Below are 254344 nucleotides of genomic sequence, written 5' to 3'. Positions count from 1 at the left end.
ACGTTTTGGCAGTGTCAGTGCCGCAGGCATTGATGTGACGCTGTCAACAAACCAAACCCTGCCAAAAATAGGCTGCACTGTGACTCCTTATAAACAACGTTCTACTAAGAGCTGTTCAAAATTATGTACTACGATGGGAACACAATTAATGTTTATTTGAATGTGTAATGTTTGCTACCAGCCATGGCACTCTCATTGTCAAATAGTGCACTCCCCTGGGAAATAATGAATAATTTCTGGAAAAAATGGCATGCTGATTTCAAACAGAAGACAAAAGGCCTAATAGCGTAATATTAGCCCAATCTCAGGAGGAATTTTTTCATATTATTAAAAAAGTGGCGCACAAATTAAAACAATTTCATTTAAACAGAAGAGCATGGTTTTTGTGTGCCCCGAACTCAATCATCATTGGGTCATAAGCAGGGCCAGTAAGAATCTGCAGACATTTTGTTTTTGCTTTTGCTGCGTAGAATAAAAAAAAAACAAAAGAAAAAAACTGCGTATTTATGCAGAATGATTTTAGGAGTGTCACAAAACTTAAACGTTTTTTTTATTATTTTTAGTGAATAATTTTATTAATAAAATAATTAGTTTATTTTAATAAATAATTATTAAATAAAAATAATAATTTTTTTACTTTTAATGAATTTAAATAATCAAACAATTGTTTAATTAATTGAACAACGCAAGTCTTTAGTATAACAGATCGTAAAATAAAAGGCAGAAAATGTTACTTTACAAACTGTTTTGTTAATAAATCATATGAACATTTTAATATTATCATGACATCACAATAATATTAGTGAAATTCATTTAAAAACTGAATAAATATTAATTTACACACTTTTACACTAGTAAATTCATAGACTCAATGAAGGGCTTACAATCTTTGGAAATCTGCAGATTTCTACGCTCGCCGATTCTGTGTGGGACTAGTGATGAGTAAATTATGCTTATTCATTAATTTTCTTTTCGGCTTAGTCCCTTTATTAATCTGGGGTCACCACAGCAGAATGAACCAACAACTTATCCAGCATATGTTTTGCACAGCGGATGCTCTTCTAGCTCCAACCCATCTCTGGGAAACACCCATACACACTCATTCACACTCATACACTATGGACAATTTAGCCTACCCAACTCACCTGTACCACATGTCTTTGGACTGTGGGGGAAACCGGAGCACCGGGAGGAAACCCACGCGAATGCAGGGAGAACATGCAAACTCCACAAAGAAACGCCAACTGACCCAGCTGAGGCTCGAACCAGCAACCTTCTTGCAGTGAGACGACAGCACTACCTACTGCGCCAATGCGTCGGCCTGTAAAACATACTATAATATATAAATGAAATACAAACTTATATGATCTACTATAGCCACTATGTCAAAAAATTACAATTTGCCAGGAGATTGTGTTCTCTCTAAGAAAATACCAGGTTTTTTCAATGCAATTCTATGTGTAATAGGGACTAATCCAACTGCTGGGTTAATATTTTAAAGGGCACCTATTCTATCCCTTTTTCAAGATTTAATATAAATCTTTTGTGTCTCCAGGTTCTGTAAAGTTTCAGCTCAAAATACCTATCAGATTATTCATTATACTTTTTTAAATCTGGGAAATATGAGCTGTTAGGACTTAGCTATTTTTGTTGCCTGTGCCCTCATTGCAAGCGAGCTGGTTCTGCTTGCCCACCATTACCACGTGCGTATCAGTGCCAAATGCATGTATCCTTTATGTAGATAAACAGCACAGTGACATACAAGAATAAAGTAGATCTCCCTTACTTCAGTAAGAACTTGCAACTGTTAGTTGATATATTTGTTGTGAAGTTAATTCAAGCCTTTCTGCAATGATGAATCACACACAATGCCATTATAGTTTTTGCATGGCAATTGTGACAGGACACACATTTATACACACTACTGTATAGACACCTGTTATGTACAAAGTACAAAATAACCTGATTTAAATCCACAAACCGCGATTGAAGTGTCTTCTTGTATAATTGTGCTGACATGTCGCTTTGATGATGAATTATGTAGCGATTTCACTAACTTTATTACAAACATACACTGTTTTAAAAACGTTTAAAACTCAAACTTGAAGTGCAAATGATAACAGAGAGCCGAACAGATCTTATAATCCCAGTTGCTTAGCGCAGGTCCTGTCTTGTGGATATGATTATATGTGTTACTACGGAGACAAGTTTATACAATCAATTCAGTGGGCGGGGAAAGCACACTCCTATGTCACATTGCAGTGGGCCTCAAAATGAATAAGAAATCAAGAAATTTAAACAAGAAACTTTTTGTGTTTATACTGTATCACCCCAATATGACTCTGAACACACTATACCTACACACAGTTCTGTCTAAACAGCTTACAAAAAGATTATTTTCACCATAGGTGAAAGACAAAAGTTAACAGTGTTTGGGTTAGTGCATATCTTACCTAATTTACCCCAGCATATTTAGAGTGTTGGTAATATCTATTAGTATTTAAGACACAGTTCTATAAAAGTGACTTGAAAAGAAGTAAAAAAAAAAAAAAAAAAAAAATATATATATATATATATATATATATATATATATATATATATATATATATATATATATATATATATATATATATATATATATATATATATATATATATATATATATATATATATATATATATATATATATATATATATATATAGTTGTCAGCATTTAAAGTGAATCAAACCCCTAAAGTTGTCCTAAAACTATTGAACAACACATATTATTGTCTAATGACATTTTTTTATCTACTTCAAATGTTGGCTACTATAGATTAAGGTATACACTGCAGGTCACAGGGTAAAATTGAACTACCACATTACCTGGTGAATGGGTCTGGGTGGTGATGCTGCTAGGGTTTCTAGACCTACTGACTAATTTACTGCAGACCCCAATGTCCCAATTAAGGCCCCATGCCAATTATCATAAATATCAATAACCATCAGCCTTATTGCATATTTATAGTTGGACAATAAAACATTTCATTTGAACAGTTTATTATATTAACTGAAATGATCTATAAATCTATAACTATATACAAACATTATACAGGCCGCTTGTAAACTGTAAGTAATTAAAACCCATTGTAAAACCCAGTGTTTAAAGTTGATCTTTAAACCCAGAGTTTAAAGTTGAATATATGACTATATACATGAAACCATTCATATATGGAGAATAGCCACAAATGGGGTAAGACCACTGTACTGTCTCTTTTTTGTTAGTTCTGTTCTTTCTTTAAATTAGATGAACAAAATCATAAAACTGGGCGAGGCAGTGGCGCAGTAAGTAGTGGTGTCACCTCACAGCAAGAAGGTCGCTGGGTCGCTGGTTCGAACCTCGGCTCAGTTGGCGTTTCTGTGTGGAGTTTGCATATTCTCCCTGCCTTCGCGTGGGTTTCCTCTGGGTGCTCCGGTTTCCCCCACAGTCCAAAGACATGCGATATAAGTGAATTGGGTAGGCTAAATTGTCCGTAGTGTATGAGTGTGTGTGTGAATGTGTGTGTGGATGTTTCCCAGAGATAGGTTGCGGCTGGAAGGGCATCCGCTGAATAAAACTGCTGGATAAGTTGGCGGTTCATTCCGCTGTGGCGACCCCGTATTAATAAAGGTACTAAGGCGACAAAAAAAAAAAGAATGAATGAAAATCATAAAACTTATGTGCACAACTGAGTAGGATATCTATATATATATATATATATATATATATATATATATATATATATATATATATATATGTATATATATAATAAAAGATAATATAAGCATAAACTATGTAAAAACATTTACCAAACAAATTACAGCATGCACATCAAAAATCAATAACAGATCATGTTATCACAAATATGGGCATGATGGGACATTAGGGATGTAAGGGTATTGTAAATACCGTCATACCGCAATATTAATTTTTTTCGATATTACCGTAGTCGCATGACTCGGTAAAACTATAGGTCTTCTGAGAAAATTTGCTCAGGCGAATGAAGCGAACGGGAGGTAGCAAAAACTACAATTCCCATCAGCCCATGCTTGACCATCATCCCTTGCGGTCTGTTGTCGCTACAGATCCAGTAATGCGGAAATGGAGTGTGCTGCTAGAAGCGGGCATCAAAAAGAGCTGGAAAACTCTAAAGCGGGTGTTGTCGCGCGCGTACTGAATAGCTGTGTTCTCGCGCGAGTTCTTATCAGCTGTGTTGTCGCGCGCGTACTGAATAGCGGTGTTGTCGCGCGAGTTCTTATCAGCTGTGTTGTCGCGCGAGTTCTTATCAGCTGTGTTGTCGCGCGCGTACTCAAAAGCGGTGTTGTCAGCACACTGTTCAGATTGATGCAGACATGAGACCTCTATCTTACTCACGGTTTGTCCTCTCAAGTGGGGGAAAGACAATCCACAACGTTACCCACTGCTGTCAACCTGGGCCAAGTCATATCTCTCTTGTCCCAGAAACCTCAGTCCCAAATGAGAGGGGTTTTTTTTCTGTTGCAGGGGACATTGTAAATGCCCAGAGATACCAGCTTTTACCAGATTATATTTATATGATAATTTTCCTTTAAACCCATCTCTATCTAAGTGAGTGAGTGATTAAATGTTGAATGTGATGAGTTTTCAACAATACTAAATTGAAACTTAATTTTTTTACATGGTTTAATATTTTTTTGTCATTAAAATTGAAGTTCCTGTTTCAAAGCTTACAGATAGATGGCTAATTTGTATGTCATTGACACTTTTGGCACTTTTTTGGAGTATTTTCATAAGTTTTGTTTTTTCCTGTAAATGATTCAATAAATACCGTACCGTGACATTCATACCGAGGTATTACCGTACCATGAAATTCTGATACCGTTACATCCCTATGGGACATCATTAACAAAACAGCAGACCGACCACATTGTAAAACATGTAATGTTGTTTTGGTCATTCTACACCAGGTCGAACACTAGAAGCGCCGCTTGGCGACACGCAGCGCCACTCACTTCAGAATTCTAAAAATAGGTTTCTATAAGGGCACCCAGCCACGACTCAGGACGCTGTTCATATTTTTGCTGCGCCACAGAGCGCCATTTGATTTTTTTCATTTTAAATATCATGCGAATGTGCTCGTATGGTGTGTGATAACTCAACTGTCATATGCACGCCGTGTTGCGGCACTGAGCAGTGCATCTGGTGTGTGATGCCCTACAGAACTGTCTTGAGCGTCTGCATTCCCTATAAGTGTCTCATGAGGTTTAAGCTATTTATTTTTTTAAAAAAAAGGCCCACAGTAGCTTCTTCTACAGCCACAAATTGCATTTTCCTTTGTGATATTTGGTGCCAATGTAGGAAATATACTAAAAGCCATTTGTGGCATAGGCTTATTCGGCTATGCCTAGGTATAACCATTTTCATTATATGCCACCTTTAAGGAGTCTCACACATCCTTGGCATAGAGGTGCTTTCATTAAAGAGTGTTTTCTAATAGATTATTGTGCAAAGATTCTCAAATAAAACTTTTGTCAAAGTATGGGGATCTGCTGGGCCCCTGGAATGGTAAAACAAATGTGGCACTTTGTCTTTTCTTACCTAGCTTTGAGATTAAAAAAGGACAGGACTTCTTTTGTCCACCAGGAATTGATTTTGATGCTTAGTCATTGATATTTGCTACTGCTGTAATCTCATATGTGGCAGGTTGTCTTGCCCACATGGTGATAAAGGCGTATTTAGAGAAAACAAAAGATGCCATTGCAGGAGGGAGAGTAGGAATGAGTATTTTGATTAAAGATTAAAAAGATTAAATATTTAAGCAAGTAAAGAAAAAAAGAAAGAAAGAAACAAAGAAAGTCAAACATATTTTAGAATAATAAATTGATACTTTATTTGTGTTTATTTCTAAACTAATTTTGAGAGGAGCATGTGCTTATGGTTGTCCTATGTGCTTATGATTATCCCACATTAGCTGACACACGATTAACCAACCGGACGATTCCTAACTCACTATAAATAACCAGAAATTCTTACCTAAGTATCTTCATCTTGAAGAATCCCCCCTCCAACCACTACTCTTCCCTCCTTTTTCTAGACTGGGTAACATAGTGGCCCAATGATTAACACTGTTGCCTCTAAGCAAGAATGTCACTTTTTAGAAGTCCTTACTGGACCAGTCGACATTTCTGTGCAGAGTTTGCATGTTCTACCTGTGCTTGCATGGATTTCCCCCGGGTTCCCCAGTTTCCTCCCACAGTCCAAAAACGCACAATATAATTCATTTGACCATACCACACTGGCACTATAGATGAGCTCTTAGTAAGCAGTCTAGATAAACTATAATCTGTCATTAGCCATTAACAAGTCGTGGGAGTTCATCGAGATCTACCTGAGGTCAAACTCCCTGCTTGCTCTGGGCTTAAGGATCATAGAGCTTTCTTCCAGGACAGCATGCCAAACAAGTATACTGTCCTGTATATGTCATGGGCCTTTAGGTTAGCACATTTCTGTAGTGGTTTGCATGTGTCAAATTGTAAAAGTAGACTTTTCAACCAAAAAAAAAAATCAATCATTCTGGGTATTTTAGTTATAAGTAACGCTGTTCAAACGATAGATCTGAGTTAGAAAAACTACAGGTTTTGGGGACCACTCGTCACTACATCGTTATTTTCCCAAAGGATGCATTGTACTATAATAGTTCAGCCCTGAGTTATGTTGTTGTTTGGGAAACGCACCCTATTTTAGAGTCAATTAATAACTGCATTATTGTGACCACACACACACACACACACACACACACACACACACACACACACACACACACACACACACACACCCACACACACACACACACACACACACACACACACACACACACACACACACACACACACACACACACACACACACACACACATATATATACAGTATACATACAAATATATATACATATATATATATATATATATATATATATATATATATATATATATATATATATATATATATATATATATATATATATATATATATATATATATATATATATATTCTATTTGTTTTTAAATAACAAAATAAAATAAAAAAATCTTTAATGTTGGTCATTTTTGTGTCTGCTGTATGAGCAAATAATTTAAACTCTTTTTATTTTGTCAGCAATTTATAGTTGTTTGTTTATTTATTTATTTATTTACCAAGGACTCTTTTCATGATGTTTGTGATTTTTAAATGTTATGCAGCCACAAATTCAATTTTGCATCATAAGTAAAGTGTCTCTGTTTAGTAAGCCAATAAAAGGCAGGGATGCCACTACAGCCCAAACAAAGTCCTTGTGTGTAATAGCATGCCTGCGCTGTGAATTTACTGAGAGTAAGAAACATTTATATAAACTGAGAATAATACCCAATGTGCATTGTTAATCTCCATTCATAAAATGAAAAAAAAAAATACTGACGACTACAATGGAACATTCTTTATTTGTTTACATTGTTAAAGGTCTTGGGTATTTGAGGGGATTGAATATGTTGTCCTGCGAGAATGAAAAAAAAAAACATGACCTTTCTGCTGGACCTGACACCTCAGAGCACACAGCAGAAACACGATCCCTCAAATCATCCAGATGTCAAAACATGGTATGTGTCACATGATGAGGGTTTGCGTTTCAAACAGTATCCCTGTGCTAAATGCAGGAGGTATGAGAAGAGAACTTCCTTTTGCCTTATGCCCCAGTTCACAACAAACAACCACTCTTTTTTTTTGTTTGTTTTGGTCAAGCTGTTCTCCCATCTCATGCTATCCTCTGGGAGGTCACAATGTCCTTGATTTACTCGCGAAAACAAAAGGACATTGTGGAGCGTTCTTTGTAGAATAAGTTTTCAGACCGGTTTCAGTTATCACGTTATTTGCTCAGTTTACAGCACAGCACAAGATGCTTTGGGGCAGGTGTGGAAAGTTTTGACCTCTGCGTGCCCTGCAAGCGGGTGCTGTTCTTTGGCACGGCTTTGGCTTGACCTGTGTATCAAACATTAGATTGATGGAGAGAGATTTGTCCTGAAAGGAAGGATTTGAAAGGCCTCTGTGGAGCGTGCCACTAAAGAGACACAAATTCAGGAAAGACTTTCGCCGCCAAACTTTTCAATTTCCGTCTCATCTTGGACAGATTACAGTGGCTAGCCATTTTCAAGATCTTCAAATGTTTGTGCTTGTGAAGGAATGATGCGTTTTCTATTAAAGCCATTCTGCTATTGTTATGAACTATGGTTGATGCTGGAGTAACTTCAGTATTACATACAAACACACTAGAAAGATTCTGGGTATGACAAAAAGAAACTTGCCTAGAGCATTTCATTCTTTTGGATTCTCTAAGTCCAATTTCATACTGGTTTCAGTGGGATCTTTGTAAAGTAAATAATGCAGGTTAGGTTTCTGGGATTTGGCCTTCTCATTGTTCTATGATTGCACCGCCATAGTTTAGTTGCAAAGTTTTTGTGGAATAAGATCAGCCCTGAGCGGGTCTTGACTGCAAATACAGATAAATAGTGATTTTAATAGCATCTCAACTGCGTACAGGATCAAAGAGTGCATGAGGTCAAAAAGTGCAGTGTGCAAGTCTCAAAAGAGCTAACAGTACAATGCATACAAAAATTGACATGCACATTTTTTAAAAATAAAAATCTAAACATTTAAGGAATTAAACTGCTTACCCATTAGAAGATAATAAGTATTTAGAGAAAATTTATATTATCTATATTATAATACATACACTTACTGGCCACTTTATTAGGTACATCTGTCTAAACTTGCTAAAACAATTTTCTAATCACATGGAAACAACTCAATGCATTTAGGCATGTAGACATGGTGAATGAGCATCAGGGGAATAGCATGAAATGGGGAAGAGCATCACAAAGTTGTAAGGCTTGAAGCTTATACTGCTCTTCTGAACCAATTGTCGGAAACAGAAAGCAGTTGAAGGGTTGTGTGTTTAAATCCATTATTTATCTGACTCCATTAAAGTTGTTATTATCATTGCTAAAGAGGAAGAATCTCAACGCCTTAAAGGCAAAGTTGTTAATTAAATTACATGTTTAAATATACAGAAAGTAGAATGAAACAAACTAACATACTGTATAAAGAAATTAGCTGTAACATATGCATTGCTGAACAACAAAGACAGTGAAACTGCCTTTGTTAGTATATGAGGCTACTGTGAGGGGGACACAGATTAAAAGCCATTCTCCTAGATCAACAGTTACTATTCCTCATTATACCCTGAGCAAAGCATTGTCAAACAGAAAACCAAGCCCCAAAACCAGCTGGACATGAGAGCAAAGTTGAGGAGATAAAGTGGGGGAGAAGAACATTAACATACTCTCCTAAGGCCATGACTCAACAATAGTAAATAGATTGTATATTGAAATACAATCAGTGAATGTCTCAGTTAATTTCATCACTACAGTGCTTAAGTCATAAACTGTCAAATGACACCAAACATAACAAATGTATATAAAGGAAGATCACAAGCAGATTAATTGTGCATGGTGAAAAGTACATGGTTACTGTAAGCAAATGGCAGAGATGTGTATTGGAGCTGTGATGAACTCTGCCACGCCAGAAGGACTCATCCCATGTTTGGAATGTCTCAGTAGTCTCTATTAGCAAAGAAGGAATAGCATATACTATTTTCTCAGCTCACAGAGTTGATTATAGGTGACTATGAACATGGCATGGTTGTTGATTCCAGATGGGCGTGTCTGAGTATTTCAGAAACTGCTGATCCACTGGGATTTTCATGCACAACCATCTCTGGGGTTTAAAGAAAATGATCAAAATGAAAATGGGTCTAAATGATCTCCAAATGAGGTCAGAGGAGAAGGGCCAGACTGGTTTGAGCTGATAGAAAGGCAAGAGTAACTCAAATAACCGAAACTTTTAACAACCGAAGTATGCAGAAGAGCATCTCTGAATGGACAACATGTCCAACCTTGAGGCGGATGGGCTACAGCAGCAGAAGACCATACCGGGTGCCACTCCAGTCAGCTAAAAAAAAGAAACTGAGGCTACAATTGGCGTAGGCTCATCGAAATTGGACAATTAAAGATTGGAAAAACGTTGTCTAATGAGTCTCGGTCCAACCCGGTACTAGTAAGGTGTATCTAATAAAGTGGCTGGTGATAGTATTTACAGTCAAACCTGAAATTATTCATACCCCAGGGGTATTAGATACAAATTTGTACGCAGTTTCTAGTATTTTAGTACTAAATTAAATGCTTTCTTTATTTCCCTATTTTAAACTAATGCAACACTTTTACACAATTTAAAACACAATTTAGTAAGTACACTTAATGTGATCAATTATTTATTTACTTCTTTATAAACTTTTTTGTCAGTTGCTAGTAGATGAAAAAAGTATTTAATTCAAGGTATGATTAAAAATGGTCAAAACAGCCTTAGATTAAGTAAGCGCTAACTAAAACTGTTATGGTCACCATTGATGACATGTCAAGTCATGATCAGTGATTACATAGACTATAAAGACATCTCTCATCTTCTCAAACACTGCTGAGTTTTGCTTCTTTTATGAACATCATGAAGCGTTTTTCCTTTTTTGATTTCTCGTGTCTTGTTTTTTCTCTTGTTCCTCATTTTGATCCTTTGCCGACTAGCCTGACCTCTCGCCTGTATTTTGACTACGTTTTTGGATTACCCCTATGCTCCTGTTTTGCTCCTGTATTGATAATTGCCTGTACATCCTGTCTTAAATAAACTGCACTTGGATCTGCACTTCTGTTGTCAGTGTCCGCTTCATTACCAAACCATGCAGTTAAAATCCTTCTTGTTGCTTGAAATAACATAAAAGTTACATAAAAGATAAATAAATAATCACATTAATAATAAATCAATAAAACAAACATAAACATAAAACAAAATATAGTAGTAATAAAAAAAAATCTAACAAAACAAACAAACAAAATACTATCTAGACATAAATTTGAAATAGAACACAAAAGAAACTTACTAAACTGACCACAAAAGTGTCAACAAAAACGAAATGTCTAAAAATAAAACTCATTCTAACCATTATTAAAACTACGTTGTTGATAGTCAATAGTTTGCAAATTAAACTATGAATGTCTAGATAAACTTTTTGGCTTCTCATATTTTTCTAAAAATATTTTTGTGATGAGCAGATAAAAAAATAAAATACTTGACAAAAGTACTGAAGGTAAAATCTCGATTTGTTTGGTGTTTGGCACACATGTCTGTGTCAATGGTCAGGGTTTAAAGGCTTCATGCTAGTGAGATAAACACTGGCCATAATAATCCCTTGATGTGTCCTACTTTTGAGGCCCGGCCCACTGTCATGTTATATTTAATCTCTTTCTATACAGTACAGCAGATGATCTTTTCATCATAGTGCAAATTCACCTGCTATATTTATAAGAATTTTTTTACTGTTTAATCAAAGATCCATAAGAGGCATTTGATTTAAATTATTTAATACTCAATACAATCACTTTAACAAAAAAAAATTGTTTTATTTTTAGTGTTTAAAATTGAATGAATGCAGTTTAATTTTGATATCATTCAGTGTTCATATATCATATTGTGTTTATTTATTGTTTATTTCTAAATTACTAGTGTGTTTTTATAATTATCATGTAATTTACCTTTTCTCTCTCTGAGAAAGTGAATTCCTGCTGATGTGCTGTATGTGCACATCAGCAGGCATTATTTGCATAATTATGCTGAAATGCCCGACTCGTGAAAATCAGCAGTTTTTAAGCTACCATGACATGTCTGTTCATGCCTGTCATCTCTGTTCAGCTCTAACGTATTAATTATTCAGCAATGCCTTCAACACCTCCCTTTATTCACGATAATTAGCATTCCAGCTTCTGTTTTTTACATAACAACAAAACGTGTTCAAGGACATAAATAAATAAAACTATTTATCTATATATATATATATATATATATATATATATATATATATATATATATATATATATATATATACAGTTCAGAATATATATAGAAGTCAGAATTATTAGCCCCCTTCAAATCTTTTTCTTCTTTTTTATATATTTTCCAAATGATGTTTAACAGAGCAAGGAAATTTTCACAGTATGTCTGATAATATTTTTTTTTTCTTCTGGTGAAAGTCTTATTTGTTTTATTTCGGCTAGAATAAAAGTAGTTAATAATTTTTTAAACACCATTTTAGGGACAAAATTATTAGCCCCTATAAGCTATATCTTTTCTCGATAATCTACAAAACAAACCACTGTTATACAATAACTTGCCTAATTACCCTAACCTGCCTAGTTACCCTAATTAACTCAGTTAAGCCTTTACATGTCACTTTAAGCTGTATAGAAGTGTCTTGAAAAATATCTAGTAAAATATTATTTACTGTCATCATGGTAAGATAAAATAAATCAGTTATTAAAGATGAGGTCTAAAACTATTATGATTAGAAATGTGCTGAAATTTTTTTCTCTTCGTTAAACAGAAATTGGGGAAAAAATAAATAAGCGATTTAATAATTCAGGGGGGCTAATAATTCTGACTTAAACTGTATATTTGATATACTACAATACTAAAAATAACAATAATAATTACAGTAATTAAACAAACATTAATATTCCATCATGCAATTGTATCAAGGTATTGAGGGTACATTTGAGCAGTTGATGTATGACTTTGACATTGTTAATTTCATGCTACTGTTTGAGTAATACAGTAATAGTAATTATTAAAATAATCAAAGGTTTTGGGAAGTTCAAATTCCACTTGTCTAAAACACGTGTTTCACAAAGGCAAAGCTTTAAGATGACATCTATTCAATTTCCTGATGTAACTGAGTCTTTTCAGACCCAAATAGTGTTGAGTTTTACTAGTTACAAAGCATCTAGTTGCCGTAAATAAATTCCTTTTCCATTATAGGGATTACCTTTTATTAATAAAAATCAAATACAGTTACTTATATGATATTTGCCCTAAATACTATACATAAATTTAACAGTTCTATAAAAATCCAGCCTGATCTCACAAGGAAATGCAATTATTTTGCGTTTTGTCAGTTTAATGACTAACTCATACCAATTCGTTTGAAAGTTCAGTCTTATGAAAATGTACAATTTAAAAGGAGGTGTGGCACTCAAGCCCAACCCTAAAGTCAACCATCGTTGGTGGATGAGCAAATAGTACTAAACCAAAAAGTGCTGTGAAATTGTGTTGATAATTCAATTGATAATTCAATAATTTTCAAAAATTTTCCACCAACAGTCAAACAATGTGTACACCTTTTGACAGTGCACTTGTCTATCTGTGCCTACATAGCGTGTGTTTTTATTAAAGCATTTATTGTCTTTCATGTATTTATTGTCTTTTACATATGTTTTTTGGAGTATGTTGTTGTATTTTGCACTGTCTGGAGCCAGCACCTAAGCTTTTCACTCATCATAGTACACGTGCTGCTCATGATGTGATAATAAAAGTGATTTAAAAATGTATTTGATTTGAAATTTGAAACATTATATTACATTTACATTAAGTCATTTAGCAGATGCTTTTGTCAAATGTGACAACAATTAAAAAGGAGTGTTTCTACGGGTGGTTTGTCAAGCTCACTCACCTGTGTGAAGCAAACTTCATAATTGCACTGTGATTTTATCTATTAATATATAATATAATTAATATATTTTACTTATATAGAACAATTCTGTTTTTCAACTAAAGAACATTTATTAAGATGATTGCATATACTTAATAAAACAAATGATTGAGATATTAATCATGACAATATAAGTTATAATTCAGATCAGTGTAATTTTTAATATTGTATATATTTTTTTTGTCAGATATTTTGCATATTAACTGTCCGACAATTGCACATAAAAAGTGTACACAGTGGCCTCTGTTGGATTCGCGAAAACATGAAGTGCAAAAAAGTGTACCTCCTGCGATGTATTTTGCGATCTCCAGAAATGTATACAGCGGTACGTTTTCAGAATGAGTCTGGGTTGATAAAAAAGCATGGTAATGAAAAAAATTATAAATGAAATAAAATAAAAACAGATTTTGCACGTGCAGAAGTTCTCTGTGGAAAAAAAAATTGCAAGGAAAATAAATTAGAAAAAATGCATTGCTTTGTTTTACAAGCAAAATAACTGCAAATGAGCAAATGATTCTTTAAGACATGCAAAAGATTTTGCAAGCAGAAAGCAAAAGATTTAAAGTTAAATTCTTTAATCCATCAATTTTTCCATTCACCCATAAATCCAGCTCATTGACTGATCGATCCATCGATTGATTGGTCAATTGATTGATTGATTGATTGATTGATTGATTGATTGATTGATTGATTGATTGACAATAAAAAGTTATAATTCAGATAAGTGTAATTTTTAATATTGTATATATATTTTTAGTCAGATATTTTGCATATTAACTGTCCGACAATTGCACATGCTTAATAAACAATGACATTTAAAGTTATACCAATAAATATGTATGAAATATGGTGCCATTACTTTGAAATGTTTTTCTTCAAGACACATATTATTTGCATTAGGCGTAACACTTTACTATAAGGTTCATTAGCTAATGCCTTTACTATCATGAACTAATTATGAACAACACTTCATTCAATTTATTAGTCTCCACTTCACTTCCTAATCTGCAATTGCCTCTCTGGATATACCACTAACTGTACTCAAAAAAAAAAAAAAAATAAATAAATAAATAAATAAAAATACTAATACTTTCCTTCTTAGACTTTACAGACCTGAAACTTGCCTATAGCACTTATTCACTGTTGCTCTTATAGTTGTGTAAATTGCTCCCTTGTCCTCATTTGTAAGTCGCTTTGGCTAAATGACTAAATGTAAATGTAAAATATAAATTTATTAATCATAATTAAACATTTACTAATGCATTATTAACATTCAAGTCCATGCTTGTTAACATTAGTTAATGCACCATAAGTTACCATGAACTAACAATGAACAACTGTATTTTTGTTAACTAAGGTTTATTAACATAAATAAATACTGTAGTAAATGTATTGTACATTTTTTGTTCATGTTAGTAAATGCATTACTTAACATTAACTAATGAACCTTATTATAAAGTGTGAAAAATTAAATGCTATTTTTAATAGTTTAAAAGTTTTGTTGGACTCAAATTGAAAGAATTAAGAGTCTGTGCACTGAGATTTTTTAGTATTAGTATTAAGTCAAGTAGATGAATTATGTATTAAGTAATGCTGTAGTCACACTAGAGTTTGTGGTGCGGAATTCTGTTATATGAGGCTGCGAAAAGGGGCGGCATTAAACAAAATGATCAGACATTAAAAAAGCAAGCGATTGGTCCATGTTTTAAATTTCTGTCCAGATAGATCATGTTTTGATCCTCGAGTGGTCTCACGCAATCATGTGATGCGATTTCGCAGGGCAGAGTTCACCAAGCTTGAACTTTCTAATGCAGCGAACTGCAAAACTTGATGCACGACTTTCCGGTCTGACGCATTCGCGTGCATATGAATGAAAATCTATGGGGAGCTTTTCTAAGTTACTTTTCAGACTAAGTAATTTGAAAAGTAATTTAAATACAATTGCAATGATGTAATTAGTAATCAATTCCTTTATTTAGTATTTACCCAACACTGGACACAACTTACCCAACAATGTGTTTCGCATCACAGCATTCACTTATTCTGTATGGTAAACACAGGCCCTTGATTTATTAAAAGAACCTAGTACACCTATGGTCTCATAAAACATACTTGACGTAGTGCAGTTGCCAAGCAAATTTAATACCTATGGACAAATCCAAAACTAGGACATGCATGTGACTTCTGGATGTTTTGGTCGGTAAACATAGGATCCTTAAACATTCTTAACCTCTGTTGTACATCACGGAAGATGCCTGACATTTAGTTCACTTGCTGGCATGTGAAGTAGAAGAGGTGTGTGAGCTTAGGAACTAAGAATAGACATGAGAAACTCTTTCAGCTCAACGCAAACATTGCCCAGCAGGCCAATCAGTGACAGACGTATGCGTGGGATTTGGAGTGCTGAGTAATACTGGTCTCAGTGTCCTCAGCTGGGCTTTTAGGCCTGAGCTTGACCCTTAGTCAAAGGGGAGTGGAAAATTCTGGAGTGTTTCCAGAAGGTCATATGCTACTTAAAGCTGCTGATGATATGTTCAACACAACACCGAGGACCAGAATATTCGAGATCACTAATGAAGAGAGGCATTCAACCAAATGATATATCTGATATGCTGATTTGGTCCATTTGTGCCGCTAAAGGTGAATAGGGAAGTGCATAAAAGGGATTTTTCTTTTAAAAGATTTTCTGGAAAATAGTTTTTTTCTGGAGAAACATCAATCAATCAATCAATCAATCAATCAATCAATCAATCAATCAATCAATCAATCAATCAATCAATCAATCAATCAATCAATCAATCAATCAATCAATCAATCAATCAATCAATCAATCAATCAATCAATCAATCAATCGACCAATCGATCGATTGATCGATCGATTGATTAATCAATCAGCTGGATTTATGGGTAAATGGAAAAATTGATGGATTAAAGAATTTAACTTTAAATCTTTTGTTCATTTGCACTCATTTTGCTTGTAAAACAAAGCGATACATTTTTTCTAATTTATTTTCCTTGCAATTTTTTTTTTCCACAGAGAACTTCTGCACGTGCAAAATCTTTTTTTATTTTATTTAATTTATAATTTTTTTCATTACCATGCTCTTTTATCAACCCAGACTCATTCTGAAAATATACCGCTGTTTACATTTCTGGAGATCGCAAAATACATTGCAGGAGGTACACATTTTTGCACTTCATGTTTTCGCAAATCCAACAGAGGCCACTGTGTACACTTTTTAAGATCTCAAATTTCTCTCTCAAGTGCCATTCGCACTTGTGGGTATTGCATAAATACAACAGAGGCCGCTGTCGACTGACTGAATGACTGACTGACCATTTGACTGACCGAGATCCTTCCTTATACCAATAGTGTTTTTAAAACCATGGATTTATCCAGGACACTGTTCATATTTCTGCCACGCCACTGAGCGGCATCCAAATAGTTTCATTTTAAATAACATGTTAATGTGCGCTTCTGGTGTGTGATACTATCAACTGTCATGTGCGCGCCAACATGCAGCAGATGCTTTACAAAAGTTGCGTGTAAGGGGGAAAGCACGTCAAACTAATAAAATTTGAGGGCTCATGGAATCAACCTAAAGATGGGGAATGGACTGTCTTTGACAGCTTGTGACATTTTCTGCACTTCCAGTGAGTTTGTTTACATGCACTGTAAAAAATAAATCAATAATTTATGGTAGAAAAATGGCAGCTGTGGTTGCCGGTACTTCATAGTTAAAAACACGGTACAAACCATAAAAATAATTTTTCATGTTTACGGTAAATTACTGTATTTTATTAATTTATAGAGGTAATATGTCTGTATTTTGAATGATCAACATCAACACATCTTTTGTTGCACAGTTAGACACGTTAGCACACGCACATGCAGGTGGTGATGAGGAAGTAGCAAAATGAGCCAATGCTCATCACAATTAACTTACAAGCAGAAAAGAGTATCAGCATATAGAAGGTGCTTTGTGTCATTCACACAGCTACTAAACGGTAACACGCATAAAATTAAAGTCATAAAATAAACATTGTTTATACACATTAGATGTAACATAAATCTCTAATGTACATAATTGATGGGGAAACAACTAAAAAGATCCATATTAATGTCAACCAAATGCATAAAAAGTTATGTGCCATGCAGGGAATTCTGGGAAAGTCAATTTACGGTTATTCGCCGTATATATTAAGGAAACATGTCGTTAACCAGGTTACAGATTTGTATTTTAGCATTTTACAGTTTTTTCCCGTTGAAATCACGGCCATTTTTTACAGTGTGGACACCAATACTTTGATTTTAATATGATTAAGACAATTCGCTGATCAGGAGTCTACCATGTATACAGTGTATTTGATTATCTTAAAGGACCACAGACACAAACTGCGAAGGAAACATAAATAGGCTGGGGACGCAATGACGTTGATGGATCTATGTGCTATAACATGTAGCTGGGAATCATGAATGTAACATTCAAAAAGCAACTCATGTAAACACCTAAATCATATTATTGTCTTATTCAGATTATGGCAAATCACAAGATCACTGATGTCCATGTAAAAGTAGTCAGAAGCTAAAAAAAGTAGTTTTTTTTTTTTTTTTTGTCAAATAATTTCGTGGCATAAAATTATTTATTTAGAAATAAGTATCGATTCAGGCACCATTTGGCATCATTATCATTTTAAAAGTATCAATTTAGCACTGGTATCGAAATAACCCCAAACGATATCCAACCCTACTTTTTTTTACGTTTATTTTTTAGCTTCTGTTTTTGTCTTAACCACTTTCTGGAACCGTTCTTCGCTGGAATCAAGCCATATCATCATGGTTAACTCCCCTCTAACATCGCCGATGTACATGAAAAACTAATGGACAAACTGTGGCAAAGCCGTTTACATGAAGGTAAGCAGTCAGTTGGTAAGCTCGAAAAGGGTTGGCATTATACTGTCCTGCAGCAATTGTTTTAAAAACAACATGCAGCCATACGTACTTCTGGCTACATAATTCAAGATCTCCAGGAATGCATATAGGACTACCTTTTCAGAAAGAGCCCATGTTGTATTTTATGGACCTTAAACTTCCCAAAATAAGCAGAATGAGACCATTGTATATTGTTGTTCATCTTTAGGATTTTAGTTTTCATTATTTTCATATGCAATTATTTTGCTTGCCTTCATTCAACAGCACTGTGTTCCCCACACACATTTCTGTGGGCTCTCAAAAGCACTTTTCCATCTAATATAATATTTCTTTTTCTAATTAAGTTTTCTTTTTTAACTTATAATAAATATTTGCTCACAAAAAGACTTTTGTGAAAATTTGAGCATTTTGTTATAAACTCACTAAATGTAGGCAAACGACTAGACCAAATCTGTCTCAAAGTATTTTTAAATGCATTCTCTCACTGAAGATATAAACTTGTTTACTTACTTAATCAGTTGTGGTAGACAACAGCATGATAAAAGGTGGAATTTTAATCAGCCACTTGTTTGCCAGATTGTCGTGTTCAATCAGAGAGCTTCAATGCTGCTGGTTTTGAACATGCAAACCTCCGAAAGCTCTCAACGTTACGTTTTAAGATGTAGTACAGATAAAAGACAACGTGAGAGAGGCTTACATTTTTTTGCAGATTTGCCTAGCTTAATAGATAGCTTAATGCACATTATTCTACATAAAGACCAAATATTAATAGAAAGGATAAGCTGCTGTAGGTGCTATTGGTGGTGCTTGGCAATATTTTCAGGGAAATACCCACAAGACTATATAAGGTGATAAGAACTATAAAAACAAAACAAGTCAATGTAATCCGAAGAGTGTTTTGGCAACCACTCAATTCATTTAAATGAGCTTGAAGCTATTGTTTTATTAGTGCATTTCAAGTAAAATTCACTACAAACAATATAGTGCTTGCAATTATCTTGACCTGTATTGTGACTTTAAGCAATTGTAATCCCTAAAGAAAAGTTATTTTAGCTACCAGTTGCTTTCATCTAAAGCAACTTACATGAGACGCATTATGAGGATAATCTCCCTGAGCCCAGTGTGAAGTGTTTAGCTCACATGCACATGGTCACAACTAATTGCTCGCTCTTTAAGGCTATCGAAACAGCAGCCTGCCAGTAATTAATCCTGAGCTTTAACCATTACACCACAATATCATGTTAGGTACAGAATAATTGACAGCATTATATCAGGAATATTTGATGATTATTAAAAAATTATCCACTGTTGAGATTTTGATAAAGCCGCAATTTAAAGCGAAATGGGTATTAAACTGTTCTAATTTAAAAAATGCAACAAAATGAATTAATATAATTTTATTTGTACAAAAACTTCAAGTTAAGTCATGATATAACATCAGCTCATGAGTTCATGTTGGTTATATTTAGCTTAAACTTAAATGTTAATTAACACATTAATCAACAACATGTCCTAACAAGTGATTAAAGTAGCCATTATTTGTACATGAACTCTTGTAAATCATGTTGTAGTTAAAGTTAGTTAATGATTAGCACATGTATTATCGTGCAGATATCCGCAGATTTCTCCGCAGTCTATTTATTTACTTGTGTAGATGTGTGTAAATTTATATTTATTAAGTTTTAAAAAGTTAAGTTTTAGTAATATTAATGACTAATATGAAAATGTTGATATGATTTATTTACAATGCAGTTTGTAAAGTAAAATTTTCCGTCTTTTAGTGGTATCAGAAACTTGTTTTGTTTACCAAACAACTGGATCTAATTTGCATTGTGAACAGTAAAAAAGTAAAAAACATATATTTTATTTTTTTATTTCATATATAAAGTTTTTAGTTTTGATACTCCCAAAATCATTCCGCAGAATTTTTTTTAAACAAAATTCCGTACAGAAATAGCAAAAACTTTTTTTTTCAGATTCCATCTGGCCCTACTCATCACTAATTCATGATAAAGTAATGTTTAGTTTACATTTTAATAAATCATTTTTCATGTACTGTTATTGTAAAGTGTTACCAACGACTGTCTGTAAGTGTTGTTTGCTCAGTTATGTAATTTTAAATGCAAAGATTAAATTGTTTGTGAGACCACTTAAAAACATATACATCACAACTTGTTTTTGTCATTACAACTTGACATTACTAAGACAACACAACTTTTCATAAACCTGTCATAAACATGAATGTCATTAAGCCATTATTGGCTGAATTTGTGAATAAATGATATTAAAGTTTAACAAGTCTGTTATAGAGTGATGACATTTTAATGATAAATTCAGTTTGTTCCACTAGACATTTATCAGAAAAATATTCATGATACAATTATGCCCTTATTATAATCATGTTAATGACAGATTTATGACAAGTTATGTCTTCTTGGTAATGTCAATTTGTCACAACAAAGATAAAAAAAATTGGTTGTGATGTATTAGTTTGTCAAGTTGTCATAACAAACATTCATTCATTTTCTTTTCGACTTAGTCCCTTAATTAATCTTGGGTCTCCATATAATAAACAATGTCATCTTCTGCCATATTTGCATTTAAAAAAATGACATAACTGATCAAACGACACCTAATAACAGTCGTCATATGCTTAAAATGTATTGAATTTATTTGTCATGTCATGATTATAAAAGTTTTATAAAAAAAGCAAAATGTTATCATTTTTCTAATAAATCCACAGGCTGGAGTCAATTTTCCAACATATTCTACTATCTTAAACCAGATCTTAAAACATTGTTCAGATCAGATGTTGATGGTTTAGATATTATTCAGATTTCAAGACATTTGAGTTAATTGTTTTCAAAAAAATCTATTGTAATATTTGTTTGAGGCATCTCAATTGTAGGCTGAGAAATAGCTGAAATCATTTTGCAATGTGATATGAAATTATAATGAGGTCCACCTGTGTGAAAAAACAAAAAATGCTGTGTGTTTCTCTGAAAAAAACTTATAAATTTAATAAAACACAGGTCCGGAGGCTATCAAAGTATCTAAAATGACGTACTTTAGGAGTAGGAATTTCCTATGAACATGAATGGAGTTCAGATGTACAACATTCACCATGTTTTCACACTGTGTCAGTTGCATCACTTCACTTCTGTGTCCATTGGATGCACTCTTTAAAATCTCAGTGGAACTAGTAAATTTTCTGCTCTAAGTTTTTTGAATACTACTTTATGTATAGGTTTCCCAGAGATGGTTTGCAGCTGGAAGGGCATCCGCTGCGTAAAACATGTGCTGGATAAGTTGGCGGTTCATTCTGCTGTGGCAACCCTGGATTAATAAAGGCACTAAGCCGACAAGAAAATGAATGAATGAATGTATGTATAGGCCATTCTACTTGGCTCACGTTTGGTTTTCCATATTTTGAGAAATATGCAGTTTTGGATCCACTATTATTCCACTTATTCTCTGCTCAACACAACTAAAGTCATTGTTTACATATTTTATTTCAAGACTAAATAAAAACTGAATCCTTTAGCTGTACATTTATAAGTGCTTCAAACAAGCACTTACTCAAGTGCCTACTGCCTCACAACAGAGAATTGTCATTTGTTTTTTTTTAGCTGCAAATACAAAAACAAAAAATAATAATCATCCTAACAACAGGAGAAAAGAGTGTTTCATGGAAAAATATGGAATTAAACTTTTATTTAAAATATTTATGTGCTTAGTGTTTTGTAAGTTTTGTTTATTTTGCTGATGTGGGCTGACTTTTGATATGTATTGTGGTCAAAAATAGCCAGTAGCATAAAATAACTTAAATCTGTTCATCAGCCAATCAAAATTAGGTGCTAAACACCTATGTTGTATACATTACTACGAATGCACAGTGCTTATTTGTGTGAAGAAAGCAAAATATCATCGTTTCGTTTTGTAACAGAGGTTTAATGACCCTGGATCAGGAGATTCAACTGTTCCGGATGAATGGCTCAAATCTCGTTTGCTGTGATGCTTCTAATGGGAGAAGCCTGTAATGCAGCACAGATGCCAGTTCCTGACTGAAAGAGCCTTTTTCCAGATAGACTTGTTAGTTTTCTTCTAACACACGATTTGAATTACTGCATCACCTTCATTACTCTGAGGACAATACCATGATTGTGGAATAATGTTTTGCTGCTTTTTTGTAATTTGGTTCAATCCGGTTTTAACCCCTCCATCATTCTGAGTTACAAACGTATTGCAAAAACAAACAAAGCTTTATCAGCAATGATAACTGAGTTAGAAAGCATTTCTATCCCAAAAACAGAGATTTTACTTGTGCGTTGTTTTTGTTGCATTGGTAAATATAATATTCAAATACTTAATGTGTTATATGTGTGTATTTTCATCCTCTCTAACAGAAACTCCATGTTTTTTGTATTATTTGAGAGTAATCCAATGGTTTCATCTGATTAAATAAACCAAATGACTATCTGTACAGTCACATGATCAGTATCACATATTTAATCATTTGATTTGTAACCAATAAATTAAATCTGCAAAGTTGAACAAAACTTATTTTAGTTTATTGATAGGTTTTAATACTTCTCAGCTTTTTATTTTATTTTGTTTTACCCTGCTGAATATATTCACTACATATATACTTTTTATGTAGCAGCATGCATTTGGATGATAATCTTCACAAAAACTTTGTATTTTCCCTTCCACACACAGAAAAACTGCTCATCGGTAAGTTATACAACTTCTGGTTAATGATTGTTTATGTCAAGAGTAAACTATTGCTTTATTTCGAGCTGAACTTCCCTTGCCTCTGACAGCAAGTGTTTGTCAGCTATCTCAACAGCACTCGGGCTGTCATTGGAAATAAACTCTTCATTCATTTAAATCAATTTGTGCTCAATAGCTGTCTGTTCACAACACTTTGTTTCGAAATATTTATTAGTATAATTTTCAATACAGCTATTTTTTGATTCTGGACAACTTTAGTTTGTCCTGCAGTTAAATCTTAGTGACTTTATAATTCAATCTGTTTATTTAAATTAAATTATTCTATTTTATTTATTAATTTTCCTTTGGCTTAGTCCCTTTATTCATCAGTGGTCGCAACAGTAATGAACAGCCGATTTTACAGCATACACAGCGGATGCCCTTCCAGCTGCAACCCAGTACTGGGAAACATCCATACAGACTCATTCACACACATGCATTATGGACAATTTAGTTTATTTAAGCTTCACCTATAGCACATGTCTGAGTACTGTGGGGGAAACCAGAGCACCCAGAGGAAACCCACGCGAACATCGGGAAAACATGAAAATTCTACACATACTGTAAATGCTAACTGAGCCAGCCGGGACTCGAACCAGCGACCTTCTTACTGTGAGACACCACGGCTAACCACTGAGCCAGCGTGTCGCTATATATATATATATATAATACCATTATTGAAAGAGTACAGAAAAAAAGTAAAAGATCTTGCTAAAATAAATGTAGTGCAAAACAAAGTTAAATATTTCATCTAAATACTAAAAAGTATGTCTAAAATGTAGCTCTTCTAAAAGTACCCAGTAGTGAGAGGTGAATACAACACCGCAAAAAAAAAAAATTCTCATTATACCCTGCAAATTAAAAAATGTAACTTACACCAGTTCCGTTTTCTTTTGTTAATGCTTATCATGCAGTATAAACCCTGATTTACCAGCTTTACGAGTATCTAGCAATTGGCGCCACAAACCAATCTCATGCAGCATTGATATTAGACATACAATTTGTGAATGTCTTTGAAAACATAACATTCTGTAGTGAATGTAGTTGTTGTTTAAGGCCATTTGGTGTCATGTCATCGAACAATAGGTAAAGTTTTACAAACTAAGTTCAAGACGAGCATGTGATATGATTGATCATGGCTGATCTTCCATCCGTAATCAGCAATAATCCAATCAGATTGATTCAAGCTTACAATAAATAGACAGATTTCACACTACCACCTTATCTCTGTAATATCTAAGTGTAAACTCTTAAAAGTTTCATTGTCATCAGTGACATGCAGTCTGTATAACGATTCTGCTTTTAATTATTCACTTTAAATGCTTCCACACAAAAGATAAAGTGTCCTTGAGCATCTTGAGGTAAATCTATCTGATGCAGGATTTGATTGGATGGGAATTATAGCACGAGTGACAAGTTTCTCATTCCACTGCATTCTAAAGTTTAAGCTTGGTGAATTGTTATCTGCAAAATCACATCAGGTGATTGCGTGAGACCAATAGATCATTTAAAATTTTAAATATGGAGCGATCTTTTATTAATGTCGAATCATATTGTTTAACTCCGCCCCTTTTCGTAGCACTATACGACAGAATTTTGCAAGCACAAACTCTAGTTTGAACGCAGCTGAAGTTGCTTTGGACAACAATGCCTGCTAGATGACTAAATGTTAATGTAATTTCATTGACTTTTCCAAAACCTTGTGGGTTTTCTGTTTTTCCAAAACTTTTCCAGGCCTGGAAAATGCCATGTCAAAATTTCCATGACTTTTCCAGGTTTTCCATGACATTATAAACCCTGGAGATAAGTCTGTAAAATAACAAAAAATGTACTGAGAGTTTATTACAAAGTTTTTGTATCGTAAAGAACAAGACCACTCCAGACAATATATCACTTTAAACTATTAAAAATTTTGTAAAAGTCACTTTTTAAAAACTTTAAAAACCTGTAGAAAGATCCAGGTCCCATAATGCAATTCAAAAGCATAAATAAATGGGGAGAATTATAAATTAGTGATATTATTTACAGTGTAGTATACATACTTTTTCCCTTTTTGAGTGAACTTTTCATTAAAGTAAAGAAGTAGACATAAAACATAAACTGAAGTTCTCTCCTCGTAGAAACATTAGGTTTTATTTCTAAAAGGAACACAAGAGTAAAGTACAGCATTCTTTCGTACAAACATCTTTCTTTGCAGTAGAAAAAAATACGTAGGCATACACTGTCTCGCGTAGGCCTCTGTTTACATTCAACCTGCATAATCCCTCTCCGCAGTTACAGCAGCTCACAGTTCACCACAGTCCACAATCTCCATCGTGCAAGGCATCAACCTGTGTTTCTATTGCAGCAAAAAGGGGACAAAACAGTCATGAAAACACAAGAACCTCATTCAAGATGGTCGTCGTCTTTAGCCATTCTTCCTCACATTCTAGGGCCTCCTTCAAGTTTCGTCCAACGTTCCTCATCTTCTATCTCCAAATAACACTGGAGAGTTTTCACACACCATGGGTCATAAATCACAATGCAGCACACACAAGAGCATAGCAGCAAAAATGTCGTAGGAAAGAAGTGTAAAATACATCGAAACTGCAGTTTTAAAAAAGTAGAACAAACATAGGAAAACGCAACAGCAGGGATTTAGCACTTAACGGGCATCATAATCTCATGGACTCCCTCATGATTAGTGCATTCATTAGAAAGTGACTAATAAACTGGTGCTATCAAATGAGACACATAAACTTCAATATGAAGCAATCTCATATTGTTCCAGATTATTCCACTTCCATAATCTGAGCATTACATACAGTATGCTGTGCTGATTCATCTTCTGTTAAAGGGACGGTTCACCCATAATTAAAAATGTAATTATTATTTACTAGCTTTCATGTTGTTTTAAACATCTACAGCTTATTGTTCTTCTGCGTAGCACAAAAGCAATTATATGAGTACTGCTTTATTCCTACTATGAACGTCAGCAGGGCAGGTTTGGAATGAAGTTTACTGCAAATGACAGAACATTCATTTTTGGGTGAACTATAGCTTTAAGGATGATTTAAATGATTACGTATTAACATCCAGTCACATTTCAGAAGCAATCGTTTTAACAGCAAAGTCGTTACCCTTCAGGGTAACAAAGTAGTTTTGAGGAAGAATCTAGTTGTTCACTTTATACAAAGACAGCTATCCAAAAAACTATGCCATTGTAATACAGTTAATTACAGAATAGCACAAAGGAAGGCAACTATGTTATGCAAATTATTGGTTTACCCCATGTCAGCTCTACAAAACAGCATATGTAGTGTGCTACAAAATTTTTTTAAAAATTCCGAAAAACTGCCATAAGATTAACATGGTTAGTCCCAGATTTGCATAATTTAAGAGCCCAAACATTTTACTTTAAGCGAAATGTTTATCTTAAAAACATACACCGACACTGAATTGATGTCCAAACAGACGTTCTTTTCAGTACTTCATTGATCATTTTGACTATTCTGGCTTTTTCAGAAATCTATTCTGAAAGGAACCAATACTCTCCTTGCATTTGTCCCTGTTACAACGACCAGTTCGTAAGTATGTGTTTAACTGTCACCAATAGGGGGTGTTGTTCTCTATATGACCCCAGCTTTGCCACTCGGGGAAGAATCCACTAGATGTTCTCGGGCTCCCAAACTGGTCAAATTCCATATCTGGCCGTTTCCCTTGAGCCTTGAAATCTGTTGTGGCGTTTTGTATGACGCTTGCCTGACTTGAGTCGTTTTCCGTATGTACCAACTTGTAATTTTTCCCATCGTTATTGTCCCAGTATGTCATATCGTGAGTTTTGTAGGATATGCAGAACTCCACCTGCTCATGTGGAGCCACAAAACTTGGAAGGTCGATGGAAAAGGAGAAGGTGTCAACGTCCTCACAACCGTAAACATTATTCATGTACGTACAAGGAATGTCAGTGTGGCTTTTCCATGAATCAAAAGTTATTCGCACATGGACAACCTTCTCGAAGCTTACGTTACTCACTTTAACTGTGCCAGTGACCGATCTCTCCTGAATTATACAATTTTCCAAGCATACCAGGTTCTTCTTTAGACGGTTCCGGAAGTCCAAATAGTCGGCGGCAGGTTGAGGGAAGCCTAAACTGAAATTCTTCTCCTTCTCTGCTTTCAGGCCAACAATGGCATCCTCCAGATCTGATAATTCAAACTGCAGGTCTAACATGAGGTCTTCCTCGAATTCCTTGAACACATGCACTGCCGTCAGAGACATGCCTTTGGAGTCGGCAAAAACCACTTTCTTTTTAGCTTTGGTCTCGGGACTCTTCCATGTTATGTTGGCTGTGTCGTCATCTGTCTTGGAGCTGATGCAGGATCGCAGAGGTTTGTATTGGTTGACAAGGTTCCTGGATTTGCAGTCCTCATATGAACTGAGGAAACTGCGAAGAGGCGGCGAATGGGCCAGGCAGATTCTCATTGCCACATCCACAGGCATAATTGGACTTGGCATTGGCCTGGGGTTCAGTATCTGCAGAACCCTGTGATGAAGACAATAGAGAAAAAACACTAGAGTGACCAATTAGGAAGGAGATTTGACAGTCACATAGTTAAAGTCTTGGCCCAGAATGTAGAGATTAACAAACAAACCACTACAGTTTCAGCTAGCTTTACAGTTACTAGTTTTACAGTACATTTAGAACCATATCTGCTGATTTTATCTTAAACAGATCAAGTTTCCTATGAATGGCCAAATAGTTGATTTTTCAATCACTGCTAGTAAAAATAGTATTTTTTAAATGTTACTTTGTACATTAGGCAACATATCAAGTCAGTCCAAGAGTACAGTAGGTCTATAGCAATTCCATATTCTAATTTAATTAGTCAAAATAACTAGTCCTACTTAGTTATACATAGGGCCAGACAGAATCTGCGAACATTTTTTACTATTTTTGCGGAGAGTTTTGTAACAAATCTGCAGATTAATGTGGAATATTTTTTGGAATATCATAATTAAAAATGTAATATATGAAATAAAAAATACCTTTTTAATTTTTATTTAATGTTTGCAATGCAAATCCAATTGTATGCACTTATTTGGTAAACAAACCAAGCTTCTTATATAATATATCTACTAAAAGACAAAAAAAAAATACTTTACAAACTGTATTGTAAATAAATTATATTGACATTTTCATATGTCAATAATATTACTGAAATTATATAAAAAACTGAATAAATATAAATTGACACACATCTACACAAGTAAATAAACAGCCTCAATGATGGGCAAAAAAATCTGCGGAAATCTGCAGATTTCTGCATGCGCAGATTCTGTGTGGGCCTAGTTATGTCATGTAGTATTTGTAAAATATTATTGACACTAGAAACTACGCAGTACTACGAGAAACGAAGAGTTACTACAAACAATTTAACAGATATATGAATAAAACTGATATCAGAACCACAGACAATAAAATATGCTGCAGCAAAAATAATGGAATATGTACCATGTGTACTTGGATAATACAGTAAACAGCACACTGTAAAAAATTCTGGTTGACTTAGATTTTTAAACTGAATAAAATTTTTCTTATGAGTCCATGAACTTACATCATGTTGAAGTGACCTAAAACAGCTTGCGTAACTTATGAAATTAAGTTAGAACATGATTAACTTAGTTTAATAAGTAATAATGGTCTAAAAGCATATGCTGTCAGGACTGATCATATAGTTTTTTACAATGCAGAATCGATAATAAAAGTAATACAATTTGAAGCAATTTTTGTGAAAAAGTAAATGGCAGCCTCTCTGCACGAACAAAAAGCCAAAAGTAACTGATAAACACACTAATACTGATATAATAACGTTAGTTACAAGAGTAACTAAAATAAATAAGTCAAGAAACCATGTCACAGCACCAAGCAATTAAATATAAGTAGAAACACACACTAATTAGTTAAAACAACCATAAAACAGCTTGACATCGTTAATGTTCGATTATTTAAACGAGCATTATTTTAAACCGAATCTAAATGATCAATACTATTAAGAGAAACTCATTCTTTAGACTTTTCCAGCATGATTAAGTTCATCGCTGAATTGTGACGCACTCTGTATTCTTACCTGGTGCAATTCATTGAAACCGGTGGTTGGTTTCCAAAACGTCTCAAACGGTTTGCTCTGCGATAGTTTGATTAAGCACTGATTTCTCCTACGTGCCCTTAAACTTCATTTAAAAACGTTTCGAGCAGCACCATAACTAAAACCCCGCTGAAGAACAGTGGTTTGCTGCGGCACGCCCCCTTCACGGTCCAGCCGTACTGCAAAAGTCAAGAGCGTTCAGCCGGTACATCAAGCCTCTGCGCGCATTGGCTCACGGTAACCCACCCTGACAGCCAATGGGAGAGCGCGAGTGCGAGGCGCTTGAGCAATCAGCGCTCAGGAAAGAATCAGTCGTCTCGCGCGTGCAAAGGGAGATCAGCCCAGCAGAAAGAGAGGGGAAAAGAGAGAGAGAGAGTATGGGGGCGGGAGGAGAGCTCATCCAAATTTAGACAGCCTGTGAAAGTCCTGCGAAGCGGTGACGCGCGATCTGTGGATTACAGTAATTTCCGTTTTGCATTTCCTTTTTTGTTATTATTTTTGATGGGCTTATACGTGTGTGTCACTGTATTGCACTACTAATAAAATAACGTTTGAGACTCTATGGTCTTTACACTTTTAAATAAGTTATTTTTTTTCCATTTTGTGTCAGTCTATGAAACAAATACAACAAACAACAAAACAAACAACCAAAGCTGCTGATTAAGTTGTGGCTTAAAAATGGCAAAAAGGGTGGCTAAAATGGCTCATGGAGATGCAGTAAATGGAGAGAAATCCTCATGAGCAAGAGGAATGTGCAACACACTGAGTAACTGGAAATTTAGGAATTTTCTGTGATAATATTTTTTTAAACAATATTTCAATATAACGCTTTCAAGCCATGGTGCAGTCACATGAATAGCAGAATAAATAAACTTTATTAAATGTGAGACATTTAAATTCTCCTGTAAAGCAGTTCTCAGCGTGCATCATAAAGACTGCAGTACAATACAGATACTATTGCTAAAAAGAGAAAAGTGTCATCATTAAGCTCAAGTTAGTTTAGTTTTGAGTCAAATCGTGGAAAACTGCAGATGTTGCAAAATGTGAAACCTATATGGTTTAACTATAAACCAGATGTGTAATCAGAATATCAATAGTCTAATAGGCCTACTTTTATCCTGTTTTTTAAAACCTCAGTTAAGCAAGTCAAATGTAATTGTGTGTGAGGAACCCAGACTCCATCGTGACAGAAGTTGTGAAAAATATTTAACCAAATTTGTGCAATTTATTCATTCATTCATTTATCCATTTATTCATTCATTTTCCTTAGTCTTTTTATTAATCTAGGGTTGCCACAGCAGAATGAGCCGCCAACTTATCCAGCGTATGTTTTACGCAGTGGATGCCCTTCCAGCTGCAACCCATCACTGGGAAACATGCTTACACTCCCATTCACACACATACACCGTGGAAAATTTCGCTTACCAATTCACCTTTACAACATATTTTTGAGCTTGTGGGGGAAACCAGAGCACACCAGAGAAAACCCATGCGAACAGGGGGAGAACATGCAAACTCCACACAGAAATGCCAACTGGTCCAGGCTGGAACCAGCAACCTTCTTGCTGTAAGGCGACTGTGCTACCCACTGCGCCATCATGCTGCCCAACAAATTTGTGCAATGTTTAAATTTATTTTTTTAAGAATAATCAGAATTATAATTACATAATCATCAATAATCTTACATGGATAAAAAAGTGAAATCAGGTTATGCAATAGAGTATTTATATAAAATTTCAGTCTGTCATCTGTGAGTGTTAAACATTCATGAAGCTGTCATGCTCTATTGCTGTTACAGTAGAGGGTCAATATGCTGTATGTTGCAACGACAGCAGTCTATTGAGTAATGTGACCTACATTAGCAAGAGCTCCATATCGCAACATTTTACAGTGTGTAATGCATTTATTACTTGTGATAAGAATGGATGAAAAACAGAGTACATATTTCACATCATATTTTAGATACTACATTGATATATTTAAAATATTGGGTGACTTCTTACTATCATGAAATACACACACAAGCACACACACAACAAATATTGCTGATGTAATGTTCCATAATTAGTTAGCATTATTGATACATACATAAATTTTTAGAATGGCAGATGTTGACATTTTTTTTAAAAATTTGAATATATTTTAAAAATCTATTTTGTCCCTTTTTGTGATGATTTCAAAGAAGATTTTTCCTAAATATTCCCCCAAACACATGATCTTTCAGAAATTATTCAGATTTTCTGATTCGCTGTTCCCAAACATTTTATTTTATTTTTATTTGTTAAATACAGTTAGTAGATTTATTCAGCTTTCTTCCATGAATAGAAAGGTCAGAAGAAATGTATTTATCTGATATATAAATCCTTCCGCAATATACTGTAGTTTCTTGGTCATCGTTCATTATGAATTTTAAGCATCCTAGCTAAAAAAAATTGATCATTTCTATAATATCTTTACCAATAGTGGTTATAAAATGAAATAGTGTTATATTATGTTGAAAAAGCTTTTTTTTTTATTTCAGATAAATTCTTAAAAAATGCTACTGTCATTAAATATTGTTAAAAATACTAACAAAGACCACAACAAGTGTTTCCTGAAGATTTTAAATTACATTTTAGAACATATTCAAATAGAAATTTTACAGTTTTTTGCTGTACTTTGGATCAAATATACACTGTGATTAAGTTAAATTTAAAAACATTAAAAAGGACACATTTACTCAAAGTACTAAAAGTTGTAACAATGTAATGTTTGACCTTTTTTTTCAATCTCAAAATAAATCTCAACGTAAGTTATACTAATTTAAACACTCTAAAATAGGCCTATTACAGCGTTCACACAACGAAAATAGCTTTAAATATTCCCATTAAATAATATTGTCTCTACAAAATACAACATATTTTACCTTTAATCAGGTCCTCGGCTTCTTTTGAGACATCCAAGTCTAATCTGAACACTAGCCTCTATCTCAAGAGTGGAAACTTCAAGCATTGGTCCATTAAACAGGAAGCGCACAAACAAAGTGCTGAAAAAACAACACACTGATCAAATCACAATCTGTTTACTCTGTTAATGATGATGGTCTTTGATGATGATGACAATGAGAGCTCATTTACCTCTATAATTTAGAATTAAGGAGAGCGTTTGAGTTTCTTTTATCCAGATATTTAGCAACATTCAAAATATTAGTGCACTTATTGGAAGTGTCCAATTTAACTTAGCCAGTAGGCTACGTTGTTGACCACAGTTAGACCATTCGTTTGACTTATGTAAAACTATATGCATGAAAGTCAATCAGATGCTAAAATTAGTGAGTTATGGATGAATTCCTGAAGTAAGAACAATGCGGGGTGTGTTTGCTTGATATCAGTCATGCAAACATAAGGGGAAGTGAGTCCGAAACAAGATAGAACTTAAGTATTTCTTAAAATAATAATAATAAAAAAGACGGGACTGCGCACACTATGACCACATACTAGTTTTAGCTACTTCCTCTGACCTGTATAGGCTACTCTCGATTTGACCAGCTGAAATGTGGGCATTTTCGCATGTGGCAATATTTACAGAGCTATTGCAATAGTATTTAGAGGACGAGAACAAACCAAAGAAATCAAGATTTTTGTTGCACACTAAAATCTAATTATATGCACTTATAAATAATTCATATACGATCTTGTCTAACAATATAGAAAAATAAATAGTTAAAAGGCTCAATTTTGCTTCATTACTCTGTCTGTTTTGTTTGTTTTCTTTAGTTTGGAGAGAGGTTTAAATCTAGAACTTGCCTGTTACTACCATCTGCTGCTGGACTGCTGTGTTAACAGTCACTGCAAATACAGAGCTATGGAACTTGTTATTCAAGATTCGTTAGTAGAAATAGTTAAACGTATGCCTACTAATACTGTATATGAGTCAAATATAAGATGTCTTGCTTTGGCATTCATATTAAATACATTTTACACTAAAACATTTTTACGTGATTTTTGCTGCTTGTTCAAACTATTTAAAACGAGCTGAATTAATACAAATCTTGAGTTTTGGTTGGGACAACATGAAGACAATTTGTGAAACCCAGCTTTTTATATGATGTACAAAAGCGAATTTACAAATCAGATTAATTGCTACATTATCAGATAAAAAGCTACAAGTTGGTGAGGAAAAGTTTTGAACCTTTTGTAGAACTTCTTATTTTATCACAATATCTATAAAAAAATATGACTGGAAAGGCATTTCCATATTAAAACAAATACATTTTAAAATGTATGTTTAAAGAAACTAATAGACATTAATTATTAAGTTCTATAAAACAAAACTACTGCTGAAACATAAAACTAGGTATTGTAAACTAAACATTTAAGGCATTTTAATTAAAGGTTTGTTAAGCATTTTTGACACTGTTAAGGTACAAAGTATCTTCACTGTGGTGGCACAGTACCTTTATAGTTCAGATTTGTACCTTTGATGAAGATACAATATTGTATCTGCAGGTTTTAAAAAACAAAGGTACATTTTGGTTTCCCATAGTACAAATCATGTCCTTAAGGGTACAAACTGCAATGATACAAATTTGTTTCTTTGTCTTAAGGTATAATTCTGTTCCATAAAAAGGTACGGCCCCAATGACAAGGGTTTATACCTTCTTTTGTAAAACATTGTACCATTTTTTCTGAGAGTATAGTAAAGTGTCTATTTTTTTAATGTTAAATTAAAACAAAAATAAAAATTACAATAAAATGAACTGTGGAATTCAGATGCCCCTAAAGTTAAATTTTCTTCTAAAATAATTCCCCCCCCCCTCAGCCTCGTGTGTAAGTTCAGTCATTTCAGTTTTATGGCAAACAATTTTCAAAGAAGGTTGATTTTATTGCTTTTAAAGTAAAATAACTGAACAGGCTCAATTTTGAAAAAGTTTAGATAACTCTTACAACTCTTCAAATATACATTCTTTGTCATTTAATGAGACATATTTAAATTCAAATGAAATCACAAATCTTTTTGATCCGTAACCACAAAAAATATGAAAGAACAAGTGATCATTGTAAATTTTTATATATTGTTAATGAGTAAAACCTGCACAATAGTTAAAATAGACAAACCTACACTCTCAGAAATAAAGCAAGCTGTCACTAAGGTGGTACCTTTTCAAAAGGTATGCATTACTTATAAGGTCCATATAGGTACCTCAAAAGTATATATTAGTACCTAAACATTTTAAAAGGAACATATTTGTACTTTTTAGGTACTAAGATGTAGCCTTGAGGTATTAATATGGACCTAGTTGGTACAACTTTGAGGTTGTAAAAGGTACCACCCCAGTGCAGCTTGTGTATGTTTATTTCTGCGAGTGTGTGTGTGTGTGTGTGTGTGTGTGTGTGTGTATATATATATATATATATATATATATATATATATATATATATATATATATATATATATATATATATATATATATACACACACACACACACACAGTTAAAGTCAGATCATTTGATTTTATTATTTGATTATATTTTCCGATAATCTACAAAACAAACCATCGATATGCAATAACTGGCATAGTTACCCTAACCTGCCTAGTTAACCTAATTAACCTAGTTAAGCCTTTAAATGTCACATTAAGCTGTATAGAAGTGTCTTGAAAAATACCAAGTAAAATATTATTTACTCTCATCATGGCAAAGAGAAAATAAATCAGTTATTAGAAATAAATTTTTAAAACTATTATGATTAGAAATGTGCTGAAACAATCTTCCCTCCATTAAACAAAAATTGGCGAAAAAAATAAACATGGGCGCTAATAATTCAGGGGGGCTAATAATTCTGACTTCTACTGTATATGTAATGTATACATGCATACATAATAAAAAAGGTTCTGCAATAGGATTCTTAAAAAAACGTTGAAATCAAATAGTTCTTGTACTTAATATGTCTGGCATATTTTTAAAAATACCATAAAATGGTATTTTAGTTTGTCCCTTCTGTAAAATGAGATAGAATGAGTTATTTAATAATACAATACAAATAAACAGAAATACATTTTAATTTATAATAAAGAGGTTTCATAATATATTTGAATTATGAATAAAATATTTAGCATTATGAATAAAATAGGGTGTCAAAGTGGCGCATCTAGTTTGACTAGTTTGAGCTTCAGTTTCCCCCGCAAGTCCAAAGACACAAAGAATATAGTATTTTTTATGCATGTGAATGCATGAGTTGGCTGGAAGGGCACCCGCTGCAAAACATATGCTAGAAAAGTTGACGGTTCATTCCGCTGTGGCGACCCTTAATTAATAAAGGGACTGAACTGAAAAGAAAATGAATGAATAAAATATTCAACATTTATAATATTTCAATGAAATAAATATATAAATAAATAAGCAAACAAACATATGCAGTTTTTATTATTTTTATTATAACAATTTACATTCAAAAATAATCCATATATTCTAAAAGGGTACACATTTTGAACAGTACTATGTGGCCCTAAAATTATGAACATGCCTTTATGCTCTGTGACCTTAATGCAGCATTTGTCTAATTCAACTACACAGACATCATACAGTCATCAGTTTGATACAAAAAGAGACAATTACAATCAGACTTTGATGGGCTGTGACCAAATACGAAACATTATTTTACATGGGTATAAACACTGAAATTATTTGCAAATATACAGTGTGCTTCTTTTATTCTTTTTTTTTTTAAATATAATTACGATTTACATTCGGGTAAATACACAGCCAGCCAGCATAAGATGGACACAGTAACAAGAAACCTTCACACGAAACCATTTACCAGCTTTGACACGTGAATAAACCTGACAGAGTACTGTCCACTCATTCAAGTGTTCGTGTCCATACTTGATGTTTATTTTTGCAGCTTACTCCAAAGAAATATAAGGACAATCAAATTATTAAACCACATACAAGTAATACATTTCATAAATACTAAGTCCATGCAAAAATTTGAAATTGGATCCAAGTTATCAGTTGGATAGCCTCTGATCCTAAAATTATTCATATATGAACACAGTCCTTTACTAGCTCTGAACATCAGATCTCAATTTCAACAATTCAGATGGCACTTTTATTATGCATTGTATTACTTCTGATAAACAGGATGAAATGGAAAGTGACAGATTCAGAAAGAAGCAGAGAGGTTTATGTTTTGATCACATTGTATGCAAGTGTTTGAATTTAAAGGGATAGTTCACCCCAAGATGAAAATGTTCTCTATTTACTCACCCGCAAGTGCTTATAAACCTTTATTGTCCTGTTGAACACAAAATAAGATATTTTGATGAAAGTTGAAAACCTGTAGAGCAACACTGTGGCTCAGTGGTTAGCACTGTCACCACACAGCAAATACGTCGCTGGTCCCAGCTGGGTCAGTTGGCATTTCCCTCATAATCCAAAGACACTGTAGGTCAGGGGTGTCCAAACTCGGTCCTGAAGGGCCGGTGTCCTGCAGATTTTAGCTCTAACTTGCCTCAACACACCTGCAAGGATGTTTCTAGAAAGCCTATAAGAGCTTGATTAGTGAGCCCAGGTGTTTCTAATTGGGGTTGGAACTAAACTTTACAGGACACCGGCCCTCCAGGACAGAGTTTGTACATGCCTGCTATAGGTAATTTGGAATAACTAAATTGGCCATAGTGTATGAGTGTGTGTGTGTGTGTGTGTGTGTGTGTGTGTGTGTGAGTGTATGGGTGTTTCCCAGTTCTGGGTGGTGGCTGGAAGGGCATTTGCTGTGTAAAACATATGCTGGAATAGTTGGTGGTTCATTCCACCGTGGCTACCCCAGATAATTAAGGGACTAAGCCGAAGGAAAATGAATGAATGAATGAAAGCCTGTGATCATTGACTTCCATAGTAGGAATAATAAATCCTATGGAAGTCAGTGGTTGCAGACTTTCAGCTTTCTTCAAAACATCTTCCTTTGTGTTCAACAGAAGAAATAAACTTTATAACTACTTGAGGGGAAGTAAATGATGACAGAATTGTAACTTTTGGGTATTCTATCCCATTAAAGGGAGCAGCGAGGATCAAGACCGGACCCAGCTGACAGGCACCCACTGTGGCTCCCTTTCAAGTCTTTCGAGAATAAGTCTCAGCTCCACACAGGCACTAGCAGAGTCCTCCTTTATCAGGACCCTGTCCACTAGGTGGCCATATTGCTGTTCCATTTGCTCGGCTGAATGCTTCATGTCCAGCAGGTCTTCCTCCTTTTTAAAAATGAATAAGAAAAAGTCAATGTGGGAGTCGAATGATTGAGATTTAGTACAGTAGATTTAAACCTTTAAATGTGACCCTGGACCATAAAACCAGCCATAAACTGTAGTGCCATTAAAAAAAACAAGCTTTCCATTGATGGATGGTTTGTTAGGATAAGCCAGATGAGATATTTAGCCAAATTAAAACTATTTGAAAATATTTGAGAATCTGATGGTTCCAAAAAAAATCTAAATATTTAGAAAACTGCCTTTAATTAAGTACACATTTTTAAAACATGATTTAGTATTGATATACTGTGCTCAGCATAAATGAATACACCCATCACAGATATCCCTTCTTAAATTAATATTTTCTATATGTTACAATAAAATATTTGTGCATTAGATAAAGCAAAAATTAAAACACCCAAATTAATTTGTTGGGGAAAAATATTAAATTAATTTTAATAACAGAAGAAAAGAACATAAAAAATCTGTCAAATTTAGTTGAAATTGTGTAATTTGTATTTTATTTTTATTTTTCTGTAAGATCTCATTTGCATTTAAATTAATCATGTTCAGTTAGCCACCACTTATTTAAATGAATATATCTGTATAATACAACAGTTTTGTTTAAATGTATTAAATGTGGGGGATGCAGTGGCCCAGTGGGTAGCACGTTTGCCTCACAGCAAGAAGGTCACTGGTTTGAGCCACGGCTGGATCAGTTAGCGTTTCTGTGTGGAGTTTGCATGTTCTCCCCATGTTTACGTGGGTTTTGCTGTGGCAACCCCAGAGTAATAAAGGGACTTAGCCGAAAAGAAAATGAATGAATAATTGTACTAAATGTTTTGGGCTATAATCACTGAGAAAGGGATGCAAATATTTATTTAGGGTGTAACCATGAAAATTTAAAAATGAACTTTACAAAAAATCTTCATAGGGACATCTTTATAATAACCAACCTAATCTCACCAGGAAATGTAAGTATTTAACGTTTTGTCAGTTTAGTGGTATAGAGTTCCGTCATACGAAAATGTACAATTTTAAAAAGGAGGCGTGCCACCCAACCCCGCCCCTAAACCTAACCGTCCATTGGGGGATGAGCAAATCGAACTATATTGTATGAATAAGATCTTATGAATTCATATGAATTAGCCAATAAATCAAAAAGTTTCGAATTGCCTTGAGATTATATTGTAACACACAGACTTCTATAGGGGCATTCAGATATCATATAATCGGATTTGACTAGTATTCCTCTGGTATATACATTGTTTTCACATTACAAGACAGTATTGGACAGTATTCGCTAGATTCTGAAATGTACAGCTATTAGAAAGAAAATTTTGCAATTTTGTAACTGTTGTAATCGCCACTGTTTATTTACTTGCCTTAATTAAAATCTCAATATCTTCTTAGTAAAATAGTAACTTATTAGTAACATTTCAAATAAGCGCTCATTCTGAAAATGTAGTCCTGTGGACATTTCTGGAGACCGCGAATTACGAAGCCGGAGGTACGTGTGGCTGCATTAAATTTTTTTTAAGCAAATGCTATGGGGCAGTATGATGCTGTTCCTTTTGGGGCTTACTGGCTGACTGCTTACCACTGTGTGAAGGGCTTCCCGCCATAACCAGTTTGTCCAGCTAGCTCATCGTGTACGTCAGCGGACTTGAAACCTAGAGGACTTGAACACGACGACGACCGAATTCGAGTCCAGGGAAGAGCGATTCCACAAATCAGGTAAAACAAAAACAGAATCCAAAAAATAAAATAATAATAATAATAATAATAAACGTGGTAAAAATCAGACGAGGGCTTTTTCTTTTTTTGTAAACTGTCTGCTGGGTTTAGGGAAGTAAGTGGGCGGGTTAATCAGTAAAATTGGTTGGGTTTAGGGGAGAAGTGGGCTGTTTGATTGGCCAGTCGCCTAGTCAATTATTCAGTTATTCAGTCGGTCAGCAGTGGCCTCTGATGGGTTCAAACGAGAACAGCGTGAGTGCGAACGGCACTAGCAAAAGGGGCTTGAGATGCGAAAAAGCGCATACAGCGGTCTCTTGTGGATTCGAGAAAACAAAAACTGCAAAAATACGTACCTCCATGGATGTATTTCACGGTCTCTAGAAATGTCTACGGGACTATGTTTTCAGAATGAGCCTGGGTTGGAATAAATACTAACATCTAAAAATAAGTACTAGTACCTAATGGATATATAATAGTATATAACAATGAGTACTAGTTACAGCAGGATTACTTATTAGAACCAAATAGTTGACTGATAAAAAGTCAAAAGTCTTTTGCTATAACAACAGAAAAGTTGTGCACTACTGTAAAAAGTACTATTATCAAGGAAGTATTAGTATTACAATGAATAAGTATTATAATAACTACTGTAGTGAGAAAAGTAGTATTAAAATTATAAAGTAAAATTATAACCTTAAAATTAATATACTACAAACTAAACAGTAAAAAAAAAGTATATGCAATGCAATACATGTAGCCACAAATACATATTATAGCATGAAAATAGATACTACTACAACTGAGTCATTAAATATTAAAATGGCATGCTATAGTTATGTAAATCAGTCTCACTGTAATGTGTCCATTGTCGCCCCTTTCTGGTGATGTGGGAGAGCTGCGATGCCGCCGGATCTCAGGGATGCGTGGCTTTACGAAGATCACATACGGCTTAAACTCTGATGTACGGAGGATTTTCAGGGCCTGTGAATTACAAGAAAATGAATTATTTCCCAACAAATCTCTATTTACAACAGTAAGATTTAAATCCAGATTAGGTTAAGGAGAAATATGACCATTTGTAGAAGGGATCTACAATTACACTTTTTATTATCCATATATTATCCATAATATTCTTTATTAGCATCTTCATTTTTATATTGCTTTTTAAATAGCAGAACACACTGCTGTTGTCTAAAGTACAATACTGCTGTAATAGTAGTTGTCAATGCACAAAAGTCCCCATGAACTACACAATCCTGTCAATGTGTAATGTTTTCCAATGCTTCCTATGCTTGTCTGGCTTTCCCTTTGCTCGTGTTGGGCATGTGCCCCACTTGAATTATCTTCTTGTTTTCAGTTATCACACCCCCTTGTAGACTTAGTGAAGCCTGAATGTGTTCACCTGTCCCTTGTGTGCTCTGTTTTCTACATATTGTGTTTGTGTCCTCCCTTTCTTTTTGTGTCTTTTATGTTCACCGTGGATGCACTACTACTTAACTCAGACTGGCTTAAGGAAAATATGAGACTGCACAGCAGGCATTAATATTGTTGTCCTTAGATGCTGACTAGATATAAAATTTTGTCAATTGATGTCACAACCTTAATCTAACCCTATATTAATGTCTTATGGCATTGTGTGGCTGCTGAACAATAACTGCTGAAAATGTAACTTTTTACTGGTATAAATTACATTAGAAAATATGGTAAAACTTTACAATAAAGTTCCATTAGTTAAGATAGTTAGTAACATGAACAATTAATGAACAATACATTAATTACATTACACAATCCATACTTGTTAACATTCATTCTTAGTCTTAGTCTTAGGCTTAGTCCCTTTATTAATTCAGGGTCGCCACAGCGGAGTGAACCGCCAAATTATCCAGCAAGTTTTTACGCAGCAGATGCCCTTTCAACCACATCCCATCTCTGGAAAAGATCCACACACACGTTCACACACACACTCATACACTAAAGACAATTTAGCCTACCCAATTCACCTATACCGCATGTCTTTGGACTGTGGGGGAAACTGGAGCACCCGGAGGAAACCCACGCGAAGGTAGGGAGAACATGCAATCTCCACACAGAAACGCCAATTGAGCCGAGGTTTGAACCAGCGACCCAGCAACCTTCTTGCTGTGAAGCGACAGCACTACCTACTACGCCACTGCCCCGCCCCTTTGCTAACGTTAATGAAAATAAAGTTGTTCACTGTTAGTTCTTATTAACTCACAGTGCATTAACTAATGTTAACAAGCACAGCTATTGATTTTAATGATGCAAATTTTGAACTAATATTAATAAAGGTGTACAAGTACTGTTTATTCACAGATCAAAATAGTAAAATAATAATAAAACTTTATTGTAAAGCGTGATCAAATTCTATATCAAATAGAATATGTACTGTTATTCTGCATTTTTATATTACTATATACCATATTTTATATTACTATTTACTGTAGTTTTGATTTCATGAAACCTTAATTAAAATCTTATCTATTCCATTTTTTGCTTTTGAGATGTTACACTAACATGGGAATTCTTATATAATTCCTATTTTTATAGTCTCAAAATACTATGCTCATGTTAACCTGAAATGCTATGCTTTAAACATGGTATTGGCCCCTAGTGGTAAATGGAATCTAGAAAAATAGAAATTAAGGAAAGCATTGATTTAGGCAGGTCATCTATAGCTATCTATAGGAATACAACTCTAATCATAATTTCCTTAATAAGTTCCATTCAGATGATTAACCAGCAGCCTATAGATTGCTCATGTGCTAATCACCCATCTATATCTCTATCCCCAACTTCTCTCGTCCAGTCAGGACTTGGTAATACATCATTCATGCTTAGTCAGACCACTGAACTTAGGTTGTTGCAAAGATTTAATTATACAGTTGAAGTCTGAATTATTAGCTCCCCTGTTACTCCCCCCTCCCTTTTTTTCTGTTTAACGGAGAGCAGATTTTGTTTTATTATATTTTTAAACATAATAGTTTTAATAACTCATTTCTGATAACTGCATCCTTTTAACTTTGTCATGATGAAAGTAAATAATATTTAACTAGATATTTTTAAAGACACTTTTATACAGCTTGAAATTACATTTAAAGGCTTAACTAGGTTAATTAGGTTATTTAGGCAGGATAGGGTAATTAGGCAAATCATTGCATAACGATGGTTTGTATACTGTAGACTATCGAGAAAAAAATACTCAAAGGGACTAATAATTTTGACCTTAAAATGTTTTTAAAAAAATTTAAAACAATTATTAAAAAATAATACAAATAAGACTTTCTCCTGAAGAAAAAATATCAGACATACTGCGAAAATTTCCTTGCTCTGTTAAGCATCGTTTGGGAAATATTTAAAAAAGAAAATATCATTTTTTAGGTGAAGTGTCTCTTTAAGAGTGTTTCTTGATATTGCAGAGATAAGAAGGGGAAGTACTAAAGTATCTAGAATACACTCTGGATGTCTACTTGGACACAATGCCTTCCCAAAATGGTTAGTGCTCATCACAGGCAACAGGTTTTCTAAGTGCCTTAATAACGCTTAAAAGCGAGATAACATTAGGGTAAATCTAGAAGACTTAAACATAAACACATAAAAACTTACAATATAAATCATGGAGAAAGAACAAAAAAACAGACAAAAATAATAACACTGACAAAAACAGAAATCTGTTTACCTCAGGCTGAACATCTACCAGACACACTTTGTTTCTGGCCAGGACACTGCGAATTGACTCCAAACTTGTCCCATATTGGTTATTCTTATATTCACCATATTCAATAAATCTGAAAATATACAATACAGTATATGTTTATTTTTCATTCAAATTAAATGTTCTAACACTTGGCACACACACACACACACACACACACACACACACACACACACACACACACACACACACACACACACACACACACACACACACACACACACACACACACACACACACACAAATTATATAATAATTTTCTTATGTGTGTTTTCTTCAAAACTTTGTATGCTCTTTTTTTACTCAAAACTGATAAAATCCCTTCAGAAATATTGATAGTATTCCTGGATCGATAAACCCAGCAGCTGATAAATTCAACCTGTATGTATTTCCTCATGAAAGTAAACACTATTTTATTATAGTTAAAGTGTATACCATAGTGTTGAATACAATTTGTACAGCTACAGTTTGCAAATCGTAGTGCAATTATGCAATTATCTTATTATTATTATTTTTTTTTACTTAAAAGTAAACATATATGTAATGTAGTAATCAATCAATAAATAAATAAACGGCTCATCCAATCATACCTGCATCAGAATGTTTGCCTGTGACAAATCTGCATTTTAGCATGCATTGCCAATGGAACAGTGTATTTCTTGCCAGATGTGTTGAATAAATGAAAATTCAGTGGTTTTTACTATAGGTACTCCAACAGCAGAAAAATCTGGTTTCCACTTGAAAAGTCAGATAAAGATGCCAATACAGATGGCATGCTTGGCAGCTCCGGATGCAGATAATCAGATAAAGGTCATTCTCATGCAGGTCTCATTCTTTGTAGCAGCTCATTATGCATTTAACTCAGGAAGAAAACTGCTTACATCTAAACGAAATTGAATTCAAACAGATCAAATCCTAAATGTAGACTTTATATTATAAATCACCTATTTTCAGTAAGATTTGCTAAATATTAAGTGCCACTGTGTCTGATTCTTTGCATTGAAATTGAGACGTGCTAAACCTACAGTAGCTGTCAGTTTGATTTATGTGGTTGAACAGCAGACTCAATGATTTGCTTAATAAAAACATACTTTTGTTGACAGACATGTTGATAGTGTGTAATATTTACCATGTTTATTGTTGGCACTGCAAAAAATGTAGTCAAAGTATTTGTGTTTTTTGGTGAAAATGTCTTACATACAGTCAAAGTCAGAATTATTATCCCTCTGAATTAGACCCCTGTTTATTTATTTTTTTTCCAATTTCTGTTTAACAGAAAGAAGATTTTTTTCAACACATTTCTAAACATAATAGTTTTAATAACTCATCTTTAATAACTGATTTATTTTATATTTGCCATGATGACAGCAAATAAAAGTTTACTAGATATTTTTTTAAGACACTTCTATACAGCTTAAAGTGACATTTAACATTTAACTAGGTTAATTAGGTTAACTAGGCAGGTTAAGGTAATAATGAAAGTTGTATATTTTTATTTTAAACTATATAACGATGGATTGTTCTGTAGACTATCAAAAAAAAAAAAAACTTAAGCTAATAATTTTGTTTTTAAAATGGTGTTAAAAATGAATAACTGCTTTTATTCTAGTTGAAATAAAACAAACAAAACTTTCTCCAGAAGAAAAAATATTATCAGACATACTGTGAAAATTTTCTTTGCTCTGTTAAACTTAATTTGGGAAATATATATAAAAAAAGAAATAAATCAAAGGGGGGCTAATAATTCTGACCTCAACTGTATATGCATTATAATATAGAGGGAAAGTACATCAACAAAGACAATAAAATAGTTCATATAACATACTTATTAGACTGAATATCAGCATCAAATGCCTGCTTGGAGATGAAGTGGTATTCTACACCTTCCTTCTCATGGCTCTTTCTGGGTCTTGTTGTGTCTGTTAGAAAATGATCATACATAAATCAAATTTTTTAGTACATGACATAGCTATTGAGATAATACAGTAGGCTTTTAAGCTGATAATATATATATATATATATATATATATATATATATATATATATATATATATATATATATATATATATATATATAGGGGTGTCAAAATTAATTGTTTCTTCGGTGCACCGCGATGCAGGCGCGGACAATAAGGTATCGGTTCAGTAATAATCATAACCGGTTATTATGTACTGACGTCATTTATCTCCTGTGCGCTCTGTCGCGAGAGAGGTAAGCGCGAGTATTTACAACACTCAGCCAACTCAGGGCCGGCCCGTGGCATAGGCACCAAAGGCAAATGCTAAGGGTGCTGTATATCTAGGGGGGCGCCAGAAAGGAACGCGGTTCAGTTGGTTTTGTTTTCAAAATTCTTGACACACATTCAGTTATAGACGGCAATAACTCAAAAACATCTTACCCTAAAAAGATCTAAAGTGTGTTTCCTACAAAAAGACAAAGCTGGTTATGTTTCACAGCTGTCTTTTTATTTTTTTTTCGCTCGATATTACGACCACTGCTCCGTTTAAGCCCTCGCAATATTTGCTTAGCCGGGAGAGCTCGCGCTGAGAGGAGCTCTCAGCAAGGGACCGTCGGAAAAGTGCTTCTTTTTTTTTTTTTTTTTTTCGTTTTTCTGCTCCGCTTAGCGCGAGCTCTCCCTGTTGCGAGGGCTTAAGTGTGTGCGTGTGTGCGCACGTGCGTGCGTGTGTGTTCGTGCGTGTGTGTGTGTGTTTGTTTCTTTGGTGCTGTCTATGTTTGTGTATGTGTTTGAATGAGAGACAGTGTGGTACTGTGTGTTTATACAGACAGCTTGTTATAGCCTCCCCCTAAAATATAACACTGTATTGGAAAGCATCGTCAATGCACCGTGATGCACCGAGATATCGAATTGAACCGAATCGAAGGCATGATAATCGTAACCGAACCGAACCGTGAGACCAGTATAGGTTCACACCTCTATATATATATATATATATATATATATATATATATATATATATATATATATATATATATATATATATTATCTAAAATATATATATTATATATTATATAAAAAAGTATAATACAAAAGAAGACATTTAGAAAAATTTTGGAAACTGGTAACCCTTGACACCCACAGTATAAAATAAATGGTAACACTTTACAATAAGAATCATTAGTTAATAAATTTACTAACATGAATTAATCATGAAAAACACTTGTACAGCATTTATTCATCATAATTGACATTTACTATTGCATTATTAACATTCAAGTCCGTGCTTGTTAACATCAGTTAATGCATTGTGAGTTAACATGAACTAACGATGAACTACTGAATTTTCATTAACTAACGTTAACTAACATGAATAAATACTGTAGTAAATGTACTGTTCATTGTTTGTAGTAAATGCATTAATTAAAATTAACTAATAAACCTTATTGTAAAGTGTAACGAGATAAGTGAATACATTTTTCAAAATATCTTATTAATTGATACATGAAGACAGAATTGTAGTTTTTGGTGAACTATATCATTAAATTCAGCATCTGTTTTATTCTACTTTCCACTTGCCATTTTAAGTGATCCAGTCGTGAGTGCTCAGTCAAAATTCACTACTGTTTCTACGTGGCATTGACAAGGTGGACATAAACATTTGGTACAGCGCAACCAATAGTTTGCATTTTCCACATGTGATCAAAATGCCGAAATAATGCATATTTACACCATGTTTAAATGGAGTTTTTCTTTAGCTGTTAAACAAATAAGAAAGAAATAAACTCACGTGGCACAGCGACTCCATACCGTTGAGGATTCTCAGCAATCACCTTCTGCTTCAGTTCATTGATCCGAGCTCCAAGAGATCCTTAAGCAATAATAGGCAGAAATGAGATTCTGAATGCAAACAAAGCATTATTGACCATAAATGCAAACAAAGCATATAATCTTACCTATAAGTACCACAAGCCTTGGTTTATCTTGCAGTCTCATCTGATGTAGGGTCACCTCTTCATATATGAGGAATTCATTCTCTGTGGACTCTGGTGTATGAGACTCTTTATTTGAACCCTGGTGATCCTTGCGGCTCAGCCTAAAGCTTCTTCTTAGACCAGCTGCGAGCACAATTAGATTTTTCCAACAGATTAACAGAGGAAAAGAACATCAACAAACATAGACAAGATCAGAATTAGACAGGACAGAATCAGACAAAACGGCAAGGGTGGAAAGAGGTGCATCCTCCAGATTAAAAATATCATGTTTCTCACACTGCTCCTTTTTTTAATGTAACAGCTACATCTCTGGGGGAGAATCAACATGCTGTTTAGCTGCTTGGTAACATTTTATATGTAATAGCTAAGATAAAGCAGCACAGTATCTGTTTGCCTTACAGGTATAAATGAAACATGGTACCTGAGTAAAACTCCCAGGAAAAGGCCTGGCCACAGGACGGTGCGACCGCCTTACACTTTGGAGAAACTACAACTAATGTTAGACCATATCAGACATCCATTATAGTTCTATAGAGATTGTCACAAGCTTTATCAGCCATGCCAAAGCTTGCGTGAGCCATTAGCCACAAGCAAATAGTTCCCCAGCTATAGCAGTGCACCTGTGGTTCATTCCGAAAGGAACAGTTCATCCAAAAATTTAAGTTTTACATTGTATGATTAAAACTATTTTGTGGTAAATCCAAATTATTCAGTAAAAATATATTAAAATGATAAGGGGAAAATAGACGGAAAGAAAAAAAATGTTTTATAGGTAAGTGAAATATTTATTAGAAATAATAAGATAAAATGTCATAATTATGACAAGTTCACACTCACATAAAAGTCACAAGTATAATGTAAAAACTCAAAATTAGGACAAAATAATGACAAAAACCAACACTTTAATGATGACAAAAACAATGAAAATATAACTCAAAGACATAATTGTATTGAAAAGGACTTGGGTGTCATATACCTTTCCTCCATGAAACATAAAAGATAAATAAAAAAGAAAAATGCTGACAGACTAACCAACTAAATTCAAATCATGCAGGCTCAGCTAAACAGCACGAGGGTAAACAATGACAGATACTTAATCTTTGGGTCAACTGTCCCTTTATGAAAGTCATAGTTCACCCAATAATGAAAATTCTGTCATTTACTCACTGCTACACTTGTTCCACACCTGATTAAGTTTCTTCTTTTGGATGAACACAAAAACCTGTAAATATTGACTCTGGTAGTATTTGTATTTCCGACTATGGATGTCAATATGAAGAGTTCAGATGCAAAAAAAATTTCCTTTAAAATTTGTGTTTTTCTTAGCCTCATATGTTTATGTTCAGTTTTTTCACTTTAAAGGCAATGAAAATAACCTACTCTTTGCACAGAGTAAAATGACTGAAACTTCACACAACAGCCTGGGGAAATTTTTTAGAGAAATTTTAGATGAACATGTCAGACGCAATTTTAACAATCTAGGCGCAAAGTCTAAAGCACATGGTGCAAAAGCATTAAGGGCTTGTCTGAATCCACTTTTGCTTACTTTCGTGGATGAAGAAATGGTGTTGTACACACTCCACTAAACATCCATTAGCCTACATATTTAATTTTATTTGTTAAGCGCAAAGATTAAAAAAAAAAAAAAAACATTTCAATATTCAATTCTAATTTCCATCAAATAAATAAATTAACAATAATAACGAAGTGTGCTCAAAAAACTGAGACTGACACAAACACACATCCTATTCTTAACTCAACAGAAATCAACAGTGCGTGCTCAATGAAACGATAGAGGCTCCAGTCCTCCTCATATGGTGGCATTTGAGATCGGACTGGTTCTAAAAGTCCTCCTCGAAAAAACATCATTAAAAGCAAATCACTGTAGGTGCTGCTTGGGGCCAGGTCTACAAACTCCTTGATGCAACACTCTATGGAGCGATTACATTGTTTTAGAAGCATGATCTTGTTATCTGCTGAATATATAATGACTGCGTCGTTCTGTCATGGTTTGTTGTAGAAAGGTGTTGGATCCAAGTGCAGTTTTATTAAAGAGATCGTGCAGTAACGGAAAAACAAGACATCCAAAGTTCAAAAGTAACAAAGTAACAAATAAACAACAAAACAAGAAACTACGGCAGGTATCAGGAACAGGAACAGGGCTCTGGAAACAACAAACTCGCTTTACAAGACTTACTAGACAATGAAGACAAGAAAGACAAACGACGCAGTAATAAACAATTGGTGAATGGTTGTACAAATAGTCCAGGAAATCAACAGGAAACGGGAACAGCTGTGAATGGCCAATCAGTGTAAGTAATACCGGGTGTATTGCACGTAGGATGTATGGACTTAGTTCATACATCGTAGGACGTAGTTCTTTCACCACTGTAGTTAGCTGAGAGTGCCGGCAAACTACAGCGGCATCTGGTAGACACAGACAGTCATGACACCAACAGTACATTGGGAAGCAAGCAGTCCAGATAGGGAGGATACTGCGGCCACCTGCTGCCCAGAAGGGAAAACCTGGTGACAAGAAGGCAAATGGAGTAGCCCTGAGAAGGGGGAGTATACATATGAGAAGATGGTTAGCGGGGAGGGAAGACACGGGCTCGCCTAAGAGGGAGGACTGAACCGTGGCTGAATTTAGCATATGGGATCGCCAGTGGGGATTGCACATAGCAGGCACCTATACCCAGATTGCCGGCTGACCAGTGGGAATGCCAACAACATAATGGGCCAAGCACCTGACTCCTCCATTGAGTCAGATGCTGGGGGCTTCGAAGGAACTTTGAAGGGTTCGCCAAGTAGGGAACTGAAATGACAGAGCGAGAAAGCACATGTATCTCTGTTTTAGAGAGAGAGGCACAGCAACACCGAACCAAATATCCTCATTCACCAGGGTTTCCCAGCACACATGAGGAAACCGGCTCCACTCGCAGATAATAAAATCTCGCAAATGTATTAGGTGTTGCCCAGACCTCAGCTTTGCAGATGTCTGTTAGAGAGGCGCCACGTGCTAGCAACCAGTGGAGTGAAGTGACGAGTGGAGTGAGCTCTCACCACTGGTGGATAACCTGAGGGAAATGGAACTACTATCTAGTGGGCCAACCACTGTTTAGATACGGTACTTACCTTCTGCCGATCACCATAACAGACATAAAGCTGCTCAGAAGACCTAAAGTTCTGAGTAAAGCACAAACAGGACCCAGCAACGAAAGGGCTGGGTCTGCCTTCTTCACAGTTATTGGTTGCAGGCCTAACTGGTCCTTAAATATTAAGGTAGGAACCTTAGGCACATATCCCGGACGAAGTCTAAGGAAAACATGAGAGTAGGCCAGCCTGCAGCATCTATGGACCACACATGGAGGTTCCAGAGATCTAGACAAGGGTCCTAGATGGTGCCCTGTCCCTGAGAGAGTAGGTCTTCTGTCAAAGGGATCTGCCAGGAAGGGGCAGTCGCGAGTAGGGAGAGTTCTGATATCCAGGTCCGGTTGGGCCAGAGAGGCACAACTAGCGAGACCTCCTCATCTTCCCTGGACTTGCACAGCTGCTGCACATGCAGGCTCACTGGGGGAAACGCATATGGCGAGGCCAGCTGTGGACCAGTGCATCCATGCCGAAGGAGCCCTCAGTCAGAAAAAAAGAACCACTGGCAATAGACGTTTTCGGGGGAAGCAAACAGGTCAACCTGGTCTTTCCTGAAGCGCACCCATATCAGCTGGACAGACTCAGGGTGGAGTCTCCATTCTCCTGGACATTGAAGCTGCCGTTAGAGCGCATCGCTGGATGGTTGAGCTTGCCCGGGATGTGAATGGCACGCATGAAAAGATTTCAGGGGGACCACCGTTTTCCTGTCGAACTCTCTCAGACTGTTCAGCATCAGCTCGGTGCACTCTCCAGAGAGGCATGCTGACATCGTGACTGAGTCCAGCTCCAACCTGAGAAATGAATTGCTCTGCACAGGGGCAAGCTTGCTCTTCTCTTGGTTGACCTGAAGTCCCAATTGGTCGAGGTGCTCTCACCTCGCACACAGGCTCCAGAGGGGGGCTAGGAGTGTGAGAGAAGGGAGACCGCCCTCCCACTCTCTGGAAGCCACTGACTAAGTGCACAGATCCTGCGAGCTGGAAGGCATAGCATCCCAAACTGGCAGTGTTCGGGCTGTCACATCCGGGGAAGTGGAAAAATGCTCTTTCTTTGAGATTTTGGTGGCGTTGTAAAAAAATGTCAGATATTGTAGATCCCGGCCCTCCAACGGGGAAAGAGCAAGTTCCCTCCTCTCTGGATGGCCTATCTCAGGGACGCTTTGTGGTCTATTTATCAGACTTAGGGGTGCCCTAGGGCAAGGTGCTGGTTACCTGCAGGATACTAGGTCAGACGCACAGGCGGGGGCACTGGAGCAGATCTTGAAGATGCAGGTGGGCGCCCTCAGCAAGGATCAGTGGATGTTGATGGCTCGTGGGGAGAGTGGTCTTGCGATCCCACCGATAGATAACTTTACCCATCGTATCCAACTGCTCTTTTACCGTCATGAATTCCTGGGTGAATTCACCGTTGGTCAACATCAAACTTAGTCAACATCACGCATATCAGCCAGGTTTAACCAGACGTGGCGTTCCTAGACCACTAATGTGGCCATCGTGCTTCCCAGGACAAACATAGCTGACCAGTGGTACGCAGAGTATAGTCTGTTGTTGTGCAAAGCTTATGATTTAGGCCTGGGTTGAAACCACCCTCATGCAGCTGGGCCAGCGCCTGTGCTTGGTAGCGCTGGTAATTGGCCATCGCATGCAGGGCAGAAGCAGCCTGATCCGCGGCTGTGTAGATAACCTACATGCCTTGGAGAGGAGACTTGGCTGACCCCTCCAGGAAGAGGCACCATGCGGGCAAAAGTTGAACGCAATTACACGCTCGATCTGGGGAAACGACTCTTACCTTCTGGCTCCTCCACCGTCAAGGGTTGTGAGGGAGGACACGCACGCAGATGCAGTGCTCATGCCCATCATTCGGGGACAGGGAACTACCGCATCCAGAATTGAACACTTATCGCACTCTCTGGACCGGAAGAAGCAGCCTGCTTTCTCTTTCTCTATCTTTGTAGAGAGCACATAAGACTCATAAGACTCTCTCAGAAGCTTTGTGAAAGACTCTAAAAGCGATTGTAATTGACGCCAGCTGTGCACGCTGATGCTGCCAACTCATTAGCATTTCATTGGCCCGTTTTATTACTCTTTCACATGATTGGCTTCTGACGAAATCCCCATAGTGGAAGTATTCCACATAGCATTGAAGTTCCCTCTCGATGGGGAACACGGCATTGAGAAGCCTTAAATATTAATTAGCCTTGACGGATTAAAGCGCGGTTAATAGTAAAATCAGCAAATCGTGCTGTATTAAACAAACGCATGTCACTTCATAACAATAGCAGCCGTTTTTTCAAATGAACTAAATACATTTTTGATGGTCACTCTAGCCTATTTGGAAAGCCAGAACTAATTGCCTTAGGGGCCAAGTTTCGCCCGTGGACCACCAATTGAATAGCCCAGGTGTATGTTTAAGGAGCAAAACTAACACGCTCTGCACTGGACTTTAGACCTGTCAGCTGGGCAATTGCGCAGTCTATTTTATTTCCTCAAAACAGCAATGTGCCTCTTTTAGACCGGCACAGTAATTCCCGGTTGCAAAAAGAGACCGCTTGCAATAGCAAAAATGTCGTGTTGTGTGATAGGATGCCAAATTCCAAAGTCCAAAAAAAGAAAACTTAACTTCTACAGTACACCCCACTACTTTTAATGCCAACTGCAGACGTTTTTGGCTAACAATGTCGGGTTTTTTTGTTACTTCTCTGTCTCCCTCTTGTGTATTGTCATTTGTATGCAGTTTCACCTGTTATCTATTCGCTTGTTTCCCCATCCCCATTGCTCTCACCTGTTCTCCCTGATTATTTTAGCTATTTAGTCTCCCCCTCTCCCTCGTTCTGTGCTTGTTAATTGATTCTGTGTTCTAAGAGCTACGTGTGCAACTGGTTCTCTCTGTTCAAGATATCTACACATTTACTATCCGTCTCGTCTAGTCCTGTGTTGTTTAGTCTACCACTTATCATCCGTTTACCTGTGCTCTGGCTCACCTCTGCTCTGCCCACAGTCCACGATCAGGTGAGGTCTCATCTTCTCGTGCTCCCTAAGGTTTGTCCCTACTTTTCTACTGCTAACCCAAGAGGGTCTTTTGAGTTTGATCATTCCTACAACGCCCAGAGGAGGGTCGATTTCTGACTGCCTGTGTTATTTCGGAGTGACTGTTTTCTTACTGCCCAGAAGAGCAGAATTGTTGATTTATTTCTGTTCAATAAATCCTTTGAACTTCTCCCTTGCGCTTGGGTCTCCATATTTCCTGACAGAATTAACAAGCCAATCCATGGACCCAGCGAGGGAGTCTCCAATCCGCTCTGCGGTCGAACATCAAGGAGCGATGTTGGGCAGACACGCCCAAGAGCTCAGCGCTGCAAGACATGCTGTAGAGAGCCTGGCAGCGCAAGTAGCGGACCTATCCAGTCAAATTCACACGCTATGTCACAACCCGGGATCCCCACAGCCGGCCCGCCTTTCCTCGGAGCCGAGGGTCAATAATCCATCCACTTACGCGGGTGAGCCAACACAGTGCCATGCTTTTCTCACCCAATGTGAGGTTGTGTTTACCCTGCAGCCCTATAAGTATGCTGAGGATCGAGCCCGTGTCGCATACGTCATCTCCCTCCTGTCGGGCAGAGCGAGGGAATGGGGAACCTCTTTGTGGGAAGCCGAGTCGGAGATTTGTCTTCACTTTGACGCCTTTAAAGAAGAGATGCTGAAGGTCTTCGATCGTTCGGTTCATGGTCGGGAAGCATCACGTCTTCTATCCACTCTCCGCCAGGGTCACCGCCCCGTAACCAATTATGTGATTGAGTTTCGCACCCTCTCCACTACTTGCAGGTGGAACGAAGCCGCCCTTTCTGCTTGCTTCCTGGATGGGTTGATCGCCCTGTTAAAGGATGAACTCTACGCTCACGATCTTCCCGCCGACCTGGACTCTCTGATTGAGCTCTCCATCCGGATGGACAAGCGCCTGGCGATGCGTAGACGTGCTCGCTCTCCACACACTGACGTCGGAGGGGTTTCCCCAGCGCAGGACTCCAAACCTCTCGAGAGGCGCGCTTCCTCCTAAGTTCCCATAGAGGTGGGAGGGGTTCACCTGCAGTATTGATCTCCTCCCAGGTACCACTCCTCCTTGGGGGCGTCTCTTCACCTTATCCGCACCCGAGAGAGAGGTGCTCGATAAATATTTATCCGAGTCTCTAGCCGCTGGTTCTATAGTTCCGTCATCCTCTCAAGCCAGTGCTGGTTTCTTTTTTGCCAAAAAGAAAGATGGTTCTTTACACCCATGCATTGACTACCGCGGACTTAATGAGATCACTGTTAAGAACAAGTACCCATTACCGCTTATGTCGACTGCCTTCGATATCCTCCAAGGGGCTCGCATTTTCACCAAATTAGATTTGCGCAATGCTTATCACCTTGTGCGAATAAAGGCTGGAGATGAGTGGAAATCGGCGTTTAATACACCCTTCGGTCACTTTGAATACCGGGTTCTTCCCTTCGGGCTGGTAAACGCTCCCGCTGTATTTCAGGCACTCATAAATGACGTACTTCGCGATATGCTCAATATTTTTGTCTTCGTCTATTTAGATGACATCCTCATTTTTTTGCCAGATTTACCTGCTCACATCCAGCATGTACGCCGTGTGCTCCAACGTCTGTTGGAAAACCGTCTTTTCGTCAAGTCAGAAAAGTGTGATTTTCATACTCGCTCTGTCCCATTTCTCGGGTATATAATCTCGGATAAGGGCGTTAGTATGGACCCCGCTAAGCTTCGCGGCGTTACCGATTGGCCCATTCCTGAGTCTCGCGTCGCTCTCCAGCGTTTCTTGGGATTTTCCAACTTTTATCGTCGCTTTATTCGGAACTTTAGCCAGATCGCTGAGCCCCTCACGGCGCTTACATCGACCAAATCTCGTTACGAATGGTTTGATTCTGCGCAACAGGCGTTCGACCGTCTCAAAAGGATATTCGCATCCGCCCCTATTCTCATCACCCCTGATCCCGAGCGACAATTCATAGTGGAGGTTGACGCCTCCGATGTAGGTGTAGGCACCGTACTTTTACTATGATGTCGGTAATCGCGAACTTCTCGCCATCCGTCTCGCGCTCTGAGAATGGCGTCACTGGCTTGAGGGTGCCTCTATCCCGTTTATTGTATGGACGGATCACCACAACCTCGAATATATTCGATCTGTGAAAAGGCTTAACGCACGTCAAGCTCGTTGGGCACTATTTTTCAATCGGTTCAATTTCACCATTTCTTATCGCCCGGGCACCAAGAATATCAAACCTGATGCACTCTCCCATCAATTTGCGGTTTTAGAGAATAAACCTCTCCCCGAACCCATCATACCTGCTGATATGGTCGTAGGAGCCGTATCCTGGGGTATCGAGAACTCTGTTAAAAGAGCGCTCACTCGCACCCAAGCTCCTCGTAACTGTCCATCGGGTAAGCTCTTTGTCACCAGACCTTTACGCGCTACTGTCCTCCGTTGGGGACACACTTCTAAATGAATGGTTCATCCAGGCATTAGGAGTACGTTAGCCGTCATCCGTCAACGTTTCTGGTGGCCAGCTATGATTCAAGACGTCCGACGCTTTGTCAAATCTTGCCACGTTTGTGCGCAGAACAAATCCAATAATTCCGCAACCACCGTATTATTGCGAACTCTCCCCATCCCGTCTCGCCCCTGGTCGCATATTGCGCTTGACTTCATAACGGGTCTTCCCCCGTCAAAAGGCAATACCGTTATTCTCACTGTCGTTGATCGCTTTTCTAAAGCGGCCCACTTTATCCAATCCAAACTCCCTTCCGCCCGTGAAACAGCGCAAGTTATTATTAACAACGTGTTCAGAATTCACGGGTTACCTGTTGATGTTCTATCCGACCGCGGTTCGCAATTCACATCACAATTCTGGAGAGAGTTTTGCAGACAGCTTGGGGCCTCTGTTAGTCTATCTTCAGGGTATCATCCCCAGACTAATGGCCAGACCGAAAGAGCTAATCAAGATCTAGGCCGAATACTTCGTTGTCTTGCCGCTCGTAACCCCTCTTTGGGGTGTGAACAATTGCCGTGGGCTGAGTACGCGCATAATTCGCTACCGTCCTCATCTACCGGTTTATCACCATTTTCTTGTTGTCTCGGTTATCAACCGCCTCTTTTCCCTACTAAGGAAATAGAGGCCGCTGTTCCTTCAGTTCAAGCGTTTATACAACGCTGTAGGCGCACTTGGGAGAGTACGGTGTCCGCGCTCCGCCGCTCCGGTGAACGTATTCGACGCTCTGCCAATCGCCGCCGCACTCGTGCCCCTCGTTACGTCTGTGGGCAAAAGAATTGGCTTTCCACTTGTAATCTTTCCCTTAAAGCCCCGTCTCCTAAATTGGTACCTCGCTTTATTGGTCCGTTCACTATCGATAAGATCATTAATCCAGCAGCTATCCGTCTTAAACTACCATCCTATTTGCAACGCATCCACCCGGTTTTTCATGTATCTTGTATCAAACCCGTTTTCCACTCTTCCTATAGTTCCCCTCCCTCCCCCTCTCCCCCTATTGTCATCGATAGTCCCCCTATTTACAAGGTAAGAAGGTTGCTTGATGTAAGGCGCCGGGGTCGTGGTCAGCAGTTTCTGGTCGATTGGCAGGGATATGGTCCTGAGGAGAGAAGCTGGGTACTGTCCCGGGACATACTGGACCGCTCGCTCATTGATGACTTTATTCGCTCTCGCCAGTCTTTCTCCTCTTGAGCGCCAGGAGGCGCTTCTTGAGAGGGGGAATACTGTCAGGGTTTTTTGTTACTTCTCTGTCTCCCTCTTGTGTATTGTCATTTGTATGCAGTTTCACCTGTTATCAATTCGCTTGTTTTCCCTTCCCCATTGCTCTTACCTGTTCTCCCTGATTATTTTAGCTATTTAGTCTCCCCCTCTCCCTCGTTCTGTGCTTGTTAATTGATTCTGTGTTCTAAGAGCTACGTGTGCAACTGGTTCTCTCTGTTCAAGATATCTACACATTTACTATCCGTCTCGTCTAGTCCTGTGTTGTTTAGTCTACCACTTATCATCCGTTTACCTGTGCTCTGGCTCACCTCTGCTCTGCCCACAGTCCACGATCGGGTGAGGTCTCATCTTCTCGGGCTCCCTGAGGTCTGTCTCTACTTTTCTACTGCTAACCCAAGAGGGTCTTTTGAGTTTGATCAGTCCTACAACGCCCAGAGGAGGGTCGATTTCTGACTGCCTGTGTTATTTCGGAGTGATTGTTTTCTTACTGCCCAGAAGAGCAAAATTGTTGATTTATTTCTGTTCAATAAATCCTTTGAACTTCTCCCTTGCGCCTGGGTCTCCATATTTCCTGACAAACAAGGAGCTAAATGAAGTGAGCACCTAATTAAAAAAGCCGGACTCATTTCATATCAGGTAAGTTCACACTACGCTAAATCAAACACATTACTCGTTTTTGATTGCAGCAATGATTTTAGTAAAAACAGTTAATTATTACTGCGGACATTGAATGCAAAGAATGAAAGGTGAAAGTGTAAGTTCACATACCCTGCCATACAGGTGCAGTTCGCTGTCAGAATGCAGTTGTTTTGCTTGTTGATGATTAATTACCCAGGACGTCTAGTACCGTCTTCTTTCCTTATCTTTGGGTAGGCAGAACCTCGGTTTTTAAAGCTACAAAGTTTTGAATCTGGTAATCATGGAACATTATTTCTTGCACATGACCACACAGAACAAAATCCTACAGACTTGTAGGCCTTTAACTTCTCTTTTGTATAATCTCTTGGAGTTTTATGCATTTCATGGATTTTTTCTGCAACCTCGCTGCGCACCCATTCTGAATGTTTACAAACATGGTAATTCGTCTATGAGTCCACAAAATGAAGCAAAAGGATTTGCCATTTAAACAGGAAAATTAGGGTTGCATTGGTCTGAAAATAGCAGCACATCACGACAAACACGTCTTGCGCCTTATTGTGCTGAGTGTATGATCGGGTGTATGATCGGGTTTTTGCATCTAAACTCTTCATATTATCCTCTACGTTCAACAAAATGAAGGAACTCATAAAGGTGTAAAACGACTAAAGGGTGAGTAAATAGTACATTTTCATTGTTGAGAGAACTTGACCTTCAAGCAGTAAAGTCCACAAACAGAAAGGGTATCAATGTGAAGTAATCTTCCACTAAGCAAAAGCACCAAACGCCAATGAGACTAAAACTCAAATAGGTAGTTGTTTAAAGCCAGCAGCAGACCAGTGAGCCGTCAAGATATGACCAATGGCTGAAATCTTAGGATGTGCAAAGCGCATGAACTCTGTGCTAAAGTGTACTGATTTACAGTAAAACAGTTCACACCACACAAAAAAGCATCATCCAGAGCCAAAGCCATGAAGAGTGCATTTCAGTGTGTAGGGTGCATGCGCTCACCTACATGCTGTCCACTGACACTGCTCTCACTGTCACAGTCCTCTGGAGGGTGGGTGAGTCAGGAGAATACAAGACATCAAAGGGTACAAGGAGAGGAGAATCAGTGGAGTGAGGGGATATATTCACATTACAAGGACATTTCATAGGTCAGAGTTATCGGGAAGGGCATACCACATAATATTTCAGCAAGCAATGAGCACATCATAATTACTGTAATTATTAATAATTATTTCAGCATCTCTACTGAGTATTAAGATGTTAACAGGTATTCTTGATGTAACTTTTTTTTTCTTTTTTTTTTTTTTGCAAGAACCAGCCATGTTTATAAGTTTGGTGAAAATAGCTGAAATACCAATTTTACATACACTCACCAGCCACTTTAGTAGGTACACCTGTCCAGCTGCTGATTAACGCAAATTTCTAATCAGCCAATTACATGGCAGCAACTTAATGCATTTAAGCATGTAGACATGGTCGAAACGAACTGCTGCAGTTCAAACCGAGCATCGGAATGAGGAAGAAAGGTGATTTAAGTGACTTTGAAGTTGATGCTAGAGGCTGATAGAAAGGCAACAGTAACTCAAATAACCACTCGTAAACCGAGGTATGCAAAAGAGAATCTCTGAACGCACAACACATCGAACCTTGAGGCGAATGGGCTACAGCATCAGAAGACCACACTGGGTGCCACACCAGTCAGCTCAGAGGCTATAATTCACACAGGCTCACCAAAATTAAATTTAACACTTTCTTTTACAACCCGCAAAGTACCGCGTAAGTACAGGTTTGTTCCCTTATACCTACACATACGTTCATTATACTTACACAGTACGTACAGAAAAGTACACTGTAATTTCACTGTACTTACGCGGTACTTTGCGGGTTGTAAAATAAAGTGTTACCAAATTAAACAATGGAAGATTGGAAATTCGCATCATGGATGTGCAGCGAACAAATCTGGAGCAACTGTGTGATGCTATCATGTCAATATGGAGTAACATCTCTGAGGAATATTTCCATTACCTTGTTGAATCTATGCCATTAAGGATAAAGGCAGTTCTGAAAGCAAACTGGATCCAACCTGTACTAGTAAGATGTACCTTATAAAGTGGCAGGTGAGTGTATTACAAATGAATTTGAAAAGTAAAAATATTTATATATATTTGTAGGTTACACTTTATGTACGTTATCCCAATTACGATGAATATACTTAAAAAAGTGCTAAATAATTCTAATTAATATGCACTATAAAAATTATACTTTAATTTCAGTCATGTCATTGATTTGACTACACTCAAATAGGAACAATCTGTTTACTGTACTAAGATATATGATGATACTAATGTCAAGAGCTGCTTTTTTAAAATTTGCATTGCATTTTGCAACAATGCCAATAAATTAACACAAGATTGAGCTGGTAATGAACATGTTGGAGAACAGTTTATAGGTAAATTGAACCGAAACAATACAGTTTTAAAATGACCTAAATTAACACTGAACTGATTTAAGCTCAATAATAACAGTATTGGATTTTTAGAGCTACTTTGTAGCAAAAAAATGTATATTTTATTTTTATTTCTTTCATATTTGATGACATTTGCATTGATCTCATTATTTCACTGATTACTGTGCTGTATCAGCACTACTGCCTAACTAAATGCATGTAATGTAAAAGGGATAATGTCAAATAAAGTGTTACCTTTTGTTCTTTCATATTTAATGACATTTTATCCTACCTTTTTCACAAGTTTGGTCACCTGAGGTAAGCAGAATGAGGAAACAAACACAGTTGCTGAAATATGAATAAGTTTGAAAAACAAATAAGTACTCCATTATTAAGTTAGTATTAGAAATAATAATTATATTATTGTTAATAGTAATTAGTATTTGCTATGTAAAATATACATTTAGCAACTTCATTAAACTAGATATCTACTGTTGAAAAATTCCACAAAAAGACTTCAGTGTATTTTTACAACACTTTCAAGTTGTGAACTGAGTGTTACATGTGATGCAGTAAAGGTGTAATTGTAAGAAATGTATTTTTACTAATTTACTGGTTGAGCTATCATTCTGGGCTACATAATTTGTATCCAATTTACTAGCCAATGATAAAAACTGACTTTAAAAAGACTGTCCTGTATAAATACCAGAATTACCAACAGGAGTACATGTAAGCAGGAGGGACAAAAACTGTCTGATGCAAATTTTTAATGTTTCAAATTAAAGCTTTTGAATTTGTAGCATCTCCAGGTACCCAGGTATTTTTATACCCAGGTCTAAAAAATGATTCATTTAAAACATATGAAAGCTTCTTCCTATCTTCATGGCAAATAACCCAGCTTTGCCTTGGGCATTTAGCAGGAACTCATTAAAATAGGAGAAAGATCTGAAATGATTGAATAATAAATGTGAGTGCACCAGTGTTCTTCTCTCTTTGTCTGTTTCCACATTTTCTATCTTTTACATCTGTTTACTACCCAGGCACTTACATGGTGTTGCTCTAGGTGATTTAGGGCTCTGGTGTGTTCCCATTTTCATCCTATACAACAGCCGTCTGCAGAGACAAGACAAGGAAAATTACAAGAAGAATCAAAGACATTTTTATAGAAGAATCTGAAAAAAAAGAAAAAAAAAAACATTATCAAATCTAGATTCAATTAATTTATCTGGCTTTCTTTTATGTTTTGTTGTGTTCGTTTCACAGCACGTCATAATTTGATTACTGTTTGTCTTCTTTATACAGCACATTGTTTAAAGTTAGGAGTGTTTAATTGTGCTCAATCAATAAATTTAAATATTTACTGTATTCACAATTAATAGATCAGCTCTTGTTTTACCAATTTTAACTACTAACATTCATAACTTTTGTATGTTTAGTCAAAAAATATTGGTCACAGTTTATTTTGATGGTCCGTTTGTTGAATTTAAGTTATATTGCATCTAAATGCCAACTAACTCTCATTAGATTATAAGTAGACTGTTAGGTTGGGGTTGATGTTAGGGTTAGGGTAAGCTGATTTGTACTTGCAAAGTTTTTTTATAGTCAGTTAAATGTCTGTTGAAGGAGCATATTAACAGATATTAAGCAGACAGTCTACTAATACTCAATTGGACCATCAAAATAAAGTATTACCAAAATATTTTATCGACATCTAATCGGTATAAAAATTCGGTAACACTTTACAATAAGGTTCATTATTTAATGCATTTACTAACATGAACTAATCATTAACAACACATGTACAGCATTTATTAATCAAAATTGAACATTTACTGAAGCATTATTAACATTCAAGTCCATGCTTTTTAACATTAGTTAATGCACCATGAGTTAACATGAACTAACAATGCACAACTGTATTTTCATTAACTAACATTTATTAACATGAATATATACTGTGGTAAACATATTGTTTAATGTTTGTTCATGTTAGTAAATGCAATACTTAACATTAACTAATGAACTTTATTGTAAAGTGTGACCAAAAATTCAAATAACACAAAATAATTTTCTTAAGAATTTCACGTCCTTGCTCCTTTGTTCATTATTTCACTTTTAATAACCAATGTTAACCTTTAAAAACAGTTGATTTTTCACTTTTATTTTATCCATCATCATCAAACCTGCTTGTAACAGCATGAAATACACTTTCCGATATAGTCAAATAAATTAAAATTACTGAACAATCTCAGAACCCTGCTGAAAAAAACAGCTTAAACCAGCTAAAGCCGGTTTTAGCTGGTTGACCAGCCTGGCTTTGGAGGGGTTTTGACCATTTCCAGGCTGGTTTCCAGCCATTTACAGCTGGGTGTTAGCTGGTCAGGCTGAAAAATGACCAGCTAAATCCAGCTAAAACCAGCTTGACCAGCCTGGTTTAAGGTAACGAGTGTTTCCAAAAATATGTAGTAGTTTTTTCTGTCGCAGAACATAAAACGCCCAGAATGATGCTCTAAACGAGGTGGTAACAACCCCAACCCCAGAACCCCATAATTTTATTTGTGCAAATTATATTATTTTACACGCACACGCATTAAAAAAGTAGATCCAATATTAGTTTTGGTAAAAACATGTAATTGTTTTCCATATTAAATGATATATATGTAAATGACACATACAGGGCCTGTTTACTTTACAAATATCATTGATTATTATTATTATTATTATTATTATTATTACAAGTTGAATTTTGTTTATTTTTATTTTTTTAAGTCTACTTTTACATATTGACACATGCAAACCACTACAGAAATGTGCTAAACTAAAGGCCCATGACATATACAGTACAGAAACTTAATAAATAACCCACTATAAATTAAAAGTATTAACGTATGCTGTTTTTTGTTTTCACAAGCATTGGATACATACCATAAATTCTGCTTTTAATAATAGGTCACCTATAGCTTTCGTCATGAGGCTGTGTTTAAAATGACATCAATGTTTTCAAAGCGCACTGTGAAGGGAGCACAACTGTAAACCTGAAGATCTCTAAAACTGAACAGTAAAAATATTTTTAAAGCAAGGAGAACTAGGAATAGAACAAAGCCAGGACTTATGTTTCTAACTACAGTTCCAGAGGTGAAGTTGCAAGCATACAAGTTTGTGACACAGTTTGCCAATGTTCGTTGGAACGATAGATTTGGGAAATGCCAAATCAACTCACTATGTTTGTAATGACGGACTTTGCGACCTTAGTTGGCTAACGATGGTTTTCAGAAGCCCACCCCTGGCTAGGCTGGTCAAGCTGTTGTAGCTGGTCATCTTCCAGCCAGACCAGCTAAGACCACGCTGAAAATGGCTGGAAACCAGCCTGGAAATGGCCAAAACCCCTCTAAAACCAGGCTGATCAACCGACTAAAACCAGCCAACCAGCCTAGGCTGGTTTAAGCTGTTTTTTTCAGTAGGGAATAAAAATAAATAAATAAGCAAAAAAAGATACATTTTTACAAAAAAGCTAGCAATACAAACCCGTTTGTAGAGCACCATTGCATATCAAAAACATTTGCTCTATTAGGGGCTAATTTTGGTGGATGAAACATTGACATTATTTTGTTGTGTACTCTACCTCTCTTGGAATTGTCGTGAAGGAATGAGGCCGGCACGCAGGTTGCTATCTCCCACTCTTTTGGCCTGCCACCACGTTGGATCGTCTTGGCTCACAACCTGCAGGACGTCCCCACATAAAAAAGGTAGTCCTGCCTCTTGACAGGGGGTTGCCCTGTCCTCATACGGTGTGTAATCAAACAGTGCCCGTAAATAGACCTTTAAAAAGACATACAATGACACAACATTATCTGCAGAAACTGCCATCTATTCTATGCTTTGACTTTAAAGTGATTACATTCACCTTACTCTCCTTGAACCTGTCCTCTTCCTTAATGGCAGGAATTATCTTCAGAGTGATCGAGCCTTGAGACTGAGACTGCAGTCCAACAATTAATAAACAATCAAGGACACTAAATCCTGTAATTGCCTTTTCAGATAAAGAGTCTTACGGGAATGGCTCTAGAGTCTTACGGGAATGACTAGCGTTTTGTAAAGTAACCGAGAAACAGTGAACTCACCAGAATCTGGCTGATCTCCTCTGGACGTTTGTGTATAATGAGATTTCCATTGACCTCCCTCAGCTCGTCTCCAACATGGACCAGACCTGAAAGAGAAACCAGTCAACAAACATCATGATGTGTTCAAAATTTGTTTCGCATTCCTTTATAACTTCATCCTAATTTTACAATATAAATCTCGGTATAACGGCATCATATCGTATTAATACATACAATATACGGTCACTGGCCACTTTATAAGGTACAACTTACTACCGGGTTGGACCCCTTTTTACCTTCAGCACTGCCCTAATACTTTGTGGCATAGATTACTTGAACTAAGACCAAAACAAAGATTTTGCTCCATTTTGACATGATAGTATCAGGTATTTGCTGCAGATTTGTCGGCTGCATATTCATTATGCAAATCTCCTGTTCCACCACATCCCAAAAGTGCTCTATTAGATTAAGTTCTGGTGACTGTGAAGGCCATTTGAGTATGCTCATTGTCATGTTCAAGAAACCAGTCTAAGATGATTAATGCTTGATGACATGGCACGTTTCCTGCTGGAAGTAGCCATCAGAACATACCAGCTCAAACCAGTCTGGCCATTCTCCTCTGACCCCTGGCATCAACACGGCATTTGTGCCCACAGAACTGCCGCTCACTGGATCATTTCTTTTTTTAGACCATTCTCTGCAAACCCTAAAGATGGTTGTGGGTTAAAAAAAATCCCAGTAGATGAGAGGTTTCTGAAATACATGACTTGAGACTTGTCTTGGACTTAAGTTAAATGACTCGAAATAACTAGTTTTTGTTAAATACACAACCATTTGTTATATAATATGCATTTAAAAACAAAACAAAACCGACAGTTCTAAGTCACACATGCGCAGTATTAACTGGATCTGGACTGGATCGTTTGGTTCAGAAGAACCGCTTTAAATGATTCATTAGATTCAATTAAACGATTCATTTGAACGATTCATTTGCCATTCGTCCATCAGTTAATGCGGTGATGAAAAATGACATGACTTGCTTGAGACTTGAAGGTTATGACTTGAATCTTGCTTGTGGCTTGCACATATGTGAGTTACTCCCACCTCTGGTACCTAATAAATTGGCAGGTGAGTGTAGAATGTCTAGGAATTCCATGTCATAATATTTGTGATTTAAAATTCCTTTGTTAGATACTCCCTTCAAAGACATAACAGAACTTTTGCTAAAATTTGAACGCCCTTTCCTTCTTTGATTTCTTATATTAAACTCTCCAGCTGGATCTACACTGATAACCCCTGCCAACCATTCATAATAGTAATACTGTACATAATAGTCTGTAACCTTTGATTGTCTTGGATTTTAAGATTGAGGTTATTGCATGCATGTGTCTGTCCCTCAATTAGTTATGTATTTAGTTTTTTTTATTTAATTTTATTATATTCCCACACTTAATGTTTTTAATGTATCTAAGTGTGTGCCTACACAGTTTATTTCTGTAGTCTCTATTTTTTTTCTTTTTCATTTCAATCTTGACAGTTGTTTTTTGTTTGTAAAAAATAAAAAATAAAATTTATGAAAACCATCTACTATAATTACCATTCTAAATGTTTTAAACATCATTTCTATTTTCAGGATTAAAAATAGTCATGGATATTTGGACCCCAATTTGCAGTATAGTAATAAACCAATGTAAATTTGCATAGATGACACTTAAATATCTACAAATTTGTCTGAAGTCTAGTGTCCATATTAAGCTTCCTTCAGTTTCTGTGTTTGCAACCTTACGACATTGCTGACTTGCTCTGTTATAGAATAGGATAGCTCTGAACATGAGGTGTACGTCATATTTCAGAAGAATTTCTATGGCAACTATGAAATCTGTTCTGTATATTTCCAGTGTAATCTGTAATCCCAGAGGGAAGTATAATCTCAAGGATTTTAGTCAATAGTTTGGTTATGATCAGAAAAATCCACCGCTCAAAATGCCATTAATATCAACAAAAAATGTTTCTGCTGTAATTACAGTTTCCCCTGGTCCCCTGCCATGTAATTTCCAAAATGTCATTTTTGAAATCATTTTGGATCTTTAACAGAAGTGATTCTCAGGAAATTCATTGCATAACACTTTAAAAAATGGAATTTCATTCCCTTCACTCTACTGAGGATTGAGTCGCCTGTCACGGTTTGTCAGATTCAAGAGTTTTTGACTTGGATGGTCCCTGATTGCGTCAGTGCAGATTATGTTACATCAAATCTGCTGAGAGAGATTTTGCTGTGGTCCAGCTACAGTTTAAAAACACACAGCTGGCACAGCATAAAAAAAATGCAGAAACCAGACTGTCACTCACCACTGCGGTCTGCAGCGCCGCCCCTCATGATCCTAGCAACCACCACCGCCCCAGTTACCTCGTCCCTGCGGATGGTTGCACCCTAAAGGGACACAATAAACTGCAACATCAAATTTGTTGTGGAGAACAGAATAAGCATTTTATAGACAGAACAGGTCAACCATCTTTTTTTTTTTTTTTTTTTTTTTAACAGTTAAATGTACACTGTGGTTGCTAAGAAAGCTCTTGAGAAGAAATTATACTGTCACCACCAATGAAAAAAATAATCTATATGGTATGGATGTTTTAATACACATGACCAGTGTTAGATATGTTGTTTCACAGTCAATACCAAATCTATTTCAAGATTGTCTATCAAATTATTCATCTAGGTGTTTTTTTTCTGCTCTTTTAAGAGAAGGCTATTGTAACAGGATAGCTGCTTGTAATGCATGACTATAGCTGCAGTTAGCCTACATTTCTATATTTTTTTTACATAATGTATTTAATCAACAGCCTATTCTCCAACCTGGGGTGCATTTTTGATATCCATTGTAAACCAACTGAGTTCACAAGTTCAGTTGTTACAAACATAGTTTGTTGATTTGGTGTTTCCCAAAACCTTTGTTCCAAAGAACATTCCCAAATAGGTGAACACAGCCTTGGCTCATGACAAAAGCTATAAGTGACCTATGATTTACAAACTGTAATTTATGTTACATCTCCAAAGTTTGTGGAAACAAAAATACGTTAATAGTTTTAATATATAATATTTAAGAAACTTTTCTGTATGGACTTTTGGGTGTCAAAGTTGTAAAAGTAGATTTTTCAAATAAAAACACATTAACCTACTTAATAATAATAATAATAATAATAATAATAATAATAATAATAATAACAAAAGCTGAATCTAAATATAATTATAGGCAACAAATAAATGGAAGTATGACCCTTTATCTGACATATATATGAGATAAAATATTATGTGTTATTGTAAGTGATTTCATGTTTAAGAATAGAATATGGAATATTCTCAATAATGCTTAAAAAACTATATATACAGTTGAAGTCAGAATTATTAGCCCCCCGGAATTATTAGAAGCTTGTTTATTTTTTCCCCAATTTCTGTTTAATGGAGAGAAGATTTTTTCAACATATTTCTAAACATAATAGTTTTAATAACTCATTTCTAATAATAGATTTATTTTATCTTTGCCATAATGACAGTAAATAATATTATACTAGATATTTTCAAGACACTTCTATGCAGCTTAAAGTGACATTTAAATGCTTTACTAGGTTAATTAGGTTAACTAGGCAGGTTAAGGTAATTAGGCAAGTTATTGAATAATGATGGTTTGCTATCGAAAACAAATATAGCTTAAAATAGCTAAAACGTTTGACCTTAAAAAATGGCTTAAAAAAAAAAAAAAAAAAAACTGCTTTAATTGTAGCCAAAATAAACAAATAAGACTTTCTCCAAAAAAAAAAAAATATTATCAGACATACTGTGAACATTTCCTTGCACTATTAAACATCATTTGCTAAATATTTTAAAAAGAAAAAACAATGCTGTATATAAAATAAATCAATTGATTAAATTGACAAAAATGTTACTTTATCGAGATATATCTTAATCAGTATATGAGATGACTTAAAATGTGATATAAAATTTTTGTCATATTGCCCAGTCCCATTAAATATGTAGTGTATGTATGTATATATTTGAATGGCAAAACTTACAAGAGGCTCCTTGTTCTTCACTAAACGCACAATTTTCACTGATTCCTCTTCCAGTTCATCCTCCAGATCATTCGGCAGAGGAGGGAGCACTGGCTCAAAGTTCTTCTGTGCCACCGTGTCATGTACTGTTAGCACTGCCTGATGAGAAGAAAAATTGCAACAAAAGTTGACAGGATGATCTAGTGCTGTAGAAGATTTAATGTGCCCACAAAGAGAGAGAGAGAGAGAGAGAGAGAGAGAGAGAGAAAGAGAGAGAGAGAGGAGAGGAGGATGCAAGACTATGGAGGATGCAAGCACGTAAGATGAACTGACACAGAATGGAAATGAAAAAGACAGAAAAGAGGAAATTTATGCCGGGGGCGCATGAAGGAAATGAGCGAGTCGAATTAGAAAGTTGTAAAATATCATCTGATTCTGTTTTGTCATTCAGTGCAGACTAGAAAAAACTGAGCTTAGACTTATTACTCTAATCATCTTTTAAATACTGATTTATCAGGAATCTTGATATTAACATATTGATTACTTTCAAGCTGATTATTTCAGGGTTTCATCAAGTCAAATTAAATACTTTTTAAGACCCCTTTAAGACCATTAAGAATAAAATGTTAGACTTACACAGGGCTGAGACTTTTTCTAGCATTATCACATGTAATTGTTTTTTTTTTTCTCTGATTAGGGAATTTCTGTTACTTTTTGTTTACTTTTTATTTACTTACTAACTTATTTTACTTTATTTGATTTTATGGTCACAATTTATTTTGATGGTCCATTTGTTGAATTTAAGTTACATTGCATTTACATGCCAACTAGTTCTCATTAGATTATAAGTAGACTATAAGGATGGGGTTAGGGTTGGGGTTAGTGTGACGTACTTGGGAATATTCTTATGGTCAGTTAAATGTCTGCTGAAGGAGCAGTATCAACAGATATTAAGCAGACAGTCTACTAATACTTAAATGAACCATCAAAATAAAGTGTTACTAATTTTATTGCATTTAATGTTGTTTCCACCTTTATATGATGACTTCCATTTTTATTTCTTACATCAGAAATTGTGTTTTAGGGCCAAATTTAAGATTAGATTTTTTTTCCAGGGACATAGATTTGGCATGGATAAAGGGGATGCACTTTGTTCTTGGTGCGGTTCGCTTTCACATGGCAAAGTTTCTAAACGGACCAAAATAGCTAAAACAAGTCATGTGCGAGTAAACTCCTCACATTGGTCAGTGTTTCAGGGTTTATTTTGCAGAGTCCCGCTCAGCTGTCATGCGTCCTTATTTTAATTTATGACGATGAGCAATAAGACATTATAAGCGAAAGTCTGAATGGTGAATCTGAATTTCTGAATGGTGACGACCACAGACGCTGTCAAGAATATAGAGCAGAGGAAAAACTTTCTCATGCACAGCAGTTGGCTTGTGCATTATAGGCTTCACATTATAGAGAGAAATAACAAATAAAGTACTGCAGTTCAGTCAATTTTCCTAATGGATAAACAGCTCTCGTTAACAGTTCAGCATGCTTTAACTTTCGCATTTTACACAAAACGCACATTTACTGGTAGAAATGACATCCTACCCTACTCATCTTTCTCTCTTCATATAGCTGTATATGCCTATTACATATCCATAATACACTGTGATATAGCCGGGCTCAGATCCTATTGCTTTCTCATTACAATTGATCAGCTTCCAATTTCGTTTCAATCGAGCCGAGAACACCTCATTCAGGCGTTCTTGAACTGATTGCTTTGGCGAGGATTCGAACACAGTTTCTGGATTCACATATGCCAAATGAATCGTGCTAACTGGGCAAACAAGACATAAAAAGTCTGGGTGTGGAAGCACCCTTAAGCAGGTTGCACATGCAGCGCCATGCATTTTAGAATTCTAAACATAGGTTTCTATCAGGGTACACACACCGGCACCACAAGTCAGCGGCTGTCGGCGGTGCCCTGCCATGACTCAGGACACAGTTCCTATTTCTGCCGCGCCTCGGAGTGCCATCTGATTAGTTTCATTTTAAATACCATGCAAATGTGCGCGTCTGGTGTGTGATAGTTTCAACTGTCTTGTGTGTGCCGTGTCGCTGAGCAGCGCATCCGGTGTGTGACGGCCTTTAGATCGGACAAGAAGCACTGCATTGAATTTCATTTCCCTCCACCATCTCTTTAAAATATGAAAATATGTTTATTTTACCCCAGTATTTTCAATAGAATTTCTGTGCAAGCCTGTTGCTACTGATGGCACTAGTGGTTACAACAGTCTTTGTCGTTTTACGCTTGAAAAACTAAATGAATGCTTAAGTCTATTTAATTGAATGTATTGTAATTAGATTATTACATCGATGCTGTAAAAACAACATTGTGAAATTGAAAATAGTTTATCGTTGGCTTTAAAACTCTAGCTGTGCATAGAGCCCATTGGCTGGCCCTATTATGTTTTGATGGGAGAAGCACCAAAACGTGAACATAAGTAGCTACTTTTTAAAGATTCATGTTTTGAAAGTCACATTAACTTATTGGCTTTCATGATTATGAAAAATAATAATCGGGATAAAACTGTTAAATTGCATCATGTGCGTCTTTGTAAAATTTCTTTACATTCATACCTCCTCAAAGCCACATTACAAAATCATGTAAATTGACTTTTGCAGCATGGGATGTGTTTCATTAATCGTTATTCATATTATTAGGCATTTAAAGCTTTTATTCAGGTTTTTAAAAGCACAAAAGAGAATTTGTGTTGTCCTATGCATGTGCTACGTATGTCCCCACCAGTGTCAGGAGCAAATCTACACTCTTTTTTTAATAAAAGTATCCACAATGACATGAAAAAACACAGTAAAAAACAAGTCTAAAGCACAGGTGTGAGTTTTGCACCTTTATGTGTGGAGTGGAAAGAAGTGCTAATAGCTCTCTCTCATCTTCTTCCAGTGATCCGTTTTGTAGCTCCTCTGCGACCTGCCAATTCCAAATCACAAACCCAGAACTGAAATTCTAAAAAGTCACGAGTGAGGGTAGGATGGCTGTAGTAATATAAGATATTTGATAGACTTTTTTATTTATATAATTATAATTTTATTGATTGCATTGCGATGTATGACACTTACGTCTTCAGCCAGGCAGGAAGCGCTGTGGAGCACAGGGGTCGGACTGTAGAGGTGGAACTGCCTTAGTCGCTCATGAATCTGCAGGTCAAAGAAGGACAGTATATATAGACAGTTATTCAACAAAACCCATTTATAATATTAGACATAATCTTCTGCATTACACACTTTCATAAGATAGCTTAGACTCCTCTCACTGAAGACCTCCCTCAGGAAAACCAAATCCTCCTTATGATTTGCTTCTGGATGCAGCTGGGAAGTGAGGAGTGCTAGCATCTCATGTAAACCTGCAAGAAAAGTAATTTTACTTTAACCCATACATTAATGTTTAACCTTTAAACAGATTTGTTATGATTAAAAAGAACTTGTAATGATTGCATGGTTTAAGTTCATACAAAAATGAAAATTAGAGAGTTAGAGTTTAGAGTTTCATTCTTCTTTTGAACACAAACAATGGGGATTTAGAGAATAAACCTTCCATGTAGTGTGTAACTGCTCTAAGTGCAGTGATATATCCACCTAAGGCTTAAATCTGAAAGTGGACAGTGCTTAAAACTATTGATTCATTTATAAAAGAGTTGACTCCTAGCACTTCAAATGAATCGTCTTGACAACGAGTCTTTAGCCATTTCGGCATGACGTGGATACAAAACTTAAGCCCCGCCCACAAGCAACCTGCAGTCCCGCCCACAAGCACAGTACACAGAAAAAGAGGCTAGACACACACTGTAGCAGACGCCGGTTGAATCAACGATGTGCTCAGCTGGATATTACTGGAAATGTGAGGGGAAAGTTAGTGCCATTTTCTCTTCCCAAAGATAAAACTGTGAAGAGTCAGTTGTTGAGGTTTATTTACCTCAGCATTATAGCCCAGCCTTATGCTGTTCGAGTGGGTCTGGAATCTACAAGCTTACAGGGAGAGATGGGGTGGGTGTCATGGATGAAATTGAGGATCGGGGGGTTCGCATATGCCACCCTCGCTATTCTGTTCACACATACACAATGCACTCTGACTACTTCCATATTGTTGATAAGCCGTGCAGGGCATTTCACTCTGTCTGGCGCTGAATGCAGTCGACCAATCGCAACAGGCTGCAATCGGTCCAATCAGCGCAGATTAGCTTCGCACTAAGGAGGGGTTTGGGAACAAATTAATCGCTGAATGATTCATATGGGAACATATAAACTAGAAAAGCAAAGTTCGTAGACACACTTTATGGTGGCTTGAGAAAGCCTTGTTTGAAAGTTTGAAGTAGTTTAAATGTTTAAATAATTAAAGCATTTTTAAAAAAAGTTTGAAGCAGTTGGCATAGATAACTGCATATTTGTTAGCATGTCTCTAGTATGGATTGGCATGTTTCCTGCTAGGCAGTGGATTGGGTGTGCTAGGTGATTGCTAAGGTGTTGCTTGAAGTTGCTAAGGTGTTGCTAGGTGGGTGTTAAGGCGGTGCTAGGTGGTTGCTTTGTTAGGCGGTTGATCAGGCATTGCTAGGGCTGTTTCTTAATATGCGTTCTTGTCTGTACTTGCGTACTTGTGTCCTTGTGAAACGTCATCAACCGTCGCCAAAGTACTGTTCCAATTTTAAAGTTCACATCTTTCCAAGTACAGATGAAATTCCCGGATGTGTACTTGTTGTTAGTATATCCAATGTAAAGTCAATGGCAGATTTTTACAATGGAGGTCTATGGGACAGTAGATAGGGTGCTGTAAGTGGTTGCTAGGGTGTGACTAGTAAGTTGAAAGGTCATCAGTTTGGCAAACTGGTAGTCTGAGTTAAATGAGCCCAACCTTAAGTATGTATGACAGACTGGCGCAAAGGTATGAGTTTACAGTTACTCTGGACTTTTCCCAATTTTCCGGCTCAGTTTTTAATTTTTTAAGTTTTTAATTTTAATAATAATTTTATTAATGATTCCTAATATGAAATTCAATCGTAAGCTTGGCAAGCAGTTTTGGAGAATTTCAGGTTTACCCCTTCAGACAGAATGCCCGAGCAAACTGCCCGAGAGGCATTTCAAAGATGGCCGCCAAGTGAAATTACTTGCCTTAAAGGGACTTTGATACAATTCTGAAATAACCCATAGCACAACATAGGAGTTAGATGAGAAAAAAATGCTTCTTTACAATTATGACGAATTAGTTTTTTATTGTATTGTCATCACAGCTGCAGTGTGGATTACCTGTGGTAGGTGAGAGAACAGGCATGGCTGCTCATGAGATGGATGGAGACACAGACAAAAAATGTTTCCTTCTTCTCGCAGGTCACTCGAAATGTGAGTTCATCTGACAAGGCTGTTATCCACAAAACTTTAAGAGAAAAACAGCAAACACAAATTGGTAAAGAGCATCAACAGGAACTGTTAACTGTTTCTCTCTGTGGACTGTGTGTTAAACAGCTATTTAATAATGCTGTAGCACATTAAATTAATGAGGCGAAACCTGCAAGACACAATTAGGGGGTAATGGTCATTTTAGGTTCATTTAATCAACTCATGTTAAAATGACTTTAATTTCTATAGCTGATTGCATGGTGATATAGAATTAACTATGTTATAAAGGAATGAGATATTATCATGGTCAAATTAAACAAGGCATTTTTTTGTACTGTTCATCATTAAAAATAAAGAAAGTTGTTTTGTTTCTAGTCTAAATATCAAAGAAAAATCTTAAACCAAGAAGCATTTTGTAGTCAAGTAAAACAAAGTAGAGTTTTTCCTTAAACAAGGTTATTTTAGCGCTTTGGTATATTATTTTGCTTGCTTTACAAAATATTCAGTAAAACTTTACTTAAAGGTGTGTTTATTAGACTGTCGTGACACCTTATGACATGTCATAAATATAGAGATTTTGTGCATATGACAACTGTCATATGTCATTCGCTCAATTATGTACTTTTAATTTAATGCAAATTAAATTAATTGTACTTTTTTATTGCAAACATGACATTGTCAGAGATATCTTTGTAAAGACAACTTAACAAACTAATACAATATACACTAACTGGCAAATGTCTTGTCGTCAATTCCAGTTGTAAGAGCAACAAATAATAACTCGACTTCTAGTTTATCATTTGAAAAAGTGGCAGAAGGTAGATTTTTCTGATGAATCATCTGTTGAACTGCATCCCAATCATCACAAACACAGAAGGACCTAATGAATCCGCATGAACGCAAGATTCTCAGAGAAATTAGACAAGTTTGGTGAAGGAAAAATCATGGTTTGGGGTTACATTTAGTATGGGTATATACATATATATTTACTATATGTAAAAGATCTGCAGAGTGGATGACTACATCAACGGCTTGGGGTATCAAGACATTTCTGCTGCCCATTACATTAATAACCACAGGAGAGGAAACGTTTTTTCAGCAGGATAGCGCTCCTTCTCATACTTCAGCCTCCACATCAAAGTTCCTAAAAGCAAAGAAGGTCGACGTGCTCCAGGATTGACCAGCCCATCAAACACAAACATTATTGAGCATGCCTGGGTAAAGATTAAGTTATTTGAGGGTAAGGGTAAGTCAAGGGTTAAGGGTAAGTTATTTAAGTCATTGCATACATGTATGGATGCAGTCCTCCAAGCTCATGGGAGTCGTACACAATATTAATTCTTTTTCCACTGCATCATCACTCTATATTCTATACTGTACATTATTTCTGTCAAGTGACAAGACTTTTGTCTAAGCAAAGTCAGACCTTACTGTCCTAATTAAATAATAAAAAAAACAAGGCATGATCATATTTTACTTTGTAATCTAGAGGTTTTTGCCTTTCATATTAGCCACTTCTGATACCAAATGATCAACTAGAAGTCAAGCTATTATTTGTTGTTCCTAAAAGTTGAATAGGCGACAAGACTTTTATCAGGTAGTGTAAATTATCATCATGATGATGATGAATTGTCATGAGGCCATTTTAGTTGTCATGAATACTTTTTTTCCACTTTTTTTTTCAGTGGAACAAACTGAATATTTCTTTGCAATTTCCCAGCATAAGTGCAATGGTCTGTCAAATAATTGTATGACAGTGTCATTAATATTTAATGACATTTAATAACAAATTAAATTTGCACCACTGTAGTTAAGATCATTAAACATTAATAATGTTGTTATAAATTCAAGACACATTTATAATGGCTTTATGACATTTCATGTTTATGACAGATTTATGACAAGCTGTCTCGCCTTGAAAATGTGAAGTAGTGATGACAGACAATGACAGGTTGAGATGTATTTACTGTATGTCAGGTTATTATAAAAATAAAGACATCTCTAAAAATGTCAGCTTTGCATTTAAAATGACAACTGAATGAATAACACTTAACTGCAGTTGTCATAAGCATGCATGAAATAGATTTTCAATTGATACTAATGAAAATTCATGATGTCTCATGTCATGATTCTTCAAGTAAAGTGTTAACCAAAATGTTTTCACTTGTCTAGAAAATGCTTCTTGAATTAGGAATTTGGAATAGTAACATGGCAAAACTCTAATCAAGAAAATCATTTTTTACAGCAAGACAAAAATAAACTGTGGACACAAAACAAAAAAACAAAAGACAAGAGAAAAGCTCAATGAAAGATATGCCATTAGTCATGCAATTTAATTACACTTAGTCCTCTAAGTATAATCAGAATGCTTCTGCTATCAGTCAATTGGAGGAGAGCATCTCTTCAGAGGGCACATACAGTAGATTCTGGTGGTTTGCAAAGTTCCCAGTAAATGAGTGAAATAAGTAGAAATGTGATCACTTCACTTGAACATGATTCCCGCAGGAAACAATCCCCATGGCAGCAACAATCAATACTTTATCGCTGCTTTCATCCAGAGAGACATCACTGGAAACGATGTACTCTACACTTTTTAAAGTTCCTTTTGTACAATAACTAAATCTGCCTTTGATTTTGACTGCAAGCATGGTGTGTGGGTAAATCGTTTAGTCTGTCTACAAATGCAACGAAATAGTCCTAAAATTCCTGAGAATGAAGTGTTTGAAAACAGGATTTCTTGATAAAGAAAAGCCTTTCTAAAAGGATCCCTGGAGAATCATTCACAATTTTTTTCATTTCATTTTGGATTGCATTTAACTGTGATTTGAGTTCATATTACAGAAAAAAAACATTATTGAGCATGTCTGGGTTAAGATTAAATTATTTAAGGGTAAGGGTAAGTCAAGGGTAAGGGTAAGGGTTCCACTTTATATTAAGTCGCCTTAACTAATATGTACTTACACAGGAATTAATACAATGTACTTATTGTGTAAATACATGTATTTATTGTGTACTTATGCTTGATTAAATACCTGTATGTAATTACATCTGTAACTAACTTCTGTAATTACATTTGTAAATACACTGCTGACCATTCCATACATTGTATTTATTTATTTTTATTTTATATAAGTACATAGTAGTTAAGGACACTTAATATAAAGTGGGACCAGGGTAAGTTATTTAAGTCATTGCAGAAATACTCATGGTAGTCGTACACAACATTAATTCTTTTTAAGCCTTCTTTTAAGCCTTTAAAGTCAGATGTTTGGAAATGTTGACAATGTTTCAGGTATTCCGAGCTTTAAAATATTGCAATAAACTTTAAATAAAAAAAATTTAAAATGTAACACAAAATGTGTCCTAATTTGACTGCTATGCCATAAAAAAACACCCAGTGTACATTACTACTAACTAACATGAGAAGAAACAAACAAAAATTCCTATAAAGGGCATTGTTCTAGATTTATTTCCAAATGATTTGCTAAATTGCTGAATTATTTGATTGATCATTTGTTGATAAAAAGGAAGGATCACAGACCAGGCTCGTATAGCTAGGGAGGGTTTGGGTGGTTTGAAAGATCCACCCCTCACTGACAAAGGTCCGGAATTTGTTCCATACATGAGTTCATTTGTCCTATTTTGACAGCTATGCCATCATAATAAGTGAAAATAATCTATTGAAAACACTTTAAGACCAAGTGGAATCCTCTGTTGGCTGTCATGACTCATGACTTCAGCTAATTAGTTTTGGCGAATACAAACAATTAATTTATATGAGTCCAACATCCAGTTGTGCAAGAAAACATAAAATCTGATGTAAGTGAAGTCATATTTCACCACTGTATGTTTTTTAAATAGAGAAAACTGTTTAATTTTTGACTAAATCTTGCACCTTATTCTTGAAAAAAAAAAAAAAAAAAAGACCAATAAAAAGGTGTGAAGCGCAAGGCCCATATTAATATTCATTTGAATACTATTTTGGCTGTTGTTATCCATGAATTTTAAAATGTACTTTTTAAAAAAGAGAGGCTAGAAAAATTGTGAAGCTCCAAAAGGTCCACGTTTTTTTTTTTTTTAAAACCTGGCTATGGGCCCGCAGACTGTAAAATGCTCTTCATTTTTACATGTTTCGTTTTATTTAATGACTAATTTTACATATGTTACATTAATTATTGATGGAATGTTATTTCATATACAATTTCCCCAAACTTTTTGAATCAATTTAGCAAATTCTATCAAATTCCAGGCACAGTGTAAAAAAATATCTGTTAATTATCAGTTTCTGTATTTTATGATTTAAAATATACATACATACATACTTACATATATATATGCACTATATATGCATATAAAAAACATGCACTTATTTTCCATAGTAATATAATGATTGAATATTCTTTTATAAAACATAAAATAACTTACAAAAGCTAACACATATTCTAATATCATATACAAATCATATAAATCAATAAATAAATAATGAGGCTATTTATAAAAAATAAAATTGAATATTTATTATTTATTAGAAAATAAAAAACATCCTACTTTATTATGAATATTAATTAAATTAATTATGATGATGATGATGATTGTTATATATATATATATATATATATATATATATATATATATATATATATATATATATATATATATATATATATATATATATATATATATATATATATATTCTACTTTTACAATTTGACACATGCAAACCACTGCTGAAATGTTCTAACCAAAAGGCCCATGACATATACAGTACAGATACTTAATAAATAACCTAAATTAAAACCATTAAGATATGCTATGTTTTTATTTGTTTTCACAAGCTTTGGAGACTAAACCGGCTTTGGAGTTCCACTTTTAAATAATAGGTCACTTATAGCTTTCATCATGAGCCACGGCTGTGTTCAAAATTACATCGATGTTTTCAAAGTGCACTGAGAAGGGAGTGCAATTGTAAACATGAAGATCACAAAAACTGAACTGTAAAAACACTTTGAAAGCAAATTACACAAAAAAAGTGACTTTAATGCTTTAGAAAAAAAACTTCCAAGTTTTAATGTTAGAATGTTCTAAACAAATAGGCCATTAGTGGGGAAAAAAGCACCCCTGGAAGTTTATTACAAGGTTTTTGTACCACAATATACAACGCAACCCAGACAATATATCACTTTAAGCTACTAAAATGTTAATCAAAGTCACTTCTTTTTTACTTTTCAAGGTTAAAAGTTGTTGGAAGAAAAATCAAGCTCCCATAATGCAATTCAAAAGCATAATTAAACGGAAAAAAGCGAGAAAAACCATGAATCACAAAATACAAAAAACAATGCTAATTTACAGTTTCTTTTACAGTGTATCTTAAATGATCTATGTAGACACCTGAATAAATCGATGTGACAAAAATAGAGATTAATAGAGGCTTTATAAATCTTTATAAAGCTTTCATCAAAAATGCTCTCATCCATATGTGTCATGTATCATGAACTGCATATTTTATATACTAAACATTCATTTTAAACTGCGAAAAGCGGTGATGATCTTTGTGACATCATCTACAACCTTACAGTGTTTTAAAAGTAATCTAATCTATGCTGATTCTCCATCTTCCCTTTTATTCTGATAATATTGAGCATGATGGAAAGATTACGCTGTTCTGTTTCACTCAGTCGTTCTCACATGCTGGAGTCGCACTGAGAAGATTCTCACCAGACATATGCTCAGATCAGGGCCATCTTGCGAGTTCTTTGCAGCCCAGTCCACTATTAAAAAAAATTTAACTTAATAAAAAAAAAAAAAAAATCAGTAGAAGTGTAAAATGCAAAATCCAACTTCACCAGACCCAAAACCTAATTAGTATGAATGGTAATGGTTCTCCCCAGCAAAACCACATTGGATCTGTCTGACCTTTTATCAGCTTCTCTTTCTCACAACAAACAGGGAGTCTTTTGCCCAGTTCTCGCCCTTTCAGAATGATTCATGTAAGGCTGAAAACATGCCATGTTAGGGGAACAAGGTCATTGAGCCACCCTTCTGCCACCATCTGTCCCTTTGACTATCACGCACTGCTAAAGGCCACCATTAATGCCAACATCTCTAGCTCTCTCCCCCTCTCTCTTGGTGTGTGTGTGTTTCTTGTATGCATAAGTGCATGTATGTACACAAGCAAACATCAAATTAAAGCTCTCTGAAAAAGATTATCGTAAATGACATCAACAGGAGCCATTGAGCCCTGTGGGACAGAGCCTAATTCATTACATTTCAGCAGATTATCAGAAAATAGCCTGTCCCATAAATTAAAACACTGTATATAACACTGTATATAACAAACAAAAAGTGTTGTGAGCAGATTCTTTAACACACAGGCTGAATTTGATTACACTGTAAACACAAAAAGATGCTGGAGACCAAATGACTTCTATTGGTTTTACACAGAGAGAATTATATTTCATATTCCCGACCCCTTGTATATAAGATATCTATATTGGAACCAAGACATTATTTAGTATGTTTATGGAGATGTTTTGTTGTTGTTGTTAACCTGGACCTGACCCACACAGAATGACATAACACAAATTACAGGTGCATGGGAATACCTTCAAGACAAGCACACTACACAAAAAACACAACATATTCAGCACATGTTTAACACATTCAACCAAATTCACCAATGCTCTCTGAACCCACTTACTCTGACACAAAAAGAAATCATTAAAAAATATTAGGAAACCCCCAGCATCATTCTACCTCATTCCAGTGGACGCCAAACTGTCCGTCACGGAATGTGGCCAGTGAAAAACGCATCACTGGATGCTGGGATCCTTTTAAGTGCTGAATCCTGCTGTTCACTCTGTATGCAGAGCGGATTATAGAGCCAGCATGCTAAGGGAGAACGCCCCCATATCTCTTACCTTTCACCGGCGGTGTGAGCGTGAGAGTGTTTCCGCTTTCATGGAAAGACCCTCTGCATCTCTGTGACAATTCCTGCTATAGTGTATTTCGGTGCTCGATACCTCCCTCCTCCCCTTATTCCGTCTCCCATACAGTCTTCAGCCCTCCCTTCCTCAATCTCTTGCTCTATCACCATCCCCCCACTGGCTCTCTCTCTCTCTCTCTCTCTCTCTCTCTCTCTCTCTCTCTCTGTCTCTCTCTTTTAATGATTCTCGCTCTGATGTGGCAGGAGTCTAGACAATGATGTGTTGTGAGAGAATTTTTGGTATTGAAGATTTTTCATAATATTTTGCTTACAGGTGACATTTTAAGAACAGGCTAGCAACTAAAACATTGATTTATTCATTTTCTTTTCGACTTAGTCCCTTTATTAATCTGCGGTTACCACAGAGGAATGAACCGCCAACTTATCCAGCACATGTTTAACACAGTGGCAACAAAAATGGACACTTTAAAAAGCTGTGTGCTTTGTAAAGTCAAGTGCATTTAAAAAGATGGTCAAACAGGAAAAGGCAGGTTGTGCCTATAGGTTATAGTTTTCCTTCATCTCAACATTTTAATGGCGGATATCATGCTATATCTTCCCGTGACATTTAAATTGAGAATAGCAGTGTCATATTTTTAATAAATCAATATATTTGCAATGTGATCAGTTGCTTCCCAATTTTGTTTACACTGTTTACAAATAACTGTGTAAATCATATTTACACTAACCTTTTATTAAAATACTCATTTACTGTGTCATCTTTTAATATTAAAAGATGACACAGCTGTTTTGTATGAGCACAGTGTCCACTCAGAGGTTGAAAGCTTTGAGAAATGGTGTGCTTCATGTGTCAACCATCTTTTTAAAAATACACTGTAAAACTGCTGTTGTCATTATTAAAGATATTAAATTAAAATAACTTGACATTACTTAAAATACCAAGTTTTGGAATCAAATCTTCAACCAGTGTATTTAACTTACTCATTAGCAAAAAACGTTAATATTTTAATGTTAATTAAAACTGTAATTAATATATTAATATTCTCTAAACTTAACTTTTTAGTTTCATTAAACGATTAAGCATGTCTTTGTTTAAAAGGATTGGTTGCACTTGAAATTCTGCCTTGACTGATTGGTCGATATATGGTTTATGACACAAGGTGGTCATTTTGCTTGTGATGCTGAATTGTCCTGAATACCTTTCCTATCTGATGAAATAGAAAAGTTAAATTAGTCAGAAGATATTTATTGGGGGTTGAGCGTTGGACTCATCTCGTAAAAATGACATGTTATGAAACACCAACATGGTACAGGTAAATATTAAATTCGGTATGGCCCTGGCAGTAAGTAAAGAATATAAAAGCTGAACATTTTTGAAGTTTAGTTTGAGACCACATTTGGTCCACTCAATTGAGTTGTTTTATTTTTCATTGCTTATCAAATGGACCATTAAATGAACTGAGGGAATCACTTTCCTCAAATCATTTAAGTAGTCTTATTAGGATTTATAGTGCATCAACAAAACTGAGGAAATAATCTTTGATCCAAAGTCAATTGGGAATCATTCAACTGTGTTTACTGACGCAAAACCCATTAAACAAGTGTGCACTTATAAATATCTGGGTATTTTACATACATAAATGACTTTGCTTACCAAATGTAGTAGATATTTGTTCTCGTGTGCAGCAGCGATTGAGAGTATTTGGAGTACGGCAAAAAGTTGTGTTTTTATTTTACAAATCTGTGATTAAAAGCATAATATATTTACTCTGTGGTATGGAAACATAACAGTCCAATCCAAGCCAAGCTTGGAAAAATGGTGAAGACAGACATGAGAGTCATTAGGAAAAAAGAATATTGATCCTTACAATCCCTCAATGCAATCAGTTTGGGATGAAGAATATTAAAATATTAGCTGACCTCTCGCATAATTTGTTTTATGAGTATGAGTTATGGACCCTTTTCACAAGCCTGTTATGATGCCTTTAATGGTCATTAGCATCTTAAATCCTTGAAAAAGTTTAATATTCAGATTTTTAATTTTTTTTTTTTTAAACATTTCTATGCATTTCTGAGGTGTTTCTAATGCAGCGTCTATGGGACAGGACAGTCAATTTGAGGTTATTCTCTCCTCTGACTACCGTTATCAGTCTCACACAATTTATTTTCCTTTTTCCTGAATGTCTTCATAACTTCATCATGGAGTTTGTCTTTTATTATTTGAGCAAATATAATTGCAAAAAAATTATTTGCTGTATTCTCCAATTCACAGCGCTCTATGTTTTTCCAACTATGACAACTTCGCTGAGAAACCAGGAAATGTGAAAAGAGTCTATTGTCTCTTCTGGTCCAGGATACAGGTTACTTGAGTGCAATTACAACTGTTTTAAAAAATCTCTTTTACCCACATCAAATTAGACTTTTAAATATGCAATATTTGTGTTGATGACTAAATGTTTGTGTTGATTTGTGTTTTTGATGTCTGTTTTGTTCAGTGCATACAAATATTTCCCCATTGGGAACAATAAAGTGTAAAGAAAAAAACAAAGGTATGCTGTGCCACTGAGCTGTCATCAATTTATTTTTTATTTACCAATTTCCACAAAAAATACCAAGCAGAACAGTTTTAAACCTTGAAAGCAATATCTAAGTTTAAATATCAGGAAGATGTGACAATATGGAGCTTAAAATATGACAAAACAATCTGAATGTGATTTGTGTTTATTTGAATTATTAACAGCTGTGATGCAAGAATGGCATCCTCCTGAGCCGCACATACCCCAGCAAACTCACACAGCTCTGTAAATGGCCAAAATGCTTGGTTTGACTTTTTTGGTGTTCATCTACGCTTCCTTATTGATGACTCCTGACCTACTTTCTGTTAATTTCACAATCAAAGTTTCTGGGTTTGAAATTTAGAATATTGAACTTGAAGTTTGGGATTTTTTTTATCTTAAAAACTTGAAGCTGTATTATTACAAACTGGAAATCTGCAGTCTAGGAATTCAGAATAACAGCAACAACAAAAATCTGATTTGAAAATACATCTATAAAAATCAACTGTTAAAATATCCTAAGATGTTCAATATTCAAGTTAAGAAATTCAAATTCAAAACACTCTTTAATGGCATATATTATTCGGTTGCCTTAAATTGCAATTGTCAATAATTCAAATAAATCCAATTTACACTCAAAATGTTTTGCCTTATTTTAAACTTCATAATATGAAAATTAAAACATAAAATTTAATTTTAAAAATTAAATTTAAACATTTAACATTGTTAATCTTTGAACTGTGTTTTAATCAAATAAATATTGCAATAGTGAGCACAAGACATTACTTTAAAATACAATTGTCGACTTCATACTGTCGTACTGTACAGATTAACTGCTGTTACTGTTTGTGCTTTTTGGGCATTTTTTTAGATGAAATTTAAGATTAAGCAAAAATAATAATAAAATGTTTTATATTATAAAAGAATATATAACTTAATAATAATAATAAGATACCCCCGGGTGCTCCGGTTTCCCCCACAAGTCCGAAGACATGTGCTATAGGTGAATTGAATAGTGAATGAGTGTGTATGGATGTTTTCCAGTGTTGGGTTGCAGTTGGATGGGCATCCACTGCGTAAAACGTATGCTGGATAAACTGGTGGTTCAATACATTTTGGCAACCCCAGATTAATAACTAAGCCGAAAAGAAAATGAATTAATGAATAAATTAATAAATGAATAATAATAATAATAATAATAATAATTATTATTATTATTATTATTATTATTATTACAACCACAATAATGCTCACAAGCAAAACCAAATTGAAAGACATAAATACATTTTATTGGTATCAAAACACAACCAAGAAACATTGTATCTGATCATACAAGCTACACAAAGATACCACAATAATTAAATAAAACCACTGCATCAATTTACAGCCTCTGAATTATTACAAAACAAAGCATTCCCTAAATAAAATATACTTAAAAGAGCAATCATCAGAAGTATTCACAGTTTATAGTGTGGTTCTCAGCTAGAACTCCCTGTAAAACAGACACAAATCACATGTGAGCAGATGGATGGTGTACCGCAGTCATAATTCACCAGCCACACATCTTAGCTGTCGAACAGGCTGAGAGCAAATCCTATAAGATGCTCTCAATTTATCTTCAGATCGTAGATTCTCCATTGCTCTGTATGTGTGGTTCATCCTGACGAAATACAAGAAATGCATATCAGCTGCTTATTCTTAGATTGAAACATTTTGAGCAATTTAATATTTTACTAAATCACTGTATTTCTTTTGTACTATAAGCCAATAGGTGACCTTCATTTCTGCTGAGGTAGGGAAATAATGTCACATTATAGGGAGGAAATAAGTGGGTGAGAACGGAGCATGAAGTGAATGGATCTACATTTGCAAAAATCAATCTCCTCATAGGCCTCGGCGGAGCACATCAGACTGAGCTAGAACTGTGTCACAGCCATATTTTAAGCATCTAAGGGGCAGGTCGGGACCTTTCATTAGTCTATTTCAAATTAAGTATTTGGAGCTAATTTTGAGAGACTTGCTAATTGTTAGTGCTTCACTTAAAATTGTGCAGATAGTTGATACTTTAATGCCCCAACATATTATGGCAATGCTCTGCTAGTTAATGCTTCATTTGCTAAATACTTCAGTACGCTAATATTTAAATACCACATCATATTACGAAACAGACATACATTAAAAAATGTAGTAGGTAATAATATGTGTGTGTTTGTGTTTGTTTGTACAAGATATACTAATTTATAAATAATTATCAAAATGCATTTTAATATTGGTAGGTAATTCATATATTTTAGATCTGCCATAGAATATTGCCTTAAAAAACATACACAACCCCAATTGCTAAAAAGTTGGGACATTCTGTAACATGCAATTAAATCAAGAACCTGTCATCTGTTCATTTTCTACTTGTTTTTGTTTGACAAAAGTAGCGCGAATATTTCTTATATATTTATTGACAAACTTCAATGTATTTTGTCAATATTAACTAATTTAGATTTTGATAGCTGCAACATACTTCAAAAGAATAGATGCAAAAAAAAAGTGAAACGGTTATAGTATATCTATGCAATCCAAAAACAAATTTCAACTGGTGATATGTCATCACCTTAGAATTATAAGGTTCTATCTGACATTTTTGTCAAAATTGAGTTCATTACATATTCTTATTAAATGACAACTTATTTACATTATGGGTTGTTTTTTTTTTTTAATAAGATGTTTACATTTTAAGATGTTTTATTTGAAAAAACAAATGTTACAAGCATACTGTTTACTATGGAATCCAAAAACTTTAAAGCTCAATATCTCAAAATCATTCAGAACGCAGAGAGAACCTTATAATTCCAAGGTGACGATGTGAAGGTTTCAGGTTTGGGAAAAAAGAAACATCTCTGTGTTTGCAAACATAAATAGATCACGGCTCATCTTTTTGATTATAAAGTCATGAGATAATTGTCAAACAAATAAAAAAATACATTTTTCCAAATTCAAAACCACAGAGATCGCAAAATAATCTTTTTAGAGATCGCAAAAAAAAGTCTTTTACCAATCTTTGAGCCCCTAGGAGGGAAATCTACCCACATAGGCTCAGGAGAACTTCAGTATTTCCAGTAGGCATGGGCTAGTATGATAAAAATATTATGGTTTCATGATATTGTGATTCCTGCTCTAAAATATCTTCTTTTTAAATGTCTGGGTAAAACAAACAAAAAAGTTTTTTTTCCCCCTTTTGAACAGAATATATTTTATTTTGAGAAACATTTAAAATATTTTGGAGCAGTAAACATGTCATACTAAATCATTTAAATGGATTTTTATTTCTGCTGTCTTTATTAGTTTCCAAAACAGATTTACAATTTAAAAGGCTACAATTTGGATATATTTATATTGTTCTAAAAACAACAACATCAAAAAAAAGTTTTTAAAAAGTCTTACATATACCGTACACTGTAAAAAAAAAAAAAAAATGCAGGGTTCCACACAATTCATTCATGTTGTCCCAACACAAATTGATTAAGTTAACTTAACACTTTTAACAAACTTATGAAGATTGAACATGAAAAAGTTAAGTTGTCCCAATGAAATTTCAAGAATTGTGTTGTTTTTTAGCTCAAGTTTGAACAAGCAAGAAAAAAAAAAATTTAGTGTAGGACCGGCATAACAGATTTTTTGGTGGTTTTAAAACCTTGACTTTACCAAACAGCGGTATACCTTGAAAACCTTGTTATCGTCCAATGCCTAAAATCTACTGTCACTTATCATAAGTTATGTAATCCATCCACCTATTTTTATCTGCATTTTCGAAAATCGCATAAAAAAATACAAAATGACAAACATTGCGATACTCAAAATGACATTTTCCTTGCAAATCTTACAACTGAATTAGATAAACGTTTTATCTGATAAGAATGGTCTGCCTCTGCATCAAAAAAGGAAACCTGAATCTTTATTTGCAGCTTTGTAGCTTATCTCAGATAATCAGTTGGAATCAGTGGAAATATACACTGGGGTCAGATAAGTCCACATTTAAACATGTTTTAGAGAAAAAATGAACAATGAGTTCGTAGTTGCAAATGTAGCAGTGTCATAAAGGCATATAGCAAAGAGTCATACACTCCAGGTCTCTTTCCTATTGAAAATGAATGGCCCATCATGAACCAGACAATGATGAGCAGGAACTGTTTAGCAGCTACTCAGATTGGGAAAACATGTAGCTTGTAAAATTGTAACAGCATCTACAATACCCATATAATTGCATGTTGTAATTAAAAAGTAAGATGATGTGACGCAATGTTAAACATGCCTCTGTTACAATTTTTAGAGGGTGTTGCAGCCATTACAATCGAAATGTGTTGATTTGTAAGTAAAAATATTGGAAATCTTTAATCATATATTCTGTAACACTTTATTTTGATGGTCCATTTGTGTATTAGCAGATTACTCTCTGCTTAAAATCTGTTGATACTGACATTTAACAGTCCTTTAACAGAGATTTTACTGACTATAAGATACTTTGCAAGTACATGTCAACTTACACTAAACCTAACCCTAACCCTGAGCTAACAGTCCTCTTATAAAGTAATGAGAATTAGTACACTTACAAAAAAATAAACATTATTTTACAACTATATGTCTGTATTTTTTTTTTTACAGAATTTGAACAACATTTGAAGTTATTGCTTGTAATTTGGTACTATGTTATTTTTCTGCTTTTTAAAGGAAATTTTTATGTGTTTTTAGAGATTAACACGTAATTTTACGTTAATATTTACAGAATATTCCAGTAAAAATATGGAAAAAAATTCTGTCAAATTCTATTTAGTGACGATAGTAAACATATGAAGATTAACATGAGGTCAATAAAGTGAAATAATAGCCTATTGTTTGCAGCTGCTTATAATGCATGCACTGTAAGCTATGAAATGTTTATTTCACTACTCTAATAATGTTGCTATGTGAACTGTGACGATAATCAGTGATCAAATTGCTGCGGATCGCTGGAAAAGTACACACGTTACATTAATAAACTACAACTCCCAGCATGCACCTCGCACATGTGGGTTCCTAATTCTAACTGATTACACACAGTCAGAAGATTGTTATGGACTGATTTCAAGGACTAAACTCAGCACACACAGACACATTGTTGCTGAGTCTTAATCTGTTTAGTGAGCATTACGACGTGGTTTCCCTTACCTTGCCGTGTTTGACTCCTTTACTTTGTTATTTTGTTTGCCGCCTTTACGCTTGGAATTATCTGTGCACCTGTTTGTTCCTGTTTCAACCTTTAATTGCAAGATGATTCTGTTTATAAACTGCTATTTGATCCTCAACTTTGTTGTGTAGGCATCCTCACATGACACTAATCTTGTTTTTGGTGTTAAACAATGATTAAATGTGTTATTTGTAAAAAAAAAAAAAAAAAAGAAGAAGAAGAAGAAAGAAATAAAAACTACACTATTTCATTTTACTATGATCTTTTATGTCAAGTTGCTTTGACACAATCTACATTGTTAAAGCGTTATACAAACAAAGGTGAATTGTATTGAATTGTTTTATAACAACTGCAATTATTTGTACCTTTTTTTAAGCTTTTTTAAAAATCATTCTTTAATTTTTTTTTTCAGTTTTAAAAGTATCTTAAAAATGAAAAGTTTCATAAAATATTTAGAGATTTCAAGCATAATTACATAAATTAATTTGTATAATTACATTAATAACCTGCATAATTACAATAATTATCCCTATAATCACATTAATTAATATGCATAATTACAGTAATAGTCCTTATAATCACATTAATTAATTTGTATAATTACAGTAATAACCTGAATAATTACAGTAATAATCCTTATAATCACATAAATTAATCTGTATAATTACAGTAATAACCTGAATAATTACAGTAATAATCCTTATAATCACATAAATTAATCTGTATAAGTACAGTAATAACCTGAATAATTACAGCAATAATCCTTATAATCACAATAATTAATCTGTATAAGTACAGTAATAACCTGGATAATTACAGCAATAATCCTTATAATCTATGAAATGAAAATCTATGAAATCTATGAAATGTTTATTTCACTACTCTAATAATGTTGCTATGTGAACTGTGACGATAATCAGTGATCAAATTGCTGCGGATCGCTGGAAAAGTACACACGTTACATTAATAAACTACAACTCCCAGCATGCACCTCGCACATGTGGGTTCCTAATTCTAACTGATTACACACAGTCAGAAGATTGTTATGGACTGATTTCAAGGACTAAACTCAGCACACACAGACACATTGTTGCTGAGTCTTAATCTGTTTAGTGAGCATTACGACGTGGTTTCCCTTACCTTGCCGTGTTTGACTCCTTTACTTTGTTATTTTGTTTGCCGCCTTTACGCTTGGAATTATCTGTGCACCTGTTTGTTCCTGTTTCAACCTTTAATTGCAAGATGATTCTGTTTATAAACTGCTATTTGATCCTCAACTTTGTTGTGTAGGCATCCTCACATGACACTAATCTTGTTTTTGGTGTTAAACAATGATTAAATGTGTTATTTGTAAAAAAAAAAAAAAAAAAGAAGAAGAAGAAGAAAGAAATAAAAACTACACTATTTCATTTTACTATGATCTTTTATGTCAAGTTGCTTTGACACAATCTACATTGTTAAAGCGTTATACAAACAAAGGTGAATTGTATTGAATTGTTTTATAACAACTGCAATTATTTGTACCTTTTTTTAAGCTTTTTTAAAAATCATTCTTTAATTTTTTTTTTCAGTTTTAAAAGTATCTTAAAAATGAAAAGTTTCATAAAATATTTAGAGATTTCAAGCATAATTACATAAATTAATTTGTATAATTACATTAATAACCTGCATAATTACAATAATTATCCCTATAATCACATTAATTAATATGCATAATTACAGTAATAGTCCTTATAATCACATTAATTAATTTGTATAATTACAGTAATAACCTGAATAATTACAGTAATAATCCTTATAATCACATAAATTAATCTGTATAATTACAGTAATAACCTGAATAATTACAGTAATAATCCTTATAATCACATAAATTAATCTGTATAAGTACAGTAATAACCTGAATAATTACAGCAATAATCCTTATAATCACAATAATTAATCTGTATAAGTACAGTAATAACCTGGATAATTACAGCAATAATCCTTATAATCACAATAATTAATCTATATAATTACAGTAATAACCTGAATAATTGTTGTAATAATCCTTATTATCACAATAATTATCTGTATAATTACATTAATAAATTATATATTTACAGTAATAATTTGTAAAGTGGCAGTAATAATCTGTGTAATTGCAGTAATAATTAATAAAATTAGTAAAAAAAAAAAAAACGTTTTGACAAGAGGCAATGTAAATTAATTTCAACAAATGGACCATCAAAATAAAGTCTGACCATATATTCTTGATTTCATTGCATTGTATCGTGCAATTGAATGAAATTGTATATGGACATTATTTAACTGTATAAAGACAGACAGATAGAATATACTGACAAAATTTGAATAATATAGGAATATTAAACTTAATACAGTATGTTCCTTTTATTGTTTGTTCTCTATTGAGAAAGGATTGGTTCTGTGCTTGAATACACCTTAGATTCAGCTTCCTCTCTCGATGCTTTCAATCATTCAAAAGGAAGATTTCCAAGGTCATTTTGTTCCTCTATTTGCAATTTTCACTAGTAAGAGATTTTTTTTTTTCCTCAGAAGCCATGACATGCATTCACAAACCATTAAAATGAACTCATCCTTCAAGGAACTGTGTTATAGCTTTCATTATGGTAAAGCATTAATTTTTCCTGAGAGAGAGAGAGAGAGAGAGAGAGAGAAAGAGAGAGAGAGAGAGAGAGAGAGAGAGAGAGAGAGAGAGAGAAAAGAGAGAGAGAGAGAGAGAGAGAGAGAGAGAGAGAGAAAGAGAGAGAGAGAGACTTTGACTTTGACACACACTTTATTAAAACATCTAAAACCAAAAATTACATTTCACCTCACACAAAGTCACACTGAAAAATGTTCAGGAGACAAAATAGGTGGAAAAACAAAAATCTAAATATATACATAAATAAAATAAAAAATATATATAATAATAAGCTATACACAAAAATAAATAATTACACAAAAAATTAATCATTTATCACCAATTAAATATTATTTTCCCATCCTCACAAATTGACACTAAGGCCCCATTAACACACCATTTGAACTCAAACTCAAGCAAGTTATTTGTCATTTGAAAGAATCGATGTTCTGTTCTTATTCTGGATTCCACCAAAGCTAAGAAAAGTTGAAGAAGATTTACATTTCGCCCCTCAGCAGCTAGTCTACATGATTTCCAGATGGCTAATTTAGCTTGTCCAATTGTGAAATTTGCTATCGTACACTTTTGTCTGTGCACTCTTGAGTATTTGCACCCAAAAACAAAGAGTGTTTTGGTAAAAACAAAACCTAAGTTCAGTAGTATGACTTTTAATAAAGTGAATAATGGATCCAATCTGAAGCACTCAGTGAAAGCATGAACAACAGATTCCGGCAAGGAACAGAAGTTGCATGACGGGGAAACGTTTGGGTTGAATTTAGAAGTGTGAGAATTAGTGGGCAATGCACAATGTAATAATCTCCACTGCAAATCTCCAGATCGTTTAGGCAGAGGACCTTTATAAAAAAGCCTCCAAGAGGGAGGAAGTTCAGCAGGGATGGTTAAAAATCTTCTCCACTTTGTATCAGCTCTGTCTTTGATCTGCTCAAAATAAGCTATTTTAACACAAATCTGATAGAGATCTCTCTTTCCTGCCACCTGAAAGTCAATTTCTTGTAAGTTGTTAAATTTCAGAAGTTTTTCTTTCCAATCATCGTCAACACAGCACTTGGGAGACACAAATAACTTAGGAAAAGGTACTTTAGAAGGACCTCCAGACAAGAAACAGTTGACAAACAGAAGAAGTGTAGAGGGAAAAGCGGCTTTCACCCCACCAATGAGCTGCTTTACCATTCTAACAGATCTGAAGCCGGCCTGACTGCAAATGTCAACCTCTGACTTCCAAGTTTTAGTTGAAGTATTTATCAAGTCAGAAACTTTGATCAATTTCTTCTCCATAAAAGTTTTAACAATTGTATTGTATGTGCTAACATTTACTTCTAAAAGTGAGTTATTAAAAAGTGGTTCTTCAAGACCAAAATGATTGTTTTCATGTCTAATCAGTTTAAACCCTTTCCAAATGTTTAGCACAGAAGCATAAAATTTTAAATCAGTTGAAAAATGTCCATCATAAGAAGACAACAGAAACAGATGTCTATCAAGGCCAAAACCACCAAAAGACCTGAGCAGAGCCCGACCAAAAGACACCCAAGGTCTAGCATCTACAGAGTAGAGTAGGTTTTGGACTGCATTTAGCCTCATAGCTTTAACCTTAGCTACCAAATCAATTACTCCTTGGCCCCCCTCATTAACTGGCAAGTAAAGGATTGCAGGGGGAAGCCAATGGTATCCATCCCAAAAAAAATCTACAAAAATCTTCTGTAGTCGTTGCAGCAAGTCTTTTGGTGGTTCAAGTACATTTAAGCGGTGTCACAACATAGAAGCTGCCAAGTTGTTAATTATAAGCACTCTTCCTCTATAAGATAATTGTGGGAGAATCCATTTCCACCTTTGCAAACGTCCAACAACTTTTTCAAAAATACCATCCCAGTTCCTCTGAATATAATGATCAGTCCCGAGAAAAACACCTAGCACTTTAAACCCTTCCCGACTCCACAAACAGTTCTGGGGGAGTACTGGGTGGTCTCTATCGTCCCATTCTCCTATCAAATAGGAAGCACACTTTTCCCAATTAATTCGAGAGGAGGAGGCTTTTTGATAAACCTCCAGAGTAGCACTCAGGTCCTTGACATCCTGAGTTGATCTGATGATAACAGTCACATCATCTGCATAAGCAGCGAGTTTGGTTGTTGCTAGTTCCAAGGGAGATGAGCAAACTGTTGATATGCCACTCAACTTACTTCTTAGTGCAATCAGTAAAGGTTCAATTGAAATGGCATACAGAATTCCTGAGAGGCCACACCCCTGTCGTATGCCTCTACTCACTCTGAAGGGTCTTGTTAAAGTGCCATTAATTTTTAGCATACTGTGTATGTCCGTGTACAAGAGTCTTATATGGGCAATAATAGATGGCCCGAAACCAAATGCCTTAAGGCACTTAAACAGAAATTCATGATCTACCCGATCAAATGCTTTCTCTTGGTCCAAAGAAAGAAAACCAACATCGAGATTGTGTAATTTAGCAAAAGAAATTAAGTCCCGAATTAAAAAAATGTTATCAAAAATAGACCTTCTTGGAATGCAGTATGATTGATCTACATGGATTATTGAGGAAATGTAAAGTTTAATCCTGTTCGTAAGACACTTTGAAAGTATCTTGTAATCAACTCCTAGTAGGGAGACTGGACGCCAGCATCTGATGTCTTCAAGATCACCTTTTTTTGGTAAAAGAGTGACTACAGCTCTGCGAAGGCTCACAGGAAGTGTGCCCCTTGTTAAGCTCTCTATAAAAACAGCAAACAAATCTTCTCCGATAATCGGCCAAAACTGTTTGTAAAATTCTGTATTAAGTCCATCTAGTCCTGGAGTTTTGCCCGAAGACATCTCCTGAACAGCTGTAGAGAGTTCATCAAAAGTCAATAATTTATCCATCATGGATTTCTCTTGATCTGAAAAATGTGGTAAATCCTGAAGGAGAACATCAGCCATTTCTTCATTGCATGGTTCAGCACTGTACAATTCCTCATAAAAGGACAAAGCGTGTGAAATGATTCCATGAGCATCAATAATCCTTTTTCCATCTGGACGTTTTAAACAGCTTAAAATCTTCTTATCTACAACCTTCTTCTCCATGCCGAAAAAAAAGATGTAGGGGCATCCATATTGTTAAAAGTCGTAAATCTTGCACGGACAAGTTTTTCTTGAGCTTTTTCTTTCAATAAATTCCGCAAAAGAAATTTGTTACGCTCCAAAGTCTCCACAGAATCAACAATGTCACCTTCAAAATTAAGTTGAAGAATTTCCTGCTCAAGCTGTGCCATCTCATTGGCTAGAGAGTTTTTAAAATAACCAGTGTACTGCTGGCAAAACAGTTTGATTTGAATTTTGCCAATGTCCCACCATTGACTCAGGGACTTATATTGTGTTTTTTTCTCTCTCCAGATCTCCCAGAAATAAGTGAAAGAGTGCACAAAGTTGTGATCTAATAATAATCTGCTATTAAACTTCCAATATGCATGTTTAGAAGTGCTCTCTGCAGTGGTGATATCAGTAGATATGAAGTGATGATCAGATAAAGCAGTAGGAACTATACAACTCTTATAGAAGTGGTTTCTTTTACTTTTTTGAACATAAATTCTATCTAACCTAGCTCCAGAAACCATGTTGCGGTTTACTTTCATCCATGTATATTGTCTAGTCTGGGGAAAAGATTCTCTCCAAACATCAACAAGGCTATGATGAATAATCAAGGACTGAAGTACATCTGCTGATTTACTGTGAGGTTCTTCATGGTTTCGATCTAATGTATGATTCAAAGTGCAGTTAAAATCACCAGCTAGTACAATGGTCCTGTCAAAAGGTATGTGACTTAAAGCTATTTTAAGTTTTTCAAAAAAAGAGACACGATCTGACCCAATATTGGGTGCATAAACGTTAACAAAGGAGAAATCAATTCCGTGAATAGTCACATCAACTCTTAACAAGCGACCAGAAACTATATCAAAAACACTACAGGGTTGTTCTTTATAATTAGATGCCAGCAATATAGCCACTCCTGCACTAACACTCGTGCCATGACTTAAAATCACCTGCCCTTTCCATTCATTCAACCACTGTATTTGATTGTTAACATCTGTATGTGTTTCCTGCAGAAAAACCACACCAGCACTCTTCATCATAATATAATCAAAAAGACTAGCCCTTTTCATAGCATCACAACCTCCATTAATATTTAATGAGCTGAGTCTCAAAGGTGCCATGAAAATAAGTATAAAAAGGGCCTTCAATAATACCAATCCATTAGAATAAAACCTCCATAACCAAGACATGCTCATTTTAATCTTGTCCGTTTAAAGTACTTCTAACATTACCCATGAGTTTTCTCAAACGATATCTTTTAGGTTTGTCAAGTTCATATATAGATGCTTTTCTCATTGCCATTGTAACAGACAGCAGAAACAGTTTTAAATCAGGAAAATAAGATTCTATTTTGGGTTTGCGAAGTCCTTTTGTAAAGTCAAGAAAGTTGTTAATCTGCTGAACTGAGTAAAGTTTAGTCTTACCTCCAGAAGTAGGCCGTAAATCCATCATTTTTGGTTCCATTAATGTTGCATCATCCTCATCTTCCTTGTCAGAACAATCCATTTGTACATTTAAATCCGCAAAGTCTTGAGATAAAATATCATCTTGACTTTGATCCAATGTATCATTTATATCACTCTCAGTTTTATCCGCGTCGGTTTGTTTATCAAAACAAAGTGGATCGATCTCAGACGCTTTTTCCAAGCAAATCTGTTCCAGGCTCGTTTCTGCCTGCGGTACAGCATTACTCGGTCCGGCCACCTCCTCAGGAGCCCCTTCCAGGCCGTCTTTAGAGGCGACTAGCACCGGGTTATCGGGCAGGTCGCCCGGCACCTCAGTCGCCTCACCCGGTCGGGGTTCTGAAGCCCCGGCCGCCGAAACAACCTCTGTAACGAGCGCCTCCTCGCTGTTCTCCGCATCTGCAGTCGGAGCCGCAGGAGCGGCCACAGGTCTGTCTCGATTTGGACAACTTTGTCTAACGTGATTAAAACCGCCGCAGACAAAACACTTCATAGAATCTGAGGTGATAAAAATTGTATAATCTTTACCATCAATACTTAGTTTCACTGACAGATTTAGTGGATCATTCGGAGAATTCAAAATCATAAAGGTCTGACGCCGAAAAGACATCACATGTTTAATTTCAGGGTTTTTGCATCCAAGTGGAATCATTTTGATGGGACTTACTATTTTACCATACTTCTGGAGTATTTGATCTAGTTTTTCGTTTTTAACAAACGGAGGTACGTTTGATAAAACAACTTTCTTGGATGGACTTGACAAAGGCAAAACCGGTACGAATGCATCTTTGATTATCAGCCCCGATTCAATTAGGTTATCTACCATTTGACTTTCACTCAGAAAGAACACGATTGCCTTATTCATGCGGGAGGCTGATTTGATATTAGTACCACCGATCGCCAAACTAACAGCGATGAGACAGTCCTCCACAGAAACCTGGGCGTCAGGTATACATTTACACCCATGTTTGAGTGTTAAACGCGAGAAATCTCTCGCATCTGAACTCATCCTCCTCCTCGCTCACTGACCGATGTCAGGGATCAGAAAAGGAGGGAAAAAACAACAACTCTAATCTAGCTCTATAATTTAGAAGGGAAGGGATAGTAAAGAAACAGAAATTTTCACTCTCACAGAGAGGTACTCTCACCCGAATCTGTCCACACACTCCCAGCATGCACTCGCACAGAGAGAGAGAGAGAGAGAGAGAGAGAGAGAGAGAGAAAGAGAGAGAGAGAGAGAGAGAGAGAGAATGAAAACAGGGCTTGCTGTGCATCTACATCAGCCAGAACAGTATTACTGTCAAGACATCTCCTTCCATCATCATTCGTCCAAATGAAACCAAGCTATAATATTTACCCTGACCCAACACATACATAACACAGTCTGTCTTTATCTCACCATATATAATGGGTTGTCGAACACATTATCGATATCCACCTCACTCTGTAGCTTTGATGTATCAGCCTGTGTAAAGAAGGAAGGAATTAATACACAGTTTAATAATAAATACAATCACAACTTACTGGGTCTTTGCACTAGCATGCAGCAACGTATGAAGGTCACCTGTGGGTTGGTGCTGTTTCTTATTGTCTCTCTAACTCATCTGTGTCCTTCTCTCCCACATACTCTATTTCTTCTTCCTGTCACATCTTCAGAATAACTCCTGGTGTGTGGGTGTGTTTAGGGTGTTCTTTTGCTACAGTGTTTCAACAGCAGCATTATATCGATATACCTTAAACATTTAGGGTATAGGGTTTGGGTAACACTTTAGAATAATGGTACATTAGTTAATGTTAGTTAATGTATTTACTAATAATATCTAAGTATGAATAATCTTTTAAAGCATTTTTTAATTACAGTTCATTATCTAATTCATTATTAAATCCAAAGTTGTGCTAGTTAACGTTAGTTAATGCAGTGTGTTAATATGAACTTAGTTCAACTTCAATAACATTAACTAACGTCAACAAACATGAATAAATATTGTAATGAATGTATCACTAATAGTTTGTTCATATAAGTAAATAGATTAACAACCACTAACTCGTACCATTATTTTAAAGTGTTACCTGGGATTTGTTTTAACATACGGAGTAGAAGTGAATTTTTTATTATTATTATTTTTAAAGCATTTACCAAGTGTTGCTTGATGTAAAGAAGATTCTTTCCCAACACATTGTTAAACAATCATTTTAATGGCTAATTTCTAATAACTAATTTATTTTGTCTTTGCCATAATTTTTACTAGTTATTTAGCAAGTTTAAAGTTTTTAAGTTGCTTAAAGTGTAATGTAAAGATTTAACTAGACTAGGTTAACAAGACAAGTTAACTTAATTAGGCATGTCATTGGATAACAGTGGTTTGTTTTGTAGCCAATCAAACTACCTTACATTTGATCAGTGAAAATCTGTGTAATTGTACGGTAGAGGTCTGCAATCTTGCGGCTGACCCGACCAGATTTCTGTGGTGCGGGAATAAATTTCTGAATAAAGTGCGGGAGCAGTCGGTAACAGGTTCAATTTGGGACAGGAGCGGGCCGTCTAGCAATATCGCTCCCAACTCCCGAGCGAGCGAGCACGCGTATGTAACGTTATGTGTGTGACTGAAACAACGCGATGCTGTGTTTAGCTTGTTTGTTCATTGCTGTGTGTGTGTGTGTGTGTGTGTGTGTGTGTGTGTGTGCGCAAATGAGAGAGAGAGAGAGCTTTGCCTGTTTGTGTGCTTGCTGTTTGTGTGTGTTTGTGTGTTTATACAGACAGCTTGTTATAGGCTGTCTGGACTCTGTAAAGCTGGGTGGATTTCGATTTTGTTCTCCCCCCTGCTCTTTAGCGGGATCAGGTGCGGAGGGTAGAAAACGGGGTGGGTCGGGCAAAGGGACAATAAATGCTAAATATAAGCGAGAGCGTTCGGGTCTGTGCTAAAACCTGGCGGGAGCGGGATTCAAAATTCAAAATATTCCCGTGCAGATCTCTATACGATACTGCACAAGCACAGTAAACTACTGCAGCATGCCAAGTATACATAAATTAGAAACTTACATGATTGTGTTTTGTAATATATGTTAATAAATACATGTTAATTTGACTACCATCTAGAGAACAATATCCACAGACACCATCTTCATACCCAATACATGATTTATTATTATCAACTATCATACACTTTTAAGATTTTAAACACTGTTATTATTAAACGTCACACTATAAAACCCAAAAAGTTAAGGTGATTCAAACCATTTGAGTAATAAACTAATCCTAATAAATACTGTGAACTTAATTCATTTGAGTGAACAAAGCAATTTGAGCACAGATAAATGAAGAGAACTCAAACTAACTGAGTACTGTAAAACCCATTTAGTTAAGTCAACTCTTTCTTTTGAAGAAAGTTTGAACTGTTTGAACTGTTTGAAGAAACCGATTGCAACAAACTATTTGAGTTAAAAAAACTAATCTACTGTATATGAGTAAAGTGAACTTACTCCATTTAAATTGAAGTAATGAGGTTTTTAATTAACTCATCCCCTTCAACACTAAGTTCAAAACTCTTTTTAAATAAGTAGAATTCATTTTCAGTCAACTTTGAGTTAACCACCCTCGTTTCATTTGATAAAGTTGACTGATGGGTTTGACAGTGCAATATATTCAATTTCAAATGTAATAAGGCACTCTGCAATAATGGAAAACAACATTGTTAATGATCCCACAGTGTTTATTAATAAATGATGCTTCTTTTAAGCAGAGTGCTGCTCTGTTTCTCAATGAAAATAGTTCCAAATCTACACAGTGGCATTTTGTTTCTGAATCAGAGCTGGAGCAAGTTGAACTGGTGCTCTAGGCCAGTAGACCCAAAGTGGGAGTGGTGGAACAATAACAGGGTGTTGCTTGGTGATTTCCAAAAATTAAATCAATTTTATTAGACTATTAGAATTACAAAATTTTAGCCATAACACACAGAATATAAAAATAGTAGTTTTCAATATAAAACCAACAACATGTAAATGAAAAGCCACCAGCCTTTAACATTAGATTAACAACACAGCAATAGCGTCAGCTGAGGCAGATTGATTTTATAGCACCAGGTTAAACTTTCTAACAACTTCATGGCAATCAAATACACTAAAAATGAATACAGGCCACAGCTGAGTATTTAGAATGATCTCTGATTAGCGATCTTCAAAATTTAACCAAGAATAGACTTGTGCTAAAAACGTTGTGTCCACCAGTCTCTTTAAATGAGGTTAAATTAAACAAATTAATAAATGACTATAAAAATGATATGGTTGTATGTGTGATTTCCCATATTGCCATGCCTAAATCCCCCACTGTGTTAACTAAATTTGAGTTTTAAATAAATTGACTGAGTGACTAATTCAATGGCTCAATGAACTTCAGTCACCTAGAATAAATAGAACAGTAAATGTTTCTCATTGTTGTTGGCTCACACATCAGGATATCCCACCCAAATTACAAATTAAAAGTGTTAATTGATTTAGCTTTCTTCATTTCATATTTCTATTAAAGGTGCATTATGCAATACTGAGAGTTAGTGGCTGTACACAAGCAGCTGTCCACAGTGGGCTTTAAGCTGTCTCCGTCTCTTGAATGCATCTCTAATATGTTTTCATTTTTATTATATTTCTGGTCATAGAGCTTTGATCTCTGACCCAGTTTGTTTGCTGTCAGCTGCATTATGTATGCCGTGTTTTCCACCAACTGGCAATCCAGATTGTGTAATCTAATCTACAGGCAATCCGCTGTTGGTAAATTGGCAGGTGGTGGGATCAGACCAAAACAAAGACAGACATTCTGACATGAAATGCACATTTGTAAGTAGAAAAACTGTAGCTGTGTTTTGTCAGAGAGATGTAATTGAAGTGTATCAACTTTGGGTATTTCCTAAATCCTCTCACACATTTTAAGGTATTTGATGCCTTAGTAGAGTAAAAAAAGAAGAAGCAAAGAAATCATACAGCTAGTTAAAAAGTGCTGTGATAAAACCGAGGCAAATATAAGGCCTTGATGAAAAAAAGTTATTTTTATCACTTCCCTGCAGGTGACCTTTCAAAAAGTACATAAGTAAAACTTACTATTAATACACTCACCGGCCACTACGATACACCTGTCCAACTGCCCGTTAATGCAAATTTCTAAACAGCCAATCACATGGCTCCAACTCAATGCATTTAGGCATGTAGACATGATCAAGACGATCTGCTTCAGTTCAGACCGAGCATCAGAATGGGGAAGAAAGGTGATATAAGTGACTTTGAACATGGCATGATGTTTGGTGACAGACAGGCTGGTCTGAGAATTTTCACGAATTTTACTAGGATTTTCACGCACAACCATCTCTAGGGTCTAAGAAAGAATGGTCCGAAAAAGAGAAAATATTCAATGAGTGGCAGTTCTGTGAGCACAAATGCTTTGTTAATGCTAGAGATCAAAGGAGAATGGCCAGACTGGTTCGAGCTGATAGAAAGGCAATAGTAACTCAAATAACCACTTGTGACAACCGAGGTATGCAGAAGAGCATCTCTGAATGCACAACACATCGAACCTTGAGGCAGACCACACCGGGTGCCACTCCTGTCAGCTTAGAACAGGAAACTGAGGCTACAATTCACACAGGCTCATCAAAACTGGACAATAGAAGATTGGAAAAATGTTGCCTGGTCTGATGAGATTTCTGTTGCGAAATTTGGATAATAGGATCAGAATTTGGTGTCGACAACATGAAATTATGTATTTATGCTGCCTTGAATCACAGGAACAGGTGGTGGTGGTAGTGGTGTAATGGTATAGGGGATATTTTCTTGGCACTAATGGGCCATTAGTAGCAACTGAGCATCGTGTCAACGCCGCAGCCTACCTGAGTATTGTTGCTGACCATGTCCATCCCTTTATGACGATGGACCGTGTACCTGACGTCTGATGGCTACTTCCAGCTGGATAACATGCAACGTCATAAAGAGTGAATCATCTCAGACTGGTTTCTTAAACATGACATTGAGTTCACTGTTCTCAAATGGCTTCAATCCAATAGAGCACCTTTGGGATGTGGCGGAACGGGAGATTCGCATCATGGATGTGCAGCCGACAAATCTGCAGCAACTGCGTAAAGCTATTATATCAATATGAATTAAAATCTCAGAGAAATATTTCCAGTACTTTGTTGAATATATGATACGTAGGATTAAGGCAGTTCTGAAAGCAAAAGGGGGTCCAAGCCGGTACTAATAAGGTGTACCTAATAAAGGGGCCAGTAAGTGTATGTATATAATGTAATTATATAGAGCAAATTGTATTAAATAATAAAATAAATTCCTTTAAATTGTATTTACATTTAAATTTAGTTATTCAGCAGATGCTTTTATCCAAAGCTTCTTAAAAATGAGGAAGGCATAAACGACTCAACATAAAGATTATCATATGCAAGCATGCAGTTATACACAGAGGGAGTGCTACTTACACAGCTTAGAGAAAAAGAGCTAGAGGAAAGAGAGCAAGGGGAAGTGTTTTTTTACATTTAATTTTTTTTATGATAAATTCAAGCGGGGGCAGCACGGTGGCACAAACGCCGAGCCTCGAGCCTCGGCTGGGTCTGTTGGCATTTCTGTCTGGAGTTTGCATGTTCTCCTCATGTTTGTGTGAGTTTCCTCCGGGTGCTTCGGTTTCCCCCACAGTCCATAGGTGAATTGGATAAGCTAAACTGTCAGTAGTGTATGTGTATAATTGAGTGTAAATGGATGTTTCCCAGAGATGGGTTGCAGCTGGAAGGGCATCCGCTGTGTAATACATATGTTGAATAAGTTGGCGGTTCATTCCACTGTGGCCACCCCAGATTAATAAAGGGACTAAACCAAAAAGAAAATGAATGAATAAATGATTCAAGTGGTCATGGAAGAGATGAGTTCCCCTTCGGATGGGGAACTTCAATGCTATAAGTGGATTTAATCCACGTATGGGGATTTTGTTCAGAAAGCCAATCGTCTGAAAGAGTATGTAAATGGGCCAATAAAATGCCTAATGAATTGGCAGCATCAGATTGCGTACATGATGCTTGTTGCAATCATTTTGACGTAAAAGCACAGCAAAAGCAAGAAGATGCAACCTTTTCGCTTCAGAGACTTCTACAGCCTTCTGAGAGAGTCGATGAGGGTTCCTTCTGCTAAGTGGTTTCAGTTGTCCAGTGGTTTCGAGCGAACGAGAGCGGTCTCTCGGTCCAGAGAGTGTACACGCGGTGGCAGACGATCGAGCTGGGCTTCTCCCTCTCCTGGCGTTCTTTGGGTCCGGTCCTCCAGAGCGGTGCGTATAAAGTTGCAAACTTCACTAAAAGAGCAACACAGTCATGCAGCACGTTCTTTTCAGCAAGGCGCTCAGACCGTGCGTTTCTGAATGCAGTTTCCTGTCCCCGGATGATGGGCACAAGCACTGCGTTGCATGTCTGGGGGTCCAGCATGTTAATCCGGTGCTCGCGGGCAGTTCATGTCTTCATTGCGATGCCATGTCTGTTGCGCAGGTTAACCGCTGCTAGCCCTTGCAAAAGGGCAAACCTCCCCATCTGTCCCCTGCACTGCAGCGGGGACTCAGGAAGGCCTGAGGGTTCCAGTGGGAGATTATCTGTCACCTTCGGGCCCGCTGACCTCACACTCCTCCAAGCACTCCATCCAAGCTTTGAGCGGAAGAAGCGATCCATCTAACCAGATGGTAGCCCTTACGTTTGATGACACCGGGGACCAGATGTCCACTGCTGCATCGGAGGGTGGGCATTCATTGTCCGATGAGGATCCAGATCCCCTCCGGGCAGGTGAGCGCTGTCAAAATGGATCCTGAAACGGACATGTTAACCGTGCTTTTCCAGGCTGCTTCGGCCGTGGGGTTGGAAATTGTTTATCCCTCAGCTCCGCAGCCTGCCGTCTAGATGGATGCTACGTAGAGGACCAGAGGGCCAAGCATTTGAATCCTCTCGTCCCTTACTTCCCGGAGGTGCACAGTAGGCTCGCGCAGTCTTGGAGGGCCTGTGCTGTGTGTCCCTCCACCCTCACCACTCTTGATGATGGAGCAGCCAGGGGGTATGAGGCGATTCCTCAGGTTGACCGCAGCATTGCGAACAATCTTTGTCCGCGTGGCCCCTCTTCTTGGCGGGGTCCGCCACATTACCCGTCCAAAGCCTGTAGGTTATCTGCTTCCCTCGGAGCCAGAGCTTACAAGGCTGCCGGCCAGGCCGCTGCCGCTTTGCATGCTATGGCCACCTACCAGCACTACCAAGCGCAGGCACTGGCCCAGCTGCACGAGGATGGGTCCGACCCAAGCTTGCTTCGTGAGCTCCGCACCACAACCGACTATGCTCTTCGGACCACTAAGTCCGCTGCGTGTGTGTTGGGGAGGACGATATCCACATTAGTGGTCCAGCAGCGCCACCTTTGGCTAAACCTGGCTGATATGCGCAAAGTCGACAAAGTCTGCTTTCTTGACTCCCCCATATCTCAGGCTGGCCTGTTCGGCAACACCATCGGTGAATTCACCCAGTAATTGAGAGAGTAGTCTGATGCGATGTCATCATTCGGCGGGACCGTAAGCCAGCTCCGCCCACCGAGCCATCCATATCTGCTGCTCCTCGCCAAAGGCACCCGCCTACGAGAGCTGCCTCGCCCCCGCCAGCACCTCCAGTGAAGCGGGCGCGTCGAGCACCCCCCTCCCCCTCCCCCATGCCGAGGATGCTATTAAGTTCGGTAACCACGAACCATCCTCATCCAGAGAGGAGGGAATTTGCTCTTTGCCCGCTGGAGGGCTAGGCCCCACTTCCAACGGCACTTTTCACTGCCATGCAAACATCATTGAAAGAGCACTTTTCCACTTCCCCGGATGTGACAGCCCGAACTCTGCCAGTCTGGGACACTATGCTTTCCAGCTCCCAGGTTCTGTGCGTTTCACCAGTGGCTCACAGGCTCTCGGAGGACGGTCTCCTTTCTCCCTTCCCTCGAGCCCCCCCCTCTGGAGCTTGGGTGTGAGGTGAGAGTGAATCTCTCGCCTCCAGCTCTTCAACAGAACCCTCGCGCTTCCCGGATCAGCACACCCACTCCATGATGTCCCACTGGTGGTACGTCAGTGATTGTAGCGATGAGTCCAATAGCGAGTACTCTGCCTGCCTGGTTAGTGTGGTGGCTCATACGCACAATTTAACTCGGTTACGCGATTCATTTCACAAATTGGCCCCAAAAGTTCAAGGTTGTGTATTTCACCAGGGTCAGTTCCCATGTCCGCCCCGTCTTGCGAGAGGAGATTGCTGTCCTCCTGGAGAAAGATGCAGTCAAGCTGGTCCCTCCAGCCTAGATGGAGAGCGGGTTTTACAGCCCGTACTTCATTGTGCCCAGAAAGAGCGGTGGGTCACAGACAATCCCAGATCTGTGCATTTTGAACCGCTGTCTGCACAAGCTGGTGTTCCGAATGCTCACGCAGAAGCGCATCCTCGGGTGCGTTCGTACTCAGGATTGGTTTACAGCGACAGACCTGAAGGACGCGTAGTTCCATGTCTCCATTCACGCCACTGTCAGTTTGTGCGGTTTGTGTTCGAAAGTCGAGCTTGGCAATACAAAGTCCTCCCCTTTGTGCTCTTTCTGTCTCCACGGGTCTTCACCAAGCTCGCGGAGGGTGTCTTAGCGCCCCTTTGGCTCGCGAGCATCTGCATACTTAATTATCTCAACAACTGGCTAATTTTAGCTCACTCTCGGGAGCAATGGATTATGCACAAAGACAAGATGCTTCGGCACCTCCACCTGTTGGGGCTTCAGGTCAACCGAGACAAGAGCAAACTCGCCCCCGTGCAGAGGATCTCTTTTCTCAGGCTGGAGCTGGACTCGGTCCGAAGAGCGCGCTCAGCTAATGCTGAACTGTCTGAGAGAGTTCAACAGCAAAAAATGGTCCCACTAAAATTATTACAGAGGCTCCTGGGGCATATGGCATCCGCAATCTCGCTGCTCGGATTACTCCATATAAGACCACTTCAGCACTGGCTTAACGATCAAGTCCCAAGACACGCATGGCATGCGGGCACACACCGAGTCACTGTAACTGCTCTGTGCCGCCGCGCCCTCAGCCCTTGGAACGACCCCTCAGTCCTACAGGCCGGAGTGCCTATAGGACTGGTGTCCAGTCAGGTTGTTGTTTAAACAGATGCTTCCAGCAGGGGCTGGAGAGCTGTGTGTTGCGGGCATGCAGCTGCGGGCCTGTGGAAAGGAACCCAGTTGCATTGGCATATCAATCGCCCAGAGCTGTTGGCAGTGTTCCTCGCTCTCCATCGTTTTATTCTGGTGCTGGAGCAGCAGCACGTGCTGGTCAGGACGGACAGTACGGTGGCAGTGGTGTATATCAACCGGATGGGGGGTATTCGCTCTTGCTGCATGTCTCAGCTCGCCCGCCGTCTGCTCCTCTTGGGACATACATGGCTGAAATCAATGTGCGCCATTCACATTACAGGCGAGCTCATCCATGCAGCCGACGCACACTCATGACAGCCTTACTTCCTGGAGAATAGAGACTTCACCCCGAGTCTGTTCAGCTGATATGGGCACGATTCGTATAAAAACTAACATACAGTACCTTTAAGCTGAATACTTGTAACTTGCAAAATAACTAGTAAAATGTTATGTGTTTCCAACATGGAAAATAAAAAATTAACAAGTTATTAGAAATTAGTTAATAAAAATATTATATTTAAAAAATGTGATTTAAAAATATATATATATTTTAAGAAAAATATTTCTGCAAGTGTTGCTTAACAGAGAGATTTTTCAAGAATTTAAATTTCACAGGAGGCCTAATCACTTTGACTTCAACTTTAAATGACTTGTTTACAATGCTTGCAATGTTTGCAATAACTAGACTTTTTGCATAATTTCACATAGCTCTGCACCCCGTTTTTAATTATCTAGCTGATAGAATGGATTCTCAAAGGTCTGCATGGAATCAGCTTGTGCAGAAATCCACAAATTTCCATAGATTTTTGGCCCTTCATTGAGCCTTTTAATTAACTTGTGTATATGTCTGTAAATTTATATTTATTCAGTAAATAAATTTCAGTAATAATATTGACTAAGATGAATATGTTCATATAATTTATTTACAATACAGTTTGTAAAGTAATATTTTCTATCTTTTAGCAGATATATTATATGAGAGACTTGCTTTGTTTACCAAATAAGTGAATAAAATTAGATTTGCATTGTAAACATTAAACAAAAGTTAAAACGTATTATTTTTTTACTTTATATTTTAGATTTTTAGTTATGATACTCCTAAAATCATTTCGCATTAATCCGCAGATTAATTTCTTTCTTCTGCACAGAAATAGCAAAAAATGTCCGCAGATTCTGTCTGGCCCTAGTCATGAGTCAATCACACAATTCAACAAAGCTACATCATTTCCAGCATATTAAAACATGCATCATATGGTTACAGTGACCATGACTAACCTTTTGAGACTCAGTGTTGACTGGTGTGGCATCTGCTTTGACAGGGGTTGCAGCATCATGTGGCTGGGTCACAACGCTTATCTCAGCAGCATAGAGCGGATTTTCAACACTCTCCTAAAAGTCAGACAGTTGAAATGAACAGTGAGCCTAAAAGATTATAAATGAGTTCACTAATGCAGTCCCCATTTAAATGATCGTTTACACAAACGTCTAGTTGAACAAGACATATCTGAATGTATCAATATTAAATATTTGGCAGTGTCATGACTAGCCAGAGTGATTTAAGTGTTAGAAAAAACTGTGTAAAGCCTCTAATTATATTGCCATGAAGCATCATAAATCTGCACAAACACTGAGGGAATTTATAACTATATAAGATGCAGCAGACTCTTTCTGCCAGCAGAGGTCATACTTTGGCAGGTCCGTTTATGACTGAGGTGGCTGTAGCAGTTGAGGCAGCAGGACAGCTTTGTGTATCGTCAGCGTATGCTGGGTTTTCAAAGTTCCTTCCTATTTTCTCCACTTCCACTGACGTGCTGGATTCCTGAAATTGACCAAAAGTTAGAAGCAGCACATAATAAAATTGTAAACCCACTCTCTCAATATCATGGATGTACACAAACCAATGAAAACAGTAATACTGTCAAACACTATTTAAAATAAAAATAACAGATTTTTTGTTTAATATATGATAAAAAAAAATAAATATATGTGTTATTAATAAACTGTTTAGCAATCATTATTCTAATATTCAGTGTCCTGATTGTTCAGGATTTCTTACGAACACTCAAAAATTCTTATGCTGCTTATTCAAACTACTTATTTAAAATAAGTTGAGCCAACACAATTCTTAATGTTATTATTTTATGGGGGACAACTTAATTGTTTTATGTTAAATCCTTTAAACGTGTAGTTATTTATTTATTTTTTTGTGAAAACAAATAAATTAAGTTTGTGTTGGGAAAACATGAAGGAATTAAGCGAAACCCACCATTTTTTGAAGTGTATGCTGATTTGGAGCTTAATTTTAATTTCAATTAAACAGCATTTATCTGAAACATGAATGATTGAGCTTTTGTTGAATCTAATGCGATTTAAAAACACACACTAAAACAGCAATATTGTTAAAATAACTCATTTCATGAGTTCTCATTAACATATGATAAAATGAGTTTTATTATTATTAAATGTTTTGTAAGCATTACTCCAGTATTTTTGATTCTTCAGAAATTATTCTTATGCATGCACATTTTTATTTTTATTAAAATAAAATATCATTTATTTGAAATAAAAATATTTTAGCTTAATCTAATTTAATTTAAAGGGCACCTATTTTAGCCCTTTTACAAGATGTAAGATAAGCCTTTGGTGTCTCCAGAATGTGTCTGTAAAGTTTCAGCTTAAAATACCCATCAGATAATTTACTATAGTCTCCAGAATCTGCCCATTTTGAGGTCTAAATATACCGTAGCTGTTTTTGTAGCCTGTGGCTTCAAATTAAATTGAGATACTTCTCCCCGCCCACCACGTACTATACATTATACTAGATAAACAGCACAGTGACAGAGACAGACTAGGATTAGCATATAGGTCATTAGTCAAAAATACTATGTTTATTTTTTTCAAGCTTTTCTGAAAAGATGAGTCTCACACAAATGCTGTTTGCAGTACACAAATTAGCGTTTACTGACAAGAATTACATAGTGATTTTACTGTATTTATTTCAAACATGCTCTGTCTTAACTTAACTAAAAATCACAGAGTTATAACAAATATTTTAATCACAGTTTTTTTTTTTTTTTTGCAAAGAAATGTTCTGTGGACGTGTGTACATGCTATTATAGAATCATGGAGTCTGTCCATTAATTCAGTGGGTGGGGAAAACCACACTCCTATGTAATGTTGCTGTGGGCCTCAAAATCATTACTCCAATACGAGAGTGGACACACTATACATACACACAGTTCTGTCCAAACAGCTTACAAAAGTTGATTTCTTTTTTCAGGAGAAAGTCTTATTTTTTTTTTATTTCGGCTAGAATAAAAACAGTTTTTATTTTTTTAAAACCCATTTTTAGGTCAAAATTATTAGCCCTTTTAAGCAAATTTTCTTCAGATAGTCTACAGAACAAACCATCGTTATACAATAACTTGGATAGTTACCCTAACCTGCCTAGTTAACCTAATTAACCTAGTTAAGCCTTTAAGCCTTAAAGTGTTTTGAAAAATATCTAGTAAAATATTATTTACTGTCATTATGAAAATAAAACTATTATGTTTAGAAATGGATTGAGAAAATTTTTTCTCCATTAAACAGAAATTGGGGGATAAAATAAACAGGAGAGCTAATAATTTAGGGGGGCTAATAGTTCTAACCAGCTGTACATATTTATTTAAATGCATTGAGAACAAACCTCTTTGGGAAGGCTATTGCTGTCATTCTCAGATTCAGGTGAGTTGCTAAAACGTTCAGAGTTACCACGCCTAAATGTAAAAAAAAAAGTTTAATGAGATACATACTGAAACTGTATTTAATTGGAATAAACATGTATGATGTTCAGACATATAATGTTTTCACTCTTACCAGAAAGTGGGCATAAAGTTAGATACATTAACTGGCAGATTAATGTTATTCAGTCTGTTTTTGATGTTCTCCTTCTTATGTGCAGAATATATCAGGCAGCCCAGGAAAAGAGCCACAACAGCTGTAACTCCAAGAGCAATCGCAACTGTGGACAGACGGAATATGGGTCATGTGGTTCTTTTTGTTTGCATGAGAATAGCATGATAACGTGAAGGCTGATATCATGTACTGCCATAAATTTGTACCTGAAGTTGTGACTACACCATAAACGCTTGTCTCGCAGAAATCTCCTTTCCATTCAGAGGGGCAACTGAAAGGGGTAATTAACAGTCATATTTATCATAGTCCTATTAACAGTCATAATTAATAACAATACATATATAAGTTTACCCATGCCTTAAAGAGAAAGTTCACCCAAAAATGAAATTTCTGTCATCATTTAATCCACCTTTACTTGTGTTGAGCATCTTTGACTTTTTCGTCTGTTGGACACAAGAGAACAAAGCTGGAAATTTGAAACCTAATTTCCATAATTTTAGTTTAGTGCTATGGAAGTCGAAAGTACTTCCAGCTTTCTTAAAAATAACTTGTGTTTCACCCTTAATTGTTTGGAACCACTTGAGAGAAAGTACATTTCTATTTTTGGGCGAACTATCCCTTTAAACACTTTGAAATCCATAATATCTAAACACAAGTTTACATGCAGAGCGCCTTGTTGTCATCAAAATAACAGGTTCCACCATTCTTGCACTGGCATGGAGGGGGCATGGTCGGTTCAGGATCAATCCCTGATTAAAAAAAGAAACAAAAAGAAACAGACAAGAGTGAACAGATATATTTATATCTGAACACAAAAATGTGCCACGCAGACAAACTAAGTAGATATTTATGACTATTTATGACTAATCAATAAAAGATTGCAATCTTTATTCAACACCAGCTGGATTATTTCTAAATGACAGGAATCAGCCATATCTATTAAACCTTTGACAAGTACAACCCCAGCGCAACATTCAGATCTGCCTTCACACTGCCACTGTCAGTTATATATATATTATATATCAGTTATATTACTGCCTTAGTCTGCACAAACTCACAATATCCTTTGGTTTATTTTACAACAATAAAAGATGATCTTGCCTTGATTTGTAATTATTTAGTTAGGACAGTAAGGTCTGACTTTGATTAGATAAAAGTGTTGTCACTTAACAGAAATAATGTACAGTATAGAATAGGGATGTAACGGTATCAGAATTTCACAGTACGATAATACCTCGGTATGAATGGCATGGTGCGGTATTTATTGAATAATTTACAGGAAAAACAAAACTAATGAAAAGACTAGAAAACAGTGCCAAAAGTGTTTATTAACTTTAGCACTGAACATATCAATGACATACAAATTAGCCATCTATCTGTAAGTTTCGAAACAGGAACTTCAATTTTTCAATTTTAATAACAAAAAACTATTAAACCATATATAAAAAAAAGTTTCAATTTAGTATTGTTGAAAACTCATTACATTCAACATTTAATCACTCACTCACTTAGATAGAGATGGGTTTTTTAAAGAAAATTATCATATAACTATAATCTGGTTAAAGCTGGGATCTCTGGGCATGTCCCCTGCAACAGAAAAAAACCCTCTCATTTGGGACTGAGGTTTCTGGGACAGAGAGATATGATTTAGCCAAGGTTGACAGCAGTGGGTAATGTTGTGCATTGTCTTTCCACCACTTGAGAGGACAAGCCATGAGTGAGATAGAGGTCTCTTTGGGGTACAAGTCAATGTATGCATCAAACTAACAAGAGTGCTGTGTTCTGCAGTCCCAATGACTGTTTTTAGTCATATTCCCCGACTTATATTTCACCACAGTCTGGCAGTGCCTGCATGCTGTTTTTTTCTTTGTCTTTCATCTTTTCTCCTTTTTCGTATCTTTTTAGAAAGAAACCGAAATCCTTCCACACATCCGATTTAAAACTCGCTTTAGGTTCGATCATTTCCAGCTCTTTTTCTTCCCCACTACTACAGTAGCAACACACTCCATTTCCGCATTACTGGATCTGTAGTAACAACAGACGGCAAAGGATGATGGCTACATCTAGGCTGATGGGAATTGTAGTTCCCGCTACCTCCCCTTCGCTTCATTTGCCTAAGCAAACTTTTCTCAGAAATATAGTTTTATTGAGTCATGCGCCTACGGTAATATTAAAAAAATTACTATTGCGGTATGACGGTATTTACAATATTGTTACATCCCTAGTATAGAATATAAAGTCATGGTGCATTGTAAAAAAAATTATATTATGCATGACGCCCATGAGCTTGGAGGACTGCATCCATACATCTCTGCAATGGCTCAAATAACTTAATAATAAAGTCATCTGGAAAGGCAAAGAAAGTGTTCTTGCAGCACTCCCATAGTTCATTAAGATTCTTTAGATTCATTGCCAATGCCTCCTCCTTCATCTTACCCCAGACATGCTCAATAATGTTTATGTCTGGTGACTGGGCTGGCCAATATTGGAGCACTCTGACCTACTTTGCTTTCAGCAACGTTGATGTTGAGGCTGAAGTATGAGAAGGAGCTGAAGAATTTGCTTTCTTCTATGGTTTGTAATCTAATGGGCAGAACTTCTTGATACCTCAGGCTGTTGATGTTGCCATCCACTCTGCAGATCTCTCACACAATCTCATACTGAATGTAACCCCAAACCATGATTGTTCCCTCACCCAACTTGACTGATTTCTCTGAGAATCTTGGGTTCATGCGGGTTCCAATAGTTCTTCTGCAGAATTTTTGATGATTGGGATGCAGTTCAACAGATGATTTATTGGAAAAATCTATCTTCTGCCTCTATTCCAAAAGATCAGCTAGAAGTCAAGTTATTATTTTTTGCTCTTACAACTGAGATTGATGACAGGTTTTTGTCAGGTAGTGTAACGTTTGTATATAAACATGTATTGCAAGTAATTGTTAAAAAAAGCGTATGTCACTGTATCATTTAAGATATGTAAAAAGAAAAAAAAAAGAAAAACAATTCATCCAAGTAATGAAACAAACAAAGTCTTCATGAGTGACTCATTGAACCGTTCATTTGAATCATTTGAAAAAAAAAATCAATTCATTCAAATATTTTTAAAATTGTTTATTTCATCAAATTTTTTTAAGTATGTGTTTTTCTGGTATATATAACCTCTATTATTGCTAAAACCTGGAGACTGACATCAGCACTGTTGGTTTCAAAAGCTACAGTAAATTAGTTTATGGTCACATCATTAAGACAACTATAAAGACAGATAACGAGTATAAAATATACCTGCGTCACAAGCAGTACTGCTGCCAGGAAAGAAGCTGGTGCCCTCTGGACAGGCACAGGTGTATCCTCCTGGTCTCAGCAGACACAGGTGACTGCATGTGCCCTTGCAAGGGTTCTTCACTATTGAGGAGAGACAACTCATACAATGTTCAACCCACTCTACATTTGGAATATCACTTTTAGTGGCAATAAACTAAATCTAACTACCATATTTTATAAGCACAGCCATATTATACCATATTATAAAAGCCAGCTAAAGTTTAAACTGATTGGGTTTTACTGTATATAACTCATCATGCAAATTTCACTTTATTGAGGTTACTCACGGGCTATAGAGTTGTATTTCTGCTGCTGGTATATGTTGATTTGGGTGAGCCAAGGTCCTGTTACAAGGAGTCTGGTTTTGGTGCCTTTGCCAAACTTGTCCTGTCTGAACACTTCACCCTTTTCCTGTGTGCTCCAGTACACATGGTCTTCAAATACATTCACACTGAAAGGGTTTCTTACATCTAAGTGTGAGGAAACAGGGTAAGATATTTAAATGTTCCTTGTTGGAAATAATACAAGAACATACTTTTCCAATTTTTTAAAGGTACTTTGAATAATATAATAAAATGAAAGCAATGTTTTTCGACATGGAAGAACTTTAGGGTGCTTCTTTTAGCCACCTCAGAAGATAAAAAAAAAGATTATATTTGTTAAATTACTATTCATCACACTTAAAATGTTAATTTAAATGCAACATCAAAAAACACAAAACAGTGAAAAAAAAAAAAAAAAGGTTAGTATGCAAGTCAACACATGAAAGTAATTGAACGTCAGGTCAAGTCACCTTTATTTCTATTAAGTTTTTTTTTTTTACAATGTAGATTGTGCCAAATCTGCTTAACAAGGAAGAACAGTAAAGTAATAAAAGTCAGATAAACACACATAGCAACATTTCTCTGGTCCACACAATCAGCTTTTGCTTGCACCACATGCTCCAGTGAATTACCATACATGACTGGACCAAGTCTGGCTTCCAGACAAGGGCCAAATATGGACCATGTGGACCAAGTCTTGGCCAAGTTAATAACCAATAACTGGGCCAGATATACCCCATGTTTGGTCATTGTCTGGAAACTAGACCTGGTGTGTCACAACTGCTGTGAAAATGATAAACCCGTAAAGCATGAGATGCTTCAGTTGCATTAATAATGGTAATGGTTAGTATGGCTAGTATAAACTGTCAAATAAAATTTTGATTAATAAAATACATGTAACGTACGTTAAATTCAGTTGTTGGCTGTTCATTCTGCTTTGGAAACCCCAGATTAATAAAGGGACTAAGTTGAAAAGAAAATGAATGAATGAATTATGTTCCCTGAATCTTCCTGGATAATGAAGGCATTAGAAGATACAAACAGGAAGCTGGAAATGACTCTGTGTATTAAACAATTTTTTTATTCATTTATTAATTCATTTTTTTTGTCTTAGGGGTCACAGAGGAATGAACTTCTAACAAATTCAGCATATTTTTTACACTGCAAATGCACTTCCAGCTTCAACCCAACACTGGAAAGACACCTTTTACACTCTAGCATTAACACACATACACTATGGCCATTTTAGCTTATTCAATTCACTTAAACGTCTTTGAACTGTGGGGGAAACCGGCACACCCGGATGAAACCCATGGGTACACAGGGAAAACATGCAAACTCCACACAGAAATGCCAACTGACCCAGCCAGGGCTCGAACCAGCAACCTTCCTGCTGTGAAGTGATTGTGCTACCCATTGCGCCACCGTGACGCAAATTGTTTTCTCAAAAATAATTTGTAAGTGTTTAAAATATGGGTCAAGAAACGTACATGGCGCACATATCAATTTTTAACATTTGGCACATGTCATGCCTGCCCCCTTAAATCTGACCCATCTTTAGCCCACATGCTTTATGCAATTGCAAAATGAATGCCTGCCGTGCCAGCTTTATGCCAAATCTGGGCCAGAATTCTTTGCTACCTGGGAATAAATCAAGCAGGTGGCAGAATAACGGTAATGCAGAATACTAGTGTACTTGTATTGAGTTTTGTTCAGTTCAGTTCATAATGAATGTTAAAGGATGATCCACAACCAAGCAAAAAAGCAACAGTCTTCTTTAAATCGTTGTTTTAATAACTTACTGACATAACTAAAAGTATACAGCTTACTGCTAGTGTGCGTATTTTTACTGTTTAGTCCCCACAAATAGTAATAAGTTGTCATATGTTGTTTGTTTATAAGCATATTGTAATTTGGTTTTCCCAGTTACTGATTGTGTTCACCTATGCCTTGGTTAGTTCCTCGAATTTTTGTTTCCATTACAGTTCAATTAATTGTCCAGTTTTTGAATGTAATTTTTTTGTCTTCTAGTGATCTTGATGGCTCATGTAGACTTGCATGTTTTGTTTTAGTTTTTTTTTCAGTGAATTGACTTTTCTCTCGCTATTAGATCTTTACCTCACATTTTACTTGCAGCCATCATGCTGCTTTTTAAATAATATGTTATCTGCAAATATATTATATATATATATATATATATATATATATATATATATATATATATATATATATATATATATGTATATATATAGTGTAAAAGTGTGCAATCCATACAAGAAAGCACACTTCTTTTTAACAAGTAGATTCATAAATAGTAATTTCTACTTAAGTTTTCTACTCATATTTTAAGTGAGTAAATCATCAAACTCTTACCTATGAAAACCGATGTCTTTCTGTTCTGTCCATCTGGCAGGATGGACTCAATGCGACTCTCTTTTGCATCTGACCAATAAATCCGGTCACCATTTGTGAAGTCAATCGACAGGCCCGTTGGCCATCCCAAACCATTGTTTACCAGAACCTTTCTCTCTTGACCATCCAACCAGGAGCATTCAATACGAGGTGTGTTTCCATTGTCAATCCAGTAAAGCATGCTGGACCACATGATGACAAAAAGTGAAAATATTGGTATTTAAATGTACAGCTCCAACATACATGGTGATCATTTTTTTTCATTTTACGATCTGCTTCCTTTTGGAGATTTAGGTACGTTGCAGAGAAAATGTAATTGCTTAATTGTATGGATATAGAATGGCATGAAGATAATGTCAGATTGTTTTCTTTTAGGAGTGAACTTTCCCTTTAAACAGACAGTAAGAGCAAGTAAATCTCACCCCAAGCGAGGGTTCAATGCCACAGAATTAGGTGCTTCCAGGTCAGTTTTAATCAGGTGCTTCCTGTAACGGCCATCTAACATGGCCACTTCTAGACGCTTCAGCTGTGCATCAGCCCAATACAAATTCCTACAAGAATAATAAAGTCTCATGAGCTATTACTGACTCATTAACACAAACCTATTTATTATTTTTCAGTTTTATTCAAGTAAGTTATGTTTTTTTTTGGCAAATATTATTTAAAATGTACTGTGATTGCTTTACCTGCCAACCCAGTCCACTGCAATTCCATAAGGCTTAGTGATGTACTTTATATCCAGCTCCACAGCTGCAGCAATGTTATTATTATGATCATCCACATCTGGCAGAAAAGCTCTTTTAATAGCACCAGGCAATGCACCCCTCCCTTCTACTGTAAAATACACCACACCTAAAACACACCAGAGGAGTCACATATTAAGCACAAATAAATCATTATTCATTATTTTACATTCAAAGTGAATTTAGTAAGTTTATATTCCTATGTTATTGATTGTGTCAGCATGCCAATATATATATATATATATATATATATATATATATATATATATATATATATATATATATATATATATATAGTTAGTGTGTACTATACTGTATATATTAGAGCAGGATTTCTCAGCTCTAGTCCCAGGGACCCACCTAACACTATGCTTTGCTATTTTGCTAGTGCACATTGTTACTCTTTAGGTGAAAAATGTATTCATGCAATCTAATCCACTGACTTTTTTTTGTTTGTTTTGGTAATCTTCAAAGTCTGACCATTTGCTTCCATGTTTAGAATAACGGTCCTTCTTTGTAGACATCGGTTTGACAGCCACTAAACGACTTAAGACATAACCGTGTATGCGATTCGTAATTGAACACATTTACCTCACTTGCTTATCTTCATACAGACAATTTTTCCAGAGCAGTCAGTTTGCTCGGTAGCTCACCTCGTAAGGTGTTGCTCTTGGAATGTTGAGCAGCAAGGTCTTGCAAAGAATTTATCCATAAACCAGGTAAAAAAAAAAGCAAATGTGAAACTGTTGTAGAAGTACAAGGCTGCAATGCACTCTTCTTGTTTGTAAACACTATTGGCTGGGTTTATAAGAAGGGGGTGTGTGGGTCATTTGATCGAAGGATCATATATTATGAATCACAAGCCAGATGTTTTTTTCATGAACAAGCATGTAAATGGCATGCATGAAAAATTTATCCCAGTCATGTATTTGAGATTCTCAAAAATGTACACAGTGGCCTCTGGTGGATTTGTAAACAGACATTGAAAAAGCCATGTATTTCGCAGTGCACAAAATAACACTGGGCAATTATTTCCAATGAGTCTGGGTTGCATAATTACAAAAGAAAATTTATAAAAATAAAATTTTGTGCGTGTGTATGAAATGGACTTGTGCCATGGGTTTAATTTTGGAAGCACAGAAGGATTGTCATTAAGTGCATACTAAATCCAGTGTTGTTGTGGTCCCAGTCGTAGTCCAGTGCCACAATGCGCTCCTCTTCCTGCAAGAAGTCATGATACTCCTCTGTCTGAAGATTGTATCGGCGAATGCGAATGTTCTCTGGCAACAGAAGCAGTGGTCCAGGACCTAAGAAAAAGATGATTTAGGATGATATACATTTCCAAAATGTCTTGACTTTGTACTTTGAAATTTCTGTCCTACCTTCGGCCTCACACTGATTGCCTGTGCCAGCTTTCCTGTAGCCCTGGGCACAATCACAGTGATAGCTTCCTTTAGTGTTCATGCAGGCTTGTGGGCATGTGCCATATTCTAAACACTCATCTATATCTGTAGGGAGCACAATAGACATAGGCTTAGAGTCAAATGAATCACCAACCGAAGTAAGAATAAGATGTAAATGCATTAAGTGTTACATTATATTCAGAGACTTTGAAATTCATTCTTTCAGCAAAAGAAATATTCTCCAATCAGATGCGAGATGTGCATTTGTGTGTACCGTTGCAAAGAAAGGTGTTATCAGGATCTACTGCATAGCCAGGACGACAAGAACAGATAAAGCCAGTGCCATTCAGGTTTGTACACTCATGCTTGCATAACTTCTCATCACAGTTGCGATCATGGCCAAAATCTGAAAAGATGAGCTCATCAGCAACCTGACAGACGAAATCTAATGCAGTTACTTTAGAGTTCTATTTTAAGAAAAATAATGATGAAATAGGGTATTTGTTGGCTTACTGCAGCCCAGCTCATCAGTTAGGTCTCCACAGTTGTTATTGTGGTCGCACACGTAAGGCAGAGGAACACAGTGGCCATTTGAGCATTTAAACTCATTTGGTGTGCAGGGGGCGAGAGTGGGTTCTTGGCCTGATTTAAACAAAACAATCATACTGTCATGCTCTATGAAGCACCAGAGCACTATATATAATTTTATTTATTTTTATATAGTTTTATATATTTATATTTATTGTATATACTATAAATATTTAAATGTATTACACAACAGTATATTCAGGAAGCTTTGAGTGTTTGTATTGCAAATAGAAACAATTATAATCCAAAAAAAAAAAGCTTGAAGGTCAAAATTATTAGCCCTCTAATGTTAATAGTCAATAGTGTTTCCCCTATGCTTGATAACAGTCATCAGTCATTTATTGTAGCACTCAACAAGTTTCAAGCATGTCGGAAAGAGTGTTAGCCAATTCTTCGTTAACATATCTCCGAAGCTCTTTCAGCTTTGTTGGTCTTCTAGCATGAACTCTAAATTTTAGTGTGCCCCAAATATTTTCTATTGGATTCAAGTCTGGGCTTTGTGCAGGCCAGTCAAATACTTTCAATTTGTTCTGTTGGAAGTAGTTCTTTACCAGAAGTGAGGTATGCTTCGGATCATTATCATGCTGGAATACAAAACATCGACCCAAACCAAGACTGTCTGAGGTTGTTTTTCAAAATCTTCTGGTAGTCTTCCTTTTTCATGTTTCCTTCAACCCTTGATGAGTTTCCCAGTTCCAAATGCACTGAAACATCCCCACAGCATTATACTCCCACCACCATGTTTTCCTGTGGGAATGGTGTTTTTTTTTTTGGGTCAAACACCTCTGCCTTCCTCCAAACATAAGCAACATCTCTATGGCCAAAGTGCTCATCTCATCTGATCAAAATATGTTTGTTATTTTTCTCTAAGTTGTCCTAGGAAAAAGTCAGTCGAGCTTGTAGATGTCTCTTCTTTAAAAGTGATGTCTTTCTTGGTCGACAACCTTTCAGTCCACTCCTGTGCAGGGCTCTAGGGACCGTCTTTGTTGAGACATTAATCCCAGACTTGGCTAAATCATTCACTAGTGTCTTGGCTGTTGTTTTGGGGTCTTTAGAAACATCTCTCACTAGTTTTCTTTCTAAAGTTTTTAAAATCTTTTGCTTCCTATGCCAATTATGTTCTCCAGGGTGTGGATCTCAATAAACTTCTTGACAATACTTCCGATGACACTTCTTGGCACTTGAAAACGCTTTGATATAATGTATATACTCCTTCTTTGTGAGGCTTAACAATTCTTTTTTGCAAGCATAAACTAATTTCTTTTATCTCTGCCATGGGGACAGAATGCATTATTGTATATTTGTTTTTCAAGATACTAGTATTAAGCTCAAAGTGCCTGGTTAATTATGTTAACTAGGCAAGTTAGGGTAATTAGGCAAGTAATCGGACAATAGTATATTTTCTTCTATAGCCAGTCAAAAAAATAATTACTAATGGGGGCTAATAATATTGACCGTATCTGTTTTTACTTTTTTTTTTTAAATAATCATATTGTTTCAGCCAAACTAAAAGAAATAAACCTTAGGTAGCACTTTATTTTGATGGTCTATTTGAGTATTAGTAGACTGTCTGCTTAATATATGTTGATACTGCTCCTTCAACAAACATTTAACTGACTACAAGAAACTTTACAAGTACATATTAACTAACTCTAACCCTAACTCTAACCTAACAGTCTACTTATAATCTAATGAAAATTAGTTGCAATGTAACTTAAATTCAATAAACAAACCATCAAAAAAAAAAAAAGTGTGACCAAACATTTTTTCATAGGAAAAATACTACAGGAGATGCTGTGAAAAAATGTCCTTTAGTAAAATATTTGAAAAAGAATATAAATTTCATTAAAGGGCTAATAATTTTGGCTTCAACTGCAAATATACAATTAACTTTTTAAAATATGTAATACATTAATCCATTTTTAACATATATGCATTTCATCATTTAGTGATGTTAGTTATTGATTGGTGTAGCCTTGGCGAGCATATAACAGACATCTTACAAAGCTTCTCTTTTATTTTTAGTGTATTTGTGGTGCATTGTACATGTAGACAATTTAACTGTTCTTGTAGTAAAATGATATGAGTGAATCTCTTACATTGGTCCTCTTTTTCATCACTGCCATCACCACAGTCGTCTTTCTGATTACACATGAGACCACTATAAATGCAGTAGCCATTATCACAGCGGAACTTGGTAGGCATTTCACATGTAATGTTCCCTGATCACAAAAAAAGTTGTAACAGTAAGACACCAAAAATTTTCTGCATGAAATTAAGCTTAAACATAAAACACATTGTAATTATAATTGTTTGAAATTATATTTGAATTTGTATTGTTTTTGTTTTCTATGATGCCTTACAACAGAGACTGAGCTGCTCATCAGAGCGGTCTCCACAGTCATTGAAGCCATCACACACCCATTGCTGATTCACGCACAACTTGTTGTTGCACTGAAACTGGTGTGCTGGACACCAGCGTCCTCCAGGATAGCGAGTGGCTGTTGGAAAAACAGAAAGTTACAGAACAATCTTTTCCATTGTATGCAATAAAGATAATTTATTCCTGATATTTCCAGCTCCTAATATTTCCAGCCCAGCACACTCACGGCAGGTGGACTCATCAGAGAAGTCCAGGCAGTCAGCATAACCATTGCATTTAAGAGCTTCTGGGATACAGTGTCCAGACGTACACTGGAATGTTCCAGGACGACATGTTCGTAGTTCTAAAAAATAAATAAATAAATAAATAAATAAATAATTTGTAAATCCCATGGTAATCCAAAAAAGACACGAAGGGGACTTTTCCGCCATTATGTTATGATTTATAGCGGTGTTTTCCTAGCAGGCTACTGGAGAGCATTCTCTGTCATTTACAAGAACTACAAGTCCCATCATGCCCTACATTCACACACCGTTTCAGTTCACTTATTACACACACAGTTGAATACATCATCACTGACCATATGGATTATATATACACAATTCACACACACATATCCATTGTTAAGACTTGTTTCCACTGTGAGTTTTACAAAGTATTTTCTTTGTCTTGCTTTGCCATGTTCCTGACCATTTGTTTAACGTTATTTGATTATTTGCTGTCCGTCTCGCCTGGCTATTTGTTTAAGATTTTTGATTATATGTCTATATTACTGCCTGCTCCTGTTTCAACATTTGCCTACCTTACAACTTAAATAAATTTACATTTTTATCCTACCCCCAGTTGTTCCACTCCAGTTCAATACAGAAACCCAAGACCGGGGTTGTTACATATAATGTGATATAGTTCTGAGTGAAATAATACATTTAACAAGAAAATGTATTTGGAAAGTTCAAAAAATATTATGTTTAAATATAGAAAAATGTTAAAGGGGCATTTGAAAGACATGATAGTGAGGGGAAAATGCTGATTTTTATTTTGGGTTAAACTAAATCTTTAAGAGTAAATGGTGTTTATATTGACTTCAGCTTACCGCAGTCTCTCTCATCAGAATTATCTCCGCAGTCATTGTCATGATCACAAACCCAAGCTCCTGGAATGCACTGCTGGTTGTCACACCGATACTCACTTTCAGAGCAAGGTCTGGGTTCTACGAGTACATGCATAAAAACTGAGCTCCAAAGACCTGAATACATACTAAATACATGTTGAGGTGACTTCCATACACACCTTGATGGCAATGATTGACCAGTGCATTACTCACCACAGTTTCTCTCGTCAGATCCATCGCCACAGTCATTGCTCCCATCACAGCGCCAGCGGATGGGTACACATCGATGGTTATCACAGCGAAAATCTCCCAGAGGGTCACAGGTTAGCTCATCTGTGTGCAGCAAAATGTGGGAATTGATTATTATTTATTTATTAAATGTTACAGATGGAATTTGAATCCCTGTTTCTACCTTCAAAAACTAAAACTGTATTTTTTTTTATTTATTTATTTATTTTTATTAAAGGGCACCTAGGTTACACTTTTTTTTCGATATAAAATCAGTTTTTTTGTGTCTCCAGAATGTGTCTGTAAAGTTTCAGCCCAAAACACCAATGCATGGTTGCTTTGTACAAGGTAAGGGGAGTAAGCCTGTGTATCACCATGCGCATGATCATCCTCTCATTCGGTATTCACCTGCTTTCTTTTGCCTGCGCGAATGGTTATTTTAACAGTTAGTTGTGCTGCTTCTCGATTCTAAGATCACGTTTGCACGCATATTCACAATTGGTCAAAAACTTTAACTCTAATCTTTAGTGAGTAGTCAGCAATGGCAATTAAAAAATTATTTTCAATCAGCCAAAGTGGCTAGTCGGTGTGACGCTCTAGCCCGCCACAGCTAAAATCTACCCCTATTTGGCGGGATGGTGGGTGTTAAGGTCAAGCCCTGTTGATTAAACAAATAGTTCAACCAAACTGAAAATTCTGCCATTATATACTCACCCTTTACTTGTTTCAAACAGAGATTCTTTATCCTACTGAACACAATAGCAGATATTTTAAAAAGCCATCTGTAAACATTAAATTAGTTTTCCCTACTATGGAAGTCAATGGATACAGGTTTGAACTTTCTTCAAAATATTTTCTTCTGTGTTCAACAGAGTAAAGACACTCAAAGGTTTTAAACCACTTCAGGGTGAGAAAATAGTGAGTAATTTTTCATTTTTGTGTGAACTATCCCGTTAACAAGAAAACATTTGAAGGTATGTTCGTAGAGTATAGTTCGTATTCTTCTTCTTTAGATGTTCATTTCTGTATTTGTTTCTGTTAATGTTTCTGTCCAACCTTTTTTGAATCAATTGAAATCATTCTATAGGACTCACGACAGGTGTTCTCATCACTGTTGTCTAGACAATCATTGGTGCCATCACACACAGCCCATAGAGGTATACAACGATAGTTTCCTTTGCAGGGGAACTCGGTGTCTGGATCACACTTATAGTCAGGACCCACTACAAAAACAGATTGAGAAAAAAGATCAGTTAACTCCAAGTAGCTAAAGAAAAGTAATTTTTTCTAAAGAGACACTCACTGCACACTTCATATGGCTCATCTGAATTATCTCCACAGTCGTTCTGTGCATCACACACATAACTTTGTGGTATGCAGCCTCCTTTTTTGCATTGAAACTGTCCAGGTTTACAGGTCTTGTCTATGCAACTGTCCGTTTCCTCATCACTGCCATCTGAACAGTCCACCACACCATCACAGTGCCAAGTTATGGGAATACAATGCTTATTTTTACACTGGAACTGGTTCTCAGTGCAACGGTGGTCACCTGGATAATGAAAGAAGTTTTTAGAGAAACAACTGTTAATCCAAGAAGTCAAACTTTTATTTTTTTGTGTGTTAAACTGTTATTAGGGCCTTTCACACTGGGTAGTTAGAATTCAGTTACAGGAAGCTAGCCACTCCCAAAAACAGAATGTTTCGTCAGGACATTTTCCTGGTAGGAACTAGGTGACATTGACAGATGTGACATCAAATGTGGCATTCAGCAAATTAACCACTGAAAGAAGGATGGTGCTGTGATCGAAGCTGTATCATAAATTTTATAATAACAGAGAAAGAATGTAGAGCAGTAGTCCAAAGGACTATAAAAACATTCCTTTTAAGAGAAAGCCCCTACTACAGTATAACACACCCTTGGTTGAGATATTCTAGACTCTAAGTGTTTCATACTGCAAAGTGCAGCGTCTTCATCAGATCCATCAAAGCAATCCTTGTGGCCATCACATAGGAAAAATGGGTTAGTGCAGTTCCCATCCTGGCACTGAAACTGCCCAGTTTTGCAGTAATGTGGAGGACACGTCTGAGGCTCATCAGAGCCATCACCACAATCTGACTGGCCATCACACTTCCACCATATAGGAATGCACCTGGAGACAAAAGGCAGAGACATCTTAAAATATCATCTTGTGTGCCAAAATATTCACATTAAAGCAAAACTAATTGAAATACATTTTCTCATAATACAGTTAAGCCCATAAATATTTTTGGCTCTATACACCAACACAATGGATTTGAAATAAAAAACAAACAAGATGTATTTTAACTGCAGACTGTCAGCTTTAATTTAAGGGTATTTATGGCATACCTAAATCAGGTAAACCCTGTAGGAATTACAGTAGTTTGCATATGTGCCTCCCACTTGTTAAGAGTCTAAAAGTTATTGGACAAAATAATCAAAATAAATCAAACTTGGTTACAAATCCTTTGCAGTCAATTACAGCCTGAAGTCTGGAACACACAACATCACCAGACACTGGGTTTCATTCCTGGTGGTGCTCTGCCAGGCCTCTACAGCAACTGCCTTCAGTTCCTGCTCTTGGGGCATTTTCCTTTCAGTTTTGTCTTCAAAGGGTGAAATGTAAGCTCAATCGGATTCAGGTCATGTGATTGACTTGGCCATTGCATGACATTCCACTTTTTCCCTTCAAAAACTCTTTGGTTGTTTTTGTAGTTAAGTATGGGTCATTGTTCATCTGCACTGTGAAGCACTGTCCAATAAGTTCTGTAGTATGTGTTAATATGAGCAGAAAATAACACTTTGGAATTCCCTTCTGCTGCTTTTGTCAGCAGTCGCAGCATCAATAAATATAAGAGAACAAGTTCCATTGACAGCCATACATGCCCACGCCATGTCATTTGGTGTAGCTAAGCTCACTGGTCTGTTTTTCCTTTTTAACAATGTTCCAAACATTTGTTTTTACCATGCCTAATGTTTTTGCCATCTTTCTTATAGGTTTTTATTTATTATTTATTATTTTTTTTTGCCTAATGATGGCTTGCTTGACTGATGGTGACAGCTCTTTGGATCTCATCTTGAGAGTTAACAGTAAAAGATTTCAATTGCAGACAGCACTCTGATCTTTTATCTGCTCATTGTAAATGGGATAATGAGGAAATGACATACACCTGGTCATGGAACAGCTTGAAAGTCAATCGTCCAATTACTTTTGGACCCTTAAAGCTATGGTGACATTAGAGCTTGAGCATGCGATATTCTGTCGTGCGGCTCTGCGAAAAGGGGCAGGATTAAACAAGCTTAATAGACATTTAAAAAAGCGAGCGATTGCTCCATGTTTTAAATTTCTGTCCAGAGAGGTCGTGTTTTGATCCTCAATTGGTCTCATGCAGTCAAGTGATGCGATTTTGCAGGTCAGAGTTCACCAAGCTTGAACTTTGCACTGCAGCAACCTTCGAAACTTGATGCTGTGTTTCCGGGCTGACGCATTTGCGTGCATATGAATGGAAGTCTATGGGAGAAAAAGCCCAGTGTGACCGCAGCTAAACAAGTGGGATGCACCAATGTAAACTGTTGTAATTCCTACAGCGTTCACCTGAATTAGATGTAAATGCTCTCAAATCAAAGCTTGTTTGTTTAACTTCAAATCCATTGGGTTAGTGTATAGAGCCAAAAATTTTGGATTTGCATCGATGTCCAAATATCTATGGACCTACCTGTATATATTGTAGTATAGGCTCTGTTTAAAGAGTTTTAAAAATTTCCGCCATTACAATATCTGAATCATAGCTCCAGGTAACTTATATTGGAAATGACTCCATTACAAGTAACAAGTCACCAATTCCAGTTCCACTTGAGTAAAAGTAGTGTATACAGAAGTCCTAAATAAAGACTCACCAATACACTAATCCACAACACTCAAGTGACATGTCAGTGAAACAACAATTACATTGCAGTCAACATAAAATGCTCTCACTACTCTGGCTTATTCCCTTGTCAAGGGGAATCTAAAGACACTCAAAAATCAAGGAAGTTCAAGTGCCCAAAACGTGTATACTGTAATAAGTACAAAGTGACAAAATCGTTACTTAAAGTGATAGTTCACACATAAATAAAAACTAAAAAGGCTCTAAAAAGTTATGAAACCATCACTGAAGTAATACATGTGACTTCAGTGTTTGAGCCTAAATTTTAAGAGGGTTTTTTGTACACAAAGTATTTACAATATTGATTTGATCGATTAATTGTGCTCAAAGTATTTCTGTAGCTTAATAACATTGAATAACAACCACCAAAGTCGATTAATCTTTTAATTAATTATAGGTTTTAAGCACTTTTTTCACTTTCACTTCAAACTATTGTTTATTGCGCATTAAAAAAGCATGTAACATATGGACCGCAGCTTAAGAACGGGATTGTCCTTAAATATCATATTTCTTACTGGTAATGATCTGCTAGTGATCATAAGTGCCAGAACGACAAAGATCATTCCTTTGACACCTTGGGCCCTATCGTACACCCGTTGCAATGTGGCGCAAAGCAATAGTTGTTTGCTACTTTCAGCTTGGCGCAAGAGTCGTTTTGCCTTTTTGCGCCACGCTGTTTAAATAGCAAATGCATTTGCGCTCATATGTACGCCCATAGGCATTCTAATCTAAAAAAAGCAGGCGTGTTTTGGCTGCTGGCACATTGCTATTTTGAAAAACTATAATAGTCTGTTCTTTAGACCAGAACAAAGCCGGTCTAAAGTCCAGCGCAGAGAGAGTTTGTTGTGCGCCTCACTTACATACTGCTTAATACACACAAGATGTACAGCAATACGCAAATATCTTTACATATGAAAAATAATTAAAATATTAAGGATATATATATAGGATATAATAGGGATATATATAGGATATAAATATAAAGGATTAAAAAATTATAAAACATAATATTTTCTAGACGTACTGTACAAGACAGACCCACTAAATTCAGGTATTTAGTCATGTATAATGCTGTGCCCCTTTGTCAAAAAGGCGTTTTTATAGTCTTGGTGGTTCTTAATAGTTGCGTGCAACTGAGTTAGTTTTGCTATTCCTTTATCTAAATTCTTTTATCTCCTCGCTTTCTTTTCGGATTTTGTAGTCATGTTTTGTATGTTTGTGGTTGTTATATGCTAGACTAGTCAATAAATCACGCTATATAACAATGTTGGATTGTCATTGTTTCACCTCACAGAAAAGGTCATTTTAACAGTAAAGACCCTTGATACAAGCTTATTAAGTTTACTAAAACTTCTAAACTATTCATCTACTTCACAAGAAGTAGCTATAATTCCCTTCCTAAATAAGTAAATAATTACAGAATCTGCTCAGATGGGCAGGCAAAAATTTATTGTTATATTTATTTTGTTAAATTAACTATAAGTTATTTCTGAATATTCACAATTAATAATAATAAATATGACCCCAACTAAACTAAAACAAGTTTGTAACAAATTAATGACATGGCACTTTTCAAAATAAAATCATTTATCAAAATTTTCGTCATTCATAATATTCACAAAAAGTATTATCTGGACATCCATTGGGAAGGCAATCTAAAGACTAGTGTAAGAATAAAAAATTATCACATGCATTTGTTTATATGGCAAAACATTTTTTTTTTCACCAAGAAGGTCCATACTGATTCTAATGGCAGATACAGGTGAGATTAGGGTTTGCCTAATATGTGCTTTGTGCTCTGTGCTTTTCCTGCTCTGTGCTTTTCCAGTTCTGCACCACTCCAGATCTTATCTGGCTGTACTACTATCAGGCTTAGACTCTTCTTCCCTCTCTGGTAACTTTATTTTACATTCAAGCCGAGTACAATTATTATTGCATGTTTTTATCACTTCATATTTAATTATTTTATACTGTTATTTTGTAATTAATTCAGTTGTAACCATAGATAATTATTGTCATCAAACCATTTCATTTTCAAGTATTTGTGAATGACTTTTGATTTAACATCAACACTTAATTGCTCCATATTCCAATACAAAACAATCACTTAATAGCAACACTCTCCCACATTTTAAGCTATTAATTCCAGAAGCATGGTTTGACTAGAAATGTACAGTTTTTCACCATCATACTGATTACTTTTTAGTCATTCGGAAGAATTACAGTTGGAACCGCAGTAGTTAAAACACCATTCTTACACTAGCATTTTTATAAGATTAATTAAATACCCTGGGAAATCATGAGATAATTAATTCACATACTTCTCATTGTCTCCACAGCGGAACTGAGTGCTGGAGCAGTCGGCCACACACTGAATCTTAAATCCGATAGCCAGACCAATGAAGTGGTCCGGACATTCACATCTGGCCTCCGTCCCACCCGGACCAATCAGACACAGGTGACTACAGGTCAGGTAATGGTCATTGCATGGATTTTCACCTAAGAATATATTAATTAATTATCCAAACAGCTATCAAACAATTGAAGTTAATGGTGAACTAAATAATATGCTGTCTTACTGTGTGGCTGTCTGTAAGGGTGATAGATATGAATGTCATTAGGGCGATGTGTGTTGTTGCCCATTACAACACGGTTAGCGCCTGTGTACTTGTGAGCTCGCTCTATGGTGTGGGTATTCCAGTCAGTCCAGTACACCAAATCCTCAAACAGAGTCAGAGCGTAAGCATGGGGCAAGGAGCCTGTTATAGCTCTGTGTCTGTTTTGACCATCCATATCAGCATAACTGTAGCAAAACAAATATTAGAAGAACAGCTTTTAAGAATACACAACACATAACATATTAAGGTTAAACAAGGCTACAATTGCACTGTCTCTGGACAGCTATTAACAGCATACAAGACCAATTTGAATGAGGGAAAAGTAAAATCGCTAAATAAATAAATAAATAAATAAATAAATAAATAAATAAATAAATAAATAAATAAATAAATAAATAAATCAGAAATTTTCTGATGAACATAATAATTGACATTAACTGCCTAATAAATGCTATTTCTTATGCTTAAATTACATAAAAAGTGTTTTGGGTCAGTCAATGTGAAAGTGTCAAGTCTACATGGGAACCAGAGCTTCTAAGGGCAGCTGAATTGACTCAAAGATTTTTCCAAATTATGACAGAATTTATTTATTTGGAAAGCAGACATTATTCTACCATAGCAACACTGGTTTTATTTAAAATTAATTAGTTTAAAAAGTTTTTTTGGTATGAAAAAAATGTTCCTAATAACAAATGGTGAATCTCAAAATCAATGTCCATATTTAAAAATTATAATGTTTGGATTAAAAAAAAAAGTATTTAAAATGTTTTTATTATTTGCTTTATTCATTTAATTGAAGTACAATTTTTTTCTGGGCCTATATTGGATAATTATAGATGAATTGCTGGTTTGTAAACATTCAAGATGCATGCACAGTGAGTTGGCAGAAAAAAAATGGGAGCGCTAGAATTTACAGCGAGGGAATGACATCTGATGCGGTACAGAGTTTGTTGTTGTTTTAGAGATAAGTTATATTGATTACATATCTATGTGTGTGTGTATATATATATATATATATATATATATATATATATATATATATATATATATATATATATAAATAATAGCGTATTAAAACAGCTTGTCATCCAGTGATAAGCACAGTGATTCAGGCAAAACTAACGTTAAAGTAAGCAGCGTTCGTCTGTCAGGTACATTTGCGATAGCACCCCTCCTAATAAATATTAGATAAGACGAAACGGCCATTTAACTATATTTAACTGTTTTTTTTTTTCATTGCTGCAATAAAAAACGAGTAATGTGTATGATTCAGCATAGCGTGAACTTATCTGATATAAAATGAGAACTGCAGAGTTGAGCATTTTTTATTAGGTGCTCACTCCATTCAGGTCTCCTGATGTCTGTTAGCCAAAGACGTCTGTGGTTGGCATTAAAAGCAGTGTGGTAGAATTTACAGTAAAAGTTAAGTTTTCTATTTTTTAACTTCTATTTTTCTTGAATTTGGCATCCTACCGCACAACACGACATGTTTGCTATTGCAACCTTTCTTTTTTTTGCCGTTGAACCCATGTGACATCATGTGTGACGTACTGTAGGTTGGTAATTCCCCTTATGGTTCAGCTGTAATTATCAATTTAACTTGTGAGTTTTTAAAGGGATATTTCACCCAAAAATGTCATTATTTACTCACCCTTGACTTGTTCCAAACCATTTTTACACAAAAGAACATATATTGAAGAAATTTGGAAACTTTTGACAAATTCACTTTGACGTATATACTAGGAAAAACAAATGCTATGAAAGACAATGGTTATAGGTAGGGCCAGACAGAATCTGCAGACTTTTTTTTTTTTGCTATTTCTGTGCAGAATTTGTAAAAATTGTGATTATTTTGAATAATTTAAATGATTTTGGTAGCATCATAATTAAAAACTTATCATATAAAATAAAAAGATCCACTTATTTGATAAACAAAGCAATTCTCTCATATAATAGATCTACTAAAAGACAGAAAATTACTTCACAAACTGTATTGTCAATAAAACAAATTATTTTTTTTTTGGTCAATAAACTTACTGTTATTAATTGAAAAAACTGAATAAATATAAATGTACACTCATCTACACAAAGAAAATAATAAGTAAACTAATAGGCTAAAAAACTGCGTGAATTTGCGGATTTCTGTATGCGCATATTCGTGTGGGCCTAGTTATAGGTTTTCAACTTGCTTCAATCGTATTTCATCATATTTTGTTTTAAACAGTACGAAAAAAAAAAACTTTTTGGTTTGGTACAAGTGGAGGTCGGTGTTTCTCTAATGCTTTTGTTATTGCATTTATTGTAAAAAATAAAATAATATACCTACTCTTGTAATTGGATCTAGATTTCACAACTTACTCAAGGAAATTAAGGTGAGCATCAGCAAAAAATATTTTGTTGTTGGTATAATCGATGGTCAGGGCATGCGGCCACACTAGCTTTGTGGTGATGAGAGCTGATGCTTGGGTTCCATCCATGCCAGCTCTGCCAATGAAAGCCTTCCTCCCCCAATCTGTCCAATATAGCCATCTGAGCAGGAACAGGGAAGGGAAAGTTTAGACAGCTGTTCAATATTTTCAAGTTCAAGTATTCACTTAATTTTAGCTCACCCATATTTAGGGTTAACAGCAACCGCCTGAGGACTGGCAAAGCAGTATGTGGAGTTGGTATCAACACAGTCTTTTAGGAGTTTTTTCCGGTAACGTCCATCAAGTTCAGAGACATGAATGGCTTTCATAGTCGCATCTGCCCAATACAGCTTTCTGCAAGGAAACATCCACTCTTAAATTAACCTTGCCCAGTTGTTTTAAAGGTGTGGTATAATGCTATTTCATGCATTTAATGTTATTTACATTGTTAAAGAAATGGACTGTCATGCTCAAACATGGGTCAAGTTTAATAAATATATATATATATATATATATATGATTTTTGATATATTTCCATAGCGACATCTGTTTTATGACATGACATGCCACAGCCTCACACACTGCAGAGGAGATTAGAGCTGATAGATTTACAACATGTTAATTAGTCAACTTCTTCTAAACTACTATACATGAGAAGAGTAAACATTCTAGTTGACTACACAATTGTATCGGTTTTGAATAACAAACACTGTAATAGTATGTGTAAATGATCATACAGACATTAATGCCACTGAGATTAGCGTACCTTTTAGAAAACCCAACCTAATGAGCCTAACCTCATCTCAGATAAGCTCTGTGCTCAACTTTCTATGCCCCTACACCAGCAATTGCAGGTAGGCAGATTTGATTTTAGCAGCTGATTGATGATGTGCTGAATATTCTAATAGCACCGGAGTGATACTGTACCAGCAAAGACTGATCATAGTGTACTGTATCATATTGTGATTGTATGCTTCAAGGGGCTTTGTTAGCAAAGATGGTTCTTGTTTTCCTTCAGTTGCTAAACAGAAATTGACACGCTTTTGAACAGTTGACTCAGTAGATTTCTGTGTTTTCAGGGGAGAATTGCAAATCTTTGACTTAAAGAGCCTCTATTATGATTTTTTTTTAAATGACCTTCCATGCAGTGTAACAGAGCTCTAAGTGAAGTAAAATATCCAGCTGATGTTTAAATCTGAAATTGCGCTGTGTTTAAAACTAATGATTCATCTATAAAAGAGTCGACTGAGAGGGGTTTAAATAAATCTTGTCTCTTTAAAATTTCGTGTCAGCGTGACGTTAATATGGAACTCAAACCAGCCCATTTGTTAAGCGTGCAAACCCTTACCCACAAACATTTTAGCAAAAAATGAAGTACATGACAAACACTGTTGCAGATCCTGGTACAATTATGAAGCGAAGGCACTGTGCTTTGAAGTGTGAGGGAACGTTATTGTTACTGTTATTTTTCCTACCCAAGGAGGAGGCTGTTAAGAGTCAGTGATTGAAGTTTATTTTGGGAAAATAACTCAGGGTTATTGCCCAGCCTTGAGCTTTGTTTCTGTCATATTTCTGATGAGTTCTATAGCAATATACGCGCTTACAACGGGGGATTCATCAGTCGTTTGTTAAAGGAAAAATCAAGAACGACTATTTATGTACGGGACTTTGTCAGAGCTTGTAAGGAACTTTACAGTACACAGTTAATGGATCAGTTTCTTCTTCCATTTCACAAGTATAAGTAACTTATGTGTGATTAAAATAGTTGCCTACTTGTTTTCTCTAGCTTACAAAATGTGTTTAACTGTGTTTTGTTACTTGTAACCACTCCACACAGCTTGTAGTGTATCTGGTTAACTCTTTATATTCACATATCGTGTCTAAAACAGATTTATTAATCATTCTTACTGAGTAATGAACGCAAACTGTCGTAGATTATTAAAAACGCAAACCCCTTACTGAATGACACCTGCACCTTCAGCAAACCTCCAAATTTCTGCATCACGAGGACTTTATGATTGTTTATGAGCATCAAAAGTGGCTGATCTGTTAAGCAAAACATTTGACTGTGTGTCACTGCATATCAAACAACATAACTGAAGAAATCTCCACAGTGCTGAGCGAGAGAGTTTACTGAACAGCGCATTATCGATGACATAAGCGTGCCCAGGCCCGAATGTAATGTGAGTGCGGGCCATCGGGAGAGACGAGAGGGGGAACAAGCATGCTGTGGCCCAGTGCAAGGCAACTGTACATAGTGTGAGTATGCCCTTAATGCACTCCTGCATTGGGCTCACACATATACTTCATGCCTACTTCAAAATGTTGATAAGCCATGGTGGGCGATTCTCTCCGTTCGCGCTGACTGCAGTCAACCAATCGTAACAAACTGAGTCATTGGACGTATCAGCACATATTAGCGCTAAGGAGGGGTTTGGGAACAAATGAATCACAAAAAGAATCATATGAGAGTGGCTGGGATAATTAGGTAAAAATAAATGCAAATTATAAGACAATGAAAGTGTTTTTTGACCTTGCATGCATATCAGTCTGTTGTTGGAGACCCCAAAATCAAAATATGACCGTTTTAAATGCTTAATAGGGGCTATTTAAAGTATTTAAAAAAAAAAACTAAAGTATTTTAGGGGGAAATGGATGCAGTAATAATCTATAAGTATTCAAGATTAATATGAGACTGGGCAAAGTGAGCATCAATCTCGTTTAACAAGAAGAAGCTCCTCATTAACTTACCGTCCCACCCAGTCCACTGCCAGGCCTTCTGCTCCACCCAGGTCATTTTGCATTATGACCTCCCTTCCTGTGCCATCTAAATTAATTCTCTCAATACGGAGTGTGCCAACATCCACCCAGTATAAACGCTTCTCAGTTGTGTCAAAATCCAGTGCAACAACATTTGTCAGGCCTTGCAGCACCACTGACATTGATGATCCAACAGCAGTCAGATTGCGGATATAGTAACGGTTGCTGTAGAGAAGGTAAGGGGCGATCCCACTGTTTTGTCGGCAAGTACGTCCATCTGGCTCCCGCAGGTATCCCGGAGCACACTTGCAGTAGAAGGAGCCCACAGCATTTTCACACACTTGACTGCACACTCCCGGTACCTCCTTGCACTCGTCTATATCCTCACAGGCTTTGCCGTCTGGCATTAGTCTGTAGCCTTCTCTGCAGGAGCAGTAGTAACCAGTCTGAGTGTCTATGCAGTTATGTGCACACTGGTGAATGGCTGGGTTAGTGCACTCATTTATACCTGTGGAGGGGACAGAATTGCCATTCATTATTCCCAGCGGTGCAAGATCTCTATTGGGAATTCTTTAATTCCTTTTTCACAAAATGTATTTGCTATTTTGGGTACATAAACACTTACCACAACCTTTCTCATCACTATTGTCAGAACAGTCTCTTTGCTGGTTGCAAACCTTGTGGATGTCAATGCACTCCCCAGAATTGCACATGAAATCTCCAGGTGCACAGGTGGGTTCAGGAGTCCTGCACAAGCCCTCTAGTTCGTCAGAGCCATCTTGACAGTCTATATAACCATCACATACATACGTTGATGGGATACAAACTCCATTCTGGCAGGTGAATTCCCGACTGGAACAGGTGTTGTAAATACAGTTGGTCTCATCACTGCCATCCCCACAGTCATTCACACGGTCACAGCTGAGGAGCAGTATTTCATGAAGGTTATAGATTTTATACAGATTTTGTGAAGAAATTGATTTAGTCTCATTGGAAATACATGACTTCCCTCATACAGCATATCTAAGAATACATTTCACTGCACTTATCAGGTGAAATAAACACACAAGGCTCAAAAACACTAACAGCCAATGATCACAGGGCCCGATTTTCGATAAATAAAGGCTGTTTGCCCTCAAAAAAACTTTTACCATTGTGCATATATTGTAAACAAATACAGTCTTATGCAAAAATTCAGACACCCCTCTGAAATTGCATAATAATGTGCTCTTTCTTTATAAGAGAAAATCACAGTGAAATGCCATTTGGTTTTTAGTGAAAGCTAGATAATGTCTTTTTTTTCAGACAGAAATACGTAGTGTAGCAGTATTGAGATGTGTGAAATTAAATTGAATCTATGCAAAAAAATGGCTATGCAAAAATTTGGACAGCTTCTCTTTTGTGTGGATTTCAAAACTTGTAGTCACTTAATGCTGATTAATTACTGCACACAATTGATTTGAGTGACTCAGTGAACCTTAACAATCCCAACAAAGGTGCAACCAATCATGATAAAGGATATTTAAGATAGCTGATTGCTAGTTGTGCTTCTCCTTATTGTGAACCAGAAAGTAGCAACATGGGAACATCATAGAACTTCCCTATGACCTAAAAACTAGGATAATTCACCAACATGAATTAGTAGAAGGATGCAAAAAGCTATCACAAAGGTTTAATCTCTCTATGTCCACAGTCAGAAATATAGTAAGAAAATGGAAGGCCACAGGAACAGATCTTGTAAAGGAAAGATGTGCAAGACCAAGAAAAATATCTGAAAGGCAAAGGAGAGAGAATGGTTTGAATGGTCACAGACAAACCACAGACCACCTCCAAAGAGCTCCAGGAACATCTTGCTGCTAATAGTGTCATTGTAGATCGTTCCACAGTCCAGCGTGTTCTTTACAAATACCGGACAATGAAAGAAGATGCATAAGAAGCCTTTTTTGAGTTGTTTGATATATGCAAAGGCTCATCTAGACAAGCCTAAATTACTTTGGAAAAATATACTGTGGACAGATGCCACAACCATAGGTGCTTTGCATGACGGAAAAAGAACACAGCATTCCAGGAGAAGAACCTGCTCCTTACTGTAAAATATGTTGGGGGCTCCATCATTCTGTGGGGATGTGTGGTAAACACAGTAACTAGAAACCTTATCAGAGTTAAAGGTTGCATGGATTCCACCCAGATGTACCGAGAAATTCATGCTCAGACATGATACAATATTCTAGGATGGCCATCCAAGTCCCCAGACTTGAACATTATCGAAAATCTATGGATCGTTTTGAAAAGGGCCGTTCATGCTTGGCACCCATCAAACCTGACCGAACTGGAAAAATTGTGCAAGAAGGAATGGTCCAAAGTGCCTTCAACAAGAATTCAGGGACTTATCCCTGACAGTAAGAAGCGTCTACAGGCTGTTGTTTCAGTAAAAGGTGGCTGTACAATAGATTGATGTCATTTTTCTGTTGGGGTGCCCACATTTATGCACCTGTCTGTTTTGGTTAAGACGTGAATTGCACTGCATCTGTTAATTAAATGAATGTTGTGTCAGAACTGAAATGTTGCTTTTTGCACTAGGGTATAAAATATATCAATTGAAATTGCTAATCTGAAAGGCCAGCAGGCTATAGTTTGCAATAATGAAAATTTTCAGAGGTGCCCAAACTTTTGCATAAGATTGCGTATTTTAAAGTTTACATCATATGTACATCATCAAGTACATGGTGTTTCAGATGTAGTCAGATATGCTTAGTAGTTTCATTCATTCACTCATTTTCTTTTTTAGCTTAGTCCCTTTATTAATCAGGGATCGCCACAGCAAAATAAACCGCCAACTTATCCAGCATATGTTTTACGCAGCGGATACCTTTTCAGCCACAACCCAACAGTGGGATAAGCTTAGTAGTTTAACGATTATAATAATCCACTCACAATGTGAAGCGTCTGGGTACATATCCACTAAACTTAAAATGTAAAATGTATTGCCACAGTCACAATTAACATGTTTCTGAAATTGTTAAATACATAATTTAGCACTATCCACTTGACATTTTACTGTGAAACTGCTGTGAAATGAATTTAAAGGCAAACAGTACATTTTTGCAACCATTTTAAACATTACCTAAACATTCCATGAGTTTAAATGTAGACAGAGTCATGCATTTTTAATAAATATGGGTTACAATGAACTCACTGGAAGGGCAGCAGAATGCAGCGACCATTGGCACAAGCAAACTCATTTAAGTGGCATGTGCGGTTGGGGCAGTTGTGCAGCTCATCTGCAGCATCTACACAGTCCTTCTCACCATCACAAACATAACTTAACGGAATACAGCGAGGAGAGCCAGGGTACCAACTGGGGCATGTGAAATCACCAGGGTTGCAAGTCCTTGATCCTGAAGTACAAAACAAAAGTAAGACTAGCAAGTAACATGTAGATTGATTTGTTGGTTTCTATCATAATATAAAATACACAACAGTCCTTACCACACTGCAGCTCCTGGGCCTCATCACTGTTGTCTCCACAGTCATTGTTGCCATCACATACCCATGATTGCTGAATACAGTTTCCATTCGCGCAGTTGAACTGCTGAGGGCTACAAGTATAAATGTGATCCTCTGTGAAATAAAAAAAAGGAGGAGTATTAAACAGTGAGTCCAGTCATCACTTTCCAGATTTAAGTAAGTGGAACATGTACCGCAAGTGGGAGGCTCATCTGTGCCATCCAAACAATCTGAGATGCGATCACACACCCAAAACTGGGGAATACACTTCCCACTATCACAGCGGAACTCATCTGCAGAGCACGTTCGTCCAGCTGTTGACCACAGACAGCACAGGACATGTTAAAGAGAATATTGAATCAGAGTTGAACCTTCTGTCATCATGAAGTCTGCAAACAATAGAGAATTTGTAACTCACCACAAAAGAGTGGATTTTCATCACTGTTATCCCCACAGTTGTTATGGCCATCACACAGGCTGCTCGAAGGAATGCAGATGTTGGTGGTGTCACATTTCACTAAGCCAGGTGCACAGGTTCGATCCGCTAATAAATTAGATGAAATATGTTAAATACACAGGAGAGAGCGGGAACAAAAGTAACATTTTTCATAAAAACCTAATTATAAAAGATTTTTTTTTTTTTTTTTTTTTTTTTAGCCTGGACATTAAACGTTGCCAGGGCTTCAAGAAAAGCCACTTTGTTACTTTTGTCCTATGGTAAAGCACACTACTGTATATATACTACTCAAATAACATACATTTTAAATGAAAAAAAAAAAGCTTTTTCCTTATTTGACCTCAAATTACATCGGTATGATTTAACAAAAATACAATAATACAAAATATACACAAATGACAAGCCAAATAGCATTATTAAGTGACAATACAGTAAGTGACAAAACTTGTAAAATATAAAGATTAATGCTAGTCCAAAATATTAATTAACACAAAAAGAACCATATACTTGATGACGAGATATTTAATTTATTCTTATTCTAAGATATTTGTCAGATTTTTATCATAATATGCTCTTGATCTCTCAAGCTTCTACATTGCTACACCTACATTGTTACTAGCTCTAAAATAGTTTTTTGTTATTAGCAGAGGCTGAAATCGGGTTCTGGGTGGGCCTACTAATATGCAGAGCACTGCAGTTAATAGAGTAAGAAAGAGAGAGATTGACTGCTTGTGCTATATTATTTCTGCATTTTGTGTTTATCTTAGACTTTTAAGTTGTCATAGGTTGCCATAGCCACTTTTTGTATTAGGGTTATGTATAAAAACCCTTGTGTTTCAGAGTATTTGTGTTTTACTTGTTGAATTTAATATTAACTGGTTTATTTTCCTTTTCATTTTTATATTAATATATGTCCAATAAATACTCCACTGTATTTTTTACAATCACAAAACTCTATCAATATTACATTTGGATACAATATTAATTCCCTAAATATTAAGAACAAAGGTAACTTGTACTTAAAAGGGAATCCTATAAATGTCATAACATATAATGTTATTAGATATGTATAGTTAAGCAAACCATCTAATTACCCTAATCTGCCTAGTTAACCTAATTAACCTAGTTAAGCCTTTAAATGTCACTTTAAGCTGTATAGAAGTGTCTTGAAAAATATCAAGTAAAATATTATTTACTGTCATCATGGCAAAGAGAAAATAAATCAGTTTTTAGATATAAGTTTTTAAAACTATTATGCTTAGAAATGTGCTGAAACAATCTTCCCTCCATTAAACAGAAATTGGGAAAAAAACAAACAAACAGGGGCGCTAATAATTCAGGGGGGCTAATAATTCTCACTTCAACTGTGTATATATATATATATATATATATATATATATATATATATATATATATATATATATATATATATATATATATATATATATATATATATATATATATATATATATATATATAGCTTGTGTATTGCTACTTAGTCTTATTAAATGTATCTTATATCTAACATAAAATGAATGTCTCAGAGTGCATTGATTATCATGCAGTAATAATTATGCATCACATCAGATTCTTCTTATTTTTCACTATCACATTTATTAGATTCATCATTTAAAATGTAGGTCTTTTAAGTGAATGGAGGAGTTTAGTTGGTTTGTTGCTTGAAAACATTTCATTATCAAAACTGTAGTACAGCTGTTTTGGCATGCTCTGAGTGAGAGAAAATGAACATTCATACCGACATTTAAACTTTCAAACAGTACTCTACCATCACCAGCCAAAATCAGGTTGCTCCACTGCTCGCATTACTTATGTGCTATAAACGCGCCTCAGTTTTTAGACTTAACTTTCCAAACTCAGTTGCCTGAATGGTTACTAGATCATTCTTGGTTGGATGAGATTGCTATGTATGGCAGACTCTCCAATGATGTAAGAACAAGTAACTGACATCGCAACACAGTCTAGCTTCACATCCTTAACGCCTGAATCCCAGCATCACAGCGTCCACTCCTGAGCCCTCTGTCTGCCCTGACACATCCAAAGAATCCATCTCTGAGCCTCCCTGCCTGTATTGATACAGTCACATAATCCCTTAACCCTGTGTGTCTGATATGGATGCAGAGATCAACTCTGTTCCAGCAGATTCACCTTGGTAGTGTCTTTGAGAATTTTTATTTATTTGTCATCACAGGTTTATTTATTCACTTTTCAGCTTAGTCCCTTTATTAATCATGAGTCGCCACAGCGGAATGAACCACCAACTTATTCAGCATACTGTATGTTTTACGCAGCGGATGCCCTTACAGCTGCAACCCATCCCTGGGAAACAACCATACACTCTCATTCACACACATACACTACAGACAATTTAGCCTACCCAATTTACCTGTAACGCATGTCTTAGGACTTGTGGGCGAAACTAGAGTACCCGGAGTGGTACAAACTCCACACAGAAACGCCAACTGACCCAGCCGAGGCTTGAACCAGCGACCTTCTTGCTGTGAGGCGACAGCACTGCCTACTACGTCACTGTGTCGCCCATCACAGGTGGTATAAATTAATTTCTCTAAGTAATGCGGAAAAGATATGTCTTGAACTTCTTTTTGTGTGTGCCTCTCTAAAGAAAATTACACACCTTAGAATGTTCCTTTTCCAGTCAGAATCAAGCGTTTAGGTTTAATACCAAAATAATATATAATTAATAAAAAAAAGATTGAACTGTACTCACGGCAGTTAACTTCATCTGTGGTGCCATTGTCTCGGCAGTCATTGATCCCATCACACACGTAAGCTGCACTGATGCAGCGTCCGTTAGCACAGGTGAATTCTGTGGAAGGGTTACAAGTAGGGAAGGGACAACCATGCTCGTCGCTGTTATCTCCACAGTCATTAGTGTAGTCGCACACATAGTACAGAGGCACACAGCCTCCATTATCGCAGGTGAATTCAGTTGGTGAACAGGTGTGAAAAGCTATAGAGGAAACATTAATGGTTATATTTTTAATCAATAAAGACAAAACATATGCAAACTAAATGAAACAACTGTTAAATTGCTAAAGTCACTTACCACAAACTCGTTCAAGCTCATCAGACCCATCAAGGCAGTCCCTGTAGCCATCACACTTGAAATTCTGAGACAAACATCTTCCATCCAGACAGGTGAACTGATCTGCATGACAACGTTGCCCATTGTCAGGGATGCAGTCTTTCCCTTCGTTGGCCAGATACCAGTTACCAGTGCTGGGACACTGACACTCTGGACCAGCTGGACCTGAGATTAAGTCATAAATGAAACCATGAGAAGCTTATCAAAAGGCAAATGATGTCCAAAAGTTTGGGAGTTAGTAAAATGGCAAAATAAAATGTATATATTTACACTCTTACACTGTTAATATGTTGTATTATAATTTTACTGATCAACATACAATAACTTTCCTTAGTTTGGATCCCCTTTAACACTGAATACGGACTATTATCTAATCTCAGAAGCCACAGTACACACCACAGACACAGCTCCTACAACAAACAGGTGCAAGGATCCACTCATTTCCTGTTGACGCTGACACTTACAGCCACAGTAATCTCGTAGCTCAGCCTGGATAGAGTCTGACCAGGTGTGATACAACATAAGTTCATGCAGGGTTATTAATTATGAACTGTACTCCTAGGTTTGATGTGACTGTTTCATTTTCCTGCACCAAATCTGTCTTTATTAACACTTTCTCTACCTGTAACATGTCAGCCAAGGACATTTCAAAATTCTCTTTGTCCATTACCGAATTCCCTGCATGTCACGTATTGTACAAGGATACAGTCTTTTAAACGATCTAACCATCCGCGTATCTCAACAATGTCTCTGTTGGCTTCATTCAGTCCTTTAACTTCTACAAGTATGTAGGCTTTCCTTAGCAGACTGAAATCATCCTGGGCTTTCTGTTGGTCAACTCCAGCCTTGATTGTACACCCTTGAACTGCATCTCTAACCTCCATGTCCATCCCTCCACCTAAGCTTCTCAGTCTGTCAGCTCCGCTTTGGCTCCTTACTCTCTCGACTTCACCCATTGCATAAACTTCCAGGCCTTCAGCTGTCTTTCATCCCTGCAACCCTTCCACTTCCCTCCAGCTGTCTCAATCTTTAGCTACACACATTGCACCCCAGTGGCTCCACCATAGACATCCATTACCTTGATTCTAGATCTTTAGTTTGACCACCGTCTCTTAGGCTCAGACTAGATTTCTAACCTAAATTTTTCAGCAAAAGTCAGTTGCCCTATCACCTCCATTGTCCTGACTCTGCCTAATATTTTTGAAGCCTAATATTTAACCACCATAACTCAAATTTTTCATGGGCCTGTATTATTGTTTTCCTACTCCTGGCTCCGTTACGGTCACTTCAACTTGTTTTTAATTATCATATAATTCCTAAATTTTCCCTCATCCTTAGGGTGCCAGCTCTGCATCCTCCTTTCTAAGACCCCATCTGACATCCCTCCTCAGTCAGACCTTTGTTGGTAATTTTGGGTCTAGTTTGTCTTGAGTTTGTCTTGACTAATGTTTCAGCTGGATTTGCAACATTTTCCTGTTCTACTTCCCTCTTTGCATTTGACCCCACTGGGCCTGCACAAGTCCCGCAAACTTAACAAAACAAACATCATCTTGGGTTTTAGTGGAAGAATATCCTAATGCCTGTACAAGGAGTCTCAGATTTACATGTTTGATTAGGGGCTGGCTTTTTTTAGGTTATAAAAGTTCTTTGTTTTAACATTAAAAACTCACTTTTTTTGTATTTAAAAACCATGCTTTTTTAAAGATTATGTTCTGAAAGTGTGTGCCAAGCACTCTTGGCGCAGGAAATTAGACTGACCTGGGACACAAACATGGCTGCAGCCTCCATTGAACAGCTGGCAGGGACTTGAGCAGCTTTCTTGCCTACTGGCAGAGAAGACGTGAATGTCATTGGGTCTATATTGGAGATCAGTGGCCATTATAGTTAGGCCAGAACCATCATCCTTGCTGGCACGGTACACAATCCTTGTGTTCCAGTCAGTCCAATAAATATCCTGCTGAAATACTGTCAGAGCAAATGGGTACTGTGTCTGGGTAAGAATGACCTCCCTGTTTTCTCCAGTCAAAGAAGAACGTTCAATCTTATCCCTGTGAGTGACAGAGTGAAACATGAATTCTTTCAGTATGAATGTTTGTTATAAGTCTTTTGTCTGACTGCACTAAAAATGATGTTAAAAAATAATATTAGGTTAGTATAAACTCACAGTGTTGAATCAGCCCAGTACAGAAGTCGCTCTTCATAATCCAAAGACAGAGCATTAGGCTGAGAAAGACTTGTGTTTATGACAGGGATTCGGAAGTTTCCACCAAGTGTGGCCCGTTCAATTTTAGCAGGGGATCCCCAGTCAGTCCAGTACAGGTATCTAAATGAGCGAAATAAGTTTTTGAAATGTGTATGTATGTAATGTGTGTACATTTTTTATGATTATTGCCCTTGATGCCTTGCCATTTGTATTATATAAAAGTCTGGTAAATGTAAATATGTGTACATATTTTCTAAAATTGCATGGACTTTTGTGCTTGTATTCAACTAAGTAGAATCAGCTACAGAATAACCTACTTCTGGTGAGATTCTGTATATACTGTGTACATGGACTTCATGTGAGGTTGTGACAGCGGATTTGGAAATGACAGAAATTCATTCCTTTGGTCACATTACAGTGATAACATGGAAGATATTGTATATCTGGTAGTATATTCAACTTTCATTCAAACTGCACATGCATTGGAAGTAAGTTTTGAACCAAATTTAGTACCTACTGTATGATATAAAGTATGTGATTTCAGACTTTTCAGATTTTTGCTTTCTGCATTCAAGAGCACAATTTCAACAGTTATGGTCCAAATACCTATTAAGATGTAATAAGCACTAGAACTGTCATGTTAAACAGATACAGATTCTAACACCTAGGCTTCTACTGTCCAATTTGAACACTGCTCCAAAAGTTTATTATTATTACTAATGCTGAAAGTAAAGCTGTTTTCTGTATTAATCAATTTATTTATTTATACGTCGGTGTGCAACAAGGTTCATACTGTAGATTAGGCCTCTCTCTTTGGTGCCATTGTAAAAGTCCTAATTATATCTTACCCATAACATGGATCCACTACAATAGCTCTGGGACGGTCACCATGTGCAATTAAAGAACGGTTTTGGCCATCTATTCCCATAGACTGCACACTACGATTGTAATAATCTGTGAAATAAAGACGCTTGTGGACCCAATCATAGGCCAGACCTTCAGGATCATCAAGATCTAAAAGATGGACAGAAAACAGAATTCGTAGACATACTGTAATTGGCTGATTAATGCAAATTTAGTTTGAGAACATAAAGGGATCAGACTGTACCACTGGCAATGGTGACTGGTGGGCTAGTGCTGCTGGTGGTTATGATGTATCCTATTTTACTCCTGCCCAGCCCCACGTACTGAGTGAAGAACACTCTTTTATCCTGGAAGTCAAACTCTATGGCTAAAACACCATAACCCATGTTAAAGGTGGGAAATGGGACACTGTGGTCCTCCGGGTCCAGTCTCATGCTGCTCACACTATAATCTGTTGTGAAGATCAGGTACTCATCCAGGCCAAAGCCACATGAGACTCCATTGCTCAGCAGAGAGCCATGGGCACAGGCACATTTGGGCTCCTGCTGGTCGGGCAATGCAAAACAAAACTGTTGACAACGCCCATTGTCATCATGGCAAGGGTTGAAACCCACCAGGTTGGCAGAAGTGGGCTGAACATGTGAGTCAAACACTGCAACATCTGTCAGATCATCAATGCCATCTCTTATCACCTCAGGTGTATCTGTATTCCCAGGTACCTTACTGGCCTGGAAGAGTTTGCCCAGTTTGCGATCCACCCACAGCATGTACTCGCCAAAGATTGCCACACTATATGGTGCAGGGTACCGACTACCGAAGCGTACAATCTCCCGTTGAGAACCATCAGGAGCCATTCGAGAAATCATATCCAGTGTGTCATCAACCCAGTACAGAAAGTCATTGGTGTAATCAATTGTAAGGCCTCGGGGGGATGAAAGGCTCTCAGAAGCAAGAACTGTGCGATTGGTACCATCCAAAAGAGCACTTTCAATCTTAGGGGACTGACCAGCATCAGTCCAGAAGAGAAGACGTAACTTGGGGCTCACAGCAAGATCTTGGGGACGATCTGCTGAACTTTTCAGGAGGATCAGTTGAATGCTTGTGTTCAAACGTAGCACCTCAATGTATGTCTGAGTGGTGAATTTGTTAGTGAAGTACAAGTTTCCTGACATAAAAAACAAATAGTTCAATACATATAAACACAGAAAGCCACATTCTTCAAGGTGTACATCAATTTCACTATTTACTGCAATTTGTTGCAACTTACCTGCAATCCAGTCTACCGCTAAGCCCTGAATTCTTCCATTGCCCAATTGACTGATGACTGTAGAATAGCGTGAGCCATCCGTCTTTGTTCTGTAAATGCCTCGGTATGATGAGTAGGTGCTGTTATCAGTCCAGTACAGGAATCCAGAAGCAATGTGCATGTCCAGCTTGTCAATAATCGAGTATGTATCTACATAATGAAAGTACATGATATTTTGTTGTTGACAATACAGTTCACAATGTTATATCACAGGACCTACTTGCAACTAATTATACTATTTGGTTAATTATCACAATAAAGTGCCTTTGATGTCCTACAAGATTGAATCAGTCCTTTATAAACAACATAATACAAAATAATGAAATTCTGATGTTTTAATAGAATTGTTAAAATCTTTACACATATGCAGGTAGAATTATAAGTATTTTGAAATGTGTTTTTTGCCAATTATTGCAATATTCTTTCATTGAATGGATGTGATTAAAAATTAAAAATAAAAGATTTTAAAGTATTTTTATTGTCTTTAACAATTTATTTGATAAAATAAGTCATTTTGATAACTTTTATTTTGTTGTCATAATATTATTAATCATTTTGCATGTTTCCTTTATGTTGCTGTTTCATATTTTTTCTCATTTTGTGTTTGAAATTGAATGTTTTCAAGCTTAACATTTCCACCCTGTCATGGTGAAATATTAATTAATATTAAAAAATTAGAAATCAAAAATATAGCTTTTAAACTGTGTACAAAGAGCTGATATACCGTAGGGAGACACGTTACCAGCTGCAAGTACAACATGTTGAATAAATGCTATCTTTAGCCAAAGATGACATGAAATGTCATGTTAAAAATGACATGTCCTCCATGTCATTGTCCACCCTGCTACAAATCCTTCCTTGGCAGGAAGGACATACAGTATGCATTGTTTTTGACACTTATACTTGTATTTGGAATTTATCCATGACAGGGTTGACAGTATTTGAGGTTTGTTTACTGTTTGTCTGCTTGCAGATTATTTATTTAAAAAAAGAGCTTGACCAACATTAATTTCTTACAGCATAAGCTCTAATTAATACAACAACTATGTGGTTGTATTTTTTTTTATCTGACATCTCAAAGGAACTTTATAGTGATAATGACCCATTTATTGTTGACACTTTTTGTTGCTAAATAGGCTTTTGTGTGTTTTATTTTTTTCATACTTTCTCATACACAAATAAATAATAAATCATAAATGTTCATTAAAGCAAAAAGATCGCCATAATCTTTGGAGTTTTAGCATAGTACTGTAGTTTTAAAAACTAAAAGGATCAACTGCTCAGCAAAAACTGCTGTAAACAATACTCACTTGCCCCTACAGGAACCATGGCCTCAGAGTGGTCAGAGCTGTTGATGTGGAATCCTCTTATAAATTTGGAAGATGATACTATGGCGTAAGAGTCGTACTGCTCACAGTGAGATCCATCTTGAGATGGGATAAATCCTGTTGTGCAGGCACATGTTTTCTGTCCTTGGGGTTTAGGCAGACACAAGTGGGGACATCCTCCGTTGTTTGTACTGCAGGCGTTGGTAGTGCCAGCAGAATCTATATTTAATGGATTGATTGTTAACTGAACGTAATCAATGTTTATCATTTTTTTATGACACCTTTGACTAGTCTTTGATTGTATGGAGTTGAACAATATATTCATTATGCTGTTTTTTCCCCAAAAAATACTTGTTTTTGATAGGTAAAATCTAGTATTTAAAAGTGAAATATCTGTCATGTCTAACCGAAATGTTGCACTACTGTCCATAACAATACTGTTACAATTCTATTCCAGTCTCTCCATTGAATATTTTTTCTTATCAACATGTTAACAAATATACAGTTTATTGAGAAGAGTTAGTACAACATTGTCCTTTAATTAAAATGAAGTGTAAAGCTTCACTCACTGTCTCTGGCATGCACTTTTACTGACCGCAGCCCTGCCATACTGCTTCTCATCACCACCATATCTGCACCCGTGTTCTTGTCCACTCTCTCAATGACCTCAAAATCAAGGTCAGTATAATAAAGATAGTTTTGGTAAACAGTGATTCCCCAGGGGTGAGACAAGCCACTAACAATGGTCACCCTGCTTGCCCCATCCATAGTTCCGCACTCAATCTGTCAATCACAAAGAAAGAAGCTCAGCCAATATATCAAGATCATAATCTATTATTTCTCCTAATAAATTAAAAAGTATGTACATGCTTCTCACCATTCCTGTTTGATGAACACCCCAGTAGATCTTCCTGGCCTCTATATCTGCAGCAATGAATTCAACTTTCACCAGGTTACCAGTGTAGAGGTTTTTGACGTTACCACCATCCATGTCTGCACTTGATATCTTTGGCGGAACTCCACTGTCTGAACCTCTGTCTGTCCAAAAAAGTTTCCTAAATTGTAGATAATGCCAGTGCATTAATAACTAATAAACACTTGCAAAGAAATGGCGTTGTAGTAAACGAAAATGTGTACCCCCTGGCTGGATCAAGAGCTATTCCTATTGGCTGTCCAGCTCCTTCTGGCTTTCCAGTGTTTGTGATGATAGTCTTTCTGTAATGTTGGGATCCATCAACCCTGATAACCTTTTAGGGAGAATAGCAGCGAAAAAAGTATGAAACCATACACAAGCAGTTCATATTTAAATGTAGTAAAACTGATACAGTATGTAGCATGTAAATTTTTCTATAGTAAAGTATAGTAATGAACAGAAGATGTTATTCACCTCAATGGCCTTAATAGTGGGATTGGTGTAGTACATGATTCGTGTTATCCAATCAAATGCGAGACCAGAGGGGGAACCAATAATGGCAGCTGGTGCAAACTGAGTTCTATTGGCCCCATCTGTCTTACTTCTATAAATTGCACCCTGTAGAGAAAAAAATTCCTTTAGTTTCATGATAAATAGTAGAATTTTTTTCCTAATTTTATTGTTTTTCCTTTTATATTAACAAAATGTTTTCTAATAATTTGTTGTTTATCTTCAGTAGTATTTTGCATCACTAATTTGACCGTAGAATACTGTCTGTTTATGAGGTTATGAATTAATCTAAAACAAGATCTTGAATGCTCTGAGACTGATTTACTCACTGTGCCTTGCACCCAGTATACAAACTGCTCTCGATCATCAAAATCAATATCTCGACCCTGGGTAATACCGGAAATTGGTGCCATGGCATTGTTGGATGTGTCATTGGGGTTGAGAGGTATTCCCATAATCACTGTATCTCTGACAACCATCAAGAATGGTGTTTCATCTAGGCAAAAAGCATCGTTGAGTCATGTAAAATGCTATGTAGAACTCGTTTGGTGCAGTCAATTTGTCAAAACTCCTTTAGTACCTTTAGTGCAAGTACGACCATCACTGGCAAGGATCCAGCCAGACTGGCAGTCACATCTGTAGTATCTGGGTCTTAAGGTTGATAGCAGACACAGCTGACTGCATGGATTGTTCTCGCAAGGATTAAATGCTATATGGAAATCAACAGACTATGTTAGTCAAGTGAAAAACTAACAAATAAAACAGCAAGACGTCTTTTAATTAAGAACTGGCATAAAAGGTTAACCTATAGGCTGTTTAATGGGGTGATCCATTACAATTCCCATGCACTGATAAACACCGGTCAGAAGAGTGGTTATGTTTCCCCCATGAAATTTATTAGTCCTCATGATTTGGCTTGTGTAACTGTCACTCCAGAAGATGTTGTCTTCGAAGATGGTAATGCCATGGGGTTGTTGAAGCACCTGCAGGTACAGATAGAACAGAGTGAAAAATTCAACACAGATGAATTTAGTCTGTGACCTTGTATCTGATAGTAAAATATAGGTAGATCCGAACTCTTACTATGTCACTCGCAAAGACTTGATGCCTGTTTTTGCCATCATAGTCACAGTAGTCAATGTATTTTAGGTAGGCATCAACAAAATATACTCTTCTAGTTGTGTAATCCAGTGTAAGTCCATTAGGCCAGTATACTTTGCTAGTCACAATTGCTCTTCTTCCGAGTCCATCCATACTAGCCTGTTCTATACGAGGGTTCTGACCCCAGTCTGACCAGAACATTAAATTAGTACTGAAAAGAAAACAGAAAGGAATTATCATTATATAATTATTATATGACTATATACAGCAAAACTACTTTTGCAGTATCTCAACGTTATTTTTTGTACAAACAATAGCAACAAATAAATATGTATATCCAAAGTGCATACTGGTTGCGGGGGTCTAGAACCAGTCCACGAGGGCTTGTGACATTCTTTGTAATCAGAATCTTCCGAAAGTGGCCATCCAGAGTTGCTACTTCAATGTTTTGCATGACAGAGTCGGTCCAGTAAATGTTTCTACCCACCCAATCCACGGCTATGCTTTCAGGTACCATCAGGCCCGAAGAAAACACCTAACATACCAGCATCATCACAATAATTAATCCTAAATTGTAGTTGATTATGATATATATATGTACACGAAAAGAAATACACCAAGACAACTAGACCAATCACCTACCTGCTTTTTATCTGTGCCATTCTGGAATGAACTATAGATCATTTTGTCAGATGAATCACCCCAGTAAACTCTTTTATTTACATTATCAAAGTCTACAGCAACAATGCTCATGCCGCTGACTATGGGACTGATGATCGGTGGCCAGAAGTTGATGCGGTTGCCGATGATCTGACTGCGTCTGGCCACCAGAAGTAAGGCATTTCCTGGGCCTAGAACACAGGCAAGACATAGACAAGACATTAGCCATCCTCCAGCTTAAAATGTATGTCCGAGCTGTTTTAACTAAAAAAAAAAGTGTACTGACTGATCATTAAATATATTTAGTGTGTTTGTTTTGATTTGTCTCAACATGGACAGCAGTTTGCATTTGTATTAATGAATGTATTTTTTACTAATATATATATTATTCATTGCAATTGTACCCCAACAGTCCAAAGACATGAACTATAGGTGAACTGTATGAACTAAATAGCCAGTGTATGCATGTGAGCGTGAATGGGTATTTCCCAGTACTTGTTGCAGCTGGAAGGGCATCTGCTGAGTAAATCATATGCTGGATAAGTTAGCGGTTCATTTCACTCTGGCGACCTTTGATGAATAAAGGGACTAGGCCGTAGGAAAATAAATAGATTCAACCCAGGCTCATTCTGATTACGTACCCCTATATACATTTCTGGAGAAAGCAAAATATGTCATTTTTAAAATATGTTTTTTTTTTTTTTTTTGCAGTTTTTGTTTTTGTAAATCCACTAGAGGCCGCTGTTGACAGACTGACTTACTGACCGACCAACTAACCAATACCAATTTAACTAAACGTTAAAAAAAAGTTAATAAATGCTGTACACTGTTGCCAGCCACTCACTGTAATGGTTCAGTTACACCGCAAAAAATGCTTTTCTTACTTAGATTATTTGTCTTGTTTCTAGTCCAAACATCTAAAATAAAATAATCTTACGTCAAAAGAAAAAACAAGATTAATTTGCTTACCCCATTGGCAGATAATTTTGCTTGTATTAAGGAAAAACTGACTTAATATTGGCATATTATTTCTCAAAACAAGGCAATATGTTTTGCTTGTCTAAAAAATGCTTCTTGATTTAAGAAGTTTTAGATATTTTGACTAGAAACAAGACAAAAAATCTAAGCAAGAAAAACATTTTTTGCAGTGTACAGTAATTAACTGGCAACACTGCTGCCAGTTACTTACTGTAACCGAACTTTTACAGTGAGTAGCTGGCAACAGTGTTGCCAGTATTCTACTGTAAAAAAAAAACCCGGTAAGGTCTAACAGTGTGGGCCTCAAAATGAAAAGGATTTGGATCATATTTTTAATGTCAGAAAATTTTAAAAGAGAAGCTTTTTGTCTTTATATCACTCCAATATGACTGTGGACACACTATACCTGCAAACAATCCTGTCCAAACAGCTTACAAAAGATGATTTTCATCATGGGTGCCCTTTAAATGTCCTAGCTGATCAATGGCCTAACTTTTCTTGATTACGTTGGAATGTCAGTATACTTCCTAGCCATACTGGCCTAGAAAATAGAAACTGTTGGTCTTATTACACAATAAAACTACAGAAGGGTCAAGTTTTAAATAGTAGGATTATCAAAACTTTTTAGTGGAGCAAGATGTTAAGGGTTTAATCCAATTCAATGATTTATCCTAAGCTAAAACGGCTCCCGCCAGACCTAAAGATTGGCTTAATAGATTTAAAAAAAAAATGGTAAAACTCAACTGTTTAACTCTAGGGAAGTTGTAAAATGAGCTTAAATTAAAGAAAGGTAGAGTGTTTGTTTAAAGCACTATGGATTTGTTAGTTGGAGCAGTGTGCACTGGCCTTAAAACCATTGAGTTCTTGACCATTCAATTAAAAAAGCAGCTAGTTTTACTTCAACAGGTTTGACTGTATTCATTGTTTGATGTGTAATTGAACAATCATTCACAAAAATGTTGCTTACTGGTGGCTCTGCATGTACGTCCATCAGGTTCCAGCTGGTAGCCATCTTCGCAATAGCAGCGGAAGGAGCCACGCTCATTGAAGCAGGTTTGACTGCAGAATCCAGGTATGAGACACTCATTTATGTCATCGCAGGTCTTTGAGTCATTCAGCAACTGGAATCCTGGGTCACAGGTACACTGAGCTCCAAATGGACCCTGAATACAGCCATGACTGCAGCCACCATTATTCACCTTACAGTCATCTTCATCTATAAAGATATAAAATGTAGAAATATTAGATTGTTAACATGGATAATAATGGGTGAATTTAGTTTATCCAAACAACAGCAGAAATACTCACTGCAGATGGGAGACTCATCAGCTCCATTTGGACAATCTCTTTGACCATCACACACCTGGGCATTCATGATGCACACCTGGTCTGTAGGACACAACCACTGACCTGATGGGCAGCTGAATGGTGGAGTGGGGCAGTTCGTTTCGTCGCTCATATCCCTGCAGTCATTTTCCCCATCACACACCCAATTCTTGGACACACAATTCCCATTAGCACACTGGAACTGCACAGAACTACAAGTACGCGGAGGGCAGCCATTATGCTCATCAGAGCCATCCACACAGTCCGGATGGCCATCACATTCCCACTCTTTCGGAATGCAAAATCCATCAACCTGGCACTGGAACTCATTGTCATGGCACAGACCTGGCCTACGTGTGGCTGCACAGAAAATACCAGTTAGGAATTATCACCAGCCTTATTTAATTAAAAAAATAATTAAATTAAATAAAAAACTTAATTTTTGTACAATTTAATTTTGGTTATTTTTATTATTACTGAATGACAAAAAATAATATTGAAGGCATTAAATTTCATTTTGACTGAAAGTTTAAGCTTGTGATTTTTTGTGGAAAATATACAGATAAATTTCTTATTTAAAAAAATAAGCAATTAATTAAATATTAAATAAAGGCTGATTCACTTCCAAATAGAAGACATGAAAAGACATGAATATGAAACTTACGACAGCCACTCTCATCTGAGTGGTCCTTGCAGTCATAAACCCCATCACAGCGGTAGCTCTGACTCACACACTGATCTCCGCTGGCACATGCAAACTCATATGTTCCACAGGTATACACTACCCAAAACACAGAGCATCCATGTTAATTAAAATCAGAAGGAAACAGCAGAAGCAACAGATCTTTTAATCTCGTAAATTATTGACAAAGATTTATGTCATATGCATTGATTGTTGAATGGATTTTGAGATGTAAGTGTTTGTCTTTGAAATAGAGGCAGATGAACAAAAACCTGTTCACTGGAAAAGTCCTGAAAATTAATTTATCATCTAGGCTTAACTTACCGAATTGATGAAAGAAGTATTTTTTAAAAACATACAGTTTATTGCTATGACCAAACTAAATCAGAAATGTATTCTCATTTGTGTGGCATACTTTTGTCATTTAAATTCAGAAGTCTTAGCATTGCAATGAAAGGTAGGAAAAGCATATGCAATTTCTAGTATCTCTTTTTACATCCCTCCTCCTTCTAATTTGCTATATAAAAATTAATATAGCTTCACTGTATTTTTTTGAAAGCAAATACAGTACTTAATATTTAAAATCGAATATAATATGTGATTATTATATTTATTTTATATTTATTTGTGCATTAAATATTTCATATTTAGAAAATATTTAAAAAATGTGACAAACAATCCTTATACTGTAAAAGCCCAAAAGTTAGGATAACTCAAACAATTTGAGTTCAAATAGTTTAAAATCAAACCCTAATGAGTACTGCGAACTTAATCCATTTTAATTAACGAAGCAATATGAGCACAGTAAAACCCAAATGAAGAGAACTCAAACCAACTGAGTACTGTAAACCCCAATAAGTTAATAAAACTCAAACTGTTTGAGGAAAATTATTGCTACAAACCATTTGAGTTAAAAAAATGAATCTATATGAGTACAGTGAACTTACTCCGTTAAAGTTGAAATAATAAGCCATTTAATTAAACCACTGCTCTCAACACTGAGTTCAAAACTCTTTTCAAAGGCGTAGAATTAATTTTCAGACAATTTTGAGTTAAGTACACTCATTTCCAATAGTATCTGGATGCAGCCTTTATGATGCAAGCTGAGATTGCATCTCTCAGCGATGTAATGTAAGACATAATGCACTCAATGGAGTGAGTGACGTCACTGTGATGGGTATAGGGTGGGATTAGATGAGCCCATTAAAAACCATTGGATGCAGCTCAGATTGCATTGCACCAGGTCAGCATCCAGATCCCTCTCCTCATTTCATTTGATAAAGTTGACTGTTGGGTTTTACATTGTATTAACTAATTGTTTAGTGAAAAAACATTTGCAAATGTGAGATTACTTGTACTTTTATATTAATAATAATTCCAAACCAGCCTGTGGCTTGTGTTTAATGGCACTGTGCCGCAGTATGAATGGAAAATTAATAGCTGAATGATTCAATGTGCATCAGGGCAACATCTCATTATAAATTCCAGTATCACTCAGAATTAAATACAACTTTGAGGATTGTGTGCTTAATAGACCATTTGTATATGTCACATCTAAGTAATTATTTAGCAAAACAAAAATTGTAACAATAACCTTTTGAGCAACAACTGATTTATAATGTCTAATGCAAACATTTGAGGACATGCATTGGACCAAACAAGCATGTCACTTGTATAGCTTTGAATGGGGAAAAGTGTAACGGTCAATATGGCTAATGAACGTTTCACTGGGGGAGAAGCTTGGACCAGATGTTTGCTTTTATGACAGTTTGTGTGGTCAACAAACACACTGGAATCTCAGTGAATACTTGCTTCACAGGCATAAAAAATATATCCACATAAAGCCTAAAACCTTTACTCAATGAACCAACACTGGTTTTGTAATCTGTATGAAACAAATGTGAAGTACAGTCCATCCTGTCAAACCCACATCACATGACAGCAAAAACTCAAATGCCCACAAACTTGTAAACAAAGAGTCGCTGTCATTTCTGGAGATTCAACATTCAGACCGAGTTGTGAATTACTTTAGGAGAGCAGCACAATCTGACAATGCATTTTCCAGAGGATGATAATGTGTAGAACGGTCAAAATTGGGGTTGGTGTCATGATCTTGTTCCTTTTGAGTCCGCATGCTCATTAGCTTGGGTAACCATAAAAAAAAAAAATGTTCATTTTGTTTGATTTGAATGTTTAGAAAATACTTATGAGACAGTTGTTGTATAATAGTATTGGTAATTCCAATTATGTAATGTAATTATAAGTTTGGCAAACAGTTTAATGTTTTCCCATTCAGACAGAATGCCCGAGCATACTGCCCGAAAGTGTTTTCAAAGATTGCCAACGAGTGAAATGACTTGCCTTAAAAAGACTTTGATTGGACATTACAAAAATGAGCTACTGCATCTGTATTCTTTAAATTGAATGTTGTCAGGAGATCATCTTGCAATACTTGCTTTGTCTAGTAATTATGACTGTTTTATGTTGATCTGTGCTCTTTTGAGGGCAGGCTAATACTTTAAAATCTAATCACTTTCTTACCACAGTCCTTCTCATCTGAGCCATCCAAACAGTCCTGGTCTCCATCACAGACATATGAATTATAGATACAGCGGTGATCTGGACACAGGAAGAATCCAGGCTGGCAGGTGGTGATACTGGAATCTGGAGCAAGAAAGAGGATTAGGACATTATATATTAACTTAACTTAAAATGTCGCTCTGTTATCATTGTCTTCATGGGCATTCCTAGTTGGGCTTCTGAAAACTATTCTCCAAAATATCGTTATCCATAACTTATTTAATGACCCTACAGCCACCACTCCTGTAAAACTCACTTTTGCTCCATAGACACATAAGTCCAGAATAGAAAACAAAAACAAAGCATTCCGAGTAACTTCAGTGGTTAAACTGTATAAAGTTTCAAGAACACTTTTGTGCACCAGATAACTGTAAAAACTTTGATTTTCAATGTCTTCTGCATCAGATCAGGGTGTGCCATGTGCAATACAATGCTTGCTTGTTGCACCGCTGACTCTTATGGCAATACATCATTACTGCCCTTAGTAAACATGCATCCTGATGATGTGATGTAAGAGTGAAGATGCAGGCAAACAGAGTGGTATTTACAGTTTTTTTTTTTTGTTTTTTTTTTTTTTACAGAAGCTTTATATGATTACATGAACCAGACGACATGAAGTCACATGGAATGTTTTGGCAATATATTTTTGGTCCTTTGTTTGCACTTTGACACCATTGATGCCTATGGAGGGTGAGAGATAGGGCTGGAACAATAAATTGATCAATTGCCAAATGAATCGAGAAATGAGACATTTTCTGAACATTGCGACTCTCTCTTGAGTCAATTTTGATCTTAGCTTTTACCACCAGAATGTACCAGAACATACCACCTGAATTTAAAATATATATATAAATTGTGTTTAAATCTTGTTTAAAACAAATTACAAGTGTTCATAGTGAGCTGTTTACATGAATTCCATGGAATAAAGGTTGTGGTGCAAGTACATTTGACCACATACAGTACATGTCTGAAACAAGCACGTAAGCATTCTAACACTGGATTCACATGGGGCTTCATCGTCAACACTTGACAGAAGGCGTGTCTGCAGTTGGGGCTGACGAGATGATCATAGCGGTGTCAGCCAATGACATTAGTCTGCAATCGACTACTGTCTTAGCTGGTGTATTTGCATAAAGTGATCTGATTGCCTGACTTGTTATTTAAGGGACTGTTTCATATTTAAGGGACTGTTTCTTATGGGTTTATTAATCATTCTTTTTTATAAATGAATTCAAACTTAGTTTATTCAAGGTGCAAACCCCTTGCTGCACCTTCAGCAAAACTTCTACTACGTGCAACATGATGACTTTCATGAACATTTATGAGTGTCAAAAGTTGTGGATCTGTTCAGCAAAAGATTTGACTGTGTGTCACTGCATATCAAACGACTAAAAATAATACTAAACGATATAGCTAAAAGAATCTACACTGTATGGTATAGTTTCTTCTGTTAAACTAAACAGTTACATTATGGCGTATTAGGCATGTTTCACGACAACCATGCCTCGTGTGAGAGCACCCTTATTCATGCTAACTAAAAGTGTAGAATTAAAAACTAGCCTAGAGCGACATGTGCTGCAAAAACTAAAAAAGTTTAGAATTGATTCCAAAATGAATCGTGATGCATTCCAAAAATCTCAGAATTATTGTCCTATCCCAGTGGAAGAAGCGTCAGGTGCAAGTGATTAACATGTGAAGTCAATGCAAAGATGCAAATAGACATCCTGCAGCACGATACGTGTGAATGGTGCGGCGCGAATGACATAAATTGCGTGAATGGTGCAGTGCGAATGGCGAGGCCTGTTGTTTGTGTCTCGGGGGAAAATCCTCTTGCCTACACCAAAAACAGTTCATCAAACTGGGCTCGGCTTAGTCAGAAGCGCTGCTGAATTCTTCCATCACCCAGGTTAAGTTTCTGGAGGATTTTATAAGCTCACAGAGCTAGTGCATCTCTGAAAGGATTTAGTGGACTCAGACATGGTTCCAAATGAATCGAGGCTGTTTTTCAGCCTTTATAAAGCACATAAACACAACTTTTTTCTCAATAAAATCCATGTCAGCCATTTAGCAACGAAGCTGGAGTCACCGTGCAGACAGAAGCCCTGCCCATCACATTTTCAGATTTTCATTCGCGAATAAAGCGAGTAACTCAACATGAGTAAACTCAAAATGTTCTATTTATACACAAATAGCGTGATTTATCCGCACGTTCCGCGTCTGGTGTGAAAACAGCATCAGATTTAATCTAAAATATCTTAATTAGAATTCAATATGAATGAATTGGATGGCATGGTGACTCAGTGGATAGCACTGTTGCCTCACAGCAAGAAGGTTGCTGGTTCGAGTCTAGGATGGACCAGTTTGCATTTCTATGTGGAGTTTGCATGTTCTCCCTGTGTTTGCGTGGGTTTCCTCTGGGTGCTCCGTTTTCACCCACAGTACATAGACATGTGCTATATGGTAAATTGAATTAACTAAATTGGCAGTTATATGAGTGTATGGGTGTTTCCCAGTACTGGGTTGCAGCTGGAAGGGCATCCGCTGCTTAAAACATATGCAGGAATAGTTGGCGGTTCATTCGACTGTGGTGACCCCTGATAAATAAGGGACTAACCCAAAGGAAAATGAACGAGTGAATGAATGAAGATTTCAGGGGATTGGAAAAAACTAATTTGTATTTTTGAGTGAACTTAAACTTCTGTTTTAAAAAACTCCTCTTCAATACTCACTGCAATGTCTCTCATCAGAACCATCACCACAGTCATTAAAGGCATCGCAGACCCACGTTTTCGGGATGCAGTTTCCATTGGTGCAAGCAAACTGGCTAGATGAGCAGGTGGTTGGACCACGTGTTGGACAGTTAGTCTCGTCGGATCCATCGCCACAGTCATCATGCCCATCACAGCGCCATCTAGCAGGGATGCAGTGCTTGTTACCACAAGTGAATGCATATGGGGAGCAGGTTGCACCTGATTAAAAAAGAGGAGGAAAAAGATGTTCATAAAAATGTTACAGTCTAGGTCAAAAAATGTATAAATTAGATATGCCCATGCCCCAAAATAAGAACACTTGTTAATAATAGGGCACTTCCAGGAGGAGAAAGAGAGGGGAAGAAGGGGGTCAGGGAAAATTACCTTTGACAGAGACCATAATTTCAAATTTAATATAACATGTTTTTGGTTTTTGATTGTTTTATTTTTAAACTACAACAATTTCAACTGAGATGTTTAAATTAAATGTTGTCAATGAATCTTTTTTGTATTGTACAAAAAAAAAAAAACATTGTACATTCTGTTACACCACAGATAGAGGACAAGGCACAAGACATCAGTCAAAAATCAAGCCAAAGGGAGGTACAGCTTAGTGTTGAGTGTTTGGCATTGAACTTAATTGTTTTATATTAAGGATTGTTTATATTTTCTACTGTAATAACTTCATTTAAGTTTGTTTAATTCAAAAAGTAGCCTTTTAAGTGCACGAGATGTGACTTTTATGCATGTCATAGGTTAAATAACCCTTCACACTTCTGTAATAATTTCATCTGAAGATGCTGCAAACAGTGTATTTACAAATCTTTGGTTTAAGTTAAGTTTCCCCCTATGCAAGGTTTTGGTACATACAGTACATACCTGGAAGAGTGCAGTTGACTTCATCAGTCTTGTCAACGCAGTCGTTTACACCATCACATCGATAAGTATTGGGCACACAGCGACCTCCGTCACAAGGAAAGGCATAGTCTCCGCAGTTATCATCTGGAGGGGGCTCAGAGTCATCTTTCACACAGTCTCTCTGGTTCTCCTGCAGCTTCATGCCAAAGGGACATCCACACACACGGCTGGATGCAGGTGTAGGAAAACAAAAGTGGCTGCAGCGTCCGTTTGGAATCATATTGCATCTGCTTTTAAATACTGTAAAAAGTACAATAATTTAGTACAGTATCACTTTACAGTACAGATCACAGCAATTCATTATCACTTTGAACATTAAAAAAAAAACTAAATAAAAACTTGTAATATGAGAATTAATCTAAATCAATTTTGATATTGCTTTGGTGTGCATAAAGTCAAATATATCAGAGTGAGAAAGCTCTTGTGGCATCAATGAAGAAATAATGTTTATGTATATTAAATAAATTTCTGTTTAACGGAGAGAAGATTTTTCCCCAATTTCTGTTTAACGGAGAGAAGATTTTTCCCCAATTTCTGTTTAACGGAGAGAAGATTTTTCCCCAATTTCTGTTTAACGGAGAGAAGATTTTTTGAACACACTTCTGAACATAATAAGTTTTAATAACTTATTTCTAATAACTGATTTATTTTATCTTTGCCATGATGACAGTGGCGCAGAAGGTAGTAATGTCACCTCACAGCAAGAAGGTCGCTGGTTCGAGCCTCGGCTGAGCCAGTTGGCGTTTCTGTGGGCAGTTTGCCTGTTCTGCTCTGGTTTCCCCCACAGTCCAAAGACATGTGGTACAGGTGAATTGGATGGGCTAAATTGTCTGTAGTGTGAATGTGTGTGTGTGTGTCTGTAGTGTGAATGTGTGTGTGTGTGTGTGTGTGTGTGTGTGTGTGTGTGTGTGTGTGTGTGTGTGTGTGTGTGTGTGTGTGTGTGTGTGTGTGTGTGTGTGTGTGTGTGTGTGTGTGTGTTTCCTAGAGATGGGTTGTGTCTGGAAGGGCATCCGCAGTGTAAAAACATGCTAGATAAGTTTGCAGTTCATTCCGCTTTGGCAAACCCCGAATTAATAAAAAGACTAAGCCGAAAATAAAATAAATGAGTGATGACAGTAAATAATATTTTACTAGATATTTTTCAAGACATTTCCATACAGCGTAAAGTGACATTTAAAGCTTTAACCAGGTTAATTAGGTTAACTAGGCGAGTTATGATAATTAGGCAAGTCATTGTATAATAATGGTTTGTTCTGTAGATAATTTAAAAATATATATAGCTTAAAGGAGCTAATAAAAAAATAATCCAAAATACTCTCCGATTGCAACAAACCATACATTAATGAAAAAAACTTCATATGATGTATAATTTGATAAATAAATCTGGTTCCACTTTATATGAAGTGTCCTTAATAAATATGTACTTATGCTGAAATGAGTAATTCTTTACAATGTACTAATTGTGTAAACACATGTTTTACATAATGCGTATGCTTGATTAAATACCTGATATATTCCCTAACCATACCAATATTCCACCTCGATAGCACAGTACATTGTATTTATATTGTGATGCAAATACATCGTAGTTAAATCCTCTTAAAAGAGCCCTTATTTTGGATTTTTGAAAATAACCTTCCATGCACAGCACTAAGTGAATGAAAACATTCAGCTGAGGTTTAAATCTAAAAGATCACCTTGTTTAAAAATATTGATTCTTTAACAGATTATTTGACTCAGAGTCAAATAAATGAATCTAGTTGGGTTCGGATCTTTTGTTTGATCGCATCATCATCAATAAGGTACATGACCATATACAGTATGTACTTCCAGTTCCGTTAAAATGTGCATGCGCTTTCCTTCCACACACTAGCTGAGTGCGGGGATCACGGGACTGATCATGACACAAAGATGACCACACAGCTGCAGGGTGTAAAGGGTTAAAGGGTTAAAGTTCATTTTCACAACAATACCACAGTATTGTCAACCTAGTGCTGTGTTTGCTCATTTAATTTTTCTGATGATTGATACAATAACCTACACTGCAATGCAGGATTCGCCAGCTGTTTGCTGTTGAGCAGCAGAGACTATGGGATTTTGTCAGACTTTGACAGGTACTTTGTCAGTAACTTTTACAGTTTAAATGGACCAGTTTCTTCTTCCTTCGGATCAAAACATGTAAGTGTCATTAAAATTGTTGCTTCATTTTGTGTAGTTTGCTAAATGTGTTTAATTGTGTGTTATATGTTGTAATCACCCTGCGTGGCTTGTAATCATGTATCAATTATAGATCAGTGCTTGTACTGTATCTCTCAGATTAAATCTGTATGGGGCTGTTCAGATATTGCGTCCAAAACCACGGTAAAAACATGAGGCAATTCTCTGCTGTTTGCCTTTGCTAAGGCCACCATGAGCTGTTCCTACACACGTGTGGCGTGGTCAATTTTCAAAATAGTTCAACTTTTGCCACTGTGTGGATTAATACTGAATGTGTGTCATTAGTATTACTTGGCATTAGGTTTAAGAGTTGAGCAATATGCTGGTCTTTAACTGTATTTATTTATTGCATTCCTGCATTGGGCTTTTATATACTCTCTGGCTGCTACTTCATAGCCATGGTAGGCTTTTCTCTCTGTCTCGTGTCTTGCAGTTGATCAATCACAAAAGACTGGGTCATCGGACCAATCACCTCAGATTAGCTTTGCGCTAAGGAGGGGTTTGGGAACAAATCAATCGCTGAATGGTTCATGTGGGAGTTGCTGGAATAATTATAAAAAATAAATGCATAGCAAAAGACAATGGAAGTGTTTTTAGACCTTACACGCATATCAGCCTGTTGTTGGAGACCCTTAAAACCAAAATATAATCTTTTTTAATGCTAAATATGAGCTCTTTAATATAAAGTGGGACCACAAATCTCAATCTCAGTTTTTTTATTGTCCAGAGTCACAGTTGTCTTGTCATTGACACAAAATGATTGTCATAGACTTATAACATTAATCATTACATCAAAATATGTCTAAATAGTGCAGTAAATGCGATGACATTCTAGTAAATTAAATAAACAGTCACTTACAATCCTGGAGATCAGCTGAATAAGCCTTGATGTTCATTATACCCGAAATCCCCTTTCGGAGCATTATGTTGTCTCCACCGTCCCTTTTCCTCATTCGGAAAACTGAATTTGTCCGCCAGTCTGACACAAATAGATGATCTAACAAAAGGTGGAGATAGATTACTCAGTGTCAATAAACAAAATACATTTAAATTCTGTATACCAGTAGTTTAACATCATCTCAACATCAAAATCATAATGTGGCCATGTGATGAATGAACAAACAAAGAAGCACCAACCAGTGTGTATCGTAAGCGAGAAAGGGTGAGTGATTTGTCCAATGCTGGAGAAGGCCTGTCGGTCAAACCCATCAATGCTTACATGCTCAATCCGATCCAGCTGTGCATCAACCCAATACAGCCTATCCATCCTGTGGAGCACAACAAATCATTACAATCCAATTTCCATTCAATCCAATTCATCTTTTAATAAATCCAAACTGATCCCTGTGTCTAGATGAATTTGAAATGAAACTTCAAAAAAATAAACAGATCTCTTTTAGAAACCAGTTAGTTACAGTAAGGTACTGCTGATTGTTAGATATCTTCCTTACATGTAGTCTACGGCAAGTCCATTAGGCCAGCCAAGTGTTGTGTTGATTAGTGGAACTGCATTGCTTCCATCAGTGTATGCTCTGGTGATCACAGCTGGACGGTACCAGTCAGACCAGAACAGGTATCTAGGGATTGACACACAGACATTTAATAGCTGTAAATCCTCAAATCTGAAGAAAAATGAGTGGCTGCATCCAAAAGCTGAAAAATGCTACAAGGCAACAAGGCATGTCCCAATCCTTAGATCATGTCACATCTTATCTGACTTTTATTGTTTGACTGTTCATTCTAGAGGCTTTGACACAATCTACATAAAAAAATTAAAAAATGTTTCAAGCTTTACTTCATTCAATTAAATGTGTATCTTTAACTTCAGTTAAATATGATTTGTTTTATTTTTTCATTAATATATTTTAAGTTCAAAACATAGTTAGATAGAAATGTTTTTAATTTAGAGCACAACAATGAAATATTTGTTTTGACCAATGTAAAATGTTAAGGTTATTCACACAGGCCAGTAAAAAGAATCTCAAAATGGTTTGTACTTTCATGGACTTAAAATAAATATTGTTTTAGGCAAATTGTTTATTTTTTATTGGCTCAAGTGACCAAATTTTGATGTGAAACCATTATCCTAAAGTTTTTAATTGGATGAATGAATATTTTATGGAATTTTTTTGTTTTGAAATCTTCTTGTTTAGAATAAAAAGGAATTTAAAATAATTGACTTTCTTTGACAAGACAATCATGCTTTTTACCAGGTTATATAAAGTTATTCTCATGGAGACAGGAAATATTGTTTAAGCCAAATTATTTATTTTTCATTTGGTGAAGAGATACAATTTAGATGTGAACCATTACCCTATCATTTTTTATATTGGATGAATGAAAGCTTTTTGTGTGTACATTGTGTAAAAGGCTATAGAAATAAAGATGACTTGACCTTTTTCTACAACTTTTATCTGATCAATTTGTGAATACTGCTCAGATGTAGCATTTTCTGCCTGGGTTTTCTCACTTTCTATCTCACGGCAATTTGTAACTTTTTGACTTAGTGGTGAATTCCGTCACACTTTATTTTGATGGTCTGTTTGTTAATTTAAATTACATTGCATCTACATGCCAACTGATTCTCATTAGCTTATAAGTAGACTGTTAGGTTGGGGTTAGGGTTGGGGCAAGGGTTAGAGTTAGTGTAAGTTGACCTGTACTTGCTAAGCTTCTTATATAGATATTACGCAGACAGTCTACTAATACTCAAATGGACCATCAAAATAAAGTGTTACCATGAATTCATACATTTTCATACGACTGAACTTATATGAATTCATACAAATTAGCCTCTAAAGTGACAAAATGTAAAATAATTACATTTCCTCATGAGATCAGACTGACTATCCTGTGCATATAATTCAGTAACAAGGGAGATTTTCAGTAAGACAGCAAGACAAAAAGTCATCTGCCTAAGCTTTTAGATGCAGCCAACAATTATTTGGTCTATAAACAGTTGAAGTCAGAATTATCTCCCATTCATTTTTTTCCACAATTTCTGTTTAACAGAAAGAAGATTTTTTTCAACACATTTTTAAACATAATAGTTTTAATAAATAATTTACCTATTATTTGACTAGATATTTTTCAAGACACTTCTAGACAGCTTAACTAGGCAGGTTAGGGTAATTAGGCAAGTTATTTTTAACAATGATTTGTTCTGTTAAAAAATGGCAATATTATTGGCTTAAGGCTAATAATATTGACCTTAATTTTTTATTTGTATTTTTTTTTTTATGAAAACTGCTTTCATTTTAGCCGAAATAAAAAAATAAGACTTTCTCAAAAAGAAAAAAAATATTATCAGACATACTGTGAAAATTTCCTCACCCTGTTAAACACCATTTGGGAAATATTTAAAAATGAAAAAAACATTCAAAAGGGGGCTAATGATTCTGACTTCAACTGTACGTAATTAAGTTAATTGGTATTTAGCATAAGATTGTTTTTAAACTGTGTTCATACCCAGCACTAGGGTGCACAGCAATACCCCGGGGGTATATCAAGTTCTTAACAATGTCCTGTCGAGATCCATCTGTTACTTTAAATGCACAGACAGATCGATATGTGCTGGAAGTCCAGAAGAGAATCTTCGAGGTCCAGTCATATGCCATCGATTCCACAGCACCCACTCTGTAACCCGTCAGGACCTTATGACCTGAGATACATCAGCAAGATTGTGTTTAGTGAAAAACTGATTTAGTGAAGAATTTATTTTTCTTAGAGTGATAAGTAAAACTCATTTGTGTTATGTTATAGGTACAACACTAAAATATAACAGAACAAAATCAATTCTTCCAACTAATCCTTCAACTTTTATTCGCATCTCAACTGCAGAAGTTTAGAAAACTACAAGAGTTAATTGAATTTTTATTTTAATGGTAATCGTTATGTAAATATTTGAAAACTTTCTAAAATGTATACATCTTTATTAATATGACCTATAGTGCATGAAAATGAAAAGTGGTCGTCTTAAAGTTTTGGGGCACTTAAAGTTTGAAAATTAAATTTATTTATTTATATTTTTGCAGAAAAACTAAAACCAGCAGCAATGTGTTTTTCAGAGACTCACTAGTGCCATTGATGTTTGATTTGTATATGAGCTGCCGCATTCGATCATTGTAAAACACGCTCTCCACAGACGCATCATACTCTACTCCAGAACCAGAAAAGGTATCAGCCAGTCCAGAAAGAGGTAAGGTGACGTCCTCCTGAGAGGAAACATTAAGAGGAATCCCTCTGACCGCTTGTGCGTACGCCACCAGTAAATAATCTTTAATTTCTGAAAAAAGACAGACATGTATGTTTTAGAGAATCTGGTGCATCTAAGAAATATTTCAGTCATTTATTCAACGATTAAATTAAGCTATCCAATCCAAGTTTCTCATTTAAAAACAGTGAGGCTCATAATTTGGTAAGAAGGATCCTCGTCTTACTAAAGCAACTGTGGCGATCATCCTGAAGGTCGTATCCTAAGCGACACATGCAGCGATAACCCAGCCCGTCATTGTCCGTGCGGTGACTCAGAAGGCAGATTTGCTGACACCCACCGTTGTGTCTGCCACACGGGTTTATCACTGCAGTCAGAAAAATGGCCAGTTATAATGATGTATACTTACAAAGCAAAATCCTCTGAGCAAAATTTACTCAGTTTAGAGACTATTTGGTCCCTCTTTAAATAAGCGAAAACTAGTTGGTAAGTAAAGCTGCTGTTTGTGGATTTGCTTAATGATCCTCTGCTGAGATTTTGAGAGATTCAACGTATTATGTTTCAGCTGATTTCATCTAAGGCTGTGACTGAAGTCAGTTGTAGTTTTGTGTTTTTCTTCTGTGTTTTTGTTTATTACCAGCAGATGTTCATCATCAGTGCTCCATCATCACCTAATTAATCCTTGTCTGTCATTCATTTAACATTCATTCAACTTTACTCAGGGGATTTTGCCGTCTTGTTATTTTATAAGAGTTTTCATTCACTTTTTGTTCACTTGTCTCACCAAAAGGCTGAAGAGCTGGATGGGAAACCACAATTTGTCCAGGCCGGTTAGTAGAGCGGTACAGGAAAGTGGGGTCACTGCCATTGAAGCGGTTAGTCCGAATCACACCCATTTTGACCCAGTCAGTGAAAAAAGCATGGTTCTCAAATACTGAAATTCCGAATGGGTGAGGAACCTGATGGCCTCCATTCAACACTGTTTTCCTAGAGGCACAATTAATAGCAAAAATGTAATCATTAAACTAACAAATGCTTTTTTTGTTTTCTTTTCGTGTTTTTTGTGTGATAATGCACTTCTAATAGGCTACTAAGGCTACAATTTTTTTAAGTACTACATTTTTATTCTTTGAAGTAGAAAAAAAATTTGTGAAAACTGTTATTAAATATTACAAATTAATATATATTTTTCCACAGACATGAATTTCTAACTTTCAATTTAAATTAAATGCTCGACTGTTTAAATATTGCCACTATTCTTGTCAACTTTCACTATCATACATGCTTTATCAACTAAAATGTACTAATTAAAGAATATATAATAAGTCTTGCCAACAGAATAAAGCCTCCTAACAAAGAATCCATAATTTTATGCTTAAATTGCATGAAAATTGCATTGGAATGCGAGACATTTTGCCAAATTCTGTGTTATATTTCCTAATAATTATTATTAAAAAATTAACACATATTATTATTAACATTTTCACATCTGTTTTTACCAGATTTGATCCTCACTTTTGATTTCATCATACATTAATTTTAGGATCAAAACCTATATGTATTGAAATGTGTTTTGTCTTATTTTAATAGTTGTTTTGTCTTATTTTAAATAATTTCATCTTGGATTTTCCTTTGCCTTCTGGTTGAGAACTACTTATTTACATACACATAAATGGAAAAATACCAAATTGCACAATTACCTGTCCAAGCCACTATATGTGACTGTCTCAACCAGGTTAAAATGACTGTCTGTCCAGTAAACCCTCTTGGTGACCAAATCCAAGGTGATTCCGGTAGGGCTACCTAATCTGGTCCTAACCAGATCAAATCGGTTACTACCATCCATGAAGGCTCGCTCCAATTTGACATCATCTGTGTTATCGCCAGAGTCTGTGAAGAACATGTATCTGTAGAGGAAAAAAAGGTTAGGGCAAACAGACCATAAACAGATGAGACATGTTTATTAAAATGTGCCATAGAATGCATTAATACAATTTTCAAATGCTCTCTGAAATTAAAATAAAATGTATTTGGTTTAGATGAGTGCAGAAATTCTCCAAGAAAGGGTTTTAAAGCTCCAATTTCAAACCCTAGAAACTGAACCTAATATAAAATGGTTAGTTTTGATCATATTTGGATTGGTTATGAATATTAATGAGCTCTGCTCTGATACTTCAGCAGCTCATGCCAGTGAAACTCATAAAGGTTTGGAACCACCTGAGGGTGAGTAAATAGTGAGTAAATTATCTAAGTTAACTTTTTTTTATGTTTTAGAAATAGTTTTATTGTATATGAAAACACAAGCAGAAATTAATATCAACCTCAGAATAAACAGGTGAGTTTTTGAAGTTTATGGGCATTCTTTCACTTTATAGATATCAGTAACAACTGTGTAATGTGACAATGCATAAATGTACATTTAACAATTATAGTCACTATATTTATCACATATAAATGTTTTTATTGCCATTACAAACTTACACATGTGTCTGTTGCCTCATTACAAACATATGCCACACATTTCACTATATACATATTTAACTATGAAAATATACGTTTATAAAGACCTTATGCCTCTCCGGAGGGCAACAAATAAATGTATAATCCATAACACCCTTTATTTTGCATGTTGGCAACCTGTAAAAAGTAAGACTCTGTATTTAAACACGGCTGTGTGTTTTGTTCCAACTGGCTTGATTTTCACCAGGATATTGTAATGAGAATGAGAAACTATGGCGTTTGAGGCTTACGGTATGTAATTTCTATGTACTGAACTCTTATTAATTAGCTATGCCTAGATATTTCTAGATTTTCATTATTTTACCTTTAAACATATTGAATCACATTCACACATACTGTACTCACCCCACGGTTGGGTCCAGAGCAAGTCCATGAGGAGTCACCAAGTTTTCTGCAATCAGTGTGACACGGTTTCCCCCATCATAATCACATGCTTCGATTCTCTCCACACGTTCCTCAACAAGATACAGCTTAAAGTTTATCCAGTCTACTGCTACATTCTGTGCATTGTGTACTGCTTCAGAAAGCACCTCCATCTTATCACTCCCATCAAAATTTATGGAGAAAACCTAAAAAGGATATATGCAGAAAAAATATGTTTTTAAAATTTATTTGTATTTATGTGTATAGTATATTATGATTTCACACCGTAAAAATTTAACCACCTTCTGAGAACTCGTGTCTGTCCAAAAGACCCTTTGAGTGTGCCAGTTGTAACCAACACCCACAGCATAGCCTTTACCATCTGACTGAACTAGAAGTCTGATAAAACGCCCATGTATATCTGCCATTTTGATATCACGTCCATCTGTGAAGATCAGCTGTGGTAAACCCCCTGTGAGAAACAAGACGAGATGTAACAAAGCACTATTAGAAATACAGTCCAACATAATGGTTTTGTTTTTGTTTTTTCCTGGGAATATTATTTCTAAAAGAGCTGTTAACATGGAATTGACACAAAGAATACAAATAAATTTTTTTTTTTAAATCTGAAAAATTTCTTATGTGTAATAACAGCTAATATTAATTTACAATGACGAAGGGTAGAGGCTTGCTGAAAAACTACTGAGAGATTTCAGCTGCTGTCTGGGCTTTCGATGCTTTTCTACACCTCCCTTTCTTCATGTGTTCAATAGTTTTTTCCTGTTTCATTGCATTTTATTACACCTAACTTAAACTAACTAATGTAAACTAATTATTATTGTTATTATTTTTTGCATATATGGATCTCTTTAGTTGTTATAAACATCCGGTCTACTTTTCAAGTCAACATCACATTTAGAAATATGTTTTCTGGTGACAGATTTATATTATGGTGAAATGTTTAATACTCATTTACTCTACACTTGGAAATAAAGGTACATGAGCTGAGACCTTTTCAAAAAGTACACATTTGTACTTATTTGTACTTTTGGTCCATATTGGTACCTCAAAAGTATATAATAGTATTTAAAAATATTTAAGAGGAACATTTTAGTATTTTTAGGTACATATATGTACTCTTGAGGTATTAATATGGACCTTTTAGGTACAAATTTGTACCTTTTGAAAAGGTACCACTCCAGTGACAGCTCGCGTAACTTAGATGCTTTAAGAAAGGATTCATGGTTCTCAGGGAAGGAAAGTAAAAAAATTAACATTGTATTCATAAATACTCATGTTTACCATATATTCAGTTCTAGTTTCCACTTACCTGAAATATTGGCCTTGCAGACATGACCTTGCTCCAGGAAGTATCCATCAGCACAGCTGCAATGATGTGTGCCTGGACGATCCTCACAGAAATGATCACAGATACCCCAAATTTTACAGTCATCATAGTCTAAGAATAAACCACATACTTTGGTTAATGACATGACTCATTTCTGTTGTTCAGATCTGTTTAGTTTATTTAAATGTACCCACATATGCAATGACCTGAATACATTATACATTTTTAAATTTAGTCATTATAGTCATGTCTAGTTGCATGGCAGAAATATTCAGAGATTGTAACAAAGAAAACAAATGTAAATTATTGATAACTATAATAAAAGAATAAAAAGCACTTACCCACACAAGTGCGACTATCATTGGCCACAGTGAAGCCATCAGGACAGTAGCATGCTCCTCCCTGTGGGGTGGGATGACAGCGGTACTCACAGCTCAAAGCAGAACACTGGTGTAAATCTACACGAGAAACAGATACCAGTGGCAGTTAGCTATTGTAAATATCTGAAGCACCTGGGCAATCACAGCATGTCTGTCACATGCATAACGTGACATGAGTCTTGCACCAAAGGCCATCCGGTCATCATCTGTGTTATAATAAAACGTGAATCACCTGCTCACATGTGCTTGAGGTAAAAACTCAATCCACATAAAACTCCATAAAACACATTATGTACTCTTATTTGTCCAGTAATACTGAGTGTACAGTTAAATTCATGTTCACAGCATATCAGGTCATTATAGCTATACTGGCTTCTAGTGAATACTTTTCCTGCTGCAAGCTTTGTGATTTAAATGTTTTAATGAAAGTTAAATTCATTGGTTCCCAACAGGGGAGGGTCCTGGCTCAACAGGAGGCCTCACCAAGCTCAGTAGGAGACATATTTTGAAAAGTGTTGAAGTGTAAGCATTAAGGAGAACGATCATCATTACATTAGCAATTGTATTCATTATCCCACCACTACAAAAAAAAAAAAAAAAAAAAAAAAAAAAAAAAAAAACTGCATGCTGCTAAAGTACAGGTTTTGATTTGATGCTTGTTTGCTGGATTAAGCTGGTTCTTGCTGGTCATGACATGAGCTATTCCTAGTGATGTAAAGTAACAAATTACGAATACTCAAATTACTGTAATTGAGTAGTTTTTCTCAGAAATTGTAATTTACTGAGTGGTATTAAAAATGTAAACTTTTACTTTTCCTTGAGTAAATTTTTTGTGCAGTATTGGTACTTTTACTCCATCACTTTCCTTCATCCTGCAGTCACTACTTTGTTTTTTCCTGTCTATGGGAATTAGAAAAATCTGTATTACGATTCCAGTTAAATCAAATAAATTTCATCATAATGAACTACCTCAAGTCATGGGTGATTTATAACTGCAGTAAACTGTATAGAAGCATTAACAGTGTTCAAGTAGATGTATAAAAATCTTTACACAAATTGACCCAGAGACTGTTTAGATGCACGTCACTGATGAGAAGATGACAGATGTTTACTTTATGATGACCAAAATGGCCTTAAACACCCAGCAGGCACAAGACATGAACATGACGTCAGACTTACATTGTACCTCAACGTTGAGGGGATGTTGCATTTTGTGTAAAAATGAAAATTGGGTTTTACGTCAGAAATCAACATCAGGCCAACATCAATGTCCACTGTCCAACCTAAAATCAACCAAATATCAATGTCTAATAATGATGTTGCAGCTTGACGTTGTGTGGACATAACCACTATCTATCAGACATTGGGTTATGGTTGCCAAACTTTATAAATAAATGTCAATATTTTGTGTCAATATTATGAGGTTGGCTTAAGATGTTGGCTCAATGTTGGATTTTGGTCACTTTCCAACACAACCTAAAATCAACCAGATATCAACATCATTTGACGTCGTTATTGGACATCAAAATAACGTTGTCCTTAGATTCTGGCTAGACACCGAATTTTGGTCACTTGATGTCACAATCTAAATCTAAATAAAGAACCAAAGCCTGGCAAGAAAAAGAACCCGCACAGGTCATGACTGTCAAAAAGCAGCTTAAATGTGCTTATTGGTGTTTTTTTCTTCCCCCATTTAAAATTGAGTGTCTGTCGACAGAGTCCTGATCTGATACTTCTGATTTCTAGTACTAGGTGCAAAATTCAAGTACTTTAAAGCTAACAAAATATACTAAATGTATATAGGGAAATGTTCATAAGTAATATAAAATAAAGGAGGAAAAAGAAACAATGTCTGGTATTTTACATATAACAATTTCTGCAGTAATATGTATATGATATTAAATAATATTAAAAAATATTAAAATTATTCATTCATTCATTTTCTTGTCGGCTTAGTCCCTTTATTAATCCGGGGTCGCCACAGCGGAATGAACCGCCAACTTATCCAGCAAGTTGTTACGCAGCGGATGCCCTTCCAGCCGCAACCCATCTCTGGGAAACATCCACACACACACACACACACACACACACACACACGTTCACTAAGGATAATTTAGCCTACCCAATTCACCTGTACCGCATGTCTTTGGAGAGGGTGCAGAGCCATTTGAGCAGAGCTGAGCTCCAGCGAGGGGAACATGAGCTCTCGTTCTGCCTCCTGTAAGCTGTTTTAATGCGTACACCAACCCCACCCCTAACCCTACCCCCAGTGACATCACTCGTAGAAGAAGTGCAAAAAAGGTGGAGCTCAAGCTCAAGTTCCCCCTCGCTGGAGCTCAGCTCGCCCAAATGGCTCTGCAGCGAGCACCACTTGTGTCTTTGGACTGTGGGGTAAACCGGAGCACCCAGAGGAAACCCCCGCTAACGCAGGGAGAACATGCAAACTCCACACAGAAATGCCAACTGAGCCGAGGTTCGAAGCATCGACCCAACGACCTTCTTGCTGTGAGGCAACAGCTGATACTAATGCTTTAGATCAGCTCTGGACAACTTTTTTTTTTTGCTACTTTAATGCACACATTATCTCAGCAATGTTATTCCATCAAAAACTCTACACAAACATTTAGAAAACTATTTTTGATTCTGTTCTTGGCAATTTTGTCTTTCAAAACACCCAGTTTTAAAAGACATACTGCATTCAAGTCTAGGAAGTGAAGTAGTGTTTGGGTATCAGTTTGCATATTATAATTAAACAAGTAAAATAAACTATGCTTTACTGTATGTAACTCCTTTGGTTGAAAAATTCTAAACAGCAGCAGTCATTCAAGAACACAATTTTAGTAGTGTGCGCAATATTGTTGTTGGATTTGACATAGCACTGCTTCTTCATTTATTTTTTTAATTACAGTGGTACTGGTATTTACCGCAGGTCAGATGTGCTGTAGCATTGCTCTCATCTGTTCCACCAGGGCAGTCAGGATGTTCGTCACACACTTTGTTTACCGGCACACACAGTGAAGAACCTGGGCAAGGCCATTCGCCTGGGTAACAATCTCTTATACCTGGGTCTGAAAACATGAAATGTTCAGCCTTTAGCCTCAAATAATTGAACTTCTATAAATGTGACTGAATCTGTTGCACATTGATTCGAGAGATGATGAGCTGTCTGTCTCACCGCATCCATTCTCATCACTAAAGTCACCGCAATCGTTGATGCCGTCACACACCCACTGCTGTGGCATACAGCGTCCATTGCTGCAGGCGAACTCTGACCCACTACAGGTCCGATACTCTGGAAAAAGAAGACAACATAGCAGTCATTTATCATTCAGTTCTCTGGAGGATAAACCCTTTCAGAATGCCAACATTGGTTAGCTCAATTCTTCTAGAATAACAGATACTTACTCCGAGTTTTTTAATAATTCCTTAATCATACCCGAGAGGGTCTCATCTAAGGTTCATCCCACATTTATAGTGAGTATTAGGGTGTTTTTGAACCATTCTGTAATACTTTATATATTATTAGCTATAGTATTTATAACACTTTGTTAATGAAAGTTTCATCATTAACTGAACTGAAAAACTAATAAAAACTTTTGTATACTTTAGTTTTTACTGCAGTGAATTGTGGTGTATTTCACTGAGGTAATCCAGCAGCTACAGGAATATAATCAAATTACTCAATACCAAGTTTTGTACAACAGTTTTATTATTGTTTTTCAGTTCAATTAATAGTACATTATGCTGTAACAGTTATTAACAAAATGTTGTAAATACTTTAGCTAATACAGGGTGATAAAAAAAAACTAGTGAAAATCTATAAACTTGTTTTTTAACTGAAAAAAAAAAAAACTTTGTTAGGTATTCATCATATTGATTAATTATCCTAGGTTCCTTTAGTGTTTCTTTGATTAAATACAGATTTTCAAAGTGGTGGTATTCTTTTTGAATCACTCTGAATGTTAAAATGTTCCCTGACATCAAAATAGAAGGCATTTAGTTTAGCTGAGTGCAGAAATTCTCCAAAAAATGTTTTAAAGCTTCAAATTCAAACCATAGAAACATACAAAAAAATACAGATTTTCAAAGTTGTGGTTTTCTGTTTGAATCACCCTGCATATACTGTACAGTACAGCAGTATGGTTCAAAAACACTATAGCATTTATTTTAATGTGGGAAGAACACAACTGATTTATTCTAGTGCTTTACTAGTATGGTTAAAAAACAATATATTATTTAATATAAATCAGTGTTTCCTTCATGTGGGTTGTTTACTTTGTGGTTTTAGTTTTTTTGTAGTTACTGGAAAAACTAGAAGAAACTTTTTATAACTTTGAATTGGTTAAACCAGCTGCTCACAAAATGATTAAAGTGGGATATGCTTGTGATACCAGCTAATTTGTGGTTTTATGAAATTATAATGCTTTTTTAGTTTTTATCCCTATAAAATTTTGATTAATCTATCCAATAAGAGACTCTACAGCAATTGCTCCTCTTTCCTTATATTCAAATGTGTCATTAAAATGTATAATAATTGAGACCAAATAAGGTTTCACAAGTTCATATATAGACTAAACTAGGAAAATGTGTATTTGTCACACTGTCTGAGTAGAGGACTTTGGACTGAAAGACACTATAACCAGGGTTATTCCCCTTGTTGTAAGGGAGAGAGATACTGTAGGAGTAACCCCCACCACCCCAACCCCCCAATCGGAGTGGTAGAGGGATGCCAAATTCGAGAGAAAATGGAGATATGCTGGATTATTTATGCAGATTGGATAGTGGAATAATTGTCAATGATGAATTATCCTCGTCAAAACATCTGCTCATTCTTCTCCCAAAATTTGATCATCAAACATCACACTTGAATATATTTAACTGAAAAATACAGAGATGTGAATCCATTTACCTGGAATTGAATCACGGGATTCAAACAAAAGATTTGCAAAATTATGAAGCTTTACAAAGCAATGTTTCAAAATCACATATTACTAAAGATTAATGTGGTTTGTATTAGTGGTTTGTATCTAAATCAATAAATTATAATTATTATCAATAAATGCATTTCTATCCAGTCCCACCTCATTTTTGTGACACAGTTTTAAATCATATCAGGATATTTTGACTCCTTTAATGAACATTCATTTTCCTGAAAAATAATCTCAGTGTAACATCAGCAGCTTTGGTCGAATATGTTAAAAAAAATATGGAACCCACCACAGTTTTGCTCATCACTATTGTCTCCACAGTCATCCCAGTGATCACAGACAAAGGGCATTGGGATGCAGAATCCATTAGCACATTCAAATTGATGTGACTGACAATGCCTTGCTGTTTCAGAGATGAAGGACAAAAACATATATGAAAGGAAATGACAGCAACGTAAAATCCTAAATATACATCTTAACTCTATTCACTGGCATCTCTAATTAATAACTATTACAACTCACTGCAGTTGGATTCATCTGATCCATCTCGACAATCTAGTATCCCATTACAGTGTTGAGCATTGTTGTAACAAGCGCCATTAGCACATGTCTTCTCTGTGCAGGCTGGGTAATCTGGAATAAATGAGAAGAAATTTGATGCATTTTATTGCAATTACAAAATCTGAATATGAATGAATTTTACGTCACCCAACAGTGTTCTCGTGTCATTTTGGTAGCTGATTTATCTTGAGATTTTTATGTGTACTGGACCATGGCTAGTAGTCATATGCTTTTTTCTTGTAAAGATAACGTTACTTTACTTTAACCATTAAGGTAAAGGTTACTTTACAGTATTTTAACCTTTGTGACAGACATGTTGCAATTTAGTTTAGGTGTAAAAGATTCGAATTTACTTTTGACTATAAAAGTAATATAAAATGATAATAATGCAGTAATCTTTTATGTTCTGATATTCTGGTCATGTTTTTTAACTACACATTTACAGTCTGTATTGTTACTGAGAAATGGTAAACAGCAAATTGCTAAAAGTAATAAATATTTGTATTTATTTTTTTATGTATTACAGGTCTAGACTGAAATAAATAGTTATTATAGAGTTTTGTTATAGAGATGAGAGCTAAATTACCAGTTTTTCTGTGAATTTTTAATTCATTTTGCTATTTAACCTTTTGTCGTGCTTGAGTCAAATCTTATTTTATGCTTAAAACACTCAGAAATATTGTCTTTTACATCTGATTGCCTCAAGGCCTTATGATATCCTCCATGCTATGCACTTGAAGTGCAGATCATCTCTTTCATTCAATTTGAAGTGTTTTAATCAATTGTTACACCAGTGGTGTTCCCGATCAAAATTGACCGTAACAGAAAATAAATGGGTGTCCAGACTATATTCATCCATCAGAGAGAAAGCATTCCTATACACACCACCCCAACTCACTCACTCACCTACACACACATTTCAGACTGAACAGTAAGTGATTTGCCTTGAGAAAGCAATGGATCCTCAAACGCAAATCATTTTTCTAATAAAGCAATTGTAATGTAAACCCATCTGTGTGTTCTTTTCTTTCTTTCTTTCTTTCTTTCTTTCTTTCTTTCTTTCTTTCTTTCTTTCTTTCTTTCTTTCTTTCTTTCTTTCTTTCTTTCTTTGTTTCTTTCTTTCTTTCTTTCTTTGTTCACCCTATCTCTGGGTGTAGCAGGAGCACTTTTAGCTAAGCTTAGCATCCATTATTTTATTGGATTAGACCATTAGAATCTCGCTCAAAAATGACCAAAGTACATCTAGTGCTAGTTCTGTGTCCATGCTCACTGTCTATACCCTCAGTCACTAATCCCTATATTAGTGCACTAATGTTGTCCTATTGAAGGACTGAATAAAATTTTGAGGACTCAATACACAGGAAAGTATGCCGCTTTCTTTGTGCTTTGCTGCTTGGTAAATCATACAGATTAATTAAAATTTAAATTTCTTTGGTCAAACGCTGCTAGTTTCTTAGTTAGCTGTCTATTAGTAATGAAACAAAGTATTTTAGTTTCTGTCATTGATTGTTTATTTTGTAATACATTCATTCATTTTCTTGTCGGCTTAGTCTCTTAATTAATCCAGGGTCACCACAGTGCAATGAACCGCCAACTTATCCAGCACGTTTTTACGCAGCAGATGCCCTTACCGGCCGCAACCCATCTCTGGGAAATTTTGTAATACATTCAGTGCTTAATTGTATTTTCACTGCAGTTATTTTATATCTAAATTTTTCAATTAATGTTAAACACTACTTTGAGACATTGTTCACAGGTCAAGAATGTTAAATAAAAATTAAGTGGTGAAAAATGTTTTTTTTGTGCTAATATAAAAGCAGTTAAAACAGACTGCTCAATTTTGACCTGGAACACTAAAGTAAGCGCCGGGATGTGAACACGACATGAGGTTAATGGAGCAAACATAGTTTTCAACACATTTTTAAACATAGTTAAATAATTTTTTAATAGCTAATTACTTTTGTCTTTGCTCTGATGACAGTATACATAATATATTACAAGTAAATTATCAAGATACAAGCATTTAGCTTAAGGGTACAACAAGGTGTAAATTAGGCAAGTTAGATTAAGTCATTCAACAACCAGAGCCTGTTCTGTGGCCAATGGGGGAAAATCTGTAAAATACTGTGAAAATGTGCTTGCTCAGTTAAACAACACCTAATTTAAATGTTTGAAAGTAATTAAAAATTCACAAAGCACATATCTACTAAAGACCCCTATAAGTCATGAGTTTCATTACAGTCATAAAATTAAATAATTACAAAATATGTTAGACTTGCCTGATTTGATAATTACTACATTCTGTTGTTTAAAATCCACATTGCTACAGAGGAATAGTAAATGGGAAGAAAGGTTCTTACTGCAGTTGTTCTCATCAGAGTTATCCACACAGTCTGGCACATGGTCACAGTTGTATTGTTTGGGAATACACTGCCCTTCTCTACATGTGAACTGGTCTGGACTACACGTCTGACCACCTTAAAAAATAAAAAAGGTGGGGTCATAGACTGTCTGTGTTATATGTGTTATATATATTATTTCTTATTTTTAACGGAATTAACCAAATTTTAATTATGTAGACATACTACAGGTCCTTTGCTCATCAGAGCCATCAGCGCAGTCTGCTTCTCCATCACATACAAACTCAAGAGGAATGCACTCTCCTCCTGTCAGACACTTGAACTCCTGAGAGCTACAGGTGGGTAATGCTAAAAGAACGAGGTAAATAATTATAATAATAAATGTATTTGCATTAAACAAATGCTTTGACATCACATCATCACATTATGGGTCAGTGTTCATCAAGAGATACTCACGGCAGTTGAGTTCGTCAGAGTTGTCCGTGCAGTCCTTTGTTCCATCACACTTCCAGTCTTGATTTATGCATTGACCATTGCTACACTGGAACTCACCACTCATGCACTGACCTGCACAACGAATAACGGATTACTCTCTCTGACCAGATACAGCTAACTTAATAAAAATAATAATAATAATAAATCAACTACAGTAATACCATTTGATAGAAATGAACACGTGGCAGATATATTGTATGTCTATGTATGTCTTGTTTCAATATTTTGTGTTTTCTGATTAGGGTTGTGAATTGTATTATGGGATGTTGATCTCTGCTCTCGACTTTTTTTTTTTGTAAAAAATTCAACTCTGCAGTTTAACAAAGTGACTTTTATTGACATTTTAATGGTTTGAGACAAAGTATTGTTTAAGAAATAATAAATAAAAAACAGAAAATGTACTGGCAGCTTATTACCAGTTTATTTGCTGTGTAATATACATCAACATCAACCCAGACAATATATCACTTTAAACTATTAAAAAATGTTCATAAAAGTCTCTTTTTCGAACTTTTTGAGGATAAAAAAAATGTTGAAAGAAAGACCAAGGCCCCTTAAAGCAATTCAAAAGCCTAAATAAGTAAAAAAAAAAAAAAAAAAAAAAAAAAAAAAAAAACATGCATCACAAAATACATAAAGCTGTCAATTTACAGATATATTGTAGAGTCAAAAGAATATGTTTGGGAGATTTTCAAATTTTCAGTGACCAGAAGACCAAGCTTATATACTGTAAAACCCAACTGTCAACTTTATCAAATACAGTTAACTTAATCAATGTAATTAACTCAAAATTAACTGAAAGATAATTCTACTCAATTGAAAAGAGTTTTTAACTCAGTGTTGAAGGTGATGAGTTAATGAAATACCACATTACTTCAACTTAAATAGAGTAAGTTCACATTACTCATACATTAGATTAGTTTTTTTTTTTAACTCAAATTGTTTGTAACAATCGATTTCCTTAAACGTTTGAGTTGCTTAAACATATTGGGTTTTACAGTACTCGGTTTGAGTTCTCTTCATTTATTGGGTTTTACTGTGCGCAAATTGCTTTGTTTACTCAAATATATTAAGTTCAGAGTACTCATTAGGATCAGTTTTTATGATAAATGGTTCGAGCTACATTAACTTATTGGGTTTTACAGTGTAGGTTATTAGTGGAGACCTGTTGAGTCTGAAAAAATGTCGCATACAAACCCGTAGCAAAAAGTCTGATTACAAGATTTACCCAAAATGCTGTAATTATTTTATGAGTTTACTTAATTACCATTAAATATAAGATTGTGTTTGTGGTAAACGATAGACACTGGTTTAGGTATAAATTCACAAAATTAATGTGCAATATGAAGTTTCACAAACTAATTTCGAGAGGAGCACGTGATATGATTGACTGCAGCTGGCCACTCATCTACACTCATTGGCTAGCCAATCGGATTGATCCAAACTCACTATAAATAACTTAGCTAAGATCTACTCCCTTATCTTCGTTTCCCGAAGAAACCCCCCATCCACCCCTTCTCCTCCTTTCCTCTTTTGCCGAGGGGAGCTCTCGAGAACACCTGACCTCGTACTCCCCTCACATGCTTTATGGACCTGGCGGGAGCCCTGGGCTCAACTATCTCCGAGCTCAGGGTTTTCTCCCGGGACAGCATGCCAAACCTGCTACTTTGCTAACAAGTTGTCAAACAGTATCTAAGTGTGAACTCTTGAAATGGGTTTTAATGGACAAAATTATATTTATTTGTAGCGTATTATAATCCATTCTCATGCATGTTTTCCAATAAGCAAAACAACATTTTACACTCTTTAAGTAAGCTACACTGTAAAAAAAATCTGTTATATTATGTTGTTGTTTTTTTCTAACAGCTAGGGTGCCGCAAAACCCACAACTTTTAAAAATGTTAAATAACATGTTTTTTTTTTTTATAGTGATATAAAAAAACATATAAATTTTCCTAGATTGAACCACTTTTGAACCACTACTGTAAATGTTAATGACCATGGGCACTTGTGTTTATTAGGTAATTGGCGGGGGGGGGGGGGGGGGGGGGTGACTTTTGGAGGAAATAACTGATCAATGAATAACTGTGTTTATGGGTTTCAGAGCTACAGTTTAAAACTTCTGAAATATACATCATGTGACATCTGAAATATGCTGGAGAGAATCCAATTTAACTTTAAATGCCACTAGCTTTTTTAGTAGACCAATAGCATGATTGCCAGTATAACATGTTACTTTAGTCAAAGCACCAATGTACTGTCTAAATGCTATATTAGCTACTGATATTCTCTCTCATTTCTAGTTGCAAGCCTTATTCAATTCTAGTGAACAGTTTAGGTATAAACATATAATCATCAAAACATCTAAATGTTTTATTACTAATGTATGCTAAATGTTGTTATTGACCCTTTTGGGTTAATAACAAAGGTTAAGGTTAAAATGTGCACTCATGAATGGCAAAAATTGACTACATTAATCCTGAAAAATTGAGAATACAGTAGGACTACTTTAATGTATAATAATCAGTCATAGCAGAACATTTATATATAATATTTGTCCTATGACAATCATCATCATCATCACAGCAAACATTTTAAGACATTTAAAAATGTATATGAAACATACCTTGCACGATGTAGGGTCCATGGATTAAAAATAACACTGCTAAAATATAAAGACCTAATTGGTCCATTACTGTTTGACTTGGTCAAAACTCAACAGTTGAAAAAAACTGGCCATAGAAGAAGATTGATTCTACACTACAACCGTGTATCCACTCAAAGTGCATCTGTCTTGGAAAAAAAAGGTCTTCGATGAGGTTCTCGTTTTAAATAAGCGGGGACTAGATGAAGGAGACAAAGGTGAAGCCATTTATGACCCTGACTCTGTATGACTTTAATCTAATATTAACTTTTTTCTAGTTAAACATGTCAACATCAGCAAAAATTCCTCCATGTCATTTTAGTGTAACAGGAGTACCAGCATTTTACTTGCTCTTTATTGTTAAGATTTTGCAACTCCTGCAGGAACACATCCAATGAAATGTAATGACTGGAAGATAAATGAACTGCATCTCATGTTTACTGTAAGCCTTTTTATACAGGCAAAAATAATAATATTTAAAATAAATGAATAAATGTGCTTAACATATTAAAAAAAAAAGTTTTTTTCTTTTTCAAATATTTTTTTTTCTACAGTCATATAAATATTGTTTCAAACCACACCTGGGTTTTAGGTAAATATAACATTTGTGATTTTGTAAGAAATGTGAGATGTCTTTATATTTATTCTCATGGTATAAGTTTGTTTCTGCTACACTAAAATGCTTTTTTAGTGTATGTAAACCATTCTGTAAGTTACTGTGCTATTTGGAAAGTTTTTAGTAACTCTTGGGAATTAAACAGATTGTTCCACTATACTGTTTCCTAAAATATATTGCAGAGATGTTAAGTCATGTTCATTTTATTTACATAAAGCTTTATAAAATACAGTTTCACAGCAGCTTCACAAAAACACAGTTGTTCTTATACAATAATATTTACTTTCATTCATTTATTCATTCATTCATTCAATCATTTTCCTTAGAATTAGTCCCTTATTTATCAGGGGTCACCACAGTGAAATGCACTTCTCTGGAATGTTTTATATAGCAGATGCTCTTCAAGCCGCAACTGAGCACCGTGCTGGGAAATTTACTAACATAATTACATAATTTGTATTTAATCTTTAAGCTAAATTGTAATTTCATGATTTCCTACAAAATGGTTTCATTTCATTAGTTTTTTTTTTTTTTTGTAAAGAAAACAGTTTATACCTTTTTAGATTCTTTACTGTTACACTGAGAATTATTGTGAATTTCAGAACTCAGTTGGCAACTTTGTTATCTATAACATTAAATAATATTTTACAATTTATTTGAAAACAGAATGGCACTGAAAATATTTTTCCCTTGTACATAGTTTTCTTATGCACCACTTTATAAAGGCTTTATAAAGGTATTTTTGTAAAGGCACCCTGCCTGTTAAGTAAGGATGACAAATCAAACTTGTGAGATTTCAGTTTGTTACATAATATGTAAATGGCAGTGTGGAATACTGTTATTCTCAACTTTTATTGCTCCAAGATAAGATCATGATTTTAGAGTTACCTTGAAAAGTTTGCTAATAAAGAACACCTAATATGACTTGTTTTGGCATCCTGGTGTAGAACCACTGTTGATGATTTTTCAAACATGAAATTGTTAGCCCCAGGTCATCCCAAACCCTGGATAAATAGAGTCCTATATTATGTGTAATCACGTTTCACAGTGCTCATACTAAATCTAACGGATAATCCTGGGTATCCATTAACAGATGTTTCACACTGTACATTATTTGCATATTTGTTGTGTCACTGGCGCTGGTTAGATGAACAGCACGCAACCTATTATACACTGCGTTTCCACAATTGTCAGTTAGGGAGTAGTTTTTTTAAGTTTAAGTTTAAGTAGGAAATGCATAAAGGCAAGTAAACAAGGTCAAACCTTGCAAACAAGCCTTTGCTGATCTTTAAGTTTCCCTAAGCGCAGGGCCCTTAAGAGGCTGCTTACTGGCAAAACATTGGCCCCTTAGTGCTGGCCCTGCATGAGCAGCCCTCACATATCCCCCAGGAAGCCCTAACTAGGCCTACACAGTTCCTGCACTTAATATACAACAATTCATTCAATTCAATTCACCTTGATTTCTATAGCGATGGATTTGCAGCACTACAGGTCCCGAACCATGGATCGCATCAGTGGCGCTGCAGAATCTCTGGTGGCCTCAGGATGAGTATCAGGTGGAAATAGAGAATGAAAAAAATAATTAGCGTAGCTGCTGTTCATAGTACATATAAACGAGATGCAAAATCTGCATGAAGCACATTCATGCATCATACTGTTATGTGATGCACTGAGTGTATTCATCTGTTTCATTAGAAATATTTTTTCAGTTCACTCATTATACATCTGGATTCATTAATTTACACAAAGCCATTCCAGCCTCTGTGGCTGTATTTATGGTGAGGACCAGTTAGTGTTATGTTAATCATCCTCAACAGAATGTTTTAAAACAGCCCAATACAACAAGAACTGCAGTCTATTGAAAGCAAACAGTTCAGTGTGTGCCATTCCCTAAAACAGCCCAGAATGAAAAAGCTTTCAATCTTTAATCTATAGGATTGGCAACACTAAAACATCCATTGTTGTGCTAGCTTTTTTGTGTGTATTGAAGGACTTGAACATGGAATCGAACATGCAACCTTTCTCAAGCCCAACTTTGTAACCAAGTTTGCCCTGTGATTAGTAAAAAAAAAAAAAAAAAAAAAAAAAAAAACAAGTACTACTTTTCTTTGAACTGAATTTCATCTTTGAGCCTCATTTGCCATTCTGTTTGTGCAGGGAGAACAGAGAAGTGATATACCTCTCCCAATCTGCAATCTGATTATCAAGGTAACATCAAGGTGACAACTTGCATTTTATGGGATATATGGTGTAAAGCCAAAGCGCACAAGTCTTGTGCACACAATACACAATCCATCTGATTACCTGATCTGGAGCAGTAACATAAAAACAGCCCTGTAAATGAAGCATGACATTTGAGACATTTAAGTCAGACTTTGGTGCAAACTCAGTCCAAAATCACAGTGAATGCCTGGCCCGATGTTGCTGTTATTTTGGTTGGCCCTCATTATGGAATCGCACAGTTAAATCTGAACTTTAAAATCAATTTAGCTGAACTCAGTGTTTGTGCCCAGTCTGGAATTGAAAAAAAGTGCATGGCATTCTGTTTATTTATTTGTGAGACAAAGATCCATTTATCAAACAAAACTGTAATGTATTTTGATTTATTTATTTTTTATTTTTTGCTTATTCCTCAATTGCATAAATATAATGCTGCTGTGCAAACCACCATGAAACGAAAAACAAGAAGTGGCTGAGACATGTTGAATTTACATGCATATTATGAGCAGTCAAGCCACAGCTGACTAATTAAACCTTATAGTGTGTGCACATGAATCGTGAGCATTTGGCTTTACATCGCTTGCGGTCTTCCCCTGTAGAGAGGTGGTACCTTGGAGAAATTGCATAAAAATTACACGGAAATCTAAGAGTGTATCCCCATAGCCTTAAGTATTATCATGTTATTTGTGCTAATGTGACGTTGTAGATTCCTAAAATGACCCGTTAAACATGCTCTAGACTCATGTAGGCTAATTTGAAGGTAGCATAGAGGGATTACTAAAATATATATTTCATTTTGCTGTTAAGCGCTCTCGATAAAGATACATTTTAGATGCCTTTTGAAAGATGCCAGGGATTTAACAATCAGCAGGGGAATGGTAGTTTTTGACGTTAATTCCATTGTTACATTCAGGAAAAAACACACTAGTCAGATGGATCCAAATGCAAGTGATATTTAATATTAGGTCAAAAACTTAAGGTGCAAAGAAGTTCAAAGTGTCCAGCGTTGGGAAGTCGTAGAATCAGGAAGTAAATGGACCAAAATGCACCAGATCAATGAAGGTCCTGACAAGACACAGAGATCATGAACAAAAATAACTGACAAATAAAGCACTGAACTATACAAACAGCCAGGCTGCCGACTGTACAGCTGAATCTAGCACACAGAAGAATGTAAAACCATCTTACATGACAACATGACAGAAAAAGACAAAACAGACAAACTATGACATCCACATAATAATGACAAAACTGAAATGTGAAGTGTCTCGAGTAAGTATAATTATGATGCTAAGCATGATGATCTGATAATAAAAAATTATTATATAAATACACACACACATACAGTTGAAGTCAGGATTATTAATCCTGTGACTCACAGTCAGCATCTATTTATCTAGCACTAAAGATGACTTTGTCAGTAATCTACCTGATCTTTTCTGCCTTAGAATTACAGACAGCCTAGAAGTGCTTGATACTGCAACTGATTCTATCTTTGCCACAGCACTTCAGACATAGTTGCTTCATTACACTTAAAAAAAGATTTGGGAAAAAAATCAGCTGACAGTGGGGACACACAGACTGGTCGTTAAGGAAATGGAAACTTCACCCTCAGGAACCTGTGGCGAGAATGGCTGAAGAAGCAGGGTGGGGAGATAGAGCCTGGACTCAAACAGCAGAATGACTGCGCAGATCACAGGTAAGACGTCAGACAATAAACGAGACTTCGACGGGACTAGACAAGACTAATAAACAGGTAACAGTAATGGTAAATAAAGCAGCACAGAATTTGTAGACAAGTAATCACAATATTTTGGCAATAATCCTCCATGAAGAGCAGATAAATGTAGAGGATAAAATTGAACCAAAAGAGCATCAGGTGTGTAATGCGTGTAATGCGAAGCAACAGCTGAAACAGAAAACAGACCATGACAAAGAAGCCCTGACAAACGACAATCTGACTAAAAATAAAGCATCAGCATGCATTTCTCAACACAGCAATGCCTTTATGAATTTCTTCACATACAAGATTGATGATATCAGAGATAAAATAAGCATCGTCAAATTGGTTTCCTACAGTGTACATCCCAATTAGAGCACTGTAGATCATTATGGATAAACTTCAGACCTTCTCAGCAGGAGAGGAAGTTCTGTCTAAATTGCTCCAAATCAACAATGTCCATGTTAGACCCTAACCTATACTGACCAAGTTATCAAAGGGTCATGACACCCCTGGCCAGCAGGGGAGAAGGAGGGGAGCGAAAAACTGTTCGCACCTACTGTTCTTGCATAAATCCACCAGAGGCCCCTGTCAACTGACTAACTGACTTACTGACTGACCGATCGATTGGACCATCCTCCTTCTTCACTAAACCAATAGTGTTTTCAATAGTACCAATTGACATGCCCAACCACTTCCCTAAACCCAATTGACAGTTTTAAAAGTAATCCAGAAAAAAAAAAAAGCCTCGTCCATGGGCTTTTACCATGTTTTCAGATTTTACCACATTCTCACCCTGTTTTTTTACTTATTTAATTTATTTTTTGGCCTTTGTTTTTGTCTTGCCTGCATTCTGGAACCGTTCTTGCCAAACTCTTACCCGTTCGTTATCAATTCCTGACTGCGTCAAGTCTGTCGACAGTCTTTGGCGAGCCAACTGGACAAACTGGTAACAGCGGGAAAGCCGTTCATACTGAGGTAAGCAGTCAGGTGGTAAGCGTGAAAAGATAAAACTGAGGTCTTTCGTATTAGACCCAAGAACCAAAAATCTAGAATACTGTCTAAGTCTTTATGGATTTTCAGTTCAGTCCACATCTTCAGTCAAAAATTTAGGGGTGATTTTAGATAGCAACCCGTCGTTTAAAAGCCAGATTTTAAGCATCTGTAAAAAATGTACATCTTAAAAATGCTGCCAAACTTTGAAATATGCTGTCAATGTCTAATATGGAAAAGTCTAATCATGCTTTTATGACCTCTTGGTTAGACTATTGTAATGCCTTACTAAAGGTGGTTGCACTGTAGGCCTAATTAACAAACTGCAGGTGGTTTTGAATGCTAAATATGATCATATTAGTTTCATCATTGCATTGGCTCCCTATTAAACATTGAATAATTTTTTAAATCTTATTGACTACCTACAAATCCCCGAATGGCTTAGCTCCCCAGTATTTAAGGGTGCTCCACGTGTATTACAGACGCTCATGTCCACTACACTCAATTAATTCTTGAATATTGATTATTCCTAGAATATCAAGATTGACAGTAGGTAGTAGATCCTTTTCATATCTGGCACCTAAACTCTGGAACAGCTTTCCTAGCACCGTAGGAAAGGCAGACACACTCTGTCTGTTTCAAACTAGAATAAAGATTCATATACTTGCATTAGCATACACATAAAATACAAACGCATAACTTTTAAAATAAAAATTCTCTAAAGTATTGTTAGGCTGCATTACCTAGGGCAATTAACTGGAGCTGGGAACACTTCCCCCCCAAAAAACACTAAAAGTAGCAAAGGGAGGTTTATGGTGTGTTAGCAACATGGACAGTTTAGTTCTGCACAAGATGTTTAGCCAGAGAAGAAGTGGTCATGTCCAGCTTAGAATGTTTTTCTTGAGCTTTTTTTTTTTCTTTCTTTCACTATGTCAATTGGTGAAGTTTATTCCTCATTACTATTGCCACTGGCTTGCTTGGTTTCAAAGCTTCACACAAACCCGAGTAGCAGTAGACAGGGTTTTAAATGTGTTATGTTTAATGTGTTAATATGTCATGCTTTATTGTTATGTATTTATAACTTAAAGGGGTGGTCCAGAGTGTATTTTTAAGGCTAGGTTGTGTTTATAGGATACAAAGCAATTTGTGCTTGTGCTTCATTTGTAAAATTAAAAATATTTATTTTTATACTTTAATTATATACAGCTACTCAGCTAAAATGTAAACGACTGTCATATTTCCTAGTTCTTTCGAAAGGCTTGCCCTCAAGAGGCTCTGATTGGTCAGCTAACATAATGGGTCAGCTCCATGTCACGTCCAGTCACTCAAACAAGCACTCATTGTGCCTCTGCTGTGTAAATATTGTCAGTCGGTGTAGCCATGTCTGTGTGAGTTTGATTTTGACAGAAAATAAAGAGGACACAGCTGAACCTTATGTCAAATCTCTAAAATAAAATCTGACAAGTGTGTTTCACATATATTCAGAATAAGCTAGTGTAAGTAATATAAAACGTTCACATATCTTTTGCGAGCTTGTTATTTGAGATGTAGAATGCAGGGAAAGTGGCTGCATAGAGAGACACTGCAGCACTGGTGAAAATAAAATAAATAGATTAATAAATAAAATATGTAGCTAAATTGAACAACTGTTTTACAGAACTGGGTATGATGAGACGACATTATCCGCTTGTTAAGTGTGACGTCACGCGAAGCGGCTTCCGGGTCCAAGCACTCTATCAAAGTGTATGGGGAGACTCATCAAATGGTAATAATAAACATTTACAAAGCGCTGTAATACTTTTGAAAATCACAATCACAATGTATATATCCTTGCCAAAAAACCAATGGCCAGAAAGTGATTACATTTTTTAAATTGTTAAAATTTTGGTATTTGTGATGCAGCAAGTCCAGATACTTTTGTGTACACTATGATTTTATATGAAATTCACTTTAAAGTGTGATATGACTAAAAAGTGGCCTCAAACGCATATTGTCTCAATTCAAAGGAGTAGCGGCTTGGACCCAGAGACTGTATTTCATACGTCACCAGTTAACAAGCGGATTCTACTCACTTTGTTTATTGAATTGACTTTCAGCAGGCCACTAATACAAATTAATGAATTTTACTGTATAAAGAATATAAAGAGGAAAAATAAATGGCAGTGACCTCAAAAGAGGATTGGCCACAGATATGCATGTGATACTAATGTCAGGATAAAATGCTAAGTGTAAAATTGTTTAAATTAAAAATATAAAGGATAAAAATAACTCAAAAAGCCAAACTCACTCAGTTTTCACTATGATTATGGATTATTTGTTTTGCTACCATATTATTTGAAGCGATTTGTTTCAGTTTGTAGTAGAAAGTGGAACCCATCATATAAAACACAGTATTCATAGATTATAATTTTTTCAGGTGTGTTGAATTGAAAAATAAAGCTGGACCCTGAACCCTGATTAATTAGTTAATGTTCATTGTTCCTGGAAAAGACTTCAGTTCGGCCCTATGCCATTTGTCCGATTTTTGCCAAAATTTAATCATATGATCTACAGACCAGGCTGACCAAAATTTATGGAATTCAAGTTGATTAGATTAACCGTTTTCAATTGACTTGCAAAAACAAAATTAACGTAAAGCTTTCAAAAATTGACTTAAGGTGTTATTTCTGTAACATATGATGTATTCACACCAAACTTGGTGTGTGTTATCACAACTATGGTCTAAAGTTAGCTGCAGCATTTCGGTGCAATGCCCTCTAGTGGTCTGGAGATACAAAAAAGATACATACGCTTTTTTTGATTATAACCAGTTCTTTACATTAACACCCGTCAACCCGCCAAATGCGAGTAGATTTTGGTTGTGGCGGGTTAGACAGCCTCTCCCACTAGCCACTTTGGCTGGCTGAAACTCATTTTTAAATTGCCAGTGCTGGCACGTCGTCACTACAGATTAGACTGTTTAAGTTTATGACCGTTTCTGTATATGCGAACAAATGTGATCTTAGAATCGAGAAGCAGCACGACTGACAAAAACAGCTTTTCATGCGAGCAAAAGTAAGGAGGTGAATAATGAATGAGAGGATCACGCGCACGGTGAGACAGGTTTTCCTCACTCACTGACGAGGGCTTTAGTATCGTGCGCACAGATGATTTGATGCGTGCGAGTGTTTAAAATCTCCTGTGCCAATTTCTCACTCAAAGCAACCGTGCCTGGAAACGAAACTAGTGCAATGCTCGTACACCCACTGTCCTTCAAGGGCTCGAGATTCTTTATAAGCAGCAGCAGTTGTCGCTTTCTTGTTTTTGTTGCTTTCTTTTGCTTGCTTTTATTTTTGTTAAAATAATTTGATAATCGTCCTTTACAATAATATTGCTTTAATATGTTGTTGTATGGATAGTTAACTGGTGATCTGGGATCTTGAGTCAGAACAGACCACCGTACAAAGTTTTAGATTCGTGATAATATATAGATTTTTTAAATGTCAGCTGTTTTGTTGAATAAAAAGTGTATGTATACAGCAGTAATTTGCGTGTTTTGACACATTATTTAAAATTTGTGACAAGGAAATAATTAGTTTGGTGTGGCCAGAGAAAAAAAAAAAGAAAATCCTTATTGTGTCGAGCCCTGAAATCTAAACTAAGTAATTTTAGCATGCCACAACCCATGCCAAAGTCAAAATATATTTTCCTAACAACAAAATTGTGGCTAGTGAAAATGGCAAGTGGCTAGTAACGGTGGAAAACTACTAGCCACAGTGGCTGGTGATCAAAGAATTATTAGTTAATGATTAATGATTAATAATGATTAAGCCCTGCTTATAACTAATGGCTTTTGAATAGTTTTGTCTATTGTCATGAGACTGGTCTTCCTGATTCCTTGTATCATTGATATGTGAACATTGATATAATTTATTCTCTAATTTAAACAGCTTCCTTTCCACCATCTTGTATTTGTTTGAAAATCTGTTGTTTTAAACCCTCCATAGATCATTAGCCCAATTTCCACCTATTTTGGCTTAAAACATGCTGCCAAAAAGTTATTGAATTTTCCAGCTGTTCTGTAGCTTGTTGCCTTGCTTGTTTAGGATGTGGCCACTGGGCTGCTTGGCCCTAATAATTTCTGCTTGCAGCTATATTTATTATTCATTCATTCATTCATTCATTCATTCATTCATTCTTTTCGGCTCAGTCCCTTTATCAATCAGGGGTCGCCACAGTGGAATGAACCGCCTATATTTATGATTATTATTATTATTATTATTATTATTATTAATTTTTTATTGTTATATTGTTAAAACCACATCTCTACACTCATTGGCTGGCATGGTTTGGGACTTGTGGAGCTGTGCATCGATGTATTTGCTCTTCAGTGTTTGAACTTTCAGCAAAAAAAATTAAACCACACTGAAATAAACTGAACTGAACTGAACTGAACTGAATGTCAACTATCATAATATAATCTTCTATGTTAAGCTGCTTTGACACAATCTACATTGTAAAAGTGCTATAGAAATACAGATGAATTGAATTGCTTTAATTTTGAGTGCAATAACATAATAGTGAAAAAAGATAAGATATATATTTATCTTTTTACCTTTATTTCAATCTTATTACCTTGTTTCCCTTGATATTTTTATATTTTAAGAGCTGCTTAATATGTGATGACAAACAGAAATAAAATACTTGAAAATAGATACATTTGGAAATTTATTAAAAACGTTATAACTTTGTTATTTGAAAAAATCATATTGTTTTATTATATTTCTTTAATTTATAATAAAATACTTCAACTGAATTGTCAAAACATCATATAATACTTCAAATGGTTACAGTTTGAAAATGCAATAATCATATTACAGCTTGAATATCTCAAATGATTTAAGATTCTTTTATGTACACCTGAGTTCCAGCACAAGCATTATAGCAACACTAAACACAAGCCCAAAAAAATGACATAAATACAAATATTCACATATCAAACTTAGCCTCTCATTTTACCATTTAATTTAACACATGGGTGTGTTTTAGGATAAATAAAACTGATTTTATGTTTGTAAGTTGGTAAAGAGCTTCCATTCAACAGTTAATGAGACATTTCCTCCAAATACTTCAAAGCAAACACTTGTATCAAGAGTGAAGCCCATAAGCTGATTCATTAGCAGGAAAAAAAGTTGTATTTAAGATTGCAATGTCATTACAAACTTTTAAAATGTATTATTTTTTAAATTAAATAATGTCATTCAGTACATGAAGATGAAGACAACTCATCTAATTGTTCTCATGGTCCAATATTATTAATATCTGTGCATTCTGTCATCATCTTGCCGGAAGTATGGGTTTTGGACACCGCCATTATCCATTCCTCTTGCAGCAGAGTAACCCGAATACGCTGGGGGAACTTGAGTCCTGTAACTCGGTGCCTCTTCATATTCATGGTAGCGCTACAAAAACACAAATTATGTTTAGAAATACTTCCAGATGAAAAATTAAGTCATTTTTTATCGCTTGGATCAAACCCAACATAGACGTCTAAACACATCTTGATTAAAAACAAGGCTTTATCTGGGCTGTCTGTGAAAAATTCTAGACGTCTAACAAGAGTTTAATAACTAAATTTTGATATTTAATAACTACATTTTGATTCTAATAACTAAATTTGTCAGACAAACTTGTTTAGCCTATGTTTAGACATCTATTAAACACGCAAAAATGCTTGCTGGTTAGGCTGGAAGAGAGTCAGCATTTCATTTCTTTTTGCACATGATTAGTGTTTTAGTGTAGTGTTACCCCTTTGCTTTCTGGGCGATCTCTGGTCACCAGGCTCTGATTACTGTCACTATTGGTCATCTCCAGATTGTTAGACTTCCAGTTGGACTCAGGGTTAGCCCGAGGGATCCTGGGAACTCCTGTAGGTTTATGCAAATCCTTATTGCCATAACTTAAGCTAAAGTCTACCTCTGGTGAGGAACTTCCCTTTTGATTCCTAGAGTTGAAAATGGATGCACAGACAAGAAAGAGAGTTATAGCTATGGAATGTTTGTAATAATAAACCTACAAAATGTGTGCTTGACTCTCACCTGCAGCTTACAACTATCAGGGACACCATGAAGATGATCAGCAATGAACCCAACACAGCAGATACCACGACCACAATCAAAAGATTTGCTGTAATAAAAATTTGCATTACACACTGATGCAGGAATGTTCCTCAAACTACTAGAATAATAGAGAAGAAGTGCTTTATTCAGGTGATAGTGGATAGCTGACTTACAATCATCGCAGTTAAATCCAGCAAAGCCAAACGGACATCTAAAATAAACAAAAAATAGGTATTCGTGACGTAGTCAAAAACAAAACACGTATTACATTTCATTTTTTTGCAATGTAAATACAGGCAGCTTTTTTATTCAAAAAGTCAGTTCACCCCAAAATTGAAATTCTGAATGAAAAATTTAGGTCATTCCAAACCCCTGAAAAATATTTTTTTCTTAGCCCCAAAATAAATGCGTTTTTAATCAAGTCTAAGAGTTTTTTTAATACAAATCTCTTAATTGGGTGTTCATAAAATATATACAGTGCTCAGCATATACAAGTACACCCCTCACAAATCTATCTTCTAAATTCAAATTTTTATAGCAAGCTTTACAATATTTGTTATGATTATCTAGCGGTTACAGATCGCTAACGGACTACAAATCCATCATTATGGACTACAAGATCCAGCCATGCACCACCACACAACTGGTTCCTGATTCTGACTGATTGCATACACACAACTCGAGGATTGTCAAAGACTGATTACATGCATTATTTATACAACACGCCTTCGCTCACGCTCACACACACACACACACACACACACACACACACACACACACACACACACACACACCCACACACACCAGGGCTGAGTCTTGTTTGTTTATCTGTTATCATTACGATGCATTTTTCCTTGCCTTGTCCCGCCTTGTACCAATCCTAGTTTATTTGTTTATATTGCCTGCTGCCTGCCTGCATTGACCATTCGTCTGTTATTTGACTACAACACTGGATTCCCTGTGTATAACCATTGCCTGTCTTACCATTCTCTGTTGAATAAACCTGCATTTGGATGCACAATTCCCTTGTCAGCATCCCCCTTATGGCAATATTATAATTTGTGAATATACAGTACACTGAAGCCAAATCTGGAGCTTATCTAACAAAATAACATACAATAACTCTCCAAAAACTAGCACACCCAAATTTATATGTTAAAGAGAAATATTGTATACCATACACTATAAAAAAATTATAAAAAAGTTAATAAACAGTTTCCATATTTTGTGATTCAGTGTTTTTCGGGGTTTTTTTTTTAAGTTGTGAATCACATTAATGAACCTTGATTTCTGCTCTGTCAACTTTTTATGTTGAAAATTCAAATCTACAGTTTAACAAAGTGACTTTTTTTGACATTTTACTTTGAAATAATATATAGTGAAATAAGTCTGTAAAATAGCAGAAAATGTACTGGCAGTTTAATAGAAGTACATTTTTGTACTATAATATACAACACCAACCCAGGCAATATATTACTTTAAACTATTAAAAATGACAGTAAAAGCTACTTTTTCAAACTTTTTAAGGTTAAAAATTGTTGAAAGAAAGATCAAGGTCCCATAATGCAATTCAAAAGCATACATAAACAGGAAAAATAAAAAAACATGAACCATAAAATAGAGAAAACTGAGTGTTACTGAGAAATGCTGAGAAAATTGTTTAAAGTTTGTTTAAATGAATAATCAAAAGTTGTTTTTTGATATATTCATGGCAGGAAATGTAGAAAATATATTCATTGAACATCATCTTTACTTATTATTCTAATGATTTTTGGCTAATGACTGAATTTTCTAATGAATATTTGCAACATAAGACTGATTTCGTGGTCCAGGGTCACATTTAAATTTGGTCACAGAAACGGTAGAGCTGGTAAGGTTTGTCCTTGTGCATTTAACAGGTGTAGTTTGATCAATGTTAATATTTTAATTACAAAAGTCTTGGGAATTAACTTTTGATCTCTTTACAAACATTCTGAAGAGTTTAGGTGAAGAGAGTTTTCATAAAAATATATTAAATAATTCTCTCTTATATCTCAAATAATATACACTTTTGTGTTCCAAAGATAAATCTTTTTTATTTATTTATTTATTTTTTGATGTGGAATGATGAAACTAAGAAATTTCATATTGGAGTACAGTCATCCAGGTTAATCTGTTTTGTGCCTCTGATCCTGAAATTTACATCTTCCTTATAGAGTTTTTAGAAAAAGCTCTTGTGGCTCAGGACATCCCTATTTTAGGGTCAACTGAACCTTTAAGCAGCTGTTTCTGTCAGATCTGTATGACTCCAATCATGTAAGCTCTTGCATTCAGATGCTGACTTGTACTGTATTACACTTGAATGAAACCTGTTAATATAATGAAATCTTCATGTAGAAACATTAAAAAACCTTAAATAAAATTACGCACATACTTTTCACATTTGCCATCCACTGCTTTCTCCCCACTTGGGCAAGCTGTTGAACAGATCGAAGAACAATAGTACATACTTTGGTAGCTTGTCTTTTGTTTTAAAGTTGTCCATATGCAAAAATGAAAAAACAAAGATACTTACCAATGCAGGAATCTGTTGAGAAATCAGACTTTATGTAGCCATCTAGGCAAGTGCATGTTACAGCACCACCCCCTGGCTGCTCATTACACTTTGTGGTTCTACTGTCACAAGCACCAGCACCACACAAAGTGACGCCTGAGAATTGAGTTAAAATGTATCAATGCATGCTTCTAATGATGTAAATAGTTAGATTATTATATATTCTTATCAGTAAACAATTTTAAAGAAGCCATAGGCACACACTTTCAAAACTGTCAGGAAATGAAACTTCAATGCTTTCTTCAATTTTTTCTGATGTGGCGGTGGATGATGGCTCAAAGATGTTCTGTACTTCTGCAACTATACTGCCATTACTGGGAAGGTTGGAACAAGAAAATCATGAAAATAATATGTATAAAAATTATAATAAATGAATACATTTTAAAAAAAGCACACATGCTTCTCAACTTATTTTACTTTAAATAACTCCAAATGGAAAAGTAAAGTCTGAATTACCATTGTTTCACTTTGAATTGTAAGGCTTGTGCTAAAAGTGGCAACTATTTTTTTTTGTGCAAAATCCTATTTATGCAATAAATATTCAAAGAATAAACATTGCTCCAAACGCAGGTATTGTATTTTCACAAGTGTTCACAAATAAAATGAAAGCAAAATCAATGATAAAAATGTTACTTGCCTCAGTTTTAAAACAATGGACCTAATATAACCATCTACTTCCTTCAAAGACTCCCTGAGCTGTTTAAAAAAAAAACAGAAAGCAATTCAAACCATTTGAAACCTTTTTCTTTACATCTCTCATTCAAAGACGAAAGAAGCAAGGATCTTTACACTGACCGGCAGTAATAGTAATAATATATTGTCTTTTGGGACTGAAATGCTAAACAAATCATAAATGAAATTCAATTCCTTACATCATCTTCAATTTCCTGAGCTTTGTCTTTAAACTCTTTAGATGTTGTGTCAGCCATTTCTTTTTTAAAATCCTCGTTTAATTTGAAATTACCAGGGAAGACCTTTCCTGAAATTGTAAAAGAACACAACATAAGTAAATGTGTTCTATGATAAAGAAATGTATAATAAAAAATAGCAATACACCAAGGTGTAACTTTCAAGCTGCATACTATTGTAATTAGCTCACAGGAAATGTCAGTTTGATTCAGCAGATTACTTAAAAAATGCAGCTTCAATTCTATACCACAAGCTACAGTGTATTGTATTTTACATATTATTGTGTGTTCTGATGACTCAAAATGGAGGCAGTCATACTTCGAATACAGCCGTCATTTTCATCATAAAATAGCCCAGGCCGACAGATGCAAGCAAACGATCCTTCAAAGCGATTTTCACAGGTACTGCCTCCAATACAAGGACTAGATGCACATGGACCTTAAAAATAAACAAACAAGATTAGACATTTAACTTTTGGGAACTAGAAAAAAATCTTGTCTAGCAGCAGTTTTAACTATTTTCTGTAAATATGTGGTCAGGTTTCCCCCACAAGTCCAAAGACATGGTGAATTGGGTCAGCTAGATTGTCTATAGTTTAGTATGTGTGTGAATGAATGCATATGGATGTTTCCCAGTGATGGGTTGCAGCTGGAACGGTATCCGCTGTGTAAAACATATGCTGGATAAGTTGGCCGTTCATTCCGCTGTGGCGACCCCAGATTAATAAGGGGACTAAGCCAAATAGACAATGAATGCATGAATGAATGTTCTAAAATGACAATTTGCATGTCCTCACTCAAACTCTACAAATGGTCTACTGACAACAAAACTATTTGGGTAATGTTACGTAATTAATAACAGTAATTACAACGATTTATATCATTTCAAAACTGTTATTTGAAAACCATTGCATTTTGTTATATTAGGATAATAGTGAAGTTTATAATGTTTTTAATCCTAATTTTTAATTCGTCAAAATACTGTGATAGAATTATATACCAGTTGACTAGCATGTTCAAGGTGTAGAAATATCCAATTTATGAATACTGAATATTGATTTTTTCCCCACAAATATGGTTTATTTATTTTAGTAAACTAGTCTTTCTTTACACATAATTTTCTCTAGCTAAAATAACTAAATCTAAATAAAATATGATCAACAAATATAATTCTAAACCTTGATCTTTAAAAAATGTGTAATTGTTGCAACTTAAAAAGGTATGACAATACTGAATCAAGTAGTTTAGATATAAAAACAGACAGGTACTAATTTACAGTCAGTCTGTGGGTTTAAGTTTTTAATAAAGCACAATTTCAATTGTAAAAAGTCTTACTCTTGCATGAATAATGGCACTTTTTCATTCAAAAGTCCTTACTTTGGAACAAACAATTGCACTATTTGCACTATAACTAAAATTACAACACATATTACATTATCAATCAGAGAAACATTATCACACACTACATAATTATAATTATAAAGTGATCATAACCTTTTTTTATTCTAGAAGTGAGACCAAAAAGATGCTACCAACAACTGCTCAAAAAAAAAAAAAAAAAGCTCAAATTTTGTTATAATAAGTAGATGTGGAAACTCTAAAAAAAAAAAAAAAAAGAAAAGTATTCTCCACCATATGGCACTTCTTTAATTATGTTTTTTTTATTTATGGACACTATATAAGAGAATTGTGGCATGCTATGTCCTTAAAGGTTCAGGACACCCTGGAGTACTGTTTTTAAGATTTTAACAGATTTGTGTGTGTTGAGCATCATTTAAGACAACATCAGCATCTGTTGGCTTTAATTGCGAGGAAAACTAGATAATTTTGAGTTTTTGTCAGCTAATTTCATCTCCCGGGTTTAAAATAATTCTTGGGCCGGGATCAAAATCGGTGACGTATTGTGAATCTGCTAGTGGAGTAATGACACGTCAGTTTTTCATCATTATTAAGGCTGAGTGTTCCTATCCTATGAGAAGACCCTGCTTCTTAGTTATTTATGAGAGCATGTGCTTTCCGAAGGCAAGGCAGATCTTCCAAGCTGTGAGACCCAATGACTGGGTGAGACCACACACGGCACGGGTCGTATGTGCTTGTTTCCATGATCCAAAGGTTTGTTGAATGTTTTCCCCGCAATGCTCTCAGGGCCGATACAGCAAAGCTGTTGGTTTGCAGCAATAATTTTTGTCGGGGGAGCTGTACAAGAATTTAAGAATGGCGGACTTTGCCTTTTATCAGTTGAGTTCTTTACGATTCAGACACATTGCTTACATCTTTGTTGTTGTGGTCGCACATGTTTAAAATTCTCCAGATTACCGGCAGGGCTAATGGTTGAAATAAACGGTGCAAGAGACCTGCTGCACTGCTATTCACTGTGTCTGCATTCAGACCCGAGGACTGAGGAGGAGAGAAGTCCTCCTCATTTTACGAATGGAATTACGAATAACAAATGTAGAAGGGTATTAAATTACTTACTGTTTATTTATTTGCATTTCAACTTTATAAACTATAAAATCATTGGTCTCCTCAAGGTTTGTGTCTCATTTTATTTATTTATCTTTTTAATTCTGAGGTAGACTTGAACCTTGAGGGAGGTTTCATGACCCTTTAAGGATACCTTTTTACTATTAAAAAATGACAATGTAGTCTTTGAGCCTGCTGGTGGGAATTTGTACTATGGATATACGAGTACCTTGTGTCGTAGTGGCTGGAGTGGTCGTGGTGGTGGGAGGAGCTGTGCTTGTTGTGCCATCTGGTAAACAAAAATAACAATAACTTAGACTTGTCACAGCATTAATATAATGTTACACTCTGATGATTTGAAGTTTTTCTTTTATCCTCTCTTGTAAATCGCTTTGTGTTAATGCATCTGCCAATTGAGTAAATGTAAACGTAAATGTTGATGAGATTTTGTACTATGTATATAGGAGTACCTTGTGTCGTAGAGCCTGTGTCTGTTGTGCCTGCTGGTAAAAAAGAAAAAAAAAGACTTGGTCCTGGTCATATAATTAGAATAAGTTCAAAAAGTAGATTTATTTCACTAATTCCATTCAAGATGTGAAACTTGTATTGTGCATACATTCAGTCCACATAGGCTGATATATTTCAAGTGTTTTTTTTTTTTACTTCAATGATGACAACTAATAAAAACCCCAAATTCAGTATCTCTGTAGTATCTTCAGTGTTTGAATATTGTGAAAAGGTTCAGTATTAAAGACACCTGGGGCCTCATGTTCGAAGACTTGCGTGGAAATCTTACTAAAACATTGCGTACGCACAAAGCTGTAAATGTTGAATGCCGAATCTCACGAATATTCTTTTGTACATCCGAATGAACGTGAAACTGAGCGCAACATGCACGAGCACAAAACCCCTCCCTGCCTCCTCCCCCGTATGAATATGCCAATGACTATGCTAATGGCAAAACCCAACGAAAAAGCAACGGCAAAATCAAGCAAAAAGAGAAACTTTGAACAGAATGTGAATTGGAGGTGCTGCTTTCGGAGGTAAACCGGAGAAAAGCGGTGTTATTTGCAAGTTTGTTCTCCGGAATTAACAACAAAAGAAACAAAATAGAGTGGGAGAGTTTAGCTGATGCGGTTAACACAGTTGGGTCTGAACATCGCACTGAGTGCATCAAAAAAAGAAATAGTGTGGTTTATATCTGTAAAATGTTGCAGTACTTTTAACAGTCTCAGTGGCGCACCTCGTAAGACGCATGTGATCATGTATTAATTAACACGTTTGAGCATGAACTCGGCTCGAATCCAGTGTATGAGCTCATTCTTTTTTCCCCCGCTACATATCAGATTTTGCCCACTATTTATCACGAGAAAGACAAGTAGGAATCATCAATAAGTTTGTGCATCATATTTTTTTGCACATTTATTGAATGGAAATGTTTCTGATTCACGCATGCAAATTCATCTTCAGATAGTTTCTTAATAGCAATGTGTGTGCGGTAGATTGCTCAGATTACATTGGAAAAACAGGCGACCGCTGCAAATTGTGCTTTAATGTTTAGCTGCTCAACTGTATGGTATGGAAACCTTTTATACCTGCTAGATGAACCCGTCTCATACAGCTGCCATTGCAAGGCTCAGACACTTTGTAGAGAGGAATTTAACACAACTGCCTCTAGGAGTCGCCATTGGGAATAAAACAGACACACACAAAAAATGTGCGTACGCCAGCCAGAAAGCTGCCGTGAAGCTGCGCACATTCCCACGTTCAGTTCATTGTTAGTAAATCCAAACGTGAGCGATTCTGAGCGTGAAACCTGGCGTGAGCAAAGTTTTTGTGCGTACGCAGCGTTGATACATGAGGCCCCTGGTGAGCCATGGATTATGGCTTGCGTACAAGTGTCTGGTAACCGGGTTTTTATCCCACAAAACTTGACCTGGCTCCCTGCTCTGAATCTGAACAATGTTTTGTTTATGTAATTCTGTGGAAGTCACAGTTTATCCATAACAAACACAATGTTCGAGCAAAAAGATATCCATTACTGCACATGGAACCAGGACACCCTAGGTCAAAGGTTGATTGTCAACTTTGTAGTTGTTTCATCTGATCTTCGACTGGATGTCTTGGACTTTCACTCAGGTAAAAAGAGGGACAGAGCTGTCAACAGGGTCCTCTGTAAATGTCTGTCTGAACCACATGTGAGAGGGACTTTGACCATATCCTGATGGAAGCTGGAGACATTGAGACAAAGTGTTGTCTCATCTGGACTGGGCAACTGGAATGTTGGTTATCATTCTTAAGAAGGGGGGCTGAAGGGTGTGTTCCAACTATAGGGGAATCACATTCCTCAGCCTCCCTGAAACAATGACGCAATTAAAAACAACCTTCTGCTTAAGATATAAAAACAGACAGAGATGGTGCCAAACTAATGGAAAGGGGCAAATCGTTCCAAAATTTAAAAGCAGCTACAGAGAAAGCTTGGTCACCCTGACATTTTAGCCAAGACTTTAAGAAAATCCAACCAGATTTAGGAAGAGCTATGTAAATTTTGTCGAGGCTGCAAAATACAGGACCAGCTTTACACCCTCACTGGAATCTTTGAAGGTCTATGTGAGTATGTCCGACCAGTTCATATGTATTTGTAGACTTGGAAAAAGCATTCGACCATGTCCCTTGTGGCATATTATAAGGGGTGCTCTGGCAATATGGGTCCGGAGGTGCTCTGTTAAGGGCTGACCGGTCTCTGTATGAATAGAGCCGGAGTTTGGTTCACAATACCAGCAATAATTCAGAATTCAATTCCATTCAATTGTGGTTTATTTAAATAGTGCTTTTTACAATGTAGATTGTGTCAAATCAGCTTAACATAGTTCTAGTGAAGTCCAGATTTCAGAGTATTGTACCCAGCACATGTTTGACTCCAGCAGGGCAGCCCTTTTTCACCGGTTCTGTTCGTTATTATTATGGACAACATTTCTAGGTGCAGCCTTGGACCGGAGGAGCTCTGATTTGTGGATCACAGGATTATATCTCTGCTATTTGCAGATGATGCTGTCCTGTTTACTTTTTTAAACCTGAACCTTCAGCTTGTGCTTAGACTGTTTCTTGCCAAGTGTGATGTAGCAGGGATGCGAATCAGCACCTCAAAATTTAATGCCATCGGGCTTAACCGCAAAAAGGTGGCCTGCCATTTCCAAGGTTGATTATGTTTTGATCTGTTTAAGTACCCACAACCCAGCCCCAAATAAGCAGCAGCTAATAGTTATAAAAACCTCTGGTAAATGAGTAAATGTAAACATAAATACTGGTGAGATTTTGTAATGTGTTGTATCTTGTGTTGTACCAGCTGCAGAGGTGGTGTTGGCAGAAGCCGTGCTTGATGAGCCTGCTGGAAATAAAAAAAATAAAATTACATCAAATTTGACTTGTCAATGCATTTAAATACTACAACTCTGATTATTTGAATTGCTTCTTTGACCCCCTTCATTTAAAACCGCTTTGGGTAAAAGCGTCGGCTAAATAACTTTTTGTAATATGTATATGGGAGTACCTTGTGTTGTAGTGGATTCAGTGACAATGGGGGAAGGAGTCGTCGAGCTTATTGGGCCTGCAAGTATAAAAAAAAGACTTGTCATACCATTTATGTCATACCATTTATGATGATCTGAAGTTCTTCTTTTACCCTCACTTGTAAATTGCTTTGTATAAAGTGTCTGCTAATTGAATAAATGTAAACATAAATGCTGGTGGGGTTTTGTACAATGGATATGGCAGTACCTTGTGTTGTAGGGGCTTCCGTGACAATGGGGGAAGGAGTCGTCGAGCTTATTGGGCCTGCAAGTAAAAAAAAAAAAAAAAAAGACTTGTCATACCATTTATGCACTGCAACTCTCTGATGATCTGAAGTTCTTCTTTTATCCTCTCTTGTAAATTGCTTTGTATAAAGTGTCTGCTAATTGAATAAATGTAAACATAAATGCTGGTGGGATTTTGTACAATGTATATGGCAGTACCTTGTGTTGTAGGAGCTGCATTAGTGGTGGTGACAGGACCTGTGCTTGTGCCTGCACGTAAAAAAAAACAAAAAAAAACTTAGACTTGTTAAAGGATTTATATAGTGCAACTTTGTTGATTTGAACTGCTTATTTTACCCTTCTTGTAAATCTTTTTATGTAAAGGAGTCTGCTAAATGAGTAAATGTAAATGGTTGGTGGATTTTGTACAATGGATATGGCAGTACCTTGTGTTGTAGTGGTTTCAGTGACAAGGGGGGAAGGAGTCGTCGAGCTTATTGGGCCTGCAAGTATTAAAAAAGACTTGTCATAGCATTTATGCACTGAAACTCTCTGATGATCTGAAGTTCTTCTTTTACCCTCACTCGTAATTTGCTTTGTATAAAGTGTCTGCTAAAAGAGCAAATCTAAACATAAATGCTGGTGGGATTTTGTACAATGGATATGGCAGTACCTTGAGTTGTAGGAGCTGCATCAGTGGTGGTGGCAGGACCTGTGGTTGTGCCTGCACGTAAAAAAAAAAAAAAAAACTTAGACTTGTTAAAGGATTTATATAGTGCAACTTTGTTGATTTGAACTGCTTATTTTACCCTTCTTGTAAATCTTTTTATGTAAAGGAGTCTGCTAAATGAGTAAATGTAAATGGTTGGTGGATTTTGTACTATGGGTATGGGAGAACCTTGTGTCATAGTGGCTGCAGTGGTGGTGGTGGCAAAGTTGTCCTTGTTGTGGGACATTTTAAAATGCTTAATGTAAAAAAAGCTTAGCGTGGCTTAATGTACCTAAACATCAACCCGAGAAACCCAAATGTCTGTCAAACTTTTCTCGTAATTAACCCTAACTACTGTAAAAGGAACAAGACCCAATTTCATAGATAAAATAAAAAAACATTTCGTTAAGCCTTTTCTTCCCCATTGAGATCTATTATAAGGAAAAAGCTTAACATGGCTTAATGTACCTTAACATAGCAAGGAAAATCAAATTTCTATCAAATTTCACTTGTGATTAGTTAGCATTAACTACTAGCAAAAGAATGAGCCCCGTTATCACAGCTAAAATGAACAATAATGTGTTAAGCGTTTTCCCCTATGTTGTCGTGGGGATGTCAATGACATGCACTAGCGCATTCTTTTGACAGGAAGGGTTAAAATTTATAAATAAAATTAGATTTTATTAACAGCTCTTTTAACATTTGGTTTCCCTCGGTTGTTGTAAAGTTAGTTTAAGCCTTTCCTTATTATGGACTTCAATAGGGAGAAAACACTCAAACGTGATATTGTTCACTTTATGAAAATAGTGCCCGTTTTTTTGACAATACTGTTAATCACAAGTAAAGTTTGACAGAAATTCGGGTTTCCCTGGTCAGTGTTAAGGTACGTTAAGCCATGTTAAGCTGTTTTTTTTAGTTTGTTTTTTTTATAATGGAATTAAAGTGATGTTGTTTACTTGATACACAAAATAAAAGCTTGTTCTTTTTACAGCAGAAAGTGTTTATGAGTATATTTTTATAAAAATTTGTCTCCAGATGTGGTAAATTGAAACCACATTAAGCTCTTATAATGGAATTCAATGGGGATAAAACACTTAACGTTACATTGTTCAGTAAAATTTCATAGATTTTTGGTATGCCCTTTTTGTTTAGGTACATTAAGCCATGTTAAGCTTTTTCCTTTTATAATGGACTTCAATGGGGAAACGCATAACGTGATAATTTTCACTCACTAAGATTACAGCTCATTCTTTTGACATCGGAAAGTATTTGTCATGAGTAAAATTTGATAGGGATTTGATTTTTCCTACTTGTAGTTAATGTACATTAAGCCATGCTAAGCTTTTTCCTTATAATGGACTTCAAAGAGGGAGAAAACACTTAACGTGATGTTTTTTTTATTTTATTTTATCTATTAAATTAGGTCTCATTCTTTTTACAGTAGTTAGAGTTAATCACAAGTAAAGTTTGACAGAAATTTGGGTTTCTCTGGTTGATGTTTAAGTACGTTAAGCCACGTTAAGCTTTTTTCACATTAAGCATTTAAGAATGTTCCCTTTTTGTGCCAATGGTAAAACTTTGTGGTCTTACATAAGGTATAGGCTTTGTTTTGTTTTGTTCATACAGTTATTTAATGCAACAAAATTGCTTATTGTAAGTTCATGTTAATTCTCAGTGCATTAATTAATGGTAACAAGCATGCATTTGAGTTTTAATCATGCGTTAGTAAATGCTGAACTGTTTTTTTTTTTTTTTAAATACATGCTGTACAAGTATTGTTCATTAATAGTTCATGTCAGTACACCATGTTAGTACATTATTTAACATTACCTTATGAAACCTTATTGTAAAGTAACCATAACCAATAAAATAAAACAATACAAAATGTGCTTATGTTGTATTAGAAAACAAGATTTGTAAACAAGATCAGCTTGATGTTTCTAATTGTCAAAATGTCACTTTAGCAGAAAAAAAACATGATGAGATGAAAAATATGAATAAGGAAAAATGTCATCTTTGTTTTAAAGGTATTTCAGGAACTACAAGTAATTATTCATAGTTTTGTTTGTATGCTTCATGAGAGTTAAATTCATCAAATAATGGCATTTAGGGTAGGGCCTTAATCACATCATATCTATTGGAATGAGTAGATCATTTTCTTGGGAAAGCAATAAAAATTGTAAAAGGACTTTGAAAGCAATAAAACGTCAACAGTTCCCCAAACACCTCATAATGAGGATAGCAAAGTTCACAGTGTCATTTACCATCAACAGAGGAAAGCAAGATCAAGGTAAACTACTGTAAAGAAATAATAAAAAATAATAGTCAGTAAAAGATTATGACAAACCAAAAGAACAATCAGAAAACACTGAGACTATTGAATAAATTTGCCAAAATATATATGGGTTTTTTATCTGTATATAACAATGAAATAACATGTCGATTAATGTAAAGGCCCATATATATCGCTCTATATTGGAGGTATATATCATCTATTTGATCATGATCTCAAAAAGCACAGTATTACATTGTGATACAACATAAAATGTTAAATGTTATACTAGATTTGCATATGTATAAAAATATTTAACATTTAAAATATTGAAACATTTTATATATACACAGTGCAAGGCATTTTTTTTACAGTATTTCCTATGATATTTTTTCTTCTGGAGAATGTTTTAGTTCGACTAGAATTAAAGCTGTTTTTATTTTTAGCATTTAAACCAATTTAAAGTATGTTATTAGCTCCCTTAAGAATTTTTTTTTCAGTTGTCTAGAGATCAAACCATTATTATACAATAATTTGCCTAATTACCCTAACTTGCCTAATGAACCTAGTTATTAAACCTTTAAATGTCACTTTAAGCTGACAAGTTCTGTTATCTTGAAAAATAATGTCATAAAAATCAAAGATGAAGGAAAATTAATTATCACTTATTAAAACTATTATGTTTGGAAAAGTGTTGAATAAATCTTCTTTCTGTTAAACAAAAATTGGGGGAGAAATATATTCAGGTGGGCTTATACTTCAAGAGGGCTATTAATTCTGACTTTTTTTAAACCCAAATTTTCATCTTCTTAATTACTACTACGACAAAATAGCTTTAACAAATGATATATGGTCACATTCAGATCAAACAAATCATCACCCCTTTACTGATAATATAGCTTGAGTAAAGTTAATCAAGTTAAAAATTAGATTCTAAGTCACACTGATCGAAAACTCAAAATAAATGGTTTACCCACTGAACAACCTCTCTGCGAATAAATAACAGATAATCCCAGTTTTTTTTTTTTTTGGAGTTATTAATTAATAAACAATGACATTTCTTCTGCTATTCTATACTGCTATACCTTCAAATCTTAAAAAAAAAACTACTTGGTTAATAATTAACCTTCAAAGCTAAGCAGCATTCTTCAAAATAATAGCAACAATTACTAATCTTCCATGCTAAAAAGCTAAAAAAATAACAAATAATCATTGTCTATCTAATCATAAAAAATAGAACAAGCTATTAGTAATGAAAGTTCTGAAAATTGTGAGTTTCACAAACTATGAACAACATACAACATTTAAAGGGATAGTTCACCCAAATATGTAATATGCTGTCATCATGTACTCATATGGTTTCAAACATGTAAGAGTTTTTTTTTTTTTTTAAAGAAAGGAAGATATTGTTGAAGAATGCTGGTTCCATGCTATAGGGAAAAAGACAATGAACGTCAATTATGATCAACCAGCATTTTAAAAAATATCTTATTTTGTGTTTACAGAAGAAAGAAACTCAAATAGGTTTTGAAGGATAAGTAAAACATAATAAAGTAACAAGTGTAAGGTGAGTAAATGATTTTCGTGTGAACTACCACTTAAAGTCAGTCAATTTGCAATCACCTTTTAGCAAACCAATAAATGTCCAAATGACTGAAAGGTATAGTTGACCAATAAAAAACAACTAAATGATATTCATTTAATTTAATTTCTCTAAGAAGGTTTATATAGACAGGAAAACACTCACTTGAACCTTGTGCAGTCGTTGCAGCCACTAAGCAGAAGATCAGAAAGGTCTTTAGCGCTTTTTTCATTTTCAGATTTTACTCCGAGCAGGAGTGCAGTAATATAAGGAAGTATAAAAAAATCAGCTCGTCTGGTTGCTGGACGTTTGGCACTGCCGTCTGTTCAGTGAATCAAATGTGTTAAGACGCCCAGTTTAAACATTGAGATCAGGGGGAAGCGCTGAAGATTAACTTTTGACGTGTGACGACAAAACCACGGTCCGCCTTTAACATAAGATAAAGCAGGTGAGATACAATTTGACACTATGTTGATAGATAGATAGATAGATAGATAGATAGATAGATAGATAGATAGATAGATAGATAGATAGATAGATAGATAGATAGATAGATAGATAGATAGATAGATAGATAGATAGATAGATAGATAGATAGATAGATAGATAGATAGATAGATAGATAGATAGATAGATAAATAGATAGAAAGATAGTAAAAGATGCAGGGTTCCACACAACTCATTTCATTCATTCCATTGTCAAAACACAAATCGATTAAGTTAACCTAACGCTTTTAACAAATTCATGTAGATTGAACAGAAAAATTTAGGTTGTCACAATATCTATACATATATATATATATATATATATATATATATATATATATATATATATATATATATATATATAAATTTTTTTTTTTTTTTTTTTTTTTTTTTTTTTTTTTTGTCAGGAGGTAAAATTTAGGTATTTAATAAAGAGATATTTAATAAAAGTGATAAAGTTTAAAAACCCGGGTCTCTTTTTACAACCAAAGATGATTCTTTGGATTTACTAAATGCATTTAATTTTAGTGGTTGTAAACAATTTATTTGGGCTAAATTTAAACAAACATTTAGATTGTTTTGAATAAGGTTGGTTAGGAATACTAGACCTTTAATGCTACTAGATTTTAGTTGCACGTTATTTTATGATATAATTTTAGTATTTACTTCAATATTAAACCATTATTTATTATTTTGCCTTCATAAATTCAAAATTAACTGCTTATTAATAATTATTAAGGTAGTAAGGTTTAGATTTGGGATGTAGGTAGATTAGGGATAAAATTAAGCAGAATATTATAAGTGCCAATATCTTAATAATAGAGTGGTAATAAGCCAATAGTTTAATATTTTTGACGAAAATACATTTACAGCAATGGCAAAAGTTCACTTTTTCATTTGTATTCATTCCATTTTTCATTCCATTTAACACTTAAGGGGATGAAAAGGCACCATTAATATGAATTATAAAATTTTAAAAGGCTGTAGCAGAATCCAGTCAAAGTTAGGCTTCCTAGTGATAACATTACAATGACAATTTTGCCAAGATTCTGTACAGATGCAAAGAATACCCCCATTCAAAAAGCACAAAACACACTCCAAAAATCATTACAGCTGAAAATAATTGTGTGTTATAAATTGTAGGTCAGATGGAAACATAATCATAAACTGTTTTATTAACTAACATTATCTTTGCAGTTTGCCCTCTTTTGAGTACGATCTATCACATCAGTCCAGATGAGTCACTAAAAAAAGCATCCGAATTGGACTTCCTGACTGACAGGACTGATTTTAGAAACCAGTTTTAAATGGACATATTATCTAACTTCTAAAAAAGTAGATTGCTACTGTCTGTGTAATTTTAATTAAAATTTCCCCTTTTTCAATTAAAGGTTATTAAAAATATATATTTCTTAAATAATTAAATAGCTACTAGAACTGTAACTGAATATTTATTACAACATTTGTATTATTTCCTGGAACTGAATCTGAGAGGTTTTTATGAAGTAAATCTTGTTGTTGACTAAACCATTGGCTTAAACACTAACCCAGTCTGCCATGTAATGAAAGGTTATAATGCAAAGAAATAAATTGTTTTATAGACTATATTTGACCAAAGTTCAAAACATCATAGCAGCCAGTTTGACTTACTGGAAATTGAAATGGTCTTGTTGCTAAGTCACTTACGCAATATACTAGAAATCCAACCCATTTTTTACAGATAACAAACAAAGGACAAGAATGTAAAGTCATTATGCACCATTTCTGTTTTGACTGAGATACATGAACAATCTGGTTCATACTGTATAATATTTACATCTGATGGCAAATAATTAACAAGATGATTTGGCAGAACAAATCTTTTTTATTGTTGTTTTGTTTGAGGAAATTGGTCAGAAATCTTTCCGTTTCTCTGTAGCCTGAACTCATAAAACAAATTCCTAAGTATTTTGTTTAATTTCCATATAATTATTTCACTAGAGGTTCTCGCTTTCTCTCCATCTATCCATATTTTTATCATAATTTGTAAGAAAGATTATCAGACATTTAGAGAATAAAACAAATACTAATAAATCCGGTTAAATGTTTTTTCAAGTGGTAATTAATTTAAATTTCATCCATAACTTGTATGAAATGTTTAGCAGCAAAGAGTCAGAAGAATATGACCTAAGTTGACCGAAAATATGATGAACTCTAAGTCTGTTGACACATCCCTGTCAATATTTATGGTCCCCAGTAAATTCTTGCCCGGTAAGACATGAAGTTCACTTATTTAAAATATATTACTCATTTGAATATTTGACAACATAAAAAGGGAATGTTATTTTTGATAAATTAATGCTAAGTTACGAATTTAGCTTTATATGCATGTTTCGCATTATTGCTGAACAAAAATAAGCCAGCTGGGATTTTATAAGTTCTCTTTTGCTGCCATCTGGTGGTACAAAAAATTATATTGAAAAATTATTTCAGTTAATTTAGGTTTTATATTTTCTTTGTTGACAGTCACAGATGGAGACGCCAAGTTCTTCAGTTTTAGACTGTGAAAAAAAAAAAAACTCTAAAAATGCTACTGTAAAAATCTGTTAGTTAGTACATTTCCTTAATATACATGTTTAATAGCATAAATTCACTTTTCCAGAATTCCCTGCATAACACTATATATGCATTTTCATTAAAATGACCATGGATCTTTTTTACCTTCAGTTATGTACATTATACTTTTGTTACATCTAATGTTAATAAATAATCGTTAATGCATTATTTTTGTGTGTCATGATGGTGTTTAGTTGAATTACATCGAGCATCTTCTCTCAAGGTTACTACAGGTTTTACCAAGTTAACTTTAAGACATTTTTTAAGACCATTGCAAGTTAAATTTTAGATTTATACAGGGCTAAATGTTAAAGATGTTTTTTGAATATCCCAGTTAGAGACGATTTTCACTTATCCTATCAAAAAATCTTTAGAATTGATTACGATGAAACAACAATAATAATTTAATAACAACAAATATAGGTCAGGATTGTGTCCTCAGCATTAAATAAATGCAGAACATGTAAGTAAAGTAATTAAATGCAATTTTTTTTAAATAAAAGGTTTTACTGAGATTGTGATTGTTGGTGATTGGGTAGTTAAGACCTGTTAAAAAAATAATTAAGGCCTTTAACACAATATTTTAGTTTATTAAAACTTTTTAAGGCCTAAAATTTTGCTTTTGAGATTTAGGACATTAGAACTTATATAACCCAGCGAATACCTTGTCTATATATAAGGGGTTCTCTGCTGCTGGGAAAAGGTGTACATAATGAAAACTAGAGTTTAGAGTAAATTTTAGAAAATTATCTTATGATTTCTACCATATTTCAACCGTAAAGTTCTGGCAATGATAGCTGCTGGTTTTTCACCATACATTTAACTTTGTGTGTGTGTGTGTGTGTGTGTGTGTGTGTGTTTTTGGTGTACCATTTATACAAAAATCTACTAATTGCCTGTGAAAAATAAGAGTAAACAATGTACATTCATGTTTAATCCTTCATTTACATTAAAGTATTGAACTTAAACGTAAATAGCAAAGGACCTATATTTTGACTAAAATCCCTTTGTATGTATGAATAAATATAATTCAAACTGTTTATATATTTTGTCAATAAATGGAGTGCATCATCCATAGCAATAACATTAAAAATTAAAATTTATCAGCTTTCTTTTGAATTCAGAGCAAAAACACTTCCCTTTCCTGCCTGCTCGAAACTTCCACATACTCCCTTAACTTCTGGGACATCATTATTACAGAGTTAAACATTAAAGCTTGACAACACATTTCCAGTCACTGACATCAGCTGCCCTTAACTGACACCACTGCTGAACAAATGTGCACAAAATAGGGTTTGTTTTATAACAAAAGGTTTTTATTGGCTTACCTAATCCTTTATAAAGTCATCTGACATGTATAGCCCAGTGACAGAATTTAGACTGAAGTTGGGGACATATATGCTACAAACATTTGGTGCAATAGTCATCAGAGGAAAGCCATAAAAACAACTTCATATCATGCATATCAGAAACAAAAATAAAACAAAAACATTTGTAGTGTTTTTGTACATTATTGTAAACAAAGTCTCTCTAGAAATCATATCAAAACACATGGCGAGTAACAAAAACATGGGGGAAAACGAGACGAATCATGAAATTCTAGGGATTACTCTACAATGAAACACTGCTTGGCATCGCCGCTCAACAGAGAAGAAACAAAATAGAACAAATCAAGTTTAACTGTAAACACAGGTGGCATTATATGATTACACAATAAGCTGACGCACACTACAATATCTCTACTACATGAAACATCCCTGGTTTTCTCATTTTTTACAATGATATGAGGTATATTAAGGTCAATCCTATTCTTCCAGCCACTTTTTTTATTCGCTTTCTTTTTTTCTATAAAAGCATGGAACAAGTTTGGAGTGCAGCATTCAGACTTTGTTCTTTACGCCATCACCTCGATGGCATTTCCGTGGGACCGGTTTACATAAAAGCCAGGGAAATAAAATAGGGCAAGACCACCAGAATGTCTGACATGGGACATATGGCCTCGCTACACGGGCCAAAAACCAGGAAGACAAAGCAGCTCACCAATCGTTCCAAATTCTTTCCCTTATTCATTGCTCATTTAAAAACAGCACAGGTTTAGGTCCTTATTATTTGCAGCGATTTCCTTCGCAACAACTTAAAAGAAAAGCTCACAATTTTCTCAAGCATTAAATTCAAAACTACACAATGAGAGGTAGGACTCCATTTGTTCCTGCTCAACCCAAGTCAAAACAGTCATGATACCTGAAGACTTCCAGAGCAAACATGCTTCAGAGTCGTCCACAATTATATATAAAAAGTGGCATTCACGTTCATTAACAGTGTTTTCATCTAAAGGAACAAAATAGAACCTATGAATATTCAAAAATGCCCTTTGTTATGGCAAACATGCCGTTCCCTCCCCCACTTAAAAATCACAGTTTGCTTCATCAAAAATAATAGTTTTGCGTGTCCTGAATCTGAATTCTTGCTTTCAGTGGTTTATAAAAGTGCTTATTTGATTCCTTGAGAGATCAAAGTGATGTCAGCTGACAAGGAGTATAGTTTAAAGGGGGGAAAATGACTGCTGACCCTGAGAAAATGTTCTGCTGTTCCATGTAGCTACAAATAAATATCTACATACGTTAAAACACTTCTATCTGGCAACCGGTATGTTTTGTGTGAGTGTGTTTTAAGCCTGGCCCTTAGGGATGAAAGTGTTTTCACATTGATATAAAAAGTACCATAAGGTGGAAATAGTCACCAGTGTCTGATCACTGAATACACAGATTCCTGATTGGCTTAATCTTTTACCTCAAGGAATTTCGAAAACAAAAAGCATCACTGTTATTTTTGAAGGTACACCTGCAAGAAAGAGCACTAGTGCACCTTGTTACAAAAAAAAAAGAAAAAAAAAGTTACTGCTTTTACCTGAGTAATACTTTAGATCATTGTAACAGACAATACTTTTTTGCCATTGAATACTGGGCCTATCCCTGACATGTTATTATTGTAAATCATCTTTAATTATTAACTTACTCTTACAATTGGACTATGAATGCTAAGACATACAAGGTTTCTTTAAAAAGTCCTTCACTAGCATCTAATTTTGCTGGAAATTTCTGTTTAAAATCTATTCTTACATACACTACACTCATAAAACAAAATGTCTAAAACACATTAAAAAGAAGAACATGAAAAATTGCATTTGAGGTCTTGTAGACCTTCCCTGGTAATGTCTACTATCGACATTTAATGGCAGTGTAATAATTAAAGTTCTACTCAGCAAGGAGTGGGAAGCATTGGGAGACAGTCCACGTCCCACAGAACAGGGTCAGGTGAGTCCCTTAACCTTTACCTGTAGCTTTGGCTTGTGGGAGTTTTGGATCCTGAGCTAGCGGGCTCGTTGACATCTGCTAACAGACTAGTATACCCTGAGAATTCAGACACGGGAGTCCGCTGTATCCTGTGGTCAACCTCAACAACACCTACTCGTGGGTCGCCGCCGTAACCTAGCGGAGTTCGCCGACCAGACTTGAACTGTGAGCCGAAGGCTTGGGCGAAATTCTCTATCTGATAGGTGACCTCCTTAGATGGCTCTAGAGCAGTGAGGTCAGAATAGACCGAGCCATTAGATGAGCCCCCGCTGGGGACATTGCCATTGTTGCTTCCATTGGCTGAAGAGCTGCCATTCTTGGTCTGCTGGTCTTTCTGGCCACCATTTGTCAGCTCTTGACTTGTGAGAGAATACGGTGGCGAGTGCTGCTTCTCCAGCTGGTCAGTGAGCTCTTGAGATGGGGTAAGCTGCTGGTGAGGAGTTGGCTCCAGACTGCTGAGATGAAAAGCTTGCTGGGAGGATGGCGAGGCATGAGATGGTGATGGAGAACCTACCAGCATTCCAAAATGAGACTTGCTTAGGGAAGTTGAGGAGGATGGAGCAAGAGGGGAAGAAACAGGCTGTACAAATCCACACTCTAATGGAGAGGTGGTGTAGAGTGAGCTTGCAGGGCTACTGCTTGAAGACATGAGGCTTGGGAAGGGTCCCGAAGGGCCCAAAATGAAATTGCTGCTGTGGCTGGTTCTCTCCAGTGTCTGAAGCAAGAACTTGGAGTACTCGTTCATCATCCCACTCTTGTCTCCAGAGCCAGGAGATCCGTTATCCGGACCCAGATCAGAGGTACCAGTGGCAGGCTGCAATTCCACATGGTGTGAATCTTGCAGATCAAACGTCACGTCATGATGAGAGCCGTCAGATTTGTGGCTGTAGTGGTCCAACAGGCTCTGCAGCACCTCATCTGGAATACCTGATTTGTCATGCTTGTCAACACTTACCAGAGGTGACGTGTCAAGCAAGGCCAGCGTAGGTTCTCCAATGCCACCTTGAATGACTGTAGGCTGCGGAAGGTGGACGGAGCTGAAGTCAGCAGTGGCATTGCTGTTAGCAGCATGCAGATACCGTCTCTTTTTCAAAAACTGCATGGCATCATCATAGTTGCTGCTGTTGCCGCCTTGTTTGGTGCCACCAGAGTTTTGAAGTAGACCGAGACCATCCATACTTCCTGCTCCAGACATATCCATAGAGCTTGACTTCTGTGTCAGCAGTTTCTGTTCATGACTGGCCTCCTCAACAGAAACTGAACACTTATCCATTCCCTTGCGGCTGCCTTTTTTAAAGACAGGCTTGGATGTGCGTCCACCATGCTGGTTATCCATGCTTGCCTCAGCTAGAGCCCCTGAAGCTGTCCCTGATCCACTGGGGATGTCCAAGTTGTAGTCATCTCTTGCCATCCTCACTCCTGCAGCAGCTCCTTTCTTCCTTCGCCGCTCTCCTCCGTCATTGCCAATTTTTGATTTGCCCTTCTTACGTGGCGGGCCGCTGGTGTTTCCCTGAGCGAGTAAGTAGCTGCCTTGACCCATGTCCTCATCTCCAAGGTCCAGCATTCCTGGGTCTAGACCTTTCTTTATGGCTTCTCCACAGGTTCTCTTGTGCTTCAGTAACCGATCAGTCCGTGAGAAATACTGCGGAACAAGAAAAAAAATGCTTCAATAAATACTACTCAGTGCACTTATTAAAAGATATGTAAACAGACATATAAATTATAATACAACTCAAGGATCTCTGTTTAATAACCTTCGAGTAGCTTGGCTTCTTCATAAAAATAATAATAAAACAATTATATATTAACATTTCTCACTAGTATTTGAATCCTATTCAATTTTAGGTAACATTAAAACCTTTATTTTAAAGCAAGAGTTGACATTGAGAATTCTTATGGTTGTAATATTGTACGTCCACGCTCATGTCATGACTGAATTTGTGAAAAGCATTCAGATGCAGCTAGATACAACAATTCTATGGCAATGCAAAAGCTTTAACGCAATCACATAAAATTTCACAATAAAATCATAGGCAGAGGAAAACATTTCTTTCATTGCCTCTCCCTCATAACCGTTAGTTATACAAGTCATGAATGTATACAAAACATGCAGGTTCTTTTTCAGCACAGGAAAACCAGTACGACTCGTCAACCTATGTGTGAATTAAAACCTTGTACACTGTAAACTATTATCTCTGCTGACTGTCATGCATGACACATCATACCGTCCATGGTTCAAATTCAAACAGGTTGCCTATCACAAATACAAGCCAACAGCTCTCAAACATTTTTGACATGTTAAAAAACAAGCTGAGCAGCTTAAGAGTTTCGCTTTATAAGTGTCTCTCACACAGTACAACCGTGGCCATATAAGCATCAACAATGACCACACGACTTCTGACTGTGAAAAAAATAATAATAATAATGTTACACAGAAAAAAAAAATCAGACCATCTATGCCTGCCTTTAGTCAAAAGAAGTTTTCTGTATTATCTTTACTACTAAAAGCTAGGCATAAAAGTATACTGCGCAGTGGGTAGCACAATCGCCTCACAGAAAGAAGGTCGCTGGTTCGAGCACCAGCTGGGTCAGTTGGCATTTCTGTGAGGAGTTTGCATGTTCTCCCGTGATTGCATGGGTTTTCTCCGGGCGCTCTAGTTTCCCCCACAAGTCCAAAAACATGTGGTACAGGTGAATTGGGTAAGCTAAATTTTCCGTAGTGCATGTGTGTGAATGTGTGTATAGATGTTTCCCAGAGATGGGTTGCAGCTGAAAGGGCATCTGCTGCATAAAACATGCAGAATAAGCTGGCGGTTCACTCCGCTGTGGCGACCCCAGATTAATAAAGGGACTGAGCCAGGGATGTCAAACTCAATTCCTGGAGGGTTGCAGCCCTGCACAGTTTAGTTCCAACCCTAATTAAACACAGCTGATCAAACTAATTGAGTCCTTCAGGCTTGTTTGAAACCTACACGCAAGTGTGTTGAAGCAGGGTTGGAACTAAACTGTGCAGGGCTGCGGCCCTCCAGGAATTGAGTTTGACATCCCTGGACTAAGCCAAAAAGAAAATGAAGGAATGAATGAAAGAATACCACCAAAATTTTCTGCTAGACCTTCACTATGTTATATTTAAGACTTTTTTTTTTTTTAGAAAAACAGTATCACTGGCAAAAAAGATTTGAGAGCAGTACTCACAATACTGTGTAGGGCTGGGTGATATGGGCAAAAAATCATATCCAGGTATTTTTAGGAGGAATGACGATATACAATATATATCCGGTATTTTCCCATAAATGGTTACTTGAGAGTTAAAGCCTTTATTATAACATTAATAAACATTTTTTGAGCAAAATATAATTCTAAAACAGGGGTTTCCTTCCCCGTTTACAAATAAACAGCAGCACAAAAAATAACAGCTGCATAAAAATCGTTGATAAATAAAATACAGTACAGGTTTTTCTCCAGCTTAAAACATATAAAATTATAAAAAGTCTTTGATAAATAAATACAGTACAGGGATTTTTTCCTGCTTAGCACTATACACAGCACTACTGTGCTTTTGTGCAAATAACAAAGTAAACAGAACCATAGAAAATATAGTTACGTTGTCAGAGCAAAAGAGGAACCACTTAAATAGTAACACAATCAAAAAATAATGGTAGGATAGAAAAGAACCACACTGAATGTAAATATGAAATAGTATTGTCACAAGTAAAGTGTTGTTATAAGTAATCCTGTATACCACAGTTGTGTGATTTACAAACAACAATTAAATCAGTTGTATATGTTTTTTACTTGCACATTTACATGTATGTATGTATTGTGCACAATTATTAAACAGTAAACATATTGAAGATATCTAAAAAAAAGTCTTTCAGTCTATGTAAAAAAATGTTTTACCGACATTTATTTTATTTTGACTACACTTGTTTAACTAAATATTAAATAAAGAGAATAGACTATAGACAGGGCTTTACATTAACACCTGCCAAGTGCGGGTAGATTTCAGCTTTGGCGGGTTAGACAGACAATTCCACTAGCCACTTTGGCTGGTTGAAATTTTTTAAATTGTAGCTTTCTTAAAAGCAGGGCTCAACAATATAAGGATGACCCAATATGCCTGCAAATGTGATCTTAGAATCGAGAAGTAAAATAATTGTGATCACGCGAGCAGAAGAAAGCAAGCGAGTACCGAATGAGAGGAGGATGATCACTCGTGCTAACAGCTGATGTGATGCGCGCTACTGCTTAAAACGCGTGTGCGCTCCCGTGTCTGGAACAGGGTCTGGAAACGTAACTATGATCGGTTCTTTCAAATAGATTAGACAAAAAGTGATGAACATGCACCCCCATTCCTGCTGTTTTCAAGCACTCAAAATTTGTCTTTTTGTAAGCATCACCGGTTGCTTTCACTTTGAACAGATTATTAATTGGCCTAAAGTTAACCGCATGTGATCATCCTTTCATTATCACACACAATGTGTTTTTGGACCTGCCTACGGTTTTATTTGTTTTTTATTTTTGTCAAAATGGTTTAATTATCTTTTTTTTTTTTTACAATATTGCTTTAATGGGAGATTAACTCTCCATTTATGTGCAGTTAACTGGTGATCCGAAAGATCTTTAGCCAGGACAGATGACTGTGCATATTTATACTTCAAGACAATAGTTATTTTTTTAAAAGTCAATTGCTTTTCTTTCTTTTTTAAGAAATGTTTTGTTAAATAAAAGGTATATTATACAGCTATATTTTGCTTGTTTTGACACATTTCAAATTTGTGGCTAAGAAATAACTATTTAGTGTGGTTATAAAGATAAATTTAGTAAATCCTTAATTTTGAGCTCTGAAAAGGGCGAAGCAGTGCAAAGTAGGTAGCAAGAAGGTCGCTGGGTTGCTGGTTCGAGCATCGGCTCAGTTGGCGTTTCTGTGTGGAGTTTGCATGTTCTCCCTGCATTCGCATAGGTTTCCCTTCGGGTGGGTTTCCTCGCGGTGCTCCGGTTTCCCCCACAGTCCAAAGACATTCGGTACAGGTGAACTGGGTAGGCTAAATTGTCCGTAGTGTATGAGTGTGTGTGTGAATATGAATGTGGGTATGGATGTTTCCCAGAGATGGGTTGCGGCTGGAAGGGCATCCGCTGCGTATAAACTTGCTGGATAAGTTGGCGGTTCATTCCGCTGTGGCAACCCCGGATTAATAAAGGAAATAAGCCGACAAGAAAATGAACGAAGTTGTGTGAAATAAAAACTAATTGCAATATAACACTATGAAACCACAACCCATTTGCTCATGCTCATTGAGCAAGCTCACATTCGACACACAAAAAGTTAAATGAATGAGGAGGCATGGAGACATAACACAAAATTTAAATCAAGTAATTTTACCATGTCAAAGTCAAATGTATGAATATAAAATTTATTTTCCCAACAACAAAATTATGGCTAGTGAAAATGCAAAGTGGCAAGTAACATTGGAGAACTACTAGCCACAGTGGGCGGTGATTAAAAAAAGTTAATATGTCAAGCCCTGACTATACATATGAGAAGTAACGAAATAGTTTCAGAGTTCTGTGATGAAATGCTGGTTAAGCATATAAATGTAAACAGTCTTTATAACAGACCAGAACGCAGAGCTAAATGTGCTATAATGTAAATGTAAAGAAGAGACCGTCATGTAATAAATGCTGAACTTATAATCAGTTAATATGAGGTGGTTTCACTTTCGAAATGTGGTATAATTTCCTCCCATTTGGCGTTTTTAATTCTTTTGAACACATTTAGGTGCTGCTTGTCAATTTGACAAGGCTTCCATTTTCGTTCTTGCTGGCAATTGCGGAAGAAATGATCGATAAAAGCTTACCGGCAAACCGATGTGACAGCTGCAGGCACTGTGTGATGTGCGTGCATGCGAGAGGGAGTCAGATTTGTCCAGTAGTCAGATTCAGATACAACACCGGCACTGCATGTTCCTCCATGTCGTGTCAGTGTTGGGTCGTTGGTAAAACGATTAGTTCATTTTGAACAAATCTTTTGGAAGACTCTTGGAGTGAATCATTCATTTGCGCAAGCGTTTATTTGTGCAAGTGGAGCTCGCGTGCTTCCTTGGTCAGTTTCGCGCAGAATGCGCACGTGAGGCCTCAAACCATATCGATATAAACAATTTTGGATAATACCGCATCATGTAGGTGAATCATATCGATATATCCCCAGTACTCAATATACCACCCAGCCCTAATACCGTGATATTTTTATCCAAGGTTATCATACCATCAGAAACTTATAAGGGCCCATGCCTACCAAAAAAGCAAATAAGAATCGTCTATTACCTGTAGACATGTGTCACATTTATATGGCTTTTCTCCACTGTGTGTCCTTTTGTGTCTCTCCATGTGGTACTTCTGAATAAAGCGCATGTTGCACTGGTCACAGCTAAATGGTTTCTCCCCTGGTAAAAGTAAAATGTGTACGTATATACATTAGCACCATTTAAATTTTTGCTAGTGACAAGTATAAGACAAGAGTAAACAGGCTTACCGCTGTGGATTTTCTCGTGCCGTTGCAGTAGATACTTCTGTATGAAGCTCATATTACACTGACTGCACCTGAAAGGCCTCTCACCTGTACAATAAAAAGCAAATCCATTTTTCAACAATGTTAGTAAACAGCAATACGGTTTGAACGCAGCTTAAGTATGACTCTGCTGCCAGTTATATGCACGCTCACCTGTATGAATAAGCACATGTCTGCGCAAATGATAGGAACTGCGGAAGGCTGCACTGCAGTGCTCGCATATGTGCGGTTTAGAGCTGGGAGAGAGGGGGCCAGCATCCCCATCCAGCATAAGTGTCTAAAAACAGAGATTAGACAAAAAAATAATAATAATATTAAAACTAAATTTAGGGCCAAGCAATAGTTCCTCCCTAAAAAAAATTTTACTTTTAAATCAATATAATCTTAATATCATTTCAAATCTTTTTTTCTTGCATGTTTAAAAATAGAATTTTGCTTACAATTCTGAGTAAAACATTCACAAATCTGACAACTGTGGTATTAAACTCCTTATTGTCAGAATATGGTAACCATTCGACAAACAGGTCAGGTCAGGTTTAGTCATACAATGAATGTGAAAAAGAGGTGTTAAAAAATGTAATGATATAAGAAGTGACTATTATGAATATATAGTGTTAGGGCTGGGCAATTAGTTGAAAAGTAATCCGTATCAACATTCAGACCCTATAATTGATCAGGTCGAATTTCCCCCCTAATTTACTTTCCCTGCCATGTGGAGTCACGTCCCCACTCTGTTAAGGCTGGTTTATACTTCTGCGTCGTGCGCGCGCAAATAGTCCCACATAGTTGCATACCCGCACACCTCTTGAAAAACGTAACTACACGTTGAGATAATGCATAGTGTAAGCTTTGTGATTTGTCAACTTGGTAGAGATGACGAGAGTTTAAGGTTGATGTTCAATAAATAATCATAGACAGAAGATAGTGTGTGCACCCTTCATTCATAAATATCTCACTTGTAATATGAGTGCATGTCAGTGAACTACAAAAGAGGGCAAAAAATAAAAAATAAGCCGTTCAATAATAGGAGTTAAATTAATTGAGATTTGGATTTTAAGCCAAATCTCACAGCCCTATGTAGTGTAGGGCACAGATTTATGAATGCTCCACTTATTTAGTTTTATTTATGGGTATATGGACTTGGATTTCTGAGAAATGTTTAACAATGCACAACATTGATTACATGGATCTTACATAGTGTACCATGCCGGATACATTATTAGAGTTTTCACTTGTCAAACAATTATACTCAAATTTTTTTTTGCCTATATGACAGATCTGATACTTTGTCATAATTTAGTTTTTTTTAGAAGACTGAAGAACATCCTATACTGTGTGTTCCAAAATGATCTGATAATAACTTTTCCATGGTTATTAATATTCTGACATGAACATTCTTTTAACCTTTTCTTGACTCATGGGTTTACATCATCTTAACAAGCAAATCAATACAAAATTATATTAAATATGTCGAACAACAGATTATAACAAATGTTTTATTTAGCACCAGAAGCTTTGTTCCCAGCATTGGGTTGCAGCTGAAAGGGCATCCACTGTGTAAAACATTTGCCAGAATAGTTTATGGTTCATTCAGCTGTGGTGACCCCTGATAAATAAGGACAAAGCCAAAGGACAATGAATGAATGAACAAGCACTGCTGTGCATTGCCACATTGTAACTGGACATTACCATAAGGACAAAAAAAACATGAATGGATAAACAGGTAATACAGGGTTTCTGCGATTTCACAAAGTCAAGTTTAAGATTTTTAGGACCACTATGAATGAAACTTCAGACTTATACATAGCTAAACGCTAAGAGAAAAGGATTTTTAATTGCTCCATAAAAAAATAACAATTTAGTTATTTATTAGAAATATTCACATATTTGAAAAGGTACATATTTTTTTTTTCAACATAACTTTACAACATAAATTGTTTGGTATTTTAAGTTAGGGTTAATCTTTTAAAAACTATAATAATTAAAATGTAATACATTTTTCTGTGAATTTAAGACTTTTTTTTATTTAAAAGTGCATTATGCAGTATCCAAAACAAAAGCAAGAACAGGTTGCCAGATTAAGGACCAACAGGAGCAAGCCTGACTATCGAGCCTAAAGGCTAATATAAACCGTGCTCTATATAAAAGCGACACCATGCGAATATTTTCCATAGTAAAAGGAGTTTTTGTTCTAACCAACTCCTCGAATGAATATTTTAGAAACAACTTCTATTTCTTGCAGCTGAACAACAGGAAAAACTGACAATGACCACCTCAGGCAAACCTCATGTGTTTTTTTTTTTCAGTGTTAAATGCTAATAATGCGAGTTTGAATGCTATTTTATGTGACATTTATTGCCACTCTACTGAAAGCAGCAGCAGATCATCTCAGATCCTGAAAATAAAACAAACCATTTATAAACAGACCTGTGACTCAAAACCAACACATATCAGTGATTCAGCATCAACATTTAATAATGTTAAAGAGGTTTATGAACTAATTAGTTTTATATACTATAAGCCTTACCATTTCATGAGTAAGTGCATATTCTGTGCTTCTGAATGGCTGTATTTAAATTTCTGTGGCGTTTCGTCTGATGAAAACAGCCAAACTGCTTAACACTGCAAATCTGGTCAGGTAGCACGTTGTTAGAGCATAGGGTTACAAAGTTACCTGCTCACATTATGTTTACGTTCATAATATTTATAATATTTGTAAATTAAAAACCTCATGTGGAACTCTGAATCTGCATCTCATTTCAGAGGCTGCTACTGTCCACTGGAGGTCACATTTTGATCACAGATGCATGCTTTTAGAGCCTGTCTGACTGACTGAATGAAATACATGGGTTTCCATCAAGGCAACCCAGGGTGCTAAAATATATTTGGCTAAAATGGCAGTGGGTGGGTTAAAAGAACCAAAACAAAGACAGCATTCTGGCACATAACAGAAATCTTTAAAGCAGAATATATGACTTTACCATTGTTTTCAAGATGAACAAGAACACTCACTTATGTTTCTTAAATATCTGCAAAAAAATATTATGGTATTTTTATACTATAGTAGTGTTAAAAACTTACATAGAGCACCATTAAGACACTTTAAGACCCCATGGACACCTTGCAATACAATATTTTTTACAAGTGGTCGCCTTAACATTGAGGTATCATCACAGTAGTTCTGTGGTGGTGTTAATGTCATGATTATGTATGACAAAAAGAATTTACAATAGAAATATTTAACATAATGCATAATTCTTTTTTTAAAAGAAAGAAATTTACAATGGAATTATTTAACATAATGCGTGAATGTACATAACAAACATAAAGCAAGCTAGTTGTCATAGGCCACAAAATATTAACCTAATAGCAAACCAGAAGGAATAATATTTTAGGGGAAAATAAATTTACTTAAACCACTTTTTTGTATGCATGATTGTTTTCAAAAACTTTGCAGGACAATTTATTTACATTTTTATTTAATCTGGAAAAAAAAAACGTAATTCAAATTAAATAAAAAAGGTAAACACACCTTTCCCGAGTCGCCTTGTTTCCTTCTGGCTTTCCCCTCTAGTCCTTCTCCATTTGCTCTCCTTCCTTTTCTAGGCCCAGTTTCCTTTGGGTCTTTCCCCAGTCTTCCAGAGAACTGCTAATGAAGCACAGAAAAATGGCTTTAATAATAAAAAATAATAATAAAAACCCAGCAATGACATTACAATACTGAGAACAACATTCAATGATAACTCATCCATCCTTCATGTTCACTTACGTTGCTAAGGCTTAGGTCATGCAAAAGCATATTTTGGTGGTTGCCAAGTGACATGTCCAACATATCAGTATTTTTTCCTCCTGCTGTCCCAATTCCTGTTGTATACATTGGGAGGTGGTAGTCCAACTCATTGAGCTTCTCCTGTTTAATACCCATACTGTGGAGAAAGCCACCACCATGTTCAGGAGAGTCACGCTCCTTCTTCAGGATCATCTCCTGGGGCAAATCTGCCATAGAGGTCTGTGAAGTTAAGCGCGTGAAGCTGGTCACTGGAGGTAAATGGCTGAACATGATCATGCTTGGGGTATAGTTGGGGTCCATGCCTCCGTTCCGTAAAAACTCATTTCCTAGCTTGTCCTGGATGATACTCATGCTTGGATCTTCAACAGGCTAAAGTTCATTGGCAAAATATCCTATGAAAAAAAACAATAAAAGATGTGATTGCTTATCAATAAAACAGTTCATCCAAACATTTATTTGCCATTTACTCATCCTCAAGGGTTTACAAACCTTCATGAGATTATTTTCATCTAAATAAGATATTCTAAAGAAAGTTGAAAACATGTAAACATTGATGTCCTTGGTATTTGTTTTCCAGTTTTCTTCAAATTTATGTCCTTCAAACATATCTTCCTTTGAGCTGAACAGAAAAAACTAAAACAGGTTTGGATTGGAACAACGGTGAGCAAATGGTGATATAATTTTCTTTTTGAGGTGAATTATAATTTTAAGAGATTCGTGCAACCAATTACAACACTGTAAATTAATTATTTAAAAAAAAGGAAAATATAAAAAAAATATGTATTTTAGTAGTATTTTATTTTGCAACGCTTCACTCCAAATTGATTGCTATTAGAACACTAAACTGCCTGATGATATTACCCACTCTGTGCATGACATGCAGTCATATGATCAGGCTTAGACTAAGGCAACTCTGATAATAATGCAGCTTTTATGAAAAAGCTAAATCAGATTTACGGCATTGCCGCTATACTTTATTTTCAAATAAAGTTCATCATGTTCATGTCACCAGGGGTGATCAAATATCTTTGACAATCAAGGTTATAATTAACATGCGTGTCAGTGATGAATAAACACCTCTTAAAGGTCAGAAAGACTCCAGAGCTTTGCCTCCTGACTGAGGGAACTGACATATGAAAGCTGACAATATCAGACATTGTATGTATGCATCTAACTAATACACACACACACACGTATACAAATACATATACATATATATATATATATATATATATATATATATATATATATATATATATATATATATATATATAAACAGAACACACAGCAAGCTTTCTCGTTACAGTTAATTTCTTTATTGTCACATTTGTAATTTGCATGGTCGAAATGGAAAGAGTTGTACACGTTTAAATAATTAAGTCTATTTCAGACTCAAACATTTATTTTTAGGGAAACTATGATAGCAAGAACTGAATTCAATTGAACCAAAAAAGAATAGCAATGCTTTAGTTCAGAAAATGGCTAGAAAGGACGTTAAATTAGACTAATTAACTGTATACAAACATTCATTTTTACATAATCTCTTAACTAACGTTGGCATGATAAACGTTAACGTTATATTAGGAACACTTGCTTAAAAATGACGACTAAGAAAAAAAATGTTTTTGAAAATAAAAGTAAAATTGTTTCAATAAATATTTCACACGCCCTTCACATTTAATTTTCAATACTTTAGAAAACGAAGGAAGAAAAAGAAAACACGGTCCAATCTCGAGTCCGTGGGTTGCCGCAGCATTGTTCTATTGTGATCAGCTAACGTTAATGGAGAGCTGCTTAATCTTACTGATAGGGTCCGGTCTTTTAGTAGATAATACTTTATATAGTCAAAGTTTAAATGACAGTGGAACTTTAGTTTTACGTCGTTTCTATGTTTGCAATCTACTTTTAATGGTAAACTCGGTAGAATATAACCAGTTTTAACAATAAGGGCTAATCTTGTCGTTCATCACAATTACCAAACACATCTCCGTCTAAATGACTCCATTAGCAGCTAACGGCTAACTAACGCGAGCGAGATAAAAACTTTACTAAGCTTTTGAACAAACTCATGTGCGTGCATACATGCACTTCACCACATAAATACACAACATACTTAAAACAGAAATTAAAAGAAATCCCAAAACGAAGTGGTTTATTGAACCAAGTGATGAACGGGGCTAGTCAATAATAGCATGTAGATGAAAGAGCTACTGCTAACATCCCATCTCCACACCGCACGCGTCGAGCTACATCGCACCATTTAGAACAAACCAACTCCGATTAACCAAAAATCGTGAGCTTTGAATTTACAGTTCCATTGATGATAACTGCAGCGTCGTAATTACGTCGCCTCTTCCGTGCACGTCCTGTACATGAGTATGATATATAGTGACCATTGATCCATTCGTCACCATCACTAATTATAGCCCACACACAGTAACACAATCCGCCAAGAAAATGCGGCGATAAAAGCTATGGTAGAACCACAGCAAGACGGGTACGCATGCAGATGCAGGCTAAGATTTATTTAAGAAAAAAGCGCTTCAGATCGCCTCGGTCGCATGCGACAGAAACAATGATGCTCGGCGCTGAAACGCATCTCTCGCTTGAACGACTGTGATTTCATTTGGAGCTTTCAGCTGCGAGCAATCCCTCATGTTTACAATCTCGGCACAAATAAATAATACAAACGCGATTCCACTTACTTGTACATGGCCACGGCCGACTCGCAGCGTTCAAATGAATCTCCACGCTCGATCCTTTGAGTTATTTTACAGCCAAAACAATGTTCCCTTGCAGCTGTTGGCCTCTTCCATGTTGTGTCGACGCTGGGAATTATGGGTTGAGCGGACGGGTCGTGAGAGGAGACAGACGGATACAGGCAGGACTAGTCAAACAGGGGGCCACTATGCAAATGAAGATTGTGCCTGAGCATCTGCGACTTTGTTCTGCGTATAAATGAGTTCTTTACATCATTTAAGGCTTATTTTATTGTTCATATTTTATTATGAAGAACGTGATCATGTCGCACTATAACAATGCATTTACTTATGACTATAGGAAAAAAATAGGCTACAATTAAATAAATTTACATGTACACTTAGCTTCAAAATATATATTTTTTTAAATATCCACAAAGTTTACATCTTATACCTAATGATTTAAACATATATTTTAGGTTGATTAATTAGTAAAGTTAATTTTCAAGGCTATAGCAACGGCAACCACAACTAACTATGTCTATTTTACAGGGCTGTTGTTTCAGGTTTGCCATAACAATTCAAGGCTACTTAATTTATTTCAGTAATAAACAACTGGGCTGCAGCACCATGGCGCAGTGGGTAGCACAATCGCCTCACAGGTCGCTGGTTCAAGCCCGGCTGGGTCAGTTGACGTTTCTGTGTGGAGTTTGCATGTTGTGAAGTTTCATAAACTAATTTCGAGAGGAGCATGTGATATGATTGTGCACCGCTGGCCACTCATCCGTAATCAGTAATAATCCAATCAGAATGATCCTAGCTTAATATAAATGGATCACTTTCTCCTCATTGCACTACCTTCATTTTGGAAGAATACCCCCTTCCACCCCATCTCCTCCTTTTTCTCCCCTTCTAAAGGGGGAGCGATCGAGACCTACCTGATCTCGGTCCTTCTGATATGCTTCTAGACCGGGCGGGAGCCCTGGACTCAAATATCTCCGGGGGTTCTCTCCCGGGACAGCATGCCAAACCTGCTATAAGTGCCAAGCATATCTAAGTGGGAACTCTTGAAGTCCCCGTGTTCGTGTGGGTTTCTTCCGAGTGCTACGCTTTGCCCTACATTCCAAATAATAATAGTAATTCCTTACATTTATAGCATTTTTTAGACACTAAATATGCTTTTTACACATTTTTTAGGGGGATGTCCTCATTCACCACTAGTGTGCAGCATCCACCTGGATGACGCGACGGCAGTCATATTGCGCCAGACCACACACCCGCTGATTGGTGGAAAGCAGTGCTTAATTTGTGAATTGTGAGGTCCTGGCAACAGATCGGGGTAACAGATCCAGCATGTCCCCGACGATGTAGAGGTGCAGAGCTGGGGGAGTTGGGTTGGTATGGGGGTTGTCACAAACAAAAAGTGGGTCGCGAACGAAAGTAAAGAGCGGGGGGGTTTGTCCCAGACGAAAGTGAAGAGGGTTGGGGAGTCGCGGAAGAAAGTGAAAGTAAACGGCAAACGGGGGAGGAGGGCAGTTGAGGAGAAGGATCAGAAAAATGAGGTGCAGATTTCAGAGGTGTGGAGGAGACAGTGATAAAGACAATTATATTATATGGAGATTATTAGGAGGGTATCATGGACAGAGGCCAGTAGGCAAATTTAGCCAGGATGCCAGGGTAAAACTCCAACTCTTTCTTGAAGGAAATTCTAGGATTTTTAACACAATGTCCTATTTTTAAGCCTCATCTGAAAGACAGCGCTCACTGAGGATTTCTTCACTATACTGGGGCATTACAGACCGCAGGTTGAGGGTCCCCAGCTGGCCCCACTTACACCACTTCCAGCAGCAACCTCGCGTTCCCATGTGGTCTCTGACAGGTACTGACCAGGCACAGCCATGCTTAGCTTTAGTGAGCGACCATGCGAGAGTTGCAGAAAGCTAAGTTGCCGGAAAAGACATGCTGTACAGGTGAATTGGATACACTAAACTGGTCATATGTGTGTGCAAGAGTGTTTGGGTGTTTACCAGTATTGGGTTGCGGCTGGAAGGGTATCTGCTACATAAAACATGCTGAATAAGTTCCTGGTTCATTCCGCTTTGGCAATCCCTGGTTAATAAAGGGACAAAGCAAGAAAGAAAATGAATAAATGAATGATTGAATAAACTGAGCCCTACACTTAGCTTTTCTCGAAGCGTTTTTCTCATTACACATGCAATTGTGGATATCTGGCTTGTTTTTATAAATACAACCTATGCAAATTCGTGTAAATAAGATTAGATTTTGATAATCATGTCTTTTCTTCATAATCATTTTCTTAGGCAACATTGTGTGACCTACAGCGGATGTTAAAATCAATGGATATTCGCTCAGCAGATGGCACTGTAATGCTAGTATTTCATAGCAGACAAGCGCTTGAGAGATACGACCCCTTTCCTTCTCACACTACAACTGCTTCACAGTGATTTACACACATACACACACACACACACGCTTGCCCAACCTCTGCCTGTTTCCCTCAGCTAATAGAAAGAAGAAGCGCGCGTCAGTTCAGATACAGTGCCGCAGTTTATCTACACCGGACATCTCGCTAAGAGAAGTTGCGGGAAAGACACGGGATTCACTTGCTTTGTTTTAACTGGTCAACTACTTTTGCGCATCCATACATGTCAATAACTAGAGGACGGCAGGTAGATATTCTTTAAATAATCAACTTAAAGGCTGACCGCTCGTCGATGGAGTGCCACGGGGATCGTGAAACTTGAGACACTTCTAGCGTGTTTATTCACACCATTGTGGCTCGAGCATCATGTCCGCGATCCGCAGAAAATTTGGCGAAGACTATCAGGTGGTGAACACCAACCGGGCCATGTCCTTTTCTGCCCCTGCTAAAAGGAAGCGTCAGCGGTTTGTGGAGAAAAACGGGCGCTGCAATGTCCAGCACGGTAACCTTGGTGGGGAGACCAGCAGGTACATCTCTGACCTTTTCACCACGCTCGTCGACCTTAAGTGGCGCTGGAACCTGCTAATTTTCCTTTTAACGTACACGGTCGCGTGGCTCATCATGGCATCGATGTGGTGGATCATCGCGTACATCCGCGGAGACCTCGGCCACGGCCACGACGACTCGTACACGCCGTGCGTCGCCAACGTTTACAACTTTCCATCAGCTTTTCTCTTCTTCATTGAGACTGAGGCGACTATAGGCTACGGGTACCGATATATAACAGAGAAGTGCCCGGAGGGCATCATACTTTTCCTTTTTCAGTCGCTGTTGGGCTCCATCGTGGACGCGTTTCTCATCGGCTGTATGTTTATTAAGATGTCTCAGCCCAAGAAACGCGCAGAGACCCTCATGTTCAGCCAGGACGCAGTCATCTCACAACGGGACGGGAAGCTCTGCCTCATGTTTAGAGTCGGAAATCTCAGGAATAGCCACATGGTGTCGGCGCAAATCAGGTGCAAGCTCATCAAGGTATAGTGTTGTTTGTAGAAAATGAATATTGAAATGTTAATACTGAACCCTTGTGAATGGTGATGTGTGTGTTTGCGCACAGGTTTAGGTGCACAAAGGGTCATCTCGCTGTAAAGGATGTATCTACATAAAATTGTGCGGTTGGTTCCAAATGTTGTTACCCGCCCGACTGTCTCCAAGAAGAGATGTTTTAATGCTTCGCGTGACACATGCGGAGGGGAGATCGCATTGATTTTAAACAAAGCTCGCCATACTGTAAAATTGGCTAATGCGTGTTTTCAGCTCTAATGTAATGCAATCCGATCTCAGCAGTCTCTGATTTGCATAAAATCTTGTTTGCTCTCAGTACAAAGACCAATGACGCGCGTAAATGAATTGGACACATTCCCATTCGGATTTTATGGATTCCCGCGGGAAATGCTTCTTGGACACAGAAGTATTTACTTCTGCACTGGGAAACTGTCGGTAAAGTTGAAATACTGACAGATGGGTGTAGCTTTGAAATGGCTCTTCAAAGGTGACAGCATGAAAAACACTTGGTAAGGTACAAGGTCACAATTTAAATCACAATTTAAAATCATATGCCAACTTAACGAATCACACACGTCTGCGTATTCAAAAACATAATCGCTTAAGCAAATGCAATGCATTGTTTGATAAAAGCACATATCCCCCGGGCTTTTAACCACGCAGATAAGAAATGAATAAGCATATAAATAAACAATAGTTTTATTTTTTATTAATATTTTAGTTCATAAGGAATGGAAATTTGTATCTCAAGGCAACATGCAGAAACTACGACATTTATGTGAAAAAAGACCAAAGTTTTAACAGATGTGTATGGTAAAATGTTTTTTTTTTTATCGTTTTGCTTTTACAGAAAACACAAACATTCTGATTACATATCGTTCACACTAAATTTAAATTCACCATCGCTTCCCCATGTAAAAAAAAAATGAGCAAGAGAAAAAAGGCAAAATGGAAAAAAGTAGAAGCACAGAGGTGGGCTGTTTAGCACAGAGTGGGAGGCTATGTTTTGAGAGAAGAAGAGCCTGATTGACACATGGCTCTCTCCACACCATAGCAGGCGCAATGCAGTGAGTGCAGGATGACGGGTTGTTGACTTCATAAGCACCTTCCTCCCTTCCCTTATGCCCTTTGTCCGTTACTGTCCTATACAGTACACTGAAAAAGGAAAAAAAAAAAAAAACAGCAGCACATCACTTCCTCTCAGAGTGGCTTGCAGCGTAAGCACTCTGTCTCGCCTCTTAAATTTACAGTCCCATTTGCTTTTTTTAACTGTTTTCTATTGCCAATTTTAGAGAAAATGAACTAACCAGTATTTGTATAGGGCCAGGCTGCCTTTGGAGCACTCTAAAAAAGATTACAATCAGCAGTATGGGAATTAAACAGTAAATCAGGAGTCATTAAAATTTACAACTGAATGTGTTAGTCCACCCAAAAATGAAACTTCCGTCATCATCATTTACAAAACCCCCCTTCATGTTGTTCCATTACATTTACCTATTGTTTCTACTTTAAAATCTAAATAATGATATATATAGGGGAGAGCAGAGCACAATTAACACTTTTTGGTTTTGGTCAACTAATAAACAAAGTATTAGGGTTAGACAAACCAATTTTTTTACCAATAACACACAAGCCTCTCCTACAAATGGGCACTGGAATTATGATCGCTGGACCTATGGTTTCTGTGCAGTATTGCCAAAAGTGCCAGGATTAAAAATGTTACTATTTACCCCACTTACGGGATAAGTTGTAACAGACAGGGGACTAGTTGTAACATATGCTTACAAAGGCAGATTTCACACAGTTAGTTTAATAGCAGCTTTATTTCCTCAGTAGTTGGCACATTTCTTTTTTTATTCTACATAGCACAGTATGTTTATTTATCTTTTTGTTTATTGAATTAACACATTTGAATCTGTTTGCATTATTAGCAATTTATCCATTAATATATAATGCATTCATTTGCATTATTAGCAATAAAATATATATTATTTTCTATTTAAACATATTTTGTGTTTCAAAAAGCTATTTTATTTAAAAAGTTCTCAACATTAGACTTAAAATTCCAATAATATTTTTTTTAGTTTAATTGGTGTGCAATAGTGTGTGGCTTAATTGTAACACCCTGTCACAACTAACCCCGCTGTGTCATGGTTTCTTCAAAACTGTCTTTTAATCTAGAAGATGGCAATCACAACAATATAAGATTTTATTCACATACGTTTACAGATTTTTTTTTAATATAAAAATATTGACTATGATAAAAATACTGTTATGCTGCAAAAATGGTTTCTCCTGTGTTTCTCACCTAAATTTTACAATAATTGTCAGGAAGACGTCTGCCGGCATTGTGGTGAAAACCATGGAAGCATGGTTAACCCTAAGCAAATACCTTAAGCAAATACCTTAAAACTCTGTTACATTTAACCCCGCATTACTTTGTGCCCTGCGCTCCCCTATACAGTATCTCAGTGATTTTTGTTCCTCTATTTAACTTCTTTTTACCCTAAATTCCAACACTTTAAAACACTTGTAAAGATATAAAATAAAAATAAATCCAAGTCAGTCAAGGATTTAAATACAAGTCTTCCTAGAAGACATCATTACTTCAATTACTAGCAATTTAACTGTTTTATCCTGATTTTATTTTTTCATAATCATGAATCATAATCATGAATAATCATGAGAGGCCAAAAACGAAACTGAATTATAATTAATAGCACAGCCTTGGTTAAAAGTATGCTATGGTAAACTTGTAGCGAACTTGACTTGGTGCACGTGTAGACATGGGGACACATCCCCTCCGTACAATGCAAATTTTACACACTTGTTCTATACATGCAAGGTAATCTTGACAGTGTTTCTTCTAGGATTTTTTCCAGCTGTGGTGGCAGGCCCTTTTACACAGATCTACCAACTACCTATGGCATTATATCAATCACAAATGTCGTGAGCGCAGTATTACAAGTCCAAATCAGATTCATGTAATACAAGCATGCAAATCTCTTTGCTTGCATGCTGATTTCCTCTTCATGTACAAAATGTCTTGCATACCCTCAAATATACACTGCTCAAGTGCAGATTTTCTTGTGCGCTCTCAAATAAACGTTGCTGAAATGTGATTTAGTGCGTTTATGTAACGAGTAAGTATCGAACATTTATTAGATTGGACTTAGAATATTTATGCATGTCTTAAATAGACCTACAGAGCGGCATTAATGCATCCTGATGTAAAGTGATACAGCTATAAATGGAAAAGTTCACGCTAATATAATTTACCTAACTTTTAATATGTTTTTGTGCGATTATAACCCGCTATTTAAAAAAAAAAAACTGAATATTTTGATTGAGAAGCTATAATGTAGCTGTGGTGGGATGAATTTTAGTGTGGTGCCACGCCATGGAAGAATGAATGTAGGGGAAACCATGCTTGACCTGCTAGTATAAATTGTTTTGTTTGTTTTTCTGTCTATACGGTATGAGGAAGAAACATTTTGATTCTTCGCTCTAACTGCACTTTATATGCTTTATCTGTCTTTCGGGTAAGTCAGCTTTTAATGAAGGGACAGAAATATAGCGGATTTGATTAAAAATATCTTAATTTTTTTTTATTATGGGTCTGAAGAACAACTTATGTTTGAGTAAATGATATTTTCCCTTTAGGGTGAAACCTTTGAAGAACACAACAAACAAAAACCTCTTGCACTAATCTATCTAAATTGGCAAATGCATGTTGTACTTTCAGGGCTTTGGCATGATTCTTGTTGCAGTCATTTAAAGGTGCTATAGAATGAAAATCCGGATATACCTTAGCATAGCTGAATAATAATAGTTCAATACATTGGGAATTACATTAGCCTCAAACACTATTCTTTCCTCGTTTTATGTAAATCTCATGAGTTTAAAAACAGGCCAATTGAAACAAAACAGACACTGATGATCCATGTGGGATCATGAAGGCCCAATCCCAATTGTATTTTTCTGCCCCAACTCCTTCCCCTTCCCCTTGGCCCTTGAAACAGAGTGTGAAGGGGAAGGGCTTCAAAATTTACCCCTAAGAAATAGGACACTGGAGGTGGCATGGTGGCACAGTGGGTAGTGCTGTCGCCTTACAGCAAGAAGGTAGCTAGTTTGAGCCTCAGCTGGGTCAGTTGGCATTTCTGTGTGGAGTTTGCATGTTCTCCCTGAGTTCACATAGGTTTCCTCCGGGTTCTCCAGGTTCCCCCACATGTTCAAAGAAATGAGCTATAGGTAAATTGGGTAAGCTTAAGTGTCCTTAGTGTATGTGTGTGAATGACAGTTTATGGGTGTTTCCCATTGGGTTGCAGCTAGAAGGGCATCCATGTGTACTTTTAGTATATGTTATGTGTGGGAGCATAAGGGACATGAGTTGCTTGAGCATCAAAGTGGAGTTCATTAATATTAACAACGCTTTCAAATATGGTCAAAATCAACCATATCATATTGTAATTGTAAACAGACATGTACAATAATGTCTGGGGAAATTTTGCACTTACCTAAGCCACATTCTAATCCACATTCTTTCCTTTTATATATATCAGAGAACTATTTAATATATTGTATCAATGCATTCTATGGCACCGTTAAAGAAAAATCCTGTGCACTTTTATATGGTAAGATGTTAGTGAGATCAAACTGCGTCCCTGGAGCTTTGTAAATTGAATGGCAGGGCTTTCTATGGCATCTTGGGCTAAGGCATTTGACAGGAATGATTAAATATCATCAGGGACTTCATGCTGTGGATGAGCTGTGAGGAACGAAGGGAATATTAGTCTCGTAGCTCCTTTCCCCAAACTCCAGAATTCTTAAACTCCAGGGAGCTGTCTTGCCTCCTCACAGCTTTGATTTAAAAAGAAGACTAAGGCAAAAAGTGTCTTATCATAGCCTTTGATATGTTTTTTGCTGTTTCTGCAAAGTTTGACAAGTGTATTTGACTTAAGTAGCTCTAGTCTTGGCTGTGGGCATTTGTGTGTTACTTTCCTTTGTATGTAACCTTTTTACCTAATATATATATATATATATATATATATATATATATATATATATATATATATATATATATATATATATATATTACTTTGACAGAATATGTCATGATGTTTATGTACACTAATGACTAAAAAGTTATGTTCAGCTTTGGAGATATACAGTAAGGGGAAAATAAGTATTCAACACATCACCATTTTTCTCAGAAAGCATATTTCTCAAGGTAAATTTTCACCAGATGTTGATAACAACCAAATAAATCCATGTAAAGAAAACAGATCTAATTAATTTACAAATTAAGTTGTGTAATAAAATGAAATGACACAGGAAAAAACTACTGAACGCATGAAGAAAAAGAGATGTAAAAAGGCAGTGAAAGCCCAGACAGCTGAAATCTCTAAGTAGTTCATCAGCAACCCTCTGCACTTCGTCATTGCAAATTAATAGTTGCTTCAGTTCAACATCTACATTATCAGGATTAAGAAGATAAAACCAGAGTGCACATTTCAGCAAAACTATAATCCAAAACACAGCCAAGGAAACTCTCAAATGGTTTTAGAGAAAGAAAATCAAGCTGTAGAATGGCCCAGCCAATCACCTGACTTGAATCCAATAGAAAATACAAAATACAGAAAAGTTTGGATAGACAAGACCCACAGAACCATCAAGATTTTTACTCTGTTGAAGCCTTTGAAAAAAAAATCACACGTGAGCAAAGCATGTGGCTTCATTCTCCAAATGAGAGTCGTCTTTAAGCTGCCATCACCAAAAACAGCCTTTTTCATAAAGTATTATTTACATTTCAGTAGTTCAGGGCATTCTCCTTTTCATATGTTTTTGTTTTTATAAATTTTTATTTTTTATTGTTTAGGTTTTACCATGTCAACAGCTCATTTGAAAATACAGGGGGATTCAAAAATAAAAGTTACATTTAAAACAAGCACACCATTGTTTTTCTTGTGAAATTCCCAATAAGTTTATTAAGGTGTATCTATATAAATGGCCCACCCTGTAGATATTGCAGTGTGTTTTTTTTTTTTGTGATTGAAGAGTGTAAAAGATTTGCATGTCCACGTTTTAGTTGTTTCATTTGTAATAATGCAAGGGAATATTATTACTATTTTTGTATGTGGTGTAGGTTGGGTTTTAGAGCTGTCATGAAATAAGAAAATTGGATATTGTGATTTTTGTTTTTCTGCAATATTTATTAAGAAATGAATACAATCTCTTGTATTAAAAACAGTTAAAATCAAAATTATTAATACTCTTTGAAGTTTTTTTTTCAAGCAATAATATATATATATATATATATATATATATATATATATATATATATATATATATATATATATATATATATATATATATATATATATATATATATGTATGTATATATATATATATATATATATATATATATATATATATATATATATATATATATATATATATATATATATATTCTTCTGGAAAGAGTCTTGTTTAATTTCAGCTAGAAAAAAAAGCAGTTTTTAATTTTTTAAACACCATTTTAAGGTCAAAATTATTAGCCCCTTTAGCTATTTTTTTCGATAGTCTACAGAACTAACCACCATTATACAATAACTTGCCTAATTACCCTAACCTGCCTAGTTTTAACCTAGTGAAGCCTTTAAATGTCACTTTAAGCTGTATAGAAGTGTCTTGAAAAATATCTATTATTTACTGTTATCATGGCAAAGATAAAATAAATCTGTTATTAGAAATCTTCTCACCGTTAAACAGAAATTGGGGAAAAAAAACGGGGGCTAATAATTCAGGGGACTTAATCTATGGCTCTATTTTAAGTTTTTCTAGAAACTATTTAGGCACAGAAAATCAGTAATCAAATGTAAAATATGGTTTTAGAGATTTTTATTGAATAAATAAATACATTTTTTTACCTCAAAACAACATAATTTATGGTGCCCGAATTTTTGTTAACTCCCTGAAAATGTCTAACTTTTACTAAATTAAAATTAATTTAGTTTTAAATTAGAAAATTAATTACATTTACCTGTGACTTTACAAAGCTGCACACAATGCTTTTCTTACTTAGATGTTTTGTCCAAATATCTAAAACTCTTAAATCAAGAAGCATTTTCTAGATAAGTAAAAATATTGTTTTGTTTTCAGAATCAATGTCAGACTTTAAGATCGTTTATTTTGAAAATAATCTGCAAATGGATTAAGCAAAATAATATTATTTTCTGTTTAAAATAAGATTATTTAGCTTGTTTTAAGAAAAATCATGCTCAATTTCCTATCATTATTTCTGAAAACAAGACAATATTTCTTTACTTGTCTATTATTCCTGATTTAAAAAAAAAAAAATATTTTAGATATTTGGACTATAAACAAAATAAATAAAAAAGGTAAGAAAAGCTTTATGTGCAGTGTAACTATTGCAGATGTGCACATTGCGATGTTGATGCTGAAACGATACATTGTGCAGCCTTAAGTGCTATCCACACATTTAGTTTAAGCAACAGCAGGGACTGTCAGCAGATGTCTCTCCACTACCTTTATCACACTGGCAGATGACACATATTGTGTTCCCCCTTGAAGGTTTTGCACTTATGCTTAAAAATCCTTTAAAATAAGAACATTTGTATGTGTGTGAGAGAGAGAGAGTGTGTCTGTGTGCGTATGTGTGTGTGTCAGAGAGAGAAAGAGAGAGAGAGAGAGAGAGAGAGAGAGAAAGAGAAGCACTGCATCTATGCTTGTGAAAACTCTCACTCTTTCCCTGGGAACACCACCGTGACTGGAGCTCTCAGTCTGTTCACCATCTGTGGCCTTCAGCACAGGCAGCCAACCCCGCTGACTTCACTGCCAATCCGTAACGATAATATGGGAACACATGGCTAAGTGTAAAGGTATTAAACCTTTACACAAACCATGGATGACCCCTGAAGATCCCCTTGTTTTTGTAAATAAATATATGTCCGTGTAAAAACAAAAACAATGATACAAGTTATAGTTTTGCCCAAGATGACCTCAGCTTTGGCCGTGGGTGGGAAGCTGGCATTGCAGTTACCATCATAAAAACTTAAACAGTTCTTAAAAGCATTCCAATTACATATTAAAATGGAAAATTTGATTACATTTCACTATATCATTTCCAATTTAACACATAATCTGTTAGATTGTGGGCAGTTACATCATGCAAACTGTGTTCAGCACTTATTTTTGGGCATGTTTGTGCTGTTACCTGATTTGCATAATTCACTGAATCGTGCTACAACGGCACAGACAGCATGCGCAACTAAACATCATTATCAGCGAGCACAATGGATTTTTTGCTTATCCCTGAATACCACAGGCTGATATTTAAACAATCCTCTGAGGTATATACTGAGATTAAATATGCATGTACAAATTCTTTTATATGAAAAGAGAAATTGAGAATGTGTCTTAACAGTGTATCTCACCATGTGTTTGCTCTAGTCTCGTCAAACCCCAGAGGGAGAGTTTCTACCATTGGATCAGCGGGAATTGGATGTTGGATTTGGAACTGGTGCTGACCAACTTTTCCTCGTCTCACCCCTCACAATATGTCACGAGATCAATTCCAATAGCCCCTTTTTTGACCTGTCCCAGCGCTCCCTTATGAACGAACAGTTTGAGATCGTCGTCATCCTGGAAGGAATCGTGGAAACTACAGGTTATTATATATTTTTTCGAATTTGCTCAAATATGTTCTGAGAAAGAAGTACATCCCCAATTTCTTTCAGCTTGAATTTATTTGATGTTTCCTCTGGGTTAGAAGCGTGCTCTTTTTTCTTGCAGGCAAAAAATTTTGCATATAAGATGAGAATAAAATAATTTATAATGCAATAAAGTGATTTTGTTGGTCACAATCGGTCCTGGTGGAACAGGACATACACCAAACATTTTATTTCTTCCCTTGGGAAAGCATTTTCTAACATTTTCACTCATCAAAAAACGTAATTTGCATAATTTGCATTACAACAAATAAAATCCTTGAAATATTACAACACATTATGATAAAAATTAATAACTGGTATGAGGAATTGCTTTCCTACCCAGCTGTGTTTATAAAACACTCACTAGTATATTTTTTTGAAATGTGCTTCAAAATTCTTACATAGCAGGCAAGGCCTTTCATAAAAGATTCAATGTTCACAAATCAATTTTCTCCCCACCGATTTTGACCTCAAAACTTGCACAAACATGAGCACAATACTTAGATTCCTTAGAAATAGGAAACTATATATTTTTTCTTTTCTTTTTTTCTATTGTTAGAAATACACACACACTGCTTATTCATGACATTATACATTTTGGGCTCTATTTTAACAATCTAGATGCAATTTCTATAGATTGTGGTGCAAAAGCATTAAGGATGGAAAGGATGGAAAAAGGATGGACAAATATGCATTGCAAACTGGCTCATGGTCTAACAGTATTGTACTTATTCATTTAATGAGTTATGGGTGTGTTTTTAGCATAACGTGCATTAAACTAATCAGAGTCTCATCTCCCATTCCCTTTAAGAGTCAGTTGTGTCACGCCATGGCGCATTTGCTATTTACATGGCGGACTTTGTAAGTGGAAAAACGTTTGAGGTTACTAAAGTAACCCTTCGTTCCCCGAGGAGGGGAACGGAAGCACTATAAGTGGATTTGATGTTCTAAATCCACGTATGGGAGATTCGGTTCAGAAGCTACTCGTCTGAAAGAGTATTGAACCGGCCAATTAAGAATGAATTGGCAGCGCAAGCCTGCGCAGGTGTGCCGCATATGCAATCAACTGAGTATATAAGCACACCTGGCGCCAGCAGACGCTATCCTTTTTAAGCTGAAGAGACTTTTAACAGCTAAGGGACAGTCATTATGGCGACGGAGTATAGTGCTTCCGTTCCCCTCCTCGGGGAACGAAGGGTTACTTTAGTAACCTCGAACGTTCCCCTTCGGGGGGAACTCCAGCACTATAAGTGGATTTGATGTTCTAAATCCACGTATGGGAGCCCATTGAAAGCGCCATAATGACTGCACCTTACCAACACCCAACATGAGAGAGCGGTCAGGCAAGCGTGACGCACCCAGATCGTGAGAGGCGCGGTCCTCCAACGTGCCCTTGGCCCTAACTTATCCCACTTCAAAAGAAGCTTTACGGAATAGGTATATTTTTTTGGGAGTCGCTAGCGTCTAGATAATTCTAGGAATATATGACAGTACGTTGGGAAGCGTGCCATCCCAGTAGGGAGGACGCTGCGGAGACCATCCGCACCCAATAGGGGGAAACAAATGGAATTACATATGGACTAACCCTGAAAAGGGGGAGTGCGCATAAGAAGGTGGTTAGCAGATAGGGAAAGCACGGGTCTGCCCAGGGGGGGGAACTTAACCGTGGCGGAAAGCATATGGGAATCACCAGCGGGGATCGGCCATAGCAGGCACTTATACCCAAAACGCGGGCTGACCAGCGGGCAGACCTACAACGTAATGGGCCAGCAAGTGACTCCTCCGCTGAGTCAGTGCTGGGGGCCTCGGAGGAATCTGCAGGGCTCACCAAATGGGGAACTTTACTGACAGACAGGAGGGTGCACATCTCTCCGTGTTAGGGAAAAAAGGCACCGCAAGCGTGTACAACACCTACCGAGTTGTTTCCTCAATCACCAAAGGTACCTAACACCCTTGAGGAAACCGGCTCTACTCGCAGATTATAAAATCTTGCGAATGTGTTGGGTGTCGCCCAGCCCGCAGCTCTACAAATGTCTGTTAAAGAAGCGCCGCGCGCACACGCCCAAGAGGATGCAACGCTCCGAGTGGAGTGCGCACACACTCCCGGGGGGCGCAGCTGACCTCTGCTCAATAAGCACATGAAATGGCCTCCACAATCCAGTGGGATAAACGTTTAGACACGGCACTTCCCTGCTGCCGTCCACCATAACAGACAAAGAGCTGCTCAGAAGATCTAAAGTTCTGAGTACGGTCCACATAAATGCGCAGAGCGCGAACTGGACAAAGTAAGGACAGGGCTGGGTCTGCCTCCTCCGGGGGCAGCGCTTGCAGGGTTACTACCTGATCTCTAAAGGGAGTGGTAGGAACTTTGGGCACATAACCCGGGCGGGGTCTCAGGATAACGTAAGAAAATCCCGGCCCGAATTGCAGGCACGAGTCACTGACCGAAAATGCCTCCAGGTCCCCGACCCTCTTAATGGAGGCCAACGCGACCAGCAGAGCTGTCTTCAGGGACAGAAATCTTAAAGATACCGTATCGAGTGGCTCGAAGGGATCAAATCGCAGGCTCGTGAGAACGAGGGCGAGATCCCAAGAGGGCGTGAGAGGGGGGCGAGTTGGATTAATTCGGTCAACGCCTCTGAGGAACCGGATGATGAGGTTATGCTTTCCCACGGTGCCGCCAGCCACCGCGTCATGGTGAGCGGAGATGGCGGCAACGTAAACCTTGAGAGTGGAGGGCGACAGCCTACTGTCCAACTTCTTTTGAAGGAAAGAGAGCACAACACTGATCTGGCAAGATCGGGGGTCTTCTCTGCGAGAGACACACCACTCAGTGAATAGACTCCACTTTAGGGCGTAGACGCGCCTCGTAGAGGGGGCTCTAGCCTGAGTGATGGTATCAACCACCGCGGGCGGCAGATTACCTAAGTCTTCCTCGCGTCTATGGACCACACGTGGAGGTTCCAGAGATCGGGGCGAGGGTGCCAGACGGTGCCTTGTCCCTGAGAAAGTAGGTCCTCTCTCAAAGGGATCTGCCAAGGGAGGGCCGTCGCGAGGAGGGAGAGCTCTGATATGCAGGTCCGGTTGGGCCAGAGGGGCGCAACTAACAGAACCTGTTCCTCGTCCTCCCTGAGCATGCACATTAATTGCGCGATCAGGCTCACTGGGGGAAACGCACACTTGCGTATGCCCCGAGGCCAGCTGTGGGCCAGTGCATCCGTGCCGAGAGAGCCCTCGGTCAGGGAGTAAAACAACTGGCAATGAGCGTTCTCGGGGGAAGCAAACAGATCGATCTGGGCCTCCCCGAATCGCGCCCAAATCAGCTGGACAGACTCGGGGTGGAGTCTCCATTCTCCAGAGTAAATCTGCTGCCGTGAGAGCACATCGGCTGCACGGTTGAGCATACCTGGGATGTGAATGGCGCGCAGCGACTTCAGCCGCGGGTGACTCCAGAGGAGCAGACGGCGGGCGAGCTGAGACATGCGGCGAGAGCGCATACCCCCCATGCGGTTGATATACGCCGCCGCCGCTGTACTGTCCGTCCTGACCAGCACGTGTTGCTGCTCCAGCACCGGAGAAAAACGGCGGAGAGCAAGAAACACTGCCAACAGCTCTAGGCGATTGATATGTCAATGCAGCTGGGCACCTACCCACAGGCCCGCAGCTGCATGCCCGCGACACACGGCTCCCCAGCCTGTGCTGGAAGCATCTGTCAAAACAACAACATGACTGGACGCCTGTCCCAGAGGCACACCGGCCTGCAGGGACGAGGGGTCGTTCCAGGGGCTGAGGGTGCGGCGACACAGCGCAGTAACAGAGACTCGGTGTGTGCCCGCATGCCATGCGCGTCTCGGAACTCGATCTTGAAGCCAGTGCTGAAGTGGTCTCATATGGAGCAATCCAAGCAGCGTGACAGCCGCAGCGGAAGCCATATGCCCCAGGAGCCTCTGAAAATATTTCAGTGGGACCACTAACTTGCTGTCGAGCTCCCTCAGACAGTTCAGCAGCAGGCGAGCGCGCTCTCCGGAGAGGCGCGCTACCATGGTGACCGAGTCCAGCTCCATCCCGAGAAAAGAGATCCTCTGCACCGGGGAGAGTTTGCTCTTTTCCCAGTTGACCTGCAACCCCAAGGATGCCGGAGCACCTCGTCTCTGTGCGCAGTCAATTGCTCCCGAGAGTGGGCTAAAATCAGCCAGTTGTCGAGATAATTGAGTACGCGGATGCCCGCAAGCCGCAGAGGCGCTAGGGCACCCTCCGCGAGTTTGGTGAAGACCCGCGGAGACAGAGAGAGCCCGAAGGGGAGGACCTTGTACTGCCATGCTCGACATTCGAACGCAAACCGCAAAACTGACGGTGGCGTGGAAGAATGGAGACATGAAAATACGCGTCCTTCAGGTCTATGGCTGCAAACCAATCCTGAGGACGAACGCATCGGAGGATGCTCCTCTGCGTAAGCATTCTGAACGACAGCTTGTGAAGGCAGCGATTCAAAACGCGCAGATCTAGGATTGGCCGTGACCCACCGCTCTTTTTGGGTACGATGAAGTACGGGCTGTAAAACCCGCTCTCCATCTCGGCTGGAGGTACCGGCTCGATTGCACCCTTCGCCAGGAGGGCAGCAATCTCCTCTCACAAGACAGGGGCGGACAGGGAATTGACCCTGGTGAAACACACGCCCGTGAACCTGGGAGGCCGTTTGGAGAACTGTAGTTCGTAGCCGAGTCTGATCGTGCGTATGAGCCACCGCGAGGGGCTGGCCCGTGCTAACCAGGCAGGCAGAGCCCTCGCTAATGACGTCATCGCAGCAATCGTTGACGTACCCGCGGAGGGGCAGCGCGGAGCGGGTGTGCTGATCCGGGGAGCGCGAGGGTCCCACAGAAGAGCTGGAGGAGAGCGATTCGCTCTGGCTCTGCACCCTGACTCCGGAGGGGGGGCTTGGGGGCTGGGAGAAGGGAGACCGTCCCCCCAGCGCCCGTGAGCCGCTGGCGGAGCATGCAGACCTTGCGAGCTGAGAGGGGGCGCGTCCCAGGCTGGCAGGGCCTGCAGTGCCCGTGAGCCACTGGCGGAGTGCACCGAACCTATGAGCTAGAGAGCTGAGCTCAAACTGGCAGATTTCGGGCTGTCACCTCCGGAGAAGTGGAAAAGTGCCCTTTCATTTCATGGCAGTAAAAAGTGCCGTTGGAAATGGCGCCCCGCCCTCCAGCGGGGAAAGAGCAAGTTCCCTCCTCTCCAGATGACCTGTCCCAGGGACGCTTCGCGGTCCGTTGCCAGACTTAGCGGCGTTCTGGGCAGGGGGAGTTGCCTGCTTCCGAGGTGCTCAACGCGCTCGCTTCGCCAGAGGCGAGTGCGGGGGCGGTGCAGCTCTCGTAGGCGGGTGCCTTCGGCGAGGAGCAGGTATGGATGGCACGGCGGGCGGAGCGGGCTTATGGGGCCGCCGATTAGACATCACCCATCGGACTGCTCTCTCACTGCCTCGAATTCCTGGGTGAATTCGCAGACTGTGTCGCCGATCAGCTTGGGATATGGGTGAGTCAAGAAAGCGGACTTTGTCAACTTTGCGCAAGTTTTGTTAGAGGTGGGGCTCCTGGACCACTAGTGTGGACATCGTCCTCCCCAAAGCACACGCAGCGGACTTAGTAGTCCGAAGAGCTTAGTCGGCTGCGGTGCGAAGCTCATAAGCCTGGGTTGGACCCACCCTCATGCAGCTCGGCCAGCGCCTGCGCTTGGTAGCGCTGGTCGGTGGCTATCGCATGCAAGGCGGATGCAGCCTGGTCCGTAGCTTTGTAAGCTCTAGCTCCGGGGGAGCCAAAAACTCACAGGCTTTGGATGGGAGACGAGGCAGACCCCGCCAAGAAGAGGCGCTGCGCGGATTAACCGCCATCGCACACTCAACCTGAGGAATCGCCACATACCCCCTGGCCGCTCCACCACCAAGAGTGGTGAGGGTGGAGGGACACGCAGCACGAGCAGAAAAAAGGTGCTCTTTAAGACCGCGTGAGCCTACTGTGCGTCTTCGGGAAGAAGGGAACGCCCCTCTAGTCGGTCCGGCCGCGGAGCTGGGGGATAAACCATCTCCAACCCACGGCCGAAGCAGCCCGGGAAAGCACGGCTAAAACGTCCGTTTCAGTGTCCGTTTTGACAGCGCTCACCTGCCCGAAGGGGGCGAGCGGGTCCGGATCATCGTCGGACAATGAAAGCCCACCCTCTGATGCCGCGGAGGACATCTGATCTCTGGTGTCAGCGAGCATGAGAGCTACCATCTGATTAGACGGATCACTCCCAGCGCCCGAAGCTTAGATGGAGCGCTTGGAGGAGCGAGAGGTCCGCGAGCCCTTAGGCGGCGGATTATCTCTCGCTGGAACCCTCAGATCTGCCCGAGCGCCCGCTGCAGAACAGGAGGCGACTGGGGTGACTCGCTCTCTCACGAGAGTTTGCCGCGATCTCAACTGCGCGACGGTCATGGCATCGTAGTGACGACATGAACCGCCCCCGAGCACCACATTAACATGCTGGACCCCCAAACATGTAATGCAGTGATCGTGCCCATCATCCGGAGCCAGGAATCCCCCGCAACCAGAAACGCACAGTCGGAGCGCCGTCCTGAAAAGGACGTGCTGCACGACTGTGTTGCTCTTTTAGGATGCTTTGCAACAATACGCACCGGACCGGACCCAAAGGGACGCCAGGCAAGGGAGAAACCCAGCTCGACCATCTGCCGCTGCGTGGACTCGCTCTGGACCGGGAGACACTCGTTCGCTCGAAGTGGCTGTAGACGGCAGGAGGAACCCTCATGAAGCTCGATCAGAAAAGTCTCTGAAGCGAAAAGGATAGCGTCTGCTGGCGCCAGGTGTGCTTATATACTCAGTTGATTGCATATGCCGCACACCTGCGCAGGCTTGCGCTGCCAATTCATTCTTAATTGGCCCGTTCAATACTCTTTCAGACGAGTAGCTTCTGAACCGAATCTCCCATACGTGGATTTAGAACATCAAATCCACTTATAGTGCTGGAGTTCCCCCCGAAGGGGAACTGAATGCTTCGCTAGAGAGAAAATATCAGCATGAGGATAAAGAACAAGCCTCCTCCTATTGTCGTAATTCGACTTCTTATCAATTCTTATCAATTATCAGACTGGAGGTTTTGAATATCAGAAAATAGACTTTATTCTCCATAATAAAGCCAAGAAAGAGCAGAGCAGACCCCAGAGTATTCTGAAGTCTCTCCTGGACACTTCCTTTCTTTGGTTCTCTCTTTCTCTGCTCCTTTTAAAATCTCTGTGTTTTCCGCAATCTTTATGCAGGTTATTTTCCACACCCCTAGGTGTCTTGTTTTAACTCTTGACCTTTTTTGGATAAGTTTTTACTTTATGTGGTCCTGCTATTCTTGGCTCTCAGCCAGCTTGCTATGGTCAGTGAGATGTCACTGGTCTATGTCATGTCAGCAACTGTTTTGAAACCAAAGTTCTCTCTCCATAGATGCAACTTATGCAAAAGGACTAAGTGTTTACATACATTGTCATGATAGCATAATCACTTGATAACATGTTACTCACTCTAGCTTCTGACACATATAGTTTCATACAAGTATTTAACATATATAATCAGTGCTTTACATATTCAGTTATTCTACACAATCATTCTTCAGCAAAGACTTCTCCTAGTGTTGCTCCTGTGTAGACATACTCATCTTACACAAATACATCACTGTAATTTTAACACACGCTGGCATGTTTGCTGCAAACACTCCATACATTTTGAGAAGAGAAAATTAACTGCTCTACACTTAGAAAATACTTCACACAGAGAGAATAAAATCTTCTTCACTATCAGCCTCTTTACTTTCTCTTTAATTTTTAAGCATTTGAACCCACATAGGTACATAACTAACATGCTCTGTGCTGGACTTTAGACCAGCTTCTACTCGGTCAATGGTGTGGTCTATTTCAGTTTCTCAAAATAGCAACGTGCCAACAATGCGCCTTAACACATCTCCTTTATAGACTGACACCTAGGAGTCCACAAAGTGGCACAAATGGATTTGCTATTTAAACAACGTGGCGCAGAACCTGAAAATTAGGATTTCGCTGGACTGTGCATGTCTTGTGCCTTTTTCGCCGGGTGTATGATTTGGCCTTTTGGGTTCATAGACAATCAGTGGAGGATGCACAACATTGTCTGACTAGATGTGGATGTTATTAATGCAGCCACCATGTTTTGCAACCTAAAATTATGTAATGTTAGATTTTTTTAATACCATAATGATTATTGTTTTTTTTTATTATTTAATATTATATTATTATATGGTAATATTATTTTAGTATATTATTATAGATTATAATTATTATATTATTTTGTTATATGTTTTTGAATAAAAATAATACAAGTAAACATCAGTAAAAACCATTCTGATAAACTAAATGAAACAATTTTCCTGTACTAAATTAAATTCTCTTATTACACATAATCCAATAATTTTCCGCCTTTAAGAATCCCCTTTTATTTATTAACATTGTGAAATCAGCAAAATGGTTTAGTTACTTTCTGCAGGAATCATATCCCTAAAAAGGTCTTGTCTGAATGTTATTACAGTGCATCCGGAAAGTATACATAGCACTTCACTTTTTCCACATTTTTTATGTTACAGCCATATTCCAAAATAGATCAAATTAATTTATTTATTCAAAATTCTACACAAAATACCCCATAATGACAATGTGATAAATGTTTTTAAATTGTTGCAAATTTATAAAAAAAAAAAAAAAATGAAAAATCACATGTACATAAGTATTCACAGCCTTTGCTTAATATTTTGTTGAGCAAAGAATTTTTGCCCACTCCTCTTTACAGTACATCTCAAGCTCTATCAGGTTGGATGGGAAGCGACAGTGTACAGCCATTTTCAGTTTTCTCCAGAGATGTTCAATAGGATTTAGGTCTGGGCTCTGGCTGGGCCACTCGAGGACATTCACAGAGTTGTTGTGAAATCACTACATTGCTATTTTGGCGCTGTGCTTTGGGTCATTGTCATGCTTGAAGATGAAGCATCGCCCCAGTCAGAGGTCAAGAGCACTCTGAAACAGGTTTTCATTCAGGATGTCTTTGAGCATTGCTGCATTCATCTTTCCCTCTGTCCTGACGAGTCTTCCAGTTCCTGCTGGTGAAAAACATCCCCACAGCATGATGCTGCCACCACCATGCTTCACTGTTGGGATGGTATTAGACTGGTGATGAGCGGTGCCTTGTTTTCTCCAAACTTAACACCTGGCATTCGCTCCGAAGAGTTTAATTTTAGACTCATCAAACCAGAGAATTTTGTTTCTTATGTCTGAGAGTCTTTCAGATGCCTTTAAATGACCATACAGACCTAATTGGTGGATTGCTGCACAGACGGTTGTCCTTTTGTAAGTTCCACAGAAGATTGCTGGAGCTCAGACATAGTGACCATTGGATTATTTATGACCTACCTGACTAAGATCCTTCTCCCCTGATTACTCAGCTTAGATGGCTGGCTAGCTCTAGGAAGAGTCCTGGTGGTTCCAAACATCTTCCACTTACAGATGATGGAGGCGATTGTGCTCATTGGAACTTTCAGAACAGCAGATATTTTTGTGTAACCTTCCCCAGCCTTGCGCTAAGAGACAAACTGCTTTGTCTTCATGCTTGGTCTGTGCTTTGACATGCACTGTCAACCTGGGACCTTATATAGACAGGTATATGCCATTTCAAATATATGTCCAATCAACTGAATTTACCACAGCTGAACTCCAATTAAGCTGCTAAAACATCTCAAAAATGATCAGCAGAAACAGAATGTACCTGAGCTCAAATTAGAGCTTCACCGCAAAGGTTGTGAATACTTATGTACATGTGATTTTTGAGGTTTTTATTTTTAATAAATTTGCAACAATTTCACATTGTCATTATGGGGTATTGTGTGTAGAATTTTAAGGGAATAAATTAATTTAATTCATTTGGTAATAAGGCTGTAACATAAAAAAATGTGGGAAAATTGAATCGCTTTGAATATTTTCCAAATGCACTGATTTAATATTTTTAACACAGGCTCATTGGAAGTATCTGTATGTGCCCCAGGCTACAATTTTGTGAAACGTAAAACAAGTTTTTTGTGGTTATGTTTAGCTGCACGTTTAAAATGACAGGTCCACTAGAGGGCACTGTCTATATTTTTATGAATCTAAAAAAACTTGTAAATACTGAAAAAGGGTGCATTTTGTTATAGGGTTCAGATATACGTTCCTCTTGTGCAGGTCCACGAGAAGGTGGTGCTTGTCATACAGATCACCTAGTGCAGTGGTTCCCAAAGTGGGGGTCGTGAGGCAATAAGGGTGGGGGGTCGCTTTGTGATTTTCAAAAATATCATACATGTTAATAAACTGTTAGAATTGCCATATTTTATCCATAACCTGCAGAAGATTAAATTTGTATTCAATAGTTATATGAAAACAATGCAAATAAAAAAAAACAATACCTTTCAATCCTTTTTCCGTTGGACTGTGACCCCTGGGGTTATCACGCTAGATTAATGACACAGCAATAGTGTTAGTTGCAGCAGATTGATTTTACCACAAAATGTTTAACTTTGACACCTTTACAGCACTCACATACATTAAAAATAAAGGCCACGACTGAACATAGAGGATGATCTCCAAGTGGCGGTCTTCAAAAATGAATCAAGAATAGTCTTGTGCTGTAAACATTGTGCCCACAATTCTCATTAAATTAAGTTACTATTAAATTAAACAAATAAATAATGACTATAAAAATTATATGGTTGTTACACTGTGACACTTTTTGTGTTGTCAATATGTTTGTTTATATAGTTTCTATTGGTACAACTTGGTGTGCAAAGTTTGTATGTTTATAACCATCTCCGAGGATAGTGAGGGTCGCGAGTCTCTGGAATTCTTATTTTGGGGGTCACGAGCTGAAAAGTTTGGGAAACCCTGATCTAGTGAACCACTGTTTTAAACCTTCAAATCAATTGATAGAGATTTCAAAAGCAAACAGAAGTGATTTGTGCATTGGACACACATAGCTTTACCTTGATTTTGCATTGCTTTTTACCTCTTTTTGTGGAAGCATGTTTTATTTAACTCTGTTTGGTTACAAATTATAGACATTTTAGACAAGCAGTTTGGTGACTTATCCTTTATTATTCGATTATATGTCCCTGTAATTATCATTAGTGTAAAAAAATAACAAAAGTTTTTACATTTACATTTGTTTTTGGCATTATACCTCCTCATAGCATTCATTTTACGTATGTATACTAAAACAGGGCTTTTCAATGAGCCTGTGTTGAATGTATTAACTTATTTAAATGAGGTCATTTTTGGCAAAATAAACTGAATCAAGTCTCTATTGTAACATGAATCCTTGGCTTCCCTTTCAGGCATGACGTGTCAAGCTCGAACCTCTTATACAGAGGATGAAGTGCTGTGGGGTCACCGCTTTCTACCAGTCATGTCGCTAGAGGAAGGATTCTTCAGAGTCGACTACTCACAGTTCCACAACACATTTGAGGTGCCCACTCCTCCATACAGTGTGAAGGAACAAGATGAAAAGTCCTCCCTGCCCTCCCCTGGTCCTGTTCTCTCCCCTACATTGATTGAAGGTCGTCGCAGAGAGCGCATCTTTTCTTTAGATGGGGTTCCTCATTCTGATGAGCCTGGAAGTAAATTACCCAGCAAACTCCAGCGTATGTGCTCTAAGAATGGAAAAGAGGTCCTCAAAACTGGAAGTCCTCAGCCAACAGAAAAGGCCAGCAGCACAGGTGATCTGCCTCTCAGGGTACAGCGGCTTGGTTCCCTGGTGGGTCACGGAGAGACAGAAAATCACCTGCGTCTCAAACCTCTTAAGATGGGTTCAGAGACTCACACCCAGTCAGCAGGAGAACTGGAGCATCGCAGAAAGCTCTCAGCGCCTGCTCCAGTACCTGGCCCAAGTCTCAACCTATTGCCTGGTTCTAGTAGCCGACCAGAGGACAATCTCCCTGCTAAATTGCGCAGAATGAACGCAGACCACTGAATTGGTCTTAATGTTTGCCTTTATTTCTGAACATTGCGGCCTAGGAGGTAGAGATAATTCTTGAAATCATTTACTATTGAATAATATTTATTTAAAAAGGACTATACTGTGATTCTTCTTCTCTATGCTTAATGAGTCAGCAATCAAACTCATTGCTTTTCCCCTCAAGAGCATCAGCATTGTACATATTGTGAATTCGATCCGAATTCAAATGATCTTCATCTAATTTAAAATATATAATTCAGCACCTTTATTGTATGAAAACAAAATATCACATATTTATTTATACTATATAAGTTACTTAACAAATATTTATTTAGCCGGATATTTATTAATAAAGTATGCATTGGATTTACTGTTTAAGGCTTTTTGTCACATTTCTGTCAGCAATATATAAACTTGATTTCACATTCCCATTTATCATTAAAAGACAATGTTGATACATGTATGTTTTTTGATTGATTTTTGAATACTGCTTTTTTATAAAAAAAAATGCTGCTTAATATCTCCCTGACTATAAGAAACTTTGCAAGAACATGTCAACTTACACTAACCCTAATCCCAACCTAACAGTCTACTTATAATCTACTGAGAATTAGTTGGCATGTACAGTTTCCACATTTTTTACACAGCCTTATTCCAAAATGGATTTAATTCATTTATTTCCTCAAAATTCTATACATAATACCCCATAATTACAATGTGACAAAAAGATTTTTTGAAATTGTTGCAAATTTATTAAGAATAAAAAAAATCCCTGAAAAATCACATGTACATAAGTATTTACAGCATTTGCAGTGAAGCTCTAAATTGAGCTCAGGTACATTCTGTTTCCACTGATCATTCTTGAGATGTTTCAGCAGCTTAATTGGAATTCACCTGTGGTAAAGTCAGTTGATTGTACATGATTTGAAAAGGCATACACCTGTCTATATAAGGTCCAAGGGTTGACAGTGCATGTCAGAGCACAAACATGAAGATGAAGGATTTGTCTGTAGACCTACAACGGCCATCTAAGCTGAGTGATCAGGGGAGAATGGCCTTAATCAGAAAGGTGATCAGTAACCTGATGGTCACTCTGTCTGAGCTCCAGCGTTCTTCTATGGAGAGAGGAGAACCTTACAGAAGGACAATCATCTGTGCAGCAATCGACCAATCAGACCTGTATGGTAGAGTGGCCAGACGGAAGCCATTACTTAGTAAAGAACACATAGCACCCTACCTGGAATTTGCCAAAAGGCATCTGAAACAAAATTCTTTGGTCTGATGAGAATAGAATTGAACTCTTTGGAGTGAATGCCAAATGTTACGTTCGGAGAAAACCAGGCACCACTCATCACCAGGCTAATACCATCCCTACAGTGAAGCATGAGGGTGGCAGCATCATGCTGTAGGGAAGTTTTTCAGCAGCAGGAACTAGAAGACTAGTCAGGTTAGAAGGAAAGATGAATGCAGCAATGTACAGAGACATCTTGAATGAAAACCTGCTTCAGAGTGCTCTTGACCTCAGACTGGGGTGACGGTTCATCTTCCAGCAGAACAATGACCCAAAGCACACCACCAAAATATTAATGGAGTGGCTTCACAAAAACTCGGTGAATGTTTTTGAGTGGCTCAGTCAGAGCCCCAATCTAAATCATATTGAACAATTCTGGAGAGATCTGAAAATGGCTGTACACTGTCACTTCCCATCAAACCAGATAGAGCTTGAGAGGTACTTCAAAGAGGAATTGGCAAAAATTCCCAAAGACAGGTGTGCCAAGCTTGTGGCATCAAACTGAAAAAGACTTGAGGCTGTAATTGCCAAAAGTGCATCAACAAATGTGCATCAACAAAGCTGTGAGGCTGTGAATACCTATGTACATGTGATTTTTCAGATTTTTTATTTTTAATAAATTTGCAACAATTAAAAAAAAAAATGTTTTCACATTGTCATGAGGCATTGTGTGTAGAAGCTTGAGGAAATAAATTAATTTAATCCATTTTGGAATAAGGCTGTAACAAAAAAAAAATAATAATAAATTGGAGAAAGTGAAGCGCTATGAATACTTTCCGGATGCATTGTAACTTGAATTCAACAAACGGACCATCAAAAAAAGTGTGATCCAACATTGTACAACAAAGTTAATAATTAAGGTGAAGTTGAATTAATACTTTATTCATTTCTACAGTACAGCCTAATAAAATATGTTTAAAGGTGTTAAATTGAAGTTTCTTCCTGGTATCTACAAGTATGTCAGTTCTTCATAGTTCTCATACTAGCAAACCAAGGCATGAACCATTTAGCTTGTAATTGAGCCCTTCAATCAGGGTATTTACATTAGGTCCCATCTGTGTTTAGGGCCAGAGACATGTGCATCGTCTACAGCTAGCACTAATTATCATCTCCTTGGAAACCTTGTGATCTTTACCTCAGGCAGTGGGTGGAAGTGAAAGTAATTCCATTTGCCTTCAAGAAAGAATAACTCAGAACATGGACATACCATAAACCGCCATTACTCTTAATTAGATGCACAGAGGTTCTCTTAGATTGTTTATTACCCATGCAATTCAAGTATTAAGGAAGCGACCAGAGAGCATGCGAAATAAAAGAACAGTTTATCCTGGAGGGTATGCAGGGAGATCATGCATTTAATCCCCATTAATGCAAACCATAAGCAAAAAAAAAAAAAAAAGAGTCATTCAGTATACAGAAAATAAAAAGAAGCAGACAAATGCAAGGATTTCCAATTTCAGTGAGTATTATTATAAATCAATACACTGTATGTACTAAACTGTCAGGAGTGGAGATTTACAGTTTAAGCATTGGGAAATCAATTTAATTTACAAACTGAAATATCTTTGGTAAAAAAAAAAATTATAAAAATTATATATATATATATATATATATATATATATATATATATATATATATATATATATATATATATATATATATATATATGTTAGCCCCCCTTTGATTTTTCTTTTTTCTTTTTTATATATATTCCAAATTATGTTTAACAGAGCAAGGAAATTTTCACAGTATGTCTGATAATATTTTTTCATCTGGAGAAAGTCTTATTTGTTTTTTAGCTACAATAAAAGCAGTTTTTAATTTTTAAACCATTTTAAGGTCAAAATTATTAGCCCTTTTAAGCTAGTTTTCTTTTTGAAAGTTTACAGAACAAACAATCGTTAAACAATAACTTGCCAAATTACACTAACCTGCCTAGTACACCTAATTAACCCAGTTAAGCCTTTAAATGTCACTTTAAGCTGTATAGAAGTAACTTGAAAAATATCTAGTCAAATATTATTTACTGTCATCATGGCAAAAATAAATAAATAAATCAGTTATTAGAGCTGATTTATTAAAACTATCATGTTTAGAAATGTGTTGAAAACATTCTCTCCATTAAACA

At 36.5% G+C, this 254344-nt stretch overlaps 6 protein-coding genes across 46 annotated transcripts; 1 reads left to right on the top strand and 5 right to left on the bottom strand.

Annotated features, from left to right (window-relative positions):
* Window positions 1–25483: 25483 nt before the first annotated feature.
* On the bottom strand, window positions 25484–32461 carry ppp1r3cb (protein phosphatase 1, regulatory subunit 3Cb). Of its 2 annotated transcripts, none has more exons than XM_073917489.1 (2): window positions 32416–32461; window positions 25484–27907 (listed from the first exon to the last, which is right to left on the bottom strand). In XM_073917489.1, exon 2 carries the CDS (start codon window positions 27877–27879, stop codon window positions 26968–26970), a length of 912 nt encoding a protein of 303 aa, XP_073773590.1. In that variant the 5' UTR covers window positions 27880–27907; window positions 32416–32461; the 3' UTR covers window positions 25484–26967.
* A 3444-nt stretch (window positions 32462–35905) lies between these two features.
* On the bottom strand, window positions 35906–95994 carry mpp3b (MAGUK p55 scaffold protein 3b). Of its 37 annotated transcripts, none has more exons than XR_012387921.1 (21): window positions 95586–95994; window positions 73619–73745; window positions 71606–71724; window positions 71441–71518; window positions 71211–71291; window positions 68330–68467; window positions 66608–66689; window positions 64280–64365; window positions 64063–64137; window positions 63781–63977; window positions 61207–61271; window positions 60451–60506; window positions 58715–58756; window positions 47578–47643; window positions 47118–47279; window positions 46952–47032; window positions 45030–45123; window positions 43169–43277; window positions 40324–40452; window positions 37247–37737; window positions 35906–36961 (listed from the first exon to the last, which is right to left on the bottom strand). XR_012387921.1 is itself a non-coding variant. In XM_068224743.2 (20 exons), exons 2-20 carry the CDS (start codon window positions 73641–73643, stop codon window positions 37558–37560), a joined length of 1836 nt encoding a protein of 611 aa, XP_068080844.1. In that variant the 5' UTR covers window positions 73644–73745; window positions 95586–95994; the 3' UTR covers window positions 35906–37557. The 37 variants fall into 37 exon arrangements, 9 of the variants coding, with proteins under 9 accessions (XP_068080844.1, XP_068080843.1, XP_068080842.1 ...); XR_012387896.1 differs by lacking the exon at window positions 95586–95994 and adding an exon at window positions 80462–80682 and having other exon boundaries at window positions 35906–36977; window positions 37127–37737; window positions 47578–47649; window positions 60451–60471; XR_012387895.1 differs by lacking the exon at window positions 95586–95994 and adding an exon at window positions 80626–80682 and having other exon boundaries at window positions 35906–36977; window positions 37127–37737; window positions 47578–47649; window positions 60451–60471.
* lrp2b (low density lipoprotein receptor-related protein 2b) lies at window positions 84474–181349 on the bottom strand. The gene is made up of 79 exons (XM_021480278.3): window positions 181180–181349; window positions 178515–178625; window positions 178284–178406; window positions 178059–178175; window positions 175660–175770; window positions 175427–175540; window positions 173385–173501; window positions 173134–173277; window positions 170171–170287; window positions 169812–169940; window positions 168784–168953; window positions 168464–168687; window positions 167299–167505; window positions 166383–166585; window positions 165825–165965; window positions 165461–165670; window positions 164854–165046; window positions 162837–162962; window positions 162523–162653; window positions 162245–162382; window positions 159130–159408; window positions 158230–158469; window positions 155462–155584; window positions 152903–153019; window positions 152221–152598; window positions 151880–152128; window positions 149917–150125; window positions 149625–149809; window positions 149257–149485; window positions 148979–149156; window positions 148754–148882; window positions 148503–148669; window positions 148138–148281; window positions 147888–147997; window positions 147628–147805; window positions 147320–147533; window positions 146733–146969; window positions 145384–145572; window positions 144361–145281; window positions 144101–144266; window positions 143214–143372; window positions 142808–143097; window positions 141011–141214; window positions 140672–140914; window positions 137887–138012; window positions 137663–137782; window positions 137451–137582; window positions 137158–137359; window positions 134587–134882; window positions 133953–134469; window positions 131403–131555; window positions 131152–131322; window positions 128755–128978; window positions 128497–128674; window positions 124184–124380; window positions 123534–123779; window positions 123325–123453; window positions 122216–122335; window positions 121985–122101; window positions 121118–121234; window positions 120872–121009; window positions 120608–120730; window positions 118434–118562; window positions 118195–118326; window positions 117900–118025; window positions 117681–117824; window positions 116461–116626; window positions 116197–116325; window positions 115736–115956; window positions 113327–113509; window positions 113001–113120; window positions 110380–110467; window positions 109925–109989; window positions 109680–109824; window positions 109510–109579; window positions 107509–107640; window positions 107097–107210; window positions 97024–97089; window positions 84474–84866 (listed from the first exon to the last, which is right to left on the bottom strand). Exons 1-79 carry the CDS (start codon window positions 181244–181246, stop codon window positions 84825–84827), a joined length of 13809 nt encoding a protein of 4602 aa, XP_021335953.2. The 5' UTR covers window positions 181247–181349; the 3' UTR covers window positions 84474–84824.
* Window positions 181350–191440: 10091 nt separating this feature from the next.
* On the bottom strand, window positions 191441–207496 carry muc13b (mucin 13b, cell surface associated). Of its 3 annotated transcripts, none has more exons than NM_001308550.1 (19): window positions 207331–207496; window positions 203276–203326; window positions 203049–203105; window positions 202822–202872; window positions 202586–202642; window positions 202359–202415; window positions 202152–202196; window positions 199279–199311; window positions 199038–199097; window positions 196665–196784; window positions 196310–196416; window positions 196075–196133; window positions 195642–195751; window positions 195399–195533; window positions 195258–195300; window positions 193018–193055; window positions 192824–192911; window positions 192534–192729; window positions 191441–192187 (listed from the first exon to the last, which is right to left on the bottom strand). In NM_001308550.1, exons 1-19 carry the CDS (start codon window positions 207395–207397, stop codon window positions 192041–192043), a joined length of 1521 nt encoding a protein of 506 aa, NP_001295479.1. In that variant the 5' UTR covers window positions 207398–207496; the 3' UTR covers window positions 191441–192040. The 3 variants fall into 3 exon arrangements, with proteins under 3 accessions (NP_001295479.1, XP_021335848.1, XP_073774026.1); XM_021480173.2 differs by having other exon boundaries at window positions 191766–192187; window positions 202152–202193; XM_073917925.1 differs by lacking the exon at window positions 202586–202642 and having other exon boundaries at window positions 191766–192187.
* A 4044-nt stretch (window positions 207497–211540) lies between these two features.
* znf281b (zinc finger protein 281b) lies at window positions 211541–226886 on the bottom strand. 2 transcript variants are annotated; one of them, XM_017358452.3, is made up of 7 exons: window positions 226663–226796; window positions 223937–224349; window positions 223700–223813; window positions 220321–220444; window positions 220132–220215; window positions 219924–220042; window positions 211541–215241 (listed from the first exon to the last, which is right to left on the bottom strand). In XM_017358452.3, the coding sequence occupies exons 2-7, from the start codon at window positions 224306–224308 to the stop codon at window positions 213577–213579; spliced, it is 2478 nt and encodes an 825-aa protein (XP_017213941.1). In that variant the 5' UTR covers window positions 224309–224349; window positions 226663–226796; the 3' UTR covers window positions 211541–213576. The 2 variants fall into 2 exon arrangements, with proteins under 2 accessions (XP_017213941.1, NP_001012505.2); NM_001012487.2 differs by having other exon boundaries at window positions 211565–215241; window positions 223700–223816; window positions 226663–226886.
* A 2322-nt stretch (window positions 226887–229208) lies between these two features.
* kcnj19b (potassium inwardly rectifying channel subfamily J member 19b) lies at window positions 229209–253145 on the top strand. The gene is made up of 3 exons (XM_001340292.8): window positions 229209–230131; window positions 238634–238850; window positions 250306–253145. The coding sequence occupies exons 1-3, from the start codon at window positions 229466–229468 to the stop codon at window positions 250938–250940; spliced, it is 1518 nt and encodes a 505-aa protein (XP_001340328.2). The 5' UTR covers window positions 229209–229465; the 3' UTR covers window positions 250941–253145.
* The last annotated feature ends 1199 nt before the right edge of the window (window positions 253146–254344 follow it).

This window comes from Danio rerio, chromosome 12 (assembly GCF_049306965.1).
Source record: "Danio rerio strain Tuebingen ecotype United States chromosome 12, GRCz12tu, whole genome shotgun sequence".
Lineage (NCBI taxonomy): Eukaryota > Metazoa > Chordata > Actinopteri > Cypriniformes > Danionidae > Danio > Danio rerio.
Note: the sequence above shows the minus strand (reverse complement) of the source record. Positions and strands in the feature narration are given on the sequence as shown.

What these genes read in the sequence shown, in the direction of transcription:
- ppp1r3cb (XM_073917489.1), bottom strand. Translation starts at nt 27,879, where the DNA reads ATGCCAAGTCCAATTATGCCTGTGGATGTGGCAATGAGAATCTGCCTG.
- mpp3b (XM_068224743.2), bottom strand. Translation starts at nt 73,643, where the DNA reads ATGCCTGTTCTCTCACCTACCACAG. An exon ending in TGTTCTCTCACCTACCACAG is followed by an intron (nt 71,725 to 73,618) that starts GTAATCCACACT and finishes CTTTTCTTGCAG; the next exon opens with GTTTACATGAGATGCTAGCA. An exon ending in GTATGGAGTCGCTGTGCCAC is followed by an intron (nt 45,124 to 46,951) that starts GTGAGTTTATTT and finishes ATTTTCTAACAG; the next exon opens with ACACAACAAGACCCAGAAAG.
- lrp2b (XM_021480278.3), bottom strand. Translation starts at nt 181,246, where the DNA reads ATGGACCAATTAGGTCTTTATATTTTAGCAGTGTTATTTTTAATCCAT. An exon ending in ACGTACATGCAGAGCCACCA is followed by an intron (nt 150,126 to 151,879) that starts GTAAGCAACATT and finishes CCTGTGTTCTAG; the next exon opens with GCCCAGGAAATGCCTTACTT. An exon ending in TCGACAACCCATTATATATG is followed by an intron (nt 84,867 to 97,023) that starts GTGAGATAAAGA and finishes GTATTTCGTCAG; the next exon opens with GATGAACCACACATACAGAG.
- muc13b (NM_001308550.1), bottom strand. Translation starts at nt 207,397, where the DNA reads ATGAAAAAAGCGCTAAAGACCTTTCTGATCTTCTGCTTAGTGGCTGCA. An exon ending in AAATGACGGCTGTATTCGAA is followed by an intron (nt 196,417 to 196,664) that starts GTATGACTGCCT and finishes TTACAATTTCAG; the next exon opens with GAAAGGTCTTCCCTGGTAAT. An exon ending in TGGATTTAACTGCGATGATT is followed by an intron (nt 192,912 to 193,017) that starts GTAAGTCAGCTA and finishes TTTTTATTACAG; the next exon opens with CAAATCTTTTGATTGTGGTC.
- znf281b (NM_001012487.2), bottom strand. Translation starts at nt 224,308, where the DNA reads ATGAGTATCATCCAGGACAAGCTAGGAAATGAGTTTTTACGGAACGGA. An exon ending in ATGACCTAAGCCTTAGCAAC is followed by an intron (nt 223,817 to 223,936) that starts GTAAGTGAACAT and finishes GTGCTTCATTAG; the next exon opens with CAGTTCTCTGGAAGACTGGG. An exon ending in ACATGTGCTTATTCATACAG is followed by an intron (nt 220,216 to 220,320) that starts GTGAGCGTGCAT and finishes TTTATTGTACAG; the next exon opens with GTGAGAGGCCTTTCAGGTGC.
- kcnj19b (XM_001340292.8), top strand. Translation starts at nt 229,466, where the DNA reads ATGTCCGCGATCCGCAGAAAATTTGGCGAAGACTATCAGGTGGTGAAC. An exon ending in TCAGGTGCAAGCTCATCAAG is followed by an intron (nt 230,132 to 238,633) that starts GTATAGTGTTGT and finishes TGTTTGCTCTAG; the next exon opens with TCTCGTCAAACCCCAGAGGG. An exon ending in AGGAATCGTGGAAACTACAG is followed by an intron (nt 238,851 to 250,305) that starts GTTATTATATAT and finishes CTTCCCTTTCAG; the next exon opens with GCATGACGTGTCAAGCTCGA.